Source organism: Meriones unguiculatus, chromosome 19 (assembly GCF_030254825.1).
Source record: "Meriones unguiculatus strain TT.TT164.6M chromosome 19, Bangor_MerUng_6.1, whole genome shotgun sequence".
In the NCBI taxonomy this organism is placed as follows: Eukaryota; Metazoa; Chordata; class Mammalia; order Rodentia; family Muridae; genus Meriones; species Meriones unguiculatus.
This window is the reverse complement of record NC_083366.1, coordinates 71400595-71688952: the sequence shown is the minus strand read 5'-3', so window position 1 is coordinate 71688952 and position 288358 is coordinate 71400595. Positions and strand designations below refer to the sequence as shown.

The following is a 288358-nucleotide window of genomic DNA, read 5'->3' as shown; positions in this document are numbered from 1 at the left end:
AGGGAGTGGGGAGAGGTTGGGGAGAGGGGAGGGGGTGGAAACTGTGGCCAGTTGGGAGATAATACATGAGAGAATCAATCAATCAATAAATAAGTACATCATTACTCATGAGAGAATGAGAGAGAGAGAGAGAGAGAGAGAGAGAGAGGTATAAGAGGTAAATTATTTGAAAGAAAATATCTAGGAGGCTGAGGTAGAAGGCTTGCTACTGGTTTGATGCTAGTCTGGACTGTGGGGTGAGACTTTTCCTCTCAGAAAACAAAACAAAACAAAACAAACAAAACAAAACACTTCTTATAATGTTGGTAAAAAGCATATGAGGGAAAAAAGGAACATCTTAATAGATACAGAATAAAGAATTCTTACGCCTGCATCTAAGAGCAATTCATGAGCTGCACTGTTTAGTGGGCTCCTGCACCTTACCATGGTCACGTAGTATGATTGACAGGACCTGTGCTCTGTTGACTTTGAACAGAGGGGAAGGTATGTGAAAGTATCATAAACTATTTCCTTTTTTGAGCACCAATGATGACGGGTCTGCCAGTCTTTACCCAGCGTTACTTTGTTGCGACGTGGTGGTGGGAATTGTACCTGAACCATCTCCTCTAACCCTTACCACAGCTTTACAGAGTGGCACTTAACACCCGGTTGTAGCATTAAGTAAAATGAGGTTTAAAGACACTTAAAAAGCTTTTTCCAGACTGAAGAGGCTGTGTATGGTGAGGCTTGTATTGAAACCACAATTCTGCCTCACTCCAGCACTTATCCACTTTCTTGAGGTGACAGTTCAAACAGGAAACCTGAGTTGATTCGGGAAGTATAGGCAGCAGCATCCTAAATGACATAGGTTGTCATCCCTCTTTGGTGTTCTGCATGCCTGGGTAGTTATAGAATCAAGCTGTCCATCATAATTTGAAGATGATACTACCACATAGGAGCCTGTGGCTGGGAAAACCCGCCCTGACAAGTGGCTCCTTCCACATCGTGTACACAGGCGATTGCTCTCTGGTTTGTGGCGCAAGCTTCTGTTGGCAGAGCCTTGCTTCTGTGTTTTGTTCTGCTAAAGTGTGGTTGATGGGGGGCTTTGAAGAAGGCTATGCTGCCCCTGATCCTGTAGACACACTGGGGTGCACTTGGTTCTTGTCCCCAACAATTCTTGGCTTGTTAGTACGGTCTTCTGGATTACAGGCTCTTCAGAGCTCTTTTCCCCACTTCTACCAAGTTTTCTGTGTGAGAACTTTTAGTGTATTGTGGTCATTCCTCTTCCCTTCCCTTCTTTCCTCTTCTTTCCCTGCTTCCTTACTTCTTATCTCTTTTCACTTCTTTCATCTCTCTCTCCCTCTTTTCTTTCTTCCCTTTCGTTTCTCCTTCCTTTCTTCTTTCCTCCTTTCTTCCCTTTTTCCTCTTTGTTTTCTTAGTTCCTTCCCTCTTTATCTCCCTCCTTCCCTTCTTTTTTCCTTCCCCCACTCTCTCTTTCCTCACTCTCCCTCTATCCCTTCCTTCTTCTTTTTTTCTTTTGAGACAAAGTCTTTTCCCTATGTAGCCTAGACTGATTTTTTTTTTTTTTTTAATTTGTGATAGCCCGGTTTCCTGATTGCTGAGATTATAGCATGTGACAGTCCATTTTTTGCCTTTGTAATTTTTCACAATTAATTAATTTACATCCCAGTTACAGCTTCTTCTCCCCCTTCTTCTACCAGTCCCCCTCTCTCAACTCTCCTCCACCCTTCCCCATCTCAGAGAAGGGGCAGCCTCTCACAGATACCAACCCGCCTATTGAGGCTAGAAAGGCAGCCCAGTTAGGGAAAAGGGAGCCAAGGGCAGGCAACAGTCAGTGACAGTGTCTGCTCCAGTTGTTAGGGGACCCACATGAAGACCAAGCTCCATCCGTTACAAATGTGTAGGGGCCCATCCCATGCATGCTCTCTGGTTGGTTGTTCAGTGTCTGTGAGCACCTAAGCCCAGTTTAGATGATCCTGTAGGTTTTCTTATGGTGACCTTGACCTCTCTGCTTCCTTCAATCCTTCATTCCCCTCTTGTACAAGATTCCTTGACAGTCCATTTTTAACACATACTTGTTCATTAAAACACAAGATGTATGAACTACCAGTTCTTCATAACTATTATGAAGAACTATTATGTTTTTCATTTTTTTTAATTTTTAGTTTTTTTTATTAATTACAGTTTAATCACTTTGTATCCCAGCTGCTGACCCCTCCCTCATTCTCTCCCAGTCCCATCCTCTCTCCCTCATCTCTTCCCATGCCCCTCTCCAAGTCCACTGATAGGGAAGGTCCTCCTCCCCTAGCCTCTGATCCTAGCCTATCAGATCTCATCAGCACTGGCTGCATTGTCTTCTTCTGTGGCCTCATAAGGTAGCCCCCCTTCAGGGGTTAGTGATCAAAGATCCAGACACTGAGTTCATGTCAGAGATAGTCCTGTTACCCTTGCTAGGGAACCCACTTGGAGACTGAGCTGCCATGGGCTACATCTGAGCAGGGGATGTAGGTTATCTCCATGCATGGTCCTGTGTTTTTTTTTTTTTTTATTTCTTATCATCACATTTAAGATAATCATAAAATATGACACAATGGCCATGCACTGCAGTTCCAAGAAGTTTTGTAACTCACCCCTCCTATCTTCATAAAACTTTGGTTTGGTTTGGTGTTCAGCTTCCCTTTTGAAGCCTCCTAGTTTGTAATTTTTTTCTAATTACTTGCAACTAATTTGTATGTATAATAGGAAGTACCTGTAACTGAGGTGGTTACATCAAAGAAGGTCCAATGGTGGTATCTTGGCAGGAGCAAATGGCAATGGCAATATCACTGGAGCAAAAAGCAGCCACCCTCACCCCTTGCCACCTGTGGTGGTAGAGCTGGCCCAGGGTCAGGAGAGCAGGAGAGCTGTCCCTGTCCCTCAGCAGCTGCAGCACTCAGGAGGGTGGGTGCCTGGGCAGCACAGAAGAGCTGGTGGTGGAAGAGCAGTGTTAGAAATCGTGCGGGATGAGAGTTACACGGCAGGTTCACGCCACACGACTGGTTCCACGTGAGAGGTTTATTAGGGGAAGGGGAGGGAAGGGAAAAAGGAAGGGGAAGGGGAGGCAAGGGGTCACAGAGACCGTCTTTGGATGCAGCAAGCGAGGAGGAGCTTCGAGTTCTTATAAGGTGACCCAGAGCATGCGCAGGTGGTTCCAGGTGGTCCATAGGTGGCTTCACAGAGGCCTGATAACCGGTTTGTCAGGTCTTTTGGGGCTGGTCGCAGAGATGCCTGCTTACAGATCCCAACATTCCTCCCTGTCTGTTTTATTAAAAAGTGAGGAGCTAGGAAGGGGTGATGGTGGGGGGAGGGCATAGGGGTAACTTTTGCTCTTCAAACTACTTTCTTCTGGTAAGGAGCACTGTCATTCACAGCTGGTCCCCACCATCAGGGTCATTGTCATCTGGTTCTGTGGGCAGAGGTTGATAATCCTGTAGGAGTAACTGATTAATGGTTCGGTTAGAGAATTTTTGCATTTGTTGTTGGAGGAATTTAGAGAGGAAGTTAATTAAGCAGAGTGCAAAAAGCAAAAGCAGAAAGATGAGCAGGGGAGGTGTGACAAAGGGCAGAATCCATTTCCATATGGGACTCTCAAAGGCCCAAGAGCTAGAGGCCTCAAGCTGTTCCCTTCATTTTTGTAAATCTGTCTGGAGTTGTTGGATTTTGCCTTTTACTATACCTGACTGGTTGGCATAGAAACAGCATTCCTCCTGGAGGAAAGTGCAAAGGCCACCTTCTTTAGCCGTGAGGACATCCATGTCAGTTTTGAAGTACTAGTGCTGCCAGTGAGTCAGTCTGTCCTTGGAGGGTTAGTATTGTCTGAGCCACTTGCTGAAGGTCCTGGATGAACTGAGAAGAAAGCTGATAATACAAAGTTAGGGAAGTGGCTAGTCCCACTGTCCTGGTCCCGAGAGCTGCCATGATTCCTGCAACAGCCAGGAGAGACAGGATTTGAATTGCCCTCTTGTCCTGCTGGGTAGCTATTGAGTCCACGACTGGGATTGGTAGAGGCTCTCTTTTGTTTATCACCCCTCAGGGAAGAGGAGTACCAGAGTGCAAACTCCTGACCAACGAGCAAGCAGACAATGGTAGACCTGAGTGCCACAAAGTATCGAGGCATTATTAGCAGTAGGGCATTGGGGTTGAGATGAGGTATCAAGGATTATAGTTTCATTACATCCTAAGGAACTTAGCATTCCTGCAGAGTGTGTCCCAGACGCCTTGAAACAGCATCTTGCCATGCCAAAGAGGGTGATATGAGAAAGGTAGGGGGTTGTGGCAACATCAGAGTCAGGGCAGTTAGTAAATGGTGAAGTGAGATTACTTGACAGTCACTGCAGAAGCTGTCAGCGGTACTTCTGAGTTGGTGCCAGGTGGTACACACAGCCAGCAAGCTTTAAAATGATCCTGTTGGGTCACATTAAGGAGCTTATAGGCTGAGGTCAGGTTCTGAAGTAGGAGATGAAGTGACAGGTTTGTATTATTTAGGAGAGGGGATGTCAGTTAGGCTTAGATGCTGGAGCCCGCCAGCAGAGTCAAATATTTCCTGGGTGGGGAGTGAGGATTGAAATAATTAAAGCAAGTCACATTAATACAAGAAAGACATTCCTGGAACTGCCAAACTTGTTTTCTAAAACTACTTCCCTGTAGCAGGTATGGTCCAAGGTCATGTTTTCTAAAACTGCTTCCCTGTAGCAGGTATAAAGAACCAAAGCACATACACTTCATATGCCTCTGGCTTTCCATACAGACACTGACCTTCCATAGCTTTCTATGTACCTTCAGGTTAGCTTTCCAGCTCCGTTCTTCTGGTTTAACCAGACGTTCTTACTTTAGACAAGCTATTCTTTTAATATCCCGGTATCTTGCTCTCTCTTGCTTTTCAAACAACATAAAAACTCCCATCAAAATCCTTTCTGTCCTGACATGATACTGCTGGAGCCCAGCATGGGCTTATTTCATGACTTATTTTTATAGGCAAAGCAAAAACAAGTCACACAAACAAGTTTTAAGGAACTTCCTCTTTTCTGTCTCAAGGTGAAAACATGTTTTTTGATAAATTACAAAGCAGCTTGACAAACAGGCAGCTCTCCACACTTAGAGGAGTGTTTAATCACCTTCTCTACCTCTCCCATCCCCAGGGATTGGGTGTTATACCAGGTGGGACCCTGTAGCTGAATGACCACAGGGGAATGGTGCCTAGCAACAGAGGGGTTTTGGACATCCCAGACTTGGGGGTCCACTTGAGAGGCTGGTAAAGGAACCAACGTGTCACAACTGGTAGGTAGGGTAGCTAGGAGGAGGAGGGGAGAGGATGCTGGCGATCTTGGGGTCAAGCAAATGGGTGGAGTAAAGGAAATAGAAGCTCCTACTTTGACTAAAAACTCCCTTCCCATTAGGGGAGCTGGACAGGCTGGCATTACTAAAAAGGAATGAGTCAAGGGAACACCCCTAAAAATGCAATTAAGTGGTGGAGTCCAGCAAGGCTTGCAAGGTTGTCCCCCCACCCCGACAATAGAGGAACTGCAAGGAGAGGTTGGTCCCCAGTACTCCGTTAGGACTGAGTAAGTGGCTCCAGTGTCCACAAGGAAGGAGATGGCCCACCCTGATACCATAATGATTACCCGTGGCTCCCTGTTAGAAATGGCAGTGGTCAGGTCGAGGGAACCCAGGCACCTTGAGTTGTCTGTAGCCAGGCCTAAGATATCCCTGGAGGGCGATCTGGGAGTGATGCCTCCATATCATGGGAGAAACAGTGGCAATCAACACCCCAATGTCCCTCTTGGTGGCAATTTGGACATGGCCCCGATGGCTTGCAAGGGTTAGGACAAGCCCAGGCCCAGTGATCCTTCTGACCACATTTGGGGCAGGGGCCTGGTGGTCCCCGCTTAGGACAAGCCCAGGCCCAATGACCACATTTGAGACAGGGATCCGGTGGTCCTTGTGCCTTAGAAGACAAGGGAGCCTGGGTAGTAGCTGAGGCTGGTCAGATGGCCTCAGCCAGCATTTAGTATTTTTGCTTTCGGGCTTTTTCATCTCTCCCATGGTACACCTTAAGGTCAGTGCTAAGACTTCTTCCTGTGGAGTCCGAGGTCCCTTCTCCAAGGATTTAAGTTTAGCCCTGATGTCGGGGTAACTTTGGAAGAAAAAAAATAGGTCATTAGGAGTTATCTTCCCTCTGTACTTTCAGGGTCTAGATTAATATGTTATAAAAGGGCCTCTGTAAGGTGCTCTAGGAATTGAGATGGGTTTTCATTTCTGTCCTGAATGACCTCCTGGAGCTTTTCGTAATTAACTGGCTTAAGGGCAGCCTTGCGGAGACCAGCCAGGAGGCAGGTCGTGAATTGATCTCTGGCTAAAATGCCTCCCAGAGTATTGTAATTCCACTGTGGATCCTGGTCGGGCACCACCTCAGCTCCAACCGGGTGTGAAGCATTTGTTTGGTGAACCTCATCTGCATGCCTTCCAGCCTGTTCCCAAACTCGCCTGGGTTATTGGTAAGAATCATATGTATATCATGGAAGGTGCAACTATAAGCTTGAGTGAGATATTGAAATTCTTTAATAAAGTAGATGGATTAAGGTATAGGATCCTAATCTCTTTTCTACTTGAGAAAGATCAGTTAATGAGAAGGGAATGTGCACCCTAATTAAGCCGTCTACACCAGCTACTTCCCAAGGAAGTTCTGAGGCTGGGTTCTGCTGAGTAGAGGGAGTGGACTTTGCTATAGAGTGCAGGTAGCAGGGGGCTAATAGTTGTTGGTGAGGTGAAAGTGGGTGCCAGAGTGAGTTGACTAGGACAGTCTGTTGCCAGGGAAGGGAGTGAGGATTTTGGAGAAACCGAAAGAGAAGAGGAGGGAGTAGAAGGGGAGGGGTAGGCACCAGAGGTTGTGAGATTCAGAGGAGCTGGAGGGGGAGAGGCTTGGGTAGAAGAGGAAGGAGAAGGCACCAGAGGTTGTGGGGATTCTGGAGAAGCTGGAGGTTGAGAGCGGTGGGGTGGGGGTTCATCTGCAGGGTCAAAGGTAGAGAACTCCTGGGGTTGAGATTTTATAGAAGTTGGGTAGGAGGACAGGAAGAGCAGAGAGGAGGTTTAGAGCAGAGAAGAGAGAAAGCTGGAACATAGGGTACTTCCTTCCATTTACCAGATAGCTGGCAGTAATTAAGAAGATCCCGTAAAATATTGGGATTTAATGTGCCGTTAATCAGCCAATTTGAACCCTTACCTAAAGAGTATGTAGGCCAAGTCTTATTACAGAGGAGTATGAGTTTAGAAGCCTTTAACTCAGGCTCCATGTGTAAGGTTTTAAAATTCTCCAGAAGACACCCCAGTGTCGATGCTGGAGGAACAGACATCTGGGCATTTCCCATTGGCAGGCAGGGAAGTCAGTGAGCTTCCAGAGGCATCCCAGAGGCAAGGTGTGACTCAGATGATAGGTCCTACCTGATCCAATAGCTCATCAGCTTTTGGTCTCTGGGCACAGGTGCCCAGGAGGCATGGCCTGAGAGCACAATAGTCCTCCTAGTGCTAGGACTTCCCACTAGCGAGAGAGGGGAGAACAGACCATGTGCGAGTGGGAGGATTCCCCAAGTGGGGCCCTAATGGAGATGGAAGTGCAGCAAAGGGGAGGGTCAACCGTCGGCAGTTAAGACCTTGGTTGGGGGGTCCCCCACTTGTGGGAGGGTGCTGGACTTTCAACGGTCACTCCTCCCTTGCCCAGAAAAACGTTTATGCTGACCAACAGGGAAACTCACCAATTTAGCCAGTGTTGGATGTCTCAGTAGTGATCTGATTGCCAGAAAGTGGGGGTTGCGGGAGGATTTGGAACAAAATAGGTCTCCAGCAGCCCCAGTGGGGTGCCAGCACTCCACACACAGTGTTCCCACTGGAGTGAACCTATTCCCAGCCCATGCACCAATGTTAGAAATTGTGCGGGATGAGAGTTACATGGCAGGTTCACAAATTACGCCACACGACTGGTTCCATGTGGGAGGTTTATTAGGGGAAGGGGAAGGGAAAGGAAGGGGGAAGGAGTCACAGAGACCATCTCTGGACATGGCAGGAGAGAAAGAGAGAGGAGGAGCTTCGAGTTCTTATAAGGTGACCCAGGGCATGTGCAGGTGGTTCCAGGTGGTCCATAGGTGGCTTCACAGATGCCTGATATCCGGTTTGTCAGGTCCTTTGGGGCTGGCCATAGACGTGACTGCTTTTGGATCCCAACAACCAGTATGGCCTTGCCTTTACCATCTGTGGCAGGCAGGAAAGCTGGCTCTGATGTTGGGGTGCAAACGAGCTGAACCTGAGGGCATGAGAGTAGGAGAGCTGGCTCTGCCCTTGGCTGGCTGCAGCATTGGATGACCTAGCTGTGGGTCAGGACTGCTGATCTCACCCTGATGGTGTGGGTTTGAGAGAGATGGTGGGCTGACCAGCTCAGATACCTCTCAAGGCTTTGAGTTGGCCCACCCCAATACCTACCCCATCAATGAACTGCTGGAGTGTATGAAGGGGTTGGTTATGTTTATTTTTATATATTTTCTTTATGTATTTTAAATTTGATTTTATTTATATATTTATTTATTACAATCTATTCACTTTGTATCCCCACTGCAGACCCCTCCCTCGCCTTCTCCCAATCCCACTCATCCTCCCTTTCTTTATCTATTTATCAGTTGACAGACACATAATGTTTTTTTCTTTTCCTTTACTGTTTTTAATTGTACTGAAATAAATATAAAAATGCAGATGTCTTATTAATATACTGATTTCATTTCTTTTGCATATGAATAACCCAGGGTGTATTTCTGAATCATATGGTAGTTCTATTTTAAAATTTTTTGAGAAACTGTTTTGCACAATGACTGTACTAATTTGCCTTCACACCAACATTATGCCAAGGTTCCATTTTCATTCATTAAAATGTTCCTTTTTAATATGTTCTTAGCCAATATTCTATTGCTGTGAGGAAACACCATGACTACAGAAACTTTTTAAAATTAATTAATGTAGTTATTTTTTTACAGTTTATTGACTTTGTCTCCTTGGTGTAGTCCTCTCCCTCCACCCTCCCTCTTTTCCTCCCATGCCTCTTCCCTAGTCCACTGACAGGAGAGGCCCTCCTCCCCTTTTCCTTGACCCTAGCCTATCAGGTTTCATCAGGGCTGGCTTCATCATGTTCCTCTGTGGCTTGGCAACTTTGCACCCCCCCACCCCCAGGGGGAGGTGATCAAAGAGCCAGCCATTGAGTTCATGTCGGAGACAGTCCTTGTTCCCCTTACTACAGTACTCACTTGGGAACTGAGCAGGCTATGGGCTGTGAGGTGGAATCTCAGGGTCATTTTGATTTGCATTTTTCTGATGACTAAAGACACTGAACATTTCTTTAAGTGTTTCTCTGCCTTTCGATATTCCTCTGTTGAGAATTCTCTGTTTAGCTCTGTACCCAATTTTTAATCGGATTACTTGGTTTGTTGGGGTTTAACTTCTTGAGTTCTTTATATATTGTGGATATTAGCCCTCTATCAGATATAGGGTTGGTGAAGGTCCTGTTCCAATCTGTATGCTGTGGTTTTGTTCTGATGACAGTGTCCTTTGCTTTACAGAAGCTTTTCAGTTTCATGAGGTCCCATTTATTGATTGTTGATCTTAGAGCCTGTGCTGTTGGTGTTCTGTTCAGGAAGTTGTCTCCTGTGCCAATCAGTTCAAGACTCTTCCCCAATTTTTCTTTGAAAAGATTTATTGTGTATGGTTTTATGTTGAGATCTTTGATTCACTTGGACTTTACTTTTGTGCAGTGCGGTAAGTATGGCTCTATTAGCATTTTTCTACATGTAGAATCCAGTTAGAACAGTACCATTTGTTGAAGATGCTGTCTGTCTTTTTTCCATTGAATGGTTTTGTTTTTTTTTTTTTTCTGTCAAAAATTAGTTTCCATAGGTTTATTCCATGGGTTTATTTCTGGGTCTTCAATTTGATTCCATTGATCCACCAGTCTGTTTCTATGCCAGTGCCAGGCCGTTTTTATTACTGTTCCTCTGTAGTACAGCTTGAGATCTGGGATCGAGTTACCTCCTAAAGATATGTTATTGTTCGGGATTGTTTTAGCAATTCTGGGTTTTTGTTTTTCCATATGAAATTGAGAATTGTTCTTTCAAGTTCTGTAAAGAATTGTGTTGGTATTTTCATAGGAATTGCATTGAATTTGTAGATTGATTTTGGCAGGATGGCCATTTTCAGTATATCAGTCCTACTGATCCTTGAGCATGGGAGATCTTTCCATCTTCTGATATCTTCTTCAATTTTTTTCTTCAGAGACTTGAAGTTTTTTTTATACAGGTCTTTGACTTGCTTGGTTAGAGTCACACCAAGGTACTTTATGTTATTTGTGACTATTGTGAAGGGTGTTGTTTCCCTAATTTCTTTATCAGCCCATTTGTCTTTTGTATGCAGGAGGGCTTCAGATTTTTTTTTTTTTTTTTTAGTTAATTTTGTATCCAGACACTTTGCTGAAGGTGCTTATCAGCTGAAGGAATTCTCTGGTAGATTTTTTGGGGTCACTCATGTACACTAGCACATCATCTGTGAATAGTGATACTTTGACTTCTTCCTTTCCAATTTGTATACCTTTGATCTCCTTCAGTTGTCTTATTGCTCTAGCTGGGACTTCAAGTACTATTTTGAAGATATAAGGAGAGAGTGGGCAGCCTTTCCTTTGGCCTGATTTTAGTGGGATTGATTTAAGTTTCTCTCCATTTAGTTTGATAGGCTTGCTGTATATTGCTTTCACTATGTTTAGGTATGTGCCTTGTATCCCTGATCTCTTCAAAACTTTAAACATGAATGAGTGTTGAATTTTGTCAAATGTTTTTTGGGCATCTAAGGAGATGATCATGTGGTTTTTTTCTTTCAGTTTGTTTATGTGGTGGTTTACATTGGTGGATTTCTGTATGTTGAACCACCCCTGCATGCCTGGGATGAAGCCTACTTGCTCATGGTGAATGATATCTTTTATGTGTTCTTGGATTCGGTTTGTGAGTGTTTCATTGAGTATTTTTGTGTCAATGTTCATAAGCAAGATAGGTCTGAAATTATCTTTCTTTGCAGGGTCTTTGTATGGTTTAGGTATCAAGGTGACTGTGGCCTCATAGAATGAGTTTGGTAATGTTTCTTCTGTTTCTATTTTGTGAAACTCTTTGAAGAGTATTGGCATTAGCTCTTCTTAGAAGGTCTGGTAGAATTCTGCACTGACACCACCTGGCCCTGGGCTTTATTTGGATAGGAGGCTTTTGATGACAGCTTTTCTTTCCTTAGGGAATATAGGACTATTTATTTACCTGATCTTGATTCAGCTTTGGTAAATGGAATCTATCAAGAATTTTGTCCATTTCATTTACATTTTCAAATTTTGTTGCACATAGGCTTTTGAAGTAGGACCTAACCTTTGGATTTTCTCAGTGTCTGTTGTTATTTCCCCCTTTTTATTTCTGATTTTGTTGATTTGGCAGTGTGTCCCTCTGCCTTTTAGTTAGTTTGGCTAAGGGTTTGTCTATCTTGTTGATTTTTTCAAAGAACCAGCTCTTTGTTTCGTTGATTTTTTTGAATTGTTCTCTTTGTTTCTAATGTCAGCCCTGAGTTTGATTATTTCCAATCGTCTACTCCTCTTGGATGTGTATCCTTTTTTTCTAGTGTTTTCAGCTGTGCCATTAATTTCCTTGTATGAGATGCCTCAACTTTCTTTCTGAAGGCACTTAGCATTATGAACTTTCCTCTTAGCACTGCTTTCATTGTGTCCCATAAGTTAAGGTAAGTTGTACTTTCATTTTCATTGAATTCTAGGAAGTCTTTAATTTCTTCTCTGACCCAGTTGTCATTGAGTAGAGAATTGGTCAGTTTCCACATGTGTATAGGCTTGTTGTTATTTCTGTTATTGTTGAGGTCTAGTTTTAACCCATGGTGGTCTGATATGATATAAGGAATTATTTAAATCTTCTCTTATCTATTGAAGCTCGCTTTGGGCCCAACTATATGGTCAATTTTGGAGAAGGTTCTGTAAGTTGCTGAGAAAAAGGTATTCTCTTTTGTGTTTGGGTGAAAAGTCCTGTAGACATCTACTAGATCCATTTGATTTAATATCTCTGTAGGTGTCATTATTTCTCTGTTTAGCTTCTGTGTCAATGATCTGTCCCTTGGTGAGAGTGGGGTGTTGAAGTCTTTCACTATGAAGGTGTTGAGACCAATGTGTGATTCAAGCTTTAATAATGTTTTTTGACAAATGCAGGAGCCCTGATATTTGGTGCATAGATGTTCAGGATTGTGATGTCTTCCTGGTGCATTTTTCCTTTGATGAGAATGAAGTTGCATCTCTTTTGATTAATTTTGGTCGAAAGTCTGTTTTGTTAGGTATTAGGATGGATACTCCAGCTTGCTTCTTGTGTTCATTTGCTTGGAAAACCTTTTTCTAGCCCTTTACCCTGAGCCTGTACTGCTGACTGGATCGACTTGTCTCTGGAGTCTTGGGAAGTCTCCCCTGGATTCACTGTCTCTGCTGACTCACTTTTTGTGACTCAGGTATACCAGGTAGCTGGGGCACAGGTGGAAAGATCTCTGAGTCAAGAGCTGCTCCAGTGTCCCACAGGCTTTCTTAAGATGGTGGAGGATGGGACTTGGGTCCCACGCCTGGCTCAGTCTGCTGGGTCCACTGGCTGTGCTGGCTTCCTTGTTTATGATCCAGGTGGTCTAAGCTCTAGGGAGCAGGCAGAAAGATCTCTGAGCCTAGAGCTGCTCCAGTGCACTGCAGGCCTCCTTGGGGAGGAGGACAATGGAACTTGGGTCAGGTGCTAGCTGAGCTCAGCTGGGTTCTCTGTCTGTGCTGGGCTCCCTGATTCTGGCCTATGTGAGCTAGGCTGATGGGGTGCTGGCAGATAGATCTCTCTGTCAGGAGCTGCTCCAGTCCCACAGGCTTCCTTTAGATGGTGGGGAATGGAACCTGGGATCCAAGCCTAGTTCTGCTGTGTTAACTGTCTGTGCTGTGCTCGCTGATTCTGACCTGGGTGAGCAGAGGGGGAGGGGAGCAGGCAGAATGGAGCCTAGCCTCCCCCACAGTACCAGAATCTATCCCCTCCACTGGGCGGTGAGAGCATGTGCCACTAGCAGCTGCAACCAGAAAGGTGTCCACAGGATGCTGAGTGTGGTCTTCCGGATTTGGAAACAGGAGCCTCTAGAACCCAGAAGGTGTCCACAGGACTGTGAGAGTGGGAGCCCAGGCTTGGAGTCTCACCCTCAGTACAGGAAGGTATTCACTCTACAGGCAGTGAGAGTGAGCACCCAAGGTCTGAGGCGCTAGGCACTGGTCTCAGGAAGACATCCACAGAAAGTGGGCTTGGGAGGTGGGTGGCCTAAGGCTGAGGGGTCAGAACCACACGTGCCCCACCGCTGCCTGTCCCTGAAGGTAGCCACAGATGGTGGGATTGGGCGAGTGGCCTTGGGCTGTGGCAGTGCTGGGCAGGAGCCTGGGAATTTTTTCTGGTATTAGCCAGGTGGCCTGAAGATGGACCTCGAATATCCCCATGGATTCTGCTCTCACCTGAGAAACACAGACATCAGGATTTTGGGGTCCACAGTACAGCCTACCGGGCACCCTGCTGAGCTGCTGTCCAGATACCCTGCATAGTTGGGTGCTGCCATGTTCTGAAGCCAAAAAAGCTTTCAAGGAGGGAACTCTGCTGCGGAGCTGAGCCCTGGAAGAGCAGGGAGATTATATAGTTTTTCTTAAATGTAATAGACATTTCATATTTGGGTCTTATTTTATTTATTTAGTCAATCTTTTGATGGAGAATTTATTGTATTCATAGTACAAGTTTCATCGACACATGAGGAATTACTTCTGCTCTTTTGTAATGTATTTTTGATTGTTTTATAGAACAAAGGTCCTTTTGCTAATTATATGCTTTACCGATGTGTTTCATTTTCTATGGTGATAAACTTTCATTTTTTCTTTTTATTATTTGTGTATTTGCTGATGTGTGTGTGTGTGTGTGTGTGTGTGTGTGTGTATTTGCTTTGAGATTTTCTTGATAATTATAGAAAAATTCTCACAGTGTTAACAGGTAATTTTAAGCTGACAAAACCTTCAGATACATAGGAAAATAGAGCTTCTTATCTTCTTCCCTTACAATTTATATTTGTGTAGTGCCAATTTTATTTTGTATATGATATATACCTTGATGTAGCTTTGATTATTTTTGTCATTTTGATTTTATGTTATTGTTTATTGTTGTTGCTTCTATCTTATTCTCAAACTTTATAACTAGGTGTTTTAGGTTTTAGAATAAGGCCTAGTGTTATTTTCAGCTGTTTGCTGTGTAGTATTATTGTTCTGTGCCAGAGCCCGCCAGCAGAGTTGAACAGTACCTGAGCGGGGAGTGAGGACAGATCACACTTCACACGGAATTGGCTTGAGAGGGTTATCAGTCTGACTGAAGCAGTGAGGGTTTATTCCAGGGTTCATTGTTTATAGGCAAAGCAAAAACAAGTCACATCAATACAAAAAGAAAAAGGTGTGGAAACGCCTAACTTCTTTTCAAAAACTACTTCCCCAGGTGAAGACATGACAAAGCAGCTTAACAAGCAGCTCTTCACACCCCAGCGTGAGTCCTGGTGATCCAGCTCCGCAGGTGTGTTGCTTTAGCAGAAGCCATTTGCATCCAGGTGCTGGAGGTTCCCTGGAGCGTCCGGGACTGTCTCTCAGGCTGGCTTTGTCTGCAGCTGCGTCCTACGGCTCTCCACAGTTCTGACCATGCAAGAGATATTTTTAAAATTGATCTTGTAAGAAAGTGGAAAATTTGGACAAAGCAGGCATTTTTCTTTTGCTGACTGACTCTACACCTTACTTCACTGCCCACTAAGCAGTGACCAAAATTTCTCTCTTGGAATAAAGTGGCAGAGTTTTGTCTGAGATCTCAGATCCTAGGATGAGAGGAATTATAAAATGAAAGCTGGTTGGATGAAATTCTTCAACTCATCATCGTTAGTTTATGTATTTTATAAACTGTTTTTTTCCTTAACATTTTCCTCTCAGAAAGCACACAGTCCTTTTTAGTTTCAGCCTCACAGTGCATTGCATGAAACAAATTCTTCATAATACAAAGCATTCCAAAAACTGTTAGAAAGGATTAGATGTAATAGGAAGGTTGAGCTTATGCATTCTTAATTTCATACAATCAAATGTGTATGCTGTACGAAACTAGTCTAATTTTGTTTGGACAAGTCAGAGTAACTGACACGCTATGGGACATAACCACAGATTACAAGGCTTATAAGTGTGCATTTCTCTGGCGTAGAGCACTTTCTGGAGCACTCTTTCTTTTTAAAATAAGAACCACCCTTCCTGGAGCAAGTGAAATTATCATGGGCACATAGTTTCGGTGCAACATAACCTACAGTATTAAGCGCTAATATTTCACTCATTTTTTTTCTCCCTTTGATCTCAGTCTTTTTTCCTTGAGCTGAATTTTGCTGATGTGGTAGTTTTGCATTAATACAGAAAGGGTTTGTTAGTGCTTGTTAGTTCATTTCTAATTGTTTTTTTTTTTAAACAATCTCTCTCTCTCTGTGTAGGTGTGTAGCGGTCTCTGTGCTTACGTATGTGTGCATTTGTGTGTGTGTATGCCAGAGGTCAACCTTGGGTATTGTTCTTTGGGTCAGTGTCATCACCGGAATCTAGGGCTGCCAAATTTGGTTAGGCTGGTTGTCCCTGATCTCCAGGAATCGGTTTGTGTCTGCTTTTCCGGTGCTCGGATCACTGGTGTGAGCCACTACGCTTGACTATCTTTTAGATCCTTGTGCACACCAATATAGGGCTGTTGCATTAGACGAGACAATAATTTAAAATGTTTAGTTCAATATTCGACAAATACATGGCTACATCATTTAATGAATTAAAAGGAAAGCTGTATGCCCCATTGTACTGTCCTTGTCACCTCCTTTTTAATTATTTATTATTTATTACAATTTATTCACTTTGTATCCGGGCTGTGGTTCCCTCCCTCATCTCCTCCCAATCCCACCCCCCTTGTCTTTTCCCCCTAAGCCCTTCCCTTAGTCCACTGATAGGGGAGGTTTTCCTCTGTGGTCTGGCAAGGTTGCACCCCCCAGGGGGAGGTGATAAGAGAGCCGGCCACTGAGTTCATGCCAGAGAAAACCCCTGCTCACCTTACTAGGAACCCACTTGGAGACTGAGTCTGTGGGCTACACCTGAGCAGGGATTTTAGGTTTCATGCATGTTCTCTGCAGGGCCCCCATGGCCCAGTTCTTTTGGCTCTGTTGGTCTCCTTTTGGAGCTCTTGTCCCCTCAAGGTCTTTCTGTCTCCCCCTTCTTTCATAAGATTCCCTGCACTCTGTCCAATGTTTGGCTAAGAGTCTCAGCCTCTGCTTCAATACCTCTATCAGTAGAGTCTTTCAGAGGCTGTCTGTGGTAGACTCCTGTCCTGTTCCTGTCTTCTCATGCTTCTGATGTCTATCCCTTTTGCCCTCCTAATGAGGACTGATCATCTTCCTTAGGGTCTTCCTTGTTTATCTTCTAGGCATATATCCAAAATATGCTCAGTTATATAACAAGGACATTTGCCCAACCATGTTCATAGCAGCTCTATTCATAACAGCCAGAATCTGGAAACAACCTAGACGTCCCTCAACAAAGGAATGGATACAAAAATTGTGGTACATTTACACAATGGATTATTTCTCAGCAATTAGAAACAAGGACATCATGAAACTTGCAGGAAAATGGTGGGAACTAGGGAAGATCACCTTGAGGAAGGTAACCCAGAAGGAGAAAGACATATATGCATGGTATATACTCACTCATAAGTGGTTATTATACATATAATATAGGACAAACATACTAAAATCTATACTTTTTGTCACCTCTTGATGGAAATGAAGGTAGTTTATGAAGGATCTAGACCAAAGAGGCCTTAAATTGGCTTAAGAATAGAGGGAGGAAGCCATACTGGGAAGACCCAGGTTTCACTATATTTGTCACTATGGTATTGAAGGGATTCACAGTCCTCCTGTTCTTATGCAAATGTCAGGCCTCTGCACCATCTGCTGAAACTAGACATCTTCATCTTCTACAAAGTATTTCTTTTTTTGAACAAGGTAAGGAGTGGGATCCCATAAAGCTTGAGGTGGAGGTGATAATTTCCGTTTCATGAATTTCAGAAATATCCTGGGAGCAGAAAATAAAGTAAAAACATGATAAGCCATCAGATAGGCTATAATAGTGTTAACCTCTTTACTGAATTCTGTTTTATGGAGACTGATTAACTACCTCAACTGACTCAAACTCAAATCTACGTGCAGACTCTGAGAATTTATGAGTAGGAGCTAATGAGACTGGGTGTCTTTACAGTTATTTTGGACTTAGGAAAATAAGAAGCAACTTATATAAGTTGACATTCACTTTTAACAAGATTACTTTTGACAGCATAAAGTGAAATGACACCACACAAGTCTCTTTTTCAGTGTTGTCATTGGTCTCTAAGAGATGTGCATTCATGTCCAGAGAGAACCCAAAGAGTCAAATTAAATGGAAGCTCAGACAACTCTTTGAACTAGAACAAGTAACACAAAGAATCCTTAGGACCATTATGTAATTATCGGCCTTCACACACACAAAAAAATGTTTCTGCTTATGAAGGGCATTTAGTATCACAAAGGACTAATACAAAATGAAATGTGTGCTACAGCCAATGCAGGCAAAAATGCCTCCAAGTGGAACTCTCTTGAGGATGCCAAAATTACTTATTTGTTTAATATCATTTACATATATTCATGTAGTACCTAAACATGCAATGCTGGGTTCTGGGGGTGGTGGTGGTAATATAGATGACAAGGCATTGCACTTACATTCTAATGAAAGAAAACAAATCGCAGCATCGTTTTTTATTATGTCAGTGACTCAAAGACAAATAGACCAAGACAAGGGATGACTTTTTATTTTATTTTATTCACTTTACATCCATGTTACAGTCCACACCTCCTCCCCTCCCAGTTCCTCCCTCCTTCCTTCCCCTCCCCCAATTTCTTTTTCTCAGAAAAGGGGAGCTCTTTTTCCCATTCACCCCAGCTCATCAAGTTGCATCAAGACCGAACTTGACCTCTTCCCCTGTGGCCTGGCAAGGCAGTCCCTCCAGGAGGAAGTGATCAAAAATCTGGCAAGTGAGTCCATGTCCAATGCAGTCCCCACTTCCCTTACATGAGGCCTAAGCTGCCCATCTGCTACATCTTTGTAGGGGATCTAGGTCCAGTTCATGCACGGTCCTTGGTTGATGCTTCTGTCTCAGCAAGCCCCTCGGGGCCTTGGTTAGTTGGCCCTCTTGGTCTTATTGTGGAGTTCTTGTCACCTCCAGGTCCTTTTTTCTTTCCTCCCACTTTTCTACAAGACATGCTACGCATAGCCCTATGTTTGGCTGTGAGTCGCAGCATCTGTTTTGAGGCAGAGCTGGGTAGAGCCTCTCTGAGGACAACTCTGTTAGCCTCCTGTTTGAAAGTTTAGCATCTTCCATAGTGTCAGGGGTGGGGCTCAGGTTGGGCTAGGCACTGGTTGGGCATTCCCCCAATCTCTACTCTATCTTTATTCCTGCACATCTTGTAGGCAGGGTAAGTTTTGGGCCGAAGTTTTTGTGGGTTGGTTGGTATTCCCCTCCCTCTACTAGGAGACTAGGTAGATGTCCTCTTCAGTCTCTATGGCCTCTGCTACCAGGAGTCTCTGCTTGAGTGCCCCTCATATCCTCCCAGGAGCTTGTCACAGAGATGCCCCCACTCTCAGTTTCTCTTTTCTCTACAGGCCTCTGTCCTCCCAACCTCCACCCTCTTAACCAAGCCCTGTGCAATTAGACCACTGATTACTGTTTGAAATCATCCCCTGACACCCCATAGCCAATCAGCTCTCTAACTGTTTTCTCTTTGTTACTCTTGCTCAACAATACTAAGAAACCAGGTTGGAGAGATGGCTCAGCAGTTAAGAGCCTTTGGCTGCACTTCCAGAAGATCTAGGTTCAATTCCCAACAACCACATGGCAGCTAACAATCATCTGTAACTCCAGTTCCATGAGCACTGACACCCATTTCTGTCCTCTGTGCACACAGACCAACATGCAGAATATACATTAAACCTCCTTCCCTAGAAGCCCCCAATTCCTTCCTGTGTTTTATCCAAACCTCTGCTTAAATTTCTTCTTTTCTGATTCAGATTTCTATATTAAAATTTTCCCATTAAAGTGCGCGCACACACATATACACACATGCATACACACACACTTAAAAATAAACTTATTTTAAAAAGTGATCCTTTGTTTTTCAAGACAGGGTTTTCTCTGTTTAGCCTTGGTTTTCCTGGACTTGCTTTGTATGGCAGGGTAGTCTTGAACTCACAGAGTCCACCTGCCTCTGTCTCCCCGAGTGCTGGGATTACAGGCTGACCTTTATTATTTTTAAAGCTAGCATAGCAGGAAATGGATTTCATCATGTCGTTTGTATACATGAGTCACTCTACTTTGGTTTGATATGCACACCCTTCATTCCCTTCTCCTGTGCCCTTTGCTCATTGCTGGCTGGTTGCCCTCTGCTTTCCAATTAGGTCCCCCTTCATGTCATATGCATTGTGCTGCTTTCTCTTAGCTTTATTTTCCTAAGTTTTTAGCTTATACAGAAGTACACACACACACACACACACACACATACGTGGTCTTTAATACTTTTAGTTATATGGTTTTTAACTTGAAGATCTGGATAGAGACAGGAGTTGGCTATTGTAATCATCCAGTATTATTGCATCAGAACCTAGCTGACATATTACATTCATGGTGTTTATTTTGTAAAAGTCAGAGCTCCAATGTTTGGGGTATGTGTGCTTGCAATTCTTAAACCATCTCAGTGAACTGTTGCTTTTACTTACATATAGTAACCTGCTTTATCTCTTTTGGCTAATATAAAAAAAATTAAAAAATGATTCAAATATTGGAGTGAAGTGTTTTATGTCTTTGGAAATTGGATTACGTCGGTTATGGTCATGGAGGCTGAAGTTGTAAGCTCTTGTCTTATTGTTTATGCCAGTGTTGGGCTAGTACTGAGCAGGTTCTGAGGACTCAACTGGTTTCTCACTTTACGAGCTTTCCTTCTTTGCACACGTGCTCCCCCTGCTGGCTACATCTACCTTTTCAGCCTTTGAACTGGGTAGGTCCACCCTTTAAAGATTCTCCAGATCACACTTCCTGGAGTGGTAGATGACCCAGCCAGGGGTTGTCTCTCTCAAGTACCTTGGGAGTGGGGAAAGCAACCATAACTCTGAAGTCTGTTCAGGTGGATGACATGTTTTCATACTTTTAAGGCCCCCTGAGTATTAATCAAACTCTTGGAGGGACGCACCTGTAGATGGCAGGTATGTTGGTGGCGTTTCCGAGCTCTGAATGCTCGATCCAGGGGCGGATCCAGCCACTGACTTCAGGCTCAAGGCTATTGGACTCCATGGTCACTTCCAGTCCCTGAAATATTGCCCCTGGCCATCAAAGGTGAGACTAACCTTTCCTATGCTATTCCCTGCCTGAGCTGAACCTCCTAAAACCTGCACATTTTGGCTCATCATGCTCTCTTGCTCTCCACAACGACCTCCCTGGATAGTCCTTAACCCCGGCGCTGCTGTGGCCTTCCACATGGAAGCTCCTGACCTGTCCTTGTTTCCTGTTCTCAGGTCTACAGGGCTATAACGTTCTTAATAATAGGTTCTCTTTCAAGATGGTATCTGTCTGCTGCCCTCTGAGTCATAGACTTTAGATTGCAATTAGAAAGCAGGGCCATTTAGAATCAGGCTCACCACTCTCTGCGACTGCTTTTGGGGCTTGTGGGAGCTGTGGCTTGTCCTGAGGGGCAGACCCCATTTCTCACTTGGCTTACCTTCTGGAGGTGGCTCCACTCCCCTTCTCCCATCCAAGGAGCTGCGTGGCTGCAGTTGTGTGATTATTTTTCTGTCCCTCCCCCTTTCAAAGCTACTGTTTTATTTGATTTTCAGGTACCTTTCACTTCTTTGGAATTTCTCAAGCTCATCTTTCTCCTCTTTTTCTCTTGGAAATGTTTTCTTATTCTGACCCTCTTCCTGCACACAGGAAGCTTCAAGGCCATCTTATTACTTGAAAATTCTCTGTAGTCTCACTCTTGAAAAGAAAGCATCACCACCATAAGTATATATAATCAGTACTGCTGTTAGGGAAAAAAAAAAGAAAATCCAAACTGTTTGATTTATCTGTGAAAACACAGGAGCCAGAGGCTGGGGTGAAAACCTTCTAGCTCAGAGAGGCAGAGAAAACACCCAGATGATCTTCCTACTCAGCTTACATCCCAGAAGGGAAGGGCCAAAAGCCCAAAGCTAAAAGCTTGCTATCTCAGCTGACAGCCCAGGAAGAAAAAGCCTGCTAGCTGACCCAACAGTCCAGGAGGAAAAGCCAACAGCCAAAAGCCCAAGAGCTGGAGAGCTAAAGTGCTAAAGAGCCAAAGCTCAAAGTCTTTTTCTTTTTCTCCATGCCATCTTAAATAACCTTCTCTTAAAGCCCCTCCTTTCTGTTAACCTGTCAGCTGGTTACTTGCTCTCCCTCTTGACCTAGGTAGGGTTAAACTTTATTAAATCCTGGGTACAGAAAGCTCTAGGATTGAAGATGTGTATTAGGGCTGAACCACATCATAATCACCTGTTTACAATAAACAGAAAGCTCTTGGCTTAAAGGTGTGTGTTAGGGCTCAACCACACCAAACGTGAAACAGGTTTTTATAGTTCACAATCTCAGAGATCACAATGATATCAAATATACTGCAGCATAGTACATTTGATGTATGCATACCTGTATATATGAAGTTAGTGTGGGTATAAGATGTTGTTAACAAATAGTTAATATTTACAACTTGGTGGAGAACAGACCTAAAGTGTATAAGTGGCACCTACAAATGTCAATTAATGAGAAAGGACACATCTCCATAATGATGGAATAAGCCCAGTATGAGACAGATAAAAGATTCTGTAACTGTAGGAGAAATAGCCACTTAGGCACAATAACTAAGAACTGTCTGAGCTCTGTAAAGAGAAGGAATTGGAGCTTGATGCAAAAACCCAGTGTATATCTTCTACATGTTTTGCATGGTAAAATGTGTACAAGACTGAATTAGAATTCTTTTCAGTGTTGGAGGCTGAGAAGAGAATGTGCTCATTTTTGCAAGTCTGAAGTAAAAGGCTGGGTTCCTAAAGCCAGCTCTGGAGAGAGGAGCCAGGAGGAGCACGGGCTGCTGGAGGGCCGGACTAGCCTGACAGTGAGGTCTAGTTCCCAGCGAGAGAGCCTGAAGGCAAGATGTGTGTCTTCTGAGAAATGACACCTGAGGTTGACCTCTGGCTTCCACACTTTCGTGTGCACAAGTATTTGTGCATACATTAGCATCTGTAAGAGCACACACACACATGCACGCACGCACGCACGCACACACACAAATCTTTTCAGTTTAGACCAGTCTAAGAAAAGACTGAATTTATAATCTTTTAAACATGTGTGAGCATATTACTTCTGAGGATTCTAGTGTGAAATGAGCAGATACTGACTTCTGAAGAGCATGTAAGTGTATTTTCAGTTACATTGAATAATCAAGAAAAAAAAAAAGAGATGTATACATTGTTAAAGATGGGCTTAATCCATTTAGTCTAGAGTCGTTAGGCTTCGATTTTTTAAATTAGAAATGTACTTATGTATATGCATGTGTGTCTGTAGTGTGGGTACTCGAACATGAATGCATGTACTCAGAGGACAGAAAAGGCTGTTGGATGCCCTGAAGCTGGAGTTACAGGCAGCTGTGAGCTGCCCTGTGCAGGTGCTAGGCATGGAATTTGGGTCCTCCGAAAGAGTAATACCTGCTTTTAACCACAGAGTCATCCTTGCAGCCCAGGTTCAGACTTCTTAAGCCAACATTATATACCTCATCTTTGAGAATTGTTTCGACCTTTTGCTAATAGCTCTCCTAGAAACCTATGTGTGTAAGCAAGAACACCAGGCTTTAAAGTAACATTTGGTAATTAGAGCAATGCTTGTATGTGAACTCCATCAGAGGAATTCTGGGAGGGGAGTGGTTTCTTCACCTTCTGAACTCTCATGGCATCCACCACCTAGAGGCTGCTCATTCTGGCTAGCCCGCTTGGCCTACAGAGTCCCTCACATTGCGCATTTGGCGGGTTAGCTGACTGCTGACCTAACGGTACTTTTAACAAGCCTTGTTGATCACTGGGCCATGTTTCTTCATCTGCTTTGACATTTAAAGTGATTATAAGTGAATAGCATCTCATGGGAGAAGGGGGAAAAAGGTCTCCCCTCTCTTTTACCTTTTGGAAAGGCTGTTCATTCAGTCTTTTTTTTTAAACAAACTGCCAGAAATCCCTATTGTTTACAAATTTTTCCATTGTGTTCTGTTTATTTGCCAAGAAAAATCTTGCACCATACCAACTTGTGTTAGTCAAACAAACGATTCCTTTCACAACACAACTCAGTGTGTTTGTATATTTACACGAGTTTCCCAGCCATGCTGCTGGAGGAGAGTTTCAGCTACGTTTGCACGTTTTTATTTCCCTTGTGTGTAAGCTTTGACCTCTCAAAGTAGCTCCCAGTGAACCCACAGGCCATGGATTAGTTGGAGGCATTTTGCTAAGTCTCAGTTGGACAGACTTTTGTTGGCCTCTTTGAAACAAATAGGGTGTTTGCAGGGAGTCTGGACCTGTTTGAACATTTGGGTGAATTACGAATGAGGAATGACTGCACCACTTGAGTCCATGTGGTCAGGATGATCAGAAAGTTACTGACACTTAGCTGACCATTATGTCTCTTGGGATGGTAACAAGTAGCAGTTTTTGTCAGACCCTAAAATATGGTGTTAGCCTGTTTGGGTAATTTGCAGTGGAGTCAGGTCTGGTGCCACTAATGCCAACTTGTATGTTCGATGGACAGTGCTTCCAAATGATTTGTTGTTGGTCAATAAATAGTGTCAGAAAGCATTTTCTAAGTTTCAAATAATTTACAATTTATCTCATTTAGCAGCTTTACCCCAAACTTCAGAAACCCAACCTCTTGCTTGTTGGGTGATTCTGCATAATAAGCCCACTTCTCCGTCTTTTGGTTTCTTGCTCTGTGAAATAAGGGTGATAATTTCAAATTCAGAAGCCTGTTTTAACAAGGATTCAATATAATAGCAAATTAAAACATAGGACTATACCAGGCCTCCTGTGAACAAGTCCTACTGCTGGTATTATTGCTTTGGCTACGATGATATTGGCTATTTCTGTGGATGCAAGGGATAGGTGAATGAATTTGCATGAAAATGAAGGAAATACAGGTTATTTCACTCTGACTCTTCACACACCAAAAGGGTCTTTAGGAATGGTATCAAGAGGCTCTAAGAGTATGTTTAGACCCTTCTTAATCTCCCAGTGTCCATGGACTTTGACCCATAGCAAGAAGACTAGTTTTTCATTCAGTATCTTCTAACTTTCACTGGGTTCTACCTTGAAAAAGTTTTAGAAATCTCAGTCCTCCTCTTGCCTTGAAGGGCTTCAGTGAGTTGTTGACAGTCACTGCAACGCGACCACATCTGACCACAGGACTGGGCCAACACAAACCATGTACGTCTTATGATGAAAAATTTAACATTAACCTAAAATGCTGCCAATGCTTTGGCCAGTGTGGAAAGGCCCATAATTCTTTTGCTGTGTTGTTGTCATTGAAGGATAGAGTAACTAAGAAACCCCAGGAGACATTTGAATTTTTCATTTCTCGTTATGCCCATTTCCCACCCCCCTACATAATGAGTTTGGCAGCAGAGAAAGCAGCAGTCAGCCAGGGACATTCTCAACTCTGCCATTCACTGAAAAAGTAAAAGCGGGTGCTATTGTTTAAATACGTCACCTGTGGTTCATCTGGAATCTTCACAGTGGAATATTGATCTCATTGTGGTGATGTTGTGAGAAGTTAGAATCTTCCAGGGACTTAGCCTATGGTAACTGAAGGTCAGTCCTCAGGAAGAATTATGGTAGTCTTTATGTGGTTTTAATTAGTCCCTGTGAGAGTGAGTTCGAAGAGTGAGCGTGATCGCTGAATCCTCCAATCATCCTCTGACTAATCTATCCTTGTTACAGTGCTCCCCACTGAGACACTGTTCACAGTGATGTGACACAGCCAAGGAAGCCCTTAGCAGAGGCTGACTGGATAGCCCAGGCTTGACCTTTCAGGCTCCAAAACTGAGTTTTTTTTTTTCCTTCTTTATAAAGTATTGAGTTTCATGAATTTAGCATCAGAACATACAGATGGCTTTGGAAATCACCCTTCCATGTCAGAACACACCACACACATGATTGTTGGCTAGAACAGTTGTGTGTTTGTGTGTATGTATGAATATGTGTCTATGTTTGTATGTGTGTGTATGTCTGTGTGTCTCTCTGTGTGCATGTGTATGTTTTTTGGTGTGTGTATGCGACTAGTGATTTAGTTTTTAACTTCATGGGGACTGAATAAACAAAACTTATTGAATTATGTAGAACTATGGAGGAATATACTGACAGATCATGAACCTAATATGATAGTTTTCTTATTGCTTAAGCCACAAAAGGATTTTTGTCCTTAGGTATGTGAGAAACTGTTTTCCAGGCAACCATTAGAGGGAGCTAGATCCAGATTACACGTGCTGCTTGGCAGCACCAATTATGACATGCTGGGAAATCAGCTTCAGGATGCAAACCAGGAACCCTTCTATGTGAGGGAAAATTTCAAGGCATGATCTCTAAAAAGATGAGTACAAGCTCCTATTAAAGATTTTTTTTTTCATGTTAGCCATAATGTTTAGGACCTTGAGAACTAGAACTGTGGTGGAGCATCTTGCTGCTAGCACATGCCTGCTTGTCTCCAACATAATAAGTCTCTTAGTGGTAGCAAAGGCTGCTGTACCAAGAATGGTACAGTCTTCATCAGAAAACCAGCTCTCAGGCTTTCCACGCCTACACTCCTATGCTGCATTCTGTGGTTTTGTGACTGATGAATTTATTAGCTATATTTAGTTAATGATGAAAAAAATATCAGTGACACATTTTCAACAGGGAAGAGGACTTCCCATGCATTAATATTATTTACTGAACCCTGTCTTCCTTTCATTTTTCTTCCTTTTAGTTTATCTTATTCCCCCAAATATTTTTTAAGGTTATTGTATCTTACTGGATTATATGCTTCTTTTGAAACTGCCTTAAATCCTTTTTACAATAAGTTATACTACCAACCAACAAACAAAAATATTCATTAGTAATAATTGGACCACCCAGATGAACCATGCTGGTATTTTTTCCCCTCATTGCAAGGGTAATGGCACTGCTGTTTCATCATTCTCCCTTTCTTTGAAACTATTATACTTTGGCTTTGAAAATTCTCATGGAAGAACAAATAGTCCATTTGCTTCTGAAATTGCCAGCAAGTGCAGGAAAATTATATCAGAGGTAGTTTGTATAAGGAAAAAATTGTAACCTCTTTTTTTTTTCCCCTCCTGCTTTTTCAAAAGCTTACATGCTGAGGCCTAGGTCTGGTCTGACATGGTATTTAGGAGCTGTCTGTTGGGCAAGTCTTCACCATACTACAATGCTATAGTCCATCATTTAAAACTGAGAGCAGGCCCTTGTCAGCATGGGGAGTAGATTGCAGAGTGATAGGAACAGTACACTGACCAGTGGCAGATTCCAGCAAATGGAGACTTTATTAAGTATTTAATAAAATGGTCCCCTTTATTAAGTATTTTTAAAATATTTACTCAGAGTCAATAAGAGAAATGGCAAAAATGATTTCAGCACTAGGCTTGGAAAGTGTAGATGAAAATGGAAATGGAAGCGCAGAAGCTGCTCTCTTAGTTCAGCTGCCAAATGCCTTCAAGAGCTGTGACTCAACTACACATCTGGTCAGGTAGGAGACAGAGTGCTACTGAGAAAGGAGATTTTTCTGCACTCTGCTGGCTCAGGGGGTGAACGAGAGGCTCATCCTCATTTCCTATGAAAGGGATTGACGATGTCAGAGTAAATTGGAAAAGACTGAAGCTGGACAAACAGCTGGAACTTTGGCTTGCACACGGGAAAATGTTTTCTAGTGACTGCCCGTTAACTATGAGACAGAGAAGGGAGACAACTTTTTGCTTTCTCTAAGTTTTAGGATTTAATCATTATTAGTGGGCAATTTTTTTTTTTTGTGTGTGTGTGTGTCAAGTCTTCAATAAAAGTCAAGTCTTCCCTGAATTTTATTATTTTACAGGCTGCTGCATTTCAAAAATACTTAAAATTCCTCTCATATCAGTGGATTTAAGTGTTATTTACTGGTCATTCTTGTAGCCTTTGAAGCTCTCAGCTGAGGCTCTGTGGTATGAGTCAGGGTTACTCTGTGCTATTGACTGTCTGTTTCCATCTTTCATGCCGGGAAGCTCTTCACGGATCAATGTGTAATGCTACATATGCATTCCTTTAAGAAGAAAAAATATTTTAATGGGACTTGTTTAGCCAAACTCATTTATTGTGTACATTTTAGCATTTTCATTTGAACTATCCTAAAAGAGGCATACTTTATTCAGCACTGATGCTAAAATGAGGTGAAATACCAAATATACAATTATCTTGAATTTTCTTGTATTTCTGATATCTAGTGAGAGATTTCTAATATCTCACTTTCTGTGAGATATTAAATGCTATAATCAAATCTTTGCAACAGAGGAATCTGAGCTTAGGAAGTTTCATGTTGGAGGGAAATACTTTGGTCTTTCTGGGTTTAGGAAGTTGTTTTTGACAAATATCTAATAGAAGAGTTTTAGGAATCTCAGAAAGCTGCTCTCTCATTTCTGAGTGAGGTCACACAATTATCTAGAAATTACTTAGGAATACAGATGGAGATTTCTTCCCTCTCTCAGTGTTTCCTAGACCCAATGTGAACTGCATACTGTAAGAATGTCTGTGAATTTAGATTGTGGAGAAGTCAAGGCACTAAAGGTTCCTTAGTGGTCAGGAATGGAGGCTAGTAATAGTGCTATTTTTGGTCTTATGGCATATTATTCACCCATGTGTGAAATTATCATAACAATTTAATCATCTCGATGGTTTAGTTCTATATGGGGAGGCTTAATTCTTACTCATCTTTTGTTAATGATGATCATAGTTAGTATGCCTGTTCCATCAACCATTCTTATAGTTACCATGACTTACTCAATGAGAAAGGATTGTACAAATAGAAGAATTTTAAAGAAAGTGAGCTTTACCTCTTAGGATGATCCATATGCTCACTAGTGCTCAACTACAAAGTTGCAAATGTGCTTGAAAAGTAGCTTCAAAAAAAGGAGCCAAACTTTTTTTTTCATGTTTTGACTTCCTATCATTCATCTCACCATTTCCTTTGCTCTGTTTAGACCTTAAGTTGTAGAAACCTTGAACTCCGTGAGTTTTGTAGGAGATGGAAGCGGCTCTGATTTGATGTTTGATATTTATACTGCTCTATGAATATTGCTTTTACTGTATATTTAAACAATGTACTGAGGATGAGTGAACTGACCCACACACTGTCAGTTTGACACAAACCAGAGGCAGACAGGATGAGGGGCTTAGCACTATGTGTTCCACTAGAATATTGGACATACTGCAAAAACACTATGCATTTCACCATTCACAGAATGAATGACCAATGGTGAACCTTAAGACAGACATGATTTAGAAATGTTGTGTAGGGGTATTGCTAGACTTTATGGAAAAACCTGAGTCTTACACAGTGAGGAATTTCACCTTTGATGTTAAGATTGGAATGAAGAAAGCCATGAAAGAATGTAGAAAGATTTTAAAGTTATCTTAACATATCTGGAAGAATGAAATATGTGATAGTTATGTATTTTGATTCCCCAGAAGGATCAACATTTTTTTTTCTCGTAAAAGCTACACTTCACAGTGAAAAAACAATGGCATCACAATTCTAACAAGTGTGTTTCTGCATGGGTGGCTAGAGTATCAGCTTTCAATCACTAAAACCCTCCAACTTTGCAAAGTCGTAAACTTGTCAAATATAAAGTAGTTGTTCAGTCGATGCTGTCTTCAAATCTCTTTAACTGTATGTAAGTCTTGTTTGAAAGGATCAATTGGATTCTATTTTTCTGCTTGATATGAAAACTATTTCTAAGCTTATAATTTCATCAATAAATGGATAGATTAGTGGGTGAATTCTCTGATGTCTTCCAACTGGCATCTCATTTTCAGAGAGAGAGAGAGGCACAAAGTTTTATCCCTACTTAAGAAGCCACTGACAATTGACAGTTGCTGGGAGAGAGAAAGTCAGTCTGTGTCCCGGTACGCTCAGGGATTCAGGTTTTTTGTTAATGCCTCTGATCTTTTTTGAATCAATTGCATCAGGTGGAATATAGAGGTCTAGTTTAATTTTTCTATATGTGGACGTCCAATTTTGCCAGCACTGTAAGGGGCCATCTTTTCTTCAATGTATGTTTTGAAGTTTTGGTCAAAATTTAAATAGCTATAGCTGTGGGTTTAACCCCTGACTTCCTTCTCATTGTACTTCTTAACTTGTTTGTTTTTGTGCCAATACCATGCTGGTTTTGTTACTGTGGTTTTGTAGTATAACACAATCATCTTACTCAGGATTGGTTTGGCCATTTAGGATTTGTGCTAGCTAGGTTTTTATCAAATTGATACAAATTTGAGTCACCAGGGAAAAGAATAACTCAACCGAGTAATTGCTTTCATCAGCTTGGCCTATGAGCATGTCTGTGAGGCATTTTCTTAATTAATAATTGGTGTGAGAGGGTCTAGGCCTCAATGGGCTGTGCCACCGCTGGGCAGGTGGTTGGTCCTTGGTTGTACAAGACAGCAGGCTCAGTAAGGCGCGATGAGCAAGCCAGAAACGGCATTTCTTCATAGCTTCTGTTTCAGTTCTGGCCTCCTGGTTGAGTCTGGACTCAGTGACGGACTGTCAGGGAAGTGCGAGCCAACAAACCCTTTCCTCTTCAGCTTGCTTTGCGCAGCTTGCATATCACAGCACTGCAAGGCAAATTATCATGGGGTCTTTTGTACTTCCGCATGAATTTTAGGATTAAAAAAATTCTGTGAAGTATGTGATTAGGACTTTGATGGAAATTGAATAGAACCTAAGCAATGCTTTTAGTAATGTAGTCATTTTCACTATATTAATTCAGCTAATCCATGAGAGTGGGAGGTCTTTTTTATTTTCTCGTGTCTTCTTCAATTTTTTTCTCTAGTTTCTAAACTTTTCACTGTGGAGTTATTTTATTTCTTTGGTAAGGCTTATTCCAAAGTAATTTTTTGAGTTATTTTTCCTGATTTTTTTCTCAGCATGATTATTATTAATGTATTTGTATGTATATGTGGATATATATATATATATATATATATATATATCACTGATGTTTGCATTGTTTTTCTATCCTGTTACCTTGTTGAGAATGTTTGTTATGTCTTCACATACAAGATCATGTCATTTACAAATAAGAAATAATTTGACTTCTTTTTTAATTTATCGGAGTAAATATTTTCAAACAATTCCTTAATGTTCCTCACAATTTCAGTGGTATCTTCAGTAATGTCTTCCTTTTTGTCTCTGTTTTTACTAATTTGGGCCCTATTTCTCTTTCTTCTGCTTGATTTATAAATTGGTTTGACTGAGGATTTCCTCATCTTGTTTTCTGTTCAAAGAACTAACAATTCTTCGTATCTTTCTTTTTATTTACATTTCGTTAACTTCTGCCCTTATCTTTATCATTTCTTTCCATATACTGATTTTTAAAAGACCTTGGAGTTTATGCATGATTTTTTTAATTTTATTTTTTTCTTATCAGTTACATTTTATTAACTCTGTATCCCAGCTGTATCCCGCTCCCTCATTCCCTCCCAATCCCACCCTCCCTCCCTATCCATGATTTTTTTAAAGTAGATCTCTCTGGTATTTTAATGCTGCTTTTTATGGTTTTAAACGTTCCTCTTGAACTCCCTTTACTTCATCCCACAGTCTCTAGTATATTATGTACTCATCTTTATTCAACTCTAAGAAAACATATCCATTCTATTTTCTGTAATGATGCTGCCATCTGCACGAGTTTGTATATTTTCTGTAGTTTCTCTTGCTATTGATTTTTGCTTTTAAACCATTGTGATTAAGTAGAATACAATGGATTATTTTAAATTTCTTATATTTAGTAAGACTTTCTTCACTACTTAAAACATGAGACCTGATAAGCTAGGGTTAGATAGTAGAGGAGGAGGACCTCCCCTATCAGTGGACTAGGGGAGGGACATGGGAGGGAAAAAGGGAGAGAGGGACTGACTGGGAGATGAGGAAGGGGGCTACAGCCGGGATACAAAGTGAATAAACTGTAACAAAATAATTACAAAATATTAAAAAAACATGGTGCATTTTAGAGGAAGTTCTGTTTGCTGCCAAGGACATCCAGCAGCCTCTGTGTAAGGTTTACTGTAGACAGATGTCTGCTCAGTTTTTGATCTTTAATGTCACCTCATTATGACGTTTCTTCATCTGGATGACATCATTGATGAGAGCAAGGCAATGAATACATAAGTATTATATTGTTTAGGTCAGTCTATACCTTTACATCTTTTAGTGTCTATCTTATGAAAAATGGGAGTGTGCTGGTGTTTCAAAAATCATATATCTTCCTCGTGGACTTTTCACTTAAATAATCATCATGAAATTACCTTTTTCATCTCTTCTGTTTGATTTTGATTTGAAGTCTTCCTTTTTCCATTCCTGTACTTATTTGTATTTTTTTCGAGTTCATTCAGGTATTTGTGTTTTTTATTTTTTTTCATGTCATTGAACATTTTTGAGCTTTTTTTCTGGAATTTCATCTAATTCACTATACTTGAGACACAGCACTGCTGGGTTGTTGGGAGAAGTCATGCTGTTTTGATTTTTAATGTATTTTGATTTCTCCTGTGGGACATGGACTTGTGCATTGGGGATTAAATAGGTGCTCTTTTTCTTTTTCTTTTTCTCTTTCTTTCTTCTTTTTGGATTGTCTACATGGTTTCTATTTAAAAGTTTACAGGGGGATGGGGTTGGAGAGATGACTCAGCGGCTAAGAGCACTGGCTGCTATTCTGGAGGTCCTGAGTTCAATTCCTAAAAACCACATGGTGGCTCACAACCATCTGTAATAGGATCTGATGCCCGATTCTGGTGTGTAGATGAAGACAGAGCATTTGTATCCATAAAAAATAAATTTTTTAAAAAAGGAAATGTTTACAGTGTCTAAGAGGACTAGACTATAGGAGGCGTCCTTCTTTCCCTCTAGACTGATAGTATGGCTCAGTAGTTAAGCTTTTGTGTGTTCAGGTATCACTCACAATCCACAGAGCACTCGGGAGTAGATTACTGATTTAGTAAGAAACCACAATAGGTAGATAAGCTCACCGTGAAAATACAGTAAAAAGCTAATTGAAAACAATTGCCTCTTCAAACAATTTTTGAGGAATAAAGGAACAAGACTGTTACAGTGTGTACTAAGATATGAGTCTCTAAACATTGGACTGCAAAGAAAATAATCAAAGGAAGACTAGAGATTAGTGTTAGAATAGGAATAAAAATAGATGAGGGAAAAACAGGTAAATGAGGGGGCAGGAACAGAGAAGGGAGGAGATACGACATCTCCAGCTGAGGTAGCATCAAAAGAGAAATAGATACTGTTACCGCTACTACTAACATTCACACAAGACAAAACAACCCCAGTATTCAGAAAACTGTGGCGGGGGGATTGCCAGCTCTAAGCCGAACTGTTTCCGGAGAGACTCTGAAAAGCTAGTGAATGAAGAACAGTGCAGGGGAAAGCAGCCTGCAAAATCCAACTTTGCTATTAAACAGCGTCTGTGCCGTTGCATGTGGCTCCTCTGGTGAGGGTGGACGGTCTTTGTGCAGTGTCCTGAACGGGCAAAGGCACAGGCTGCTTCTCTGTGCTTTGATTTTCTTAGTCCAGGGGCAGAATCTGTTTTTTTATCTTGGGTTCCTTTTTCTGGTGGGTTGCTGACTTCTGATGAGACACGAGCTTTTGAGAAACTATACTTCTGTTTTTCTTTGTGTTGTTTGCTCTGCAGCCAGAGGGTTGTGTATATATATATATTTATACATATTATATATAATATATAATTATATAAATGCATTTATATAATTTAGTAAATATTTATTTTTACAATATATAAATACACATATTTATACATGTGTATGTGGTGTGTACTGGACCTCCATGTGTCTGTCAGTCTTTTAGGGGACTGAAGAAGGCTGTTGTTGGCCAGCGTTCCCCCGGGTCCCTTCAAGCGTTTATCACTACATCTCCTGGGGATCTGGTGATTCTCTCTCCTCCACGCTCTGACAGGGTTCCCACTACATAGAACCCTGTGTGGTTCTGGGCGCAGGTTTCTCTCCGTTTGTTAGAGCCTTTCGCCAGCTGCTCTCCGAGAAGTGACACTGTGCTCCCAGAGTGGGCCGCTCAGGAGAGTCTTCGTTTCTAGAGCTGTCACTACCTACTTAATAAGGGCCTTTGATTTCCACCCCTCCATCTGCCAAGAAGCCTTTGTTCCTAGCCTGCACTCTCTTTCTTATTTCTGTAAATTATTGGGTACCAAGAGCAGAGTGACGATGTGCTGAGGCTCCCTCACTGTCTTAAGTCCTGGCAAACGTCCTGCGCTTGCGCTCAGAACCAAGCACCTCCGAAACGCGCCTGAGCTCTTCTAAACAGACTGGATTTTCTCGTTTCTCTTTGAAACTTTTACTCGTGAAACTGGCATCTGCCACCCCCCAGCTCACAGGAAAGCTGCTGCCTAACTGGTCCTGTTTTAGTCCCGGAGGTTCTATGTGGTCGGCCTATGGGTGTCCTCTTCCATCTTATCTGTGTTTTTGTTTACTTTACTTGGTTTTTAGTGTAGGAACCGCATAGATGGCGATTGTGCCAGAGTCACTCAAGAATTTTTTTTTTTCAACAAAAAGCCCAGTGGAATTTCATTCAGCCATAAACATGAGTGAAATTATTCATTTGCAGGAAAATAGAGTGACTTTGAGATTATGTTTCAAGAACTAGCCAGCTCACAAAGACAAGCATTGCATGCTCCCTCTCGTGTGTGTGATCAAGGAGCATGAAAGAAGAGAGGACTATTAGAACTGTGGAAAAGGAAGAGCAGGAAGGAGAGAGGATGGAAAGGAATGAATATGGCTGAAGTATATTATGTGCTCTTATTAAGATGTCATAACAATGCTCAGGATGCGAGGCTAAGCACTGCACTCAGGGTCAGCCGCTTTGGACCCAGAGAAGAGCATGTCTGATTGCATGCGGGTTGATGCCCCAGGTCCCGCCTCTGAGAAAAAGGTATCAGACGGGTCTGATGCTCTTTGGGTGGATGACACCTAAATGAACATCTTTTCAAAGTCCCAATTTATTTCTAATATCAGAAATACTCTTGCCTGATGCGTCTAAAACAAAAAGGGGGAACTGTAGAGAGCTGCGTAATGCTGCGCCTTAAAGATGGAGCTGGTTTCCGCCTTCCACCTTCTCAATGGTGAGTGCTCTCTGTCATGAACAATTCCACATTTGGCTAAGGCTGAGGATCTGGCTTGCTTCCATGTATGTGGACCTATCTGCATTGCCCACGTGGCACGCTGGGGTTGGCTACCCAGAGGCTATATAAACTGTGGGCTGGCTTTCCCCAGGGTCAGATGATTGTTCAAGGTTCCTGAATAAACTGCATTGAAAAAAAAAAAGATGTCATAACAAGCTCCTTACTCTGTACAACATTAATATGCATGTTAGTATGCATTAATTAGTATGCATTAATACAAAACTACACAAAAAGAAAATGGTATTTTAGAATTCAACAGTATAGAAAAATTAAAGTGAACAAACTAGATCGAAATATATTGATACAGTTAATAAAAATAAATGTAAAAAGAGAATTTCAATGAGATTATTGAATCATACTAAGAAGAAAATGTGACAGATTTTCATTTTTGTTAATACTTGTATTTGAGACTTCATAAAGTTTAACTGTAAAACTATCTTTAAATGTAACATATAAGACACAAAATGATGTTTTTAGAAAATATTAGCACATTTTTTGTTACACATTTTTAAAACTTTATAAAGTTTTTCACTAACTTCGAATTTTATTGAAAGTAATGACTTTATGTCATATAATTGGATTTCAATGAGCAGTATGAATCATTACAATATCTCTTTGCAAGTAGGGTAAGGATTGCAGGAGAAGATCATTTAAAAATGCTGCCTAACAAGTTTTGGAGACATAGAATTGAGAAGAAACAGTTTATGTGTTTACCTTTGGCATTATTATAATCTGTAGTACCTTCTTTTCTCTAGTTCGCATCCTCTTTGTTGTTGCTCTTGACTTTTTCATTCTTTGCATTGACATGTGCATCTTTCTAAAAGCTCTTTACCTTTTCATGTGTTCTCTACTTACAGCCTGGGATTGCAGGGTGGCAGATGATCATGGTGGCGAGAGTACAGACTTCCTCCGTTGTCAGTCTTGTTTAGCAGATAGATGGCTCCACATTTCTGAAGTTAATGGACAAATCCAACATCGTGAAGGAAGCCAAGCATTGTTGTTTTTTTTCTTTTGTACACTAGCAATGCATCTTTGCAGCTGATTTCAAATGTCTTTATAACACATTCATATCAAAGGCGGCACTTCTAGAACCTCCTGCATTTACATGGTTGAGAACTTTTCTTCCAATCTGTAAACTCCCATCAATAAATCTGTTTCTGTGGCATTAGTCCATCACGCTGGGGAGGGTATGGCGGAGCAGAGCAGCTCTTACAGGGAGCGTAGAAGCTGAGGGAACAGGCGCGTGAGGCTTCAGGAGTCCATGCATTCCATCATTCTGCTTTGCATAAAGCTTTCTCTCTCTGCCTCGCTCTTTTCATTCTTCTCTCCAAATTGTGGGAGGCAGTGTCTCAGGCTGTGTACCAAGCTGACCTGAAACTATGTAGCCTAGACTGGCCTTGAAGTCCTAGTAAAACAGCCTCCTAAATGCATGCGTGAGTTACCACACATGGTAGTTACTTTTATCCTCAAACTAAAAGACAATAACAGAATAGGAGACAGGGGATTATATATCATTGTATGAGTCCTTACACAGCACATAAAAAAATCTGCCTAAGAAGTACGTTAGTGCTTTAGCGTTAGAAAACAGCAGAAAGTTCCTCTATTACTTGCTGTAACTCAAATGGTGTCTTTGGGGTGCATGTGGAAACCCAGGACCCAACAGAATTTTCTTGTTGATAACCTGGTGAGGTCATTACATGTACTCAAAATCACATGTACTCAAAATCCCAAAGCCTTTGGTGGCGATGTCTGACTCTTCATCAATTTCAGTTCTGCTTTTCAGGAGAAAATTTTCCCAAATAATTTGGGTGGCACATGAATTCATACCTTTTATCTGAGTGGCTGTTGTTTCTCATCCTTATTGTCATTGATTTCCTTTCAAGTCAGGAACAGAATTAAATTTTTCTTGAAAAGAAAAGAAAGATTTCTTTGTGTCTTCTTTTTAGTTTTTAGTTCTACCACTAGCTACCTACTCTCCCTTATCGCTGGAATTGGAGTTATTAGAACTTCCTCTGCAAACAATAAGGCAAACATAATTCCACTTGGTTATTACCTCATTGAATGGCAATATTACCCTTGTTGGAAACTCTGAAGAAGGAGTGAATATGTACGATTGAGTGCCCCAATCCCAATATATCCTGTAACTCTTTCATTCTCAGAAATGTAGTCATTGATACTTAACAACCTCCCCCCACCCCCGAACCCCAAGCAAAACTCTTCAACCTTTTTCAGGGTTTGTAAAATCAAACAGAAAAATCCATCAGTTGCTTTGGTAGAAATAGCTTCTATTTATGGCAGGGCATCTTTGCACCAGTAATTGGATCTTTCTTAAGTATTCCTTCTACCTCTTTTAACGTCCATGCAAGGCAATAATAGGCACGATTTATAGGTAAGAAAGAAGTAGATATTTGGCAAGTCAGCAACTAGGAACTGGTGGGGCTGGTATTAAAAGCAGGATGCTATGCTGTTTTGCAACTGTTACATGCAGAAAGGGATAGAGAGTGTTTGGTGGACATCACATGTGTTAAACATTACTTGAGTGGGAAATGATATTTAGGAAATAAGATCAGAGCACAGGCTGCATTCATTATTACGATGATTAATCTCTCTTTCTCTCTCCTTCTACCCACTAATCCCTTTTCAGATCTGTCAGTCTCCATTTTATTCACTTTTACAACTCATTATAATCTTACCAAAAAGCACAAGATGGCCTCAAATTGGTTACTCTCCTGCCTCAGCCTCCTTAGAGCTGAGATTACAGGAAAGACCCATCTCTAGCTGCTTCTTCTCCTCCTTCTTTTTTTTGATACAGGGTCTCACTGTTACATAGCTCTGACTGGCCCAGAACTTTCTTTGTTGACCAGGCTGCTGAGAACTGCTTCCCAAGTGCTGGAATTCAAGGTGTGCACCACCACATCTGTTGGAAGTGTCTGGCTTACAGTTACAACATCAGAGCAATACACCTACTAACTTCTTAACCCTTTTTAAAATATGAAGTAAAAAAAAAATTTATTAACAGATTCTTCTCTTGAACATTCATTGACTGGGAGTTTCCTTAATTTTTTAAAAGTTTAAAAAATGTACAGGCAGCTGAGTGTGGTGTCATATGCCTTTAATCCCAGCACTCAGTGAGGCAGAGGCAGGCAAATCACTGGGAGTTTGAGGCCAGCCAAGCAAGTCCAGGTCAGCCAAGGTGGCACAGAGAAATCCTGTCTCAAACACCAACTAACTCTCTCTCTCTCTCTCTCTCTCTCACACACACACACACACAGGTGATGCGGTTCCACAGTTAGAGCATTTGCCTAACAGACATAAAGCCTTTGGTTCTATCTCTGGCCCTGGGTAAAACTTGCACTTGATGACATACCTTTGTCCTCTTCACTTGGGAGATAGAGGCAAGGGGATTGAAAGTTCAGGGTCATTCTGGACTACATAGTGAGGCCAGCTTAGGTTATAGGTAACCCTGTTTTTTATGGAAAGGTAATACAGTTGTAGCAGTTGTTCCTTTGTGTTCTAACTTGAAACTTGTCTTGTTTTGTTCTTTATTAGGCTGAACAGACATGAAAGTTTTACCAGCATTTCCTTTATTGCATGTAGACTTTGAATTTTCCTTTGGTAGTCTTTGCCACTTACCAAGGTTTTAAGGGTGCAACTCATCCATTTTCCTCAGGTAGTTGAGTAGCTAATGTTTTCTTACTCATAATCAACATGTGGAGTTCATTCTTACACATGTTGTTAGGAGTGGAGCTAGGTTTATTTATTTTTTATTCTCAATAGCTGCGCTGTTGTCCCAGTTATCAATTATGAAGTAAACGGCTTTGCTCTGGTCACCTGAGATACCAACTCGACCGCAGTTGCTTTCCGCAGCGGTTGGGCCTGGTCCTGAGCCTGCTCCTGCAGTCTATTGGCACGCACATCTTTCCACGCACTGGCTACCATGTGGTTTTCCTTACAAATAGATCATAATCCAAACTCATATTTTACAGGCGAGGAAACAGGGATAGAAAGGTCAAGTGTCTTTTGCAAACCAGGGAGTGGCAAAGCCGGGCTGGGAACCAGTTGTCTGAATTTACGACACAGAGCTCTTCCCTGGCTGTGGCTGTGCTGCTTTCATCTCTCTTTAGCTGTCTTTGGCAAGACTGGAAAATCTAGTTATGGGGAAGGTTTACTTTGTCCAGAGAGAAACAGCCGCTGGATTACGCTTTCCCAGAGCGTGAGGCACATGGTTTAAGGGGTGTAAAGGGATGTTTGCCACAGGGGCTGATTCCCAGACTTGACCTGGGAAGAGCATGGTGAGTAGCAGAGGTCACACACAGGGAACCTGGGAAGCAGAGGGGTTAATGTGATATCCAGAGTCACACAGTATGTTGGTGACAGAGAGGCAGTCTTCACACGTGCCACCCCGTCTTCCTAGTCCCTTGGGGATTTATTGGGCACGTTTGTGAACAACTGCTTTTTAAAAGCTGCTGTACAGTTGTGTGTACATTGAGATTTGGCTTTGCTGTATCACCCCTGCAGAAGGAGTTATCGGTAGGATGCCTATACTCCGTTTAAATTCCTGCTGAAGTTTTTAACCTTAAGAATGAAAAGCCTGTTGGATGGGTTTGGAGAGACAATTCTTCCTATAAATAGTGCTAAAACTTTTTTTTTTATATGGACCTGTTCAGCTAAAATCTAAACAACAAAGACATTTGATTTACTGCAGGCATTAGATTGGAGTCTTAAGTGGTTGTTTTAATTTCAGAGTTTTTATAAAAGAGCTGCTCTCACACTATAGTGATTACAATTTAAAAACAGAGACATGTGATTTATTATAAACAGTATTTTTGAGAGCTAAACTTTTTTTTTTGAGGAACTAAAAATATGTATTTCAAAAAATTTCAAGCCCAGAAGATATGGGGACCATGTCCTTTATTTCTTCCTCCTTTGGAAGTGGAATGTGATCGTTGAGTTCTAAATGATGAGAAAGTCTGTCTTCCATGGTGGCGTCAAAGAGGGGAAACTAGGAAGCTTCCGGTTTCTCTGTCTGGGCTGAAGACAGAGATCCAGGCATCCGTCGGAGCAACCTGCCGCTTGTAACTGGTTTGCCTAGTCACCTTCAGTTGCTGTCTCTTCCTTAAATATCATGCAACAGTGCAAACATCACTGCCCAGGGCAGCAGAGGCATGGTTATACTAAGAGAGCTCTTCTCTCAGACTCGCACCAGAAGATTATATGGTACCTGGAAATGCCAATGGCTTAAAAAAAAAATACATGAGAAAGATCATATAAAGGATGAAACTTGTCACTAAGGTGAGAGGAATAGGCTATTTATTGCACAGCATGATGACTGACTATAAGTTAATATAATGGGTTCTGAATATTACTATTAAATCAGTTTCAGAAGTTCTCACAGGAAAAAAAAGAAAATTGTGTGAAGGAACATGTGTTAACTAGTTTGGTTAAGCTGTTTTAAGATGTATGCATATATTTAAAAATCTTTAGTTTTGAAAATTTCATATATGTACACAATGAAATATGATTATGTCTACCTACCTTTAGTTTCCTCCATCCAATACTCCCTCTTAGTCAACTTGACACACTCCTTTCCTGACTTCATGTTTGTTTCCTTTCCTTCCTTCCTTCCTTCCTTCCTTCCTTCCTTCCTTCCTTCCTTCCTTCCTTCCTTCTTTCCTTCTAACTTTCCTTCCTTATAGTATAAATCTTGGCATGAAATGAACTTAGGCATTCCAAGAACTTCACTGAAATGCAACTTATTATCATAGCATCTTTGCACTCATAAGTAAAATAAAACAAGTATTGAATATATCTTATTAAGACAAGAGGTGACTGCTCCAGTAAAACGCAGAGGGCAACTAAGAAAGACAAAGCTGACTTGGGACTCTAGTATGCTTTTGTGTTGCCTATTATGTTTTCACTTACGTCAAGTGTCTAGCTATGTCCCTTGAGTAGGCCAGAACCACACCCTGGGAAGGTTGAACTCAACACCATTGGCCCACAGCTTGGACCAATGTCCAGTCATTCTTGGCAATTTTTGCCAGTTTATTCATTCAGAACTATGAAGATGGTCCGAGTTATACAGGGCAAAGTGTGCTTCATTACTAAATGTGAGGCTATTATGCATAACATCAAGCAAATGATTAAATTTCGTTAGGTTAGAGTTTCCTCATTTATAACAAGGTGATACATGTGGCAGTTGAAAGCCTATGAAGACGCACAGTGCTGACTTCCTGCAAGTGTTGGCTAGTGTCTTTTATCTAGAAATGAAAAAAGAGTGGAATCCAAGAATATGCATTTTAGTTATATTTTCCCCAGAGTTGTTGTTGTTGTTGTTGTTTTTTCCATTGCAAACCACATGAGGGTCTTTTTATTACAAATTACAAGCTGCAGCTTGGGCTCAGACCCCCCACCGCTGAAGCGCTGAGAGCCCTGCACTCAGGTTAGTTGGGTGATTTAAAGATTCTGGTCCCTCCCAGCATGCCCAAGGCAGGGGCGATTCCTGCCTGGCAAGCATCTATTGGTCAATTGATCTACATTTTGAATTGATTGGCTACAGGAAGGTCCCCAGACCATTAATGATCTAGTGTTCCTCCCTAGGGGGATGGGCCAGTTTCCTAGCAACTGTATCTCTGGTGGGTGGGGTAAGAATGCAGTACGGGGGTGGGTGCCCCTCAGGGCATTGCTGGACTTCTCCACTTACCTAGTTCAGGCCTTAAATCTTAATAATAGCTGCTAATTTTTAATCTTTTGGTCTCTCATTTCCCCCTTTCCCATGATCATTTGAAGACCCAATCTTTCAGATATGACCCCTTGTATTCTATAGATTTACCTTTTTAAAATGGGATTTGAGTACCATTAGTGTATTGCTCCCAAACATTTTTTCATGAGAGCCATCAAGCAATTTAAAATACAAGGCCCAAAGATAAAAATCAAAACTATTAGGGGTCCCTTCAGGGTGGATATAGGGGTAGTAAGCCAAGGAGAACTATTATCCTTTCTAGGGTCTCACTAGGCTTTTAGCCCAGTTGCTGCAATACTAGTTTCCATTTCAGCTAAGCAGGTGCCCAAGATAACAGATACTGTCAGGGAGCCTCTTTTGACTTAGCATTTCAGCCTGCTAGGTGGGATTTGGGCCGAAGATCCATCTTCTGGAGCTTCTCCAGTGCTGACAATTGGATCATTGGCATCAGGGGCTAGGGAGGCTGAAATGCCAGTTAAAGGCTTTCCCCAGAGTTTGATTAGCTTTTAAATAATGTATTTTTGAAGAAAAAACTTCACTTCATAAATAGTATGTATTATGTACATACATTATGGGGGAAATGCTTCTAACTTTTTCTCTTTTCTTTCTTTCTTTCTTTCTTTCTTTCTCTCTCTCTCTCTCTCTCTCTCTCTCTCTTTCTTTCTTTCTTTCTTTCTTTCTGTCTTTCTCTCTCTCTCTTTCTTTCCTTTTTTTTTCAGTACCGGGTTTCTCTGTGTGATAGATCCCTAGCTGTCCTTGAATGAGACCAGGTGGGCCTCGAACTCACAGAGATCCATCTGTCCCTCCCTCCCGAGTGCTGGGATTAAAGATATGCTGCTATGTCTGACAAGCGTTATTTCAATATTCACAAGATATCTGCAGATATTTTTCTGGAATGGGGATATTCAAATATTATTTATGTGTATTAAAGGAAGCTATCACTAGTAAAGTATGACTTACATTTGAAAGGGGCCTAGAGTGGGAAGGTAGATATGCAGCAGATGCTAACAATTAGAGCTGAAGATACAGCGTTAATAGCTACTGACCACCTACTCCTCCAGTAGGAACTCACTGTTTGCTTGTCTTTCCATGCCAGATTATTAAGGAGGTTTGAGTTTAGAGAGTCAGGCAGTGCAAATAAAAGCTTTAATTTCTTTATTTGATACATTGTGTAAAGTAAGTAAATTTGTAACTAGCCAAAGCATGTTACTTCTCATTAGAAAACTACTCTGCACTTGTTTACTGGAGGAGAAAGGAAGAGCTTTTTTTTATATGATCTGGTGAAAATATAAAATGGTTTTAGAACCAGAAACAGAAAACACCTAACCTGGACATGATTTCTTACATTTTACATTAGCTTTAGCCAATTACATATTCCCTACCCTGTTAAGGCAGAGTTTCACGTAGATTTGTACATTTTAAAACAAATGGCACCACGTTTATGCTATTGTCCCCTCTTTGTAGTAAAGAAAATTCACAGTATTTTTATTTACCTACTTCAGATGCAGGACAGTTTTTTCCATGACACATTAACTAAAACACCAGCATTTATTATTTATTTTTTAAGATGACGTGTGGATAGACCCTCAAAGGCTTACATAGCTGCACTCTACTAATATGAAAGGCAAGACTTCTAGCTCAAGTTGTTTCAAATGTCTTACCAAGAGACCGTCGGGATTTTGACTGTGACATGTCTCAAAAGCAATATTTATGCTAAAAGGACAGTGATTGTCATTGTGTCCCAGAGAGGACTTTGGTGTCAGCTGAGCAAAGAGAGTTCATAATCTTTAAGTATTGATGCTGTGAAAGAATTAATGCTTAGCCATGGAAGCCTTTTTCTCACAAGCCCGCTTTTCTTTTTCTTTTCTCCCTTAGCAATTCTAGCATAAGTCAGACTGTGTATCTTCTCACACATGACTCTCAAAAGACACTCACAGTCTAGTTTTGTTGACATCTAAGGAGAATTCCTTCATCTAAGAAAGCCATCTGGATTCTGAGAACATGGGCCCGGCCACAGTCACCCGGTCACTTTATTAGAGTGTGGTAGACACCCGTGAGGTCACTTTAACTCTTTTTGTCTTTTGAGATGTTTAACTGTTTCTTATCTTTAGGTTCTGCTTGACTTTGGTACAAAAGATGGGGCTGGATGACATCTGGTGGTTTTTCAGTGCTGCTAACTCTATTTCCCAGATGTCGGTTTCGTGAGTTACAGACACTGAGTCATCCAGGATGCACAGAACAAATTCAAATCCAAATTCCTTTCTGCTTGCATTTTTCCTATCGCCTTAGCTATGGTGTACTTCTGGAAACACATATAAGAGAGACAAATCGAGGCACCGATAAACGGCAGCGAGGCCGGAGAAGACGTGTGTACACATAGACTCACATACGGAACTGGCATTAGTTTTGATGAAATCTCACTTCTCAAGTGTTCTGAATTAATTGGTACCATAAATATTTTCTTTCAAAGCAGATAATTATCTGCATAGGAACCCTATACAATTGCAGTGGAAACACATGTTTTTTGTTTGACGGGTCTGAGAATAAATTATGTTTATTGATTCCTTATTGCAGTTCATGTTAGTATATTTTAGTGCCTTCATTGGTTATGCAGTAATAAGAATGTGTAAGTGACTGGACACAATAAAAATAAACTCAATAAACAAAGTGAGATAATAGAGAAGTTTTAGTGTGTTAAAAGTGGGGAGATTGCTGAAAGTGTGAAACTTTAGGAATGATGACTACTGTTAAGACCATAGCTATAAAGTTTCAGAGGCTATTTCCCAATAGCCAAATGGAATAAAAAAATCGGCCTATATACATATATATATATATATATATATATATATATAAATGCGGTATAGGGTATATATATAAATATCACATTTATTTAATAAAAATTAGGGTGAATGATTATGATTATTTTAACAAAGAATATTATTGTAATTATGAGTTATTAATTTATTGGTTGATAAAATGTAAAGTTCATCAAATAACTAATAATTCTGCAATCCTCAGCAAATTGTTGAAATACTTTTCAAATCATGAGATGATTCTCCAGTCAAGTATTAAAAAGTAGAGTGATTTATTTTCAGACACATGGCCATTATTAAAACACAGTCTTTGTTAAATGAAGACCATGCTCTTACACCTGACATATAGCAGATACTGAAATATAAAATGTGGCAAATGACAGTAAGTGCCAGTTCATAAGAAGATAAGAGTCTGAATTATTCCGATTGCCCACTCCTAAAATAATCTTCTCTTTAATATACTTTGATAATTTTAAATTTTCCTAATAATTCACTTATCAGTTACTGGTATACTAATTTATTCAAGACTAATATTTATCACATACATATAAAATATATTATATACATACATACAAAATTAGAGACAGAGTCTCTTCACATAGCCCTGGCTGTCCTGGAATTTACTATGTCATTATGTAGAACAAATTAGCCTTGAACTTGCAGATACCTGCTGCCTGCCTCTGCCTCTCTTGTGTTGGAATTAAGGGTATGTGGCACCATGCCTGGCAGTTATATTCCTTTTCTTTAGCATTTTATGCCTATTAAATTTTGTTTTTGCCTCTGGTCTTTCAAGACAGGGTTTCTCTGTGTAGCTTTGGCTGTCCTGTACTCGCTTTGTCGACCAGGCTGGCCTCAAACTCTCAGAGATCTGCCTGCCTCTGCCTCCCTGAGTGCTGGAATTACAGGGTGCAACACCCTGCCTGGCTGCCTATTAAATTTTTATTCAAGAGAAAGGTAAGGACTGGTTCAATGAATTAACATTTTTGGAAAGAAATTACATTTTAGCCACTTAATTATTACTGAATATTTGCTAAAACTGCTTAGAAAAGGTCAATTTAGATATGAAGAACCAATTTCCTTAACACATGTTTTAATTTTTCCTTTACTACTCCATTGCTGGTGGGAGTGAAAACTTGTACAAAAACTTATACAAACTTGTGGAAATCAATCTGGCACTTTCTCAGAAAATTGGGAATAGTGCTACCCCAGGGCCCAGCTATACCACTCCTGGGCATGTACCCGAAAGATGCTCCACCATGTAACAAGGACATTTGCTCAACTACGTTCATGGCAGCTCTAATCAAATAGCCAGAAACTGGAAACAACCTAGATGTCCCTCAACCAAAGAATGGATACAGAAATTGTGGTACATTTACACAATGGAATTCTACTCAGCTATTGAAAACAAGGAAATCATGAAATTTGCAGGCAAATGTATGGAACTAGAAAAGATCATCCTGAGTGAGGTACCACAAAGGCATGCATGGTATATACTCACTTATAAGCGAATACTAGCCGTATGACACAGGATAACCATACTAAAAATCCACAGACCTAAAGGAAGCTAAATAATAAGAAGGATCCTAGGGAAGATGCTTACTTCTCGTTTAAAAGGGCAACTAGAATAGACACCAGAAGTGGTTGAAGAGCGGGAACAGGAAGGGAGCCTGCCATAGGTATCCTCTGAAAGACTTCACCCAGCAGGGCCGGAAACCGATGCTGAGACTCACAGCCAAACTTTGGGCAGAGTTCAGGGAGTCTTATGGAAGAGTTGGGGTATAGAAGGACCTGTACGGGATAGGAGCTCCACAAGGAGACCAACAGAGCCAACAAATCTGGGCCCAGCTCAGTCTCCACAGGGCTTATCGCTGACATGGACGCAGTTGCCTGTTCTTTGATCACTTCCCCCTGGCAAGGCGGCCTTGCTAGGCCACAGAGGAAGACAACGCAGGCAGTTCTGATGAGACTTGATAGGATAGGGTCCGATGGTAGAGGAGGAGGGCTTCCCTTTTCTGTGGTCTAGGGAAGGGTATAAAGGGAACAGGGAGGGAGGATGGGACTGGGAGGAGACGAGGGAGGGGGCTGCAATCAGGATATAAAGCGAATAAATTAAAAAAATTCCTCTAAAATAGTATTCATAGAAAAACAAAGTTCAAAAAATCATGTAAAGTACTGGGAATCAACTAGATCTGTGGTTCTCAACGTGCAGGTCACGACCCCTTTGGGGGCGATGGAATATTCGAACAGGGTCGCCTAAGACTATCATAAAATGCCGGTATTTTCATCATGATTCATAACAATAAAAATAGCAATTATGAAGTAGCAATGAAAATAATTTTATGGTTGGGGTCACCATAACGTGAACAGCTGTATTAAAAGGTCACAGCATTAGGAGGGTCGAGAACCACTGAGCTAGATTTTAGATTTTAAATTCTCTAAACAACAAATTTGCATGATTTATAGGAAAAGGTAGAGCCAAGAACAGAGTTTTCTTATTAGAAAAATAGATTAAGGATAAGATGCTTTAAAATCTCCTAGTCTATAATACTGATGGCTGGAATTTTACAGACAATTATATTGTTTTATATTTATTTAAGACTATCTAGAAATCTCAATTATCCAGATTGCTAGCTACCTTTCTATTTAATTAGTCTGAAATGATCAAGGCCTGAGATCCATTTAGGGACTCTGAGACATCTTTTATTTGGTTAGGGAAGCTTTTAATATATGACTCTTGAGTGCATTAGATGGTCATTAGGGAATAAATGGTTAAGGCAGCTTATCAATATTGTGTGGTCTCTGAAGCTCACCCAGAACAGTTCATGCTCTAATATGAAGCTAAGTAAAAACACAAATCTATAACACTTGGAGTCTCTGTGACGGCATGATCAGTTTTGTAACTTAAAATAGTTAAAGAGAGAGCATTGAAAAATCAAGAAGTCCTCTGATGCCTGAATGACTGATCACAATTAGTACCAACTTGACTTCTAAAATGCTGACTTAATGTACACAGAGTAAATGAAGTCCAGTTAAAATCATGGTTCAAAAGGGCGCATATCTCCAAAGCCAAAGAGATTTCAAAGACTAGAAGGTCACGGATATGAAATCCAAATAACAGCCAATGTACCTTTACGGCTAGTCTTCTCAGGGACCTGCTACTCTCACACAAAACAGCTGGGAAGTAAGAACAAAAAGGGTGAAGCTTTTTGAAACCAATGAAATTTTAATTTTTAGAAGTGCCCTATGTTTTGTTTTAAAGATAAGCTCAGAATGCATACGTCTTGATTTATTGCATTGGAATTCCAAGTAAGCCTTGCTAAATAAGAGTGCAGTCTTTAATCTGTGTCAGATGTGTCTTTAATAATTTAGTTTTTGTCACAAGAAAGGATAGACTATTTCTTACTTATCTTTGAATCATCATAATTCCATAAACTTGATTTAGCTCTTAGCTATGTAAAAATTGAATTAGTAGTTTATCAAAATAAAGATTTCAAATAAATTATGTCATACTGAAAAATTATGTTTTGTTGTTTGTTTGACTGTTTAAATGTTAATTTACCAAGATTTTCCTATTTTTTTTTTTTTCAGAAAAAAAAGGACTTTGTTTAAGATGAGTTTTTGAAATAATCATTGATTGAGTAGGTGTAAAATTTCATTTTGGCAATAACTAGACTTTTTCTAATTTAAATGTTTTTGAGAATTATATATATATGAGTACTTCATTTGCATAATTTTTACCCTCTGAATTCTCCTGTGTCCCCACTACTTTTAAATAATGACTTCTTTGTTAATCATTGTTCTATATATGTACACACACACACACACACACACACACACACACACACACGCGCGCGCGCGCGCACTCACGCGTGCCTTCTACTAATTCCACTGGGTGTTGCCTGCATGTTGATGTTTAGGGCTGAGCATTTGGAACTGGCTTTCAGGGGCTCATCTCTGAAGAAGTTGGATTCTCGCCTTTTCAGCAGCCGTTGATTGCCTATAAATCTTCATCTAATGGCGAGAGTTTGTAGGATTTCCCCCATCCTCATTGACATAGCAGATGGTATTTTCATTCTGCAGGTCTTAGGCAAACATTCTGTTGAGATTTCATGGGGGCAGCTTCTCTGTCCTGTCTGGAAGATACTATGTAGCAGCAGATGTCCTAGGACCCTGGGACTTACAGGATATATATATATATATATATATATATATATATATATCCCCATTTCCTGCACTATCTCCTTGTATCTTAGGTATAGGGGTTGAGTTATAGAATAGGCAATAGGTACCCCCAAGTCAGTTTCTTTCTGCACTTTGACCAGTTGTTGATTTCTGAAATAGTCTTAAATTGGAAACATTTTTTTTACACATAGCTGTTTTACTGAGAAAAATTAACATATAACATATTATATATACATAGAGCATCCTGTTTTGGAAGGTTTGATTCAGATATATCAGAGAAACCAACAGCAGTCTTAAAAAATGGGCAAATCCCATGATTCATAAAGGTTTCCTTGTATTCATATCTTCTTCTGCACCTCACCTCAGGCAATAACATATCTGCTTTCTGTTAGTATAGATGAGTTTGCATTTTCTAGAATTGTATTTAGAGAATCATATAGGTTTTACTCTTAATTTTTCACTCAGCATAAGCAAACTGGATTTTCATATTCTTCTCTAAAAAATTAATGCTTAAATAATTAATTTTTATCTTTTAATTTTTTAATTATTATCATTTATTACAATTTATTAAATTTGTATCCCTTGTCTCCTCCCAGTTCCATCCTCCCTCCTTTTTCCCACCCCAAGCTCCTCCCCTAATCCACTGCTGGAGGAGGTCCTCCTCTCCTATTTGACCCTAGCCTATCAGGTCTCATCAGGGCTGGTTGCATTGTCTTCCTTTGTGGACTGGCAAGGCTACCAGGGGGAGGTGATCAGAGAGCCTGCCACTGAGTTCATGCCAGAGAGAGTCTCTGCTCCCTGTACTAGAAAACCCACTTGGACACTGAGTCTATGGGCTGGGTATCAGTCTCTTTAGAGCCCCCAGGGCTCAGGTTTTTTTTTTTTTTTTTTTTTTTTTTTGGCTCTGTTGGTCTTCTTTTGGAGCTCTTGTCCCCTCCAGGTCTTTCTATCTCCCCATTCTTTCATAAGATTCCCTGCTCTCTACCCAAAGTTTGGCTATGTGTCTCAAGCCTCTGCTTCGATACCTCAGTCAGTAGAGTCTTGTTTCAAAGGCCGTCTGTGATAGGCTCCTGTCCTGTTCCCTGTCTTCTTCTACTTCCAATGTCTATCATGTTTATCCTTCTGAATGAGGATTGAACATCTTTTGTAGGGTTTTCCTTGTTGTTTAGCTTTATTTTGAATAACTTATTACTAAATTTATAACTGTTATTATTTGGCTAATTTTTAGACACTGTCCTACCACGTAGCCCAGACTGGCATGGAATTGCCACCCTCCCACCTCAGCATTGTGAGTGCTAGGAGTATAAGCATGGATTGCGGTTATTTTTCTAATGTGCTGTTTATCCATGATATGCATTTAAAATTAAAGACAGGTTTCATCAAGGACTAGAAAGAAGATTTTGCTCTCTAAGTATTGTGAAAATGGGTGAGCTTCCCCCCTCATCCTTCTCTTAGCCAATTTTTCTCTCCCTCAAGCTTGCTTTGCTCTGAGCTCTTCTGTCAAACCTGAGCTGAGCCCTTTAGTCTTCAGGTTCCACCTCTTTTTTAAAATTACATTTTAATTAATTAATTAATTATAATTTATTCACATTGTATCTGATATGTGGCCCCCTTCTTTAGTCTCTTCCCAGTTTCCTACACCCTCCCTCTTCTCCCCCATTGCCCCTCCCCTAGTTTACTGATAGGGGAGGTTTTCCTCTCCTTCTATCTGCCCCTAGCCTATCAGGTCTCATCAGAGCCAGCTGCATTGTCTTCCTCTGTGGCCTAGCAAGGCTGTACCCCCTCCAGGGGGAGGTAATCAAAGAGCCAGCCACTGAGTTCATATCAGAGAGGGCCGCTGCCCCCCTTAATAGGGAACCCACTTGGAAACTGAACAGCCCATGGGCTTCCTCTGAACAAAGGGTCTTGGTCCTCCCAGACCTGGAGGGGACAGGAACTCCACAAGGAGACCAACACAGCCAAAAAACCTGGGCCCATGGTGGCCCGCAGACTTCACTTCTGACTGTAAGAATGATTGTCACATCACATACCTGGTGGGGAATTTTTATACCAGTTTGAAGTGATCTGAAAATGAATGAGATTCTGAAAGCCTTGCCATTCTGTCCAATATTTGCTAAGAGAGAAGACTTAAAAACTTAGGCATTTTACAAATGTTATAGGAATAATCAAGCACTTTCTGATGAATGAATGTCCATTCCACAAGATGTAACCCATATCTGACATTGCTAAAGCTCCCTATGGCTAGGTAGGTCATGGGCCATAGAAGAGAACTGAGAACCCCACACTATTATTCTGCTAAATGGACAGAGTAGTAAAATTATTCCCAGTGACTTATTGCTATACATACAGGCAAGAGCATCTCTCAGAATTGGAGAAGCTTCTTACAGTTGATTGCAATTAACACAGCAACCCTAAACAGGGCAATATGCAGAGAATAAGAGCCTATGGAGTGCTCAGTCCTAAATTGGACACAAACATCTATACCACACCTTTTCCTTAAGGTTCAGACAACAGAAAGATTGTGAGAGCCTGGATATGGGATCACATCAAGAAAACAGTATTTTCTAGTCACCATAGGGCAGTTGCACATATGACCTCACAACATTTGTGACAGTATACAGAGGACCTGTGTAACTTCAGCTAGACAAAATAACAGCACAGAAGGAAAAATATGGGAATGAAATCCCATCACAAGCTGAGGAGCTATTGGTATTTGCTAGCTTCTGGGGAGAGGGAGAGTCAGGTTTTTCTTTTTTTTTTTTAATCATGTGACCCACATGTCAGGGCAAGCCCCACTCTCAAGTCAGCTCAGAAACACAAACTGGGTTCAATGCGGGGGGGGGGGGAGGGGTGAAGCGAAAGAAAAAGAATCTCAAAGTTTAACAGGAAGGGATAAGAGGATTATTGACCACACTCTCCAGGAGCTACACTAGAGGACACTGACTCTTTCTCCCAGCACGAACAATTGCCAATATCTTTATGGTAAGAGGTGGAATTTTGTGCCATCTTCCTTCTTTATTCTGGGATCCAGTTACCTTGCATAGGTCTTACGATGCTATTATAGCCCATGTGGGTTCATATTTGCTGCCGCCCTGCTGGGTAGTCAGCTGTCAACTCTGACTCTTACGGTCTCTCATTTTGTGTTACTTGGTAAGTCGCAGGTCTCCATGCTAATTACCGATGAAGGCTGAGAGATGCATTGGTCTATAGTTACAGTGATGTTATTAGGATATAGTCTAATTCTGTGTCCATTTAGGAAAATAATAGTAGTAGATTGTTGTCTGGGGTCTATGACCAGCCTAGCTATAGGTTGCTGGTCCAACAACGACACCAGGCATGGTTTTATTTGTGGAGTGGCCTTAGATCCACCTAGAAGGTAGTTGTTTACTCCTGTTGTGTTTGTGCCACTATTGTATCGGCCTTTCTAGGCTGGTCATTGATGCAGCTCACAGGGTTTGCATAACATCTGATATCATGCATAACATCTTCCACCACTACAAAATCTGTTAGGAGATAGTTAAGTAGATAAGAGTCAGTTAGTTAGGAGGTAGTTAGGAGATAGTTAGAAGGGATGAAGCTCCCAGCTCAGTGTCATCTTGATTTCTCCATGTCCTATGACTCAAGTACATGGCATAGTAAGGATCAGGGTCTCAGAAACATAAACATAAGTTACAATTGAAATATTGCCATAAGGATTGCATAAGATCAAGCCAATCAAAAATTTCCCCCAGCATTGAATCAGGAGGGGATCATGAGTCTCTGTTTCTAGGTGAGGTGCTATGGACAGTTGGTGGCTTCTCAGGGGAATGGATGTGGAGCTGATGTCAGCCATGCTCCAGCGGATAACTGAATAACTCATCCATGAGTGTAAGGTCAGCACACATTGGAATCATTGAGCTGAAGAAAAACAAAACAAAACAAAACAAAACAAACAAACAAACAAAAAACAGGACATGAAGTTGAGAAAGGGTAGGTAGATCTGGGAGGAGTGGTGGGTGCATAAGCTCAAAATACATTGTCTATATGTCTGAAATTCTCCAAAAGTTATAAAAATATATTAAAATAGTTAATTTGGGGAGGGATGTGGGAGGAGGAAATTAGTAGTATCAAAATGTATTGTGTGAAATTCTCAAAGGGAGAATAGTTAACTGTTCCCTATTTGATTTTGAAAATGAGGAGGTTCTAGGTAGTAAAAAGAAAACTACGGCAACAACAAAAGCCCCAACAACCTCCCCTGAACCCACAAGAAGCTCAAAAGCAAACCCAGTCAACCAACCACAGTAAATTACTCCACAACCATAAACATCCCGCAGTGCCTGCCTCTAATCTCACTGGTATAGAAAGGTGTTTGAAAATCACCTGTGTCCTTTCAAACAAATGACAGGACCATTTTCTCTTCTCTCCTTTCCTTTCATTTCCATTCCTTCTTTTTTTATTTTTTACCTTCCTTACCTTTTCTTTTCTTTCTTTCTTTTTTTTTTTTAAAATTTATTTCAAGACAGAATTTTGTAACCCTGGCTGTTCTGGACTTGGTTTCAAGGTTGGCCTTGAACTCACAGAGATCCACCTGCCTCTGCCTCCTGAGTGCTGGGATTAAAGACATGAGTCACCACTGCCCAACTAATAGAACCATTTTCAAAGATTGCAAGAAACTAGAAAGTGATGCAATTTTCTGATGCTGACCTATGATATTTATTCACAGCTAATCATCCTTACTGTAAGGTCCTAACACTTTTTGAACATGCTATTTTGAAACAACACTTCTGAATTCTCATTTAGAGTAGAAGTGGAGTGATGTGGGAATGTTAAAAATTATTGCATTTTTTAGTATATTATGTGCACATCATAAATTATTGTAAATAATTGAACTGAGAGGGATGGCAAACTGCATATGCAGCTAAAACTATAAACAAGACAGAGAAACATATTTCCAAGACCTTGTCTTGTTAATAGCACGTCAGCCATTATAAGTAGTGAATGTATGTACTTACTTATTTTCTTGTGTTTGTATGTGTGTGTTTTATATGAATTGCACTTCTAGCTCTTTTAAAAATTTAACACACATAATTACATGTATTATCTATCATGGGACTAAAGTGCATGCTCATTCAGTTTTAAAAACACATTTTCTTGAAAAACTAGGTTCAAAGCGATAGGAACAGGAAATAGATGTAGAAATGGGTCTTGGGAGCCAAATCTGATGTGAATAGCAAGTTGTCTACAGCAATTCCTGCCAAAAATACTTGTTGTAGGTCAGAATTTCTTCTTGTGTGAACTAACAGAAAAGCTTCCTATCAGGTATATATAGAGTGCCACATGACTAAAATCATGGTACATTAGGTCAACAGATCGTTTGCTTTATAATATTCACATACTTAAGATTTTAAAGCTTAATTAAAAACAGGTATGCCAGAAGCACACCATATCTGACTCTAACGTTTTGTTCCTGCATAAATCATCCAACTGGGGGAGCTGGAGAGATGGCTCAGTGGTTAAGAGCACTGGCTGCTCTTCCAGAGGTCTTGAGTTCAATTCCCAGCAAGCACATGGTGGCTGACAACCATCTATAATGGGATCTGGTGCTTTCTTGTGTCATACAGGCATATATTCAGATGGAGTGCTCATATGTATAAATAAATAAATCTTAAAAAAAATCATCCATCCATTGCTTCCATTTGTGTGTTGAAGTCCTAGATTCCTAGGTGATGATATTCAAAGGGACTTTGGGAAGTTTTTAGGTCATCAGGGTGGAGCTCAAATAGGTGGGGTGAGTGCTCTTTAAAGGGGGCCTCAGGGAAAGCCCTTTCTCTCACAGCAGAAAAGATAGTTATCATGAACCATAAAGAGTGTCCTTAGTAAATAGCAAATCCATTGCTTCTTTGATTTTTGGACGTCCTAGTCTTTGTAACTGTGCAAACATATGAAAAACCATCAGTAGAGATATAGTGCTGTCCTAGTTAGGGTTTCTATTGCGGCGGCAAAACACCCTGACCCCAAAAGCAAGTTGGGGAGGAAAGGGTTTACTTGGCTAACCCTTGCATATTGCTGTTCATTGAAGGAATTCAGGACAGGAATTCAAACAGGGCAGAAACCTCGGAGGTAGGAGCCCAGGTAGAGGCTACAGAGGGGTGCTGCTTACTGGCTTGTTTACCCTGGTTCCCTCAGCCTGCCTTCTTATAGACCCCAGGACCACCAGCCCAGGGATGGCCCCACCCACAGTGGGCTGGGTCCTTCCCTAATGATTTAGTAATTGAGAAAATGTCTTACAGCTGGATCTCATGGAGGCATTTCCTTAACAGAGGCTCCTTCCTCTCTGATAACTCCAGCTTTTGTCAAGTTGACACAAACCCAGACAGTACAAGGACTTTTGTCATAGGAGCTCAAATGATTAAGAACACCTATGAATAGTTGTTCATTATTTACTCAGCTAAATTTTATGGAACATGATAGGAATGAATACAAATCTTCAAGTAATATAATGAGTGTTCTCCTTATTGTAAACACATAGTGCCAACGATTTCTCTAGTTGAGAACAGAAAAACTTTTCAGAAGGATTAAAAAAATCACATCATTTAGCACGACATGATCATCATCAAACATGAATTAACATTAGAGATGGAGCACCATTAGTCGTGTTGCTAGATGTCACTAATTTGAATTGTCAGTTAAGATTTTGAAGGGATAAACTGCTTATGTTAGCATTCAGAGAAATGTCTTAACTTTTTATTGTGAAATAATAGCTACCAAAACCAGCAAAAGAAAACAAAACAAGGCAAACTAAAAACAAAAGAACAAAACAAAACAAAAAACCAACCAAGCCACCTGCAATGCTGCTGACCAAGAAAAGTTGGCCGAATCAAAGCGGTGTGTGTTTAGTGAAATAAGTGACATGGTTACCTTCTAGTGACAGCTTCCTGTCCCTCCTGAACTGGAAAAAGCCAGTTTTCATCAAGTTAGAGATCACAAGACAGGCCACAGAACTTAAAGTTGGAGGCCATGAACTAAGCTTTATTAAATTAGGAACATTGTCCTAGTAGTAAAACAGAAAAAGGACGCCACTTTCTGGGTAATTAGTGGAGAGACTAGCTAGGACTTGGAGGACAATTAGATTTGAGGATGAGAATAAGTAAGCAGTGGTTGAGCAGCCCAAAATTTCTGGTTTAGGCAACAAGTTCCATCTTGTGGCAAAACTTGTGCCAAGACAAGGGATTCAGTTCTGAACATATCGTGTATGAGTAGATAGAGTTGGGCGGCCAATAGATACTGGGAAATATGAATGATGATGTCAGGCAAGCAGAATTGATTGATAATATTAAAAACCAACGCTACTTAGAGTGGGTGATCTGTTGATTGCATAAATATTACTCAGGGCAAGTAAGGAAGAGCTAAGAAAAAGGGTTGTATTTAAAGGCTAACACTGAAGAGTGTTTTGAAGAAACCGTAATCATCAGATGTCCTGGATCCCAAGTCACCATCTAATCAACTGAAAAACCTGGGCTAGCCCACCTAGCCTTAAGTTTCCTTACATCATTTTAATAGGGATCCAGCCAGATGATGAATTTGAAATTATTTTGTGTGATGCGTGGACCAGGGCAAAAGTTTTTGTTCTGGGAAGTAGCTAAGGCATGCTAGAATGAGAGTTATCAGCTCTGTTTTTTGTTCTGTCACAGCGGTATGAATCTGGGTAGTCATTTAACTCTATTGATGGGATAGGAATAATAGGATTTACCTCACAGACATGCAGAATGTAAAAATATGTTTAGCAATGTACCAAGCATGTGTTGGCTAATCAGAATCCCACGTTAACTCTTTCAGGTTCAACGCTATTCACTTGTAAATAGCTTTTCAAATTAAAGGAAAGGCTGCAGTACAGCAGGCCCTCCACACACAAGAGACAGCAGATCTTGGTCAAATATCTGCTCATCCCTTCCGTTCTGTTCTGGGTTGTTTCTCTAGTTGTTCCATGGCTCTAGCTATCATCAACTAGTTTTATTTTTCATAATCTTGTCCCCACGCTTCTGGATATGCTATGAGTTTTGTGTAGAGTGACTTCCCTGCTTCATTGCCTAAAATAACTTCTACTCATTCTTTCAGATATTTCAGTCACAAGTAGATTATGTGTCTCCTTGCATTTTGTATCAGGATTACTTCTTCCATCATTTTCTTTGGAGTCGAAGAATGTCTTCCCTTTCGTAGGATTCGAGCCAAGGAGTGAACAAGCCGTGCAGCTCTCGGTACAGATGGTCTTGCCTCATACTTTATGTACCTTCAGAATCTAGCACATAATACACATGCTGTGAAGGAGTGTGAGTGTAAAAGTTGCTTCTGAATTAAATATTTAGAAATGTGGAAAAATTATTGCTCATAGAGATCACTGCCCATAAACACATAGGCATTGAGAATTGAATTATAAGTGCTATTATCTCCTATACATAGGCAGTTACAAATGTGTATTGCTTTAAAGATCATCTCTTACAATTTCAAATGACTTCCTTGAAAAGGTATAAAATCCTAGTTGCTTTGATTTTGGTTTTTCTGCTAAACTCCCATGATTATAAAATGACATCCATTTATTTTATATAAGTAGCTTACCAGTCTTGACTTTCTGACCTTTGGAAAATTCAGCACTTTCTATTTATATAAGAGGACAAAGGCCCTACCCCTTAGGGATAAGCAATTATTCCTTAATGGAGGAAAGACCATTCATATTGAGAGCTGTACTGCTTGTTGACTACTTGGCTGAGATCCTATGAAAGAAGAAATCATTAAGTGTTGGTTAATCCCTGTGGCTCTCTGTTATTGTTCTCATCATGTTTTCTGCCAAATACAAAGATTAAGTTTGTGTAGAAACCCAGTGATAAGGAACTATTGACCAGAGAACATCTGGAAATGAGTAAGTGAGTGGGGGTTGGGAGATAGCTGTTTCAACACCTGTGCTCTGGAAGATGCTACCATGATGTATGTGTAAACAATTCCCATAGAAAAGGTGGTGTGGGATTGGTGCATTTATTGGGATTTAACGTTTGGATTGAATTAGGAAGGCCATCTTTTGCTACTAATGCCTAGTGTCTTGAAAAGAGTATGTATATGAAATCTCAGGTTTGATAAAATTCGGGGAGTACGGGAATGAGTAAAAGAAGTGTATCCAAAATGATTTGAATCAAGGTTGGAAAGGATGGATTTCTCAAAAGGATGGATTTCTCAAAGATCCATGAAGCATTTAAGAATGTAAAGTGTGGGGAGGGTTAGAGTGTGAGCTGAGAGAGAAGCTGGAGAGGGTAGAGTGCTTGACCAGATCTTTTAGTGACATTGCTGCTGTAGATTGGACATGGGCTTGGATTAGGCAGGTCTAAAAATGTTATAGCACATGAAGTTCTGTTTGTTGCTGTTTCCCTTTGTTTTTACTTTTTAAAATTATTACTGTGTGTGTGTGTGTTTGTGCATGTGGGTGCACTGTCCACTGAGGCCAGAACTAGAAGGACACACTGGAGCAGGAGTTATAAATGTCTGTGAGCTGCCTAATGTGGTCATAGTAACTGAACTCAGGTCCTCTGTGAAAAATCACCTACTTTTAGCTGCTGAGCCGTGTTTCTAGGACTTTCCCTTGAATGTTAACATAGCTGACACAGATATGTCAGTTAAAAGGAATTTATGGCCATTTCTTCTTGCATCACCTAGGAATATTTACATATTGAGGTTGAGTATAAGGCTTATGTTTTCTTTTTCTTTCTCTTAAAAGTTTGGGTGGCTATGTTGACTCATTAGACAAATTATGAGGTGCCTGTTTTTTCTGTTGTTCCCCTGCTTTGTGTTGCTTTTGTTTACTTAGAACTTTGTTCACATTTCTGTTCAGTGTGAATGAGAAAGAAAGAATGAATGAAAGAAGTAAAGAAAGATGGTGTGCTCCTTCTCTTCAAGGCCGTGCTCAGCAATTTGCCTGGATCTCCTTTTGAACCACACGTGCTCTTTGCTTCCTTTGGATACAAGGGAGATTGGGCAGCACAGATTATTTTTGTTTTCTGAGTGCCTGTTTTAGAACAGCTATGGCATCAAAACACCATTGGCTTGATGATTTACAAGGCAGATGTGTGTTTCTCACAGTTTCAGAGTCTGCAGTGTCTGAGACGCTCACATGGGTACATGCAGGGTGGTGTGACTGCAAGTGAAGACTGCCTTCAGGCCTTCAGATGGCTGCCCTCCTGTATCTTCACATGGATTTGGGGTAAGCCACTCTCGTCTCCTTTCCTTGCCTAATCCTAAGACACTAATCACCTCGTGCCCCCTGTTCCAAATAACATCACATTAAAGAACACGAGTGATCCAGTTTTGTGGGTGAGGTAGGAACAGCTAGCTAATAGAAGTGTTTACTGTTGGCTAAAGTATGGGGCTTTTATTTCAATAGAAACTGAGAGAGGAATTCATTGTGATTTCAGCCAGCCTAGGCTACAGAGTAAGATTTTGATTCAGTAACAAACAAACAGAAATGTAGGTTAGCTATTAAAAATTTTTATTGCAATCTAATTTCTGAGATGGAGTAATATCCCAGGGTTTATCATATAGTATGACAAGTAGCATGATAAATTTGGGGACACATTGAGGAATATTACATATCATCTAATCTCATGAAACTTACATTGTTGGCATGAGTGAGAGAAAGTTATGGTTTAGATAAATAAATAAATAAATGGTAGTAATTATTATAAAGAAAAACATTGAGCCCTAAGGGATTGTATAGTAGCTTCATCTGCCTTTGCCTAACAGTAAGAAAAGGCTTACGTAGGCTGAATGAAAGTAGGGACTGGTGGTGTTGAGCACAGACAAGAGAAGTCAAACCTGGTGAAGAGTTCTATAGGACAATAGCTGAAAATGTCCTTTACATTTAGCAAGAAATGATTGTTCCTCATGTTAGAGAGAGTCAGTGTGGATGCAGGAAAGCTGCTGGGCTGACACGTGCAACCGAGGAAAGCAAGCCAGCAGGCTGATGCTCTGTGAATGCTTTCTGAGCACTTTGAGTTGATCTCTAATTTTTAGGCAAGTGCTCGACTATGGAACTAGTTCACCAGCCCTTAGATTTTTTATTTTTAGTTCATGTTTACCTTTCTCCTTGGACCTACAAGCGTTGCTGTTTTCTTCATTGGCCCAGTTTTATAAATTTTATTTATGTGCATTGTTCATTTAAAATTTAAAAGTACTAATGTAATTATGAAAATTTATAATTTCTTTAAGTTTTTCTTTTTAAGTCATACTATCTGGCTGTGGGGCTACAAGGCTCTGGACTTTTGCTTGATCCATGTGTCCCTAGTTTTTTTTTTTTTTTCTTGCCACGTTAAAAGCTTATTTTGCACTTGTACAGTGATTATGTTCGACTTTCTATAGTGGATGGTTAGGTTGTTATCAATACTTTAATATTGTCAATGATTATGTAATAAGAAACATTCTATAGCTCTTGGCAGTAAGGAAAGAAGTGTCTCTGGGGCATATAGAGATAGTTTATTGAACTGTGGATCATGCTCAGACTCAGCTTAATAAAGTATTGGCTAATTACCCTATAGAATAGCTGGCCAGGCCACATTCTCATCAGCTATAAAATAGGGTGTTTATTTTTTCTTATGTGCTCTCTATTATGTGATTAGATATGCTGAATTGAGGCACCTACTACATCTTACTTGTGGCAATATAATAATGGTGGGAGTTACGTGTTTAGATTTGCACACTGAAGGACAAATGAGAATATTTACATTAACTTTAACTTATTTTACAATAAAATTATTAGGTTCAAGACAATTTTCCTCGGGATGAATGTATTCCTTCTTGCTTAGAGTTCCTTCTCATTTACTCGATGCACTTAAAGAACTAAAGCACTAAATAAAATATTTATAGAGTAGTCTATAAAAAATTCTCTGAAACCTGAGGGGAACAATTAGAAATTATTAATAGAGCAGTTTTCAATTATAAGAGTTATTTTAAACTGTTAGTAGAAAGATCTTATGTCTATTTCCCAGTTGTCTCTCTCAAGGCTTTGGGGTAGAATACTCTAAAATAACAGTGTAGTTTTGAATAACTAGTTTTTTTATTATAAAAGTTTCAGAATTATGATAAATAGTTTTTCTACTGCTTGTTTTTTACTTGATGCCTTTTGTATATTTATATCACTATTGATTATAACTTTACCATCTTTATCTTTTCCCATTACAAAGGAAATATTTCTAAAACACTTTATTTTTGCAATTTGACAGTTTTATACATCTATATGATGGATTTTCCTCATTTTATCCCCTTTTCTCTGCCGTATCCCATTCTCCTTCTATGATTGAATTCTTAAATTCTTCACTCCAATAAGTTCCCTTCTACTTTGGTATCTCTCTCTCTCTCACACACACACACACACACACACACACACACACACACACACATACTCACTCCACTGGATTTAATTAGAATTTCTTGTGTGGGCTGGAAATTATTTACTGGAATCTAGGCAACTTACCAGTGGCTACACCCTAAAGAAAATGGTACCCCCTTTCCCAGCAGCCATTGTCTATTGTCTCTCAGTGAGGCATGAGTCCCTTCTCCATTCATGATGAAATGGTGACAGGTCCAACCTTTTCACAGTCTGAAGCAAGAAACTAGAGCTGCAGTGACTTCATAAGCAAAGGAGCCATGGCAAAACAGACACTGTTTCAAAGTCCTCCTTTCTGTCCTCTGGCTCTTTCATTCTTTCTGCCTCTTCTTCCTTGATGAGCCCCAGAGAGGGTGATAGAGCTACCCACTTAGGACCCATCACCTCCCTCTTTCTCATCACTTTAACCAGCTGCAGGTCTCTGCATAAACCACCACCTGCTGCAAAAAGAAGTTTCTGAAACAAGGGCTGAGAACAGCACGTGTTGAGGTTCAGGAACAGCTGTACACTGACCACTCAGACACCAGACTCAGAGAGACAGAAGTTTATTGACTGCTTAGCGAAGTCTGACTGGTCAGGGACATAGTCTGGATTCAGGAACCAGAACTGTGATATGGAGCCATTTTCAGAATGAGTTTTTTTTTTTTTTCTTTACATGAAACCTTGAAGGCTTTTATCTATCTATCTATCTATCTATCTATCTATCTATCTATCTATCTATCTATCTATCTACTATTAATTACACTTTATTCATTTTGTATTCCCCCATAAGCTCCTCCCTCCTCCCCTCCCAATCCCATCCTCCCTCCCCCTTCTTCATGCATGCCCCTCCCCAAGTCCACTGATAGGGGAGGTCCTCTCTACTTCCTTCTGATCTTAGTCTATCAGATCACATCAAAAATGGCTGCATTGTCCTCTACTATGGCCTGGTAAGGCTGCTCCCCCCCAGGGGGAGGTGATCAAAGAGCAGGCCAATCAGATTACGTCAGAGGCAGTCCCTCTTCCCATTACTATGTAACCCACTTGGACGCTAAACTGCCATGGGCTACATCTGTGCAGGGGTTCTAGGTTATCTTCATGAATAGTCCTTGGTTGGAGTATGAGTCTCTGGGAAGTTCCCTGTGTTCAAATTTTCTGGTTCTGTTGCTCTCCTTGTGTGGTTCCCGTCCTCTCCAGCTCTTACTATTTCCCACTTCTTACATAAGATTCCAACTGTTGGGCAGAATGAGTTTTTAAAGGAAAAAGACCATAACCAAGCAGGAAGAATCAATTCTATTCCAGGTATATAGTATCTAGGTGGCTAGACAAAGCATTTTAAGCTGATTGGCTGGGATTTAGAATAGGGAAACTTTTGACACTTTCCAGTTTTCTGGGAGAAAGGAACATAGCAGGACATTGTGCTTCTGTTTAAGTAGTACATACATTTATCATCAATTCAAGCAGAGCATTCAACAAGTATTGAATTGTAGGTATGTCAGGCAAGCAGAATTTGAGAACTTGAACTCTATTTCATCTTTTGATCCATCTTTTGATACACCTTTTGATGGAGAGTAAAGACAAAATGCCTTCATTTATGCTAAATATGAACGCAGGCATTAACAGGGGAGCTACAGTTATGCTAAAAACTAAAGTTGCTCTTAACAGAGAGACGATAGTTAAGCCTTAACACACTGATCTGCAGGCATAAACATGAAGTGTAAAGCACTCTGCCACCATTTTTTCTTAGCAAAACAAGTGTAAGTAGGTCCTCTTCTAAGGCCTAGCACACCCCAGCTGCGGGCCTTCGACCAGATTTACAGTACTAGGCATGATTTCTCCTCCTGTAGAGCAGGCTGTAAATCCAATCAGAAGGTACTTTTTTATACCCACGGGAGTCACAGCACTGCTGTGGTAAGGTATTTTTCCAAGGAGTTCATCACTGCAGCTTGCGAGATTCATAGCTGAGTGACAGCACACTACAAGCCACCTCCCAGCACCATGAAAGCCAGCCAGCAGGGAGGAGCCTTCCAACCCAGTTACAGCTTGAATTCTCTATACTCTGCACCCCATTTGTGCAAATCCCTTCATTCCTGATTTTTTATCACTGCAAGAAATGTATGTCTGCAATGCAATAGTGAGATTTGAAAGAACTCTTCAGAGTACCATCTCTTCTTGGTGAACAGGAGAGGGGCTGTTACAAGAGTGTCATGTGAAAGGATGGATGGTTGAGATATTGGGAAAAAGAAGATGAGGTGGGGGCAAAGTAGACAAAAGATTAGGGAGGGACTGAGAGAGGAAGCAAAAGCCCAAGTTGCTGATTCATCCCATCCAATCCCATCTTGATTCTTCTTCTGTGAAACATGTGAAGTCATAAGTATATGGTTTTGGAATCTTTCTACATGTTTACGATTATAGTATAAAAACTATTTTCTTCAACATTACTTTTCTCACCGTCAACCCTGAATTCTTTTTTAATGGCAGGTAGGGTAGCATCTTTGTTGTTCTGGCCGCTTCTTGATGAGTGGAGACGAAGCAGGGTTTTTGTTTTTTTTTTTGTTTTTGTTTGTTTGTTTTGTTATTGAGGGGTATTGATACGACGAAATGTGCAGATCCATGTAGGGATGTCATAATGGATTTTGATCTTCAGTGGATAGCTAACTGCAATCTAAAGAAGGACTTTTCTTCAGCAAAAAGGGTTAGGAAGGGAAAGAAGAGAAGGAAGGAAGGGGAATTGATAAACTCTAATTTAGCTTAGATACATGTAGGAGACTGGGTGGTGAGGAATAACTGAGAAACAGACAGATGAGCTCTCATTCTCATGGACTGCACTTTATGTGGGGGAGATGAGAGAAAGGTGCTAATCGATGAATGGGTGCCCTGAAAAGAATAAAACTGGGGAATGAACTAGTGGGTTGGCAAGAGGCTGGACATTCTGGGTCATTCTCTTTGAGGAGGCAACATTTTGGCTAAGATTTTTATGGAGAGAAGGAGACAGCTACCCATGGCCATGGGAATGGAAAAAAGGCCAATGTCCCTGGCAATAGTAATAAGTGATATATAAATGAGACCAGAGAAATAGGCAAGGTCCAGAGTACGTAGAGTCTTACCACTTGTGGCCCAAGATGTAAATTGTGGGTTTTGTACTAGGGACGATGGGAAACTTACAAACAGATGCAAGAACTGATCCCATTTCAATAAATAGCTTCCTCTCTCTGTAAGATGACTGAAGACTGAAGTAATATCAAACACGACGTTATACTGAAAGGCTTAGGAAGTTGAAAGTATCATTCAAGATCTTGGATAATTTAGGACTATCTTATAAGCAAAGAAATTACTTCATAGTCACCATGCTAAATTTAAATTTAAGCTTCATAAAAGTTGCTATCTGGAGCCTACCACAGAGGGCTTCTGAAAGACTCCACCCAGCAGGGTATTAAAGCAGATGCTGAGATTCATAGCCAAACTTTGGGCAGAGTGCAGAGAATCTTATGAAAGAAGGGGGAGAAGGGTTTCAAGCTCCACAAGGAGAACAACAGAACCAAAAATCTGGGCCCAGATGTCTTTTCTGATACTGATCCTCCAACCAAGGACCATGCATGGAGATAACCTAGAACCCCTGCACTGATGTAGCCCGTGGCAGTTCTGTCTCTAAATGGGTTCCATAGTAAGGGGAACAGAGGCTGTCTCTGACATGAACTCAGTGGCTGGCACTTTGATTACCTCCTACTGGGTGTGGGGGAGCAGCCTGACCAGGCCATAGAGGTAGACAATGCAACCAGTCCATGTGAGACCTGATAAATTAGGGTAAGATGAAGGGGAGGAGGACCTCCCCTATCAGTGGACTAGGGGAGGGTCATGGGAGGAGATGAGGGAGGGAAGGAACGAGGGCGGGATTGGGAGGGGATGAGGGTGGGGGCTACAGCTGGGATACAAAGTGAATAAATTTTAATAAATAAAAATTTATATAAAAAGAAAGATGATACACTGAAAAAAATTGCTGACTAATAATTTTACATGATGCTACTCTTTAGTAGTTAAAGGCTAATATTTAAAGGTTCTTTAACCAGTTGCAGATGATATGTGATTTTATTAATCCCCCTGAGCAATTAGTGTAGAAACAAAACCATGAGAACTTAAGATCATGTCAGAAGAAAAATCCAGTTTTATAATATTGAATATTGGAGCCTGGTTTTGGGGTAATTGTAATGACAGAATGTCTTGGGTTCAACAAATGATCACAGTCCATTTACTAAAGCAGACTTTGAAGTTTCCCATGGATTTCATATGAAAACACTTGCTTTAGTAATGGTACCTGGTTCTTAAACTTTCAAGTTAAAGTTCACAAGTTGTGCCTGGAAAGAAAAACAATCAAATTCCAACTTGGGCATTAAACACAGAGAACTAGCCAATACCTTTTCTAAGCAGGGTGATTTTAAATGAGTTTGGAAAGAAAACGAGCAGACAACACAATTTAAGGGAATGTTGTAGACAAAATAACAAATCTAGTCAGGCTCAATTTCCTTTTTTTTTTTTTTCTTTTCCTTGAGGCAGCCTATCTTAGGTGACTAATAACCTACATAGTAAGAAAATCGTCAATAAATAACCATGTTTCATTTTCTATCCTTATGAATCAGAAAAAACCAGAAGCCCTCTGCTCAGACACTAGAAGACGACAAGTGAGCAAAGGGGGAAGAGAAAGCAGGAAAGGAAGAAGGAGAAGATAGGTAAAGAGCAGAGGAACAGGAGCATGAGTGTATAGTGGACAGGTCCTTGGTGTCTTCATGTGTCACAGGCAGAGACAAGTGTCACAGGAGGGACAAGTGTTGGGCCGGCGCATGAGGACTAGTGCAGAGGTGGTAAACATGGGGATTGGCTCCAGCTCCTTCGTAGACACCCAGAACATCCCAATGGGGCATACCCTCTTGTGAGTTTCAAGTCATTGCTAGATTTCTCCTGGTAATTAATTCAATGTAAATTCTATGCAAATAGTTGCTTTACTGTATTGTTTAGGAAACAAAAAATGAAAAAATAGGCTGTGCGTGATCTGTGCATGTTTGGAGTTTTCTGTCTGATTTTATTTTTAAATACTTTTTTTTCCCAACACGGTTACGTTTTCCACCATCAACCCTTCCCATGAGAAGTGGGATGATATTTCTGGGCTTTAAATACAGTGTCAAAAATGAAATTACCCAAAAATTCTGTATGCAGCCTGGGGTGGATGTGTTCGTGTTCGTTTTTGGTAACACATCTAATGTGGACTCAATTCTGTAGTCACTCAAGGGAAATGAAGCTCAAGTCACAGACATGTAACTGTCATCGGTCACAGTTGCAGCTGCATGACTTATGTCTTCTGGCTGAGTTCATTTTCAATAACACAATGCCCACACCCTAGCACTATGAAACCTCTGAAGGATGGAAGCTTTGAAGTGGTGGATCACAAATGTTAGCTAATACCTAGAAAAAAATTACAGGCATTTCACAATGTTTCCCTTTTTAGAAAGAACAAGAGTGTTTAAAATTCCCTGAAATAGTCACTGGCAGGTTAGGTCAGTGAGTGCACAGAAGCCTCCAGTATTGGGAAGGCAGTGGTCAGGCAGATGGAGTACCATGATTAGCCTTAGTACTCATGATTGGCTTCTACATACATGATTGGTAGCAAGTTGACTTCTGATTTGTAATAACAGGTAAGTTATAGCTGAATAACAGTGGCTAGCCCAGTGGTTACACACTGTGATTAACAAACAGTGTTTCAAGATTAAAATCTTGAGGGCTGATATGCTGCAATGTTTTATGAGAAAAGACACCCAGGTTTTCTTCCCATGTCTGGCTCTGGAATATCTCTGTGGGCATTATAAAACCTCTCATATCAACAAGTGGTTCAGTTGGCAAGGGCATTTTCTGCCAAGCCTGATGAACTGAGTTTCATCAGAACTCACACAGACTTCCATAAATTGTATTCCAATCTCCACAACCACATGTGGAACACAGCACACACGCACGCACACATGTATGTACTGCATACATACACAAAATACATGTAAAATAAATGCCCTCTACTCCGTCCTTGATCATAGCTAAACACAACGCAGAGCCATGAACCAAATCCATTTTCTATCTCTGCTTTTAAATTGTATCATTCCTGCTTCAACTTCTCTCTTATAAGCCATTATTCTGAACATCCTTAATGGTCCCAAGCAAGATGGTAGGCACACTCGGACAGAAACATTTGACTTCTGGGTGATGTTTCTGTAGGTTTTCCAAATGGTCAGGGCTGCCAATAGAGAAGCACATTGATATGATATAGGTGCCTGGGTAAGGCAACTGAAAACTAAGAAGAGGATGGATGACAGGTGGTAGATTTGCAACAAGCTTTAGACACATACTCTTCCTGTCTGATTGTGGGCCACAAAACCAACCCTACCTGAGTCCTACTTACTCCAGTATCTGTCAGAAGCTCTCAAGCACTGTACCTCCGGGAACTGGTCTTTGCTAAAGGCTGAGATAGCACGTGTTTCCTCAAAATCATTCAATTGTTGCTGGTTTCTTCTAGATGATAGCCATCACATATTTTAAAGGTCAGGATTTACATAGCAGAAGTGCATAAAATACAGGAGATAAAACCTAGCCCAGCCTGTCTGAGGGTTGTAGGCTCCAAACTGGCAGCTCTTATGGTGGCTAAGGTCCATGGAAGGATTACAGGTGGGAGATTTGCAACAGAAGGATCCAGGGCAGGTGGAAGATGACTATCTGTTATTTTTCCAAGTATTTTTTATTTTCTGTTGGATACACAGGTTAGGAATATGTTCAGCCAAGTATGTGAACAGTTTTAGAAAGGAAACTCACCAGTGCACCAGTTTCCATGAGGTGCTCTGGGGTCAGGAAGAAGACAGAAGTGTCTACTGTGCAATATGAGAAAAGGGAATGATGATATGAAGTGCAAAATTCCAGAGATGTAAACACTAGAATTAAAAGTATATGTCATGTACTTATATGGTTGCACATATATATGACACATATTATCCCATAAAATGTTTATCGATTGTTAACTAATTTATCAGTAATAAATATCGGGGGAAAAAAGCATTGGTTTTATATGGCAGAATAGGGAAACACTTTGTCTTTTAAGATAAGTGTTGGGACATTTTGGCAGTGTGGACAAGGACATTAGAAACAAGGCTGAGGTGTGTAATATTTCAGAAATGGCCATACAATGGTCATTTAGGATAAGAAAGCCACTTTTAATTTGGCATTCAGGAAGTACTTTCTTTTAAAAAATGAAGGTGTGATGTAATGCAATTCGAGGCAAAGCGTTTGATTGATGCGGAATTCAAACAGGTAGGGACCATAATGTGAGAAGCAGAGTGACAGGTAATCTGTTGCAGATGTCCATTGCGACACTTAGTGTTAGCTCCCAACTTGACAGAACCTTAGACTCACCGGGGAGATGGACCTCTGGACCCAGCTGTGCTGGAACGGTCGATTGGCGCAGGAAGGCTTGTTCACTGCGAGTGGCCGTCGTCCCAAACTGATAACCTAGACTGTGTGAAATGGAAAAACAAGTTGAATGCTAACTAACATCGTTTTGTTTATTGTGCTTATTGTTCTGATCAGAGACTGCGTGAGCAGCTGCTTCAAGCTCCTGATGCCTTGATTTCCCTTCCATGATAGGCTGTATCTTTGTTTTGTTTTCTTCATTATTCTTTGACAGTTCCATACCTGTGTATACTGATCACACCCACTCCAGATTCCCCCTTCCATTCCCTGAATTTTTCCCAGCATCATCTCCATCAATTTTTATGTCCCCTGTTACCACCCCCCCAGGAGACCCACTGAGTTTGATTAGCGCTGGCTACTGGAATGTTGACTAATTTTGTTGGTTTGATCTTGTGCAAGTCTTGGGCATGGAGCATCGCTTCAGCGACTTCATGAGTGGACATGTCCTGTCCAGAAGAGAGTGTTTTACAGCACTCCACAGCATTCCTTACCCCAGCTCTTACACCGTTTTCATCTCCTCTTCTGCCATACGCCCTGAGCCTTCGGAGGGGAGGAGATGTGAACAGATGCCTCCCTAGGGGCTGAGCACAGTAAATTTCCTCAGCACTTGGACAAGTTATGAGTGTCTGTACTATGCACTGCGAAGAGAAGCTTTTCGGACTGAGGCTGAGAGCAGTACCAATCTATGGACACAAATACAAGTATCGAGAAGGCAGTTCAGCTGGACTGTTTCTTGAACTGTGAGTGAAAACAGACCCTTCCTTAAGTTACTTTTGCCCAGTGTATTTTTATTACAGTGCATGCCTCAGTTTCCTTCTGTGCTGCTGTGTTAAGATAAAGCAAAGAACAACATAGCAAGAAGTAGGAAGGGTAATGTGGAAGGAACTGTGGATTTTAGATGATTATTTATTGTATGAAAGCTGAGTGGGCTATCAGCAGGAGTGCTGTGAGCCCACATAGCTTTGAACATGTTTCTCCTGTTTCTTAATTAGTAAAATGGGGGTAATGGCATCTATCAGACAATTCTCACAAGGTTGTCTCAAAATCATATGATGATGTGAAATATGATCATATATATATATATATTTTTTTTCTAGTTTTGGCTTATATGACAAGCTCTTATCTTGTAGCCTGGTGACAGGCCTGAAACTCACCACAAAGCCTCGATTAGCCTCAAACTCTCAACTGTCTTGACCTTGTGATGATACTGGGACTCCAGATATGTGCTGCCACCGTGAGTGTCAGTGTTTCTTCTGAAGACACAGTCTCATCTAGTTGGAACACTGTAAATGGTTATTTAAGTCCAAACACTAGAATTGGCATTCATTCGTCAACGTTCATTCAAGCAGAATGCTGACGTTAATCAAGGTTGTACGGTGGTATCCATCTGAAGAATTGGCGTTCCCAGCAGGTAGACAGGATTCTCTTCTCGAAAGATCAATGCTGCTTATGTGGACTTTGGAAGAGTTGTTGGAGGAACTGAATCCTTTAAGCCTCTGAAAGATGGGAAAGGCTTTGTATTAGTGAGGAGTTAAAAGCTGTAAGTTTTCTTGAAGGTTAGGGTTTTTAAAAGAAACAAAGAAGAAAACAGGAGAAAAAAAATGAAGAAAAGGAAAAAAAAAGAAACTCATGTCTTTAAAAAAAGTCAATCTTAGATGTCTGCTTCCCCCCCCTCCACATCCAGGCTGCTCATTTTATTGCAAATTACTGCCAGTGCTGTGCTGTGTTTAGTAAAAGGGTGCTAGAGGGGAGTAATTACAAGGACTTCTGGCCTTTCATCCAAACCCAGGAATCTTAAGTGACAGCTGGTTTGGGGACTTGTCATTCAATTAAGTGGTTTGCAACCCTGCCAGCCGTTAGAAAACCTGTGTTTCATATGAATTTGTAGTCACCGGGCCCACACAGTCTCACCAAGCACTCTCATTTCATTGGAAACCACTGCTTTTCTGGCCAGAGGGATGCTGGGCAGACATTCTGACCACTATGTTTATTTCTTGAAGGTAAAAATCACAATGGAAATTCGACCTGAGTCTAGCAGAAAATGATCCTCCCACTCTGCAGTGGATGGGCACAGCAGCTGGACAAGGTAGAGTCCACTGAGAAGGTGCAGAAAGGTTACTGTGGGAGGAGAGTCAGCTTTTCCTTTTTCACCTTTTCTTTATTTCTCGCTACACAGAGACCTCATTTCTAGTTCAACCAGTAATTACTGTTTCTCTTTCATAACTGGTATGGTAGGAGGTGCACACGGAATGAAATGAACACAGAAAAACAAAGTGCTTTCTGGATTTTGCAGATGAATAGTGGAGTTACCACAGATGGTAACAGTATTGAGGCAATTTATAGGCCACACTGTTTTCGTTAAGTCCAGATAGAGCTTAGGAGAATGTGAGTCTTTGAAAACAACCTCCTTACCAGGAAGGTTTGTTATGGATGCTGGGAGAGAATGAGGACTCAACCCTCGCTCAGCCCTCACTCAGTCCTCTCATGGTAGCTCTGTTAATTTTAATTTGGTCTTCTTTCTTTGGTTCTGCTGTTTGGCCTTGCATGTCTTTGTAATTCTTCTGCCCTCTATTTTGGGAGGCAAATTCAGTTTATTAGATGATCAAGCCTTTCATTTTTCCAAAGATTCAATATTACTTTTTTTTTTTTAACCTTGAAATGCACTTAGGCTTTGTATCCCTGAGATCTATTCTATGTAATAAATACTTAATTTTAAGGTTCTCTTTCTTTCTTTCTTTCTTTCTTTCTTTCTTTCTTTCTTTCTCTCTTTCTTTCTCTCTTTCTCTCTCTTTCTTCCTTCCTTCCTTCCTTCCTTCCTTTCTTTCTTTCTTTCTTTCTTTCTTTCTTTCTTTCTTTCTTTCTTTCTTTCTTTCTCTCTCTTCCTTCCTCCTTCCTTCTTTCCTTCCTTCCTTCCTTCCTTCCTTCCTTCCTTCCTTCCTTTCTTTCTCTCTCTCTCTCTCTCTCTCTCTCCCTTCCTTCCTTCCTTCCTTCCTTCCTTCCTTCCTTCCTTCCTTCCTTCCTTCCTTTCTTTCTTTCTTTCTTTCTTTCTTTCCTTCTTTCTTTCTTCACTCTACAGCCTGACCCCAGTTCCCTTCCTTCTCTCCTCACAGTCACATCCTCCTGCCTCCTTCCCCTATTCACCCCTTCTTTTTCTCAGAGAAGAGGAGGCCCTCAAAGAGGTACCAAACCACCCTGGCACATCCAGTCACAGCAGGACTAAACACATCCTCTCCCACTGAGGCCAGACAAGGCAGCCCAGCTAGGGAAAGGGATTCACAGGCAGGCAACAGAGTCAGAGACAGCCCCTGCTCCCATTGTTAGGGAACCGTGTGAGGAACAAGCTGCCATCTACTACATGTGTGTAGGAATTCCAGCCCGTGCATGCTCTTCTGTTGTTGGTGCAGTCTCGTGAGGCCCTCCCATGTGTCCAGGTTAGTTTATTCTGTAGTGTCTTTAGTATATCATCCTAAAAACTTTTGAATCCACATTGTTAAAACCTTTAAAGTCATTAGAGTTGTAAATTAAGATTTTTCCCCTTAGAACTTGATTTAAGAAACTATACATGATTTTCTGATATGATCTTATGGAATTATAGTTTAAACAGACATATTGAATGAGTGTTGGGGACTAATGCAATATAAAAATCAAAATATCTATGAAAAGATAATATGAAGTCAACCTTCCCTCATGTTTTATATTTATCCTTAATGTCATCTAAATTAGCTATTGTCAGAATAATGCTACCTTTATTTTAAGTTTGGTGGTCCAGAGGAAAGCCTTTCTTATCAACATCTCTTCTTGCACTATGAATTAAAAAGGCCCATTTTTATAAGAACAAAGAACATCTTCGTCCAAAACCCTGGGACCTGATACCTGTTTCCTTTAAAGCTTCCACGGCAGATCACTCCTCGGGCACACGGAGGCATCTCCTCTTCCAGCTCCACCTTTATCAGCAAACAGCAGCACATCACAGGGGCACGGTGTCCACACACCCATTACAGCCGGGGGCAGCGGTGACCTCACAGTGCCCAAACCACCCACGAGCACCCTTTGATGTTTCCAGAGCCTGATGTTTTAAACAGTCCAAACACCCCACGTTTGAACAGCAAGCGGTCCCATTTCCAGCCATATTAGAAGCAATATCAAAGAGAGCCACGTTTTAATGGTCCTTTAGTCTTCTACGTCAGAAGAGCAGGTGAAGGGAGCACACAGGGCTGTGTCCATCTCCCAATTTTTATTCTCCTGCCGGTTGGCATTTCCTCCTTCTGTCACCATACTTATCCACATGCCTCATGTCTGTCACCAGCAGCTAGACTGGGTCTGGGAAAAGAAAGTGCCCTCAGGGAAAATGAACTCACTTCTTTTTACAAATTAAAGAACATGCTCCACTGGAGATTGTTCTACATTGACTTTTCCCAGAAGAGTGGGTGACATAAATAGTTGAGGTTACCCATTTGCTGGATTTATAGCCCTGTGAGGGTTGTCGCAAGAGGATGATAATTAACGAGTGGGGCAAATGAGCCAGGGTTTCCAAATGCTTTTGCCCAGGTTTCAAGCTGGTTAGAGCTGGAGGGAGAAAAGACAAAAGCAATAGTACTGTACAAGAAATTGATTTTACAGATGAAGGTGTTCTTGATAAAAGAACCCAGGCTTTGGTGGAAGAAGATCTAAGCATCAAATTACATCAGTTGTAAAAGAATGTTGAAAAGTTTTGGGGAGCCCTCCTTCACTGTAACACACAAGCATGCACAGGACAGTTAAATCTTAGGTTATGACACTGATTCCTGATTCTGCTTGTGTACGCAGAGCAATCTCTCTCGGCCGTGTGATTGTGTGCCTCATCTGCATTTTCCCACTTGACTGAGTTTATTTTCCTTGCACCAGAGTTGTAGAAGGCAGTCACTGTCATTCTGTTTGTCAGATGGGGCAAGTGAGATAGACACGTTAGAGCAATGTCTTCAAGTGCAACTACTGAGGAGGTGGCTCGCGTCAACGCCAGGCAGTGCTGCTGTCCTAAGTATCAACGCTGAACTGTTTCTCTGATGGTACCTGAGTGAGGAAGTCTGACACATCAGTTTTGCATTTTTCACCAGTTTTAAAGATGAAGCTGTAGCTCTCCCTTGTCCTTTGAGAAAATAGCTTTTGTATGGGTGCTGCTATCGTCACGTCAGCTCAGACACAGAAGTAGCTCAAGTGAGCTTCTGTGCTTTTCTACCAAGCAACAATGTTTACAATGAATAAAACCAAACTTCCTTCAAGTAGGTCCATTTATACAGTTCTCTCCAGGGAAAAACCTCTATGGAGCTTTCTTGACATTTCTTTCTTTGAAATTGCTAAAGCTTTTTATTTACCACACAGTATATACTCTTAAAAGTAAAAACTTCCTCTGGACTCTAAATTTTTGGCCAGTTAGTTAATCTTTCAGGAGTGTTGAAAACAGGGCTTTAATTAGCAATTTTATCAGTTAACCCAGTCACTCAGCTGGGGCTCTTATCTGAAGCCTTGGAAGTGCAGGCACTTAGGAACATCAGAAAAAGGCCGACCCATCAGCGTGACAGTTGAGAAGACTTCTGTGGAGGGAAAAAATGATCTCAGTAATACACAGTATTAAATGGAACATGATACCAATCCGATAGAAATTATCTCACCAAAGGAACCCAGCATAGGACTAGGTTTCTTTTGTATTTCTCTGTAATCCTCTGTGGAATGTCACCTTTGTGAGTGAAGACAGAGCCAGGAGTTTTGAGTGGTGTGAAAACAGGGCATAAAGCATGTGGCATTCCTCAACCCTTCAGTCACCGCGTTGATCATTAGCCTAAAATGATTCTTCCCCATCTAAGGCCGAAGAGGACCTGAAAACGTAGCACAGCCTGGGTGGAACTGAGTTTCTTGGTGCAAGCAGCAGGGGAAAAATCCTCTATAATGTCACGAAGAAATCAAAGTCAATCCCTGGGTTCAATTTACCGCCTCTTTTCCAGAGGTGTTTTTCATCCTTTGCTTTGTTTTTCTTCCATTTGGAGGATATTAAAATGTATTACTACCTTTGCTTCTTTAGACATGAAGAATACTTAAGCTATAAAAAGAAGACCCCTGACTTCACTATCTGAGCAAGGGTCTGCTATCAGTGCAACAGCAGAGCTGGTAACAGGGTGGGGCGCCCGGGGTTGGGGGTGGAGGTGGAGCTCCCTGAGGGATGTGCTGCAGCCAGGAGATATTTATGCTTGCCTAAGCAGTTCTGATGATTTGATAGTTGAAATGTTTATATTTTTGTTCACTTAGATAATGGACTTAGGACATCTATTTTAAACAATAGATAATACCAGTGGTGTACTGAGGGGCCGACACCATGGCAAATGTATCTGGGGATTATTAAAACAAACTTGGATTGACTGCTTCATAGGGTGACTATTTTTGGCAAGGCAATACATAGCATTTCCTGCTAAAATGATAATGTTTTAGATTTATTATAAAATGACAAAAAACCCTACATTTTTCTGCAGAAAGCAGAAGGGTTAGAACATTACTCAGCATGTAAGGAAATTTGCTTTGTATACACTTTTCATTCAGCTATGCTTGAAAAATAAAACTGGTTTATAAATTTGTTTTATCTTTTGTTTCTTAAAAAAAAAAACCTTTGAGTTGTTTGACCTAATTTCAAAATAGCTGAAAGTGCTAAAATCAAAGACCAGGTTAAATTTTCCCTGAGGGATATTGAATATCGTGTTCGTTGTCCTAATAATAAGAGGTTTGTGTAACGGCTTTCATTTCCATAAGCTTGATAGCCTTTCTTTTGAGAGAGAGAGAGAGACTTTACCAAAAGTTTTCTTACAAGTAAGCAATCCAAATACAATGCCCACCTTGAACTCACTGCAAGTTGAAATTCATGATAGTCTTATTTACTTATAAAGAGAAACAGTAAAAAGAGACCAAATCAGTTTAATAGAATCTGTGAGTCCTGAGTTTTCTACAGAAACTATAGATTATTTGATTCATACCTCTATGTAGCACTGACATCACAATTCCTGGCTTTTCATAGAGCTGAAGGTTTTCTCAGAATTTAATGGTAATAATATTTGAAGACTGTATTGATGTGTGACTAATTATATATTATGTTGTCAGTTGTAGCTGAGTTTCACAGTTTTTATTGACCATTGCCTCATAATTTCTTGGCTTTCCCTCCACTCTGGAACCTAGACTTTCACAACCCCCAATTCCCACCTTGGATGTGCTGGACTTGCTTTGTAGACCAGGCTGGCCTTGAACACGCTTGGTTTAGACTTTCACTTCTACATGGAATCTGCATGTACATCTGCTGACTCATCCACCTTTCATTTTCCTTTTGCAGTCTCGTATCTCTCCTTTCCTCAGTATCTGGTCTGCATCTCACTATGGTCCCTAACTAACGTACATACACCTTCAACCTGCTCCTTTCACCTCTCTGTGCTCAGTTCTTTAGTTCAAATCCTGTGAGGAGATTGAACTATTTGAAATTCTTGACCAGTAACTTCAAGTCAGTTCTTGGATGAGCACGATTCTTTTACATCCTTACACTCCATTCATTCTCCCCACAACAGAGGAGATAGCTTTTTGATTCTTTTTAAGTTTTAGTATTTTATCTTATATATATATATATGGATGCTTTTTATTGCATGTATGTTTGTGTACCATGTGTGTGCCTGGTGCCTATGGAAGCCAGAAGAGGACATCACCAGATCCCCTGGCACTGGAGTTACACACAGTTGTGAGCTGCCATGTAGGTGCTGGGAGTTAAACTCCAGTGCTTTGGATAAAGCAGAGCTCATAACTGCTCACCCACCTCTCCGGCCCAGCTCTTAACTTGTTTCTTGATAATACTCAGAATGCTGATAAATATTCTATGGTGGGGACACAACTACCACACCAAAGAATTATCCTGTCCAAAGTGTCTTCCCCTGGGAGACATTCTGATTGTGCCACTTATTCCTGATTCCCACTTTTTGGTTAAATCCACTACACAGGATGTTATTTGTGGAGGAAGCAATGAGAACTGCTTTCTGCTAAGACTTCAAACTGTGTGGTGTCAGGCTTCCATCCAACGAATCATTATGCCACTACAATCCCAATGTGCGACCGTTAGCGAGATTTCTGGATATACCACTTGAAATGCAGCGTGTTGCCGCATCAGGGTGCTCTGCTTAGACTGTAGTAGCACTCTCATATGGCTTGATGGAGAGTGACAGAGTGGAATCAGGGAAACCTGAGCTCCCGATGAGATGGAAACAGCAGTAAGATGTAGCAGATCTTAGCTTTCCAGAGGAGTGGCTTTACCCTGAGAGAAGAGCTTCCTGGGGCTGATAGATGGAGTGAAGTGGGCTTTATGACCTCCACAGGCTAAACTGAATTTAGGTGTAAGTACCACTTACCTAACTCTAGGTTGGGGTAGCCAGCATTTTGAAGTAGAACACATGTCTGCATGTTACATACAAGCCGTTGTTGCATGATGGCAGAGACACGTAGGACAGATTAAGCAGTACAGCCCATAAAGCAGAAAAGGGATGTAGGTGTGGCTCAGGTTGTACTGGAAACAAAATGAGTTCTTAAATGAATAATAGTAAAGGATTCATTAAATAAAATAGATTAGAAAGAATGCTCCTCTAGGAAGGCAAAGAATAGGAACAGCCTGGAAGGCTGTTGGGACTTACTAAGGTGGGTCAGGCTAGCTCAATAGAGAGGGCATTATATTAATTATTCCTTATTTGTGCTCTTAAGAAATTCAGTTAGTCTCTGTTCACATGGCATTCCAATACAACACACTGATAAAGGTGGCAAGTTCATCCTACACAAACCGTCATTATGACAATACTGGTATTGTGGTCACTTGTACTGAGGGTAACAAAAATTACTGTTAGATATAATGCCTATGTGAAATGATTACCCTAGGAACAGGCAGATCTAGCCATTGCAGAGATGTTTTTACCATACATACTTTTGCACAACCTTATCAAAAGTTACAGTAAGTAGTAGTGGGGGACAGGGTAGAATAAGAGTAGCAGAATACTGCTACAACCATGGTTTAATAATAGTACAGGAATTGGAGAGAGACATAATAGTTTAATTTTTTTTAATTTTAATTTTTATTAATTACAGTTTATTCACTTTGTATCCCCCCTGTAGCTCCTCTCCTCCTCCTCTTCCAATCCCTCCCATCCTCCCCCTTCTCCCTGCATGCCTCTTCTCAAGTTTACTGATAGGGGAGGTTTTCTTCTCCTTCTTTCTGATCCTAGTCTATCAGGTCTCATCAGGAGTGGCTGCATTGTCTTCCTCTGTGGCCTGGTAAGGCTGCTCCCCCCTCAGGGGGAGGTGATCAAAGAGCAGGCCAATCAGTTCATGTCAGAGACAGTCCCTGTTCCCATTACTATGGAACCCACTTGGACACTGAGCTGCCATGGGCTACATCCATGCAGGGGTTCTAGGTTATCTCCACGCATGGTCCTTGGTTGGAGTATCAGTCTCAGAAAAGACCCCTGTGCCCAAATTTTTGGTTCTGTTGCTCTCCTTGTGGAGCTCCTGTCCTCTTCAGGTCTTACTATTTCCCACTTCTTTCATAAGATTTCCTGCACTCTGCCCAAAGGTTGGCCATAAGTCTCAGCATCTGCTTTGATATGCTTCAGGGCAGAGCCTTTCAGAGGCCTTCTTTGGCAGGCTCCTGTCCTGTTCCCTGTTTTCTCCTTCTGATGTCCATCCTCTTTGCCTTTCTGAATGGGGATTGATCATTTTAGCCAGATATAACAGTTTTATAGACAAAGTATTTCATGAAATCATTTCCTGCCACACACTGGCTTTCTTAAATGCTAATCAAAACGTGAATGCTTTGATAGGTATGATCATTTTGCTATAGTGAATTCGGTTCAAAGACCAAAGGTATGGCCAGGACAAAAAAGGGAAAACATTCAGTCTTTGTTTCCAGTTCCAGTCAGAGCTTCTTACACCCTTAAAGTTTCCAGAGCAATTAGGGTGATAGATGAATCCTTAAATCTTTTAAATCATATCTTATTTATTTATTTATTTATTGTGTGTGTGTGTGTGTGTGTGTGTGTGTGTGTGTGTGTGTGTAGCTATACACCAAAATACACTTGTGGGGGTCAGAGTTAGTTTTTATTTTTACCATTTGCGTTCTGGAGATCTACCTCAAGGCTTTGTGGCAAGCATTTTTACTCACTGAGGCATCTAGCCCATCCAAATATTTTATTATAAAGAAGTGACTTTGGTGGGTACCTACTGAGTTTCATTCTGGTGGCTGGCTGCCGGAAAGACCTTGACTTGATTAACACTTGTGATTTTGGGGTCCCCAACCTCAACCTCTGTGGAGAAAAACAGGCAAGAGCTAGAGTCAGTTACCAATGGACCAAATCATGCAGATTTAATGAAGCCTTTTAAATTATGTAGCTTGGTTTTATGAATTGGTGGATACATCCAATTTCCAGAAGACAGACACACACTGATTCAGAAGGATAGAAGTTTCTGCCTTTGAGATACTCTGTACTTCGCCCAGGGCACCTTTTCATGCGACCATCTGCATCCTTCAGGGTAAACTGAGTCACAGAATCCCATGAATGACTGTGAAAGATTTTCTGAAAGAGGGAAGAGTCATGCACAAACTTTTGACATTCTAGGACAGAAATGTTAGTAGTCAGAGTACTTGATACTCATAACTGGCACCTGACATGTTGGTATCTTTTTTGACTGAGACCTTGAATCTGTGGAATCTAACATGAGCTCAGGGTGGTTAATGACAAAACCCAGTTGGAGTTTAAGTGTTCCTCATCACAAACCTGAGGAGAGCAGCATTTCATCTCTTAGCTTCACCACCCCCATGTCTCCAAGTTTGCATTACTGATCTGAATTTTATCTTCGATTCTTGATTCTATTCATAACTGTGGGCTATTTGCTATGTTCTATGCCTCATGCTAGTTTCTCTATATACACCATGAGATTAAATACCTACGATATTGTGAAGTTGGTATTCAGCCCTTTTATCCGTGTAGCAACTGAAACTGGAGAGTAGAACATGGTGTTCACATGGTTGGTTAGTGGAGAGAATGCACCTCAAAGCATGTGCTGTGCCAACTGCCTTAAAAATGCTCATATTATAAAGAGTTTAGGAACTGCCAAGAGATGCTGAGATGGGCCCCTTGCACTGTGCATTTTGCTATGAACGTTGTTACTCTTTTCTATGGTGGTTTCACTAATGTGTATTGCATCCCGAAGTGTCAATGCCATGGCTCTTTTTCCTTCACATCCTTGCTTTAGCACTTGCTACCCTTCTACCTTCTGGTAAGTCTCTCATTGGAGCCAATACTGTCTCCTTGTGGGTTTTGACTTGAATCTCTTTGGTGATTAGTGAATCTGAGCTCCTTTTCACATACCTGTTGTCCATTTACATGCCTCTTTTTTTTTTTTTTTGAGAAATGTCTTGTTGGAACTTTTGTCTTCCTCTTAAAAGGTTTCTTTTATAAACTGAGTTTCTTAAATAATAGATATATTAACTTCTTCCTAGATGCAGTTTGAAAGTATTTTTCCCACTCTGTAGGTATATTTTGTGTGCAGCATCATAATTTTTGGGAAAATAAACATTATTTTGTATGTTAATATATAACACAGAACAGTGAATGGTTTGATTTCCACGTGTGGATCACACCAGTCCATTCATGTTGTGATCAAGCATTTTACATGAAAGTTAGTAACGTTCACAGAATATATTTGACTAGATTGTGGGAAATAGATTGTTTATCATATGGAACAAACTCGAAGAAAGATGTTAATTTGCTTGAGGATGAACGGCACAAAATCAGTGGTCCATTATTCTGAACAGCAGGAACAATTCAGTAACAATCTATGATGAGGACACGGCCATTACCATAATAACAGGGGCGCATAGTCCATGGATAATGGAGTATTCAATATTTTAAAAATGAAATACAATAGTTAAAAACCACAAAAACATAACCATAACTTGGGTCACTAACAAGCCTTTAAAAATATAAGGATTTTAAAAATTTAAGGATTCCATGAGCACAAGAAATTATTCAAAATATAAAAATGTTTAATGACAGTGTCCAGTAGGATATACTTTTGGGATCTATTTTTGTATGTGAATATGTTAAGTATGCTTACCTTTTTTCTATCTTAATGTTTTACTTTTTTCATTTTTAAGAATGTATTTATTTTTATTCACTTTACATCCTGGTTGTAGCTCCATCCCTCCTCGCCTCCCGGTCCATCCTTTCTCTATCTCCCCCGCCCCATTACTCAGAAAAGAGGAGCCCCTCTTCCCATCCATCAAGTCACGTCAGGGTTGAGCTTGTCCTCTTCCCCTGTGGCCTGGCAGGGCAGTCCCATCAGCGGGAAGTGATCAAAAAGCTGGCAAGGGAGTCCCTGTTAGATGCAGTCAAAACTTCCCTTTCTAGAGGATCCACATGAAGCCTAAGGTGCCCATCTGCTCATCTTTGTAGGGGGCTGAGGTCCAGTTCATACATAGTCCTTGGTTGATGCTTCAGTCTCAGCAAGCCCTCTGGGCCCTGGTTAGTTGGCCTTGTTGGTCTTCTTCTGGAGCTCCTGTTCACCTCCAGGTCCTTTTCTCTTTCCTCCCACTTTTCCACAAGACTCCTCATGAATTGCCCAATATTTGGTGTGAGTCTCAGCATCTTTTTTGAGGTGTTGCTGGGTAGAGCCTCAGAAGACAACTCTGACAGGCTCCTGTCTGCAAGCTTAGCCATCCTGAGGAGGACTGTGGGGTGTCAGCACAACCTTCCGCTTGGAGCTCTCTCTACCTGGGTTACAGACAGCAAGCCCAGAGTTCTGCCTGGCCCACGCAGGACACAGAAATATGCATATCTTTGAGAGGTGGTTTATTCACTGAGGTTACCATAGTAACCCCAGTTAGTCAATTACTGTCTGGGTCAGGATGAGGTACTTGAGACTCAGTCTCAAGTCAATGTTCACTTGGCATACACTCGGCCATCTTTAGTTCAGAGTTCCTGGTGTTCTGTGAGCACAGTCATCTGGAAGAACAGAAAGAACGGAGAGTGGATGCCTCCTGGACAGCCAGGCTAACAGTGGAACAACTCACTTCTGTGGCCCACATTAGCTAGAACTCAGTGGCATGGCTACGCGTAGCTAATTGCCTTTTTTTTTTTTTTTGAGGCTGGGTTTCTCTGTGTAACCTCCCTGGCTGCCCTGGAACTCACTCTAGACCAGGTGGCCTGGAACTCACAGAGATATGATTGCTCCTGCCTGCAGAGTGCTGGGATTAAAGGTGTGAGTCACCACTGCCCCACACTTGTAACTAATTGTAAGGGTAGAAAGTGCAGCCTGGCTGTTTGCCTAGGCAAAAGGCGGGGTGTGGGGGGGAGATAAAGAAGTACAGTAGTGTCTGTATAGGAGAGATGATCGGAGAAAATGCTTAGTCATTCTCATGTTTTATTGTACTTGTGCCATTAGATTTCTGTGCATTTGCTTCAGCCAGAGAGCAATGTGTCAACACTGACTTTGATCCAGGTGTTCTATTGTTCCACTCCCACCATCACCAATATGCCATTGGAGGTACCTATGATGGGCAACACTTGGGAGCAGCTTTCTAACACGGCAGTGACCTGCTCACACGCTACTTGCCTTCACCATTGTTCTTACTGCTTTTGTTCTTACTTCAGTGCTCTGAGTTGTATCACATGTAATAATTTATGATCATAAAAAGAAATTAGCTTGTTTCCTGTTTTCTTCTTCTTCTGGTGTCCATCCTCTTTGCCTTTCAGAATGGGGATTGAGCATTTTAGCCAGAGTCCTCCCTCTTGATTGGTTTCTTTAGATGTACAGATTTTAGTAGGTTCATCCTATATTATATGTCTATATGAATGAGTATATACCGTGTGTGTCTTTCTGCTTCTGGGATAGCTCACTCAGGATGATCCTTTCCAGATCCCCCCATTTACCTGCAAATTTCATGATTTCCTTGTTTTTCATTGCTGAGTAATATTCCATTGTGTAGATGTACCACAATTTCTGCATCCATTCTTCAGTTGAGGGGCATCTGGGTTGTTTCTAGCTTCTGGCTATTACAAATAAAGCTGCTACAAACATGGTTGAGCAAATGTCCTTATTGTGTACTTGAGCCTCTTTTGGATATATGCCTAGGAGTGGTATAGCTAGATCTTGAGGAAGCGCTATTCCTAGTTGTCTGAGAAAGCGCCAGATTGATTTCCAGAGTGGTTGTACCAGTTTACATTCCCACCAGCAGTGGAGGAGGGTTCCCCTTTCTCCACAACCTCTCCAGCATGTGTTGTCTCTTGAGGTTTTGATCTTGGCCATTCTGATAGGTGTAAGGTGAGATCTCAGAGTCGTTTTGATTTGCATTTCCCTGATGGCTAATGAGGGAGCATTTCTTTAAGTGTTTCTCTGCCATTCGATATTCCTCTATTGAGAATTCTCTGTTTAGCTCTGTTCCCCATTTTTTAAACAGAAAACAAGTTAGGAGCCTCCCACAGAGGGACTCTGAAAGGCTCTGCCCTGCAGACTATCAAAGCAGCTGTTGAGACTTATGACCAAACTTTGGGCAGAATGCAGGGAATCTTATGAAATAAATGGGAAATAATAGATCTGGAGAGGACAGGAGGTCCACAAGGAGAGCAACAGAACCACAAAATTTGAGCTCAGGGGGTCTTTCCTGAGACTCATACTCCCTAGAACCCCTGCACAGATGTAGCCCATGGCAGTTCAGTGTCCAAGTGGGTTCCATAGTAATGGGAACAGGGACTGCTTCTGACATGAACTGATTGGCCTGCTCTTTGATCACCTCCCTCTGAGGGGGGAGCAGCCTTACCAGGCCACAGAGGAAGACAATGCAGCCACTCCTGATGAGACCTAACAGAGTAGGATCAGAAGGAAGAAAAAGAAACCCTCCCCTACCAGTGGACTTGGGAAGGGGAGTGTGTGGAGAAGGGGAAGGAAGGAGAGATTGGGAGGGGAGGAGGGAGGGAACTAGAGGGGGGATACAAAGTAAATAAAGTATAATTTTTTAAAAAAGAAATTAGCTTATTACAGGCATACACATTCAATGTACTTGGAATTTACTACATTGTTAGTATTATTGGAATATTTGATTCATTAAGTGGTTGATAACATTTCCAAATGTTCTTAGTGTTCATCTTTCCCTTGCAGCCCTCTAGAACCCATACAGTGCCTCATTTTGTAAATCTGTAGTGGTATGTGCTTGACTCATTAATTTTTAGTCTCCTGTCACATGATGGGTCTTATGTTTTCAAAATCAGTAACAAGTAACTATGTCAAAGGCAAGTGGAAATGCCTTTGTGTTAGAAGTAGAAGGCTGAGTTTTTAGTTAATGTTGACAAGTGACTTAGCTATAAAGCCTAGTTCATAGACACAGTGTCGTTTGCTGCATCTTTTAGATGATGAAGACAACAAACTCTTCTTTTTACCATCAAATTCTTCATCTAAAAACATCCAGACAGTAGCACTAAAAGCACCTGCTCTTTGTGTGTGATTTCCTATAATCCTTGACTTGTTCTTAGTTGTCACTTATGAATGCAAAAGAGATGTAGAACATACCTAGACTGTAGAAATATGAGCTTTTATAGTCTTTAAGTAAGTCCAACTGCAGATTCTTGGTTTGTTTCTCAAGATCTATTCTTTAATCTTATATGTTGCGCTGTATTGCTACAAATGAGGTCTACGGATTATTTCTTGTTATCTAGGTACCTGAGCAACTGGAAATACCAAAATAGATTTTAACAGTTATAGGTTTGGGGAATGGCAGTGATAATGGCTATGTTCTTCTACCAAAGGCCATAGGGCCCACCTATCTGGTCTCCATTACAGTAGTGGCTTCTTTCAAAGTCCTCTGCTGAGGCCTTCCTATTAAGTTCCTGAAGATGGTAGTTGTTTCCAGGTTGTTAACCCTGATCTGTTTTTATCACGCTTTGTGGTTATCTTTACCACCTGCTGTTTCAGTTGGAGTTTCTATTACTGTGAGGAAACACTATGACCAAAAATCAAGTTGGGGAGGAAAGGGTTTATCTGGCTTACACTATATTGTTGTTCATCATTGAAGGAAGTCAGGACATGAACACAAACAGGGCAGAAACCTTGAGGCAGGAGCTGATACAGAGGCTATGGAGGGTTGCTACTTACTGGCTTTCTTCCCCTGGCTTGCTCAGTCTTCTTTCTTATAGAACCCAGGACCTCTAGCCCAAGGATGGCGCCACCTACAGTGGGCTGAGCCTTCTCTCATGAATCACTAATTGAGAAAATGCTTTATAGCTTGATCTTATGGAGACATCTTCTAAACTGATGTTTCCTCCTTTTAGATAACTCTAGTTTGTGTTCACATTGAGGTAAAACCAGCCAGCACAACCCACCCATCTTTATAAATGGTTTCTTCTTTAATACAGACCAGTTTACTCTCTATATTCTGTTGCAGTGCTAACCAATACATATCCAAAGAATTTGTGCTGCATTGTTACACATAATATTTCAAATTAGGCAAATATTAGCAGTTAATCCAGGAATCATGAGAGAGAGAGAGAGAGAGAGAGAGAGAGAATCTTTAGATGTGAAAATAATCTTTATATTCCTTTATGTGAACCATGTAGTGAAACCATGTTCTAAGATCATGTATGAAATAATAGGACATTATTGATTTTAAGTCATTAACATTTCAGACAACAGGCCAGCAACATAGCTCAACTGGTAAGGCATTTGCCGTGTAAACTTGACAACCTGTGTTCAATACCTGGAACCCATGTAAAAGATGGAAGAACCAAAGTCGGAGAGTTGCCCTCTGACCTCCCCACATACATACATGCAGTGAGAATGAAAATAATGAACAAATCAAAACCTCAGGCATTAACTTAGAAACAGCCATGAAAAAGCATGCGAAAGTTTTAGGCACACATTATTTACAAGCTTTTCTATGCTGAGTGGAACCAATATATAATGCCTGTCAGCATGTACACCTGTGTAAGCTGCTAAGTGGAAGCGTCTCCAGCTTCTCTGGCTTGAGGAACTCATGGCTGGAAGCTGTGTTATTCCTTTAAATACTTTATTCCTTTTATGCTATGTCTTCAAAATGTTCTGGCTTAATTCAGAGGTTTAATTATGGTTAGGTGGATTCTACGCCCCCGTTTGTCTATGTGAATTTTGGCTTAATTAGAGTAGTAAGTCCTTCTCTTTCAAACTTTTAAAAGTTTCCTCAGTTCAGATGACATTTTACTCTGGTTTGCATCACTAGTGACACAGTAATACAGACTCAGTAAGTGATTAAAAAAAAAAAAAAACAACCAACCTATTGTTTTGGCTCTTTGTGCTGTCCCAGGGTCGAAGGTCCACAGTGGGGATGACCTTCTTCTGGAAAGTCCTGAGGCAGCCCAAGGAGGCTCAGCTCACAGTGGAGTCACACTTCGCCCTAGTGGCTTTTATAGGACCACCACAGCAGAGAGACCACAGTCATTATGCAAACAAACCAATCCAGCCAACCAGGGAGAGCCCTCATCACCTCCCTGCAGTCCCTCCTCATCTCTTTGACTATCTTCTAATGGAGATTAAATTTCATCAAGTGTTTTAGCAGGGTCGAGTCTATTCCACCCACAGCAAGCGACTGATTACACCACTCCCTGTGTGTAGTATTCTTCGCCTTCTGTGTGTGAGGCCGTTGGATATAAGTTGGATATAAGCCAGGCAAGTCTCAAGGAGGCAGTTTCATCCCGTTATCACACTCTTCTGTAACCATTGCTACCATCACTTTTTCTCTGGTTGGCTACTGGAGCACAGTAGGCTTAATTCTTTGGCCATTTTACCTTACTGTTCAGCTCCAGAATGGCCTGGTTTTTTTCTAGAGGCATTTCACTTTCTCATTATTTATGTATTAAGTTTTAGTGTGTGTGTGTGTGTGTGTGTGTGTGTGTGTGTGTGTCTACGTGGATGTATTACTTGTGTGCAGATACCCATGAAGGTCAGAAGAGGGCACTGAATCGCAGGGATCTGGAGTTAATTGTGAGCTGCTGGATTTGAGAGCTGAACTTGAGGCCTCTGGAAGAGCAGGCAGAAGGTGCTCTTAACCTCTGAGCCATCTCTCTGCCCCTGGCATTTTACTCTTACAGAAGGTTTGCATTCCTCCTTAAAGTAGCAGAATTCTTTCTTTGTTACTTATAAGCTCTTGACAGACTGTATGAGTAGCCATCTGTTTTTCTTTTTCCAAGAGTCCTTCATTGTTTCTTTCACTCTCTTACTCTCTTCTCCTCTCTTAAAGGTATCACAGTACTTATAGATTTCTCTTTGCCATAAATAACTTCTGTTTTACATTGTCTAAATCATTTATATTTTAAACCTTCTTTTTCACTGACTGTTCTCAAGTAGCCCAGTCTGGTTCTGAGATCCTGATCCTCCTGTCTGTATCCCCTGAGTGCTGGATTTACAGATCTAGGATTTTGTGCTTTTTAGAATTCCTGCATTTAATTTTACTATTTACACTACCTCTTTGAAACCAGAAGCATAGTTCTCTTATATTTTGTTCAATGTAAATGTTCATAAATTTATAGCCCTTTTAACATTATAATTATGTCAGCCCAGGGAGTCCATAGAATTTTAATCCTTTTTGGGAGTTTGACAAGTGGAGTTTTCCCCAAGATATATCATGAATTTTATCTTCTGCAGTTATGACAGAGGAGGAAAGATATTCTAAGAGAATATGTAGATGTCAAAGAATCTGACAAGTGCACGGAACTTTGTAGCAAGTAGTATTTGTTAAATAACTCTATTCAACAAACATATTACTTAAAAATGTGTCATCTTTTAAAAACATTGAATCTAATGGCCCTAGTTTCAGTTCCTACATATTTTTATAGTAGCTTGATTAGTTAAAGCTTTTTATCGTTTATTTCTCTGTTTACTCCTTCAGTCAAGAAGCAGCACTGATTTAGTCTTTCCTGTGAGTCATGTGCTGTGCTAAGGCAGAGGGATGCAATTGTGAGTGAGGAAGACACAACCAGTGTGCAGACTCATAGAAAACAAGTCGGTACCTAGAGGGTAAATTGAGGAAAAATATGGTTGTGATTTAACAGTGAGTGCATCAGGAACCCTTGAGTACTCTGCTCATTAGAGCCCTTTTCCTTCTCTTATTTTGAGATTGTAACACATTGACATTATTCTTCCCTTCCCTTTCCTTGTTCCAAACTCTCCAATACACCCCCAAGTGTTCTCTTTCAAATTCATGGCTTAGTTTTTTCATTAATTGTTGTTACATATCTATCTATCTATCTATCTATCTATCTATCTATCTATCTATCTACAATTTCCCAAATATATACCTGTTCAGTCTGTATAATGTTACCTATATGCTAACTTACAGGGCTGGTATTGGATAACCAATTGGTGTGCCTTTGCCCGGGGAAGACTATTTCTCCCACTCTCAGCATTCTTTAGTTGCCTATAGCTCTTTGTAGGACTGAGACTTGTGGGCCCTTCTCACTTTGTCATGCCTATTGTTGTCATCCTTGCTCAGCTCATGTTTGGGCAGTCATGTTGGTGAGACTTTATGAGTATGATTTTTGACAACCCAATCTCACATCAAACTCCATGATTCTACCTTTCCTCCTCTTCTTCTATAATGTCTCCTGGGCTGGGAGTTGTGATATATATATATATATATATATACATATATATATATATATATATATATATATATATATATATATGTTAAGACTAGGCTCTGAAACCCTGCATTTGATTGACTGTAGTTTTCTGTTCCAAAGAGAAATATCCTTGATGAGAGGTGAAGACTATACTTATCTGTGGGTATAAGGATTAATATGTAGAGTGTAGTTAAAGGTCATGTTGTCTTAGTAAAGAGGCAGTTGTAGATTTATTTCCAAGATCCATGACTTCATTAGCCCCGGGTAGTTTGTTACATTTCCAGTACCAGGCATAATTTTCTTCTCTTTGACCTGGTCTTAAGTCCATGCCTTTAAGGAATGCATGCTATTACTACACCCTTAGCCATGCTCATGACAGCTGTGGTTCATAGTTATCATAGCTAAATAGGACTGTTGCTTGCCTCTTTTCTGGAAGATTGCATGGTGCCTTCTGGTACTGTGAAATCTAATCGTTAGGGAGGAGCAAGTTCCAGCTCAGGAGCCTCTGGACTTCTTGTCTGAAGTGCCTGGTGTCTTCACAGTCTTCCACCTCCGGGGGACAGTCAAGGGCAGTAAGAATAGTCTGTAATGTTTTGTAAGCCTCTTGGATAACTCTGACCACCACCGCCATGCCTGGTGTTGGGGTGTTTGTTAGATGGTCTTTAGCTCCCAGAGGGAGCATTGCAGTTCCAGAGGAGAAAACTTCACCATCTTGAACCAGAGAAGTGGATAACATGTAGCAAGCGATAGACTGGAAGACACTTTAAGAGTCAGCAGACTCTCAGATCTTGGGAGGAATTGGGAAATTTGTGCTTTTATGAGAAATATGTTAAGATAGAGGAATATTTTTTGTGAGGTTGCTATAGTGATACAGTTTTCACCTTAGGCTGCTGTCCAGTGCTTACAAACCATCCTCACTATTTTTGTTCCCCCAATGTACAAATAAAGGTCCTGATGCTGAGAGACGCTGACTCTACAGGACTTCTGTGTTGTACAGATTCTTTTTCTGTCGTGGTAAGGCCCTGGGATACAACAAATGTGACACGGTATAACCTGCTCCCATCTCTAACCTGCCAGCTCTCACTAGAGGCTGTGGCACCTGCCTGCTTCCAATGGGGTTCTGGATTCTTGCACATTAGTTCTTTACATGAAGTAGCAAACTCCTTGCCAGATTGGATCCACTTGCACTGACAAATAATCAGACATTTCCATACCGACTGGGGACTAAATTCCTTTGAGAACTAAGGTCCATGTTTTGTTTTGACCAGTTTTTTTTTTTTTTTTTTTTTTTTACTTAGTCATGGAGCTCTGTGGGAGATGACCTTACTGAGAGGTTAGCCTTCAAAAAAGCAGAGCTTGGATGCTTGGATGCATTTCTCTCTGCTTTTCTTTTTATCAGGATATGTCAACTCATGTTGAATTTTGCCTTTTAGACATGACATTGCTTATTTTTGCTACTGTGATACTGGGACCTGAACCTGGGGCCTCTTATATTCTAGGCCAGCGCTCTACCAGTGAGGCTCTCCCTCAGCACATGAGCTTATTCATTGTGTGCTACTTAGCTCTGTACAGTGGAAGTTATAGATATTTAAATTATAATTTTTATTTGTTCTTAAGAATTTTATACATGTGTATAATGAAATGTGATATATATATATATGCTATTTTCTTCAAATTGCTCTCCTGTTTTCCTTCTATTTCCCCTAAAGTGTTCCTCTCCCAACTTCATGTCTTCCATCCATTCTTTCTATCTTCCTTCATTTCTTATGTTTCTTTCTTTCTTTCCTTCTCTTTCTTTCTTCCTCTCTCTCTCTCTCTTCCTTCCTTCCTTCCTTCCTTCCTTCCTTCCTTCCTCTCTCTCTCTCTTTCCTTTTTCTTTCTTCTCTTCTTCCTCTGATAACTCACTAAGCTACCATGTGAAGGGGTGTGAGAGCATCCAATAGAGCACCAGAAAACTTAGCAGTAGAAATACCTCTTCAAAAGAATGATTTCCCCTCACCAAGCAGCCATGAATTGTCAATAGCTGCTCAGCAAGCAAGGAGTTCGGTCTGGTGAGTACCTCCCCCCTCTGTGATAGCACTTTGGTGTAGGTCTTGTTCTGGTAACAATGGTTTATGTGTTCAGTGGTCATGTCATGTCCAGAAGATAGCACTTCGCAGCTCTGTTCCCCTCCTATGAGACTTATATATTTTTTCTTTCCTCTTGCAGTGTTCCCTGAGCCTTGGCAGAGGGTACAGGTTTGATAAACATGTCTCATTTAGGACTGAGCAGTCATGGCTTCATTCTCAGCACTTGGACAGTTCCGCACCTCTGCATTGACTATTGTCAACTGCAAAAAGAAATTTCTCTGACAAAGGTCAAGAGAGGGTTTTGGATATTTTAATGTCAACTATTTTATTACAAACAACAAAAATTCAGAGAAAAGAAAAAGCTAAAACAATGTTTTTTATTTTTTAATTTATTATTATTATTGTATTAATTACACTTTATTTGCTTTGTATTCCCCCCTGTAGTTCCCTCCCTCCTCCCCTCCCAATCCCTGCCTTCCTCCCCATTTTCCACGCATGCCCCTCCCTAAGTCCACTGGTAGGGGAGGTCTTCTTTTCCTTCCTTCTGATCCTAGTCAATTAGGTCTCATCAGGAGTGGCTGCATTGTCTTCTTCTGTTGCCTGGTAAGGCTGCTCCCCCACTCAGGGAGAGGTGATCAAAGAGCAGGCCAGTCAGTTCATGTCAGAGACAGTCCCTGTTCCTATTACAATGGAACCCACTTGGAGACTGAACTGTCATGGGGTACATCTGTGCAGGGGTCCTAGGTTATCTCCATGCAGGGCTGGAGAGATGGCTCAGCTGTTAAAGGCTAGGCCCACAACCATAAAACAATATTTTTTAAAAATATAATCTAGCCTCTTTTCTCCTCTTCTCTCTCCTTTAAATTACATTTTAATTGATAGCTGTGTGCCTCTTACGATATAATAGCAGAAGTTTGAGTATAAATAATTGTGAATGGGGATTTGATTTACTTCTTTAGATGAACTGATATGTATAACTTTGGATAATATTTAGATAATTTTTGGAATTAAGCTAAAAAGCTCAAAATAAAAAGTCTTCTTTTAAAGTACACAGTATAAAAACACTTCTAGTGAATATAAGTTCAGTGCTAGCAGAATTGATTACACTTAGACAATTTCATTAGATGACAAACTTATTTATTAGGAAATAATATCTAGTGATCTAAACAGTCCATACAGTCTGAGAAACATCACAGGAAGAAAATGATCTGGATCATTCCAGGATATGCAATGATATTTGCCTATCTTTTTCTATTACAGTTAATGCTTTTAAATGGGTCAGCATGACAGAAAAAATGAAATCTGAACTTGTGGTTTTGCTGTCCCTTTTGGAAGAACACGCTTTGTTCGGATATGGAAAGTTAGCTTGTTAAATCTTAATATTATTAATTAATGCTCCAATTAGTGATAATTCTCTTCTTTGAGGCACAGAGTTGGAAACATTTTGTGTTGGGTAAAAGCATATTGAGAAAGCAAAATTAAAACGAACATTTCTTTTTCATCATTGAGTGTTTTTAAGGAAACTGTAAACCACAGAAAAACTATTGATTCTGAACTCTCTGAAAGAGAAATCACATGGAGGCATGGAAGAAATTATTTGTTGGAAGAAAATGAGGCAATTTTTCTACAATACATGGAGATCCTCAAAGGGCTGTTTTTAGATGATAAAATTTCTTGGTGTCGGCAAAAGTTATATGACATTTCATTGATATGTCAGCAGTGCATGAGGTGTGGACAAAAGCTCCGAGAACTTAAATCAAGATTAAATCATCTCGAACCACTGAAGAGAAAATGACTTTCAAGAATGCCAAAATGATTCAGGGTTAGATGTCTGCTCAGAGCTTCCAGAGAAAAATTTCAAAGTTGCCTTTGAAACAAAATTTTGCAAAATGGTAAGTAAGATATTTTAGATAAAATAGTTCATTTTTTGAGTAGTTGACATCTGGTATGTGAGTAATTTGTATTTATGGAATGTAATGTGTAGAACTGAGGCCCTACACCATATAAGATAATTTAACATACCAACGCTTTAAACTTTAGACATTTTTATTATTATTCATCACGTACTTCACTAGGGTTTGAAACATAAAACATTTGAGAGATAATTTAATTATTTTTGATCACCTGAGTCACAAACATACATGGTAATTTGTTAATTTAGTATAAAAACAATAATGGCTCCAGAAACTGTTGAAGGAAGAGTTTGTCTTTTAACTCCCTCTCGGACATTCCATTTTCATACTGTCCTTGCTGTCAACACAGTATCTTTTTGTAGACATAGTATAACAGTAATACCAAATGGCATATTTTATGAGTTTAATTTTTGTTTTCAGATAACATAAGAATAGATTTTCCTTTCTCAAATAATGAAATATATAGGTTTTAGTGGACTTTTTGTTTTGTTTTAAAGTATTTTTTTGCTGCTGTCTAAACTCATAAGTATGTTCTAGTTAAATCAAGATCTGTAACGATGACATAAAGTTAACAAACGTTGTTTATCTTTTTTTTGATGGGTTAGACTGTCATAAAAACATTAACTACCTACCATTAATCTGTTGATTTTCTTTTGGTAATTATTTGCTAAGTCCACAGAGTAATGATGCTATTTGATTTAAGAAATACAAGTTTATGTCCAGTTTGTTGACCCTGGCAACTAGTTAGATTGCCTGGAATTTTGTTGAATTAATGATGTAAACAAACACAACAAAAATGCTCTTACATTTTAACTTTACATTTAATCTGCAAATCATTGTGTTCCATTGGCATGGCACGGTGTTAGATGTCATTATGGGTGCTCTGCCTGCGGAATCTGAATGGAGCTAAGGGTTAACCCATCATGACCATCTGCTCCTTCTCTTGAATACTTGGCCAGAAGTTGAAAGGGCCTGAACGCTGTGCATTTGTTCCTGGTTCACTCTTCACCCAGACAGAATCTACACTGATGACTTTATTCTGGGTTTTGTGTAGCTGGAGATGTCTGGAAGCCGACATTTGCTGGTCCTGGCACGGGTCTATTCTGCTGATGTTTTGCCCAAAGTTCCTTCTGTAAGTTAAATCATCTTCATTAGCTCCTTTTCTTGTTTCTGCATTAGATGCACTGTAACTTTGAGGGTTAATAACTCACAGCTCTGAAGAACAAAGCCCTGAGGAAATGAATGGGAGGAGAGTCATATTATGATAGAGATTTAAGACAGGAGCAATTTGAGCTTAGGTGGCTGCCTGGAGTAGCTGCTCAAAAGGCCATTTTGCACTCATCTGTGACCCATTTGTGCCCCTTTATGACATAAATACCTTTCTTCTCTGTCTTCTCTCAAGGAAACTGTTATCCTAAAATTTACATTTCTCATTTCCATAAGAATTAATTGGACTATGTTTAGCTTGCATGCTTTTGCTCTTGCATAACAAGAGTTATACTTTGTAACTTGCTTTTATCTCTCAACATTGGGCTCCTGAGATCCATTCATGTTATATGCAACAGCATTTCATTATTTTTTATACTGTATTTTATTATATCATACTGTACTTTATTATATGAATACATTGAGACTTATTTATAACTATAGGATTGAGTTGTAGTATGCTTCTTGTCATTATAAACAATGCTGACCTGACTGAGTATTCCTGTATTTTTTTTTTGGTACACATAAAGTAACATTTGCTTGGGCATTTTTTGCCACATTAGTTAGTGACCGGTCGCTAGATTATGAAGCCAGATATTTACACTATATTCATAACATTAGCAAAATTTACAGTAATAAAGTAGCAACAAGAATAATTTTATCAGTGGGAGTCATCACAACATGAGGAACTGTATTAAAGGGTTGCAGCATTAGAGAGGTTGAGAACCATTGCCGCAACAGAACAGGAAATGCCAAAGTCCCTTCTACAAACAATGATCTTTTTTTTGTGAATTCTTCATGAGTAAAAATTTTTTGGTCTGTTTTATTTTGAGTGTTGACTAAAAAAAAAATGTTGAAAGCTACTGCCATAGTATAAATTGGTAGTAATAGGATTGTTGAAGCATAGTGTAGTTTTTCAAATTAGTTAATAAATTAAGTCTTTGAAAATTTCATATAAGTATACATTTCTTGATCATATTCTCCACCTCCATTTCCTCCATTCCACTCCCCCTGTGTCCCTTTTCCAATACATCTTTCTCAAATTTCATGTCCTTTAAAAACTTTTTATTGGTTCTTTGTGAGTTTCACATCATTTACCTGAGTCCTTTTCATCTCCTGGTCCTTTTATATCCACCCTTCATCCTTGCAACCTCCCCAAAATAACACACACACACACACACACACACATACACACACACACACCCAAAGCATAGAAAACACCGCAGAGTGGAAGCTGTGGTGTGTCACAGTGTGTCCCACAGTACATCCCTCTGTCCACACATCTTCAGTTGCAAATGTTCATTGTAATGAGGTTCAAAGCCTCTGGTTCTGCTACGCTATCAATAGTGGAACCTTCTGTTTGCCATTCTGAATGTGATTTAAGCATCCTCCCTAGGGTCCTCAGTGTTTAGCTTCTTTAGGTCTGTAGATGGCTGACCTATATTAAGGCTAATTTCTGCTTATTCTTGAATGTATACCATGCCTGTCTTTCTATTTCTGGGTTCCCGCACTCAGGATGATCTCTTCTAGTTTCATCCATTTGCCTGCATATTTCATGATCTCCTCATTTTTAATAGCTGGGTAGTATTCCATTGTGTAGATATACCACAATTTCTGTATCCATTCCTCCATTGAGGGACATCTAGGTTGTTTCCAGAGTCTGGGTATTACAAATAAAACTGCTATGAACATAGTTGCCAGAAGCAGTGGAAGAGGAAACAGGATGGGAGTCTACTGTAGAGGGTCCTTTGAAAGGATTCACCCAACAGGGGATCAAAGCAGATGCTGAGACTCAGGATCAAACTTTGGGCAGAGCACAGGGAGTCTGATGGAGAAAGAGAAGGGTGGGATTAGAGGCTCACAGAGGGGACAGGAGCCCCACAAGGAGATCAACAAAACTAAAAGATCTGAGCCCATGGAGTCCTGCAGAGACTGATGCACCAACAGAGGACCATGCATGGAGGGGACCTAGACCCCTTGCTCAGATGTAGATGATTGGCAGCTCAGTCTCCATGTGGATCTTTAAGTGAGGAGAGCAGGGGCTGCCTCTAGCATGAACTCAGTTGACCGCTCTCTGATCACTTGCCCCTGATGATGGAACCTTGCTAGGCCATGGAGAAAAAAGATCCAAACTATCCTGGTGAGACTTAACAAGCTCTGGGCAGATAGCAGGGAAGGAGAAATCCCCCTTTCAGTGGACTAGGGGAAGGGGATGGGGGAAGAGCAAGGGAGGGTGGGATTGGGGGAGATGAGGGAAGGGGCTTCGACCAGGATATATAATGAATAAATTGTAAAGAAAAAAATTAAAAAAAAAAAAGTGGAACTTCACTGGGACTCCTGGTTATGCTGTTGTTGCCCTGTGTCGTGGGGATCCTGCAGCTTTGGATCAGCAGGGCTGTCCCTTTCATGCATCCCAACCGTTAGTATAGGAGACAGATTTTTGGGGTGGGCTGACTTACAAACCCTGGATCTGGGTCTGGGTAGTAGCTAAGCTGGCCGGCCTGTGGCTCTCCCTTATCCTCACCACCAGGTCGAGTCCTTCAGCATCGCTCCAGCTAAGCCACCAATGCTGCCATTGGCAGGGTCAGCTCTCCTCTCATGCCCTCGGGTCCAGCGCACCTGCACCTATGCCTCCAGAGCCGGCTGGAGCTGCCCAGGCAAGATACAGGGGTCCACTCTCCCAAGTGCTGCAGACGATGAGGGGCAGAGCCCGCTCCCCTGCTCTCCTGCTCTTGCGGGCCACTTCTCCTGACGTGGCAAGGGGTGACAGGGTGGGGCGAGGGCATCACCTCTGAGCCCATGCCACTTCATAGCAGATGAGTGGTAGGGTAAGCTTTCCCCACTTTCCTGCCTCAGGCTGACTCCCCACACGCCCGCCACCAAACTCCACTGTGCTGTCTGGGTTAGGATTGGGCCTGCCCTTCAGAGCTCCCCAGTGGGGCCAGTTCCGCACAGCCCCCGGACATGCACGTGGTCCCAGGTGGCTGCCCACACCAGGGACATCCTCATGTTCTCTAGTGGTAATATGAGCCACAGACATGGATACCGACTCCTGCCACTGGATAGCCATGGACAGACGTGCAGTGCGCAGCAGCTGGGCTGGAACCGCCCCCCGTGGCCCCAGGTGGCAGGGCAGGCCACTCACAACAGGTGACCCTTCTCTCTTCATTATGCTCAAGCTGCTCTGCATTCTCTCCCGTCTCGCGTCCTCGCACATGGGGGTGGCTCCTCCTGCAGGCTGGCCACGTGGCTGGCTGGCCCCTACGTGACATCTGGCATGCGGGTGTCTACAGCCGGCCTCTGCCGTGCACTGGAGGGCAGGCTTGTGGGTGACACTGCAGTTTGCCGGTCTCTGTCTGTTGTGATGGTAGGCGAAGCTCTGTGTGTCTTTGGCCAGCTTGTGCAGTGGGACAGAGGGAAGGTTCTGTGGGTGTCTTTCCTCTGTCTTCCTCCTCCCGGACTTCGCTGCCTGGATTTGATTTGATTTTTGTAAGCCCTAAGCATAAAACATCCTTGGCCACCAAGCCAGGCATCAAGCTACGAGGAACAAAGCACTGCCACCTGCTCTCTGCCCCGGCTGATATAAGAACGCTGTGGCCACCAAGGTGTTTCCTTGGGCATTGCCAGGGGGACAGGTTTCCTTCCTTCCTTCCTTCCTTCCTTCCTTCCTTCCTTCCTTCCTTCCTTCCTTCCTTCCTTCCTTCCTTCCCTCCCTCCCTCCCTCCCTCCCTCCCTTCTTCCTTTCTTTCTTCCACCAAAGAAAGTAAAGAGACTCTCAGTTACCCAGCAGCTCTCAATTGCCATTACTGGCTTAGTAGGGGAGGGGCCTCTCTGCCCAGCAGCAGAAGCTATTTGACTCTGAGAGCCTCCAACAGGTTTCCAAAGTGGGGCCACCAACCTCCACTCTCATCAGAGCTGTGCAATTAGCCAACACCTGACATTTTAAATAGTTTGATGGACGAAAAAGTATCTCATGGTTGTTTAACTACTTAGTTCCCTGGTGATAGAGTTGTGCTTCTTTCCATGTTCTTGTCTGGTTGTAATTCTTCCCATGTCCTTCAAAAGGAACAACTTTACTTCCTTTGAAAAGAAATACTTCTCCAAACTGAGATTGCTTCCGAGGACTTTCCATTCTTTTATAAGTTTATTCTTTTTACAAAGAAGTTTCTTAAGCAGTTTGAAGGGTGTTTTAACTTGAGGATACTGTCATTGTGGTGAAGAAGGGTTTTGTCAGTTTTCTTAGAGACCTGGACACTGAAATTAAATTTAATTCTGAAGGAAGTAGGACTATAAATTAAAAAGAAAAAAACAAGTTGAAATTGTTATGAGTTTCTTAAGATCTTACTTTGTAAGATCTGTTTTAATGTGTGAAGTAGACCTTTGTGCTTGTGCATACTTGCATGGTGTGTGCGTGTGTGTGTGTGTGTGTGTGTGTGTGTGTGTGTGCTGCCGTGTAAGGGCATGAGTGTGAGGCCATCCACTGAGGGTTGTGTGTGGATGCACATGAGTGTGAATGCGGTGTACATAGGAGCATGTGAGTGCATATGGAGGCCAGAGACTGGCCTCAGCTGTCTTTCCTGATCCCTCTCCTCTCTTGAACTCCGGGCTCCCTACTCTGCTGGTCTTCAGTAGTCAGCCTGTCCCGTGGACCTCCTGCTTTGGCCTTCAGTGTGGCGAGGTTACAGTCAGGCTGCCGCACTCACCTGGCATTTATATGATGGAGAATCAGAAGGTGAGCTTTCTTTCCAGCCAAGAGATGAGTGTGTGTGTGTGTGTGTGTGTGTGTGTGTGTGTGTGCATGCGTGCCGGCATTTGCATTAACCAAAGCGGTGTCTATGATCCAGACAGACCCTTTTCTCCTCTGTATCATGCGCAGGGAAGTAGGTTTTGTTTCAACGTTTTATCAGTGTGGCGTTTAGGATTATTCATTGCTCTCCCCATTCTTAAATGTCTCTCTGCACGGAGAGTTGAGTGATGTCTTCAGGACATCTTGATGCAGGAGCTTTGCTACTCATATCGTTTGCCTGTTAGAGTGACTGTCCTCTTATGATAAACTCTAGTGCAGCATGCTTTAATCCATACGTAAGAACTCACCAGGTCTAGGTTAAAAGATACTTCACTTTATATTACCTCCCCTGATCCCCAAATCAGAGCCATTTAGATATAGGGTTCCTAGTTTGGGGTTATGATGTAGTCCTGAATTGCCTGACTTCCTTCAGCAGATTTTTTCCGAGAAAATCTCTTGGAAGAACAGAGAAAGAGAGCATGGATAAACTTCTTGTATAAAAATCACTTAGAGCCTGATATACTTTGGCAGCTAGTTCATATACAAATACAATTCATATAATACATATATATCTGAAATGGATCCATCTCCTTTATATATGCTCTAGCTATTCATATCCTTTCACTGTTGCTTTTGGTTTATTAAAATCTGTCATTTTAAAACTGCCTTCTAAATTTCTGTGAATTCTTTAAGCATCTTTTTACAAAATATCACACTTCATTGGAAATTCCTCATGTAGAATGAGGGTTTATAATTTAAAATGATCACAAATCTTTATGTTTTATATAACATAAGGATTATGTTATATAATATAATAGTTATTAAGTGCACAAATTATATCTTGTATGTGATGTCTGGTTGATCTAAATTATGAAAATTTTTAGATTCATAAAAGTTTCAGTTGGATCAAACTAATCTTTTGCTTTTGAATTACAAATGTGAGATTTTAAAAATAAGAAAACATTTACTGTAAACATAGAAATAAGGGAATAAGAAAAGCCCAGACACTTCTGTGGCCTCACACCTGACCCCTCTTAGGAAACACAGGAAAAAGAAAAAGAAAAAAATAACAGAGCCTGCCTAGAGCCCCAGGGTAGGATTTGCTAGTCAGTAAACATGGTGTGACCTGAACTTGAAATGCTATCCTCGGTCAAACCCACTGGAGTCCCTCGCACTCTCTGCAGATATGTGGTGCTTTCCCACTCCCTACGCTCAATGTTTCAGTTTCAGTGCTATTTCCTGTGAGGGAGCCTTTGACTGCTGAAGTCTTAGGCACCCTTCTTGGCTCACTGTTCGAGGTCTATATACATCTAATGATCAAAGGTAATGGAACTTCTTGCAGAACTCTATTTCCTGGAGTTTCTCTTCAAAACAAAAGAACAAAGGAACAAACAAACAAACAGCCAGTAAACCTGTTTTGTAGTCAATAATTTTGGGTAGTTCTGACTTTTTCTTACACATATTTGACTTTTCAAAATCTTTAGAAGTAATTCAGGAAAAAAAAATCCCTTGTTTTTACCCAGTGTTCCCAGATTTAAATGACTGTGAAACATCTTCTTTGAGAAACATCAGCCTGCAGAGACGCCATCTTACTGTACCCTGACCTGCTCTCTTTGTGCATCCCTCTTAGACTTACAATGGTCCGTGTCACCAGTTCCTGGTGCAGTGCCTGGCGCATAGTAGGCCATAATGAAATTATTTGTTAAATGAAAACATGGGGGAGAGAGGTAATGATTTTCATGTTTGAAGCTTGGGAAGCCAATTTGCTTATTTACCACTGCCTGAAAACACCCTCCCCCATCTTAATGCCATTTAACAACTTAAAAAAATCCTCATGGTTGACAGAAAATTGATGAGCTGCACATTAAAGACATCTCCTTGTTGCTTGATCATCTGGGGTCTCCGCTGGGATGATGTAAATCATGGGTACCTGATATGGATGACATGCCGTGTTCCAACATGAGGTCTTCACTTACGTGAGTGGCCAAAACACTGTCTAACCTCTCTAGCAGGCAAGCCAGAGAGCTGGTGGATAGTTTTTACTATGAGTCAGTGTTTTCATCAAGAGCAATTGATTGCCCTATAGCTAGGGCAAAGAACTAAATCTTCTATTTTAAAAAAGACTGAGTATCAGAAATATCAGGTGTGCCAACAAATTTAGAGCCAAGCCTCCAACTGCCACAGAAAGATTGTGGTGCCACTGGCTGACGTACTGGGCTTGAGAGAACGGAACACTTGCTGGTAGGAGAGAGTGAAAGGGTAATCGTTGGAGGACAGCCATCAGGAGGGTACTTGGGTAAGAGGTAGGAATATACCATGAAGCGGTGAGGGTTGATGTCATGCAGACAAGTCAGAGCTTCAAGGGAAAGCTTGCTGAGAAAGGAGGGAAACCTGGATGTAGATGCGGGTAATGCCAATGTTTAAAGACTACCCGAAGGAATACAAGCAGAAAAGGGAATTGGGAAACTGCAGTCATGTGAGGGCAGAGGAGTAGGGTTCAGTGGTCCTGAGAAGTCCAGATAAGACTTTCAAGGGCAGGAAGATGGAATATGTCACATGCCTCGGAGGGGTCAAGTATGGGGGCCTGTGAGGTGACTGTGGCACTTGGCAATTACAGAATCTTTAAGCAAGCAATATTTCAGTGAGGAAATAATGGGGCCTGGAGGAGGGAGAGGGGGAGTTGTTGGGATGGGATCTGGTGGTTGGAGGTTGCTTGTGGTGCCCAGGGAAGTAACTGGTGGGTGAGGAAGGGCTCTGGAGAAGCAGTTCCATCTCTTCTCACACAGACCTTTACTGTGTTGGCACTGATGAGTCACAGGCACCTCATTCACAACTGTTAGGAATGTGTAAAAGTCATTGAATGGAAAAAGCTTTTAGGAGAATGAGGCAGCCAGGATGGATCACACAACAGCCCAAACTTATGACACATCACTAGATAAGTCTGAAACCACAGCCAGGAGCAGCTCTGCAATCTGCCGGGCAGTGGGTTGTGGCTGCTGTGAGGGACAGATCTTCCCCCGTTTGGCCTCTGTTGGCTGCTGCAAAGGGCAGTTAGCAAAGTCAGGGCTCCTTAGAGGTGAAGAGTCGTGCTGGTGCGGATACTGGAGAGCTATGGCATAAAGCCCAGGGAAGGAATAAAAGCCAATGTGATGTGATGTCCTCTCATACGTTTTAGTAGTTGTCCTTGACTGTTGATCCACACAGAAGCAAATGCAGTTCTACAAGAGAAACTCTTGGTTATTCCATACTTTCTGGTTTCATGGGATTTGAGTATGGCCTTTGAAGAACACTTGTGGGAGTTGATAAAGTGTGATGACTTGATAATATAAAATGAATCAACATTCACACACTGCTTTTGCTGAGGACAAAAGCCACAAACATGTAAAGCATTATTAATTTAATTTTATTACTAAGTACTAGCTTTAAATATGAGATTAAGACCTTGTTTGAAAGGAATTATCTTGTCTCTCTTTCTGCATTTTATATACAGGATGCATTTCATATTTTGGATGCTTCCAGATGCATTCTTTAAAGTAAACTTTGTTTAGCCCCAAGTCAGAATTACTATTAGCAAATGCAGTGGTGAATCTGTGTATATTCTATAAAGTATAAGCCTGACAGTTTGACAACCCAATGTATACTTCCTCCTCCTCCTGTTTTTTTTTTTTAAATTTTTTATTTAACTTTTATTAATTACACTTTATTCATTTTGTATCTTCCCCATAAGCCCCTCCCTCCTCTCCTCCCGGTCCTACCCTTCCCCCCTTTCTGCATGCATGCCCCTCTCCAAGTCCACTGATAGGGGAGGTCCTCCTCTCCTTCTTTCTGATCTTAGTCTATCAGTTCTCATCAGAAGTGGCTGCATTGTCAGGGTTCTAGGTTATCTCCATGAATAGTGCTTGGTTGGAGTATGAGTCTCTGGGAAGTTCCCTGTGTTCAAATTTTCTTGTTCTGTTGCTGTCCTTGTGGAGTTCCTGTCCTCTCTAGCTCTTACTATTTCCCACTTCTTACATAAAATTCCATTCACTCTGCCCGACAGTTGGCCATCAGGCTCAGCATCTGCTTTGACAGTCTGCACGGCAGAGGCTTTCCCTGTTTTGTTTTTTAAGACAGGGTTTCTCTGTGTAGCCTTGGCTGTCCTGAACTCACTTTGTAGACCAGGTTGGCCTTGAACTCACAGAGATCCGCCCACCTCTGCAGGTGCTGGGATTACAGGTGTGCACCACTGTACCTGGCTTGTTTCTTCTTCTTTTTTTTATTTTTATTAATTCAGTGGATGTCTTTGGTGGCTGAGAGAGTCTTCTTCTCTCTCTCTCTTTCTCTCTCTCTTATCTCTGAATTGAAAGTCAAGGAATATCTTTGTTATGGCCTAGTTCATTTTTCAGAGGTAGGACACACACACACACACACACACACACACACACACACAATGAGAGAGAGAGAGAGAGAGAGAGAGAGAGAGAGAGAGAGAGAGAGAGAGAGAATATGCTAGCAAGGTCAGGTCAAAGCTGTTTACTGACTAGCAAATCCTAGCCCAGGGCTATGTCCATTTGTCCTGATCTCTCATTTTCCTCTTTCCTGTGCTTTCCAAAAGCAACCAGGTGAGGAGCCTTGGCCAGTGCTCCAGGAGTTTGAGAGTGGGATCCAAAGCGATTAGCTTATGACATATTCCAACTCTGACAACAACGTCTGTCTAACAACATCTTTTTCTGAGACTGCATTTTGATGCAACTGCATGTTATGTGGTGGGTTAGATAGTAAGAAAAAATACATGATATTTATTATTATTACTTTTTAACAATTTATTCGTTTTGTATCCCAGTTGTAGCTCTCTCCTTTGTTTCCTCCCAGTCCCATCCTCCCTCCCTCCCTTTTCCTCCCCTCTCCTTAGTACACTGACAGGAGAAGTCCTCCTCCCCTACTGCCTGACCCTAGCCTAACAGGTCTCATCAGGACTGCCTGGACTTGGATCCTCTTCTTCTGAGGTCTGGCTGGGTCGTCCCACCAGGGAGAAGTGATCGAGGAGCAGGCAGAGACTGTCAGAGACTGCCTCTTCTTATGAGGGAACCTACATGGAGATGAAGCTGTCTATGGGCTACGTCTGAGCAGGGGTCTAGGTCCTCTTTATGCATGGTCTTTGGTTGATGCATTAGTCTCTGCCATTCCTCCTTAGCCCAGGCTTTTTTGTTTTGTTTTGTTTTGTTTTGTTGGTCTCCTTGTGGAGTGCTTGACTCCCCTGGGTCCTTCTATCTGCCCCTTCTTCCATAAGACTCCCTGTGTTCTGTTCAAAATTTGGCTGTGAGTCTCTGCATCTGCTTCTATCCTCTGTTGGGCAAAGCGTTTTTTAAATTTTAAATTTTATTTTTTTTTACCTTAGAAAGTTCATAATATATTTCAGATATAAGTGAAAACCATTTAGGCATATATGAAATGTGCTTATAATATGAAAGCTTTATTCTGAAAACCAAGTTTTCTGATGGTTGTATGAAGGACATTTTGAAAGATGAATGTGCTATGATTTAACAGATGAGGTAGAGAAATGCACAGAGAGTAATAGAGATAAAGAGATAGTAAGGAGAAGGACTAATTTAACAAAATGTTCTGTCGGAGAATAAGGGACTTTCAAAGTATTTTAGCATGGGTAACTTTGAACAAACCACAGAGGAGACGAGGCATACTTAGTTCCCTGAACAAGATCATTTGGTTTTTCCCCAATCCTCTGACTTGAGGTTCAAGTTGAAAAAGGCCATCTACTGTACTAGGAAGGGATATTTTAACCTGACCAGTTATGCATTAACAGATCAGGTGAACGTAGCAAATCGGGTGGTCTCTGACTCCCAAGTACAGGCAGTTTAATTTAACCTCAGGGAGAAAAGTTGGGTTTTACTCCTGGTAGGTGTTCAGGAAATGCCTCTTGTTCCCACAGCACACCTAAGTGTGTGAGACATCGTTGACTCCATGTTCACTGGATGCTTTTGCTGTTCACGCTCTCTTTGACTTTTGGCGGGTCTCACCTCTTCTGTAGATAAATGTGTGCTCGAAAACCTCCTGAAACACTGTCCTGCATTGGGAAAAAGGCATAGCATCTCAGTGTTTGTCTGCTGTAGTACGATGTATCTTTTATCCTTGGTAATCAAGGTTATATGTTTATGAATTTGGCCCTTAGTGATTTTTTTAGAATAGTATCTTTTACTTTCCATAGTTACAAGTGAAACCAGCCGTACCTAAACTCAATTTTGTGGTTCTTAGAGTTAGGGACTACAGAATCCTTAATGTTTCTGAAATTAATATTCCTTTTAGGGATTTAGCATTTGAGGTCTTTAGAATATGGACAAGATTTGATGAGGACATTTAACATCACTGCTGAACCCAGCTGCTGAGATGAAGTGGCCTTCACTGATGGGCAGGACAAGACTGACGGAAGCTCTGTTTACTTCTTAACATTTTAATTAGGTGTGGAAAATTTAGTATCTAAATGAAGGTGAGTTACGTGTGTGAAACATGTCAACTTAAGAAAACTTTCCAAAATTAACAGCTATTTTTTTCATTAATAATAATAATGCTTTTTACATTGATTACATTTGAAATAACACTTTGGATGGAACGGGTTAGAGGACCTGAGTTCAAACTCTAGAGATCATATAAAGATACCAGTGTGGTGGTCTGTGTCTACAGCCCCAGGCTGAGAAGGTGGAGGCAGGAGGGTTTCTGGGGCTTGACTTACTGCCAGTCTAGCATAACTGGTGTGCTCCAGGCCAGTAAGAAACGCTGCCAGAGGAGGTGCACAGGCTTCCTGAAGATGGCACCTAAGGATTTTAGTGTCTACATGTATGCACATATGTTCACATGCATCCCTCAAACATGCACCTGCACAACACACTCTCACGCTTTCACACACAGAAACACAAATGAAATTATGAATATGACTTGCATTTCTTTTCTGTTAAGCAAATTGGAGTAGGCATCACTGAGGATTTCAAGAAGGAAAAAAACAATAAAAGCTTAGAGAAATCTTGGAAACAAGCAGACCTTTTGTATGTCAACAGAGGAAGAAACATTGCCAAGAGAGAAGGTGTAAAACAAGCAAATGTTTAGGTAGAAGTGTGGGGCAGGTATAGTAGTGGCACAAATGTTTGAGAAATAGTTAACCCAGTTTTGATTGGATTTAAGGCTCACTCCAGGAGAAGGAATCCATACAGGAAGCTGCTGTATTAATGCCACATCTAACAGCACAGCTCACCTAACATTGTTTACCTTATATCTTTCTTTAGACTTTATTCTCTTTCTCTATCTTATGGTAACACCATGCAAAGAATTACTTACACTTACTATCATACTTTTCTTTCTCAAAATTCTCTTATGAATTGTGTTTATTCCTTAGCACCCTGGATAGATGACTCTTTTCAAAGTCCATGGTGACTTACCGTGTTGCTAAATCCAATGGTTTGTGACAAGTTCACAAAAACCAACTATATTTGTTAACACATGCAAAATGTGTTAAGTGTATGACATAGATGCTAATTTGCTAGTTTATTTATTTTTATTATTATCATTTATTACAATTTATTCAATTTGTATCCCGGTTGTGGCCCCCTCCCTTATCTCCTCCCAATCCCACCCCCTCTCCCTCTTCTCCTCCTTAGCCCTGCCCCTAGTCTGTTGATAGGGAAGGTCCTCCTCCCCTTCTATTTGACCGTAGCCTATCAGGTCTCATCAGGACTGTCTGCAATGTCCTCATCTGTGGCCTGGTAAAGCTGCACCCTCCCAGGGACTCAGTGAGCCAACCAGAGACAGCCCCTGCTCCCACTACTAGGGAACCCACTTGGAGACTTGGAGGCTGAGTCTGTGGGGTACGTCTGAGCCAGGGTTTTAGGTTTTCTCAATACATTATCCTTGGTTGAGGTATCATTCTCTTCAGGGCCCCCAGAGCTCAGTTTTTATGGCTCTGTTGGTTTCCTTTTGGAGCTCCTGTCTCCTCCAGGTCTTTCTATCTCTCCTTTCTTTCATAAGATTCCCTGCTCTCTGCCCAAAGTTTGGCTATGAGTCTCAGCCTCTGCTTCGATACCTCAGTCAGTAGAGTCTTTCAGAGGCTGTCTGTGGTGGGTGTCTGTCCTGTTCCCTGTCTTCTCTTGCTTCCAATATTTATTGTGTTTGTTCTTCTGAATGAGGATTGAGCATCTTTCCTAGGGTTCTTCTTCTTGCTTAGCTTCTTTAGTTGTACAGATTTTAGCTGAATAATGCATGTTTTTGATTTGTGTGTGTGTGAGTGTGTGTGTGTGTGTGTTTGTGCGTATGTGTGTGTGCACACACTCACATCCAAAGGTGAGAGGCTAGCCTTGGTTAGACATAAGTTATAGCATTCAGCTTTGTTCTAGCAGGATCTCTCTTTTGTCATTTGTTGCTGTGTAGCCAAGCTAGATGACCTGCAAGCTTCTGATAATTCTTCATCTTCATCTGCCATCTTTCCACAGAGTACAACCTGAGATTATAGATGTACATTACCCATTTAGTCACTTCACTAGTTTTGAATATTTTAATTATAGATAATTTTAAATCTAAGATTCAGTTAAAACATTTCATATTCAAATGAATATTTAAAAATAATTAGGTATGTTTATTTAAAGTAAATTGTAATGCAATAACTTTTCATAGCTTGTAAGATATGTTTTAAGTATTACGAATGACAAATTAATATAAATTATTGGACTCAAATAATTTTTGAAAATATAATCGAATATATAATTCTAATTATAATATGAATAACTATTATATGCACTAGTAAATTTACCATAGTTGAACAATTTTGTTTCTGGTCAATTTTTCTTAGATTTTCTTTGTCAGTTTTCTTTATCAATCATATTTTTATTTAGATACCAAGATATATACATATCATACATATCACTGTAAATGCTGTACAGAGAACAGGCTCTTCAGTTGCTAGAAAGTGGAGTGCTATTCTTTTAATTTTTATTTTTTCGTTCAATTTCATTTCTTTCAGATTTTGAGTTGTGTTTTAGTTTGTTTCTCATGTTTAACCTTCACCAACATGTGAAAGTCATGGCTGTTTTGTTGTCCCCAAATTACAGAAATTTGCCTGTGGTTTTGTACTTTTTTTCTCCCCTGAGAAACAGAGACTGTATAATGAATATGTCATAACAAATGCATTCTGGAATCAAACCTGAGAACAATCCATTTGGATACCTTAAGGTAGAATCAAATTAGTCTATGCTAAATATTTACATATTTTGGAATGTAGTATCTATTTTTTAAATGTTATTGACTGTATCTTTTAAAGCACTGCTTGTCAAACTTATCCCTAGGAGTGGACAAATGGTGTTAAATTCAAAATTTCTAACATAAAGACTTGAAATACTATAGTGCTATCTTTTTTTTTTTTTTTTTTTTTTTTTCCAGAACAAAGTACTAGTTGACAATTCAAAGACATACCTTTTCCTGAATGGTGTATTGTCAAGATGAAATACTTGTGAACAAAAGGTGGAAACAACTGAACTGGGAATCAGGTATCCTGGGCTGAGAACAAGAACAGCAGATGGAAATACAGGAGAATCTAAGAGCTTGAATGACAGCTCAAAGACAAAATGGGGTTTTATCTATTTTCAAAACATTGCTGCTGTACTCTACTTTGAAGCACCTGCTGTCTCTCTTCTTTAATTGAAAGATAGGAAATATTCAGTGCTTGGGAATATGTATGGGCTTCAGTTTACTCGACAGCAATAGAAGTATTTACTTTTTACCAGACTTTATTGAATAACTTCAGTATTAAATTAATGTTTAAAGATATATGCAATAGATTAGTTACATGTATATGATAAAATATAATTTCATTTTATCCACGATTATACAAAAATTGTAAATAGAGAGGTTATGTTATAGTCATATCTGAAATAATCAAATTATTATACTCTGAATGGCAAAGACAAGAAATGTGAATACCCATTAAATGAAATAATAATTCTAGATGATTAACTTGGAAAATACTCACAAGAACACTTTACGTTGTTCCTTTATAGCAGCACCCTTTTAGCAAACCCATCTGTTGTCGTCCACACAGTGACAGTCATGGACGTTTTAGAGACCTTGACAACATCAGTATCAGAAAAGCATTATTGGACAATCAGGCACATATTACTTGGAGGAATATGCTGTGAATGAGCAATATATTTCACAATACCAGGAATCAAATTCCCAGAAAGATAAAACGTAAGAAGTCTCAGGGTATAAAGATAAGACACTGCACATATTCGTGTGTGCACATGCAAGCGTGTCAGCCAATCGAACACACTGCAGGGGAAGTGAAGGTCATGGGTTTAGATGGGAGCTGAGGGTAGCTTTGGAGCTCCATGTCACTGTTATAGTAGGAATTTAGTGACGTAATAATCAATAATCCAATCTATTTGGACTATGACTCATCTTAAATTGAATTTCTTGTTTAAATCAAGACTATTTGATTAGTTAAATAAATTTTGCAGAAGAGTAATCATCTGAGTAGCTTTGGCATTTCAATAGACTATGAACAAAGCTAAAATTGTGTGCCACAATATATTTTTTTCACAATAAAATAATTTGATTTGAATTAATTCATAAATAAAGCATAGAAAAGATAGTAGAGTTGGTTCAAGAAGACCAAACCGTGGCCCAGCACCCACACTACACACTTGAGTGGGTTCCGGTACAGAGAACTCCCTTTGACATACATTCTGTGACAATGGAGCTATTAGCGGCAAGAGGGGCTCACGCTGGCACTATCAACTATGACTGTCCATTACAGCCGGTATTCATGATTAGATCATCCTTTTGCAGTCTGTGCTGCCTCAGCACCTTGTTGGGACCCTCACAGAACTTGATGTCATTGGATCTGGCACACACCAGAAACTGTTTAATCTCAAGAAAGAGGACTGCCGGACTGTGCTCCAGCACCGGTGCTCCCAGAGGCCCCTGGGAAGTGACGTCAGGCTTGGTGAGCTCAGTGTTACTACCCTCACTGAAGCCCCCAGTGACGGTGAGACCCGTTATGGCTCCCACAGCCACACTGAGGACTGGGGTTCTTATCCAGGCCACATAGAGTGAGAGTGGCTGACATCTGAGAGGCCATGCTGGCCTGAAGGGTCAGCTCGGGAAGAAGCAGGAGCTTTGCCTTCCACCTGGCATCCTAAGTCTTTGCATGACTAGACAACAGAATGTGAATTATGTGAAGTGCTTGTGGCTTCTGCCAAGAAGAGGTGTGCCATGCTATTTTACAGCACAAATAGAAAATTAATAGAATCATGGGTGTAGTCTTCAAAATAATACAAAGAAATCTTTGACTTTTAAAACGTTAGCCTGGTCTCTGTCACTGTGGCAATGTACGTGAGATGATCAACTTACTAAGAAAAACGCTTGGTTTGGATGAATAATTTCAAAGTTTCTGCCCATGGCTGCTTGGCTTGATTGTTTTTCAGCACAAAGTTGTGGGTTCCCAAAGCAGATGAGGGGTGGCAGAGTGATGCCCATAGCTGGACATCTCTCATAGAGCACAGCAGGAGTAGGTCTGGTCCCTACCCAAATTAGGCTTGGGTCTACTCAACTCCATAGAAACAAAGGCCACATCATGATAAAGTGAGTTAAGCTTCTGTTTCCCACCAGAGAGCTGGCTTCTCAGAAATCACTTCTGCTAATCTGACTGATACACTTGGAATGTCCCTGCCCTACTAACTACAACAGTTCCTCCCTTGACATTTTCTTCCCTCCCCCAGATTCAGTCTGAGTAAGATAGCTCCACCCACTCCTGTTTCAATAAAATGAGCTGTCCTCTGAAACATTCCCCCAGGTCGCTCCTGCCCAAGAGACCCTGTAGCCATTGCTTTTCAAAATGTCTTTCCATCTCAGTGTCTGGAGATTCTTGAATAGAACTGTAGTGTAACCTATATATGGCATTGGTTTGGAATGGGAGAGTCATAGCCAACCTGTATGCTTACTAAGTAAGGCTGTTACTATGTGGAACTGTGGAAGACATGACTTTTAGCACATGCATTTATAAACTTTAGGGTAGGGAGTGGTAATGTTTCAGATCTTAGAGTCATTGTGAGAAATAATCCTGTAAAATACTCCGCAGTTTTTTTTTTTTATTCAGTGATTTTTTTCCTATTTTTTCAGTTTATTTACTTTACATCCCAAGGGTGCCCCCTCCATGCTCTCCTTCCTCTCTCCCTTTCTCCCCAGAAAAGGGGAGCCCCTCCACCCCTCATATCAAACCTCCCAGTACATCAAATCACATCAGGACTGAGAGTACCCTCATCCCCCGAGGCCAGGCAAGGCAGTGCTGCTGGGAGAAAGTGATCCAGAAGCAGGCAACAGAGTCCATGTTAGAAACAGCTCCCACCTCCCACTTGCCAGGTGCCCCATATGAAGACTAAGCTGCCCATTGGCCACATATGTGTGGGGGCTTTAGGTCCAGACCATGTGTGTTCTTTAGTTGATGCCTCAGTCTATGTAAGCCCCCAGGGGACTGAGTTAGTTGTTTCTGTTGGTCTTTCTCTAAGGTTCCTGTTCCCTCCAGCTCCTACCATCTTTCTCCAGCACTTCCATAGGACCCCAGAGCTCTGCCCCATGCTTGTCCCAGCATCTGTTTCCATCCACTGCTGGACAGAGTCTCCCAGATGACAGTCAAGTTAGGCTCCTGTCTGCAAGCATAGCAGAGCATCATTAATAGAGTCAGGGGCTGGCTCTCTATCTTGAGGTGGGTCTCAGGTTGGACCAGTTATTGGTTGGACTTTCCCTGAATCTTTATTTCTTCTTTAGCCCTGCACTTCTTGTAGGAAGGCTAATTTTTGGATCACAGGTTTTGTCAGTTGGTTTTTCTCCTCTTCCACTGGTCCTGCCTGGCTAGGATGTGGTTACTTCAGTCTTCATGTCACCCTGTTGGGAGTCTCAGTTAGAGTCACACCCATATCCTCCCAGGAGCCTACCCTGTTGCAGGCCTCCAGCTTGATGAAGAGATGCCCCCCCTCAGTTTCCCTTTTTGTTCCCAACCCTCTCATCTCTCACTCCTGTTGCCCAGTTTTGATAAGAGAAATATATGAAGTCCAGAGGGATTCATTAATTTGATCAAATTCAAGTATCTATTTAATTCTGTGCCGGGTTGTAACTCAGGCCTTTGAAGTGGATGATTGAAAGGCACCTAGCTCTTTTAGCTCCACTCCTGAGTTTATGTGGTCATCACCATGTCTATGCCACTATTGCCTTCAGTATGCTGTGACATAACATGGCTCTTCCTAGGGTGTGATGAGATGATTTTGCATTTCAGACGTTAGGACTCTGCCCTGCTGTGTTCTTGGCAGACCCAGGGTGCTGAAATTGCACGAGCACAGTAAGGACAGAAGGCCCACCTGCAAGGTGCTCTTTCCACCCACATGGCTGGAAGGGAGCCCACCCTGCTCTCACTCTCACCCTCTCCCAACACATGGTGTAGCGCATGGCTGCCACCTTTTACAGCTGTCTTCACTGCTCATTATTAACTTGAATTCCCTCAACCAAATGTTCAAGATTTTTTTTTTTTTTTGGAGGTGGGAATGACAGAGTGACTATATAGTTGAAATACATCCTTGAATCCATATCTTCTAAGTTTGCCACACTGGTGAGTTCCATGTGTGTTAACACCTTATTTCAAACATACATCAAATATTGTCAGAATAATCTTAAAGCATAGGTTTCCTTGACATTCTTCTCATCTTAAAATATAAGCGTTTACTATCAATGAAATAATTTTAGTTAGGTCTTTAAGATTTTCCCATGTTTTTCAACCAATTTTTTTTTCTTTCTTCATATCCCTGTTGGCCAACTTTGAACTTGCAAGGCTTCTGCCTCAGCCTGTGCCACCATCCCTGACTCTCCCATATTTGTGCCTGTAACTACTCATCTCAAACAATTTTTTTCTCCCAAGCCAGTGGTGTGTTTATTCTGTTATTCAACAAACTATGTTATGCCTTTTTGTTTTGGCAAATGGTGTCATAAACTGAGCTATTATGACATGAGTAAACTTTACATAGTATTACAAACAACTAAGAGTCAATCTTTTAAGGTTTCTAAGAAATAATTATTATTTAGTATGTTATCTAGATACTCATCTTCTTTTCCAGTTGAAATAATATGCTTTGTCTTTGGTGGCTCATAGTGTCCTAACTATACAAAAAAGCTATAAGGCCCAGAACTCAATATCCAGCATTGAAGAAGCAATAGTAGAAGCAGCAGCAATAACATACCCTGCACAAGACAAAAAAAGTTCCCCATCAATAAGGCAAAAAGGCTAACCCACCAAATAAATTACCAAACAACCAAACACAACCCAGCATTGGAACATGTGGCAGCTTGAGCTCTGGCGAGACTGAAAAATTCAATTACTGAAGAGTGGTATTCCATCTCAGCCATGTAGGTACTCAAACTCCAATTCCCAGTTGCATTTCTAAATTATTATTCAATAAATTATTGTTTTTCCTCATTTAGCCAGTTCAAGGATCAGGCGTTTCATATTGGTACTGAAATGCTTACTGATCGTTCAATATTTTTATACATTTGCATTTGATTTAGAATAAATGTGCATCAACTGCCTTTTCTGAAAGTACAATTCCATGAATTTTCAGGTATATGTAAAGGTATTTTCTCATGGTGCAGGAGATCTCCAACTTCTTGTCTCACAATAGCGTCCAGGAGCAGCAAGGGGGAAGCTCTGAGCTCCACACTCTCTGGCCTCTGGCATTTATTCCCTCTCCAGAGTCCTCAGATTTAAACTATCTGCAGCTGGCAAAGAGCTCCTCTAAGAATCTGCATGAGGCAAATTGTCTGCTGCTGTGGATCATCTGAATCAGTCCCACATCCCATACCTGCGAGCAAAACAAAAACATGTTTATATCCATAGCAGGCACAGCTGTGTCAAGTTTCTATGCCTCAGCCCCACGGCAAGGGCAAAGCTCTTCTCCAGGGATGGCAGACACGATCTGCTGGCATAGGCGTGGACGTTTAAAGCGTGTGCCGTGTGCCGTGTGCCGTGTGCCGTGTGCCGTGTGAGCACTTATGGGCGACCACGCCTCCCCGATGGGTACAGCCCGAGACTGCCTGTTGCAGACAACTCCTATGAAGACTCTTCCTCCGTGCGCTGCGTGTGGTAAACACACCGAGGTTACAGGTTGTTGCGCAGCCAGTGCCCTCCTTCAGAGCACACACGGTCCACATGATCCTGGCTTCTATCTCTATGTCTGTGTGTCTGCCCTTTCCTTATTCTGTTGCTGCCCTTCGTCAGGGTTCTGGGACCTAAGCTGGTAGTGTGTCAGACAAGAACCACCGAAGTGAAACTTTGCTTTGCTTGGACAATTGATACTGGTTAGCCAGAACTGAAACATCAACAGTAGGAAGGGACCAGTACCACTGAGGCCATGTCACCTGGGGAGTGCTTCCTTAGGGTCAACACACAGAAGCTGTGGTCCAGAGAGGACAGAGGCTGTACCTCATGCTGGCTGCTGAACTTGGTAATGTATAGTTTCCTTGATGGTTTTCTAAGCATAAGGGGTCATGAAGAACAGCTGAAGGTTGGCACTGAGAGAGGCCAGGATGGAAGGGCTCTTGGTGAAGATGCAGCCCGGCTGCAGCGGGGACTCCAGTGTACTGTAAATATCGGTACCCTGGGTGACCACGGAGGGCCGCAGAGGTGTGGGGGAGAGCTAGGCTGAGCCTACTAGACGGAAACACACAGGGCTGGAGGAACTGAGCCTTTCAGCAGCAGAAGATTGTGAACCATCCCAGACTTGAAGAATTAAACGTATTACACTGTTGAGTTTTGGTTTTCCTTTAATTTGATTGTGAACGCGCCCTGACTCTTCCATCCTAGAATAAGATATTATCTAATTTCCTTTTTATTTTTTTTTATTTTACAGGAAACTTTGAAATCATTCTAGAGATTTAAAATATTTTAAAGTGGTTGAACTTCTGAAGTGTTTGGATTTTTAAAGACTTTTAAAAGTCAGAATGTTTTCTATTGTGACATTGATATTACTATAAGATCTTAGGCACAAGCAAGAGAGCAAAAGCTACAGCTGAATAGTGACATGTTTGTGTGTCATATGGTCAGTTGTGCTGGCTAGCTTTCATTGCAGCTTAACAAGGGCTAAGAAAAGGGAGCTCAGCCGAGAATATTTACCCGCAAGGCGGGTCTGTAGGCAAGGCTGAGGTGCAGGGTGGATACCGCTGTGGGAAGTCCGTCCTTGGGTAGCGGGTCCTGAGGACGTAGGAAAGCAAGCTGAGCAAGCCAGTAAGCAGCACTCATCCATGGAGTCTGCGTCAGCTCTGGCCCTGAGCTCCTGACCTGAATAACAGACTGCATGCAAACTGTAAGCGAAAATGAATCCTTTCTCTCCCAAGGATTTTGGTCATTAGTTGTCTTAGCCTGTCTTTGGTTCCTGGAACTGAATACCACAGACATTATTTAGAAATAGCAGAAGTTTATTGGTTGCATCTCTGGGGTCTAGTGTCAACATGCTGACATCTGCTAAAGGCTTCCTTCCTGTGTGGCAGAGAGCATCAGTCACATGGTGAGACTGAACAAACATGCTAGCTGACATGTCAATTTCTCATCTATAAAATCATTACAGTGCTTAATCTTCACGACTTTATTAGTCCCCCCTCCCAGTGGCCTTGTCTTCAAATACCATTGACATTTGACTTACAGGATTAATTTTTCCAATATGTGACTTTCAAAAGACATAACAAATTATTCAGATAATGATTTTATTTTTTAAATTAAAACTTTATTTTTATATTAATTACAGTTTATTCACTTTGTATCCCAGCTGTAACCCCCACTCTCATTCCCTCCCAATCTCACCTTCCTTCCCTCATTTCCTCCCATGCCCCTCTCCAAGTCCACGGATAGGGGGAGGTCCTCCTCCCCTTCCAGCTAACCCTAGCTTATCAGGTCTGGCTGCATTGTTCTCCTCTGTGGCCTGACAAAGCTGCTTCCCTCTTGGGGGAGGTGGTGGTTAAAGAGCTAGCCACTGAGTTCATGTCAGAGACAGTCCCTGTTCTACTTACTAGGGTATCCACTTGGACACTGAGCTGCCATGGGTTACATCTGAGCAGGGTTTCTAGGTTATATCCATGTATGGTCCTTGGTTGGAGTATGAGTCTCAGAAAGCAGATAATGCTTTTAATACCTTTATGTCTCCTAAAAGAACTAAGATGAGCAATAACTGAGATGTTAATAAAACAGAAGTAAACAATAACAATGAGAATGTGGATGTTTAAAAATTAACTAGTTTTGTTGATGTCTGTGTTTTACTCCTCAGTTTGTAGGAATGGTGATTCAGTGCTTCTTGTAGGAAACTTAGCATCCATAAATTCCTAGAAACTTCTAGTTTAGTATTTATTCAGGAGCATGGGAGGGATATAAAACATCAAAGAAATAAGTGAAAACCACATGGCTATGCAGCAGAAGCAGACAACTCCTTCTGAGGACAAGTGGGTGACTTCTGTTGATTCTTTCTCTCTTAGTTTGGATTGAAAAGTCCCTCCAGAAAGTTAAGATTGTGTTTCATAGAGTGCTAATATTTTTTTCAGTGGTAGAACACAATAATGTAATGTCCTTCAGGGAAATTGGGTTTTATAGCACATGTCAGAATAATAATTTATACATTGTCTTAACAGTGGAAGACCTCTTATCAGTTCTCCCTAAAAAGCCACAAAAAAGCATTCCAGAACATCTTGATGGTTGAAAAGAAGCAAAATACAAGGATTTTAAGCCACTCAGCTCTCAGCTAAGTGAACTCTTTTGTCTTTAATACAGGCAAAATTAGATGAACCAATTCTAAAGAAGAGTTGAAAATTCAAAGTGGCTTTAAAGCAGACATTGTCTTGTCTGCTCATTTTCTATTTCTTCTTTATGGATCACAAACACAAGTTTTTCTGAATGCAGTAATTGGTTCTTAGACTCTCAGATGAATTTCATTCCTTTTAAACATTTGTATAAATTTTTAATATTTTCTTTTCTACTACTGTGGATTTTTTTCATTCATTTTTTTAAAATTGTTTCCCTATTAAACTTGGCATAAGAATTTTCTTTCTTTACTTTTTTTGAACTTATATTTTGAAAGACAGACTTTTTGTTAGTCTACTTGCTGTGAGAGTGTTGCAAGTCCGTGAGATTTGTTTTATTCAATGAACTCAAGACACAGAGGATTTAAACACACAGCCCTCCATCAATACAACAAACAGTAGCAACAGAAGCAGGACCCAGAAAATGAAAGGGAAAGAACAGTTCTTTCCTTCTTTCTTCATGGTTTTCATTATATGTAACATGGTAGTCCCTCAGTTTTGTGGAGTTGAAAAGTATGCTTGGGTAACACGTAGCCATTCAAGGTGTCTGATGTCTGTCTGTTTAAAAAGCAGGGTGACTACCATGGACTTTGGAATCAAATGCTGACCATGCTGTGTGGAATAAATTTACTAAACTCATTGTTTTGCTTCCTTTTAACCTCTCTTTATTTTCTAAGGAAACCTTCGGAACAGCAAATGTATAATAGGGCTTGATAAAATCTTACCTTTCGGCAAGCTTCTTGTATATAAACCCAGAGACTCTAGTGCCAGGCCTTTCTATTAGTATCATCCATTTTGTTAGCGTTTTTCCAATTTATCTTGTGTTACTAACTCTCAGTGTACTATGCCTATTGTAAATATTTAGACATTACTGTTGACATAAAGATAATACTGACAAATTGAGTTGACATTTCTGCTGAGGATCACCAACCATGTGTAGCCCAGAGCAACTTTGACACTCACACCAGGCCCTATACTCAGGCCAAATTGTGTTTAGTCTACAACACAACACTGTTGCTCAAATTAATTTTTAGCTTTGATTTACACAAAATATGAGACAACCTTTCTTGCATCAATTAATTGTTTGACTTTCCTAATACATTTCCATTTTAACTAGATTATGTCTATATCAAAGGAAGAGGAACGCACGCGAGACGTTGGTGTCTTGGGTGCACATAGCCACCATTCCTGCCTGGGCCTCATAGCTGTGTGATTTCATGGATGAAACACTCCTGCTTCTTTGAAGTCTCACCTGAGACTGATCTTGTGTCACTAGAGCCCATGCATCATCATTTATTTATTTATTTATTTATTTATTTATTTATTTATTTATTGTTCAAACTTCTGACCCTGAGCAGTTTATTTTAGGCATCTATAAGCACAGCACAATTTGCTGAAAACTTTGCTGGTGACAATGCAGTCCTGTATGCATATTAAAGCTCGAGACATGGTTACTTTAAAATTCATAGATACTTTGAAAGTATATGTGACAACTTCCACAAAGATAAGTCCTATAGATTTGATAAGGGTATCACGATGAGGGCTTGGGGGAGAATCTGATGTGGTCTCAGCCACACAGATAGTGCAAAGGCAACCAGGTTATTGAGCGTGTTACCTCCCAGCCTTCTGGGAAGAAAACTGTCATACATACCTCCCTTTGAAGTAGCAACCCCTTGTGCCTCACATTCCTTTCCCCCTGTGCTTTGTTCCTCCCACAGGAAACCTGTTGGCCCTGAACCTAAGAAATTGGCCAGAGTATCTCTCTCTCTCTCTCTCTCTCTCTCTCTCTCTCTCTCTCTTGGTTCTCTGTATTGCTTATTTATTTATTTACTAATTTATTTATTGAAAAGGGGGAACAGGATGGGTGTTAGCATTATATAAATGTACAAAAGACAGTCACATATTACACAACAAAAAATTAGCAAGGAAAGTGAAAAAAGATGATCAAAAGGTAGCATTTCCACATTTATGTTGATATATTCTGATAACTACTAGAGAAGTTACCTCTTAGATTATCTGAATCCAGAGAATGGGCATTTTGACTATTAAATCAACCATTTGTATTAATCTTCCAGGTTTATAATATAGTCACCAGTGAAATGTATTTAAAGAAGTTTTATTGTAAATGTCAAGAGATTCCCTGTATCTCTTAACTATGGAGGCATTTAAGAATCTCATTTCTTCCAGACTCCAATGTGTTAATGAATTAGCATAAACAATTCTCCTTGCTGTTTTGATTAAATTCTGCTGCCATAGAAAAGCTTAATACTGCCAGATTGATGGGGTTCAAAACACACATTAATTTGAGTTATTTCCTTTTTCTTAGTTCATGGACTCGTTTGAGAAAGCAGCAACAAAAGCCCGAGTTTCATCAGGAAGGCAAAATTGTATTTTGGTGAAATTGCATCGTCCTTAATTAATTTGCAATTTAATTTCCCTCATTGCTTCAGTTCAGGGCCCCAGGACTCTATTTAAAGTTGTAGCTCACTCCAAGAAGAAGAAAGCTATCTTATTTAACTTATTTTTTTTATATTTTTTTTAATTTTTAAATAATTTTATACATTCACTTGTATCCCAGCTGTAGCCCACTCCCTCTTTCCCTCCCAATCTTCCCCTCCCTCATCTCCTCCCTGACCCCTTCCGAGTCCACTGAGAGGGGGTGTCTTCCTCTCCTTTGGTCTGGCCCTAGCTTATCAGGTATCTTCAGAATGGTTGCAATGTCCTTATCTGTGACCTAGCAAGGCTGCTTCTCCTTCAGGGGGGAGGGGAAGCTCATGAGTTCATGTCAGAAACAATTCCTGTCCCCCTTATCAGGGAACCCACTTGGAGCTACCATGGACTATGTCTGAGCAGGGGTTGTAGGTTATATCCATGCATGGTCCTTTGTTGGATAAACAGTCTCATAGAAGACCCCTGTGCTCAGATATATTTGGACCTTGTGGGGCTCCCTGTCCCCTCTAGGATATATTAATTCCCCTTTCCTTCACATGATTCTCTATACTCTGCCGAAGGCTTGTTTATGGGTCTTAGCATCTGCTTTGATACACTGCTAGGTAGAGTCTTTCAGGTGCCTTCTGTGGAAGGCTACTGTCCTGTTACTTGTTTTCTCCTATTTCCAATGTCCATCCCCTTTGTCTTTCTAGATGAGGATTGATGATCTTACCCCTGGACCTCTTTCTTGTTTATCTTCTTTAGGTGTACATATTTTAGTATGTATATCCTATCTTATAGGTCTATATAAGTGAGTATATACCATGTGTGTCTTTCTGCTTTTGGGATACCTCACTCAGGATGATTTTTTTTTCTAGATCTCACCATTTGCCTGCAAAATTAATGATTTCCTTGTTTTTAATTGTTGAGTAGAATTCCATTGTGTAAAAGTCCCACAGTTTCTGTATCCATTGTCCGTTGATGGACATCTGGGTTGTTTCCAGGTTCTGGCTATTACGAATAAAGCTGCTACAAACAAGGTTAAGCAAATGTCCTTATTGTGTACTTGAACATCTTTTGGATATATGCCTAGGAGAGGTATAGCTGGATGTTGAGGTAGCACTATTCCTAACTGTCTAAGAAAGCACCAGATTGATTTCTATTTAACTTATTCTAATGATTTCTGTATCTACTAGTTTTGTTTCTTAAAACTCCTTGCCCCCACATAAAACATTTCTAAAATGATCATTCAAGAAAAGGAAACCTTGCATTTTTGCTACCCCTAATAGATTATGGTTTTCTATATATTTACTTTCAAACCTGTTATGTGAGATTGCTAGTTTTTCTTTGAATGTTGTAGAAATTAGGGGATTGTGATAGAAAATCGAATTATTGAAAGAGCCTCATTTTTCTAAAGCAAAGTGTTACTCGTTTGCACCAGAGTGATGAGAATTAAGAAGCATTGAAGAGATAAACACAGGCCAAGCTTACATTTTGAAGTGTCCGGCAGATGATGCTCTCAGGGAGTGAGTGATGTGGATATGTTAATCATCAACTGGCCCGGCCTAGAATCACCTGGGAGACCAGCCTCTAGGATGTCAATCAAGGTGGGAAGACCCACCCAGTGTGGGTGTGGCCATTGTGAGGGCAGGGATCATAGGCTGTATCACATGCTCAGAGGGGCGGGGTTCTAGCACTCATCGCTTTCTTCTGGCTGTGGACATACATGTAAAGTGACAGCCACTGCCACCTCTAGTTCTCTGTTATTAGTACTATCAGTTGCTATGTTGAGCTGTACTCTGAACTGTGAGCCAAATTAAGCTTTTTCCCCCTCCTAAGTTGCTTTTGTTGAGGATGTTTTAATCATAGAAACAAGAAAATAGACTAAGACAAAGAGCAACTTTTTATTTGGATATTTTTCAAAAAGTGAACAGAAATAATTATAGAGATCCCTAAAAATCTCTTAGAAAAAGAATTTGTCCTGCTTAGAGGTCTATATTCCAGAGAACCATAAGCTTACTTACTGTTGATTTATCTGCATACCCACATTTATCAAAGCAGTCACAAGAGCCAAACTATATAATCTGTCTAGCTTCCTGCCCACACGTAGATGGTTAAAGGAGTGGTAGATATACAAAAGATAGCTTATTTAATTTTAGATTTATTTTTAAATTTTGTATCTTTATCTGGATCTGTGTGGGGTTATGGGCACATGAGTGTAGGTGCCTGAGGAGGCCAGAGTCATTGGCTCCCCTCAAGTTACACATGGTTGTGAGCTGTCTGATGAGAATGTAGGTCCTTTTTAAAAGTAATATGGGCTCTTAAGCACCAAACCATCTCTTCAGAGCCCCAAATAGTGCTAGTCTTAAATAAGAAAGAAATTATGTCTTTTGCAGAAAATTGATAGGGTGAACTAGAGACCATCCTGTTAAGTGAGATAAGCCAGGCTCAGGGACACTACCACATGTTATCTCAGAGATAACTAAGAGAGAAAAGAACATGTGGACACAGAGGGGGACTCCCTGAGAGGTGTCGGGGGGGAAAGAGAACCAGAGGGAAAGATAATTAAGGGGGTGGCTAGGACCAAACATTATTATATGCACGTGTAGGGATGCCATACAATTAATGCCCATAAAGAGAAACACAGACGCTCAAAGTTGGCAGTCACTTGTGAGGTATAATAGTCTTGAGGTCTCACATGTTTGAGGTTCCAGCTTCATTCCTCTAGAGCAAAATCTGTGCGGTCTCAGATGCCTGAGGTTCCAGTTTCATTAATTCCTTGGAGACATCTATAGCCTTCTATGGGGACTCAAATGGCTTTGTTGAGACTCATCAGCCTCTGGCATCAAATAGCTCTTACAAAACAGCAATGTTTTTGAAGAATCAGAAGCAGATGGATTGAATTTCCCTTGAAACACAATAGGGCTTAAAAATGATTGGGAGAAGGAATACTGCCAAATCCACAACTTTTGAAAAGTTTTGCGACATTTTTCAGGCTAGGATTGCTGCTGGGCTCACGGGCCACAGAGCATTGACAGAGAATGATGCAGAATTTCACCTGTCCTGGAAAGGACTGTAATTGAGTCACTTATTCAGGTTCTATGAGCTGGTATTTAATGCCTGATGTGGTCACAGGCATCATATTCCAAAAGATACTCTGTCCTCACCTGATACAGAACCTCACGTTCTCACAGGGAAATGAGAACAATGTGAGTAGCATTTTCAAGCCTTCACGTAAGCACTCAATACATTAAAAGCTGCTCTTACACCTTTTTGGATTTTGAGCTAGAAGAAGAACCCAAAATGGACAAGTTCCAAGGCTCTGGGTGACTGTTATTATTAGTGACAAAGTAAAGAGGCACCTTGTATGGTGTTTTCAGTGCCATTACATGCAAGAATTGTTTTCTATGAAAACAGTGTAAGTTTCAGGAAAGGAAAAAGGAAGAATAAATAAATTCTGATGACTTATGTGGTTGATGAATGGAACTGGAATAAGAAAATGCCATGATCTAAGTTCAGTTTACGTGGATATACTCTGTGATCTGGGAATGATAGCCACAGCTAATGTCACTGAATTGTTATTAGTTACTGGGTATGGTGCATGCATACTTGTGTGCACTCTGCCATCATCTAGACAGCATCTATATCTATCTACCACTGTACATCCCAGCAACCCTATGAAACCATTATAAGGGACTGAGTTTCTTTTATCTGAAAGGCTTGGAACCAGAACTTTTTCAGAATTTGAAATATTTTCATATGTAATATAGCATCCAGGGAACAGTACAAAATTCTAAATATGAAACTTATTTCATGTATAAATCATATATATAATCTGAAGTAATTTTACCTAATATTTTTATATACCTATACTTTGACATAAAATTTGTGTTTTCACTTGGGTCATGTTTGGGTTAAAATGTTTTAATTTTTTACCCTTTCAGATTTTGGGTGTTTGTAGCAGGACTGCTCAACCTTTACTGCCGTCCGTATTTTTACAGCAGAGGATAATGTGACAGTGATGCTCCTCTACGTGTTTTGCCAGTCTGATCATTCAAGGTTGTTTTTCTGCATTTTTCTGTGGAGACACATGTAAACAGTATAGACAACTCTAAAATGTAATCACTGTTAATTCAAAAGTAAAAGAATAAATTGTATGTGGAAGGAAACATTTATAGAAATGAGTTTATGTAAAGGTAGGAGAAGATGCCGAGACTTGAAGATTGGGCAGCTGAAGGCCTCGTGGAGCGTACCTGTAAATCAGACGCTCAGGAACAGAGGTAGGTGGCTCATGACTTCAAGGCCAGCATGGGCCATGTAGTGAGATCCTGTTCCAAACCACCAAGACAAACCCCACAAACACCAAATTAGAAACAGAACAGTGGAAAACCACGGCATTTGAACATCGTGTGGTGAGAGGATGAGCTAACTGAGGGAGGGAAGAGGGAGATGATGGATGCTATCTTAGATATACCGAGTGGGAATAGTGACAAGAAATGTGGATAAGTCCAGTAGACAAAAAGAAGAGAGCAGTTGCAGGCTAGGGTGGATGGACAGGTAGAAGAACAAAATGATAATAACATCTGTGGGAGCGTGAGTAAATATGAAGAGTGTCAGGACTAAAAAGAAAATGGACCTTAAAAAAGACGTTAAAGGTAAATTATTATTATTATTTTTTTTTGTCTCAGCGAAGAGAAATAGGAGAACAAAAATGTCAAGACCTGCCTCATTGCATGCTGGCAATCTTCTGTTTGAACAGAGAACTGTTTGGCATTGGAAGAATATTAGCATCCTCGCTTTAAACAACAGTGTGCCCTATCATAAGGACCTCTGCCATGTGAGAGTGATTCACCTCACACTTGGTTGTTACTTTGTGTTCTTTTCTTGTAAAAGCAGAGAGAACATTTCTCGCTTTTCATTTCCAAAGAAAGTTTATGCAGAAAGTGAAACGTGATGGAATCATGTTTGAGACATAATTACAGCTTCGGCTCTTCATTACAAAGCTTCCAAAGTTTTCTCATTATCTGATGTAATACAGAAAAACCACACCGCATTCTTACTAACAGAATGGTGACCACCATGCAATTTTATTAAAATAGATGCATTCCAGAAACTTTCCTAAAATGTGGGCAAATAGCCACTTTGGTTGGTTATATCCGAGTAGGAGTATGGTTTAGAAGAAAACTTGTATATCTTGACCTGAAAACAAAACCATAGGAGTTTGCAATTATCTAACAACTCATGTAAAGTCATTTCTTCCATGATAGTACTGCGGAATTAATGAAATCTCACCATTCGCTTTTTAGATTCTTGAGTCTTTTTGGATTTATTTCTTCCTCTTTGTGCTTACTATTTCAGCCTCCTTTTCGGAGCTATTGTATTTATTGTATATCCAGTCTCATCTCATCTTTTATCCTTCTTTAATTCCTTGATAAAATTTGACTTGTTCACTTCATATTCTGCTTAGTCCCACTATTTCTTATCACACTTTACTCAAATAAATTAGTTGTTATGGTATTCAATGTTCTTTATTATCTGGTCTCAACTAAATCTCTAGCCTCTTTGCTTCTTTATCGTGTGTATCTGAATTCCTCCTGCATGCTCTCTCAATATCACCATTTGTCATCTCTGTAATCATGGCAGGGTCTGTGTTCTGTAATTTCCTTCTCAGCTGTTTTTTTGTGGGAGAAACCACCATGAGAAGAATTCGTGGAAATGTTTAGCTTTGAGAAGGTATGGTTGTCTAATAAAATGACATTCCTGCAGTCAGGAGTAATGTCTTCTACAATTCATAGCACAGCTTCTGACATGTGTAGGTTTTCAGGACCTTGAGATATATATCTCAGAGATGGAAATTTGGCCTGCGTGTATGAGACCCTAGGTTCAAGTCTCAGTGTGACAAATGACTATTACGCTGCTTGAAATGAACTGTGCCCCCACTGATTTTGGACTTTCAGAATCAGTGTGCTTGGTGTAATAGACAGAGCAGTGAGGAGCAACAAATAAACGTTCCACAAAGGGCCTGAAAGGCTGAACTCTACCAAATTCTAAACTTTCTGATTTGAGGTCAGGCAAAGCATCAGCCAGGGTCTCAGCACATCACAGACGGCATGAGTCAGGCACCATGGCACATACCTGTAAATCAGACCTTTGGGAACAGAGGTAGGTGGATCATGGCTTCAAGGTCAGCGTGGGCCATGTAGTGAGATCCTGTTCTAACACACCAAAACAAACCAAGAACACCAGGACAGAAAAACTAATAAACAGAACTGACAACAATAAATAAATACTAGAGTAAAATGGATTAAGTAGAAAAAAAATGATGAGATGTTCTCAGATAGGATGTTCTTAGGTTAATAGAGCCAACAGCAGAGGTTGATGTACACAGAAAGCCATAGTTGCCCTTCCGTTGATCAGGTGAAAGAACTGTCTTCATTGAGGGTTGTCATCTAGTGCGCTTGAACAACCCAGGCACTCCTTCTTTAAGATTTTCTTGCCCTTAACAGTTTTAGGAAAACATTCAAATTAGTCCATCTCTTCAAAAACATTTTTGTAGTCTTATTGCACCAATATATCTTTTGGGTGATGAGTAAGTCAATTTGTTGGGAAAAAGTGTTATTAAAAGGCTATGTACAACAAAGTCCTGATGAGAGATTACAGAAGAACATTCACTGTCCTGCAAATGTTTTTGTCATCTTTAAGGTTTTCATTAGATCTACCAACTCACTTTAACATCCCATATGACAAGCCAAGTCCTCCAAGCTCTTCTTGAGATTACAAGGTTTAAGGAGATGTATCTGTTCAGGAGTTTCTATCAAAGTCTAACGTAAGATAATGGAGAGGCAGAGGTTAATGGGTTGACTTTCAAGACTGACTTCTTTTAAGCTTCAGATCTTTGGACTGAAAAAGTGCACGGCGGTGTTTATTTGACTTGTCTGTACTGTGAGGTCGTCAAAGCACCCCAAATACCATCTTATTTTTATTTATGAGTTCTGTTTCCTAAAAGCAGCAAGACACTCATTCCCTGCATTGCATTGTTAGGAAATGACTGAATGCTTCAAGTGACTAAAGCAAGTTGGAGCTTAGTGACTCATAACACTAATGCCATTCATCAATTAAGGCAAGACTGCCTGTCTGCTTGTACTTTGGCAAGCAACATTTTGTCTTCCAGAAGCACTCAGAGGAATTTTTCCATCAGAGGAGAAGGATGAGGAAAAGTGTTCAGTGACATCAGCAAGATGAGATTCTTGTTTAACTAGGCAACAGCCAAAGTTGCTAACAAAGTTGCTAGTTGGATGTGTTTTCTACAATGATGGTCTTTATTACATGTAAAGAATAGAAAACAAATTAATTGTATTGTGTCTCAGTCCATAGTTATAATGTGAAAAATGGCATTTTATGTTAGGAAAATAAATAATGATGATTTCTAAATAATCCATGGGAGAAAGCTACTCTAGACATCCAAGCCAGAGATTTCATTTATTGCAATTCTATTTTTGTACCTAAGAAGTACCTAACATTAAGTATGTTAATAATATTTTTCAGATTGACTTTTCTCAGTGATGTAAATCCATGGAATCCAGCTGCTTATATACTTGCTTCTTATGGCAACTCTCCTTATAGGTCATCGTGAGGTCAACAAAGCACGAAGTGAGCTCTTCCGGGTCTCTGCCCTCTACTGTTTCTCTCACCCTCTGCTTACAACACTAGTCATACTTGTCTTCTTTTTCTGAAACTGGCTAGGTCTTTCCATCTTAGGATTTTCCTGAGTGTCACTCCTCACACCAAGGGTCCTTTTCCCCATTATCTCATAACTTTCCTTTTTTATTTTCATTCATCTGTTATTTCAGAGGCTGTCATCTTAAAGTTGTTTTCCTGGCTATGCAACCTAATGTCATCTTTGTGATGTACTTAACACTGCCCAAAATTAACCCAAGTTGTTATTTGATATAGGTACTTGCTCACTGACTTCGAGAGAAAGCTCCGTGAGAGCAGGGGTATTATTGCTATTATTATTATTATTATTATTATTATTATTATCCAGTGTTATGTAGACTGTGGTTTCTTGAATAATGTCTCCTTGTGCTGGTGTTCAGTAACTAGTTTGACTATTGAATAGATGGTGAAATGGACAGATATCTTCTAAGTATATAGCAAGCACATAAAATAAATTATTTCCATTGGACTTGGAATATATGATAAGACTGATCAAGAAGTTAGCCAAAACTTCAATGAACTCAGAGGGAAGTCATTTTTTTTCTTCCTTTTTGTCTTTTTGGATTAATGATAAAGGAAATTATGAGAGTACCATTCATTTGGAATATAATCTGTGTACCTAGACTCTGGGACTCTCACTCTGAGCAGGCCTCTCCTTTCCTAACAGACAGACTCTGCCTTGGTAGGCTCAGAGACTCACCTGCTGTTTGTTTTAACACAGGGTCTGAAACTCAGTATCCAATAGAGTCTTGCATTGACACTCACAATCTTTCTACTTTAGCCTTCCAAAGGCTGGGATTTCAGGTGTGTCCAATTACACATGGCCTCAGACTCACATCTTTTCACACACATCCACATCAGAGAGATTAAACAGTGTTAATTAATCCACAGAAACCTCCAGTTTTAAAATGGAAGCGTGCTTAGTTTCTGTCTCTTCCTTATAGCATATACTGATTTTCTCATTGTGGTTGTCTTTGCTTCACATAATTATTGGTGGCATAAAAGTCTATCCATGGATGTGTTTATCATTTTGCATCATTTGTTCTCTTTTGAGAATATGTAACTGACATTAGTGCATCTATCAAAATTAGCTGTTCAATATCACTTGCCTCTGGTGATGCAGCCTTGCCAGGCCACAGAGGAAGAGGATCCTGACGATACTTGATAAGCTATGGGCAGATGGCAGGAGAAGAGGACTCCCCCTTTCAGTGGACTAGGGGAAGGGGATAGTGGGAAGAGGGAGGGAGGGTGGGACTGGGAGGGGTTGAGGGAGGGGCTTTTATTTTGTAAAAAATAAAAGGTGTGCAACCAGTCCATTTTAACACTATATTAATAGATTTTTAAAAAAAATAAAATTACATGTTGTATAATGGAAAAAATTAGCTATTCAGGGAAGAATTTTTTGTGTACTTTTTCATAACCCAAACCCCAAATATGAATTTTTATAGATTTCTGAATCTGAAGTAATCTATGTTTAGTTAACAGAGACCTAAGAAGTGGGAGTGACACAAAAGCTGTAACTTTCCATGTGGTTTTTTTCACTAAAAAAAAAAAAAATCTCTTGGCTAATCTGGGAGAAAAGAATGTTTAAATAAGGAAGCTAGAAATGAATCAGAAACAACACTTGAACATTAGAAGCCAGAAATGTCCACTTTTTAAAATTATGAAATGACTTCTGTTGTCTGTAAAGAATTATAAACATGCATCATCCTGGGCTACATTGTGTAGTCTTTGCTCATGGTTCTTTAGCGTCTATGTTGGACTCATTGTCTATAGTGCTGTCAGTGGTCTTCAAAGATGACGGAGGAAAGGAAATCATCTTCCATTATTCTTCCATGCTTTTCCCTCTCTCCTCCAGTATCTACTAAATTGGGCAGGGAATAATATTAATATTACCTTAAACAACCCATTTACATGAAAGTGATACCAAAATTGAGAAAATTATTTTCTTCTAGTGATAAATTTTGTATGGGGTTTCATTTGGAGAAGCTGCATTTATTCTGAATTTAAATAACACTGATAGACCATAGTCTAACATTGGCACTGATGATGATATGCAGCTTTCTAGGAAAGAGTTTAGAAAATTATGGTGTCTCAGTGTTCTACTGCAAATATCCTCTCTGTTATTATTGCATTTTCATGTATACTGTAAATTTCAAATATGTTTGGTGAATGCTTTGACCTGTTTAATCTTCAAAGACAAGTTGAGAGCCTTCATTTACCATGGACCTCTATCCAATAGTGCCAGTACTCTTTATTATTTAAGCATTTAGGAAACCAATTTTGTTTCTCAGTGATTTATACTCTGCTGAAATTCTCTTTGAGCATATGGCCTAGAGAGACTAGAAAGTTCCCTTCCATGTCTTATGATGTTCATGCCCTTGCATAATTTCTTTCCCTTGAGTGTAGTGGGTGCCATGTTTGGTACTAGCATAGATAAAGCAAAGGCAGTGCCCAGATGGTACCTCGATTCTGTTAGAGCCCTAGCTGCAGACTCATATTTTTATAGCCAGATGGAAACGAATTTTGCCAACAGCCCAAGTGAACGCAGGAGCAACATCTTACCCAGTTTAGAGTGCAGGAGAAGGCAACCTTGTTATTTTCTTGATTGCAGTTTGTGTCACTAGAAGTAAAATAGCCAGTTAAGCCATGATGGAACCCCAGGCCTGCAGGGCCAGTGAGAGATTAAATAATGTCATTTTACGTTATTTACTTTGTAGCAGTTTGTTACTCCCCAAGAATTAACTAATTCCAGAGAGCAGAATTCCACACACCAACTTGGGAAGGCTTAAAGTGTGAAGTTGGTTGGTTTCTCAGGTACTAACATGCTATGAACACTCGTTAAATTTTTATTACAGAAACGACTGACCGCCTACTAATCTTGTCGGCAGAGACTCTGAAACACTCACCTTCGTATTTCCTTTTCTTGAGAGCTTGTCTGGTGGTCCTAGCCAGGCAGCGCAGCTCCTCCTATATCCTTGACCGAAGACCTGTCCTCTATTCGGGAAGGTTGTGCTTGCAGCTTCAGGAGGGACTCACTGGAGCGGTGAGGGAGGAGGGGGAAACCGGCCTAGCCAGCCATAACAGCCCAATCAACCCTGGCCATCAAGGGCGTGACAGATGTCGCCAGCTTCATCGTCCTCACATCCTATTTCCTATTCTTTACAGGAGCCTAATATACAGTTGGCAGCTCAGTGCATGGTGATCCATTAACTGACCCTGACCAATGGCTCATTTTCGTCTATTTTTTTTTAACTCTCTTTTGTGGTGCTGAGGCGCTGAGCTCTAGCCTTAGTTGGCCAAGCTTGTGTCTACATCATTAGGAGTAGAAAGAGCAAACTTGTCATATTTCACAATATTAGAACCTGACTATTTAAACTGAAGAATCTGTACGTACACTGTTGTGGGAATACAACCACATTCATGCATGTGCACGTTTTTGATGAGTGTGCTCATGCAGAAAAAAGTGGAGCTGATGTGCTTGAGGAAGACAGCGTAGTTTTAACTCCACAGTGTTTTAATTTTCCTGCACATGTTTGATTCACAGTTGGTTGAAACCATAGGTGATAACCCCTTGAAACAACGGCCAATTCTATTTCCAGCTTGTAAGAATACAACAGATAGGCTGGATGTGGTGACACATGCCTGTGATCACAGCAAACTGGGAGGCAGAGGCAGATGGATCTCCGTGAGTTCCAGACCAGACTGGTCTGCAAAGTGAGTTCAGGATGCCAAAGCTACACAGAAAAACTCTGTCTGGAAAAACAAACAAACGAATACAACAAACAGAAAGATTAGGCGGCTTAACATAGAATACCTTATCATAGAAAGATAGTCACAAAAATGAAAATAAAATGAGACTAAAACTGAAATATATTTCTGAATGTTTTATTTGCCAGCATAAAGGGAAGTGTTTAACAGTGATGAATTAATTAACTTGTGTTTGCCTGAAGCAATGAAATGTGCTGAGAAAGAAAAGGTAAGTTAACACAGTAACCTACTGTTCAGAAGAGTCCCTGGAAGAACCGAGGACATCAGGGACTACGTCAATAATCAATTTAAAAGCAATTGATTCTGGGGATTTTGATGTATCCATAGATTTTAATTATGTTGCTTAATTGTTTATTTAGAATAAATACATTTGACCATCCCTGCATCTCTGGAATGAAGCCATCTTCATTATGGTGGATAATCTTTTAGATGAGTTACTGAATTTTGTGTGTAAATATCTTATTGCAAATTTTGTATTTATGTTCATAAGCAATATTATCTATAATTTCTTTTTGTTGTTGAGTCATGTGTGGTTTGAGTATCAGGGTAATAGTGACTTTGTAAGAAGAATTTGGAAATGTTCCTTTTGTTTCTATTTGCAGAATAATCTGGAAAGCTTTGGTGTTACTTCCTCTTTGAAGGTCTAGTAGAATTCTGTTGTATAATCATCTCTATAGATGCATAAAGGCTTTGACAAAATCCCTTTATGATGGAATTTCTGGGGAGACTAGGGATATGATGGCTTGTTGGGAGCACATTCCTTACACCCACAGATCTCCAGGGAAACCTGGAGTATGAAGCACTCAGGATTGTCTTTCCAATGAGAAAGATGGAAAAAACCTGTTCTTCCATCCAGAAAACTGGGAACTGGAAGTGAGTAATAGCCTGCTGAGCTGGGCTAGGCAAACTAGGCTCCCACAGCCAGGACCTGAGATCCCCAATAGTCTAAATGACCCTAACATTTAGACTCTCCCAAGCTCCCACAACCAGGACCAGAGGTGTTTGATAGCCGATTGACCTCTATGTCATCTGTATGACCAAGACCAGGCCAGACCCTTCCTTAAGCCCTTAAGCTAGTATAGGTAGCCTATCTTTAGAACCCATCTTTTTGGAAAAAAATGACACATACCCTGAGTTGAAATTTGTTTTAATTATGCTTCCTTGCGTACTTGAGATTGTATTACACCAGGAACTTTAAATATATTATTATGTTGTGTTTAAATTTGTTGGGTTACCTCACTCAGGATGATATTTTCTTTCTTTTTTAAATTTAATTTAATTTTTTATTAGTTACATTTTATTAACTATGTATCCCAGCTGTATCCCACTCCCTCATTCAGTCCCAAACCCTCCCTTCCTCCCTCCCTCCCTTCCTCATCTCCTCTCTGCCCCTTTCCAGGTCCACTGATTGGGGAGGACCTGCTCCCCTTCCATCTGACCCTAGCTTACCAGGTATCTTCAGGACTGGCTGCAATGTCCTCCTCTGTGACCTAGCAAGGCTGCTTCTCCCTCAGGGGTGAGGGGGAGGTCAAAGAGCCAGCCATTGAATTCATTTCAGAGACAGTCCCTGTTCCCCTTACTAGGGTGGATACTGAGCTACCATGGTCTACATCTGAGCAGGGGTTCTAGGTTATATCCGTATATAGTCCCTGGTTGGAGAAACAGTCTCATAAAAGACCCCTGTGCCCTGATATATTTGGTCCTTGTGGAGCTCCTATCCTTTCCATGTCATATTAACTCCCCCTTCTTTCATATGATTCCCTGCACTCTGCCAAAGGTTTGGTTATAAGTCTTAGTATCTGCTTTGATACACTGCTAGGTAGAGTCTTTCAGAGACCCTCTGTGGTAGGCTCCTGTCCTGTTACTTGTTTTCTCCTATGTCCAATGCACATCCCATTTGTCTTTCTAAGTGAGGATTGATCATCTTACCCTGGGTCCTCTTTCTTGTTTATCTTCTTTGGGTGTATAGATTTCATTATGTTTATCATATCTTATAGGACTATATGAGTGAGTATATACCATGTGTGATATTTTCTAGTTCCATCCATTTGCCTGCAAATTTCACAATTTACTTGTTTTTAATAGCTGAGTAGTATTCCACTGTGTAAATGTACCACAATTTCTTTATCCATTCTTTGGTTGAGGGACTTCTAGGTTGTTTCTAGATTCTGACTCTTACGAACAAAGCTGCTATGAACATAGTTGATCAAATGTCCTTATTAAAAAATGGAACATCTTTTGGGTGTATACCAAGGACTTCCCCCAGCAGGGGATCAAAGCAGAAGCTTAGACTCACAGCCAAACTTTGGGCAGCTCAAAGGGAGTCTTATGGAAGAAGGGGGGAGGGGTAGACAGACACAGGAGGGACAGGAGCTGCTCAAGGAGACCAACAAAGCCAACAAATCTGGGCCCAGTGGGGGCCTGTAGAGACTGATGCATCAAACAAGGACCATGCATGAAGAAGATATGAACCCCATGCTCAGATGTAGCCCATAAGCAGCTCAGTCGCCATGTGGGTTCTCTAGTAAGGGGAGCAGGGGCTCTCTCTGAAATGAACTTGGTTGCCTGCTCTTTGATCACTCCTCCTTGGTGGGGCCACCTTGTCATCCCATAGAGGAAGGGGATATGATACAGGCAGTCCTGATGAGACTTGATAGACTAGGGTCAGAGAGTAAGGGAGGAGGACTTTGCCTTTCAGTAGACTAGAGGAGGGGGAGGGAAGAAGGGGAAAGGAGGATGGGATCAAGAGAAGATGAGGGAGGGGGCTACAATTGGAACATAAAGTGAATAAATTGTAAAAAAATAAAAATATTAAAAAAGATATATTGACTATATATATATATATATATATATATGATTTTTTGGGGGGGATCAGGGATCTAGGCTGAGGATGTCAAACTGAACTAACTTTTTATTCTCATCTCTTCAGTTTACTTCGCTGCCCTACAGCTGCAGAGACCCCACTGGATGGATGTATCTCCACATACTAAAGGTAATTTACAGCAGTCCCACAGACAATATCATTCTTAGTGAAGAGCTCAAAGCCCTTCTACTAAAACCAAAACAAGACAGCGATGTGTATTACAGCAATTGTAACATAATACACAAAAAACTGTCCAAGGCCAAAGCAGACTAAATCCAATCATAAAGAGTGTTGTTGGGAACAAAATTCCACCCATAGCTGTGGAGTAATTAGCGATTGTTAGTGGCTGCAGGGAGAAGGAGGGTCAGTTTTCTCTGTGCATGTGGCCTCTAGTAAGCTGACAATGTGCCAACAGAAGCCCATAAACCCAACATCCAAGAGTGCTTGGGTGATGCAAATTGGTCTTGATAGAAAAATAAAAGACACAAAATTTGGTGGTTAGGAAAGAATGGGTAGATATGGGAAGAGATGGTATAATGAAGGTGAATATGACCGAAAGAGAAAACACATTGACCCAAATTAGCGAAGAACAAACACTTTTTTTTTTTTTTTTTAAAGATACATTTGCTGATCATAGCAATCTTGGTTGGCAGTTGTTACTTTCAGGACTTGAACTCTTATCATCCCGTGCTGTCTTGGCTTGTACAGTTTCTGATGAAGACTTAATGTTATTTTTTAATGTAGTTCTCCCCTCACAGCCTCCTTTTAATATTGTTCATTTGCATTTTTGATTGTTGTATAAAATACGTTGTAGAGTCCACTCTGGTAATGCCTACTTGGAATTCTAAACACTTGTGTTTCGATGCCATTTCTCTAGATTTGGAAAAATTTTCTGTGGTAATTTACTGTGTTCCATTTTATCTCCTCTGTTGCATTATTAACTGTCCCTCTTGGTTTTATTAGTGATTTTTAATATGTTTTTAGAAATGCAATTAAGATAGTAACATAGTCTTCTTAGGCATATTTTCACTAGTAATTTCCGTTACTGTTATAGTTTTCTTAACCATTTACAGTTATTTGACAATGGTTATAATAACCGAGTTCAACTATGTTCTATTTTGAGTGTATCACTTCATCTTTAATGATTTTCTTTTCTTTCATTACTTGTGTTTATGAATGTCTTCTATATGCACATTCATGCCTTGCTTTATGTCTCTCTCTCTTTAGAATGGGTTACCATCATTCCATTTGGGCTTCATTTAATCTCATCCTGAAATTCTACACATGTTAACTTGATCATCTTCTTTAGGCACTTTAGCTGGAAGACCAGGAGCCATGACTTGGAAGCCAAGCTATTACCATGGGCAATCCAGCCAACCTGAGTTGTATTTTCCCCAAGGAAGGAGAGAGAGAGAGAGAGAGAGAGAGAGAGAGAGAGAGAGAGAGAGATCAGCTACTCATTTTCATTTTGTTTTATTCATCTAATCATTTGATTATCAGGAAGACTACTACTTACTTTGTTAAGTGGAAGAAGATCCTTGTGGAGTAGGTTGTTTTCTGAATAGGTTCCCTGAGGAACTTTGTTGAAGTGTTTCAGACAACTCTCATCTTGTTTGAGATATCTGCAATATGTTTTTTTTAAATCATATTATGCTTTATAGAGTCTCTTAGCTGATGTGATCTTCAAGACAAAATATTATCATTGGCTTCCATCCCATTAACACAGTTGGGTACTCTTTCTGTCTTAAATTTAATGTAATTTGTTGTTGTTTGAATTGTGATAATTGAGATATAGTTTTGTGTTACATAATATTTTTGGGAATAGTTTTTCCTACAGATACAACCTTTGAATTTTTGTGTTTTACACATTTATTTCCTTATATGATGAATAAATTAGACTGTACTTTCTTAGACTTGAATTTTAGCACATTAGCTATGTAACATTGTGATATAAGTTAAATGATTTATATTTTAGTTGTTTTAACTCTACAACATAATGATGGCACTACCTTTCCCATCAGGTTGCTTTAATGACTTTAATGTTTTAATTATTAAATGCCACGTGCTTAGCAGACTGCTTGAGTGTTAGTTAACAGTCACTCATTCTTTATGTGCTGTGATCCTCCTTCTGATCCACCACACTCAACGCTGCTCCATGCGTACACCTCATGTAGTATCTTACAATAACTATTAGCAAGTGTGACAGAGGAAAAAGAATAAAACAAAATAAAATAAAGCAAAGCAAAACAAAAATAGTTAATCTACCTTGCTAAGGAAGTAAAAAAGATCAATAAAAGAATTTGGTAGTACATTTACAGAAAGGACAAGAAATAAAAATGCAAGATTTTTCTACTCAGTAGAGAAGTCTGCCTCACTGTTCTTTCAACAATAACAATGACAACAACAGCAGTAGCAGCAGCAGCAGCAGGAACAACTTAAAACCAAACTGTCCCTTTGGGATGCTCAAGTTATTAATAGTTGAAAGTCAATTAGGATTTTCTTTTTGAATCAGCCTCTTTCCAAATATTTGATGTCCACTTATTTTCATTACAATTACACAACATGAAATTTATTTACTTTTTACAAACAATAGGAAAACAAGAGCTATTCAGTTTATTCTTATCACTGCTCCACATCAGTTCTGTCCCATTTTCTTTTCTCTTGAGTTTATAGTAAACTCATCAAATAACATCTTTGTTGGGTTGCCACCACTTGTGCTGTTACATTTGTTCTTATTTTTCTCACAGTGAGAGTTGCGGGTTGCACACTCCTTTATTATAGTAAGTTTCCTCTTGTCTGGAAGATGTCTTTGTAGATTTAATAAGGTTAACTTTTCATGATGAAGATGATCTAAACTTTCCTCCCATTTTTTTTACCAAGTAAGAAATAGTATCAATTTGAGATAGTCTATTGTGGAGCCTACCACAGAGGGCCTCTGAAAGACTCTACCTAGCAGTGTATCAAAGCAGATGCTAAGACTCATAACCAAACCTTTGGCAGAGTGCAGGGAATCATATGAAAGAAGGGGAGTTAGTATGACATGGAGAGGACAGGAGATCCACAAGGACCAAATGTATCTGGGCACAGGGGTCTTTTCTAAGACTGATTCTCCAACCAAGGACCATGTATGGATATAACCTAGAACCCCTGCTCGGATGTAGCCCATGGTAGCTCAGTATCCGAGTGGGTTTCCTAGTAAGGGGAACAGGGACTGTTTCTGACATGAACTCAATGGCTGGCTCTTTGACCTCCCCCCCACCCTGGAGGGAGGAGCAGCCTTGATATGCCACAGAGGAGGACATTGCAGCCAGTCCTGAAGAGAACTGATAAGCTAGAGTCAGATGGAAGGGGAGGAGGTCCTCCCTTAGCAGTGGACTTGGAGAGGGGGAGGGAGGAGATGGGGGAGGAAGGGTGGGATTAGGAGGGAATGAGGGAGCTGGCTACAGCTGGGATACAAAGTTAATAAACTGTAACTAATATTAAAAATAAAAATTTAATAAAAAAAGAGATAGTCCATTGTAATGACCAGGTGGTTGGTCGACCCTGGGCTTTGTATTTGCATCTAATGCATTATGGTTATTTACTTGATGGCATGATTGATAGATTTGTGCTTAAGAATGATTAAAAAAGAAGTGGGAGATAGAAATACCTGGGGGGGGGCAGAAGCTCCACAAGACAGCAACAGAACAAAAAAATCTGGGCCCAGGGGTCTTTTCTGAAACTGATACTCCAACCAAGGACCATGCATGGAGATAACATAGAATATCTGCACAGATGTAGCCCATGGCAGCTCAGTGTCCAAGTGGGTTACCTGGTGAGGGGAACAGGGACATGAACTCAGTGTCTGGCTCTTTGATTATCTCCCCCTCATGGAGGAGCAGCCTTACCAGGCCACAGAGGAAGACAATGCAGTTAGTCCTGGTGAGACCTGATAGGCTAGGGTCAGGGGATAGGGGAGGAGGACCATACTTATCAGTGGACTAGGGGGAAGGGCAAGGGAGGAGAAGAGGGAGAGCAGGAGGGATTAGGAGGATCCAAAATGAGTAACAAGATCATATGAATGTGAAAGTATACTATAATCCTTAGGTTTATAGTTTTTGTATAATATGGAGACTACATTTGATCACCAATCTATTCTCACTACTCTAACTTATTTCACTTAGGATTTTACAGAATCTTGTGGCCTAACTAAATACAAACATGAAACATTCATTCCCCAAAGGGTCAATGGACAAAATAAATATTGAGATGGGGAATTAGAAATTCCAAAAAAAAAAAAAACCTTTAAGAATAATTATTGTGTTGAAATGTTGAAGTCAACTCTGAGCTTTGTAATAAATGAAGCATAAAGGTATTTTGGAGAGACAAACATTTTTCTTATGACATGTTACAAGAAGAATTTACTACATGGACTTACTCAGAGGTATTTACACAGTAATTTTACAGAAGGCAGAGAAATAGTCATTATATAGCTGTCTCTATCTCCTCTTTATTAAGGATAATTTTTGCTGAAATGTTACATACATGAGGGAAAAGATGTCCCCGCACACTCCTCAGTGCATTATCATAAAGTGAAGACCCTCACGCTAGCTTCCAGATCGTCAGAGCACAGAGAGCAAGCAGAGCAAGGAAATCTGTGGTGTCCTTGCTTGTCATCATGGTTTTCCTTGTCAGCCTGAATGTGAAGGGTATATATTCGCATGTGCTTGAACTTTATAAAAAATGATTCAGTGTTTGGGTAATACTCCAGCATGAGAAAATAATTTGAGGCCAACTCTGCATGAGTCAGAAACACATGGCCGGGAGGTCAAAGGCCTGAAGAAGCAGCTTAGTACTGCTGTTAGGCGCGTGGCCGCATCTTCCCAGTACTTAAGTATCATGCTTTACACACAGTGAAGATCTGCTTTCAGCCCTCATCCGAGAAGACTGTTTTTAGTGAATGGCACTGAGTGCCATGATTCTCGGCTGTTCAAGGCACTGGATAGTGACTGTGGAGTGATTAGCCCTAGACAGGGCGAACACACCCTGCTCTCTAAGGCCAGTAAACATTGTAGAAGAGTACACAGAGTCAGAAGACAGGAAGTAGGGCCGTACTATAATTCTATTAATTGTGTCATGTTATATTATATACATGTCACGGCACCTATCCATCACAGTCATGGACGCACAGCTGCTGAAGTTGCCTGCACTGGGTTGTCACAGGAATGGACTTGTCGAGAGTCAGGCGTGAACAGGGGTGGGTCTCACGGGGTCCCCCTCACTATTGAACTCCTGGTCGCCGACAGAATCTGCTGGAGATGTAGTCTTGCCTTCAGCTGTGTATCCACTGGTGACTCCACCATGTCCCAAAGCCATGGTCATTCAGAGGGCCTTGGTTAAACTCGATGGACCATAAAATTAAAGACATGAATCTAGGCAAGGACTTATAGGGAGGACAGGAGTTGATAGGTTTAAGATATAGGGAAGAGGAGGTTACAGGGAGAAGGGAAGATGTGAATAATCAGAATGTATCATACATTTGTGTGAATTCGTCTAAGAACAAGTTAAATTAATAAAAATAGATCAGGCAGTGTATATCCAACATTTAGCTTCTGTTTTCTCAGGGTAATGTTTATAATATTCATTTTTTTAGTATAACCATAAGATAAATACATTTTTCAGAATGTTATTTCACATATTTGACTATAACACTATTTAGGCATTCTAGTGATAAATATTTATGTAATTTCCAGGTTGGGGCTATTATTGTAAATTCTGTGATGTTTCCTGAGCCACAGATACAGGAGCTGTGGTATATCTATTGTGGCTGTACTCCTCATGATCCATCGATCTCTGAATTGTGTCCAGTTGTGTGTGTGTGTGTGTGTATGTGTGTGTGTGTGTATGTGTGTGTGTGTGTGTTTGGTGGTCTCCATTTTCTGTAAAGAAAAACTTCTTTGATGAAGGGTGTTAGCTATCCTTATCTGAGGGTATAAGAGTAAGATTTAGAATATAGTTAGAAATTATTCTGGTCTCCCAAAGTGACAGTAGTAGATTCTCTTCTAAGACCTGTGACCTTGCTATATCCAGGAAGCTGAGTAGGTTTCCAGTTTAGTTATATCATATCAATGAAAAAAAAAAAAGCCAGGGCTTGATTTTGAATATTACAATGACCAATATAAATTGCTTTGTACCAAATGGTTCTTATCACCCTAGCATCAAACTTGCTTGGCTAAATTCCTGAACTGACAAATGTTCTAACATAATATGAACAACAACAAAAAAATGGGTGAGGTTTGAAAAAGGTAGCCTGTGAAATGCCAAGAGGGCAAGATGGCTAAATCACATTTTACTGATAATAGCTGTTGAGTGGAATTACTTTGTTATTTTTATTGTCTGTCTTAATCTTGCAAATACTATTCTAAAACAGTAATTTTGGTACAGCTGATACAGAAAGACTGAAACAGACCAGTTGGAGGCTTGTGGCTTATTAAGGTTAAAAATAGCATTGCGATTTGAAAAGATATTATTTAACAGTACACACCTTTCTGTTACGAACCTGTAGGTGACTCTTGTGCTTTTTTTTATGGTTTATTCCTTTATTACATCATGTCATGTACATTGACTTTTACATTTAAAAATTTATTTCTTTATTTTTTATTTTTATTTTTTAATTTTTTAAAATTTTTTATTAATTACACTTTATTCATTTTGTATCCCTCCATAAGCCCCTCCTGCCTCCCCTCCAGATCCCACCCTACCTCCCCTTTCTGCATGCATGCCACTCCCTAAGTCCACTGATAGGTGAGGTTCTCCTCTCTTTTCTGATCTTAGTCTATCAGTTCACATCAAAAGTGGCTGCATTGTCCTCTACTATGGCCTGGTAAGGCTGCTCCCCCCTCAGGGGGAGGTGATCAAAGAGCAGGCCAATCAGATTATGTCAGAGGCAGTCCTTGTTCCCATTACTATGTAACCCACTTGGACACTGAACTGCCCTGGGCTACATCTGTGCAGGGGTTAACTTACCACAGGTACGTAACAGGCTGCTCAGAATCTAGGAAGCACCCAATAAAGCTTGGTTTTTGTCATCACTGTATTTAAAGTTGATTATTCTGTTGTGCCTCTTCTTGCTAGGGCTTGATATTCGGTTAGTCTGTAGGCTTACCTTGTAGCTGATCTCTCCAGAAAAGCAAGTGTCTGGTATGTGAGGGAGCGCTGAGTCCTTCTTGTCTCCCTACTTAGTTCTGGTCATGTTTCTCCCGCATGGCCAGTGTCTGCCTCTTCACTCTTGCCTGTACAGGGCAGTGCCCAGTCCTAATGGGACCCGGAGCAGGGCTCCCCGAGCTTTACAGAGCAGGGCTCCCCGAGCTTTACAGAGCAGGGCTCCCTGAGCTTTACTGAGAATACTGACACATTCTTTTATTGTCTTCCACTGTACTCAAGATCTGTGTTTACTCCATTGAGGTTAAGACCCTCTTGGAGCAAGTTTAGGCTGAATAACATAAGGTGATTCTGATTTAAATTCCAGGTAATTTATTTGCCCTGGCTGTGAAATATTGGGCAAAACACCTAATTTTTGGAGTGCTGGTTTCCTCGGTAGTTGAGCTGAAGGAGGAATTAACCGTTTGGTGAAGGCAGCTTACTGTGAAGATGGAGCAGGGTCTGTCCACAGCACCAGAAGAGCAGACTCCTCAGTAGACGTCACCTGTTATCGTCTAGTAATGTGTGTCTGAGTTAAATGTCTAGTAATGTGTGTCTCAGCTAAATCTCCGCCTTTGTCTGCTCTGGCTTATTTCTATTTTATAGTTTCAGTTATCTTTTCTCTTTCATATTTCACTAAGAATTTGAAGCTTAAATGTTCACAACATATTGTGACATTAATATGCCTTTGGCTTACTCTTTCCTACACAAATACCCTTTAGGAAAGGGAAACTAATTGTTAACATGTCCTAGCTTATTCTTCTCATGGTAGGATCCCATATCTACCCAAGAGAGAATATTCTACTCTTTTGCTTAACCACTCACTGAATTATTTTTGTGCAGCACAAAGGCAATTACCACTGAGAAATAGGAAGATAGAAATAAAAATGTTTACCCTGAACACTATAATCTTTACAGATTAAATGCTTTGCTCTGTTTTCAGTGGTTTCTAACATACAAACCGTGTTCCCTAAAAAACCTGTCCAACATACATGGATTCTGTGGATATAATGTTTATCAACTAAAATAATCCTATTCTTAACCTGGAATGTCAGTGCATTTGTAGTAAGCATTAAAAAGGAATTGTCAGCTTTAGGCAGTAAAGCATTACTGAAGATACTTATGTTAGCAGGGTGGCAGCTGTGCTGGTTCTTGTGTAAGGAGAATAGTTTCTCACAGAACTCCCTGGAAACCACATTTAAAATGTCAAGATTCTTGTTTATTATTTATGAGTCCAGAAACCAGATCTAAGCAAGAGAGAATAGCTGTCCATCCTTTCTACTTTCACTATCCCGTCTTATCCCTCCTGTTTCCCGCCCCCATAGACCTCTAAACATGGGGAAATGTGTTTTCAACTAGCAAAATGGTAAAAAAAATTTGTAATATGTATTTTTAGTTGTTTTTCCCATAGAAACTAATGAGACAGAAACATCATCTGTTATGACAAATGTTTTTTTAAGACCTTTTATTCTTTTTAGTATGAGTAAAACTGGAAGTTTTCTATTTTAAGTTGGACTAAATAATTATTTTGAGTTCATGCCAAAGAACAATGCTCACCTAATGGCTACACAAAAGGGAGTTAATTCTGGAGGCTGTTCCTGCCTCAGGCATTGGCTGAGCTGGGCTCTGGGGCATCCATGTGCCAGTGGTTCTCCTGCCTTCTACACAAGTACGCTACAGTCAGCGCTGAAGGGAAGAATGGAGCAACAGCCCAACGTTAAACAAGCTGCTTAACACCTAAATCCTACCACAAAGCATGCAGTTCAGGGTCAAAATATTTTTACACAGCTTGGGGGAAATCCAGGTGGCCCCCAAATGACAGCAGAGATGGATGGTTCCTTAGGATGGACTCCTCAGTTTGTCCCTGTAGAATGTCTGATCAGAGTCCAACACGGTTGTGTAGCTGGAAAATTGCTGAAATTTTGTGCAGAGTGAGTTGTTTGCATTGTGGCCCTAATGTAGTATTTTCCAGATACTCAGAGTCTTAAGATGTGCTGATTCAGTAATATGGATCAAAATGTTAAAATTTTAGATCCCCTAATAAAGTGACACACCTAGGAAGTTTTAGATTACTATTTATTTTGCAATTCTTTTTTTGGGGTGTGTGTGTGTGCAGTAAGCTTTATTGATGGTATTCAAGAGAGTAAAGCTCCTGGGGACCCTTCTGCTATTCTGGGAGTCTGGGATGGAAACTGTGAGGAGATGCTCAGTGTCGGGGGCTGAGCTGGGACAGGGACCCCTCAACAGCAGAGGGCCTCTGTCTTGCTCTCAGGCCTCTCTTTCTCTTGCTCTCGTGTTCTTGCTGGGGCAGTGCTCCAGGGTTTCTTACTTCTTGGAGCCCATGTAGGCCATGAGATCCACCATCCTGTTGCTATAGCCGTATTCATTGTCATACCAGGAAATGAGCTTTATAAAGTTGTCATTGAGGCCAATGCCAGCCCCAGCATCAAAGGCAGAAGAGTGGGAGTCACTGTTTCAGGAGACAACTTGGTCCTCAGTGTAGCCCAGGATGCCTGCTTTACCACCTTCTTGATGTCATCATACTTGGCAGGTTTTTCCAGTCAGCATGTCAGATCTACTTCAGACATGTTGGGGGTAGGAACATGGAAGGCCATGCCAGTGAGCTTCCCGTTCAGCTCTGGGATGACCTTGCCCACAGCCTTGGCAGCACCAGTGGATGCAGGGATGATGTACTGGGCAGCCCCACGGCCATCACGCCACAGCTTTTCAGAGGGACCATCCAGTCTTCTGGGTAGCAGTGATGGCGTGGACTGTGCTCATGAGTCCTGCCACGATACTAAAGTTGTCATGGATGACCTTGGCCAGGGGCGCTAAGCAGTTGGTGGTGCAGGAAGCATTGCTGACAATCTTGAGCGAGTCGTCATACTTCTCATGGTTCACGCCCATCACAAACATGGGGACATGGCAGAAGGGGCAGAGATGATAACCCTTTTGGCCCCACCCTTCAAGCGGGCCCCAGCCTTCTCCGTGGTGGTGAAGACACCAGTAGACTCCACAACATACTTGGCGCCAGCATCGCCCCTTTTGATGTTGGTGGGATCTCGCTCCTGGAAGATCCAGATGGGTTTGCCGTTGATGATCAGTTTCCCGTTCTCAGCCTTGACTGTGCCGTTGAACTCGCCTTGGTTAGAGTCGTACTGGAACATGCAGACTGTGTAATTGAGGTCGACGGAGGGGTCCTTGACGGCAACAATCTCCACTGTGCCAGAGTTGCAGGCAGCCCTGGTAAACAGGTGTCCAATACAGCCAAATCTCTCTGTCCTTCATCATCTGGTCTAAGGGACGAGGCTGGCGCTGCAAGAAAAGGTGCGGCTGTCTCTGAACAAGGAGGAGCAGAGAGCCTATTCTGCAATTCTTGAAGTTGGTGCTTGAGGTTTTTTTTTTTTTTTAATTTTAATTTTCCTCATTGCATCACTCTGAGATAAAATATTTTAAGTAAAGGCACAAGAAAAATATGTTCCACTATGTATTCTTTTTTTAATCCAACAAAAAATTTTAGGTGATTACTCTATGTCACCAAAAGTGTCATTCTGAAAGCAAGCTTTTGCATGCTGCATGTTGTATCAGTTCATTGTAATTCCTCTAAACATGAGGGGAAATCATTTAGCTAGTTGTATATATTAAATGAAACATTTAAAAATTATTTAAAATTGTTTGAAAATTCCTCAGAGACTTCTATGTTTACTTAAATTACTTTAAATGTACTTGAAATTACTCAGTCTTCTAAGGTTACTTAAAAAGCAGCTGCTGTTAGAAGAGAGCAGATTGGCTGGATTCCTAGCACAGCGAGAACTGACTGGTTTACAGTGTTGGAAAAACAAGAAGAATGAAAAACTTTAAATCAGGCTTTATGTACCTATTGTGAGAGGCCCCACCCTTAAAAAAAAAAGCCAAGGGGATATTATGGAGCTATGCACTAGCGATAGCCACGTCATCCAAGCGGGAGTGCTGGTCATACTTTAAAATGAACTCTATTCATTCAAGTGACAGTGCTCTAGTGAATGTGAGAGTATTTTGTGCATTTTTGTTTGAAATAGTATTTCAGTAATCCAACCTTTCACCACTAAAGAATTATGGTTCAAAAGAGCATCCATGAGCTGGACCTTGATCCCCTACACATATGTTGCAAATGTGCAGCTTGGTCTTCATGTGGGTCCCCTAACAGTTGGAGCAGGGACTGTCTCTGATTTTGTTGTCCACCTTTGGATTTCTTTTCCCTAGCTGGGCTGCCTTATCTGGCCTCAGTGGGAGAGGATGTGCTTTGTCCTGCTGCGACTTGTTATGCCAGAGTGGACTGGTACTCTTCTCTTGGGAGATGGGGAGGAGGAATGGGGGAAAGGTGTGAGAGTGGGACTGGGAAGGAAGAAGGGAGGGGGTCTATGATCAGGCTGTAAAATAATTAAATAAATAAACTGATGAATTAAAAATGATGGTTCAGAAATGATAGCATGTGCAAAATAGAAGGATGTATTGCATTATGGACCACTCATTTCCTTGGAATTTTTAGCCATGTTTATTCCATAGATCTTTAATCATTTGATATATATGGAGGGCTAATAAAAACAGAGCCATCTAGTGGCAACTGACCTGACTTAGTCATATGATTTGAAATGTCTAGGAGCTACATTTAAGGGCTTGAAATTGTACTTTAGTCACCTGAGCATCACGAGAAAGAGCAGCTTAATAAGGTGTTTGGAACACTCGCTATGAACTACGATGCAAAGGAATAGAAACAAGTTCTATGGCGTTATACAAAGGCTCTCTTATAGACTCTTGGGAACTCTGCGCTCAGTATTGCTTATTTTGGAAATACTCATTTCAGTTAAAGGTTATGTACTTAATCACTGTTGTGTTTGAATTGTTTTCCTCTTGATGTAATAAGCCATTAGCCTTAATGAAGTTTATTCTTAATTTAAGCAGACAGAGACTTCAAAGAAAAGAGGGTGGGGTTGCAAGTGAGTGAGACACGATGGCCAAGTTGATATAAAAACCAGCAAAACAGGGCAGGAAAATACCAACATGTGTTGTGCAATCAATCATTGTAGTGCGTCAATAAGAGTGAGTCCATCTTGAAGATGCCTGAATATAGCTGAAATAAATACGAAATGTTGTAAAATCCTGAGTGTAAGTTGTATCTGAGAACAAAGCAAATGGTAATATGTCTGGTGATTGAAGATTTGTGCAAATCACAACACAGCAAAACTATTTTGTGTTGTGGAATATTTTCAGTCCTAAAATTTAGGCATCTGGAATTATTTTTAAAGGACCATACTATTAAATCTTTGGAAATAGAAAATTTTCCTTTTAATGGGAAATCTGTATTTGATTGTAAAGATGGAACAGTATGTCCTTGGCCTGGCTGATTTTGAATTGTAGGCTTAACATATAGTAGAGCCTAGGTTTCCCGTAAATTTATTTCAGGCATGAAAGCCTGGAGAAATAAATGCATACATGCAGATAGAAGAGCATAATAATTTTATATCTACTTCTATCGTAACGAATTCCACATAAGTGACAACATCAGGCTCCCTGGTTTTTTTGGTGGGATACTGTGAGCACAGCACAAGTCAATAATGGCTGTAATTAGCCGCTGGCAGAGCAAACTGTATAAAGAGATGCAAAATAGCCCAATGGCAAGTTTATGTATCAAAACAGCCTGTCCAGCCATGGCATTTTGTTTTTCATTTTTTTTTTTTTCAGGAAGAAGAAATCATGTAGCACTCAGAAATAAAACAAATGTGTAATCCATGTAGCAACTTAAAATAAGACAGCCCAAAGTTCAGATACAATTCCAAACTTTTAAAAAAGGGAACTCTACTCTTTTAATTTTAGAAACTTATTTGAGAGGGAATTCCGTTTAGTCTTTGATAATGATGGACAAGGACAAACCAGAAAGGTAGCAGTAAATGCATGAGAATGGAGAATAAGTCAGTTCTGTCTCTGATCAATGAATGTGTGAACTCTTTCAACTATTTCCAAGGGCAGTGTCTTTCTTCATAGCTTACATCATGGTTTTAATAAAGATGCAAAATTGGGAGACAAACATTTTTGAGAACTAATGTAGGCTTATTTTTGTTTTGGACTGATACTCCAACCAAGGACCATTCATGGATATAACCTAGAAACACTGCACAGATGTAGCCCATGGCAGCTCAGTATCCAAGTGGATACCCTAGTAAGGGGAACAGGAAATATCTCTGACATGAACTCAGTGGCTGGCTCTTTGATCACCTCCTCTGGATCGGGGAGCAGCCTTTACCAGGGCACAGAGGAAGACAATGCAGCCAGTTCAGACGAGACCGGATAAGCTGGGGTCAGATGGAAGGGGAGGAGGACCTCCCCTATCAGTGGACTTGGAGAGGGGCATAGGAGGAGATGAGGAGGGAAGGTAGGATTGGGAGGGGAAGAGGGACGGGATACAGTTGGGATACAAAGTGAATAAACTGTAATTAATATAAAAATAAAATTAAAAAAAAGTTTTCAATCTTGCTTCATTGAGGGGCCTAAAATCCAGTTAGAGAGATGTTAGTTACCACAATGACATGAGTGGCAGTATTGCACCGTTAGGGTTATTGTACAATGCTGGTAACTGTGATAGTTCATTGGCATGATGGTTGGGTAGGATTTCTGGTTGCTTCTTTGCTCTGAAGCTTGCTTGGAACCTTCTGGCATCATGAAAGTTAGTTCTCAGGGAGGGTTTCAGGTCTGATCCAGCGTGGATTCTCTGGGTTCTGTACCGGAAATGTGTGGGTCTTCAGTGATGGGGACTTAGCTTCACCTCTGGGAGGCAGCCAAGGGCAGCATCAGTAGCCTATAAGGTTTTAGGAGTTCCTTGAATGTTCCTTACCAACAGTTCATACTGGGACTTCTCATACCTGGTGCTGGAGTTTCTGTTAGATTGTCTATGGCTCCTGGGAAGAAGCATTGACAACCCAGGTAGGAAAATTTCATTTAAACTATATATGCATGTGTACCCTCAGGGACTTATATGTATTATATGTAAAATTAGGTTAATAAATAATGATAGCTTATGAATTTTTCAGACATCTTTATGTTTATTTTACCCTCTTTCCTTCCTCTCCCTGTGTATTGACCTCCCTCTTTTTTCCTCCCTTCTATTTTTCCATTTCCCACTTCAAATTGTTTTTATCCTGCTATTCTTCTCCTTATTTCTCCCCACACCCCCTTCCTAATTATCTTTTTTTTTCTTGCTGGAATCTGTAGTTACTCTAGGTTATACTCACATCTGAAGTTGTGGAGTTAGGAACAACAGATGAGACGGTGACACTTTCCTTTCTGGGTTTTGGTTACCTCACTAAAGATGATATTTCCTAGTTTTATCTATTTGCTGCAAGTTTTGTGATTTTATTTTTCTTTATACTGGAATAGTATTTTGTCAGTTAAAGGATACTTAGATTCCTTTTCCTAGCTATTCTGAATAAATTGGCTATAAACTTGACTGAGCAAGTACCCGTGGAGTAGGATGCTGAGTCCGTTGGGCATATGCCAAGGAGTGGTATACTTGGGTTTTAGGGTAGATTTATTTTTTAGTTTTCCACGTTGATGTCCATAGTGGCTAAACAGGTCTAAATCCCCCAAATCCTCTGCAGTGCCTTTTGTCAGCTGTTTTGTGAGCTTTTCCATTCTGACTGTAGCAAGATAAATCTCAAAGTTGTTTTGACTTTCATTTCCCTAATTGCTAGAGATGATGAACATTTTTAAAATATTTATTAGCAATCCTTTCCTTCTCTTTCTCTCTCTCTCTCTCCCTTCCTTCCTTCCTTCCTTCCTTCCTTCCTTCCTTCCTTCCTTCCTTCCTTCCTTTCTCTTTCTTTTTCTCTTCTTCATCTTCAACATCTTCATATCTTTATTTTATGTCTTCTCTTTGTTAATTTCTGAGCCTATTTTTCTCATTATTATTATTATTACCACCATTTATTACAATTAATTCAATTTGTATCTGGGCTGTGGCCCCTTCCTCATCTCCTCCCAATCCCACCCTCCCTTCCTCTTCTCTCCCTATGCCCTTCCCCTAATCCATTGATAGGGGAGGTCCTCCTCCCCTTCTATGTAACCCTAGCCTATCAGGTCTCATCAGGACTGGTTGCACTGTCTTCCTCTGTGGACTGTCAAGGCTGCCCCCTCCTCCACCTAGGGGGAGGTAATCAAAGAGCCTACCACTAAGTCCATGCCAAAGACAGCTCCTGCTCCCCTTACTAGGGAACTACTTGGAGACTGGGTCTATGGATGTAGCCTATTTTTCAAATGGGTCATTTACTATTGGACTCTGTTCCTTTAGCTCTTTATATATTATGGATATTTTTTTTTGTCAGATGTATAGCTGGTAAAGATTCTCTCCTCTTTTGTGGGTTTCCTTCTCTATTGATTGCTTCTTCAGCTGGACAGAAAAAAAATTCTTTTTATTAGGTCCCAATAGTCAGTTACTGGCTTTAATTCTTGGGCTATTGAGGGTGAGCCAAAATGAACTTTCTTAGTCTCATATCCTATAGAGTACTGTGAATGTTTTCATCTAGCAGTTTTAATAGGTCAGTTTTTTTTTGTTAAGGTTTTTTGTCCATTTCAAGTTACCTTATTTGTGTAAGGTGTTAGATATAGATTTAAACTTCATTCTTCTACATATGAATATCTAATTTTCCAAGAACCATCTGTTAAGGGTGCCTTCATTTCTCCAGTATGTGTTTTAATATCCTTTACAAATATTAAATGGCTAAAATTATATTCATTCCTGTTTTGGTCTTCTATTTTGTTCTTACATGTCTTACATGTCTGTCAGTACTATAATGTTTGTATTACAATTGCTCTGTAATATAGCTGGAAATCTTCATGATAATCCTTCCAGCGTTGTTCTTTATGTTTAGGATTGGTTTGACTATCTGGGGTCTTTTGGAGTTTCATGTGAATTTTAGGATAGAGTTTTCTATCTCTATAAAGAACAGGATAGGAATTTTGATTGGTTTTGCATCAATTCTATAAGTGGCTTCTGGTAGAGTGATTATTTTTTTCATAATTTTATTCTATCAATCCATGAGCATGATATGTTTTTCTATTTTCTAGAGTCTTTATCTCTTTGTTCATAGATTTAAAGTTTTCAAAGTAGATGCTTTCTGCTTCATTGGTTGTTTCTTCCTAGATATTATTATTTTTTGATGTTATTGTAGATGAGAGTGTGTCCTTGATCTTTTTCTCAGTGTGTTTGTTGCTGGTGAATGGAAAATCTATGATTTTGTATCCTGACACCTTGCCTAAATATTTAACCATGAAAATGTTTAGAAATATTTTTTGTTGAAATTTTGGGATCTCTTATGTATAATATCTTATCTTCAAATAAGGATAGTTTGAATTTTTTCCCAATTTTTGTATCTTTAATTTCTTTCTTTGGTCATATTTCTCAGCTAGTGCTTTGAGTACAATACTAAAAAGAAGTGACGATAGTGGAAAGTTTTGTTTTCACTGATTTTAGTGGGATTGCTTCATGCGTTTTTCCATTTAGAAAGATTGTTGGCTGTGAGTTTCTAATATATCACTTTATTTTTGTTAAGATATGCTCTCTCCTTTCCTGCTTTCTCTGGGACTTTTATCATAAGTGCATGTTTGATTTCGTCAAAGGTATCTTCTGAATCTTTTGAGATGACCATGAGATTTTTGTTTTTAGGTCCATTTATGTGATTTATTGCGTGTATTGATGTCTATATTTTGAATCAACCTTGCATCTCTGAAGTGAAGCCAACTTGGTCATGGTGGATAAACTTTCTGATGTAAGTCTGTATTTGATTTGAAAATATTTTATTTAGGAAATTTGAATCTATGTTCATCATGGATACTGGCCTGCAGTTTCCCTTTTGTTGTCTTTACCTGGTCTGGGTATTAGAGTAATGCTGGCTTTATGGAAGCACTTTGTAAATGTTTCTTTTCTAGTCTTAACATATTTTATCAATTCTTTGGGAATTTCATATTCCCCAACACTAAGGACTTGTTTGCTATCAGTTTTAAGATTTATTGTGTTAAGGTCAGATAGGATGAACAGATCTTTTTCAAATCTTTCTCACTTGTTATTATTTCTTTTGTATTCCACAGTGTCATCTATTTTTTGAGAAGTGTCTGTGGGCTGTTGACTAGATTGTGTATATTTTGGAGTTTGGGTGGAATATTCTTTAGCTATCTGATCCATTCTATGTACAATGTCACTTAGTCTTGATATCTAATTTTTTGTATAGATGATCTGTCTCCTAGAGAAAATGGGACATTGAAATCTATTAATGGGTTGACATTAATCTTTGTCTTTAATTCTGCTAGTAGAATTTATGAAGTTGGCTGCACCAGAGTTTAGGACATACATATTTAAGATAATAATGCCATCTTGGTGGATTATTACCTTAATTAGGATGAAGTATCCTTTATCTTGTCTGATTAGTTTTGTTTGAAGTTTGTTTTGTTAGATATTAGGATAGTGATGCCTGCTTGCTTCCTGGTCCCATCTGATTAGAATCATTTTTCCTATACTTTTACTCAAAATGGTACCTTTTTATAAAGCTGAGCTTCTTGTATACAATGGATTGGTGAATTTTGTTTCTTGGTCTGCTCAGATAATCTGTTTTTTGATTTGAGAATTGGAGTTATTAACATAAAGATATTGAAAGGTGTGCATTGATTACAGCCATTGTGTTGTTTTGTTTTTGTTTTTGTTTTGTTTTTTTGTTGCCGATTGTATGTTCTCAGTGGTACTTTGTGTTTTAGTGATTGAAGCTTCATTTGCTTCCATAGTCTTTTTGTTATGCTTCGGGATACTGTACCATTTCCTATATTTTGTTTAGGTTTGGTTTGATGAACATAATTTTTTAAGGGCTGTTTGCATCACAGGAATATTTTTTTCCCCTTTAAATTGTGGCAGAAAGGTTTCTGAGGTATAGTCATCTAGATTGGCAGCCATGGTCTTTAGAATTTTGAGTGCATTGCTACAGACTCTCTGGCTTTCAAAGTTTCCATTAAGAAATCAACAGTTATTTTTTTTTTTATGGAAGTTCCTTTATATGTGATTCTTGTTTTAAACAATGGAGGTAAATTTTTTTCTACACTAACAAATCCTTTATTCCAATTTGTGTCAATACTATTTTCCCTTGTGAGTACAGAAAACATACAATGCAGATGTACAGTGGGAAAAACAAGACTTTTCCTTTGTAACTCAGTGCATGACCTTAGATCTAGACTTTGATTCTGCTTCTTCTGAGAACTCACGTAATTATTTAACAAACCAATGCAAAGGCAGATGCTTGATCTGATTATGGAAGAACAGTAGGATTACAGCCATATTTAAAATGTTAGAAGCCTTCATATTTTTGCCAAGAAAGGAAAGAACATGGTGACTAAAAGAATGATGGGAACAAAAACTAAAGTAAAATAAAGAAGATTAGGAAAAAGACAGTATTTTTTAAAATGAGAGAAAAATGTAAAGATTTTTGGTGATGGTGATATTTATAAAAATAAACAATGATGAAACAGAAAAATTCATAAGAGCAAAATGATAGTTATAGAGAAAGTACAGAAATTTAAGAGAGTTTGAAGAAAACCAGATGTAGGAGAATAAAAGCACAAACACCCAACATTGGGCAAAAGAAAGTCTAGTAAAATGGTGGGGTGAATGTGAGCCAAAACTACAACAAAGGTTAAAATAATGTTTGTTTTGATTAGCCTTAATAACAGAAAAGTCCTTTACAGCCTTCTTATAGTTTTCCATCCAAAACAAAGAAATTTATGGCCAGTTCTACAATGCCTAGGACAGTCACTCCTAAAACTTTATTCTTTTACTTTTGGAATTGAAAGAGAACTTTGAGAGTTTATTACTGTATTTTCCTTGAGTGAGTAGAGATGAGATATTATCAAATATATAAAATTAGCAAGCAATGTACCCTTGGCCCAAGAAATGGACAAATACAGGTTGGCATAACATTTTTCTTACCACACCGAAGGAGATGGGCTGAAAGCAATGAGGCTGCCTGCCTGGAGTAGTAGATATGTGTCCTACCTGCAGGTAGAGAGATTAAAATATTTTAGGGTCCGTTCTAGTCTTAAAATGACCATTAAGATTGTAATCTGGAAATGCTTTATTTTCTAACTGGTGGACCAATTGGCTATTCTCTGATTTGAAAAAGATTATTTGCATTGATAGGGAAATAGTGGCACAGGATGAATAAGTCAGCATGTTGGGATTTTATTTTTTCTTTGAAGGGCCTTTGAAGCTATAGTTAAGTGGTTCTTAAGTTCTGAACAGAGATGTCTTTTCAGATTAAATAAGCTTGTTGGTATCACTCATCTTATCTAATTCTATCTTCATTTATAGGACTGTGTAGAGACTCAAACATATGTAAGAAATATTTATTGAGGTGAGATTTAGAAAGCAGTGCAAAGCTTAAACATAGTGCTTCTTAAACTTTTTTCATGTCTATTTTTTTTCTATTTCTCATCCCAAGAAATTGCTTGGCTCCTAGACAGAGCCATGGTGCCTGAAAGACAGTGTGCTCAGAAACAAGATTCGGGCATTCAAATGTTCACCGAAAGTAATCGGTAAAGAATCGTTTCAATGGCTGTTTTCACAGCTCCAACAAAGCTGTAAAAACATATTTTTCAGTAAGGTCAAAGAAGTAATATCCTTGAAAAAAATTTAAAGGGAAGAATTTCACAGTGATGGCTACTCTAGATATATTTAAACACACGTACACTTACTAATTAAATAAAAATACTACCAGGAATTGACATGTCGTGTCACAGTGCAAGTAACAGACTATTTTGGAAAATAAAATTTGCTGAAGGGGTTACGTTGCACTACAAATCTTGGTGGCCACTGGCTGACACAGTCCGTCGCTTAGTGAGTCATGCAGCCTCGTGACATAGCTGTTCCATTGATAGCCGTAACTGTTTATATTCCCCTGGTCCCATTCTACAACTGTTGTGCCTGTGTTCAGAATCTTTCCACGACTTCCCATCTAATTCAAAGCAAAAGCTAGTGTTCTCACAGTGGTAGAGTATTATTATTGATTCTGTCTGTTGTTATGCTGTTTTTGTATCCTATGTTCTAATTGTACCACACATTTTGCTGTTTCCTAAACATATCAAACATTCCCTTCCTGGAAGGATATGTACATCATTTTTTCTCACCATTTCTCCAACGACCCATTCAGATGACACATTGTTTAATCTTCCTATGTAATGAAAGAATTAGATAGGCCTTATTCATGGTTTTGTCACTGTGTTTGAAGTTTCTCTATGACAGTTGCTGATTCTCTGAGGGCAGAGTTTTACTTGGCTACTTGCATATCTACAATGCACAGAACAATGTGTGTTATTGTGTGTAGTAAATACTCTATAAATATTTACTGAATAAACACATTCAAGACATTTATATGTGAAGCCCAAGTGAAAATTTACCATTTATTAAGTATGTTTCTGGTCTCACTTATAAGAACTGATAAGGCATGTAAGAGATGATGCACATTATTTCCATGTTACAAAGATGCAGGTCACATAGCTGAACTTGAAATTCCAAGTCACAACTCTGTGGTCCCTAGGTGTTACATATCTTATGACATAATACTTTTGTTAAGGTTGTGGAGGGGGTATCAAAGTTGTTTTTGGGAGTCTGGGTAGCAGAGACAGAAAACACATAAGGGTCCCAGGTTGACTCAAGGTAGCATTGTAAGAAATGGAGTATTAGTGGAACAAGGAAGCAAAAATAATAGCCCAAGGCAACGAAGTGTGTACACTTCAGCAGGCTGAAGACAGAGCCAGGTTTTACAAGTCTTACTGTGAAGGATAAAGCCAGAAGTAATTAGGTAGCATCAAGGTGCCTCAGGCGATATGGGACACTAGAAGGCTGAAAACAATGCCAAGATATTAGCCACTGACTTTGCTGTGCTCATTTGTGTCTTATGGGTAAAGCTGAAGCTTTATGAGTATTACAAGTCAGACAAGCAGTTATGAAGATATATCTATGGAATAGTGTCTCTACGGATTCTGTGATGGGAAATATCTATTCTTTTGTTTTTTTCATGTTGTTCCCCTGTTGGTGAGGGACCATCCTACCCGTTTCCTAACATGCAGAGTGGTCTGATGTCATCTAGCATCATCGTGTTTTTTCACTGTGGTTATGCCACATATTCAGGCTCTTTTACGGTTATGAATCTTGCTTCCTGGGTCCTTTCCCCACCATCATGCTTTAAATTTATATTTTATGACTTTGTCAGTCTTACAGAAAATGCATTAAAATATGTGTATATATGAAACCATTTTCTTTCTTCCAAAGTTCATCATTTAGTTTTGATCTTTAAAGAAATGAAAATGTTCTCATAGGTGTAAAATACCCTGGAACACAGACGCCACATCTGTTGTGACTAATCTGTGAGCTATCCCTGGCTAGTCAGCTGTCTCAGGCTGTGGGTTGTCCGAGAAAGACTGACACATATGTACGGAGTGTGGGGTGGTCGCTAGCCACAGCCAGCCCTTGACCATAGGGTGTATCTAAAGATCTCTAGAGATAGTTCTGTAGATTTCTTGACAAAAACATCGAATGTCCATACTTAATCCTGAAACTGTTCAGGTTGTGAAACTCTCAGTTCTTATACTTATAGACCTTTTGTGTAGCAGCTTGGTTAATAACTTCTCCCAGGATAAGTAAGAGACAAAAGCTAAGTGAGACTTTCGTTCCTGGAAAATGTGTGAACTAGAAAATTAATTGTTACTGAAGAAAAATGTTCAGTTTCCCAGAATTGCTGAAAAACGTGTAGCTGAGGCTACAACAATGATGATAATTAGTTACCAGCCTCATTCAGCCACCATATACTAAATTCCCACCATGTTTCAACCACTAAGCTGTTCAGCTCAGTCTTTTCACAGATTGATCCTAATAGGTAATTGTTATTGTTGATCACAATTAATGTATGAAGAAATAACAAATTTTAACAGTAAACTTTCCCATAATCATATGACAAGACCAGGATCCTGACGATTTTGTACAATACCATAATATATGTCTTGTAACTTCACTTATTTGTCTTTTATTTTTCTCAGATTTCTTCAGAGCTATGGGAAAACTTCACAGAAATTTGGTAAATTTTGGACACAGCAGTGATGACACAGGGAGAGAAAGCACCATTGAGAAGGCCCATGTGTGGGAGGCTGTGGAGAGTTCTGGAGGGACCTGTCAGAATCTGATGATTTAATTTTCTTTTTCCTGACTAGTTGTAGATCTGCGGAATAAAAGGAGGGAAAAAAATCCCATTTCTTTCATTGCCCACTTCTGCATTGGCTCCAATGTCATCCCCCCACAAATATGAACTTGTTTTAATTTGGGGGGAGGATTGTTAGAAATATTTTCCCTAATATGTGACAGGTTTTAGACAGCATGCATTTAGCAAGAGTCTATGGTGTGTATGACACCCTGCTGAACCCCAGAAGGGACGGCTGGACTGTGCTAATGTCACTGTGCTTTGGAGCTGCGTCTTTCAACAGATACACAATGCGACCTTAATGCAGCTCAACCATTTCACATAAGAAAATGAAAAGAAACAAAAGGCTTAAGTTGATTTATTTATTTACTCACTATTTAATTTGCTTAGTGTGTGTGAAGGCAGACACGCAGTTCCCGTGGTGTAAGTGTACATGCTGCCTCCTTTGCCTCTGCTCTCCTGCACACGTAGATTAGGGATCCTGCACGCGTCTGAGGAACTCTGCTGTCATTGTCTCCTTTCTCACATGGAAGTCCTGGGATTGGAGATGCCCACCGCTATGTCCGGCTTTTTCTTTTTAAAATGGGGATTCTGCAGATCAAGCTCAGGTCATCAAGCTTGGCAGTATTAACCGTGCCATGTCACCTGCTCCTTAAATTTGTTACATTTCAAGTGCTCAGCAGTCCTTTATGGCTAGTGAGTATTTTATTGTACAGCACTCACCTTATAGCTTCTATGTGGTTTATGTCTCTTTAACAAAGCTCAGCCAAGAAGGTATATTCCATGTCATGATTTGCATTTTGCACACGAGGGACATTTTCTGGATTCAGGATGATGATATTCCATCCAATTGTTTTAAGTGAGGTAGATAATTTTTTTCTTTTGTGTGAGTGTTGTGATAGCAAAGGTCACTTCAAAATAAAAATATTTATGCTTTTAAAACATTAAGTGTATTTTTAACATTGTTAAGGTATTCTACATTGTCCTCTTTGATTTGCCCTCATGCTTTCTACTTTCTACATTTAGAAATAAGAAAAAAAACAATTATAAGGGGCTATAAATCAAAATAAATTTAGAATGTTCTCAAAAAGATTGCTCTCAAATCTTTTAAATGCCATTGCTAATCTCAGGCCATTAGTAACATAAATATTATCCATTACTAGAAAATGACAGATGTGAAAAAATATTTTCTTAGCTGTTATTCTTTGGGGTTTTGCCAAATGCTAATTTGGGATTTTGAGGCTGATGTTAGGAATATATCTGCTTTGTGATTCATGCTTTTGGTGATAAATCTCCTTGGATGATCTTTAAGTTGGGAGTCAGGGTTGTAGGTGACTTGACACAGGATGCTATATATGATGTGAAAAGCCAGACATTGGAATGAGAGTAAGTGAATGGTCCATATCAGGGTGTTTCAGGGGCCATTTTATGTTTTATGACTCTGCATGTATACTGAATGACATTTAAGCCTTCTTGCATATATAAAGAGCCTGGAGGAGGGTATGGCGTGATTTTTCCCTACTTTCATTTAATGATTGGATTGACCTTAGTATCTGATCTTAGTTTATTATTTATAGGGAAAATTCATTTTGTATTTGAGCTATCCAGGTAGGATAAAGCACCTTGAACTTATAATTTATTGGGGGACCATCACGGTAACTACAACAGTACTTCTATCTTTTAAAGAATTATTAAGACTGGAGATAAATTAGGTCCTGGTCTGGTGATTTGAATCTCCTTTCTGGTCTGAAACTTTATAAATTGAGATATAAGGTTTTGACAAAAACCTAGGTTCATCTTGCTCTCTTCTATCTCTGTTGTTTTTAAGAATATTAACTTCATCGTCTTGAGTGAGGTACCCCAGAAGCAGAAAGACACACATGGTATATACTCACTCATTAATGGTCATTAGACATGTAATATAGGATAAACATACTAAAATCTATACTCCTAAAGAAGCTAACCAACAAGGAAGACCCTAGGGAAGATGCTCAATCCTCATTCAGAAGAACAAATGCTATATACATTGGAAGCAGGAGAAGACAGGGAACAGGACAGGAGCCTATGTACTTACTGAATGGACTTGGGTTTAAAAAAAGAGTATGTGAGGCTGGGAGAGGAACATGATGTGTGTGTAATGGGAGGAGTGCAAGCATAGGGAACGGGGGATGGGTTTGATCAAAAACATATTATCTTCATGTTTGCAATTACCAAAATTTGAATTTCTTAAAAGGGACAAACTTAAAACAGAATGTTAACTTTCAGACTGTAGTTGGGAGATTTTGTTTTTTCCATTAGGAATTACTGGGTACAGAAGCACTGATTCCATTCCTCATTTTATAGGCGTACTCAAATTTTAGACGTCACTGGGATGCCACTATGAAATGTCTGAAATTCCTTCCTGGAAGCTCTACCTATTTTCGGTGAAACTCTGGCTGGAATTTTCTGGCTTTCTTGGGTGAACATACTTGTTGTCTATGACAAAGCTGCTGTTTTCACCAGCACTTCCTGGATAACTGCCAGTTTCCCTGAGGAACTTTGATGGTTGGACGACTTGGTGCTCTTGCTTATCTTTGAGGATTTTTATCAATTTCAATTGTTTCATACTCTGTGATTTTGATGGCATCTGTGTGCTAACTCATTCCTTATGAAAATAGGTGAAAATACGACGCTGCTTTTTGTTTTAATGGAATGGAGCAAATGAGGCCAGAATGCTTGGTGAGAGAGTTTCACTGGCTTTACAATATCTTATGCCTACCATGTCATGGCAGCTTTATTCATAATAGCCAGAACCTGGAGACAACCCACATGTCCCTCAATGGAGAAATGGATACAGAAATTGTGGTACTTTTACACAGTGGAATACTACTCAGCATTTAAAAACAAGGAAATCATGAAATTTGCAGGCAAATGGTGGGAACTAGAAAAGATCATCCTGAATGAGTTATCCCAGAAGCAGAAAGACACACATGGTATACACTCACTCATAAGTGGATACTAGACCTCTAAGATACGATAAACATACTAAAATATATGCACCTAAAGAAGATAAACAAGAAAGAGGACCAAGGGTAAGATGATCGATCTTCACTTAGAAAGACAAATGGGATGGACATTGGAAGTAGGAGAAAATAAGTAACAGGACAAGAGCCTACCACAGAGGGCCCCTGAAAGACTCTACCTAGCAGTGTATCAAAGCAGATGCAGAGACTCATAACTGAACCTTGGGCAGAGTGCAGGGAATCATATGAAAGAAGGGGGACTTAGTCAGACCTGGAGAGGACAGGAGCTTCACAAGGACCAAATATATCTGGGCCCAGGGATCTTTTCTGAGACTGTTTCTCCAACCAAGGAACATGTATGGATATAACCTAGAACCCCTGCTCGGATGTAGCCCATTGCAGCTTAGCATCCAAGTGGGTTTCCTAGTAAGGGGAATGAGGACTGTCTCTGACATGAACTCAGTGGCTGGCTCTTTGACCCTCCCTCCCTGAGGGAGGAACAGCCTTGCTAGGCCACAGAGGAGGACATTGCAGCCAATCCTAAAGAGAACTGATAAGCTAGGGTCAGATGGAAGGGGAGGAGGACCTCCCCCATCAGTGGACTTAGAGAGGGGCAGAGAAGGGGTGAGTGAGGGAGGGTGGGATTGGGAGGGAATAAGAGAGGGGGCTACAGCTGGGATACAAAGTGAATAAACTGTAACTGATATAAAAAAAGAATATCTTATGCTTCCATATCTAGAAATTCCAACAGTAGTTATCAAGAGTCTCATTTCAATTTCATTTCTTTTTAAGAGGTGTTGTTTCTTAATACCCTCTTATTATCGCATGCCTTAACTTTGTCCCTAAATTTAAGAACATATGCAAGAGTTATAGTCCACAATGCATGAGGTAGGATAATAGGTAATTAATATGCAAATAAGCAACTCCTTGAAAGAGACTGACTTCCAAAGTGATCCTTTGAAACATTTTTCAAAGAAGAGCACAGCCACAAAGACATTCAGATGAACTGTTGATGAGAATGACTGCCTGAGACCTAAATCAATAAGCTCATAGAAAGCACAGAGAACATACACAGAAAGGGTTAAGGCAGTTTTCATAGTTATTAAAAAATTAAGACAAACAATCGAGGAGGAGGATAAAACATAAAACTGAAGGCTTGATAAGAAAAAGTTATATTAGAAGAATGAAGATTCATAAAATTCTGCTTTTTTAAGAGAAAAGCAACATTTCCTAATAAAGTCATCAAGTCAACTTCATTATTAAGGAAGTCTGAAGAACAGCTTTGGATATGTAGAGTTCTAACTGTCAAAATTTTATTTTCTGATTTCTAAAATTATTATAATAAAATATAAGAAATGTAGCTCAACAGTATAGCGCACATTATAGTGCTGGAAATTGTCACGCCGATGTAGTGACTATCTAGATGAGAGTAACTTGTGTGAGTAAAGTTCCGTAGCCAATGGAACAGCAGCTTCCCATGCCTCTCGTCTTCCAGCCCATGGCAGCCGTTATTCTGATTCCAGATCCACTGAGCTTGCCTACTTTGGTATTTGCTAAAAATGAAAGCAGTATTTGTCCCTTAGTACCTGATATATTTCTTTCACAAGGTCATTAAGCCTTAACCTATTGTAGCATGTAAATTTTGTTGACACTATCAATAGTTCTATTGAACCGGAAGCTGAGATTTCTGCTTGGTCATTTTGGATTCTTGAGATCTCTGACCCAACACTGAAACTAGTTACAATGTGGGCTGGAGTGAATACCAACAAGGGAATTGGAGTCTTCCTCTCCAGCAGAAGCAAGAATGGGGATACTTAGATGCAGAAGAACCCCCTCAGGAGGTCTATGGTCAGAGATCTTAGGAGTCCAAAGTGGCTGGACAGAATTCCTATCTTTCTGCTCAACAAAATTATTACTTTTCCTTATTTTTTTTTTCTGGTGGAAACATTTATCTCCGGACACTCAGTCCTCTTGGCTACTACAGCATAAAGGGGTGGCATCAGGAAACAAAATTTTACAAGTAGTTCATGAGTGGGTAAATAAGGACCCACAGAAAATGCTAGTTTATTTCCACATTACAGTCCTGGGCCCTAGAATCTTGCTGTGGGAGGGATATCATTATATACTGGAGACTGATTCAAAACATATAACTATGTGGAGAACCTTTCCTCATCTTGGAGGTGATTCCACCAGTCTATGAACTCTGCTGTGCCTGCTTGGAGAAAACAGAAAAATCAGTGGATTTAATAACCATCAACCCATTGTTGCATTTCTTTCTTTCTTTCTTTCTTTCTTTCTTTCTTTCTTTCTTTCTTTCTTTCTTCCTTCCTTCCTTCCTTCCTTCCTTTCTTCTTTCTTTTTCTCTTTCTCTTCTTCATCTTCAACATCTTCATATCTTTATTTTATGTCTTCTCTTTGTTTATTTCTGAGCCTATTTTTCTCATTATTATTATTATTATTACCACCATTTATTACAATTAATTCAATTTGTATCTGGGCTGTGGCCCCTTCCTCATCTCCTCCCAATCCCACCCTCTCTTCCTCTTCTCTCCCTATGCCCCTCTCCTAATCCATTGATAGAGGAGGTCCTCCTCCCCTTCCATCTGACCCTAGTATATCAGGTCTCATCAGGACTGGCTTACTTTGTCCTCCCTTGCCAGCTTTTCAATTACTTCCCCCTGAAGGAGCTGCCTTGCTAGGTCACAGGGGGAGAGGACAAGCTCAGCCCTGATAAGACTTGATGAGCTGGAGTAGATGGGAAGGAGGGCTCTCCTTTTTTGAGGGATAGGGGAGGGGGATGGGAGAGAGAAAAGGAGGGTGAGACTGGGAGGTGAGGAGGGTGGGGCTATGACCAGGATGTAAAGTGAAGAAAAGAAAAATAATAAAGTGATTTCTTTTCCATAAAGAAGTGACCGGTCAGCAGGCTGTGGACTATTCACTCTGAGAAATGGTTTCATACCAGAGTCTTGTGCTACTTCTGTTGGGTCAGGCTTGGTCAATGGAAGTCCATGTTGCTTTTGATCACTATTGTATGTGTGTGTGTGTTTCTGTGAACCTATTGAACAATTACAACAATGCCTGGAGAATGAGGTTGATTTTCACAAAATAGGACACCAATCTATTTTATTGATATAATTCTCTCCAGCTAAAATGGACCTTTGCATCAAATTTAAATATTCTTATGTTTTTTTTGTTGCTCAGTCAGAGAAGTCTGTCTATAGATATGTCACCCACCTTTCCATTTCAACATTTGTTAAAGATTATTTTTATCCTAATTCCTTTACCCACCAGTAAGAAATTGTCCAGAGCTCTTGAAGTAGTATAAAATAATGTATTTGGCCATTTTACAAATAAAGACAGAGTGGTAGACACTCAGTTCAACCTGAATGATGCTTTCAGCATAAATGGGATATCATAGTATCTTCTGAAAGATAAAGACTGAAATGGTGACACAGGTCTGGGGAAGTGCTGTACACCTGGGGTGGTCCAGAGAAGACATGTGTCCCACCTCGCCAGCCGCAAGCCAGATGTTTTGTGGAGCTTCAGTCACAGGTATTGAGAAAAAAATTATTGCTGGACCAGTAATTGTATGTGAGTATCTGAGGATCTCTGTTCTTGTTTGAGTGATGAGGCCACATCTGGCTCAGCAGCTGCAGCCAGAGGCCTCAATCTGGGTAAGCTTATCAGGCTCTACTGTCGTTTTACAAGATACAGCTGATTTCAGGCTGGCCAAAGAGAATGAGTTGACTAAAGATGCACTGGGGATGATTGCCCTGATTCCTTTGAGTTCTTGGTTGGGGCATTAGTCTCTGCAGTTACTCCAGGAATTGTTCTCCATGTACCGTTTTTAAAGGAAAGGCAGTTCTGCAGTTTTCCTTTTTTCTTTGTAGTAGTCTTTCCACATTAGTGGATGGGTAAAGTGTGTACATTTCAGTTATTCAGTCAGAAAGTTAAGACATGAAAGTAGAATATTTTGAAGAGTTTTTGGACCAACTTTGAGGTGCTACTTAAAATTCTACTGAATTTAATGCTTGCCCTTTAAGCTCCTACTCTGATAGCACTATTTTGAGTCTTCTGGATTTAAAACTCATTTAAAGTCAGTTTCTAGGAGATTCCTAATATTTCTGATTAATTCATTTTTCCCCAGTAAGAGGTAGTAGAGTACCATGGAGAGAGTAGGAAGAAAATTAATAGTATAAATATTCTGTAGGAAACTGGGATGTTTTCCCCTTAAGTGTCACAGTTTCCTCCTCACCTAAGAGAATCTAGCTACATAGAATGGTTCAAGTCTAGAAGTTCATTCAAAGGTCACGGCTCTGTTTTTTGACCCAGGTGTACATTTGTTCCTTTGACTCAGGACACTTTTAGACATCTTAAGTAAGACTTCTACATAGGTCTTCTACATAGATTCCACCCAAGATCTAGGAAGTACATGGTCAAATAGTCAGCACCAAATATTTGCTTGAATCAGATTGTTTTGATTGGTGCTTTGCCTCTGTTGTCCATCACGGTTACCATAACCACTGTGCCTTTTGAGCTCAACTTACTATTTTTCCCACGTAGAAACAAGATGGGTCTTGGGGAAGAACAGTGGGTTATCACAAGTTGAACCAGGTGGTGACTTCAGTTGCAGCCACTGCACCAAATACAGTTTCATTTCTTGTCCTCTTTAATTCCAGCATCCAGTTGTTCTTGTAGTTTTTTTTCCAAGTTCATTGACTATAGTTTATTATTATTATTATTATTTCCAGAGAAGAGTAATCAAAGTGCTCCTTCAGTGTTTCAGGGGTGCTGCCATGAGCTTATTTCTCACATTGAGAGATAGGCCTTCTTGACCAATCTTGAGCGAGAAGATCTGAAATGAAAAGCAGGGCAACATCTCTCTCTGAGCCTTGGTTTTTGCATATGAAACTAACTATGTTTAGTATTTCTAACTCATGGGTGACCTTTATGAGAAAGGTTTATTATCAATTGGTTATGATAAACTGGCTTGCATTATTATGTAGACAGAGGAGGACCATGATCTGCATGCAAGCTTAAGGCTCATGAGAGCTAGTAACATAATTCTACTCTGCATACAAAGGGCATAAAATGAAGCAATTGAACCCTTTTTTCTAAGGGTTGGAAAAAAGTTATGCCCTAGCCCAAGCAGGTAGGAAGTGAATAAGTCCTTCTTTTCCGTTTTTCTTTTGTAAATCTTGTTCCCATCTTCAGTGGATTGGATGGTGCCCGCTCACTGGGGTGGGTTATCTACCGAGTATCTTAATCTTGTAGTTCCCCCAATAGCTAATGTTTCATCTTTATTTGGATGTTAGTCAAACTAACATATGAAGTTAACTACTTAGAATGACATGAAATTTAATTGCTCAGTAAGTAATCTAAATAAGAATATTAATCTCTGGTCTATGTTTGGGAGTCGTGTTTGGTAAGACATGGTCGTAATTTTGGACCACTTGTTATTTAGTCTTATGAATATCATGTGAAATGTTTTTTAAAAACCTTTTAACTGGCAAGGCAAAAAGTCACAAACTTATGTAATTAATTAGCATGTAAATATGTGATGAAATTTAATCATTTTACTTGAGCCTTTTCAGGAAAAGGTTAAAATCACAACTCAAATATAATTGAACTGACAGGATTCTTAAGGCATATGTTATGGGGTCTTCACATTTTTCATTTGTTTTTACCTTTTCCAGATGGTAAGGGTCTAATCTTAGTTATTGGGGGAAAGAAACTTTATGACATTAGTTAAAAGTCGAAGATAACCTAGAACCCCTGCACAGATGTAGTCCATGGCAGTGTAGTGTCCAAGTGGGTTCCATAGTAATTGGAAGAGGGACTGCCTCTGACATGATCTGATTGGCTTATTTTTTGATCACCTCCCCCTGAGGGGAGAGCAGCCTTACCAGGCCATAGAAGATGACAATGCAGCCACTCCTGATGTGATCTGATAGACTAAGATCAGAAGGAAGAAGAGGAGGACCTCCCCTATCAGTGGACTTGGGGAGGGGCATGTGAGAAGAAGGGGGGAGCGGCTTATGGGGGGATACAAAGTGAATAAATTGTAATTAATAAAAAAAAAGAAAAAAAAAGTCACATTTTTGTTTCACATAGTATTGGGTTATTTAATGCTCACAAATCTTCTAAAAACAACAATAAGAAAACATTGTTGACTAGCTAAGTTGACTAATTTTAGGGAAAGTGAAAAGAGATAATAATGTGTTGAACTTGTAACAACCACAACAGCCTACTTCATAAAGACTCCGATAGTGGCTGAAGTTTGCTCACGTATGCCACAAGCGGTTCTTTCAATGGTGTGCCAGGGATCATTAATTTACTGAAGTAACTTAGAGGCTCAAGAGATGCTTAGTAACTATGGTTACTAATGGTCCAGTCTTACATGTTCCCCTGTATTTCTAGAGTTGATTCCCAGAATGCCACAGTGGCTATCCTGGACAAATTTTATAGCAACTATTGGGAATAAACAGTTTCACACTAACTGCAGGCATTGATTGAACGCTTGGTCCTCCCCTCCTTTTCCTCTTTTTTTTTTAATACCTCCTCTTCTTCCTTGTCCTCCTCTTCCTCTATCTTCTTCTCTTCCTCCACTACTTTATTATCATCTTCTTCCTTTTCCTCCCTTCCTTTTATCTTATTCTTTCTTCTTGTTGAAGCCCAGTGTCTTTGGTCAAAAGGGTGAGGGTGTTACTGTGATTGAAAAAATGTTAACTATTAACGTTTGTTTTCACACTGGCAATCTCCATAAAATATGTTGGGTTGATTTTTTCCATTTCAGTTTTCTGCCAGTCACTGATTACGTATATGGATCCTACAATGGTTTCTTTTGACCCTGAAGAACCACTTTCTGGAATATTCTCTATGACAATTTGGGAGTGAGTCCAGACGCCTCAGGTTGCTCTGATTATGTGCCTCAGTGCATTTAAAAATGCCAAAAATTAAAAATTAAAAATTTAGTTGTAATATTTTAAGGTCTTGTAAAAAATCTTAAAGAGAACACTTAAATATCTCATAAAAACCTCAAGGGGTATGAGAAAGTCTAATCAAAACACATAGATAGCATAAAATGTAGAAGATAAAACAAAACATAACATAGTTTTATTTGCATTTACTTTATACCAACAATTCAGTGATCCATTTTTCCTTTTAATATTTATTTGTTTTCTGATTTTTATAATTTAGTTTAAAATTATTTTTTTAAGTTTTATTAATTATACTTTATTCACTTTGTATCCCCCCCTAAAAACTCCTCCCTCCTCCCGTCCTAATCCCACCCTCCCTGCCCAAGTCCACTGATAGGGGAGGTCCCCCTCTCCTTCTTTTGATCCTAGTCTATCAGGTCTCATTAGGAGTGGCTGCATTATCTTCTTCTGTGGTCTGGTAAGGCTGCTCCCCCCTCAGGGGGAGGTGATCAAAGAGCAGGCCAATCAGTTCATGTCAGAGGCAGTCCCTGTTCCCATTGCTATGGAATTATAAACAAAGAAAGACAACAGACCAGAAGCTTCGTGTGGACTGGTAAGAGAACAGAGTAAAAACAACAAAAGACAGAAGAGGAGCAGCTCCAGAAATGTAAGAGACGGTGGTGGGATGAGAAGTGGAGAGGACTGGATGGGTGATAGACAGCTCAGCACAGCTTCCACACGGAGCTTCCAAACAGGAAGTGGGAGAGTGGAAGTCTGAGCTCAGAGGGTACATCATCCCTCTGAACTGGATCCTACTGTTTTATCCGTTCTGTCCCTAGCACAAGCCCATAGCTCCCAGTGATTTCTCCAGTGGGTCTGTCAAAAATGAAAAGGAATCCTGTTTGACTACTCATAGAGCAGTGTCCCGACACCAACTTGAAAACCTGTTGCTTATTACTAAGCTACTCACGAGGCCCTGAGGGAACAAGCCCAAGTGTGGGACCCTGAATTTATCCATAGCTCTAGGGTGTGAAATGATCCTGGGAAGCAGTTGTGCAGACGAGGAGTGTTGGCCATAGTCAACATGAAATGTGCCAGGGTCAAGAGGCTGAGTTCAATACCTGAAATACAGTGACAGATCTCAGGAAAGAATAGCTCTAGAGTTTGACGGCCCTGGCCCAGTGTCCTCTGGTGGAGCACTTACCTATCGTTTTCTTCTGGGGAGCCTAGAAACTCTGAACGTCTACAGCTGTATCCCTCCAGCTTGGTAATTAATGTCAGGAAGAGTTTGAGAGCACAAAGACTGTCCTCTGCCAGGCTAGATCTCGGAGCTAGTTACAGCTCATCCTCCAGCAAATCTGAAAGAGAGCCTCCAACCAGAATACTCAGCCTAGGAGGCATGGTTGGAGGAGTCTTGGGTGAATCATGCAGTTTGCTCAGCTCACAGATTACAATGTAAAGTATGAGACCGTAGGAGCACCTGATACTCAGAGAAGGGAGCACGAGTCGGGTGGACATTAGACACTCGTCCAAAATAGACCCCACTATAGGAAAGTATAAACTGTAGGCTGCAGGAGTCCTCAGTCCAGCCGATACCACCACTCCATACAGGCTGGCACTTCCTAGTTTTTGAGGATGCAGAAAGAAACTTTCAACACTTAATTTTTACGGATTTTTCTTTTGTTCATGTGCCCTCATTGACTCTTATTTTCTTCTTTTCTACACTTTTTAGCAATGCTTTTACTTTATTGTATTGAAAATTTACAATAAAATTTTAATTCACACCTTCCTCTAATTTATTAAGACATTAAAAAAAGTATCTTTTTTTAAAATTCTTTTTGTCCCTGTTTTCCACTGTCTTTTCTTCTTATATACATTTCTGTATATCATAGTTTAATGTGGTTGCTGGTATAGCAGAGGTTTTTCCCTCTGCTGTCTAAGTGGTCCAGTGGATTGAATCTCACTCAGCGAGAAGATGCTCATACAAAACTAGCAGAGATATCAAAAAATAAAGATGTTCAATTTACCAAGCAGAAACACAAGAATTACAAAACAAACAAAGGACTATAACTACTGAATTAGAAGATTCTGAAATTGGTAGCATGTCAGATGAGGATTTTTGAAATCTACTAATGAAATATAATTATCGACCTCAAGGAGGCTAGGAAACTTATGAATTCAGTTGAGAGTCTGGAGAGAAAGATCAGGTGGGAAATTCAGTAAAATGGATAACAATTCTAACCAGCTATGCATCTGGCAGTTTACAGTGACCAGCCTGGTCGTATCTGCCTGATGGTGCACTATCACTATTAGCACTAATGTCCTGGGAGAGACCAACCCCTGTCCGGCTAAACCTAAGCTTTGTTTGGTATGAGAGAGTTGATGCCTGGTACTGCAAATCTAGCCAAGAACTTACGGCTGGAGAGGACATCTACTCTATAGGATAAGAATGAGAATTTATAACCAAAATCCAAAAAGATGAAAACAAAAGTCATTATATATATTAACCTTATTCACTAAAGTAAGTCTTTGTCCTTCAATTTTTAAAACCATTAGAAATTTAGAAATTAGACATTAGGAAATTACTTATGTAGTTTGTATCAAGTTTCTTCTGGTCTGGAGACAGTGTAGGCTTACAATGTATGTTTATTATACATAATACACACATTATACAACAATATATTATGTATAATGAACTTATACATTAGAAAAAACCTGTAATTTCTGTATTAAGTCAGCAGTTCTGACTGCAGCCTAAATACTAATCCTTGTACTTACAGATCAGGGTCTCTTTCACTCTGTAACAAAGAAGCTTCTCTTTCCAGCAAGCAGAGACCGTTACAGAAAATCACAGTTGGTCAAAATGAAGAGAACACTGATCATAGGGTGCCCAACCCCAAGGAATCTGTCAACAGTACATTGCAATTCCTGCACCTAAAGCTCAGGGAATGTAGTGGAATAAAAGGTGAAAGGATAAGACTGGGAGAACCAGAAGGCTAGGCAACCTGATGTGAAATTGTGACTCCTAGAAAAGACAGAGATGTTTCAATCATGAAACTTTACAATATGGCTGCCTAAAAATGACCTGCACAAAGACAACACCAGTAGACACGCTAAAGTTGAAGGGGCAGATCTCACCATTTGGGTGTGGGTTGGGAATGCCCTTAGATAGAGTTACAGCTAACTAAGGAATGCTGTTGAGGACTAGTCTTCCGCAGGGATGAGCAGGGATGAGGGCTGAAATTGGTTATCCAAGAGCAAGTGGTCAGCCCTGAAATTATATATGTACAACTAGCACCAAATAGATTCAGAAGGAGCCTGGGGCAGTGGCACACACCTGTAATCCCAGCACTCAAGGAGGCAGAGGTGGGCTGATCTCTGTGAGTTCGTAGCCAGCCTGGTCTATAAAGTAAGTCCAGGATAGCCAAGGCTGTACAGAGAAACCCTGTCTCAAAAACAAACAAACAAACAAACAAACAAACAAACAAACACACACAACAAAAACAGACTCAGAAGGTTGCATCTATGCACTGATGCACGTGAATACATGTAATGCATATATACATGCATTAAATATGGTATATGATAGCAAAATATATATATATATATATAAATTAATAAACAAGAGGCCATACATTTGAGAAAGCTTGAAGAGAGGGAGATGGGAGGAGTTTGAGGTAGAAAAAGGAAAGGGGGGGATGTAATTATGTTCTAATTGACAAATAATTAAAAACTTAAAAATGTAAGCTGAGAAGATGGCTCGGTGGATACAAGAACTCTCTGCGCAATCATGATGCTTGGGTTTAAATCCCCCCAGAACCTATATAAAAAGCTGACCCTGACAGTGCATGCCTGGAACCTCAACACTGAAGGGAGAAACAGGTGGACACGAAGGGCATGCTGGCCACCCAGCCTGCTCAGAATAGTAGTTTATGCTTAGTTCCTAGTTTGTCTCAAGGCAAAAAGACTGTCAAGGGTAGAGAAAAAGACATCAAGTGATGTCTGATGCTTTGGTCTTCACCTGGATTTACAGCTTACTCACCAACACACTGATGTATATTTACCACACACACATACACATGCACACACACCCAACCCCACACACTCACTTGTGATTAAACTGTGTTTTAATAAACTTTTTTTTTTTTTTAAGCAACAAGATTACTGAGAGCATTTCCTAACGCAGCTAAATGATTTTCTTGGATAGCATTTATTTTAAAATGTTAAATAGCATTCTGTTTCTCCCACTGGACGTAGGAGATTTAGTCAACAGATACCTGATTTAGGACATTAAAGTTGTTCTCATTATTAACTGCATGATGGATATGATTATATGGAACTTTTTCTGCATCAGTTTATTTACTAGAAAAACATTCACAGAAGTGAAGTTACTGTGAATGTTTTGAATAAATTAAAGTCTTATTAATTAGGGTCAAAATTTCCCTAGAAAAGCTATTTCTGTTATGCCCTCAATATGGATAATTAAAGATGCTCTTTCTCTCAATGCCCCCTTTCTATATCTTCTTCAGTTTTTCCAAGAGATTTAAGTTGGTTTTAGGGAAGCAGAATTTCATCTGAAATAATTACTTTTTTATTTTTAAAAAACGAGTATGGTAAGATGATCAATCTTCACCCAGAAAGGCAAACAGGAAAGACATTGGAAGAAAGAGAAAACAGGAAACAGGACAGGAGCCTGCCACAGAGGGTCTCTGAAAGACTCTACCCAGCAGTGTATCAAAGCAGATACTGAGATTCATAAACAAAGTTTGGGCAGAGTGCAGGGAATCTTAGGAAAGAAGCGGGAGATAGTAAGACCTGGACAGGAAAGGAGCTCCATAAGGAGAGCCAGAGAATCAAAATATAGGCACAGGTTTTTTTTTTTTTTTTTTTTTTTTTTTTCTGAGACTGATGCTCCATCCAAGGACCATTCATGGAGATAACCTAGAACCCCTGCACAGATGTAGCCCATGGAAGTTCAGTGTCCAAGTGTGTTTCATTAGTAATGGGAACAGGGACTGTCTCTGACATGAACTGATTGGCCTGCTCTTTGATCACTTCCCCTTCAGGGGCGTGCAACCTTACCAGGCCACATACAATGCAGCCAGTCCTGATGAGATCCGATAGAAAAGGATCAGAAGGAAGGGGAGGAAGACCTCCCCTATCAGCGGACTGGGAGAGGGGCATGGGCGGAGAAGAGGAAGGGAGAATGACCTTGGGAGGAGAGGAGGGAGGGAGGTATAGGTGGGATACAAAGTGAATAAACTATAATTAACAAAAATAAAAAAATAAAAATAATCGCTTTTACAAGTTGTTAGTTTGGATTATTATTATTATCAGTTGTTGTTGTTTTGGGAAAGGGTTTCTCTGTGTGGCCCCAGTTGTTCTGGAACTAGCTCTGTAGACCAGTCAGGCCTAGAGCGCAGGGATCTGCCTTCCTCTGCCTCCAGCGAGCTGGGATGAAGGTGTGCGCCACCACAGCCCAGCAGGTAGTTGGGATTTTAAGCAACTACTCCCTTCACTTTCTCTTTTTCTCTTCTTCTTTTTTTAATTTTTTAATTTATTTATCATTTATTACAGTTTATTCACTTTGTATCCTGGCTGTGGCCTCCTCCCTTGTCTCCTCCCAGTTCCACCCTCCTTTCCTCTTCTTCCCTTATGCCCTTCCCCTAGTCCACTGACAGGTGAGGTCCTTCTCTCCTCCAGTCTGACTCTAGCCTATCAGGTCTCATCAGGACTGGCTTCATCGTCTTCCTCTGTGGCCTGGGAAGGCTGCACCCCCACTGGGAGGTGATCAAAGAGCCAGCCACTGAGTTCATGTCAGAGACAGCCCCTGCCCCCCTTACTAGGGTACCCACTTGGAGACTGAGCTCTCTCTATGTGGTTCTAGGTTTTCTCCATGCATGGTACTTTGTTGGAGTATCAGTCTCTGGAGAAGTTCCCCTCTGGGCCCACATATTTTGGCTCTGTCGGTCTCCTTGTGGAGATCCTGGCCCCTCCAGATCTTTCTATCTCCCCCTTCTTTCATAAGATTCCCTGCACTCTGCCCAAAGTTTGGCTGTGAGTCTCAGCATCTGCTTGGATACCCTGCTGGGTAGAGTCTTTCAGAGGCCCACTTTTTCTGTCCTATTCATTCCATACAGATCCCCCCACGCAGTACTCACAAGCAAAATGTCTTTAAAAGCCTCTTCTTTCTATTATGTGCAAAAATAAACAGCTCTCCAGCGGAGTTCATGGGCTGCTGGAGTGGTATTTACACCAGTGGGTTCACTGAATAGCAGAACATGCTGTTTCTGTCACATCAGATACAGGCCAATCTGATAAACGTACCTAACTGCTCTGCTGTTCCAGTGACTCCACATTATTCTGGTGGACATTTCTCATAGCTGCAAGTGGGAGCAGCGTCACAGTTGGGTTTGGCTGTCCTGGCTCCTTCTCCCTACCGGTTTGCCTAAGGTCAGACTCCTCCTAGAGCATGGAGTGCCAGAGCTGGTGGGTGTTGGCTGAGTTCCAGGCTGAACCGTGTATAGAGCACACAAAATGCAGGTATATATTGTGTATTACCCTCGCTGTCTTTGGTCTCTCTTTGCCTTCATGAATGCTCCTACTTATTTGGACAACTTGAAGTTGAAAAAAATGTCATTTTATAAGGCAAGGATGTGGGAAGAGGAACATGATTCCAGAACAAAAGCAGGACCCAGAGCAATTTCCAATAGTAGCATCATTGCTTGTTTGTTTACATATAATTTAACTGACTTGTAATAAATTCAACTGGCTATGAGGATTCCTAATATTTTTGTTGTAACTACATGAGGTGAACAGGCATCTTAAAATTGCATTTTAGACACAATGAAGTTTGCAATAGTGAATTTTAACAGGGGATCACAAGGTACATGTGAAGGACACTTTTATCTTTTCAAGTGGAAAACTGTCAAAATATCCGGCATGCACACTAACATTGTCACGCCATCTTCTTGTGTTCCTTCTCTGTTTTGTGACACCTTTCTTTGAGGGATTAATTATGTACAGCTAGTTATGACTTTTTCATTATGCATTTCCATCTCCAAAACAAACTGATAACAAAAATTGGAACAAAAAACTATATCTTGTGTTCTCTGATATCAGCCTAGGAGAAAACAGAAAATTGCACTTAATTTGAAATTGGTGTTGTAAAGAGTGTTAAAATCTAATTGTCAAGGAAGGAACCCTCTGCGTCTCAGTAGGAGAGTGCTAGTGCTGCGAGTTGTGTTGCACAACTCCTAAAAGTGCCGGAGTCGCTGATTTTCTCCTTTTGCCCATACTGATTAACTAATTATTTTTTAGTCGGCTAAGCATTATTTTCCTGGAATGATAAACACTGAATATGGCTGGCTACAGGAGCCTGTAATACTAGTTAAAATCAAGAATGGATGAATTCTTATAGTTAATGTCATTAAAGATTTTCTGTAGTACATATCTGATAGGAACTGAGTGAAAATGGTAAAATTTTTATCTATATGAGCGTTTTTGCCTGTACGTCCCAACACCTATCCCAACACACACACACACACACACACACACACACACACACACACACACGCACACACACACACACACGCACACGAGCAGACACACGTCATGGGTATGCCTGAGAGGACAACAGAGTTTGGTTTGTCAAATACCCTAGAACTATGGAATTTTAGATGGCTATAAACCACCATGTGGGCGTTGGGATTAGAACCCAGATCATCTGGAAGAGCAGCCAGTGCTCTTAAGACCTGAGCCATCTCCTCAGTTCAAGTAATAACCAAAAATGTTATGTTAGCTGTGATGAATTTGTAATATGAGCAGAGAAAGCATGATCATCCAGATCCTTCCAAATGATAATACATGTAGTACTTAAACACTTTCGTTAATAAAGATCAAAGAAACACTAGAAATTACACAAAGAGGACTGGAAAGATGAAGATCCTCTTACTGTTGTTATGAAAATAGATAATCTGGCAATGGATAATATTTGTATCCATTTAATTGCTTACTCAGTGATACCTATTGAGAACTTGTTTTGAAGTTCTAGCAGAGGAGGGCAGTTATCTTAAAAACAAACAAACAAACAAAAAAACCAAAACAAAAAACAAAACAAGACCCATTCTCCTCTGTTAGGCATTCTCACAGATGGAATGGGGAAGGAGAAAGGATGTCTTCTAGCCAGCCAGCCAGATCACTGATTCATCCCTGGTAATCAGTGGGGTGGAAGATGCCCCATTGCCTCATATGCTCAACAACAACCCTTTAAAGTTTCCAGATGAGATATATAAGCTTAGTAATGTTGCTTAAGGAAGAATTTTGAACTAGGATGTGCATATTGGTGAGTGTTTGTGAAGAGACACTGTGACCAAGGCAGCTTATACATAGTTTGTTCTCAGCTTCAGAGGGTTCTTGGGAGCATGTTGTCAGGCAGGCCTGGCCCTGGAGCAGTAGCTGAGCAGTAGCTGATAGGTCACATCTGATCCACAAGCACGAGATGGAGAGAGTGAGAGAATGAAAGAGAAGAGAGAGAGTGAGAGAGAGCAAGAGCAAAAGAACATGAGTTGGGCTAGCCATCAAAAGGAAGCTGAGAATGGAAATATGGGATCCCTAAACAGGTTTTAACTTCTTCAATAAAATGTGTCAGAGCTTCAGTTCCAGAGTTTCCCCTGCTCCAACTGCTACATTTTGCCAGTTAGTAAACTTGAAACAAAAGCAGTAAGAAGCTTGGTGAAGTTGCAGTAATGGCTCACATGAGAATTGAACCTAGCTCCACCACTGACTACAGTGCCTTCCACAGAACAGCTTCAGAGATGGGCTGATGGGTCGGGATAGGTTCTTATTGCTGGTCTGTCTTTTGCTGCAAATCTTTCTCTTTGACTCTTGATGCTTTAAATTTATAGTTACTATTTATTGCTCAAATCTACTTTACTGTTATCTGAGAGAAGGCATGAACATTTATGTGGTATTTTTCTCCCTCCAATTCTATCCCCACCTACTCAGCTCTGTTCCGTAGGAGTCCTTTAGTTTTTTTATTTTTTTATTTTTTTATTTTCCTTCTCAGCGGTCTCATACTTGCCTGTGTTTTCCTGACGAAGACTACTAGGAAAGCAGCCTTTGAAAACTTCAGTATGGCCTCCAGTCTGCTGCCTTATCTTTGATACTTTGCACACTGAGTTAAAATATTGCTACATTCGTGGCCTGGGATTGTCCCTGCTAATTCCATATGAAGTCAGATTGCCAAAGAACTCTGCGAACTCCCCTAGCGGATTCGCTTGGTGAGCGGTTCTGGACTTGGCGTTTTAATCTCTCCATCAGGATCAATGTGATCCTGCGTTAAAGCCAAGGTCAAATGGGACAAGCAGTTGAACTTTCTCCCTGGCTTTGCGTGGCTTGTTGAGACATGTAACCTTTCTAGGCTTGATTTCTGCTGTGGAGAGGAATCTGAGGTCCAAGCAGATGTTTCTCTCCTTTTTCTTTTCCTTTCTTTCTTTTTTTTTTCTTTTTTTTGAAAATCTACTTTTCATTTTCACTAGGCAGAGTGTCAAAGAAGCAATTGGGGGGTAGATGAAGCAGGAGGGAGAAGGTCACTGTTTTCTTCACTAACATTGCAAAATGAGAGCTCTTGTGTTTGTTTTATTCTTATTTTCTGCCAATTGGGCCACTGAGAACGAGCTGTTGATTCTAAAGACTTCCTTCATATGTCAGCACTGCCTATAGAATGAAGGCATTTGAGGAAAAGCCAGCACAGCAGCTATCTGATCCTTTTAGATTGGGGAGGAATAAAACCTTGAGCAACCAGCTGCCACGTTTTAGGGCTTTTCTATCTGATGCTGTCAATGTAAATGAGCCCCTTCTTCCAAAGCTACTCAATTTGGTTTTTGTTACTGTAACTTATGAGTAAAACAGTAGCCAAGAAGCTGCTCTTCTAATGCTGTCCTGCATTTTCTGAGGTGAGGGTCATGCTCACATTATCTTCAGCTATGGTGGCATTTATAGAAAACCTCATGTGTTTGTCATCTCACACAGCCCACTAACAAGCCCTTTGTCCTGTAGGAACCTTGTGTGTTTGGCTTTTGCTTCAGAACAGCCTGTGGACAACCTATCAGACTGGCTGTGATGTTTGAAGACAAAATGCTCTGTATTTGTTATATACACCTTTGTCTGTCTGAAGACAATAGCCTTAAAGACCAACTGCTAACTCATGTTTTCTATAAATCTGTGGAAAACGGTAAATTATTCTTTCTTGAATTTTATGGGCATAAGTATGACCATAAAAGCAAAATATCAAGGACACGGTCATACACACTTCATGGTTGGAAGGAGATCATTACTATGAAATTGCCAAGAGTTGTTGGTTATTATGGCTCAAGAATCACAACAAATGTAAGCTTAAATTCCACTAATTACTCTTGTTTTGTCTTTTTTAAGCATCAGTTCTTCATCTTTCAGCCATTTGGTGGGAACAGTCCCGAATTCTTGATTTTTCAGATGCTGTGACAGGTGCTGGATGTAAGAGTCCTTTACCTTTCTTTCCGCTTCAGTATCACACAGCAGGCATTTAAGATGTTCTGTTAGCAAGACTACCACCCCTCAGTCTTCTGATAGAATTGTTCAGAAAGACAAGCTGAAGGAATGACTTAGGGTCCTTTTTAAAAGAGCCCCTGGCGATTTTGAGTGCACAAGAATGAGAACCGTGGCAGCTGGAAACTTTCCAGGCTTTTACGTCCGTTAGACATTTCAATGAGGTTAGAGAGAACCCTCGGTTGCTAGAAGAACAGCAAAACACCCAGTCACCCCCTTTTCACTGTGCTTTACATCATATAGTTCATAAGATGGGGATTATAAATGAAACTAAGATTTAAAAATGTGCTTTTTTATAAATAAAAAACGAACAGATATGGTCTACCATTTTATTAAGTTTGAGTTTTTGGCCAAGATCACAATTTACAATGAATATAAGAAAATTTTTATAAATATGATCTGATAATTTCTTTAATTGAGCTAATTTGAGTTTCTTCTCTCATTTGCACTGACCAGATTTCTGTTTAAATATAAAATAAATAACATGTCTTTTAGAGGTAAGGAATTGAGGTTAGTGATAAAAAAAACACCTAAGGATTGCATCCAGAGGCTGGCCTGAGTAGAATCATTTATATTGGAGAGAAATAGAAGAGAATTTTGGTACTGAGGGTAATTCACTGATTTATCTAGATATTTTCATAGATAGTGAAACAATTTTTTTTAATTGTGAAGAATATACAGATTCCTTATTTAAGCACTGTGGTAGATAAAAATATAGTAGCTAGCAACTATCCAAATATCATTGTTCCTTAACGAGAATCTTAGAGATTCTTGACATGGAGTCTGCCCCTGTTTTGATTATTTTCATACTTTTGAAGTATTTATTTTTACTTTGACCATATTCGTATTTTTTCTTTCTTTCTTTCTTTCTTTCTTTCTTTCTTTCTTTTTTTTTTTTTGGTGTTGGTTTGAAATTCTGTATTACCGAGTTAAGTTGTGAGCTCCTTGGTGGTGGTTTCATGTCCTGAGTTTATTCTTACTTTGCAATGCCCTGGGACCACAGTTATATTATTAGTAAAATCTTCTCAAGTGACTTTCCGTGGGAGAAGAGACTAAAACAGCAGCTGGAAAACCAGCTCAGTAGATAGAGTTGAGCACAATCTTCCCAAGGCTGAAGGTGAATACGCTGCCTTGATGCTGTCTCACCCCACGTTCCAAAAGTTAAGATCTAGAATGAGACCATGAACAGACAACTAAGATGTTCTGATAGTCGCTGTAAGTTCAGACTTCATACTCTTTGCCTTAATGTGCATTAAAGTGTGTAATCTTAGTTTAAATCCTATCTCAGACAATTGGGAATAGTGCTTCCTCAAGACCCAGCTATACCACTGCTAGGTATATATCCAAACTTTGCTCAAGTACACAAAAGGGATACTTGCTCAACCATGTTTATAGCAACTTTATTTGTAATAGCCAGAACCTGGAAACAACCCCGATGTCCATCAACGGAGGGATGGGTACAGAAATTGTGGTAGTTTTACACAATGGAATACTACTCAGCAATCAAAAAGGAGGAAATCACGAAATTTGCAGGCAAATGGTGGGATCTAGAAAAGATCATTCTGAGTGAAATATCCCAGAAGGAGAAAGATAAACATGGTATATACTCGCTTATATAGACCTATAAGATATGATAAACATAATGTAATCTATACACCTAAAAAAAGATAATAAAGAGAGCGGACATGGGGTAAGATGATCAATCCTCATTTAGAAAGACAGAGGGGATGTACATTGAACGTATGACAGGAGTCTATTGAAGGCATCTGAAAGACTCTAACTAGCAGTGTTTTCAAAGCAGATACAAAGACCCATAACCAAACCTTCAGCAGACTACAGGGAATCATATGAAAGAAGGGGAGTTAGTATGATGGAAAAAGGATAGGAGCTCCACAAGGACCAAATATGTCTGGGCACAGGGTCTTTTCTGAGACTGACATTCAACCAAGGACCATGTATGGATATAACCTAGAACCTCTGCTCGGATGTAGCCCGTGGTACTCCCACCCCCAAAAGGAGGAGCAGTCCTGTTAGGCCACAGAGGAGGACTTTGCAGCCAGTCCTGAAGATACCTGATAAAACAAGATCAGATGAATGGGGAGGAGGTCCCCCCCTATCAGTGGACTTGGAAAGGGGCACGGTGGAGATGAGGGAGGGAGGGTGGGATTGGGAGGGAATGAGGGAGTGGGATACAGCTGGGACACAGAGTTAATAAAATGTAACTGATAAGAAAAAAATAAAATTAAAAAAAAATCCTATCTCAGCCACTCACTGGTAAGATGACCTTAAATATGTTAGTTTTCTTCCAGAATTCATTTACATATAAATGTAAATTTACATATAAATATGTAAATGAGGAATTGCATCAAACTGACCTAGATCTATGAAGAGGTTCTGAGGAGATACTGCACAGCACATATATTGGAAAACGAATGTTTTTACATAGATTCCTGAAAAAGGACAACACAATTTTCTGTATAGTATTTAACTGAGCAGCCCTTTCCTCATCTCGTAGGTACACTCAGTCTGTTTCTCCTTGGTCTAAAATAAGTTATTAGAAGACTAAGACAAGATGCAAAGTAGGGAGCATTTAAGGCTTCTTGCTTCTGTGAGAGAGAACACGGTACGGTGGAGTGAGTGAGGGCTTAGAATCCCATGTTGGAGGTTTAAATTCCAGCCCAGACGCCTATGGTCCCCGTTTTCTTATCTGCCCAATGTGGGTCCTAATTCTCCATTGGGTGACCTTTCCCAACCTTGCTGAAAAGCAACAGCGAGAAAAGCAATTTCTAAATTGTACAAGGCTGTCACATGTAATGATGATAGATAGAGATAGAGATAGAGAGAGACTAACAGAGAGAGGCAGAGATAGAGATAGATACAGATAAAGAGAATTGTTTTATTCATCTGGTAAAAAATTTGGAATTAGAGTTGCAAGGGCCTAATTGGATCCAAGCCCCGAGCGGTGAGTGTACCAGCGATACTGTGACAAAAAGAATACCTTTCAATTTGCTGCATCTTTTTTAAGGCTGTAGAAATAAACAGTCATTCTAGAGGAAAACATGAAGTTCAAGAACCTTTTTGGATGCACAAAACAAAGAAGCCTAAGAAGAACAACATAAATTTATAAACGGCATCAGAATTCCCACTTGGGAATAAGGAATCGAGCGAATTGCTGTTTTATTTAAAGGCGATTGCCTACCTCAGGACTGGTGTGTTTATAAACGACCCCCAGAGCATTTCGTTTCTGTTTGCTTTTGTTTAGGTTTGTTTTTTCCGTTGTCTCGCCCTGGGTCTAAAGAGAGTCTGCACATAATAGGAATGGCATGGAGCAATTAAAAAAAAATGTGACCAGAGGAGGAGCTAGTGTTGAAGAGCAGTCAGCGCGGGGATAACCAGTATGGTTTAGTAACTGGGAGCGCAGGAAGCTTCCCACCCAGCACGGGCAGGGAACCGCTGCCCCCTGGTCACCCCCTGACTTTATCCGCCCATCAGTGCCAGGCGCGGTCGCTTTTCTTAGCGTGCAGGTTTGGATTTACTTTCTTTCTGGAAACATATCAAAGTCAGTCTTCCAGCCTGTGGTCTAAAGTCTAAAGTGCAGGAGGGTTTAGTCATAGCTTGATCCAACTTCTGAACAACGGTATTAAGCTTATGATTTTTGAAATGTTTACGTTAGCTCTGACCATGTTTACTGTGATTGTTGACACTAACACTGCTCCATCCAGATGAGAGAATACGATCAGCAACCGAGATTGTTTTGTGTTGTAAACCTCCTTGCAGATGTCCGTAAGCTAATGAAGGCCAGTGTATTTTTCTCTCTAATCACGTGATCAGGGAGCCAAGGTTGTTAGGGCTTGCAGCAAAGCTTCATTTCCCAAGGTTAACAAGTTATGCGGAGAAAATAATGCAAGGCATCCTTAGACATTCATCGTCTTAGCGGGTTAAGCGGCAGCTCGCTCTTTGAGCCTGCTCCTGAGCGGCTCCTCAAAGGCTTGTCTGTAGAAACACACTGCGTTTTTAGCAGTGTCTGCCTTGGTCTTCCTTTTTAAACTCCAAGGATAAGAATTGATTCTGGTATGTGAATCAATCACTGAATTCAAGGAGTTTTCAATCAGAGGGGGTAGAAAAGCTGCTTTATTTTCATGCTTTTGGCTCTGGTAGACATGGTTTGGGGCATACACTGCTGGTCTTAGAAACATGCATAGAAAAGAACCTTGCTTCATTTCCTCTTTTGGCTTTCATTTGTTTAGTATTATACTAATGGACAAGTTGGGCCAACTAAAGAGAGAAAAAGAGGCAAGTTAAGGCAAGAGTGATTTTAATTAACTTTTTTTAAAGCTGCCGAAATCGGCCCTTTGCATTGGCCACACTTTACCATTAGAACCAGACAGAGCCTCAAAAATTATGAACTTTCTTTTTACTCAAGAATTTCTGAAAGCGAGTTTTTAAAAGAAGAAATGATGTGTTTACAAGGCTATTTTTGCTGCCCTCGAGAGATAGGTAAAGTGTTTCATCTTCACTTGAAACAGTGTGCAAAGGTATGGAGGACTGCGTGGGCCTTATTTCACAAGGACGGACAACCTTGCAACGGGATCTTGCTGCTTCATACCACAACGTTAAGTCCCACCGTAATGGGACTTGAAGCACACTGAGAGCGTTTGCTTTAACCTTAGCTTGAGTCACATAATATTTTGTGTGTAACACACAACTGTTTAATTCTTCTGTGCTAATTATTAGAAACCAATACATAAGACGTCATTTATCTAGAACCTGCTTAATATACATAGTCAGGTATTTTTTCCTCTAAAACCTTTGCTCTAATTATTAACATGTGTGATTTTCCCTCTGTCATATATTATTCTAAAGGCTTGGAAAATTGTATTTACTTGTTTTGTCAGTGAGTTCAGTGTTCTCCATTTTGTCTACATTAGTGAGAATCTTTTTAGGTGCGGCTTATTACATGTGTGTTACGTGACACTAAGAGTGTGAGGCATTTTCACATCTGTATTTTAATCCCATCCTATTTCTTGCTCTCTCTAGCAGTCCAACAAGTAAGTTACCTTTCATTTTTTCTTTCTTTCTTTCTTTCTCTCTCTCTCTCTCTCTCTCTCTCTCTCCCCCTCATAAGCACTAGAAATTAAATCTAGGGGTTTCATGCATGTTAGGAAGGTGTTCTACCACGGAGCTATATCTCCAATCTTTCTTTGTGGTAGTAATATTGTACTATGTCTATAGACACAGAAATTGGCTAATAGGTTTGTGTTTTGTTTTTGTTTTTTTTCATGTAAAGTGGAACTTAATTGCTAAATAACAGAGCTGGGTCTTAATCCAAGTTCTATTTATGGATGCTTTTTTCCCTTGTTCTAATTATAAAGTAGAGATAAGACAGTTCTCATGTAAGCTCCAAATGTTGTAGTTTGAACTGTGCAGATCGACTTTTTTTTGGATTAAAAAAGTGTTTCCATTTTAGACCCTCTGTAAATTCCCATATTTGCAAACTTTTGCTTTCAATTTGATGTTTCCAGTCAGCAAAAATTACTTATGTAGATAATTTGGAAACATTTTCAAAGAGAAATGAGATGCAAGTCATAACCTCAAATGTTTTATATACATATATACATGTGGTTGATGAAATTTATCATCTGATATGAATATTTGATATGAATATATGATAGATATAAGCGTTCACAATAAATATTATAATATATACTGTTTTTAGCTTTAATTATTTAAAACTCATTAGTAGTGACCACTTCTGTTACTGCTTAATATTTTATTTAAGTTATTTTCCTGACACATTTTATGGTTTTAATCATGAGAAATCTTCACAGTCATTTTTGAATCTGATGAGCTCTGTATTTTTAGATCCCTGTGTCTCATTGTCATTCAAGGCTGCGGCTTTTTGCATCTATCAAGGAATAGCACTGTAACTGCATCATGCTGTTTGCATCATTGAATGAGGTTTGAACTGTTGCCATAATATATGCACAATCAAGTTAATAGGCACAGTAAATGCATCACAGGACAATATGGTTTTAAATGTTGAGTCTTTGCACCCTTTTATTCTCTCACTAAAAAAAAAAAAAAAAAAAAAAAAAAATCAGAATTACTACCTGAACTCTTGGAAGCTAAGCAAGCACATGCTCAAAGATAAAACAAAACAAAACAAAACCAAAAACTTACTGGTAATTGGAGAAACCTGAACATTAGTTAGATTAAAAAATAACAATAACATTCTCAACATCCAAAACAAGTAGCAAAAGTGCAGTAAGAATCAAAGATGCCCCAACTCTGTGTAACAAAATGCTTCAGATTCCAGAGGAAATCCACTTTGGTTATTGTATTATAAAATCACATGTTTATCCACAGTTAATAACCAAGTCTAACATTCCATGCAGAGGACCAAAGCCCTTCATTTTCTTGTTGAAATGTTGGAATGATTTTTTTTTTTGGTACTAAAAATGAAAACAAAAAGCAGAATGTTGTGCCCTGTTCACTACCTGTAGGCTCCCTGTAAATTTTCAGCATTACCTGTTATTCTTGACCTCACCATTCTGGGAAGAGAGTCTAGCTTATTGGCCAAACTTCCTAGAGGAACACTAGGTCCTACTCTTGGCAAATAGAGCTCCATTTACTTCTGGCAGCACAAAGTTTTCTGGTTCAAAGAGAAGCCTCTTGTAAGGCTTCTTGGACACCAAGTAACTCTTACAAAACAACATTTTGATGAATTAAGTGTAAATGAATCAGAAACATATGGATTAAATTTCCTTTGAAATATGCATGCCTTTTCTGAATTAGGGGTAAAATGTTTGGCAAAATGTATTTTGCTAAACCCAAAATACTATAAGAATGCTCAATATTTTCAAGAGACCCCAAATTATACTAGAGCCTATTTTCTTTAACCATTAACTTGTGTTTAGGCTTAATACCATTAAAAAAATAAAAGAAAATAAGTTCAGTCTGATCTCTAGTTACTTCTCTGGATATGTGCTTTCTTAAGTAATTGATAAAACCCCTCTGAAGTATGTGCTCAACTTTCTATTCACATTTTCTTTCCATAAAAGAAATGCATTCTATGTCTCTGTCACTAATTGTGCAATCTTAATTTCACATCTTATTCAAACTTAAAAGTACTATGTAAACTGTCTAGAAATTTCCCCCATGCTGTGGTCATTTGGACAAGCATAGATGAGAAAGACTTCTGAAAGCATGCAAGAGGGAGACATGAGGCCCCAGCTTTGTAGAGCTGACTTAGTGAAGCCAGTGAGCTGTGTAGCTCTACACCCATTCTGGTTCAGTCAAGATGCCACTCCTGTCTGTGCCCCTCACCATCACACAACAGAAGAGGAAGTTAGCAAGCTGACTCTACTAAGTTTCAGGTTCCTCTTTCCACCTTTGTTTGACTTAATCTGTCTTTTTTGGGGAGGGTGAGGTGAAGAGTTTCTGCCAGGACAGGGGGAGAGAAACATAGGGAGTTATTGCATTAGCTGTACTGTGTTCATTATCAGGTTTAGTCTTAGATTTAAACTACACAGTTCTAGGTTAGGGGCACAAGACTCTAAGGGTTTTGTTTTTGTTTTTAAGATATGCTTTGACCTTTCTTCTCTCAGCCACAAGCAAGTCTTCATTTTCTCCCCTGATCCAACCCTCCCTCTCCAGGGCCTCTGGACAGACTGTTCTTTTAGCTTGGAGCATTTGGTGCCTGCCACCTCCCAGCCATCCCTGGCTGATCAGACTTCGCTTGCATGTCCCAGTGCAAATGTTACCACGCTGGAGAGATCTTTCTTAAGCAGATGTCCCTCTCTCTTTAATGGTTGTTCATGTGGGTGTTTAACATGTTACACAGAAGGCATTGAGCAAATATTGAATCACTGAGTAAAATTTAGGCATTAGGTGGTCTTTTCCTCCTTTAGTGGTGTAGTAGAAGTAAATTAAAGTAAAAAAATGGAAGAAATATACAATATTTAGCTCCTTTGTTTTTGAAAATTTTGATTTGTTTTTAAAATATTGTTGTATTTTAGTATTTTTCCTTCAAATATTTAAAGATGCAATAAATTGGAACTTATTTATTTATATATGTTTCTAATCCAGTTTGGTAAGATGTTTTTATTTTATAGATTTGAATTTGCAAGTCTGGGGCCATATCATCCTGAATGCACGTGATCTCACCTGAGCAGGAAAATCAAACCTGCTGAATGGGAGATTGAATTTTTATGACAAACGTTTGAAGGTTGTTTATTTTCGTGAATGAATATACTTAAAGTTGGTTGTGTTTTCCAAGATATGCTCTATATAGGAACTTACTCCTGTGGGATGCTCTGGGGGTTAGGAGTGCAAGAGATTCTCAAAGTGTTTTAGAAAGCTCTGGGATAACCAATGATGAACAGACACTTTTTCCTCCACCAAAATTCTGAGCAGATAATTGCATATTAATTTCCAGTGCAATTTTAAAAATAGCATGGGAGATGCAGTTTCTAGCATTTAGAAAATATAGGTGTGCGCGTCCCTGTTTATCTGTGTGTGCCATTGTGCACACCTATTCAAGTGCGCATGAATATATGTGGTCTAAACGTGTGTGTGTGTGTGCCTGCATGTGGAAGCCAGAGGTTGTCTTTCTCAAACTCCCCACACTGTATTTTTCAGAACAAGACCTTTCACAAAACCTAAAGCTCACAGACTCAGGCTGAGTGGCCAGCAAGAGCAAAGGATCCTTGTACTTCTGCTTTCCTGGTGCTGGGATTACAGGTTCAGGTAGCCCTATCTGGATTTTGTGCTGGTGATCTTTATTCAGAGCCTCCTGCTTGTACACTAAACACTTTACTGATAGGGTTATACCTTCAGGCCCTTAGGAGTTTATTTTAATAGATCAAAATATAGAACATCGAGTTGGAGTCAGTGACTTCGAAGACTAATTAGGCAATAGCACCTAAAAAAGAAATAGAGAAGAAACAAATGGTCACTGAAAACTTTCAGAATGTGAAATCTATCTAACGGAATCTCTGCCATACCCAATGTGAAGTCTGGGCCAAGGCTTGCCTATCAGAAGTGTCTTCAGTTAGGCTGAGGTTCTGAGTCTTTGTGACCAATTACCAATTATCTCCAGGAGACTGTAACTTCAATTCAAAAGCTGAGGTAGATCTAAAGGCATTAACAGGTAGCACTTTCTGGCTGGCCACATCCACAAGCCAACATACACAGCATTTCTTGCACTGGAGTCTGAGTGTCCACTTCTTACCCATTTTGGCAACAGCTAATATAAACTGGCAGTTGACCTCTCAGTGATAAGCTTGGAAGAGGAGGCATAGAAAGATAAACTGATGTTACCATTGTTCTTGGAGCTGTTTACTGTTTTCTTCTTCTTCTTCTACCTCTTTCTCTACAGCTGTCTATTCTATATTTTCTTTGCCTGCAGACGTCACCCCTGGCAATGCAGCTTTGTTGATGGATATCTAATCTCTTTCCATCAAGGATTGTTACAGTTGTCCTCAAAAGGCCATGACTGAACAAGGAATACCAATAAGTACTCAACTAGGTCACCTAAATTCCACAGACATTCTTCTCTGCATCTATTATGTAAGAGCAATTTCCTTCCCTTGTCTATCAAAATTGATAAACTTGGTTATTCTTGCATTAGATCTGTGGACAAAGTTGTAGCTTTTACTCCTCTGGCATCCTTAGTTGTGATTTTTTATTGGAAAACTCTCTTTGAGGACCAATAATTCTAAGCTGCAGAATCTTAGAGGTATAGGGAACACAAGATGCCCCATTAATAGTTTGAATGATGGTAAAGAGCTGTTCTGTTTTCATCCCATGGTATCCATACTCATGAATTCTTTCTAATGGGACACAGTAGCTGTGATTTGTCACATTTTTCCTTGGTGAGTGGTATCACATTCTTACAGAGGATGTTCAGTTAGGGTTTTTAGCAGATCTCTATATTGTTCTGTGAGGTGTGCAGCCAAGGATAGCTTGGGATTTAAACAGATTTCATCAATTTGGAATGGTCCAATTTCTGAAACTTTTTCATTGTGAGGTAGATTTTCTGACCAAGTGTCATGCTTTGCACTTTTTGTACATCTGTGAAACAAATGCTCTCCAAAACCCCAGAAAGTAGTATTGGCTGAAGATATGTGGGAAGGAAAGGCTAGTAACTGAGATATTCCCCAAGCTCAAAAGGTTTAGCCCTGGGTGGCCTCAGACTGTAGTCTCCTCCTGACTTATTCTCTTTAGCATTTGCCTTCTGGCAGTAAGAGCCTCACCATCCTCAAACTTCTTCAGTGCATTCTATCACAAAGAATAATAGAGTTGATAAAGTTCTTGGACAAAATCAAGAATGTACATTCTTATTTATTACACATGCATACAGTTTGTTTTCATATTCTTTCTTGATTGGTTTACAAAAGGGTGATTTTTACAAAATCAATAGATACATAAAATAAATCTGGGGTTGTGCTTTACTGATATCACACATAAAACATAGCTTTTTGTACTCTATTCTGTTTCCAGGGGCTAACAAGTTTCTGCAGGAACCAGAATAGGAGTAAAACACAAAAATGCTATGAACTTCTAATCTTTCTTTTTGGCATTTATCTCCTTTCCATTTCCAGGATATCTTTTTTTTTTTTCTCAAAAAAATTTGGACAAGTAGAATTTTTGCTTGGCTTTCTCAATGAAGACAGATTTTACCTAACGTGCCAAAATCCTGTGTGAGGATTATTTCAACTAGTAAATAAGTGACTTTCAATAGTTTCTTCAGGAGCCAGGGACATGTCCAGCAATTGTTTCCACTCAATAAAGGACTCAGAGTTGGGTTCATTGTTAGGTCTCTGCTTGTTATTAGGCTTCAGTAAGTCCCATACTCTTACAATGGACCAGCAAAGATGCTTTTGGTCTTAGGGATACACTGTTAACCCAGATCTTTTATTTAAGGTTCAGTGCTCAGGTATTATATCTGGCCATGCTGTACAGTCATGTTAGGCTGTACACATCTTTGGAAATGGACTGGGACAATCACAGCAGTGCATACTTTCTGTGGCAGTACTTTGCATTTTCTTGAAGAGACCCAACCACATATTAAACCAGCAACTTGTATTTGTGGAAACCAACTCAGGTTTGGGAACTGATCAAGGGATCATGACATTTGAGTGGGGCACCGATCCTCAGCTTTATACTTGTTTACCCTTACAAACTTCCTTTTAACAAGAGTTTTACTTTTAGGCAAAATTTACCTGAACTGTAATCCTATTTTAAACCCGAAATTGAATATATTTTGACAGTATCAACACCAAAATTGTAAGGAACATTAGCATTCCCATTTTTTGATGCCTCTTCAAAGTAATTTTTCACTTCATCTTCAACATTTGGCAATCATCACTTTGTTTTCTGTTAGGAGAGTTTTCCTTTTAAACAATTGTATAAATGGAATTATACAGTATATAATCTATTGGAATCTGCTCACCTTACTTAGCACAGTGCCCTCTATACTTATATATGCTGTGGTGTTCTTCCTATGTTGTACTTAGCACAGTGCCCTCTATACTTATATATGCTGTGGTATTCTTCCTATGTTGTGCTTAGCACAATACCCTCTATACTTATATATGCTGTGGTGTTCTTCCTGTGTTGTACTTAGCGCAGTGCCCTCTATACTTATATATGCTGTGGTATTCTTCCTATGTTGTGCTTAGCACAATACCCTCTATACTTATATATGCTGTGGTATTCTTCCTATGTTGTGCTTAGCACAGTGCCCTCTATACTTATGTATGCTGTGGTGTTCTTCCTGTGTTGTGCTTAGCGCAGTACCCTCTATACTTATGTATGCTGTGGTGTTCTTCCTGTGTTGTGCTTAGCGCAGTGCTTTGGGCGTTTACATATGTAGATTCCATATATGTTCTATTTAGTATATCGATTGTGCTCAGTACTTTCATGCTTCTCAATGCTGTAGTATTCTTTCCATATCCACATGTATGTATGTATATATTATACTTAGCACAGTACCTTCTATACTTACACCTGCTATAGTATACTTACATATGCTGTAGTAATTGGTAATTTCTTCATTTCTTTTGTACCGTAGTCTTCCATTGAGTATTTAATATTGGATAAAAATGCTATGGATTTTTTCAGTAAATCCTTTGTGTGAAGAACACTTCTCATCTCTCCTAAATAAATACTTCAAGATATAATTTCTGTGTTGTATAGCAAGTTTACACAACTAATTTTACACAAAATTCTCAAATTTGTTTTTCTCCCCTTCAGCAATAAATGACGATTGTAATTGTGCCACATCTGTTCTAACACTTAGTGGTGTTATGATTCTTCATTCTACTTTTCTGGTAGATATGAAGTGGTATTTCATGGTGGGTTTTTTTCTTTATTTTTAAAATTAATTAATTTTTTTATGAATTACAATTTATTCATTTTGTATCCCAGCTATAGCTCCCTCCCTCATCCAACTCCACCCTCCCTCCCTCATCTCCTCCCATGCCCTTACTAGTGAACCCCTTGGAGACTGAGCTGCCATGGGCTATATCTGTGCAGTGGTTCTAGGTTATCTCCATGCATGGTCCTTGGTTGGAGTATCAGTCTCAGCAAAGACCCCTGTGCCCAGATTTTAATCTTGAAGTTGTTGCTCTCCTTGTGGAGCTCCTGTCCCATCCAAGTCTTTCTACCTCCCCCTTCTTTCATAAGATTCCCTGCACTCTGCCCAAAGTTTGGCTGTGAGTCTCAGCATCTGCTTGGATACCCTGCTGGGTAGAGTCTTTCAGAGGCCCTCTATGGTATGCTCCTGGCCCGTTCCCTGTTTTCTCCTTCTTCCGATGTCCATCCTGTTTGCCTTTCGGAGTAAGGATTGATCATATTACCCAAGGTCCTCCTTCTTGCTTAGCTTCTTTAGGTGTACAGATTTTAGTATGTTTATCCTATATTGTATGTCTAATATCCACTTATAAGTGAGTATATACCATGTGTGTCTTTCTGCTTCTGGGATACCTCACTCAGGATGATCTTTTCTCTTATTTTGTTGGTTGTGAGCCTAGCCTTTAACGGCTGAGTCATCTCTCCAACCCAGGAAGATCTTTTCTAGTTCCCACCGTTTGCCTATAAATTTCATGGTTTCCTTGTTTTTAATTGCTGAGTAGTATTCCATTGTGTAAATATACTACAATTTCTGTATCTATTCCTCCATTGAGGGACATGTGGGTTGTTTCCAGATTCTGATTATTATGAATACAGCTGCTACAAACATGGTTGAACAAATGTCTCCTTGTTGTGTACTTGAGCATATTTTAGATATATGCATAGGAATGGTGTAGCTGGATTTTGAGGTAGCACTATTCCTAATTTTCTGAAAAAGTGCCAGATTGATTTCCAAAGGGGTTGTACAAGGTTACATTCCCACCAGCAATGGAGGAGGGTTCCCCTTTCTCCACATCCTCTCCAGCATGTGTTGGCACTTGAGGTTTTTTTTTTTTTTTGTAAATAATTTTTATTTTTTTATATCAATCCCAGGTTATTTACTTTGTATCCCAGCTGTAGCTCCCTCCTTCATTCTCTTCCAATCCCACCCTCTCTCCCTCATCTCCTCTCTGCCCCTTTCCAAGTCCACTGATAGGGGAGGACCTCCTCCCCTTCCATCTGACCCTAGCTTACCAGGTATCTTCAGGACTGGCTGCAATGTCCTCCTCTGTGACCTAGCAAGGCTGCTTCTCCCTCAGGGGTGAGGGGGAGGTCAAAGAGCCAGCCATTGAATTCATTTCAGAGACAGTCCCTGTTCCCCTTACTAGGGTGGATACTGAGCTACCATGGTCTACATCTGAGCAGGGGTTCTAGGTTATATCCGTATATAGTCCCTGGTTGGAGAAACAGTCTCATAAAAGACCCCTGTGCCCTGATATATTTGGTCCTTGTAGAGCTCCTGTCCTCTCCAGGTTATACTAACTCCCCTTCTTTCATATGATTCCCTGCACTCTGCCAAAGGTTTGGTTATGAGTCTCCGCATCTGCTTTGATACACTGCTAGGTATTGTCTTTCAGAGGCCCTCTGTGGTAGGCTCTTGTCCTGTTACTTGTTTTCTCCTACTTCCAATGTCAACCACGCTTGTAGCAGCTTTATTCGTAATAGCCAGAACCTGGGAACAACCCAGATGTTCCGCAATGGAGGAATAAATAAAAAAATTGTGGTACTTTCACACAATGGAATACTACTCAGCTATTAAAAACAAGGAAATCATGACATTTGCAGGTAAATGGTGGGATATAGAAAAGATCATCCTGAGTAAGGTATCCCAGGAGCAGAAAGACACACATGGCATATACTCGCTTATAAGTAGATATTAGATATATAATATAGGATAAACATACTAAAATCTGTACACCTAAAGAAGATAAACAAGAAAAAGTACCTGGGGTGAGATGATCAATCCTCACTTAGAAAGACAAATGGGATGGACATTGGAAGTTACTTGAGTTTTTGATCTTAGACATTCTGATAGAAGTAAGGTGAAATCTCGAGGTCATTTTGATTTGCATTTCCCTGATGACTAAGGATTTTGAGCATTTCTTTAAGTGTTTCTCTGTCATTTGATATTCCTCTATTGAGAATTCTGTTTAGCTCTGTACCCCATTTTTTAATTGGATCACTTGATTTGTTGCTTTTTAAATTCTTGAGTTCTTTACATATTCTGGATATTTGCACTCTGTCAGATATAGGGTTGGTGAAGATCTTTTTCCAGTTTGTAGGCTGTCATTTTGTTCAGACGACAGCGTCCTTTGCTTTACAGAAGCTTTTCAACTTCATGAGGTTCCATTTATTGATTGTTGTCTTAGAGCTTGTGCTGTTGGTGTTCTGTTCAGGAATTTGTGTCCTGTGCCAATGAGTTCCAGGCTCTTCTCCACCTTTTCTTCTAACAGGTTTAGTTTGTCTGGTTTTATGTTGAGGTCTTACTTGGATCACCGCCCGGCTAGCTCAGTTGGTAGAGCATGAGACTCTAAATTTTTATTTTTCAAAGGACTAATGAAGGTGAGGATTTTGCTCATGGGCTTCTAAGCCATTTGTGTACCTTCTTTTCCCATATTTGAATAAACAATTTTCTATTATTATTATGGAATTGTAATATTTATGTATTTTGAAACATGACACTTAAAAATCATGCATTTTTTGAAATATCTTGCTTTTAGTTTCTTAGTTATAGGCCTATTTTCTGGCTGATTATAGGGGTTTATCAAGTTGACAATGGAATCATACCTAGTAATTTTGGAAAAGCACAAAATATTACTCATTGAACTGTCCAGTTTATTAGCTTATTCTTTTATAATTTATAACTTGTACTGTAAGAGCTATTTGTCAAAGTGAAAGTCATAACATTTTTTCCTTTAAACTCTCTTACAGTATTATAGTTTTTGCATTTGCACTTATTATGACCCATTTGGAGTTAGCCTTTGTTTATAGTATGAAACTTTAGGTAGAGATTCTTATTTTTATTTTGCAAATGGATACTGAAAACGTCAACATAATCTGTAGAAAATTTATATTCATATTTTATGTCTATTTTATATAGTTAAATTCTGGCCTTTGATATAATGAATATAACCTTGTGGTAGTTAAAATTCCACCACCTGGCATTTCTTGCTTATAATGAGTTTCATCATCTTCACTGGTACCAAAAAGCTAAATTCTGTAAATGGTATCTCTTATCATCAAATATGATCTGCAAGGGAGGGCCAGCATATACTTCTCAGTGATAATGACCTTTTCACCAGTTTATGTAAATGGATTTTGTTAACTGTGCACCTTGGGTCTTCTTACATCATGAAGCGTTTTGATGGATTCTCAGGTCTTATGGATATAGACTATCCAACATACTTGTTTCTGTAAATTTTTAATCATTTTCTGCTCCATCAGTTGTGGAAATCTAGACAGTTCAAGTTTGCTTAGCATGATTACCCCTTGCTCTGATTTTTCAGGATCCACCATAACTACAAATTGACTATACCTTCTACAGCCTTCCATAGTATGTCCACATCTTAGGTCAGTGTCTCAATGTAAACTAACACTCAGTAAATTTAGTTATTTAATTCACTCTTTTTTTATAGTTTTTATTTTTTATTATCATTTATTACAATTTATTCAATTTGTGTTCCGGCTGTGGCCCCCTCCTCATTTCCTCCCAATCCCACCCTCCCTCCCTAATTTCTCCCTATTCCCCTCCCCTAGTCCACTGATGGGTGAGGTCCTCCTCCCCTTCTATTTGATGCTACCCTATCAAATAGGACTGGTTGCATTGTCTTCCTCGGTGGACTGGCAAGGCTGCTCCCCCCAGGGGAAGATGATCAGAGAGCCTGTCACTGAGTTCATGCCTGAGAAAGTCCCTGCTCCATTTACTAGGGAACCCACTTGGAGACTGAATCTATGGGCTACATCTGAGCTGAGTTTTAGGTCCTCTCCATGCATTGTCTTTGATTAAGGTATCATTCTCTTCAGGGTGCCCAGCGCTCAGTTATTTTTTTTTTTTGTTGTTGTTATTTTGTTTGTTTGTTTTTGGCTTTGTTGGTCTCCTTTTGGAGCTCCTGTCCCCACCAGGTCTTTCTATCTCCCCATGCTTTCATAAGATTCCCTGCCCTCTGCCCAAAATTTGGCTATGAGTCTCAGCTTTGGCTTCGATACCTCGATCAGTAGAGTCTTTCAGAGGCCATCTGTGGTAGGTTCTTGTCCTGTTCCCTGTCTTCTCCTGCTTCCGATGTCTATTGCATTTGCCCTTCTGAATGAGGATTGGGCATCTCCCCTAGGGTCTTCCTTGTTGTTCAGCTTCTTTAGGAGTATACTTTTAGTATGTTTATCCTATAGGATGTGGCTAATATCCACTTATGAGTGAGTATATACCATGTGTGTCTTTCTGCTTTTGGGTTACCTCACTCGAGATGGTCTTTTTTAGTTCCCACCATCTGTCTGCAAATGTCATGATTTCCTTGTTTTTAATAGCTGAGTAGTATTCCATTGTGTAAATGTACCACAATTTCTGTACCACAATTTCCCCATTTCTCCATTGAGGGACATCTATGTTGTTTCCAGCTTCTGGCTATTATGAATGGAGCTATTATTGAGTAAATAGATACATATCACCCTGCACAAAACTAAAGTCTAAGTGGATCAAATACCTTAACATATAACCAGGTACATTAAACCTGCTAGAAGAAAAAATGGAAAAAGCCTTGATCTCATTGGCTTTTGGAGACAAATTCCTGAACAGAACACCAGCAGCACAGGCTCTAAGATCAATAATCAATAAATAGGACCTCATGAAACTGAAAAGCTTCTGTAAAGCAAAGGACACTGTCGTCAGAACAAAATGATAGCCTACAGATTGGGAAAGGATCTTCACCAACCCTATATCTGACAGAGGGCTAATATCCAGAATATATAAAGAACTCAAGAAGTTAAAAAACAACAAATCAAGTAATCCAATTTAAAAATGGGGTATGTAGCTAAACAGAGAATTTTCTGTAGAGGAATATAGAATGGCAGGGAAACACTTAAAGAAATGTTCAATGTCCTTAGTCATTAGGGAAATGCAAATCAAAATGACCCTGAGATTTCACCTTACACCAATCAGGATAGCTAAGATAATTCAGACTCTTTAATCAAGCATCTTCAGAATCCAGACATGGACCTCACTCACTTAAGAACAACTTGCAGATGACATTGTCTAAAGAAGCCACTACATCTCTCACCTTTTCTATGCTAGGTCACCAATACATAGAATTCAGTAGAAACAGTATGATAAATTTGGCCTTAGGGTGTCAGAGGTGCTGATCCAAAAAGGTGCAATAATATGTCAGCATGTACTAGGAAGAATATATTGTCTGGATTCTAAGGATGCTAGATCAAAAATTATGACTGAGTTTTGAGTCTGGGCTACTTTTCTTGCTCTCTTACCACATGGAAAAAAGGAATAAGTACCATTTTATAAGCTGTTAAAGAGACCCTATAGATTTCACATTTAATTTTAGTTTTTGTTAACTACAATCCTGTTTTTAATAACTCCTCACAAAGTCAATGTGATTGAATAGCTGACAGGCAGTTCCTCTGTGGTGTGCATAATCTAGCACACCAGGACACCATTCTCCAGTTATAGTTGCTGGAGGTTTGGCCGTTGACACAGTCAGCTAAGCACCATCTATAGGATGCCTATGACCAGGGCTGAGCTAAGGGGTCAGGGATCCAGTTTCCAAACCCCTTTTATCTGTTTGCAAATGGATTTTCTTCATTAGCTAAATTCTCTAGGAGCAGATGGCAATCCAGAATTAAGATAGAAAGGATGAAATGGAGATCAGCACCTGTAAAAAAACGTAGGAAGCAATAAAACTGGGCAGTAGGAAATTGGGTTACAATGTAAACCTGCAAAGCTCTCCTAGTCCGGTAAGGTCTCTGGAACCAAGGCTACCTGATCAGAGGAGTATCATATTGAGTAAGTCTGTCCTTCACTACAGTTTTATTCATTATAAGATGAGAATAACATTGGAGCAAATGCCCAGTCAAACATGAAAAAGTTGGGTGTGGTTTCCCTAATTTCTTCCTCAGCCTGTGGGTCATGTGTATGCAGGAGGGCTACTGATTTTTTTTTTTTTTTTTAGTTAATCTTGTATCCAGCCACTTTGCTGAAGGAGTTTATCAGCTGCAGGAGTTCTTGGTGGAAATTTTGGGGTCACTTATGTATACTATCATATCATCTCTGAATAACTTCTTCCTTTCTGATTTGTATCCTTTTGATCTCCTTTAGTTGTCTTACTGCTCTACCTATAACTTCTAGTACTATGTTGAAGAGATATGGAGAGAATGGGCAACCTTGTCTTGTCCCTGATTTTAGTGGGCTTGCTTTGAGTTTCTCTCCATTTATTTGATGTTGGCTATCGGCTTGCTGTCTATAGCATTTGTTATGTTTAGGTATGGGCCTTGTATCCCTGATCTCTCCAAGACTTTTATCATGAAGTGGTGTTGGATATTGTCCAAGGTTTCTTCTGCATGTAATGAAATGATCATGTGATTTCTTCAGTTTGTTTATATGGTGGCTTACATTGGTGGATTTTTGTATGCTGAAACATCCCTGCCTCCCTGACCATCCCTGAGTATGGTGGATAATGTGTTTGCTGTGTTCTTGAATTTGGTTTGCAAGTATCTTATTGAGTATTTTTGCATCACTGTTAATAATGGAGACTGATCTGCAATTTTCTTTCTTGAGTCTTTGTGTGGTTTAGGTATCAGGGTTTCTGTGACTTGAAACAATGCATTTTCAAAATGACTCTAAGATTATATCTTACACCTGTCAGAATGGCTAAGATAAAAACTCAAGTGACAACACATGCTGACAAGGATGTGGAGAAAGGAGAATATTTCTTCATTACTGGTGGGAGTGAAAACTTGTACAACCTCTTTGGAAGTCAATCTGACACGTTCTAAGAAAATTGGGAATAGTTCTACCTCAAGACCCATCTATACTACTCCTGGGCATACTCCTGAAAAATACCATACAACAAAGATATTTGCTCAACCATGTTCATAGCAGCTTTATTCATAATAGCCAGAAACTAGAAACCATCTAGATGTCCATCAATGGAGAAACGATAAAAAAAATTGGGGTACATTTACACAGTGGAATACCACTCAGCCATTAAAAACAAGGAAACCATGAAATCTGCAGGCAAATGAATGGAACTAGAAAAGATCATCCTGAGTGAGGTAACAGACCCAGAAAGACACACATGGTATATAAGCTTATAAGCCTATTTTACTCATATGCTACAGGATACACATACTACCATGCACAGACCCAAAGAAGAGAAGTCTGATGGACATCTTAGGCTTCACACTGGTCCACTAGTTAGGGGAGTGGGGGATATCTCTGACACAGATTATGTTGCCTGCTTTTTGATCCCTTCCCCCTGTTGGACTTCCCTACAAGGCCACAGGGGAGGGAGACAAACTCAGTCCTCATGGGAATAGATGAGCTGGGCTGCCTGGCTAGGGGGGCTCCCTATTGTGAAGAGTAGGAGAGAGGGGATGAAGGAAGGAAGGTGGGACTGGGAGGAGCGGAGGGAGGGGCCTATGACCCAGATGTAAATTTAATTAATTAATTATTAATTGAAAAAAAGAAAACGAGCTGAAAATTATAGGTTGGTAGCTAGCTGCATTTCTTGGGCCCCAGCAAAGCATTTTTTTTTTTCTTGAAATGGGATATGAGTTCACATTCTGGAGATTTCCATGCCTTGTGGTTTAGTGTCTATGAAATATATCTTGGGCTTAAGAAATTCTAATTTTCTGGGAGGTGGAAGTACATGCCTTTAATTTTAGCACTCAGGAGGCAGAGGACATCCTGGTCTACAGAGTGAGTTCCAGGACAGCCAGGGCTACACAGAGAAACCCTGTCTTGAAAAAACAAAAACAAAACTTTTCTAATTTTATTAGTTTTACTCTTTGGAGCATCAGCATGTCCAACCATAACCAGGATTATTATTAACACAACCTAGAACAATTTCCATAAGGGCACAGCTTTTGGCTTAACTAGAAGCCTTATGCTTGCAGCAAAGCTCTATTTTCTAGTCACAATGTAACTAAAACTATTTTCTTCCCCTAGTGGAGAACATAATTCGGAGAGGCCTCTAAACCTCTTTTTGCCAGTGCACCTCGCTTGTTGAGTTTTATCACACAGTCTTCTCAGTGCTGGAGTGACTGTTCTTGTTTTTCCCAATAGTTTCTCTTCCTCTTCTTTCTGACTTTGCAGAGAGAAATAACTATTGCCAGGTAATCCATCATGTCTCACTTGGAAAAATGTGGAGGTAAGGGTAGGAAACAGAATTCACTTAACGCTTCCTGGAAATCACCATGAGACTTCCTCTTGGCTAATTGAGCAGACATTCCTGAACACTCTGCCTCTCCTTTCTATTCTTGTGTTAATGAAGAACTTATTTATTTTGTTATATGTTTTTAATGGGATTTTAAGGCTTGAAACTCATTTTTATATAGTTACTTTTGAGGCAACTATGATCCTTTTCTGGAAAAAAATAAAAAGAAACTTAATTAGCAATTTAATTAATAATTTTCTTTTACTCCAACTTATGATTTTTGAACCTTTATACCTTTGTGACAGAAAAGAGCTGCTTAGGGAAATGGGCACGATTTTGAATCTGGGCAATGGAGTAAATGCATGTTATAATATTTTATTTTTCTCCTTGCATCTGGTTGTTTTCCAAGGCCATAAAAATAATGACTCCACGGCCAGGAGCAGAGTTTGACACCAGAACAAGAATCATAAATACAGGCAGGAATTTTGAAATGGGAACTGAGAATATTAATGGAACTGAATTAGAAGATACAGCATGTGTGTGCATGTGTCATCAGCTTCTAATTGAGCCTGTGTGTCAGAAGTTCTCATTAGAGAATGTGCATTCTAACTTTGTTTTAGGTCATTGGGACCACCACATCCTTTTGTTTATTTTCAGTTAACATTCATGTCAAAATAATTACTGTGTCACTTTAAAATTGCTTCTAAAATAATTAGGAACATGATTTATTATTTTTCATGTAACCCTTCAAAAGAAAAGAAAAACTCGCTGATATATCATGGCCTCACAGCTGAATAACACAATGAAAACTTCAGGTCCCATGTCAAAGGGTTTGTAGGTAAATTAGATCAATACTACTAACTGCTTTCTGATTTTTTTCTTTTCAAATAACCACAAAGTTTTTTAAAACTGATTATATTTTCATGATATTTTTCCTAACTTTTGTTTAGAAGATGTGCTTTTAAGTTATTTAATATAATTTTAGGCACAAGATGGAAGTTATTAACTAAGTAGTTTTGGCTAGTTAGAGAAATAGGGATTTCACTCTTGTTTAAAAAGTCTTTATTTAGAACTTTTGCAAAAAACATGCTCATGCACAAACACACTCACTAAATTCTAAAGTAACCCTTAATGCGTTGAGTTTGAAGATATATTTTAGTTGTCTATGTTTCTTTAAGTATTGACCTTTGGTTGTATAAAATTTTATAATTTTCATAAATAAAGTGAATGGTTTAAAACATAGGATTTTCATCTGTATATTAAATTTTCAAGACAGGAGAAACTTTTAAAGCTTTTGTTGCTACTAGAATTTTCTAATTGAGAAATCGATCATACTCATCTTAGTATCTTTGCCTTAAACTCTGCTCTGCAAAGCAACCATGGGACCCACTACCCTCCACAGCTCTTTAGAAACATGTCTGTGAGGATATAAAATTATCTGAATTAACACTTTCATCACTGAATCATTCTTTTCACAAAGAGAACATATGCTTTGGTAAATTCTGAGTTTTCTTCAGAGAGCCTGCAATTATTATTTGATAAACTAATAATTTATTGATAATTAACCTGTCTCTCTGTATTTTTACATAGTTCAAGAATAAAACAGACTTTCCAAATACCTCTTCTCTAAAGGTAAAAGATGTGCTAATTTCCTCTTCATTTTAGTAAAATAAAATGGAAATTGGAGGCAAGGTAATACAACTGTCCTTTTAGGTACTTTTTTCATTCATTTTTTTCCCAATAGGAGTATTTTATTCAATATAGTGCTAGGGAGCAGAACTCTGGGCAGAAGCTATAACACTGCCAGCATATTTTGAGAAGTATTGGTTTTGGATCCATGAGGTGTTTCATGAGTTATTTTATCATTGAAGAGAAGACCACAGGTGTGCATGATCTCGAGGAAGGTGTATATTCATAATTTTACATGGTCGGAGGATATGTCTATGGTCTAGTTCACACCTTACCCAGGTGAGTTACACAATGAATATCGTTTACTCCTGGTGTTTAGAGGACTTATTGATTTCATGTAAATTAGTTGTATACAAGAAGTAGAATTTTTAAAAAAATAAAAATGAGTGTAATAGTTAAAAGAATGGAACTATTCATTTAATTTCTATTTTTAAAGATTTCTATTTTGAAGATATATTTTAGTTGTCTATATGTATCTATTTTTTATTTTTCTATTTTCTATATGTTTTCTATTTTTAAAGGTATTTTTTAAATTTGGGGATACAGCCCACTTAAGTGTAAACTAGTTCCAATAAACATTTCTTAAACCCTTTTAAAGTTATTGCGTAGGAATGAAAAAGACTATCAAAAACATATATATATTTTTTAATTCCTGTGCAATGATGCTGGTACAAAGAGGGGTTTAATTTCTGTAGTGAATATACAGGTTTTAGAAACCATATTATTACAATAAAACATGAATGTATTTTTTTGTTCTTCTTCAGAAAAAGCACCCTTGTCTAATAATGTTTCAATAGAAATAAGTAACAAAGTAGACAATACTTTCAAGACATAGAAGGAAATAAAAAAAATGGCATTTTATGGCTGCAACAGAGAGAAATTTTATGATTAACAGTGTGTGATATGTGTTTAAATTAAATATTTGAGATAAGGATTTATTATTTATTATTAATTAATGTCGTCTTTGGTAACACTTAATACCGCTTACTCTTAGGTGCCAAGATGATTAAATTTAACCTGAATCATACTAAAAACCACTTTGGGTTTGTTGTCATGATATTTATCATTTCAAATGTTGCATAAAGCAGATTTGTGATTTCTTCTTAGTGTAAAATTGATTGTACAATTCAATTTACATGAAACATATTGTACTCATTCAAGAATATGTTCTAATCTCCTTTTCTGCTTAGTAAGATGTCTCTGTAAATATTTATGAGTTTGCCCTTTAAAACCAAACAAAAAAGAACTTTTATAATTCAAAGCAAAACACAACAAAAGAAACAAATTAGGAAAGTATTTTTTTTTCTTGGCAAGAGATTTCTTTGTGAATTTTTGGCTCAGGATGCTATTGAAATTGCAACATTTTATTCTTCTGGAGCAAGGGCTTCCGTCCTCCTTCCTCCAGTGTACTTTTGGGTACTGGTTCTGACCTCCCTGCTTATCTTTGTGCAACGATGACAGGACGTCTTTATGTTGATCAACTAATATGCACAAAAAGCAACAACAAAACATTGTCCCTGCGCAGGCAGTGGCAGCTTTGCAAACAGTTCATCTTCAAGGCTGTAAATCTAATTGACCTTTTAGTATTACATTCAAATTCCTCGTATTTTTACTTTGCCTCGCCTCCAATACTCTTGACAGTATTACTATAAACCTGTTACAAGAAATGTCTAGCTCATCAGTGTTTGAAGCAAGACAAAATTCACTCACCTATTTCACATTTATATTTCTAATTCTCTTTGGATTTGGTCTATTCAAATGGTCTCATGCATGATGTTATAATATTCTGCCAGCTTTTTTGCAAAAACAAAATCTGATGACTACTTCTACCGGAGCAATGTGCTATCTTCATATATCCACAAATTTAAGAACTACTTGGAGTTTTGTTGACGCGTCATGTTCAGTTGCTGTGTTTGAATGTGTGCTGTCAAAGGCCACATGTTGAATCTTAACATTCAGTGTGGTTTATTGGCAGGTGGCTCCCAATGAGGGCGCCATCCTCCTGAACAGATGGATCCGGTTCTCAGTGGAGTGCAAATTACCAGTGGAGTGGGCTAGTGCTCCTAAGAGCGGTCTGATTCTCTTTGTTCCTTTCTCCTGCTCATGTTTTCTCTTCTACTTTTCTGGTTCTCCCCAGTGGCTAAATGTGCACTGTGCTGTTGGGTTCCCTAGTTTCCAAAACCATGAACCCCAATAAACTCCTTCTCTTCATAAATCTTCCAGTCTGAGTATTTTGTTCAATAGCAGCTCCTTGGCCCTTTAAAGTGTAGGTAACGGGCTTGGTCTGGATACGGGAATGTAGTGGAGAGGTGTGAGTGCAGAAGCATCTTTCATGCTTTGTTGTATTTTCATAGGCTAGCACAAAAGACCTGGGGCCACGGTGATGCTGCTCTTACTGTAAGACCCGAGAAACAGAAGCTTTTATGATGTTGAAGGACTAATATGAATGGCTCTAATATTTTTGGGATGCTTTCAACTCCATAAAAAAGTTCTATGGAAATAGATTTACTGAAGATTAAAACACCTTTAGGAAGGAGACTTTCCGCAAGCGGCTTTGGGAATCTTCTTTACTGAAAATTTCATTTGATGTGTAAACACAATGACAGAAAAGTTCTTACAAGAATTGCAATTTATTTTACTTACTGATAATAATATGTAGAAATTAAGTACTACCGTAATACTTTTGTATTGTTTTGTTCTGCTGGGATATAATCATCACACATACATATATACACATATGCAAACAAACATACATGCATACACCCACACACACCAATGAAAATGAGGACATAACTGCTCCTAGGTATGGTTGGAGTAGAAGGTTTTTATTGTGGATATGAGGGAGACTTTAGCCAGAGACATCTAAAAGGGTCCAGATTGAGCTGGGCGGGCAGAATAGACTGAACTATGGAGGTTGGGGCAGGGAGAGAGGAAAGAGGAGAGAGGGCAAATGGATGAAGAGAGGAATTGAGGACCAAGAGAGTAAGATTTGAAGAACAAAGAGGCTAAGGGAGTGCATGGCCAAAATGGCCAGATTATACAGGAATCAGAAGCTGGGAGAAGGAAAACCCAGTCTAACTAGAGAGGTTTAGGGTAGGGAAGGGGTGAGAAGTTCTAGGAGGGGCCACAGGTACTCAGCCTTGTTGTGGGTTACTGCGGAACCTGAAAAATACACACACACACACACACACACTCACATGTGTATATATATATATACATATATATATATATATATATTTTTTTTTTTTCCTACTGTCACTGCTTCCCACACTCTGTTATGTTTTGGGCCCTTTAACAACACTCCTGTTCCATTTGGTAAAACTTTACTTATATTTATGGATTGAGAAATTGTGGGTTTGTTATCACTGTCTTACTTGCTTCAGAGCTTTATGTCTCTTCCCACTTTCCTTCAAACCCACCCTCAGCACAGCGGCTTCTCAGAATCTCTGCCTCTTCCACTTCCTGCCCCATCCTCTCCTTGGTACATCCCGGTTGATGGAGTGGTTGGAAAAGATCATTTCTTCTTACAGGGTGTGCTTGTCAGTATCATTTTCCTTTTGCTGGTAGCTCATGATTGCTTTTGGCTTTTCTATCAGATGGGTGTGGCTGAAGGCCTAGGACAGCGGTAACCCCAGCTACCACGTGGGCTATCTGTGGCTCAGTCACACTTCTTTACCGGGTAGTCTCAGACTGGCCTCAGGACTCAGGTGCCCGTTTTCCCACCCTTCAATCTTCAGGGCAGTCTGACAGGCCTTCGGGACTTCCAGGTGTGAGCACACATTGGCCACCTCTGCGCACCAGCACCAGGGAAGACCGTAACCTTCCCCTAGTGATTATTATACCTGTTCTAATGCCTCCATTTGACATTGGAGCAGATGTCAAGCAGCATTTCGTCCGTGAAGCACAAGAGACATGCAAGCACCTAGGAAGAAGGCGACTTTCCTTTAGAAATTAACACCTTAAGCAAAGCAAGCAAAGGAGTTAAGTATTCACTCCATTGTATTTCAGCCTTCCCCCTTTCTCTGCTTTCCCCTCTCCCCCTGCCTCAGAGATGATTCTTTTATTTCAAACATCCCAGAACTCTCCATTTTTGTCCCCATTCCCTAATGAATTCTCCTTTTGCCAGATTTTTGTAATGTAGACAAGGATCAGTTCTAAATGAATAAGGTCTATAAAATTGGTCTCAGATTTTTTATTGCCTCTTTTAAGCCAAATTACCCCAGAAAGAGCTATCTAAACTTAGAGTTGCAAAGACCTATTGAGATATGGAAAATATTACTAAATTTGAGTGTTAGAGTTATCCCCGATGATGTAGGATTTATGAATGACACAAGTGTCTTCAATCACTTTATGTTTTTTTCTCCCCCTGAGTAAAATCTTTAGAGATGATTGAATGAGAGAAATACTGAAATCTAAATAAACTTGATTCTAGGGGAGAGAGTTGTTTTCACAAAGTAGAAATAACTAGGATTTTCTGTATGGAGTTTTCATTTCTTTCTTTATTAATTTATCATGGCAGAAGGACACAGAAACAAAGGCTGAGTGACTTGAGGGTAGGATTACAAACCCGGCTGCAAATAAAGGTGTCATGTAGAAGAATAAAGTAGCCCAGAGGGCATTCAAGCAGTTTACTGAGCAAGTCTGAGGATGCTGGGACTCAGGACATTAGGAGCCAGGACTAGCAGGTGGAACAGGAAAGAATTAAGGTAGGTCTTAATCCAGAAACAGGACGGAGGATGGCCAGTTCAAGATCCTTAATTTGTTACAAAGCCAGCCCACGGGGCTTACTCTGGTGAATGGAGACCTAAGCAAAAATATCTCTGTTTTGTATGAGGACCTAGAGTGACAAGCATCATAGTCAAGGTCTTCATGGGAGTTGAATGAAAGAGTTGGGAATGATGTAGGATGAGCTACATGGTCTCAGCTCTGTCCAACTGGTACAACTCTAAAGATCTGCATCTCCACTGGGTTGTGGGGAAATCCAAACCAGAGTGCCGGGGTGACAATGGCAGGTAAGCATGGCTTATATTCAGGAGCTGAAATTTTTCTTCTCTTTACTTTCACTTTTGCAGAATGTAATTTCAAAGTGAAAGGGTTCACCAAATGCCTGTAACTGACCAGGAGGTAAGACTTCATTTGGCTGTAGGCTATTGGCATGTTTTCACTTCCTCAGGAGTAAACAAAGTAGAGACCCTGGCTAACTTCCAGAAAGTGCTAGTGGACAATGGAAAAATCAGTCTGATAAAGGGTCCACTATAACAATTCCGTTAGAAAAACAACTTTTTTGTGTTTTTTTTTACTTTATTTTATTAATTACACTTTATTCATTTTGTATCCCCCATAAGCCCCTCCCTCCTCCCCTCCTGATCGCACCCTCCCTCCCCTTTCTGCATGCATGCCACTCCCCAAGTCCACTGATAGGGGAGGTTCTCCTCTCTTTTCTGATCTTAGTCTATCAGTTCACATCAAAAGTGGCTGCATTATCCTCTACTGTGGCCTGGTAAGGCTGCTCCCCCCCAGGGGGAGGTGATCAAAGAGCAGGCCAATCAGATTATGTCAGAGGCAGTCCCTCTTCACATTACTATGTAACCCACTTGGACACTGAACTGCCATGGGCTACATCTGTGCAGGGGTTCTAGGTTATCTCCATGAATAGTCCTTGGTTGGAGTATGAGTCTCTACGAAGTTCCCTGTGTTCAAATTATCTTGTTCTGTTGCTCTCCTTGTGGAGACCCTGTCCTCTCCAGCTCTTACTATTTCCCACTTCTTACATAAAATTCTATTCACTCTGCCCAACAGTTGACCATCAGGCTCAGCATCTGCTTTGATAGTCTGTAGGGCAGAGGCTTTCAGAGGCCCTCTGTGGTAGGTTCCTAGTTTGTTTCCTGTTTTCTTCTTCTGGCTTTCAGAAGCCCTCTTTTTGTGTTCTTATCTAGTTGTTCATGGATTGGACTGGGGATGTACCCAATGTGCAAATGTATAACTGCTCAAGGAGAATGTCTTTACAGATCACTTGGCTTATTTACAATTACCTTTCTTTTTAGTTGGTAAATTATCATCAGTGTTGGATACTAAAACATTTTCTATGGCTTAGCAGTGTCATCACTTTGCTTCTCTATGCCAGCAGTTCTTCAGCCATAGTAAAACTTTCTGCCCCTTTCTTCATTGTGAAATAACTATTTAGAGAGTGTACTTAGTATACCATCACAGCATTAGTTTTATTCATAGGAATAAAATGATCAGAGAACTCAGGAGTTGAAGCTGTTACACTATGCACAGGTTTCTGTTAAGATGAATACACCTTTGAGTTGAGTTGAGATTAGAACAATTTTTAGGATCCTCTGGTTGAAGATGTAAATGGCTTTTGGATTTAGAACTAACAAATTGTTGAAATTTGGTCCTACCAGAGTGAGCACTGCAGGCTAGAGTCCAAAGGGCTGAAAGGGATTATGAAGACTGTCGGGAAAGAAAAGCCATTTCCAGTGTTCCCCCTTTGCTCTGTGCTTGTATTTGATGGTGTGTTCTCAGCGTCTGTTCCACGTTGACATTCCTGCCACTTACTGCATGATGGACTCTGATCTCTTTGTAACTGTAAGCCAAATAAACTCTTTCTTCTATGCCTTGGTCATGGTGTGTTATCACAGCAACAGAACATTAACTAATTTATCATATTTTATATTATAATTCTCCAAATGATTCCAATGTGATTTCCCCACTATTGAAGTTGGTTTTAGAATGAAGTCATGATGAGAATTTGACAAATGCTTCAACTTCAATGCTGTCCCTGTAAGCAAGGTGGTAGAGTCTGATTATTTGTTTTTGTTTTTGTGTGTGTGTGTGTGTTTTTGAATTGGCAAATGTAACCCCTGTATTCCATGGTCTGTTATACATTCAAAGTCCTGAAATTCAACAACATTCCCAATACAGTGGTTTATAATCTGCCCTATTTCATTTAGAAAAATGATTTTTCCCCAATGGGGTCAAAGATAGATTCAAAATATTTCCCTGATTGCAGTTAGCATCTCATGTTAGACTACCTGATCTGTGTCTGGGACATTTACTAAGGAATGCCTGCTATGTTTGAAATAGTAAGTAATTACTTGTTTATCTCACTATTTATTTTAAATAAGAGGTTATTATTAGGTCAATAAAACAAATACTCAGTCTTAAACATTGTAACATTAGTTCCAACATTGGGTCAAAGTAACTTGAAACAGAATCTTCTCAGACCAGAAGTATATTTTGGAATATTCCCTACTGAAAATAAAATAACCACCACAGTCTGTTGAATGTATACTATATGTCATGATTAAAGTAACTATTTTGCAACTAATTGCTTTATTTGATTCTCTCGATACCTCTATGAATTAGTTACTGTTAACACAGTATTTTCTTTATCATTTTGTTTTTGTACATAGCTTCCTTTTTCTTTTAATTAAAAGTTTATGTAATATATTTTGATCATGGTTTTCCATCCCCTGTCTCTTCTCAGATCCTCTGCACCTCCCCACCTGTCCAACTTCAGGCCTCCTTTCTTCCTCGATAGAAAATAGACAGACAAACAAAAAAGCAAACAAACCAGAATTAAAAAAAAACAAACAACACAAAGCTCTCTTTCTCTCTCTCTCTCTCTCTCACATACATACAACAAAGCCCATAAAAACATAAAATTGGAAACCATAATATATAAGCCAAATAATAATAAGATTTAAAAAATAGCTCAAACAAAGTGATATGATAAAAAAAATCTACAGAAACACTGTTGAGTTCCTTGTATGTGGGCCACCTGCTGCCATCCGTGGCACTTACTCTTAAGCGTAGTTTATGTATCCAGTGAGACTTCATTGGAGAAAACTACTCTATTCATTGTGAGCAGTCACCAGTTGGAGAGAGCTTTTTGGTCAGAATACCACAGAAGAAACAGAGACTTTAAGCAAGTGGCCTGAGTTATGAAGTTCCACAACTGGAAATCCAATCTTTTCCCACTTCAGAAACCTGAGCTCTTAACCAGAAAGGCTACTTTGTACTTTACACTCTTGACACGATTATATGTAAAAACTCTTTTCCTGTCATTTGGTTGCTAGAGAATGTATTCTATTCCTACTTCAGCCAATTACCACCGATTAATGTCTTAACACCAATGTATATGGGAGTCTGGGCTAGCCTTATGGGTCAGCACATCTTTCCCTTTTTCAGGTTCAAGGAAAGAATCTGTTATCTTTCTCTGGCTAGTTTCTAGAGGCCAATCACGCCATGAAGAGAATGGTTCCCTTCTTCTATCTTCAAAGCCTGTGTCATGTCCCTCTAACTAACCTTCTGACCTTTGATCACATCTTGCAAAGGTTTAAGGACTTTCGCATTTAGAGTGTGGACAAATAATCCAAAATCTCCTTATTCAAGGTTCGCAGTCACATCTATAACATCCATTTTGACATACATGGAAATATAGTGATAGCTTCTGGGACTGATTTAGGACATAGATCTCTGTGGGCAATTTTGCTACTTGCAGTATGCTAGGGACATATTTCTGAAAATAAAAAATATTAAATTATACTACAGCCAAAGCAAAGGGGCAAACAAGGAGTAGTGAACCTCCATTAAATGCAATGTCCTCTTCAGGATTATTTACTCACAATGTCCTTAACAATAGAACTTTGTACATAGGCTCACTCATTTCACACCAAATTGTATGTTTTCCTTGATCCCACCATCATTGTTTAAAAAAACCAAACTGAAGGATAGTTTGTATCCATTAACACCCATCCATTTAAATATATAATTCAATGAGTTTGATTGAACTTATTTTATTTTCATATTTAAACATTCATATTGAAAGCTTTAATTAAACTATGGCATGCGTATGGAAGGGAAAATGTCATGAGTGTAGAGCCTGAGGAATCTTCACATTGGTATAATGACCATTCAGATATTTTTCTTCATTCTCAAAAGTTCTCTAATAACTCAAATGTTTCCAATATCTACCATTGGCCCCAGAAATCACAGACTAATTTTTATCAGGATGTTTTGGCCTATTTAAGAATGCTAAGTATAATTCAACTTTCATCAGCTTTTATGCTTAGCTACTCTCACTAGCATGCTGCTTTTGACATGTATTTATTTATGTGTGTACCGATAGTGGATAGATCATAATTTGGTTATTTGACCAGTTAAGGAACATTTGGAATAATTTTTTTTAAAAAATTGATTACAATTTATTCACCAATCTTTTTTTTTTTTAAATTTTTCATCAATTACACTTTATTCATTCTGCATCCCCCCATAAGCCCCTCCCTCCTCCCCTCCCAGTCCCACCCTCCCTCCTCCCTCTGCTTGCATGCCACTCCCCAAGTCCACTAATAGGGGAGGTTCTCCTCTCCTTTCTGATCTTAGTCTGTCAGTTCACATCAAAAGTGGCTGCATTGTCCTCTACTATGGCCTGGTAAGGCTGGTGATCAAAGAGCAGGCCAATCAGATTATGTCAGAGGCAGTCCCTCTTCACATTACTATGTAACCCAATTGGACTCTGAACTGCCCTGGGCTACATCTGTGCAGGGGTTCTAGGTTATCTCCATGAATAGTCCTTGGTTGGAGTATGAGTCTCTGGGAAGACCCCTGTGTTCAAATTTTCTGGTTCTGTTGCTCTCCTTGTGGAGACCCTGTCCTCTCCAGCTCTTACTATTTCCCACTTCTTACCTAAAATTCCGTTCACCTGCACAACAGTTGCCCATCAGGCTCAGCATCTGCTTTGATAGTCTGAAGGGCAGAGGCTTTCAGAGGCCCTCTGTGGTAGGTTCCTAGGTTGTTTCCTGTTTTCTTCTTCTTCTCATGTCCATCCTCTTTGCCTTTCCGGATGGGGATTGGAAATTTTAGTTAGGGTCCTCTCTCTTGCTTAGTTTCTTTAGATGCACAGGTTTTAGTGGGTTTGTCCTATGTTGTATGTCTATATGAGTGAGTATATACCATGTTTGTCTTTTTGCTTCTGGGACAACTCACTCAGGATGATCCTTTCCAGATCCCACCATTTACCTGCAAATTTCATGATTTCCTTATTTTTCATTGCTGAGTAATATTCCATTGTGTAGATGTACCACAATTTCTGTATCCATTCTTCAGTTGAGGGGCATCTGGGTTGTTTCCAGCTTCTGGCTATTACAAATAAAGCTGCTACAAACATGGTTGAGCAAATGTCCTTTTTGTGTACTTGAGCCTCTTTTGGATATATGCCCAGTAGTGGTATGTCTGGATCTTGAGGAAGCGCTATTCCTAGTTGTCTGAGAAAGTGCCAGATTGATTTCCAGAGTGGTTGTACAAGTTTACATTCCCACCAGCAGTGGAGAAGGGTTCCCCTTTCTCCACAACCTCTCCAGCATGTGTTGTCACTTGAGTTTTTGATCTTGGCCATTCTCATGGGTGTAAGGTGAAATCTCAGGGTTGTTTTGATTTGCATTTCCCTAATGGCTAGTGAGGTTGAGCATTTCTTTAAGTGCTTCTCTGCCATTAGGTATTCCTCTACAGAGAATTCTCTGTTTAGCTCTGTTCCCCATTTTTTAAGTGGATTACTTGGTTTGCTGCTTTTCAGCTTCTTTAGTTCTTTATATATACTGGATATGAGTCCTCTGTCAGATAAAGGGTTGGTGAAGATTCTTTCCCAATCTGTAGGTGGTCGCTTTGTTTTGATGATGGTGTCCTTTGCTTTACAGAAGCTTTTCAGTTTCATGAGGTCCCATTTATTGACTGTTGCTCTTAGAGCCTGTGCTGTTGGTGTTCTGTTCAGGAAGTTTTCCCCTGTACCAATGAGTTATTTGACCAGTTAAGGAACATTTGGAATAATATTTACCAATAAAGTGTCAGACTATCATGAAAAAGGGTGTTGTAAACATTCTCATACAACTTGTTAGTACACACTTTTCTATTTCTTTTCAGTAAATATGTTAATAGTGATGGAACTGTTCAGTCTGCCACAAGTGTTCCTCACAAGGCTGGGATTCTGTGGGAGCCCAGCAGCCAGCCCAGAGCTGGGGATGCAAGCACCAACACAGTCTTGCCTTCGTGTCTGACTTGCTGCCCCAAATAGAACTGTGGGCCTCAGGGCACCAGAGACCAAGTTTCTGTGTTGGGTGCAAACCCATGGGGAGGGGAACAGCAGGTCTGATCTCAGAGCACTGAGCTGATACCACCATCCAGAAAAGGACTCTGGAAAAATTACCCAGTTTCGGCAGATGCCCAGGCGCCCAATTGCCAGAAAGGCAGAGCCTTGCCCTTCTGTGCCTGTGGGGATCTATTTGCCATCCCAGACAAAAAGGTGGTTTCCAAAGCTCAGTCTGGGTGTCCCTGTCAAAGGAAATCCCACAGCAGTGGGATCATCAGGGTCAACGCTCAGGACACCCAGTTCCAGAAGACTTTCTGGATTTACGCAGGCTCTAGGCTTCTACTGCAGGCATGGGCACCATGCTCACCTGTCATTGTTGAGTATTTCTATCGCACTGGGGCACACAGCTGCATCCTCAGACCTACAAAAGCTGGAACACCATCAGAGCAACCTTCAGATACTGCTCCAACTTTCGACCAGTTATCCCTAGCTAAACTGACAAAACTGTGGGACTTCCTGGTTCTTCAAGAGGGCTGCATCCAACAATTATACCTTAAGAGCAACAGCTGCAGCTCACTAAATTCAGAGCAAGAAACCCAGCAGCAGGGCAGCCATCACCAGGACCTCTCATGATGAGAGGAGAGCCTTCCTGAACATGACAGTTACCACACAGTTCCATATTCCTGAAGTGAACTGTGACAATTCCTGAGAAGCACCACCATTCAGTTGACCATACCCAAAAAGCTGAGGATATCTCCTTCAGAACTCCGCCAAGTGGATTCTCCCCATTCAAGAACCCAGCAAGCACCAGAAATTAACAGACAACACCTGAGACAGCGAGATGGGTAGAGGCCAGCGAAAAAGCACAATCAACAAAAGGCAAAGCAATATGGCATCCCCAGAACCCAGTTATCCAGGGGCAAGTAGTGCTGGACACCCTAACATGAGTGAAATTCAAGAAGATGACCTTACATCAATGCTTATGAAGAGGTTAATGGAGGAAGCAAATAAAATGCACAAAGATTTAGGGGAAGATATAGTAAAACAGATTATGACTATCTGTAAAGAAATACAGGAAGATGCAGCCAAACAGTTTGTGGCTTTCAGATAGGAAATGATTAAATCACTGGAGGAAATAAAAGAAACAGAGGAATGTTCAAACAAACAGGTGAAGGAATTGAAAGAAAAACAGGAAAATACAGTCAGACAGGTAAAGGAAATCAACAAAGCAGTTCAAGATCTGAAGATAGAATTGGAAAAATTAAAGAAAACACAGAGAAAATCATGGAGAGGGAGAACATAGGAAAGAAAACAGGAACTACAGAGGTAAGCATAACCAACAGACTACAAGAGATGGAAGAAAGAATCTCAGGTGTGGAAGATACAATGGAAGAAATCATCAATGTATCCGTCAAAGAAAACAATAAATCTAAAAAATTCCTGACACAAACCATCCAAGAAATCTAAGACAACATAAAAAGAAAAACCTAAGAATAATAGAAATAGAGGAAAAAGAAGATTCCCTCCTCCAAGGCCCAGAGAATATTTTCAACAAAATCATAGAAGAAATTTCCCCAACTTAAAGGAGAGGCCTATAAGAATACAAGAGGTCTGCAGACCACCTAATAAATTAGACCAGAAAAGAAAATACTCCTGCCACATAATTATCAAAACAGTAAATATACAGAACAAATAAAAAATACTAAAAACTGCAAGGGAAAAAGGCCAAGTAACATATAATGGCAAACCCATCAAAATCACACCTGACTTTTCAACAGAAACTATGAAAGCCAGAAGGGCCTGGACAGATAACATGGAACACAGATGTCAGCCCAGGCTACTATACCCAGCAAAACTCTCAGGCCTCATAGACGGAGAAAACAAGATATTCAACAACAAAAACAAATTTCAAAAATACCTACACACAAATCCAGCGTTATATAAGACACTAGAAGGAAAAATACAACCCAAGAAGACTAACTGCTTTCAAGAAAACAAAGGAAATAAATAACATCACTAAAGCAAAACAAAAAGTAGCCAAACACACAAACACACTACCACAGCCAACATCAATATCAAAGGCTTTAACAGCCACTGGTCATTAATCTCCCTTAACATCAATGGGCTTAATTCTCCAATAAAAAGACACAGACTAACGAATGGATGTGTAAACAAGACCCAACAATCTGTTGCATACAAGAAACACACATAAGTCACAAAGATAGACATTACCTGAGAGTAAAGGGCTGGAAGATGTTGTTCCAAGCAAATGGACCCAAGAAGCAAGCAGGAGTAGCCATTCTAATGTCTAATAAAATAGACTTTCAACATAAATTAATCAAAAGAGATAAAGAAGGACACTTCATTCTCATCAAGGGAAAAATCCACCAGGAAAATATCACAATCCTGAACATCTATTCCCCAAATGCAAGGGCACCCACATTTATAAAAGAAACATTAATAAAACTTAAATCACACACAGATCCCCTCACATTAATAGTGGGAGACTTCAACACCCCACTCTCAACAAAGGACAGGTCAACAAAATAGAAATTAAACAAAGAAACAATAATTCTGACAGAGGTCATGAATCAAATGGACCTCACAGACATCTACAGAACCTTTCACCCAAACATAAAAGAATTTACCTTCTTCTCAGCACCTCAGGGAACCTTCTCCAAAATAGACCATATAGTTGTTCACAAAGCAAGACTCAACAGATACAAGAAGATCAAAATAATCCCTTGTATCCTATCTGATCACCATGGACAAAAGCTGGACCTCAATGACAGAAACAGCAAAAAAGCCTACACACACATGGAAACTGAACAACTTGCTACTAAATGACAGCTGGGTCAGAGAAGAAATAAAGAAAGAAATTAAAGTCTTCCTAGAATTCAATGAAAATGAAGGCACAACATACTCAAACTTATAGGACACAATGAAAGCAGTGCTAAGAGGAAAGTTCATAGCACTAAGTGCCTTCAAGAAGAAATTAAAAACATCTCATTCAAGCGACTTAATAGCTCACCTAAAAGCCCTAAAAAAAAGGAGTAGATGGCTGGAAATAATCAAACTCAGGGCTGAAATCAATAAATTAGAAACAAATAAAACAATTCAAAGAATCAATGAAACCAAGAGCTGGTTCTTTGAGAAAATTAACAAGATAGATAAACCCTTAGCCAAACTAACTAAAAGGCAGAGACACTATACAAATCAACAAAATCAGAAATGAAAAGGGGGACATTACCACAGACACTGAAGAAATCTAAATAATAATTAGGTCTTACTTCAAAAGCCTATATGCCAGAAAATTTGAAAATCTAAATGAAACAGACAATTTTCTTGACTGATTCCACATGCCAAAGCTGAATCAAGACCAGGTAAATCAATTAAATAGTTCTATATTTCCTAAGGAAATAGAAGCTGTCATCAAAAGTCTCCCATCCAAAAAAAGCCCAGGGCCAGATGGTTTTAGCGCAGAATTCTACCAGACCTTTAAAGAAGAACTAACACCAATACTCTTCAAACTATTCCACAAAATAGAAACAGAAGGAACACTACCAAATTCATTCTATGAAGTCACAGTCACCTTGGTACCTAAGCCTCACAAAAACCCAACAAAGAAAGAGAATTTCACGTGGGAGGAGCTCAAGGGTGGGTATGGATGTATAAAAGACATGTGGAAAATAATATAGCTGTATTTTATTAAAGAATCACATATTTAAAAAAAATAAAAAAGATTTTACATGTGTGACAACAAAAAAAACAAAAAAACAAACAAACAAAAAAAAGAATTTCAGGCCAATCTCCCTTATGAACATCGATGCAAAATACTTAACAAAATACTTGCCAACCGAATCCAAGAACACATCAAAGATATCATCCACTATGACCAAGTGATCCATCCCAATGTGATCCACCACATAAACAAACTGAAGGAGAAAACCACATGGTCATCTCCTTAGATGCTGAAACAGCATTTGACAAAATCCAACACCCATTCATCTTTAAAGTCTTGGAGAGATCAGGGATACAAGGCACATAGCTAAACATAGTAAAGGCAATGTACAGCAAGCCTATAGCTAATATCAAACTCAATGGGAAGAAATTTAATCAATTCCACTGAAATCAGGGACAAGGCAAGGCTGCCCACTCTCTCCATATCTCGTCAACATTGAAGTCCTTTCTAGAGCAATAGGACAATTAAAGGAAATCAAGGGAATACAAATTGGAAAGAAAGAAGTCAAAGTATCACTATTTGCAGATGATATGATAGTATACCTGAGTGACCCCAAAAATTCTACTAGGGAACTCCTACAGCTGATTAACACCTTCAGCAAAGTGGCTGGATACAAAATTAACTAAAAAAAAAATCAGTAGCCTTCCTGTATACAAAAGACAAAAGGGCCGAAAAAGAAATTAGGGAAACAACACCCTTCACAATAGCCACAAAGGACATAAAGTACCTTGGTGTCAACCTAACCAAGCAAGTCAAAGACTTGTATAAAAAAATTTCCAGTCTCTGAAGAAAGAATTAGAAGAAGATATCAGAAGATGGAAAGATCTCCCATGCTCATGGCTTGGCAGGATTAATATAGTAAAAATGGCCATCTTACCAAAAGCAATCTACAGATTTAGTGCAATTCCCAATACAATTCTTTACAGACCTGGAAAAAAAATTCTCAACTTCGTATGGAACAACAAGAAACCCAGAATTGCTAAAATAATCCTCTACAGTAAAAAAATCTTCTGAGGTATCTCCATCCCTGATCCCAAGCTGTACTATAGGGCAGCAATTCTAAAAACTGCATGGTAGTGGCATAGAAACAGAATGGTGGATCAATGGAATCAAATAGAAGACCCTGAAATAAATCCACACACTTATAGACACCTGGGTTTTGACAAAGATGCCAAAACCATTCAATGGAAAAAATACAGCATCTTCAACAAATAGTGCTGGTCTAACTGGATGTCTACATGTAGAAAAATGCAAATAGATCCATAGTCATAACCCTGCACAAAACTAAAGTCCAAGTGGATTATAGACCTCAACATAAAACCTGATACACTAAATCACTTAGAAGAAAAAGTGGGGAACAGCCTGGAACTCATTGGCACAGGAGACAACTTCCTGAACAGAACACCAACAGCACAGGCTCTAAGAGCAACAATCAATAAATGGGACCTCATGAAACTGAAAAGCTTCTGTAAAGCAAAGGACACTGTCACAGAACAAAACAACAGTTTACAGATTGGGAAAGGCTCTTCACTAACCCTATATCTGACAGAGGACTAATATCCAGTATATATAAATAACTCAAGAAGTTAAAAAGCAACAAATCAAGTAATCCAATTAAAAAGTGGGGAACAGAGCTAAAAAGAGAATTCTCAATAGAGGAATATCGAATGGCAGAGAAACAAGTAAATGTTCAACGTCCTTAGTTCTCAGGGAGATGCAAATCTAAATAACCCTGAGATTTCACCTCACACCCATCAGAATGGCCAAGATCAAAAACTCAAGTGACAACACATGCTGGAGAGGTTGTGGAGAAAGAGGAACCCTTCTCCACTGCTGGTGGGAATGTAAACTTGTACAACCACTCTGGAAATCAATCTGGCACTTCCTCAGACAACTAGGAATAGCGCTTCCTCAAGATCCAGCTATTAGACTCTGAGGCATATATCCAAAAGAGGCTCAAGTACACAATAAGGACATCTGATTAACCATGTTTGTAGCAGCTTTATTTGTATTAGCCAGAGTTTGGAAACAACCCAGATGCCCCTCAACTGAGGAATAGATACAGAAATTGTGGTACATCTATACAATGGAATATTACTCAGCAATAAAAAACAAGGATATCATGAAATTTGCAGGTAAATGTTGGGAACTGGAAAAGATCATCCTGAGTGAGCTATCCCAGAAGCAGAAAGACACACAGGGTATATACTCACTCATATAGACATATATGATAAACCTACTAAAATCTGTAAACCTAAAGAAACTAATCAAGAGGGAGGACTCTTGCCAAAATGCTCAATTCCTATACAGAAAGGCAAAGAGGATGGACATCAGAAGAAGGAGAAAAGAGGGAACAAGTCAGGAGCCTGCCACAGACGCCTCTGAAAGGCTCTACCATGCAGGGTATCAAAGCAGATGCTGAGACTTATGGCCAACCTTTGGGCAGAGTGCAGGGAATCTTATGAAAGAAGTGGAAAATAGTTAGATCTGGAGAGGACAGGAACCCCACAAGGAGAGCAACAGAACCAAAAAATCTGAGCACAGGGCTCTTTCCTGAGACTGATACTCCAACCAAGGGCCATTCATGGATTTAACCTAAGACCCCTGCACAGTTGTAGCCCATGGCAGTTCAGTGTCCAAGTGGGTTCCATAGTAATGGGAACAGGGATTGTCTCTGACATGAGCTGATCGGCCTGCTCTTTGATCACCTCCCTCTGAGGGGGGAGCAGCCTTACCAGGCCACAGAGGAAGACATTGCAGCCACTTCTGGTGAGACCTAATAGACTAGGATCAGAAGGATGGAAAAGAAGACCTCCCCTATCAGTGGACTTGGGGAAGGGCATGCATGTAGAAGGGGGAGGAAGGGAGGGATAGTGAGGGGAGGAGGGAGGATACTACAGGTGGGATACAAAGTGAACAAAGTGCAATTAATAAAGAATTAAAAAAACAATTATATCTATGACTCCATTACTCAGTGTGGATTCTTAGAAGATCTTTTTTTTTTTTTGGAATGGCTACCATGGATATAGCTCAAGTGAAATGTGTTTTCTTGCCTTTTGCTTTGGTCTTACATGAATGATGGGAATGGAAGAACATATTCTATTTTCCCTTTTTGTTTTGGTAGCAATTATCTTTACTTATTTATTTCAGCCTTATTAATAGCTAATTTGTTTTAAGAACTTAATCAAAGATTTACAAAATTCATCTTGTACTTTATCCTCCCTTCAAATAAAATATCACACAGGATATGAGAATCTAAATACAATACATACTCTATGAAATTTATGTTGTATGTTAGGTCACTTTGTATTTCTCTATGTATTTTTGTCTTGTTTTGGAATGCCATTGGGTTTTTATTATTTCAAAACATGTTCATTTTTTAATTTATTTTGTCCACCTCTTCTCCCTTTTCTATACTCATTCATCATAGTTATTCTGCAACACAATGCATTAACTATATTACTTCAAACGGTTTTGTTTCTGGTTCTTTGTAATACATTGTCAACCAATTGTTGGGTTATTATTTTTTATTTTTACTGACTCAGCATGTTTTATATTTTCTGTTTGTTATTTTGAGACAAGGTCTCAGCACTGTAGGCTGGCATTGAACTTTCTTTGTAGGGAGGCTGGCCTTGAACTCCTGATACTCTTGCCTCTACTTCCCAAATAGTGGCATTACAGGCATGTAGCATCATGCCAGTTTTGAATTGTGTAACTAATATTATATGTATGTTTTAGATGGCCTGCTTATGCCATCTTCTGAAGAAGGATAAATTTGTTCTGGCAGGTAGCAATATTTTGTAGATTACCTTTGGCTTGCTAAGGTAGTTGAAAATTTTGTTAGGGAAAGACACTTTCTTTCAGGGTATATACCTTAGAGAAAGACTGTTGTTTTAAGCATGTTTGTATGTACGCCTGTGTGTGCACATGCACACGCACATACACAAGCGTGGAGTCACTATTTAGCTCAGGCTGACCTTAAACTGCTGACCATGCTGTCCTGTCTCTGGCTTCTGAGTTCTAGGATTACATGCATAATAGTTTGAAAAAGGTATTTATTCTATATTATTAGACAAAGCATTTTTGGAAATCTAAATAGCACAGGTTCCATATAAACTCTATGAATGGTGCTGTAGATTTCTGCTTTGCTCTTTAGTGTTTCAGTAACTTTTCCCTAAATCTTGGTCCTTCATACATTCATACATGAATCTTGGACACTGATTAACACCCTCAAAGGGAAAATTCACACAGCCTTATAGGGCTCCTTTGCAGCATTTCCTCACTGGTATCTAACTGCTACATTCTGAATTGTGTTTGGCTACTCTATATTCTGATCTATATTTCTGCTGCCCAGTGAGATTCATTGTCTTTACTTAGATTCTCCTTCCCTGAGCTGTGGTCTGGAAAATGATCCCAGTGAGAAATCTTGGGTTTATGTGGTATTTACCTTGTTTGCCTGTTTTTTCTGAGGACCTCAGCCTTGCATTGGCTGCTGCCCAATGCTGGCAAACAGTTGTTATGTATGTTTTGTCTAGATTTTATACTTGTTTATAGTGAGCTGCTAAGGCCAACAATCACTGCTCATGGTGGATGAAGCTGGAACATGCCAACACTATTTGTTCTTAGTTTATCGTCTCTTACTTTCAGAACATCTTTTTTTTTTTTTTCCTATCATTTCCACAATCAGGACCTCGTGAGTTTGTTTGCTTTTTTTCTCTCTCAAAATGACCTTTAACTGTTACAGGTTTTGTTCCTCCAGGCTATACTTTTCTGATATAGGCTGTGAAAAACAGACCACCCAACAAAGAGCCTCTATTGCCTTAAAATAGCACGTGTGTTCCGCTGAAGTTTTGATCAGTGCCAGCTTTGGTCTCTTCTATTTTCCACTATTATTTCTTGTTAATCAAGTTGCTTCTACCTGTTTTGATTTAGTCACTGACTTCTGAGTCTTAATTGATTTCCTAGTTGCTAAATTTTTTTTTTTGCATTAAACATTATGAATTTTTGAACAAGAAATGTCCCACATAGGCTCATGTATTTGAACACGTGGGCTCCTGCTGTAGGTACTATTTGGGAAGACTCTGTAACCTTTAAGAGGCAGAGCCTCTTAGTGGACCCTCTTGGTGGAGAAAGTAAGCCTCTAGAAGTGGGCCTTGAGGGCTTAATTTGCTCTCCACCTCCCTCTTCCCTCCCATCCCCTTCCCCATCTGTTTCTTGCAAAGGGATGAAAAAAATTCTCATCCGGCTTCCTGCTCCTGCCACCAAGCCATGCCTTTCCTGACATCAGGGACTCTATACCTAACCATAAACCAAAATGCTGTTCCCTGTGTTTATGGTATTTTATCATTGCAACAAAAAGTAGCTAACAGTGACTCGTGTCCATCCATCTCATTTCACTACTGTTTCTACTGCCAAATTCATGCTCACCATCATTCTGACACGACTAAGTATTAGGTAAGGATTCATATTACAAATAGTACTTGGACTCAGACAAACTACCTGATGCTATGTAATTGCTGATATTTAGGAAGATCTGTGAGGGTATAAAGATGAGGAAAATAAAAAATAGTTTACTTTTCATGTAAATGGTATAATAAGCAAAGGAGGGATATACCCACTTGTAATGCCACAGGAGAAACAAAAGAAACAGGAGACGTACTAAATCAGTTACAACTACCTTAAAGGACAGAGAGATTACTGTCTAAGCTTCGGTTATAGGCCTGGAGCCGTTAAATTTTCCCATGTCATTAAATCACCATCACTACACAAAATACAGCAAACTGGGGCTAGGGCTCTATGTCAGTTAGTCACGTACAAGTCTCTGGGTTCATTTCGGCACTTAGAGAAAAATGTGCATTGGAGTGCATCCCTTCAGGACCAGCCCCAACGGTGACGTGGGGGCGAGAAGATCGTCACCTGCATAGTTCGAACTCAGCCGTCTCAAAATCAGCAACAAAAACAATACGGAATTGAGGGAGATTTTCCCAATAAAAAGGATGACAGAGTTCTGGTGACACGGCTGCTATTCAGCAATGAGAGGGCAAGGGTAATGAGCGTGAAAGGCTTAGCGGATGCAAAACAATGACCAGCCTAACTTTTGCCATTCTAGCTATTTCTCCACCCATGAGAGAGTCATTGAGGGTGTTCAGTTCAAAATGAACTTGATCGCATATTTTGATCGTAGTTATTCTGTCGTCTTGAGAACTAGAAGTTTCTTAGTGGGGTAACTTTTGTCATTTTATTGGGTAATTCAGTAGGGTTGCAGAGATAAGCATTTAATTGGAAAAGAGCAGACATTACTTTTCGAACACAATGCAGTCACCATGTTAAGCTTTCCTCCCTGTATTTGGTATTGGAAGCACTTATCAAACACTTTCTCACAAGGACTTGGGCCATTTCTTTATATTATAATTATTTTCTGATTTGTTAAAATTTGTTCCAAATGTCCTGCTCTTGTATTCTTATGATTTTATTTTACATTAGAAATAAAAATAAAGCTCTTTAGTTTGGGGATATGAATCTTTTATTTACTTATTTTTAGAATATTTTAGGTTCAACCAAACAATTTTATTCATCTGATAAAGAAAATTTAAAGGTTTAAAATGAAAACCCTTCTAATATATAACTCTATTACCAACTCATCTCTTTCTTCCTAGTCCAATTGATAATACACCAAATAAGGAATGCAAACATTAATTTTTTTTTAGTGCTTCCAAACAAACAGGGATGTTTTGATAGAGAAGTGTACAAGTTCTGCAGGTGCCGAGACGGGGCTGAAGACATGCTCAGGCTGAGTTGATTTTTCACTTCTGTCTTGGTTTCTAGCTGTTCACTAGCATTAGTGACCCTTGGTTTTGAGGTGAGTCACTCAATGTGCTAACACCCTATCAGGTTAGGGCTGGCCTCAACGGGTCCTTTTAACTTAACACACTGTAATGGCTCTCTTTCCAAACACAGGAACATTCTGCAGTATTGAGAGTTCAGAGTTCACCATGGTCAGCCTGTGACAGTCGGGGTTACAGTACATCATTCAGAGCACTGTGGAGATGTTGCTGACAGGCAGCCTTTTTGGCTGTAGAAATAATTTGGTAACACTCTGTTTTAGAGAATTGTTTCTCCTTCCAAAAGCTTCACCCACCAGGTGGGAATGACACTTGTTCTCTTTTCTCTGTTTTCTTTCAAGGACACAGCATGTCATCATAAGTACACAGTGACTTAATAAGTAAATGTTCTAATTTTCCCAATATAGGGAAGTTTTACAAAATGTGAACTACCCTAGAATGATTTCAATATCAGATTGTTCTACAGCCTGCTTAATATGACTCTACTTTGAAAAGTCTTGACAAAATAGAATTATCTAAAATTTAACCGATCTTAATTCTTTGAATGTTTTAGGGTTTTTTTATTTCATGTGTGTGGCTGATCTACCTGAACGTATGTCTATGCACCACATGCATGCCCAGTGCCCACAGAGACTGAAAGAAGACAGCAGGTAAACTGGACTGGGAATTATAGGCCATCGTGAGCACCATGTAGGTGCCGGGTCTTGAACCAAGGTCCCCTAGAAGAGTAGCCAGTGCTCTTAACCTCTGAGCCAATTCTCTGCTCCTATTTTTTATGTCTTAAAGAGAGAAATAAATGTTATTCAGTTTATCCAAAAGAAATCTATTTTATACAGATTTCAATGGAGATTGAAAAAAAAGTCTGATGAGCTCTGAAATGAGTAGTACAGATCCTGCTGAGGAGCAGAGAGAGAGAAAAAGAGGCACCCTCAAAGATGTACACACACACACAGAACTGCTCATACCTTCAGCTGTGACCGAAGCTACGTGGACATATGGAGCCTCTCAAATCTTTATGCTGCTCTAACTAGAACATTTCTTTTAGATGACCATTCAGGAATGTGTCTGTTCACATCTGCTTTGTCTTTTATTTTATTTTGTTTTTGGTCTATAATTCCAGATTGAGGAAGAAGACTATTTGTGAGATATTTCTTATCAGGCTCCATATCACTGTGGGTAAAGCAGCACCCATGGCCAGAGGAACCTATCAATGCCTGAGAGAGAGATGGATTACCACAGCTGAGGTGTTGGTTAATGTGTGTGTGTGTGTGTGTGTGTGTAGGCCTGATTCCTCCTTATGATACATAGCAGCTGTTGTCCTTGTTTGTACATATGTACATACAATAATTTCTGTATGTAAAGCTTAGCATGTGCTGGTGCATTGAGTTCTTAAAATCATTGTTCTCTTCATATGTATCTCTGAGAGAAATGACTTTATACCGGTTTGACCTTTGAAAACTATTTGTGAAGGGAATCTATCAGAAGGCTGCTGCTGGTGGAAACACTTGGTGGAAAGAGGGCGGCCCCTGTACTAGGGTGTTGTTAGATACTCACCAGGCTAGACACACCGAGCTGTGCGTGTGCTGCCTTCTCCGTGGCTCAAGGGAAAGCCTGAGACGTGAGTCATTTGTGATGACAATGGTTGTTTCTCTTTTCCCTCGTGGTAGGTGGCTCTAGCCTACAGTGCCGTGTCTTTAGGAGCCAAGCAACAGGGAACATGCAGAGCCACACCGATACCCAGAAATTCAGCAATAAGCAACGCTTACTGGTTTTATGTATAGGCAAAACAAACAAACAAACAAACAAACAAACAAAACAAAACAAAAAAACCATGCAAAGATGAAGTTTCTTTTAAGGCTGACACCTAGGCATAAGGCTCTGAGTAGAGGCCTCTTTACAGAACAACACAGCTTTAGAATTATGGCTTTATGTTTTCTGGCAGATTAATTGGAAAGGCTGTGCTATTATTCATGTATTTTTCATATGATTGGCATTTAGAGGACCAAGTGACAGAAGAATATGAAAGTTGCCTATTATTAAATGTAAACACTTTGGTAAGCGGTTTATCGTGAAATCTGCCACATTTCTGCAAAAAGCAACAGTTCAGAAGGTGGAGAGAGTAATTCTGACCAGGACATCCCATTCTGTTGGTTTGGCTGCTCTGATTAAAACCTTCTGTGAAACAAGGGCCTTGCGTGATAGGTCCAGACTCAGATGAAGATGATGACAGTAATGTTGACCCACTAAACAAAGGGCCCAGCCGTTTGTAACTACAAGCAGATATAGTTACTTCATTGCTTCAAACTGTATCCTCCCCGCCTGTCCCCGAAGGGGAAAACTAGGCTTGCTTTAGCAGTGGCTTCTTTGTGGCACATGGAAGTCCCTCCTTGGAAAGTTACAAAATCCCAGGAAATCCCACCTGTGAATGATCGTAATGTTTAACCCTGAGGTTAGTGTCGCTAATGCTCACTCCATGGAAAACTGCCTTCCTCCCCATCTTTAGTGGTTAGTTTGTATGAGACAAGCTCCAAACCATAAGCCTGAAAAACCACAATTTCCCCCAAAAGGCAGTATTGCCAGTGACATGGTGTGAAGGCAGCAGGGCTAGCCGGTTAGCCTCATAACTCAGAGAAACTGAAAGTGGCCTCTGAATATGATGTTATGGGCCAGGATAACCTTGGGGTCCTTTGAATGAGTTTTGTGTGTGACATATGCAAGCAAATATATGACAAAGTCATTACCTCTGTTTTCGTAGAAGAATTCCATTCATGTTTATATTCTGAAAGCCCAAATACTAGCTTTGTTTAGGCATGAAGCAGTTAATCAAGCTGTTTGTAGAACAGTGTGGCTTCCTAAGGGTCACGTAGCTTGGCAAGTTTGCACAAGAAAAGACAGACAATGATTTTTTTTCATTATCCTTAATTTTTTTAAACCATAGTTTTATACAGCACTGTTTAATCTGACTTTTGGTGGTATAGTACTTATTGCAGAAAGGTTGTTTGTTTTTTAAATTTAATTTAATTTTATTAATTACAGTTTATTCACTTTGTATCCCCCCATAAGCCCCTCCCTCATCGCCTCCTTGTCCCACCCTCCCTCCCCCTTCTTTACACATGCCTCTCCCCAAGTTCACTGATAGGGGAGATCTTCCTCTCCTTCCTTCTGATCTTACTCTATCAGATCTCATCAGGAGTGACTGCATTGTCATCTTCTGTGGCCTGGTAAGGCTGCTCTCCCATCAGGGGCAGGTGATCAAAGAGCAGGCCAACCAGTTCATTTCAGAGACAGTCCCTGTACCCATTACTATGGAACCCATTTGGACACTAAACTGCCATGGGCTACATCTGTGCAGGGGTTCTAGGGTATCTCCATGCCTGGTACTTGGTTGGAGTATGAGTCTCTGGGAAGACCCCTGTGTTCAAATTTTCTGGTTCTGTTGCTCTCCTTGTGGGGTTCCTGTCCTCTCCAGAACTTACTATTTCTCACTTCTTACATAAGATTTCATGCACTCTGCCCAACAGTTGGCCATAAGACTCAGCATCTGCTTTGATAGTCAGGGCAGAGCCTTTCACAGGCCCTCTGTGGCAGGTTCCTAGGTTGTTTCCTGTTTTCTTCTTCTTCTGATGTCCAACTTCTTTGACTTTTGGGATGGGGATTGAGCGTTTTAGTCAGGGTCCTCTCTCTTGATTAGTTTTTTAGATGTACAGATTTTAGTAGGTTTATCCTATGTTATATGTCTATATGAGTGAGTATATAGTGTGTGTGTCTTTCTGCTTCTGGGACAGCTCACTCAGGATGATCCTTTCCAGGTCCCACCATTTACCTTCAAATTTCATGATTTCCTTGTTTTTCATTGCTGAGTAATACTCCATTGTGTAGATGTACCACAATTTCTGCATCTGTTCTTCAGTTGAGGGGCATCTGGGCTATTTCCAGCTTCTGGCTATTACAAATAAAGCTGCTACAAACATGGTTGAGCAAATGTCCTTTTTGTGTACTTGAGCCTCTTTTGGATATATGCCCAGTAGTGGTATGTCTGGATCTTGAGGAAGCGCTATTCCTAGTTGTCTGAGAAAGCGCCAGATTGATTTCCAGAGTGGTTGTACCAGTTTACATTCCCACCAGCAGTGGAGGAGGGTTCCCCTTTCTCCACAACCTCTCCAGCATATGTTGTCATTTGAGTTTTTCATCTTGGCCATTCTGATAGGTGTAAGGTGAAATCTCAGGGTCGTTTAGATTTGCATTTCCCTGATGACTAATGACATTGAACATTTCTTTAAGTGTTTCTCTGCCATTCAATATTCCTCTACAGAGAGTTCTCTGTTTAGCTCTGTACCCCATTTTTTAATTGGATTACTTGGTTTGCTGCTTTTCAGCTTCTTTAGTTCTTTATATATACTGGATATTAGCCCTCTGTCAGATAAAGGGTTGGTGAAGATTCTTTCCCAATCTGTAGGCAGTCGTTTTGTTTTGATGATGGTGTCCTTTGCTTTACAGAAGCTTTTCAGTTTCATGAGGTCCCATTTATTGATTGTTGCTCTTAGAGCCTGTACTGTTGGTGTTCTGTTCAGGATGTTGTCTCCTGTACCAATGAGTTCTAGGATTTTCCCCACTTTTTCTTCTAAGCAGTTTAGTGTATCTGGTTTTATATTGAGGTCTTTGATCCACTTGGACTTTAGTTCTGTGCAGGGTGATAAGTATGGATCAATTTGAATTTTTCTACATGTAGACATCCAGTTAGACCAGCAGCATTTGTTGAAGATGCTATCTTTTTTCTATTGTATGGTTTTGGCATCTTTGTCAAAGATCAGGTATCCATAGGTGTGTGGGTTTATTTCTGGGTCTTCTGTTCGGTTCCATTAATCTGCCATTCTGTTTCTATGCCACTACCATGTAGTTTTTATAACTGTTGCTCTATAGTACAGCTTAAAATCAGGGATGGAGACACCTCCAGAAGATCTTTTATTGTAGAGGATTGTTTTAGCAATTCGGGGTTTCTTGTTATTCCACATGAAGTTGAGAATTTTTCTTTCCACGTCTGTAAAGAATTGTGTTGGTAATTTGATGGGAATTGCATTGAATCTGTAGATTGCTTTTGGTAAGATGGCCATTTTTACTATGTTAATCCTGCCAAGCCATGAGCATGGGAGATCTTTCCATCTTCTGATATCTTCTAATTCTTTCTTCAGAGACTTGAAATTTTTTTCATACAAGTCTTTGACTTTCTTGGTTAAGGTTACACCAAGAAAGGTTGTAGGTTAAACGGATGACATTTCAGGGTATTCAAACACCTGGTTAATATAAATTTCCTAATAACAATTGTACTCAATTAACTCTTTCATTTCCAAGATTAGAATAATTTTTGTTTTTTTGCCAAAAGGGTGATGAGTGACTGGGCATAAAATTTTCAAATATTACATAGCCATGAAAATTAATAAATATATTCAACATTAGCATATGGAATGGTACAGAACAAAATTAAGTTGTTTTTGGGCTTCAGATTATTAACAACACTTTCAAATGATATGTTTAGTTTATGACTTAGTCTCCCCATTTCTAAATTCCATATTCAAGTCCATTAATTATTTCCATACTGGAAATAATTGCTTGAATGGAGGAAAATTGTTTTTTCCCAATATAAAAGATACATAAAAATAAAAACATCCTTAGTCATCTGAGAAATATAAATCAAAATGACCCTGAGATTCCACCTCACACCCATCAGATTGGCTAAGATCAAAAACTCAAGGGCTGATGCATGCTGGAGAGGATGTGGAGAGAGGGAAACCCTCTTCCATTGCTGGTGGGAACGTAACCTTGTACAACCACTTTGGAAATCAATCTGATGCTTTCTTAGAAAATTAGGAATAGTGCTAACTCAAGATTCAGGTATATCCCTCCTGGGCATATATCAGAAAGATGCTAACAATATAATATGTACATTTGCTCAACTATGTTCATAAAATATTTATTCATAATAGCCAGAAACAACATAGATTTCCTTCAGCTGAAGAGTGGATAAAGAAATTGTGGCACATTTCCACAGTAGAATACCATTCAGCAATTAAAAACAAGGAAATCATGAAATTTGCAGGGATATCCCTGCTTTCTCTCTCTCTCTTCTTACCTCTCAGGGGTAACACAAAACGTGTCCTCCAAAAAATGTGTTCTTGAAGTTCCATTTATTAATTGTAGGTCTTAGAGCCTGACTTGTTGGTGTTCTGTTTAGGAAATTGTCTCCTGCGCCAATGAGTTCAAGGCTCTTCCCCATTTTCTCCTCTAACAAATTAACTGTGTCTGGTTTTATGTTGAAGTCTTTGATCCACTTGGACTTTCCTTTTGTGCAGGGATATAAATATGAATATACTTACACTTTTCTACATGTAGACATTCAGTTAGGCCAGTACCATTTGTTGAAGATGCTGTCTTTTTTCCATTGAATGGTTTTGGCTTCTTTGTCAAACACCTATCCATAGGTGTGTGGGTTTATTTCTGGATCTTTGATTTGATTCCATTGATCCACCAGTCTGTTTTTATACCAATACCATGCAGTTTTTATTACTGTTGCTCTATAGTACAGCTTGAGGTCAGGGATTGAGATACCTCCAGAAGATCTTTTATTATACAGGATTGTTTTAGCTATTCTGGGTTTTTTGTTTTTCCATATGAAATTGAGAATTGTTCTTTCAAGGTCTGTAAAAAAATTGTGTTAGTATTTTGATGGGAATTGCATCTGTAGATTGCTTTTTGGCAGGACTGCCATTTTCACTATGTTAATCTTACCAATCCATGAGCATGGGAGATCTTTCCATTTTCTGACATCTTCATCAATTTCTTTCTTCAGAGACTTGAAGTTTTTTCATACAGGTCTTTCACTTGCTTGGTTAGAGTCACACCAAGGTACTTTGTGCTTATTGTGAAGGGTGTTGTTTCCCTAATTTCCTTCTCAGCCCCTTTGTCTTTTGTATGTAGGAATTCTGTTGTTGTGCTTGAGATACATGGTAAGCTCACAGAGACAAGGGTGGCATCAACAAGGGGTTTGTGAAAATATTACACAAAGTAAATATGAACTCTAAAGGTAGAAATACTGCCTTAGCGTGAAGGCAGGATTGATTCATTTTCCATCAGGCATTTTCCCTTTCATGTACTGTGGAGCAGCATCGCAAGAACCCAGGGTTGGGCCTTGTTACTGAACTATAGAATGTTTGATAATAGCAAGAAGATCCTCTCAGAGCTTACTCATCACTCACTGTCACCTTATTGCCACATTTCCATTAAGCCAGTGAGTATACACTGGGCATTCTTTGAAGGAGGCGAGGTGAAACCAACAAGTTGGTCACCTTGTTCCCTCAGTTACGAAGAACTCACTCTTCAAGGGTCTTTGTTTGATGGACATCTGGCACAAAATATTTTTGTGTTTATTTTAAACACTCTATTCATACAGTTATTGTGCGACACATATTTCCACACATCTCTTCACTGCAGATAGAGAGCTCACAGTAACCCAAAGTATGGATGTCACTATCGTCCAACTTGATGAACCAATGAGTTTTATTGGTCACATAGAGGAATATGAGTGAGGGGTTACTCACAGGACAAGAAGTGATTCAAAGATAGCTGCCTTGCCAAAGCCCACCCCAGCATGGGTGACAGTTAACAAAGCTGGGAATCTGGAGCATACTGCACAGCCTGCAGGCAGCTCAACAGATTGGAGTGTCCTTTCCAAGTGACTCAGTCAGCCTAACATCTTCCAGGCATTTTGGTTTCTGCTTCTTCTAGACATCTGGTCTGGTCTAACAGTTTTCTTTGCTGCTTGTCTTGTCTTAGAGTAACTCTCAGCAGCTTGGCTTTAAGAAGAAAAAGGTCTAGTGAATCTTGTCAGTTTTAAGGACTTCCTGAGGCTGTTTTGAGTTCTTTACCTTGATGTATAAGGAATTTTTTTTTGCAAGATGGAATGTTTTGATGTGAGAGGGAACTGTTACAAACAACAGTACATTCACAAACCTCATCAATAGTTCTCTGATACTGTTCTTTCATATGATTGACTAGTCAACATTTGGCTTGGTTGTCATGGAACAATTTCTTTTTTTTTTTTTTTTTTTTTTCAATGCAGTTTATTCAGGAACATTGAACAATCCTCGGACCCCGGGGAAAGCCAGCCCACAGCTTAAATAGCCTCTGGGTAGCCAACCCAGGCGTGCCACGGGGGCAATGCAGATAGGTCCACATACATAGAAGCAAGCCAGATCCTCGGCCTTAGCCAAATGTGGAGTTGTTCGTGACAGAGAGCACTCACCATCGGGAAGGTGGAAGGCGGAAACCAGCTCCATCTTTAAGGCATAGCATTTCGCAGCTCTCTACAGTTCCCGCTTTTTGTTTTAGACGCATCAGGCAAGAGTAGAGGTCTGATCTCTGATATTAGAAATAAATTGGGACTTTGTACAGATGTTCATTTAGGTGTCATCCACCCAAAGAGCATCAGACCCGTCCGATACCTTTTTCTCAGAGGCGGGACCTGGGGCATCAACCCGCATGCAATCAGACATGCTCTTCTCTGGGTCCAAAGCGGCTGACCCTGAGTGCAGTGCTTAGCCTCGCATCCTGAGCGTATCATTTTAGCTTTTTATGGTATCCAACCATGCTTGGGGAGAATGTCCTGCTTCAATGGCTGTAAAGGCCTGAATGATCATGGCTGCATCACACTGTTGTGAGACTCTAATCTTGCATATATACCACAGGCAAACCAAGGAGACCAACACTCGCATGCCTCACTGGGTGCCTATGCCCATTGATGCCCCTCACGCTATGACTCTCTTCAGACAGAAAAGGGATCTTGGAACTACAGCCACCATTGTTACTACCATCTCATTGACGGCTGTTGGAGCTACCACCAGGGCATTAGCCATGAGTCATACTGGGCAGACGGCTCAGACCCTGAATAATCATTTAGCCAATGTAGCTCATGCCTTAGTTGTACATAAAGGAATTAATGCTCAACTAAAAGGAAGCTTGATGGTGTTCAATCAGATTTGACCTCTTGCAGGAGCAAATTGATACCCTATGGCAAATCGCTCAACCTGGCTGTCAATGAAAGTATGCTGGACTTTGTGTCACTAGCATACAACATGAGAATTTCTCCTGCGCTGCAAATCTGTCTAAACAATTGTTGAGCTATATTTTAGGTAATTGGACTGGAGAATTCGATACTACGATGGAGCAGCTGAGAGTGGCCATTGTCACAGTAAATTCTACCGGAGTGGACGCAGGACTAGCCACAGGATTATCAACATGGATTGCTGCAGCCATGAATCACCTGAAGGAATGGGTGGGCATGGGAGTGTTAGCAGGCCTTCTGGTGTTGGTCTCCTTGGTTTGTCATGGAACAATTTCAACACTTAAGCTAAGGAAGGGAGATCATAAGAAAGAGGCTAGAATGGGATATATAGCAAGGTCATGTCTCAAAGGACAGGAGCCCCATAAGGAGAGCAACAGAACCAAAAAATCTGGGCACAGGGGTCTTTGCTGAGACTGATACTCCAACCAAGGACCATTCATGAATATAACCTAGAACCCCTGCTCAGATGTAGCCCATGGCAGCTCAGTATACAAGTGGATACTCTAGTACTGGGAACAGGGACTGTCTCTGATATGAACTCAGTGTCTGGCTCTTTGACTGCCTCCCCCTGATGGGGGAGCAGCCTTTCCAGGCCACAGAAGAGGACAAAGAAGCCAGTCCTGATGACACCTGATAGGCTAGGGTCAGATGGAAGGGGAGGAGGACCTCCCCTGATAGGAGAGGGGCATGGGAGGAGATGAGGGAAGAAGGGTGGGGTTGGGAGGGAATGGAGGGGGCTACAGCTGGGATACAAAGTGAATAAACTGTAATTAATTAAAAAATAAAAATTTAATTAAAAATAAACAAAGAAGAAATTAAACAAACCAGCAAGCAAAAACAATGAAAAGTAACATCAGCCAGAAACAGACAATTTTTTTTTAAAATGGAAAGGCCCTACACACCTGGTTTTTTGAAGATAGCACTCTTAAGTTCTTCCATTTTCAGTTAAACAAACTTTTAAATACCTTTAGATAAAGTTGGAAAGTTGTGAGAGAAAATGAGCAGCTAGCTTTGCATTTCTCTGTTATTATAACTGCTTGGTATTTACTATATAGAAAATATCCAATTTGTTCTTGGTGGTGCTATCACTTGACCACTTAGTACCTCATAATTTCATTGTATTTCCACATCACAGAACTTTCAGTTACATCAAAGAAGTGGAGCTACTATGCCAGATTCTCCTGATATTGAGCTGTAGAGATAATCTCATGAAGCTTTGAGAGTAACTTGTATGATGTGAGAGGTAGCATCCCGTAAGTGAGCAAATACAACATATGAATTACCTGTCCTTAAACCTTCTTTAATTTGATGGTGGAATGTTGCTATACATATATGATTTTAAGTTAGAATATTCATAAAACTGTTCTGGTTCAGTCTGGTAGTTATCTTCCAGAATCTATTTAATATTAATAATTTAGTAGTCACATGGTGATTTTTAGCTATAGAATTTTAGCTTTAGAATATATTTTCACCCTCTTTTGCAGCTAATGTGATAATTCGTGTGTGTGAATAGAAGTACTGGTATAAACCGCTTTCTCAAAAATAAACTGTATTTTTCTAATTGCTAGACTTTTTCTACTTCTAGGCTTATTTTTCTAATTGCTTCTTTCTACATGCTGGCTGTCCATATAGAGGTAAACCAGTTTTGGCTGTGGTCATGAGCCCTATATTTTGGAGGGTGTTAGAGAAACAAGTCAGTAAGAACTTTCTAGAATAGACAGATACCTCTTGGATACAACAAACTTTTAAATACCTTTAGATAAAGTTGGAAAGTTGTGAGAGAAAATGAGCAGCTAGCTTTGCATTTCTCTGTTATTATAACTGCTTGGTATTTACTATATAGAAAATATCCAATTTGTTCTTGGTGGTGCTATCACTTGACCACTTAGTACCTCATAATTTCATGTTTGTATCCACTAGAGTTCAGTGGTTGATTAGGAGATGTTGCTGAAATAGCTTTGTCTAAAGATGAAATGCGTTTGCTCTGAAACTAGAGTCATTGCATGACCTGGGCTCAGGCTTTGGCATGAGGAGTGTGGTGGTTTGAATAAAAATGGAACCCAGAGACTCATAGAGAGTAACACTATTAGGAAGTTGGTTCCTTGTTCAAGTAGGTGTGGCCTTGTTGGACCAAATATGTCACTGGCGGTGGGGCTCAGTAGGCTCATACCAGGCCTACAGGCTCACTCAGTTTTCCTGCTGCCTGCTGATCCAGATGTAAAACTCTCAGCAACTCCTCCAGCACCATGTTTGCCTGTATGTTGTGTTGCCATGCTTCCTCCCATGATGATCATGGACTAAACCTCTGAACCTGTAAGTCAGCCCCAATTAAGTGCTCTTCTTTAGGAAAGTTGCCATGGTCACTCCCACAAGTCTGTGCCACCATTACCCTGGCACATCTTGCAGGTAGGACATGTTGGAGCTTGAAGGTTTTGTGGCTGGGTTGATGTCCCAATACCACTGCTGGGATCCTTGCTTGATTATAGAAGATGGTTGGTTTAGACTCTGTATCCCCCAATTACTAGAAAACTTCGCTAGGGTCGCTCTCTCAGACTCCAGAAACTTTTCACTGCACTAGGTTTCTACATCGTGGCCCAAATTCCTCCAGTTTCAGTCATCTCTCCTAGTACTCTCCCTCCACCACCACCACCCTCTTATGGTTTATGCTATGCTTGGTCAATATGTCTAGAAGGCAAGGCATGCTTTTTTTTTTTTTTTAAACAGAGGAGGAGAGGATCTAGGGGAGGTGTGGGGGTAGGAGAAGTGGAGGTAGGGGAAACTGGAGTCAAGATGTAATGTATGTAGAGAAAAAAAGTTACCGTGGTCATGGTGTCACTTCACAGATATAGAAGCTCTAAGGAAGACAGGCAACTTTCACTGTCATATCATGATGGCATCATGAGCATCATTCTAGGGGGAGTGCAGGACAGATATTGTAAGTTAGAGAAAGTAGCAATAGCTAAATAGAAATAGGTACATTTGAGATATTAGGGGACTCATAGAACTGAAAGGGAAGGCAATCAGGCTGGGAAAATAGGGAAGTGAGTCCACAGATATTAGATAATGTTATACTTTGACCAGGATGATAGTTATCTCACTATTGTTTTCTTTCCTCTTGCTGGAATCTATCTTCCCTGGACATTTCACAGATCCTGGTAAGAAGCTCAATATTCATTCAGAAAGGCAAACCAGATGGATATCAGAAGAGGGAGAAAATGGAACAGGACAGGAGCCTCTGAAAGACTCTACCCAGCAGGGTATCAAAACATATGCTGAGATTCATAGCCAAACTGTTTGCAGAGTGCAGGGAATCTTATGAAAGAAGGAAAGGGGGAGGGGATAGAAAGACCAGGAGGGGACAGGAGTTCCACAAGGAGACAACAGAACCAAAAAATCTGGGCACAGGGCTCTTTTCTGAGACTGATGCTCCAAACAAGGACCATGCATGGAGATAACCTAGAACCCCTGCACAGAAGTAGCCCATGGCAGCTCAATATACAAGTGTGTACCCTAGTACTGGGAACAGGGACTGTCTATGACATGAACTCAGGGGCTGGCTCTTTGATCACCTCCCCCTGATGGGGGAGCAGCCTTATCACAGAGGAAGACAAAGAAGCCAGTTCTGATGAGACCTGATAGGCTAGGGTCAGATGGAAGGGGAGGAGGTCCTCCCCTATAATTGGACTGGGGGAGGGGCATAGGAGAAGAAGAGGGAGGTAGGGTGAAATTGGGAGGGGATGAGAGAGGGGCTACAGCTGGGATACAAAGTGAATAAATTGTAATTAATAATAAAAAATGGTCTAGTGATGACAGACTTTGCATAGCAAATGCTTGAACCACTAAGCCTGTCTTGGGAAAAAACCAAACCAAAACAGTACATCTGCTGCGGCAAGTCATTAAAAGCTGCTCATGTATTGTTGGTGGGCCTGCATACATTTGGGATTTATTGCCTCAGTTTACCCAAACTGACTTCAGGCTATCAATATCTTACTCTTTTCTTGGAAGCTTCCTCTGAAGCCTCAACCTTGTGTTGTGGTGTTGGAGGGCACCGGAATGGTAGTCCAAACCTAGCACCCTCTATGTGGTTACCCGTTAGTTTGTCTTTCTCCTCCATCATTTTTATTGCTCCTTTAAAGTTTATTTGACTTAAGACTCTATCATCATGGTATGAATTGTTTGCAACTGTACTGTGCTCCTGCCAAAAAGGATGGCATCTTGTATGCCCTGCAGTTTCCCCATGGGATCTAAAGCGATGCTCTGCTTTCAATTCACCTCTTCCTCTTTGTAAAAGCAGAAAAGGCTGCTCTGTATAACTCCTTAAACTAACACTAGATTAAGATGGGTGGCTAGATGGCATTCCAGGGAGCAGACTTTACTAAACCTTCTTGTTTGGACTCTGCCCCAAGAAAATTGCTTGTGGGAGGTCCCTCAATGTGTGGGAGCTTCTAGCACCTCAAAAATCACTTCCAGAACTTTATTCAGGCACCAGATTTCACCTGGTATTTATCTACCATTGTTCCCTTCAGGAAAAGCAAGTCATTAAGGAGAGGATGGGAGTGGGAAGATTATACAGCGAAACATGTGTGTGATGCATGTGTTTGGCCCTGTTTGAAACCAGAAAAGCCAGGGATTCTCAGCCTGTTATGAGCCTCGCGTGCGCAGACATTCATTCATTATGAATGGACTCATTCACTCTGCATTTGTGTTTGGATCTGTGGGTGTGTGCATGTGCTTATATGTTCATGCTGATGTGTCCGTGTGTGTATGTGCATATGTAGGCCAGAGGTTGACCCTGGATGCCTTCAATTGCTCTCTACCTTATTGTTTTAGATAGGTTCTGTCATCGAAGCTAGAGCTCATGGATACAATCAGGCTGGCTGTCCTCTGAGCTCCAGGAAGCTGCTTGTCTCTGCCTCTCCAGTACAGGACTATAGAAGCATTTCGCCACGGTTCACATTTTTGTGAGTGCAGGAGTCTTTATGCTGGCACAGTAAGCGCTTTGCCGACTGTACTGTGTCTCCAGCACCTTTGTTTACTTGCTCTTTTTCTGTGGCATACCTACTACGGATTGGCCCATTTCTATATGGTCTCAAAAAGAGAAAACATACCGTAAGTGCATTATACACTTTGAGTAAAGCATTTCTATTCATTTAATAGGAACTTACCTATTAATGAATACTGCGAAATCAGTTTTTATTTTTTCTCATAGGCATTTCAAAATACTGAACTCAGGGACAGTGGCAGAGTTAATGCATGAATGATGTTAGGAGATAAGGCTGAGGGAATAATGCAAACCTACTCCACTTGGTTGAAGCAGTAGAAGGCTTCCGTTTAGGTCCTGATGATGCCCTTCCTCTATTTGGTTAATACCAAGTCTTTTAATCTATCTGCATCTATGTATCCCTTTGAAATGGTCAACGCCATTGACCTTTTAGAACACCCCGAAAGCAGAACACATGAAGTACTTACCTTGTGCTGTTGATATTGCCTCATGGGCAAGGTGGGTTTGTTCATGAAATTAGGGACATGATAACAAAGGCCAAAGGCAAGAATATTGCCATGGGCTGAGAATTACTTTTGTTGATTATGTTCTGTTGTATGCCAAGACAGTAAACAAGCAGACAAGAAGGGTTTTATGGATCTAGGTTTCTGTGTAGAAAATAAAAAAAAAAAAAAACTTATCTTGGTGTAGAGAAAGGCCTCTTCTGAAATAAATCCATTTGAAAGCAGGGCACTGCAAGTCTCCCTCTGGTGCAATATTTGGATTTGTTATACTACATTCTTATGTTTGGCATATTATTCTGCTGCCTGTGCCTGGCTTCTTAGATACATAATAACACAAGATAAAAATCATTCATTTCAATGTGATGTTAATGAATAAAGGGCACCAGCTTTGCGTGTGTCAGATGGTGGGAGAAATGGCCACACGTGCTTGACTATCAGTACAGGCTGCAGTTACATCGCAGCTAATAAATAAGAGCAATGTGCATCATCAGGCCCCCCCCCTGTGGCATCTTTGAGCAGACTCATTGATGTCACACATTCAAATTTTACTGGCCATTTAGAGTAGTTACGTATTTTGAAGTGGAACAATGGTGAGGAGTTGTGAAAGCATTTTGAAATTGGATAAATAAGGCTTGATTATTCTTCAGAGTTTTTATTTTTCAGGCCAGACAATTGAATATTTTGATAAACTTTGAAAACAGCTGTGATTTCTATTGGCCAAGTACAAACACAGTTTTTCCAAATGTAATTTTATGATTATAATTTTAGATTTTGGAATTGTCCTGTGCCTTTCTTTTTTGAGCATTTTATTGTCTTTTTCCCTTTTATTTTTCTTTATATAATAATAATAGTTATTATTGTTATTACAATTTATTCACTTCATATTCCGGTGTAGCCCCCTCCCTCATCTCTTCCCGGTTCCACTCTCCCTCCTTCATCCCCCACTATGTCCCTCACCTAGTCCACTGATGGGGTCCTCCTCCCTTTCTATGTGACTGTAGCCTATCAGGTTTCATCAAGACTGTGTGGATCCTCTTTCTCTGTGGTCTAGAAAGGCCACCTCACCAGGGGGAGGTGATCAAAAATCAGGCAACCAAGTTCATGCTAGTGACTGCCCTTGCTCCTCTTGCTAGGGAGCCCCCATGGAGACTGAGCTGCCCATGGGCTACATCTGAGCAGGGGGCCTAGGTCCTCTCCATGCATGGTCCTTGGTTGATTCATCAGTATCTTCAGGACCCACTGGGCTCAGATATTTTGGTTCTGTTCTCTCCTTGTGAAGTTCCTGTCCCCTCCAGGTCTTTCTATCTCCTTCCATAAGATCCCCTGCCAAAGTTTAGCTATGAGGCTCAGCATCTGCTTTCATACCCTACTGGGTAGAGTCTTTCAGAGGCCCTCTGTGGTGTGCTCTTGTCCCGTTTCCTGTCTTCTCCCACTTCTGATATCTATCCAGTTTGCCCTTCTGAATAAGGATTAAGCATCTTTCCTAGGGACCTCCTTGTAGTTTAACTCTTAGGTCTGTAGATTTTAGTATGTTTATCCTATATTATATGGCTAATATCCACTTATAAGTGAGCATATACCATGTATGTTTTTCTGATTTTGAATCACCTCACTCTGGACAATCTTTTCTAGTTCCATCCATTTTCCTGCAAATTTTGTGATTCCTTGTTTTTAATTGCTGAGTTGTATTCCATTGTGTAAATGAGCCATAACTTCTTTATCCATTCCTTGGTTGAAAGATATCTAGGTTGTTTCCAGATTCTGACTATTATGAATAAAGCTGCTATGAACATAGTTGAGCAAATGTCCTTGTTGTATGATTAAGCATTTTTCGTATATATGCCCAGGAGTGGTATAGCTAGATCTTGAGTTAGCACTATCTTAATTTTCTGAGAAAGCGTCAGATTGATTTTCTTTTTTTTTTTTTCTTTTTTATTTTATTTTTTTTATCAGTTACATTTTATTAACTCTGTATCCCAGCCGTGTCCCGATCCCTCATTCCCTCCCAGTCCCTCCCTCCCTCCCTCCCTCATCTCCACCGTGCCCCTTTCCAAGTCCACTGATGGGGGGGACCTCCTCCCCATTCATCTGATCCTGTTTTATCAGGTATCTTCAGGACTGGCTGCAAAGCCCTCCTCTGTGGCCTAACAGGACTGCTCCTCCCTTCGGGGGTGGGGAGACCAAAGAGCCAGTCATCGAGTTCCTGTTAGAAATAGTCCCTGTTCCCCTCACTTTGGGAAACCACTTATATAGACCTATAAGATATGATAAACATAATGAAATCTATACACCTAAAAAAGATAATCAATTGAGCGGACATGGGGTAAGATGATCAATCCTCATTTAGAAAGACAGATGGGATGTGCATTGAACGTATGACAGGAGTCTACTGAGCGCATCTGAAAGACTCTAACTAGCAGTGTTTTCAAAGCAAAGACTCATGACCAAACCTTTGGCAGAGTACAGATTGATTTTCAAAGTGGTTGTAAAAGTTTACTTTGCCAGCAGCAATGGAGAAGGATTTTCCTTTCTCCACATCCTCTCCAGCATGTGTTGTCACTTAAGTGTTTTTTCCAAAACTGTTCTTTATTTGTTAATTAATTAATCAATCAATCAATTTATTTATTATAGTTTATTTACTTTGTATCCCAGCTGTGGCCCCCTTTCTCACCCCCTACCAATCCCATCCTCCCTCCCTCTTGTTCTCCTATGCCCTTCCCCCAGTCCACTTATATCCACTTATATGCCCTCCCCTTCTTTTTTTTTCTTTAATTTTTCATCAATTACACTTTATTCATTCTGCATCCCCCCATAAGCCCCTCCCTCCTCCCCTCCCAATCCCACCCTCCCTCCTCCCCTCCCAATCCCAACCTCCCTCCTCCCTCTGCATGCATGCCACTCCCCAAGTCCACTGATAGGGGAGGTTCTCCTCTCCTTTCTGATCTTAGTCTATCAGTTCACATCAAAAGTGGCTGCATTGTCCTCTACTATGGCCTGGTAAGGCTGCTCCCCCCCCAGGGGGAGGTGATCAAAGAGCAGGCCAATCAGATTATGTCAGAGGCAGTCCCTCTTCACATTACTATGTAACCCACTTGGACTCTGAACTGCCCTGGGCTACATCTGTGCAGATGTTCTGGGTTATCTCTATGAATAGTCCTTGGTTGGAGTATGAGTCTCTGTGTTCAAATTATCTTGTTCTGTTGCTCTCCTTGTGGAGACCCTGTCCTCTCCAGCTCTTACTATTTCCCACTTCTTACATAAAATTCCATTCACTCTGCCCAACAGTTGCCCATCAGGCTCAGCATCTGCATTGATAGTCTGTATATGCCCTCCCCTTCTATCTGATCCTTGTCTATCAGGTCTTATCAGGACTGGATGCATTGTCTTCCTCTGTGGCTTGGTAAGGCTGCCCTGCCCCATGGAGGGAGGTGATCAAAGAGCCAGTCCCTGAGTTCATGTCCTAGACAGTCCCTGTTCCCATTACTAGGGAACTCACTTGGGCACTGAGCTGCCATGGGCTACATCTGTGCAGGGGTTCTAGGTTATATCCATGCATAGTCCTTGGTTGGATTATCAGTTTCAACAAAGACCCCTGTGCCCAGCTTTTTGGTTCTGTTCTTTCCTTGTGGATCTTCAGTCTCCTCCAGGTCTTTCTATTTCCCCCTTCTTTCATAAGATTCCCTGCATTCTGCCCAAAGTTTAGCTATGAGTCTCAGCATCTGCTTTGATACCCTGCAGGGTAGAGTCTTTCAGAGGCTCTCTGTGGTAGGCTCCTGTCCTGTTTCCTGTTTTCTTCCTTTTCTGATGTCTATCCCATTTGCCTTTCTGAATGAAGATTGAGTATCTTACCCAGGGTCCTCCTTCTTGCTTAGCTTCTTTAGGTGTACAGATTTTAGTATGTTTATCCTGTATTATGTCTAATATCCACTTGTGTATACCATGTGTGTCTTTCTGCTTAAGTTAAACAACAACAAATCAAGTAATCCAATTAAAAAAATGAGGTACAGAGTTAAACAGAATTCTCAATAGAGGAATATCGAATGGCAGAGAAACACTTAAAGAAATACTCAACATCCTTGCTCATCAGTGAAATGCAAATCAAAAGGACCCTGAAATTTCACCTTACACCCAACAGAATGGCTGAGATAAAAAACTCAAGTCACTTTCTGCTTCTGGGGTACCTCACTCAAGATGATCTTCTCTAGTTCCCACTATTTGCCTGCAAATTTCATAGTTTCCTTGTTTTCAATTACTGAGGAGTATGCCATTGTGTAAATGTACCACAATTTCTGTACCCATTCCTCCGTTGAGGGACATCTGGGTTGTGTCCAGCTTCTGATTATTACAAATAAAGCTGCTATGAACATTGCATAGAAGGTTTTGGCTTCTTTGTCAAAAATCAAGTATCCAAAGGTGTGTGGGTTTATTTCTGTGTTTTAAATTCGATTCCATTGATCCACCAGTCTGTTTCTATGCCAGTATCATGCTGTTTTTATTACCGTTGCTCTATAGTACAGCTTGAGATCAGGGATGGAGACACCTCCAGAATATCTTTTATAAACTGTAAAAACTTAAATAGATTAATCTATAGTTAAAGGTATGTGTTCGGCATTAACTTAGTTGTTATGAGAAAACTAAGCACTGTGTGATTAACTTCCTTGACAGTGTGGCTTCCTGACTACATCCTAAATGTTTTCTTTATACCCACATCTAAGTGCAGCTCTCACTTCTCATCAAAAATCTCTTTGCAGCTTATGTAGACCATTGCAAAAACAAACAAACAAACAAAAAACCAAAAACCAAAACAAACAACCCCGAAACAAAAACAAACAAACAAAAAACCAAAAACAAACAAACAAAAAACCAACCAACCAACCAAACAAACAAACAAAAAACCCAAAAAACAAACAAACAACCAAAAAGCCCCACTACCGGGCAAAATGCGGGGACCTCAGCACCAACAGTACATTTGTGGCTTGGCTTCTGCATCTATTGCCCAGGAAACATTGTGGAAGAGGGCGCAGAACTATCATAAAAACAAGAATGCCGGAAAGCCTGCTGTGAGCCAGGTTACCCTGGAGATGGATGCCTAAACAAGACCTGAGCAATGTCAGTATCACGAGACATATCAACACGGAAGGAGTAAAATCTCACAGGCTCACTCCTTGACAAAAAAGTATAGGTAACTAATGACTGTAGGGAGAGAGAAATAGCCCCTCCAGGAATGAGGCCCTCGAGTGGCCACCCAGGACAAAGTGCCTAGCCCTTGGATCCATATATACATGAAGAACAAAAATGGACACAGCAGGTTGCATTTACATATTTATGCACATTTCTTCTCTTCTCTAGATTTATCAATATGTATCATCAGTTTTAAAGTGGTATATGATAGCGGCTGGAGAGAGGAAAGGGAAGAGGATAAATAATGTAATTATATTTTAATTTTAAAAGTATTGAAAATAAATCAATTGAAAAATACAAATCTCAGGTTTTAAAATTTATTTATTTAATCACTTTAAAGCCTGATTCCAACCCTCTCTTTCCTTTCCTCCCAGTCCCACTCTCACGACCCTTTCCCCATCCCCCTCCACTTCTTCTGGGAGGCCCCCAAGAAGTACCAATCCATACAAATCTTAGTTTTTCCCTTACATGTTGCCTTGAATTACTTAGTGGGATAAGATATATACAAGTAACATTATATAGAATGGGAGGTTTGTACTTACGTATTTAGAAACGCACACACACAAACATACATATGTGTATAATAATAGTGAACGACAAAGAGGTTATGGATTTGAGAAAGAAGGGAGAGGTTTTGGAGGGGGAGAAGGAAAAAGGAGACTATTGTAATTATATCATAACTCAAAAACAGATGGAATAATTTTAAAAATTATGTATTTTAGAGAAAAAGTGTCAATGCTCTGTCTATAAAATATTCTGAAGTATACTGTCTGACTATAATTATCTTTTAAATCTTGGGATATCTAGTTAATCTCAATTCACTTTTTAGTACTTTTTAAAGTTATATTAGGGTTTTAGTGGGATATGGATTTATTATGTCCTAAAATATTCAGGTTTACCTTTTCGGTGGAACCCAAGTCATCTCTTCTTGAAGATGGATGTATTATTAAAAATTGATTTTGTTTTAATATGAATAAATTTTTAACATAATATGGAAAGCCAGTTTAGAGAAATATAAAACTATAATATTCATAGACTCAAATTTAAACTAAAATCAGTCATTTTTTTCCCAACTCTGCTCTCCAAATATCTTGCTCTTTACAGGTAAATGTTCTATTTAATCCCATAGGAATTCCTGCAGGGCAGTTTTGTGATTGCTCAAACATAAATTTGTATATTTGGTGCCTGATAACAATATACTTGTGTGTATCTGAATCAGAATAATTGCTTTATACGTTCATTTTTAGTCATTTGAAAATAAAGTTAAAATATAACCTTAAAAGTGAGATATAGGATATGAACACAGAATTATGGCTTATTTCTTTCAAACATGGCTTGGGGTAAGATATTTAAGATAAATGCCAGTTTTCCTCCGATGGTTGTTCCTATACTTCTTAACTTCTGTGGTTTGAAAGAAATTACGCATGTAGGGAAAGAGGGAAGTGACTGCACATTCGGCTGAATGCATTGCATGCTGGCTGTGCTGGGACCTGGGAAAGGCTTTTCACATAACATTTCTCACTGAGGACTGATCATCTCACCCCTGGTCCTTCTTCTTGTTTATCTTCTTTAGGTGTACAGATTTTAGCATGTTTATCCTATCTTATAGATCTAGTACCCACTTATAAGTGAGTATATACTGTGTGTGTCTTTCTGCTCCTGGGATACCTCACTCAGGACCATGCATGGATATAACCAGAACCCCTACTCAGACGTAGCCCATGGTAGCTCAGTACCCAAGTGGGCTCCCTAGTAAGGGGGACAAGGATTATTTCTGACATGAACTCAATGACTGGCTCATTGAGCTTCCCCTCCTCCCTGAGGTAGGTGCAGCCTTACCAGGCCACAGATAAGGACATTGCAGCAAGTCCTGAAGATACCTGATAAGCTAGGGTCAGATGGAAGGGGAGGAGGACCTCCCCTATCAGTGGACTTGGAAGGGGGCAGGGAGGAGATGAAGGAGGGAGGGTGGGATTGGGAGGGAAAGATGGAGGGGGCTATGGCTGGGATACAAGTGAATGACCTGTGATTAAAATAAAAATAAAATAAAATAAATGAACCCAAGGGAATCTTAAAAATTTTAAAAAAACACAAAAACCAAACCAAACCAAACTAAAACAAAACAAAACATTTCTCAGTTTGTCAGTAAAAGTGATGGCTACGAAATGATGAAACTGAGGCATGGTGAGAGCACATTTCTTGGAGGACAAGTTTTGCATTACCCCTGAGAGGTAAGAAGAGAGAGAGGAGGTAGGGAAATCCTAGCAGTAACCAAAAGACCAACTGTTTCTCCAAAGTACTAACCCAGAGGACATGTGAGAGGATATTTCACAGGAGCCGCTGGCTTTCACAAGCACAGGATGAAACCTGTTCCGGTTCCTGTTCATCCAGTGATGCTTTCCGGAGTTGAGGAGCTGGCTTGTGAACTGTCCTAGAACACTGGATCAGAATCTATGACATAGAATAGACAAGTCCCAGAATACTGGGTGGGATTCGTGTCCTAGAATGAAGTAGTCAGGTCCCACTGCGCATCTCGCTCAGGAGGAGGCTGGAGTGAGACACCCAGGGCAGACGACAACACGGGATCGAGCATGTTTTGTGCCCTCATTTTGGGAGTTCTTCATCTTGCCAAGGGTCTATGTACTGGCTGGGCCTTGCCTTCCTAGCTACCCTGCCACCTTGCTGATTGTTGATTTTTCCTCTGGAAGTTCAAAAAATTTCAAGTCCAAGTTAAACCAAAATCAATTTCCCGATTGCTGATGCTGATGAAGAGTATGCTTTAGGAGTTATTTCCTCTTGTGTGTCTGGGACAGTCTATGCTACAGAAAGCATTCCTTTCCATATTGCCATATGAGGAGAAGTGCTTATGTTCTTTTTGCCAGAGGGAGTAAAATCTTCACAATGGACGTATCACAATGGAGATATCTTTGAAATAATTTAAAGGCAACTTCAGTACTGTACACACCATTTATTGAAGTGCACAGCAAAGTAATGTTTTTTTTTCTGGATTTTATTATTGATTTACACTAAGCAAGACAGAAGGTAGGAGCTCACCAGAGAAAACTTGACTGGGATTTCTGCCAATGCGGTGTATTTTTGCTTATTAAATATATATATGTGTATATAACACACACATATATGCTTCTCAGTATTATCTGAATTGCATCATCTCTGAGGAGTAAGCCCTATATATGAGAAAAGTACTGTGCTTGTATTAGACAACGGAAGAAAAAAATAGTAGTTCACCTGGTCTCATTCTGTTGATCCAAGGAAGCCTTCCAGAACTTTTGGCCATAGTTCCTGAGGCTCTCATGCTAAACTTTAAAATTGAATTTATGGAAAATGTGATGGATCATGAACCCTGTTGGCACACTATTGTGTGCTCCATATGTATTTAGTATGGATTGCTAGGCAGCAAGGATTTCATTTATGTACACAGATATAGATTCTCTGAACTACACGTTACTTTTAAAAGTTGTAAGTTTGAGTGACTTTTGTTTGAATTTTCTGTAAATGGCTTTACTTTGTGGGTTGCAGAGAAACTTCTTTTTTAATTAAATTTTTATTTTTACATTAATTACAGTTTATTCAATTTGTATCCCAGCTGTAGCCTCCTCCATCATCCCCTCTCAATCCCACCCTCCCTCCCTCATCTCCTCCCATGCCCCTCTCTGAGTACACGAGTACATGGATAGGGGAAGTCCTCTTCCCCTTCCATCTGACCCTAGCTTATCAGGTGTCATCAGGACTGGCTGCATTGTCCTCCTCTGTGGCCTAGCTAGGCTGCTCCCCCATCAGGGGAGGCGGTCAAAGAGCCACAGCCACTAAGTTCATGTCAGAGACAGTCCCTGTTCTCATTACTAGGGTACCCACTTGTATACTGAGCTGCCATGGACTACGTCTGAGCAGGGGTTCTAGGTTATAGCCATGAATGGTCCTTGGTTGGAGTATCAGTCTCATTCACACAATGGAATACTACTCAGCAATTAAAAATAAGGAAATCATGAAATTTGGAGGCAAATGGTGAGAAACTCTTCTTAGTGGAGGTAGGAATAAGAGTGGAACTCTAGGTACTGACTGTCTAATAATTCTCATACTCAAGCAGGCACCAGATTTTCAGATCGATAGAGGAGTATTAAAGAACACATATTTCTGGACTCCTTCTTGGAATCTTGGGTAGGGATGGAGAATTTATGTTTTAATCAAGTGCCTATGCACCCATAATGCCTCTGAGCTTTTGATTACACTTTGAGATCCCATGCTCTATGCGAAGCTAGTTTTAATTAAAATAATATGATGTTTACCTTTTCTTCCTCCAACCTGCTCCGTTTCCTCTCCACGGTTACTACCTATCATATTCCTGGTCTTCTCTTCTTTAATTGTTATTTTTACACACACACACACACACACACACACACACACACACACACACACACAGTATAAATACAACCTACCACAATCAGTTACTGCCCTGGTCTCAGTGGAGGATAAAGAGACCAAAAATCCACCAGATGAACAATCAAAATCTCTCTACTTATAAAGAGTTCATTTTCACTATTTTTTTTTATTTATTTGTAGATACCAGGAGCTTATAAATTTTTATCTATGTCTTCATTAAAATTAAACTTCTGGAGCCCTTGTTAAATGAATAATAATAATAACAATAATAAAAACATTGGTAGAAGGTATCACGTTTGAGATCAAAGTTTTCTGTGCTGGGTTTGTTGTCCCTTCCCTCTGTCCAGTCTCCATGGCTCCTGCTACTAGGAGTCTCAGCTAGAGTCCCCTCATATCCTCTCAGAGGCCTGTTCTGACCTAGACCTGCAACTTGTTACAGAGATGATTCCCCAAACCCCATTGTTTCTTTTTCTCTGCAGGCCTTTTGCCTTCCTGACCCTGCTCTCCCCAGGTATGATTTCCACCCTTACTTTCTGTCTGCACTCCCTCTTCTACCCAGTCCCAAGTCTTCAACAACTACCTTTGTCTAGCCTATACCCTGTCCACAGGACCTGCAGGGACAAAAATAGAACAGATAAAGCAGAGATTGAGGGAATGTCCAACCAATGCCAGGCCCAACCCAAGACTCACTGCGTGGAAGAGAGCCAACCCCTAACTGTATTAACAATACTCTGCTATGCTTAAAGACAGGAGCCTATCAGCACTGTCCTCTGAGAGGCTTCATCCAGCAATGGTTTGAAACAGATGCTGAGACTCACAGCCAAACACTGGGCAAAGCTTAGAAAATCTAGTGAAAAGGGGTGGGAGTGAGGAGGATAAAAGGACCTAGAGATGACAAGAGCTCCACAAGAAGACTAACAGAACCAACTAACCAGGGTCCAGAGGGGAGTGAGGAGTCTTAAGCACCAACCAAAGACTGTGCGTGGACTGGACATCGGTCCTCTACAGACATGTAGGCGATGGGCAGCTCAGGCTTAATGTGGGTTCGCAGGGGTTGTTCCTGACATGGGCTTCATTGCCTGCTTTTTGATAACGTCCCCCTGATGGGACTGCCTTACCTGGCCACAGGGGATGAGGATGAACTCAGACCTCATGCGACTAGATTAGTGGGGTTTGTGGGTAGGGGGCTCCTCTATTCTAAGGAATTTGGGAAAGGTGATGTGGGAGGGAGGGTTGGACTGGGAGAAGAGGACGGTGGAGTCTATGAGCTGGATGTAAAATGAGTAAATAAGTTAATTAAAAAAAGGAGTTACCATGTTTTTTGAAATTCCAGGATCTGACACTCTATAATATGTACAGGCAAAACACCAATGTACATAAAATAAAAATAAATGAATTATTTAAAAATAAAGAAGTTACCATGTTTTCTTGTCACTAAAAGGAAATAGCAAGTTGTACTAGGAATATTTTAGTTTAACATTTGAGGTGACTTAGAGTACATCTGTGGTCCAAAGGAAATCTCATTTAGTTCAAACAGATGAGAACAGCAAAGGGAAAGGCACCTATTCACATTGCAGAGGAGAAAACTGTTTTCTTGTACCTGGCATTTAATCCAACCATCAAACTCAATGGGCATGAATTTCCTTTACTTGAGTGAAGTGATAACTAAACATTTCAACCCCAGACTTGAGTGTTTTGGTATAACATATAAAGTGCATTCAGCCGAGACTCCAATCTACAACATTCTGCTTTGCCCCTTGATTTATGTTTAGGTCTTTGTTAGAAGATTCCCTTTTCCTCCAATTCCACATGGATGCAGTGATTCCTGTCCCATAGCCAAGGTCAACCTTTTAAGGCCTATAAACTAGCAGTGTGGAGAGAATTCTGCAATCCAAGGCCATATACACTGACAGCAGTAGCTCTAGAACCACACAGGTTGGCCAGTGTCCAGGAGGTCACAAGGGGGGTGCTCAGGAGAAAGGCTGGGAAACATAGGAGCTGCTAAGCTCATGGAAGTAGCTTTCCTTGCAATGGAAGGAACAAGAGACATCAGCGTAATCAGCATAGGTTCAACAGACCTGGGATGCGTCGTGCGTCCTTAACAACAGCAACAGAGAAGGTGCTCACACAAAGTGAAAACCAGTTTTCCGCAACTAGATTTCTAAAGCTTGGCAGCCTGTGGAAGTAAGAGGGGTGACTCATATGACCAGACTTTTAAACAAGGTTTTGTAAAAACTGTTACCTGTGCTAATAGAGATTGGAATATTGAATCAGCGTTGTGGGAAAAAGCTGTATGTGAGTTGGGTTCAATCAAGTGTCTCTTCTAGTTTTATGTAATTATTTCTTTCTTGTGGTTATAAAGATTATTGATAAAAACATAACTTTTAAAAATTCTTCTGGCTTTTTGATTATATTCTTATTAGATTTTTCCAACATGTCCAAAATTTCCACTGTGTGCTGTGTACAATAGTTTATAAACAAGGTCTGTTATTGTAGATTCAGAATTGGAGGCAGCAGATGCATTTGATAAACAGTTTTAACACTTTTGTGAAGGGAAAAGAACTTTCTGCCGCATAATAAAAGAAATATCACAACAACCAAAGAAAAATATTCATGAATTCAATGAAAGTTATGTACAGTCCATAAATAATCCTTTTGAATTATCCTCTAAAGACTCATTTAATTTAAAAAGAGAGGAGACGCCTTTTCTTAATGTGTGCCATTCTCTCTTCCCCACCCTTATCAAGAATGTTGAGATCAGAAAGTAGAAAAAGGAAAGCTGGAATGTTTACTATAATATATCCAAGTGTTTGCAGGGTCTTACCAAAAGCAATGAAGCTGTCAGCATGGTTTTCTTATAAGTTCATTATGAGTCTATGAACTGGCATGTGTAGAGCATTTGCTGGGAGCTTTCACATGTTCACTTCTGGAGTCCCCTTCCCGTAAACAACTCAGAAAGTCAAAGCTCCGTGAACTAAAAACTAAGTCTATTATTGTTCATGATGTGCCTACTACTTACTCAAAACTGAATCTATCTGAATCTTAAACTAGTCAGTGTTAGTGTTTCAAATTTACCAGAACATTTCTCTTCAGATTTCTCTATTTCCTTGAAAAGAGTCTCAGACATTCCTTTTTAAGACATCACCACTTAGATCTTAAAAAGATGGAACATGTGTGACTTTTTTTCTAAGCGTTTCTGCAGCTCCTCTCACTGCTCAGTGTATTTGTTTCTTTGCATGAAAAGTCATCACCTGGGTCCTTGGCCTCTTCCACACTGGAATGGCTTTACAGAGACTAAACATTTCTTAGTTTAAGCATATTTTACCTTAGGAAAGAACAAGGAAGTAGAATACTGCTCCTGTATCCAATCTTCCCTTTTTGCACTTAGAATAGTCATGCTAGGGTATCCTCCTGTTCCTCAGCTTTGCTCTGCTCCTGTCCAAACCCTTGTCTACAATCATGCAGATAGCCAGAGAATTATTTTATCTTCTATTGATGTGCTAATGTAGAAGTCTGGATAACAGACACGAGTGTGGATATGGATCCTGGAGTCTTAAAACAACCTGTGTGTGTAGAAACACAGTATAACTCTATTACATTAAAAATACTTGTTGGCCGGGCATGGTGATGCATGCCTGTAATCCCGGCACTCCAGGAGTCAGAGGAAGGTAGATCTCTATGAGTCTGAGGCCACCCTGCTCTACAAAATAAGTCCAGGACAGCCAAACTACACAGAGAAACCATGTCTTGAAAAACCAAACCAAACCAAACCAAACCAAACCAAACCAAACCAAACCAAACCAAACCCAACCAAACCAAACCCAACCAAACCAAACCCAACCCAACCCAATCCAAACAAAACCCCAAAACAAACAAAAATAAAAATAAAACAAACCAAAAGTTAAAAAAAAAAAACCCAAACAACATGAAAAACTTGTTAATTAAAATTTCTTTCTTTGTGTTTTGTTTTGTTTTTTACTTGAGACAAGATCTGCTTCAGGGCCCTGGCTTTCCTGGAGCTTGTTATGTAGATCAGTCTGACTGTGAACTCAGAGATCCTCCTGCCTATGTCTCCTGAGTGCTGGCATTGAAGGCAAGTGCCAACAGGTCTTAGATTTCTAATTAACACAGGTGGCCATTTCATCTATTCTGACAGGTTTGGGAATGCCATGGTGGTCATTTTCAAGTGGCCTAGCATTATTCATCATGTTTCTCAGTGTCTTTAATGTATCTTAGCGATGTTGATGATGATCCCAAAAATGACACCAACACAGATCTACTCTTTTGGATTAAGGCACATAGTCACTGATCAAAAGAAACTGCATCATACCTTCAAATACTAGATGCACACTAAAATAAGTCAAATTGAGTTTTATAAGCAAGTATGGAAGAGACTGTGGCTTCCATAAGGAAATGCCCAGACTGAGACTTGAAACACTGAGAAGCTGTTAACAAGTAAACTCCAAAACATTCTGTATTTCTGTATTGCAGAATCAGACTCAGAGTTAAGACTGATGAAGCTGGTACCTACCCAGAAATACATAGCTTTCATTTTTTTCTTAGAGTTTATTCATTCTAACAGAAACCATTGATGAACTTTCAACAGTGAGCAGCATGCCTGGTTTGCATTTCTAAAGACACAGCAAGTTCTCAAAATTACATAGGAAAAAAAGCTGAATGATGGCTCTGAGGGCAATAGATAAAAAATCATAGAAGTTAATTGAAACACAGTTAATTGAAACTGAATGGAAAAAAAAAAAAAGGAAAGGGGGAATAGAAGGCAGGAGGAAGGCAAGTAGGCAAGTGAAAAGACCAAACTTAGTGAAAACTCCATTAAGTCTCAAAGGATCAGTTTGTGAAAAAGATAACTGAGCAAGTGAGAGCTTAAGAGAAGGGAACTTGTCTTGTGTCAACAGAAAATGACAGAATTAGAGTTTTAATTTAGATTGTCCCACTCAAGTTCAATACTTTTTCTGATAAAGCACCGTAGCATCAAGGAAGGAAAGAGTTAAAGGTGAGATGGGGTGTAGTCTGTGTATTAAAAGATAGCTAGAAAATAGAGCCTACATTTATTGTAACCCTGCCAAGCGGGAGAGGTGAAGAGTGCACCGTGAGGATGCTTGTTTGGTTCCCAAGGTGGGAGAGGGTTAACATTTCAATGTTCTTCCCACCTAGGGATCTTCCTATATAATACTATGAAGATTGTCAGTCTTTGGACCTCTTTCAAAGTTGCTGTTTGTACCTAGTAATTTGGTAGTCTGTATAATTTCTTTCTTTCTTTTTTTTTTTTAATTCTCTATCTCAATGGATGTGCAACCTTCTTCTCCAAGGCACACAGACAGAACTCAGTGACTTACTGCCAATTGCCTTCATGGTTTCTGTTTCTATTGTTATAGTACAGTTGTTTTATTTTGTCTTATATAATCTACTTACCTTAAACATTTGTTAAAAATGTTCTTTGGGGAATTCGGGCCCAACTGGGATGGGTACAGATAACAATGACTAGCCTGGGCAGGGCATAGAAGGTCTTTTCAGATCAGTTGGGGAAACAGAGTGAATCAGTCTGGAGAAGCAATGTGTCATTTTCATTTCTCTAAATGTTTCTTTTAATTGTATTTTAATTGTAAATTGTTTTTGTTCAGGTTATCTGGGATTACTTTGGAGGCAAAATTTGGACAAGTAAGTAACAACTATAGAAAGTTTGCTTCGAGCAGATTTAAAGCACTGGCTGACGTGGTGGTTTTGCCTGAGAAGGCTTGGAAACAATCATGTTGGAACCACTCCCCCCAAATTAGCAGCCACCTTCATATATGTAGAAGCTCAGACTCTGGGCTGCTCACAACCAAGTAGGTTCTAGTGGGGTTGGACTAGATGAAGTTGTTCAACTCGGGCTGTGTGGGCTGCTCATTCCTCTTCAGGTCCTCCATTAAGTTGTTAGGAGACCTATGATCTTCACCTGTGTGCTCTTAGAAATAAAGACAGCCAAAGCTCCTCTACCTGTTCACTGATACAAAACAAAACATTGAAAGAAAGGATCCTCTAAGATTTCTGAGAGGAATGATGTTGCCTTTGCTCTATAGAGATGATTGTTTGAGATGTAGTTATAAAGTAAAACATTTTTTTAAGGCAGTGCCTCTCATTCATCATCATGAACAACTAGCTTTCTGTGAATTGTGTCATGATCATACAATGGGTCCAAATATCTTGAGACACTTCACACCACAAATCCTTTTGTTCTTATTTTACTGAAACAAAGTACTCCGGTGGCTTTCTGCTGTAGTCTTGATTCTGAACCCATTACTGTTTTCGTTTCATCCCTGTTGCTGTGACAAATACCCTGACAAAAAAACCAACAAAGGGAAGGAAGGGATTATTTGACTTGCCATGGCAGTTATTCTTGAGGCAAAGTCAAGGAGGCACTTAGAGCTTTCTGTCTACCCAGAGAGTAGAGAGAAAATAAGTGCTACAAACCCAAGCTCACATGGTCCTCACTTGGTAGGTTGCTGTCATTCTTGCATAGTTCTGTTTTAGCCTAGAGAATGGCATGCTCACAGTGCACTGGGCCCTTTCACACTAATTAATATCAAAACAATCCTCTGTAGGCCATGCTGATCTAGATAATTTTACATTAGGATTCTCTTCCCAAATGGTTGTACCAAGCTGACAGTTCAAACTAACCAGCACAACTACTTAAAGGAATTTGCTAGCCAAAATATGTCAATATCTGTGTTAAAATCTATATACTGATTTTTATAACTACCCTTTTTTTCTATTTGATTTTTTGTGATAGCCTTTTAAACTAGTCATATAAGCTAACTATACTTTTACTTTAAATTTTACTTCCCAGACAAGTACATTATTTTGTTTGTTTGTTTTTTATGAATGACTGCTTGCTTTTATGTTCTTTCTGCGTTCCTTATGAAACAAGCCCCATTCTCCTTATAGTGACTCACTGGAAAAATTAAACCCAAATATTTAGGTAGTTGAAACATCCAATTCACTTTAGTTTAGTAATTATATTAAAGTGCATTTATCTGAAACAAATTTGAAGAAGTCCCATAATAAATTTAATCTCCCACCCTTGCAAAAGCAGTAGAGGGAAAAGATGTCCCCCAACTGAAGAATGGATAAAGAAACTGTGGCACATTTATTCAATGGGATACTACTCAGCCATTAAAAACAAACAAACAAAAAATAATGAAATTTGCAGGCAAATGGATGGAACTAGAAAAGTTCATCCTAAATGAGATAGCTCAGACCCAGAAATATACACCTGGTATGCATTCAGTTATAAGTGGATTTTAGCCATACAGTACAGGATAAGCATACTTCAAGGCACAGACCCAAAGAAGGTAACATAGAAGATCCAAGGGAAGATGCATAAATCTCATGCAGAGGAGGAAATAGAATAGACAGAGTATTTGTTGAAGAGAGAGAACAAGGTAGGAGAGGGGATGCAGAGAGTTAAGAGAGTGGAGAACAGACCTGGGGAGAGCAGAGGCGTGAGGACAGAAGGCCTGTAGAGAAAAGAGAAACTGAGGGTGGGGACATCTCTGTGACAAGCTGGAGACCTAAGTCAGGGTAAGCTTCTGGGTGAATATGAGGGGGATTCAAGCAGAAACTCCTAGTAGCAGAGGCCGTAGAGATTGAAGAGGACACACTCTAACTAGACTAGGCTCCTAGCAGAGGGAGGGGAACACCAACTCACACACAAAAATTTCGACTCAAAATTCATCCTGCCCACAAGATGTGCAGGGATAATAATAGGGCAGATAGAGAAGAAACTGAGGGAATGCCCAACCAATGCCTGCTCCAACCAAAGACCCACCCTATGGGAGAGTTCCAACCACTGACACTATGGAAGATACTTTGCTAACCTTGCAGGCGGGAGCCTATGAGAATTGTCCTCTGAGAGACTCTACCCAGCAGCTTCTCAAAACAGATGTTGAGACTCACAGCCAAACATTTGGCCATGTATGGGGAGTCTTGTGGAAAAATGGAAGGAAAGAGAAAGACCTTGGAGGTGGCAGGAGCTTCACAAGAAGAGCAACAGAGCCAACTGAACATGGCACAGTGGGGCTTTTTGAGACTGAAGCATCAACCAAGGACCATGCATGAACAGGACCTAGGCCCCCTGCAAATAGGTAGCTCCTAAGGCTTCATGTGGGTCCTCTAGTAAAGAAAACAGGGACTACATAGGACATTGAGTCACTTGCCAGCTTTTTGATCACTTTCCCCTGGTGGGACTACTTTGCCAGGCCACAGGGAAAGAGGACATGTTCAGTCCTAATGCAACTTGATGAGCTGTGGTGGATGGGAAAGGGGAGTGGGGAGGGAGATAGGGAGGTATTGGTAGAGAAGGAAGCATTACACATGTGTAATGAGTACATACATACATATATGCATATATATATATATATGTATGGGAACATTAGTTCTTAGAAAGCAGAATAGAATAATACTCTGCAATTGTTGACAGTGATTAGCTTCAGAATTATGATGATTAAGGTGGGCTTTCAAGGTTTACTTGCTATTCTTATTTTATTTGGAATTGGAAAATAATTTTTGGTCTGTCAGAAAATTAAAAGTATATTAAATAACAAATATACAAAAAACTAGAACAGATACTCTAAAATATAACCATAAAGATTTATATATAATTACACATGCATAATTTAAGTCATGCCTACTGATTTTGACTTGAAGTAATCTGTGGGTTTAACTCTTTCTTTGTCTTTCTGTCTCTGTCATATATGCATGGTCTCTCTGTCTCTCTCCATATATAGGTATATCATATATATTTATATATATTACATCATATATTTTGTTGAACATGGCAATATCAATGAAAAATGTTTTAAGATCTAACACACATATTTCTGATGTGTTTGCTACACATAGTTCGCTGATATTTCATTTGCCATGCATATATTAATACATTCATAACCCAATTTGTTAGTGACTTATCAATCCATTTCCCAGAATGTTGTCAGTGTATGTTGGATACTCAATACATTTTTATTGAATAAATGAGTAAATTAAACACCCTCAAAAGACGTATTTCTAAATCTTAAAATACAGTAGATAATCTGTGTCCTCACTTTTTTTTTGGAGGCATGCCTGGAAGACTGTTTTAAAGAAAAATATGCAAGTGGGCATTTGTAAAGGCATGGACAGTCTGTTTCCCAGTCTTGGTTATAAAGTCTACCAATATAAATCCTCGGGGCCTAATCTTACTGATAGCTTTTACTGTCATTACTCTTAGAATCCTCAACTTTGTTCACAATATTCATGTTTTCCCAGCTGCCTTAAATTTTTCATCAGTTTGAAATAACCTACTTTGTACCACCCCAAAAGTTTTCAATGCTCTCATCTGCTGTTGGCACCAATACTGAGTATCATCATCAAATTACTCAGATCCTTCTCATTTGTGCATTCATATTTCCTTCAGGGTAGGTAATAATTTCTTGTATTAGATCTTTGAATATTTTATTTGCTTTTTTTAAATTCAGCAACAAAAATGGGCTACATATGTCAATATATAAATAATTTATTTTTTCCATATAAATAATTTATTTTTTATTCTGTTACTGGTCTCTGAATTTTGTTGTTTATTTTTCTATTTCTGAAAACTTTAAAAACTTCTCTTGTATTATTTACTTGATAAGAATTGGTTTCTCCAGGAACAAATCAAGTAATCCAGTTAAAAATAGGCAACAGAATAGAGGAATATCAAATGGCAGAGAAACACTTAAAGAAATGCTCAACGTCGTTAGTCATCAGGGAAATACAAATCAAGATGATCCTGAGATTTCACCTTACACCTATCAGAATGGCTGAGATAAAAAACTCAAGTGACTACACATGCTGAAGAGGATGTGGAGAAAGAGGAACCCTCCTCCATTGCTGGTGGGAATGTAAACTTGTACAACCACTTTGGAAATCAATCTGGAGCTTCCTCAGACAACTAGGAATAGCGCTTCCTCAAGATCCAACTACACCACTCCTAGGCATATATCCAAAAGATGCTCAAGTACACAACACGGACATTTGCTCAGTTATGTCCATAGCAGCTCTATTTGTAATAGCCAGAACCTGGAAACAACCCAGATGCCCTTCAACAGAGGAATGGATACAGAAATTGTGGTACATTTACACTATGGAATACTCCTCAGCAATTAAAAACAAGGAAGTCATCCCACCCCGTTTCCCTTCCCTCCCTCCTCTCCTCTCAGTACCTCTCTCTGCTTCTCTCTACCAGAGCCTCTCCTCTCATTTCCCCTGAGGAAAGAGCAAGCCTCCCAAGGGCACCAACCAAGCATAGTATATTGAGCTGCAGTAAGACTGGGCACCTTCCCTTAAATTAAGACTGGATGAGGCAACCCATTAGGATGAAAAGGGTCCCCAAAGCACGAAGAGTCAGAGACATCTCCCCTGCCCTATTCCCACTGTTAGGAGTCCCATAAAAAGACCAACCTACACAACCATAACACATATACAGAAGACCAAGCTCAGACCCAATCATGCTCCCTGATTGTCAGTTCAGTCTTTGTGAGCCCCTATGAACCCTGCTTAGTTGATTCTGTGGGCCGTATTCTTGAGGTGTCCTTGACCTCTCTGGCTCCTACAATCCTTCCTTCCTCTCATCTACAGAATTATTTGAGAATTGCCTAATGTTTCACTGTCCATCTAAGCATCTGCTCCCATCATTTGGTGAATGAGGCTTCTCTGATGACGGTTATGCTAGGTTCTGGTCTACAAGTAGACCGGAGTACCATTAGGACTCATTTCATTGCTTTTTCCCCCTGGTGTGTTTGGTTCTATCTAGGTCTCTGGGTTGTCCGGCCACTGGTTCCGGGCCCACCAGGCAGTGTCGGGGGTGGGCTTCCTGTTACAGCGTGGGTCTCAAGATGGACCAGTCATTGTTGGCAACTTCCACAAGTTCTTTACACAGCATACTTTGCAAGCAGGACAAACTGTAATGCAAAGGCTTGGTTTGGTTAGGGTCCCCATCTCTCCATTTGGAAGCCTTGCCCGATTACAGCAGTTGGCTTGGTTGAGGCTCCATAGACTCCATGGTTAGGAGTTTTTTCCTAGGGTCCTGGGAGTCTCTATTGCACTAAGTTCCTACTCTACCCACAAAATGCCCTCTAATTCTAGTTATCTCTCCCAGTACTCTCTCCCTCCACGCCTCCCTGGGGCCTCCCGTTCTAACCCCCACCCTTCCCTAGTCCACCTGCAAAATCAATTCTAGAATATATCACTATGTAGTCTTTTTTATTTTTTAATTCAATTTTTATTTTTAATATTAGTTAGTTTATTAATGCTGTATCCCGCTCCCTCAATCCCTCCCAACCCCACCTTCCCTCCCTCATCTCCTCCCTGCCCCCTTCCAAGTCCACTGATAGGGGAGGACCTCCTCCCCTTTCATCTGACCCTAGCTTATCAGGTATCTTCAGAACTGGTTGCAATGTCCTCCTCTGTGGCCTAGCAGGGCTGTTCCTCCCTTGGTGGTGGTGGGGGAGGTCAAAGAGCCAGCCATTGAGTTCATGTCAGAAATAATTCCTTAGTTCCCCTTAGTAGGTACCCACTTGGATACTGAGCTACCATGGGCTACATCCAAGCAGGGGTTCTAGGTTATATCCATACATGGCCCTTGTTTGGAGATACAGTCTCACAAAAGACCCTTGTGCCCAGATATATTTTGTCCTTGTGGAGCTCCTGTCCTCTCCAGGTCACACTAACTCCCCCTTCTTTCATATGATTTCCTGCACTCTGCTGAAGGTTTGGTTATGAGTCTCAGCATCTGCTTTGATACACTGCTAGGCAGAGTCTTTCAGAGGCCCTCTGTGGTAGGCTCCTGTCCTGTTACTTGTTTTCTCCTATAACCATTGTCCATCCCATTTGTCTTTCTGAGTGAGGGTTGATCATCTCACCCAGGATCCTCCTTCTTGTTTATCTGCTTTAGGTGCACCGACACTATGTAGTCTTAATAGTAAATTCAGCTCTGAGCGAACATTTTCTACTCATTTGCAATGTGTAAAACTACTTCAAGCCTGACTTTTTAATATTCTCAATTATTCTTTGATTGTAGATTTTAAAAAGAATGAATATAAAATATTACAAAATACAACTTAACATAAACTATAAACATTTCAGTATCCATTTTTATCCTGAAGAAAGAATTCTTGTACTTGCTTTGTAACCTCATGTTATGTCTACTTTCAGATCTAGGGATATAGCTCAATGGCAGAGTGCTTGTTTTGCTTTCACAAAGCCCCATATTTATCAGTAACACACACACATACACACACACACACAGCCCACATGGATAAATCATCTTTTAAATGGCTTCCTAGAGTATACCCAGGGGTAAGATAAAAGAGCTCCATGCTCAGTTGAGTATAGGATCTAATAGTATCCAGTTGCCAGAATGAAATTATTCATAAAGGTATCTTTGCCCTTTTATTTTATTAGTAAAGCCAAATAAGATAATTGAGGACATTGAACCTCAGCTCACAGTCTTGCCTCCCTGTTTTACTTTCTGTGCCTTCATTTCCTTGTACTCATTTGTCTCCTCCCATACTCCCCACTTCTCTGTTGCTCAGTGTTACTGTTTCCTTTCCTTTATTTATTTTTTTTTTAATCTGCTTGGCTGGACTCGGACATGAGGAAAGTAATGGTTAGTATGAGATCCAGTGCTGTGTGGTTTGTGGTCTTTGGTACTAAACCCTTTCCAAAGCTACTGGAACTATAATGGAGATGGCAGGCCTGTGAGGAGAGAGTGGTGGCCTATGCTAGCTTGGAACTCAGTCTGTTGCTGGGACACTTGGCAGATGAGGGTAAACTGAAACGTGATCTAGCACCCCCAGGCCGACTGTGAACCTCTGAAAGCATTGAAATAGTGTATTTCTAAAAAAAGCCCATAATATCAAATACAAAATCAAAAACAAAACAAAGACAGAAGAGAAACCCCAACAACAACACAACCACCATAATGCAGTTTGCAAAGGAACCCAATGGAAAAGTAAATTTTTTTCTATTTTGGTAGCTTTAAAAGTACCTTTTCCACACATTCTGTACGTGCTTCAAGAACTTATGTGATTGATTCTTCCTGTGAATACCCTTGGGATGTGTGCACACAGGTGCTCAGAACCCAGACAAAAGGCTTACTGCTATGTATTTTCACTTATGTAAATTTATTCTCCTTCTTCAATTTTACAGACGAAAAGAATAATTCCTAGGATCTTTGTTTTTATACAATATTGTTTTAGTTTCCCTTAAAGATGTTATAAAGCACTTTGTTACTTTCTTCGTCTGAAATCCTGTCCAGTGTTCTCAAGTCACGTAAAGCTTTATAAATATTAAGCTAAACAACCAGATAATATTCTAATTACAGCAATATGTGAATTATTGTCTTGTTATTGAACAATGATATGTCAACTATTTTATATAAATTAATGTTGTAGTAAAATATTTTTGAAATAAATTACTGCTTTCTAAATTCTTTCTTCCTTGATGTTACCGGAACCATGGCATGTTGTGTGTGTGTGTGTGTGTAATATACTGTTCATTGCCTAGTACTTTGTAGCCACTTATCCACTTATTATCTGTACTTTGTCCTGATGTGAATTTCTGTATATATAATTGTCTATTGAAAACGACTATTCTCTGATGAGGGTTGAGAGCTGCATTAATCTATGGGCATAAAGATAAGTACATAAGGCATTTTGATACTTTGTCTGTTGAGAAAAAGAATAGAAATAGGTCCTCCCCTAGTGCCTATGATCTCCCAAGCCACAAATTCTTGCCCAATTTTTAGAAAGTAATTAATTACCCCCATAAGTCCACAGCTCTACAGCAGCAATAATCATACCTTGCCAGGCCAGTCAATACTGTAGCTTTCAAGGCTCAGACTGGGTAAGCTGTCCATGACTTTTCTACACTGGCACCTCGCACAGCTCTTTCTGGGACTTTGAAAGCTGCACAGCAGGGAGGGTAGGTCAGGATGAGCTGGGGTTCTCTGTTATTATTTTTTATCAAGGTATCATGTCTTCAGTAATAGGATCTTATCAAGTTGTAGTAAAAATCCAAGAGCAATAGCCTTTACTGCTTGGGGGTGGTCTCTGTAACCCCACTGACCAACACCTTAAAGTGAGGTAGGCCAGTCCTGGCACTTAGACTTTTGCTTAATAATTTATGCCTTCTGGAAGGAGCATTAACTTTCTAGGAAAGTTACCTCCATTCAAACTACTTCTAGTATAGTTTGTAGTAGGCTTATGAAGTAGGTTCCCTTGTTCTTTTTTTCTTTACTTAGTGGTCTTTATAAATTAATTTCCAGTTATACCCATGATTCAGAATGTTTTCTGAGATGTAAATTTATTTTGATAGGCTCTTGTGATGAGATATTTAAATGACTAAGGAATATGTTCAACCACATATACATAATATTAAATCAAAATAAGTAAATTGTTTTTATTTTTCTAAGATTTATTTTTTTAGTTATGTGTATATATATATATATATTTGTCTGTGTTTATGTGTACAAGTGAGTACAGATGACCTCAGACCCCTGGAGCACATTGGCAGGTACTAATAAACCTATGTCTTCTGCAACAGTATATCTCTTAACTGCTGATCCATTTCTCAAAACCCAGTAAGTCTACCTTTGCATCATGCTGATTGATTACTTGCCCTGACTGATGTTAATCTTGTAGACATTTTGGTCTGAGATCCTTTTTGAAATCTGTTACCCATTAATACAAGTGTTACATATAGCAATAATTATTATTGAGATATGATGAGCGAAATGAGCTAAATTATTTATCATTAACGAAGAAGTGAAGAAACATGATTTTATGAACTGGCTAAACAAAACTCAACCTTAGAACTTCTCTGTGTTATATAAAATATCTTGGCAGATTAATGTATTCAAGAAATCTTCAATCTTAAGATATCTTTTATAAAGACCCTGACTACAGATAAGACTTTGAGTAACAATTCTTTAAATCAAAGTATTTTCAAGTCCAGTTATATTGTTGGTACTTGAAATGTTTAAGTAGTTACAGGTGAGATGAAAATTAAAGACAATGAAAAAATAGCTCTTTTAATTTTTTTTTGTCACACTGAGGAAGAAATTTAAGTTTGCCCCTTTTACACAATTTTCTGTGCAATCTTCTCTGAACTCCAGTTGACCTCATCTTACATGGCATGGACTATATAGGAAAGCAGCAAAATAATTTCAAATAAACATCTCCTAAAATGCATTTTAACCTTGGATCTGGAGATCTATAAAAGAACACTTTTTTCAGCACTTTGATAACATGGGGAGAATTCCTCACAGCTGAAAATTTGGAATTTAAAGGTTTCAAGATGTCGGTCCAGGTTTTGAGTTGGCAGCCGGCCAGTGTCTGAATGACTGCACTTTAAAAGCCCATCTTGCTCCACATCCTTAGTTGTTTTTTTTTTTCATCTTTTTTACCATCAGTGTTTGCTCTCAGAAAACATTTACTATAATTCTGAAAGCTTGTCCACTTTTCTAATGCAGTAGGTACAAATTTTGCCTCTAAAACAAGTTTTAAAACTAAGTCAGTGACATAACAAATCTCTTGGAACCTGAGCATCTTTAAATGTCTAAGCATAAACACGTTGGCTTGGTTCCTTATAAAACTTAGATAAATGTTTACATAAGAATCTAAGTATAGATCATTATTTTCAGATCAACTTCTGAGCTGCTTTGTAGCAAACACAGCTTTGTTTGTGTGTTCATGCATGTATGTGGCTTGCTAAACAATCTCAGTGGTTTGAAGCGTTCGAGCTAAATGTAATTTAAATACTTTTGAATTCTACCCTGTAACCCTTGACTGACCACATAATGGGGGAACTTCCAAATCCCATTATTTTGGATGCTGCTCTATGAGCCATTGTGTGAACAGAATATGGCAATATCCTATTCAGTATAGGATTCCATTGAGTAACTGGATAGGGTCAATGGAAAAGCTATGAGAGTTTTAGAATGGAATGAAAAAAGAAGTTCAGAAAAATGGAAGCATAGGTGATTTTTATTTTACCATCAGCCTACATGGTGGTGAATCCAAGCCACTTTTTGTGCCTTTGACTGCCTCCAAGTTTTATTGGGTGTGAATGAGCTTGCTTTCTGTGTTCATTTGCAAATAAAATCTAGTGCAAAGGGTATGTGAGTGAACCTGTCTCCGGACTATTTATACAAACGTACTAGTAATAATAGTAATAACAGCAGCAGCAGTAATTAGTAGTTGTAGCATATGTATTATAAGCAACCACAAAGAATCAGAGGTAAATGAGATTTCCTCATTAAAAATAAAGAAAGATGAAATGATAGTAGTAGGTGTTATATCAGGGGCGTGGGGAGAAAAGATTGCCTTTCCCAGTTGGAATTGAGGTTGAGTATTAGGAATGCACTCTCATAGGGATCAAGAAGCTCATTGTTGTGTTGGGGGTCACTTGTCTGCACACGACTTCCTCACTCTGGAATAGAGCTGGAGCAGGGCAGGGCTACCTTACATCTGTTAGGATTTATGTGTCCTACTTGTGTAAAATTCCCTGTTTCCATAAAGTCTAGCGTAGTGCCTCTTAAATTCCTCTTAAGCTACCGACTCTGTACGAGCATGTGTCTTATTAATGGGGCTCACCTCTGCCATTGTTGACCTGTCTTCTTTCCTAGTTACTAGATGCTCTTTAGAACCTATCCGATAACTCGGATTTATCAGGAGTGTAAAGTCTCTCTTATTTTTTTCTATTTTCTCACTATTACCCTGTGCGATAGTTTCCCCATAGTTAGGAATATTTAACTATGTCATTGATTATGTTCAATAATTCAACCAGGCATATTATTTCTGCATTGGCATTTTGGATAAAACAGATTTTGTTGTTGTTGTTGTATAAGACTCTTCTTGTTGCTGCTCCTGACCCACAGGGCAATGCTTTTAACAGCATCCCTTTTCCATACTGAGAATGCCATTGCTGTGTTAAGTCATTCAACAACCTGGGCTCCCTCATAGGAACATGTTCTCACTCCAGTTTCTTCCATAATCCATAATAGCTTGGAGTTATTTTGTTTCTTGTTTGCTTTATTTGTACTCTTGGAACAGAGAATGAAATGTTGGTGTCATTCATTGTTCACCGTAAAATACTCATACTCACACATGGCAGGCACTCAATCAGTTATTGAATGAAAGTATACCAAAGGCATTTGAGGGATATTTGTAAACTATTTCTGGTAGCAAATAATTTAAGTAACAACTCACTGGCTGGTCTGCAGATAGTGTGAGTTTAGAAAGTATCTATCTAGTCAAGTGTACAGATTAGTTTAGAACATGACTTGCATTAAATTTTACCTCTATGAAACCTAGACATATTGTACATTCATTTTACATTAGGTTTCTCTACTTGTATAATGAGATAATTAATAGTACTTGCCTTTTCCCTGTGATGGTAATATCTAGGTCAAAAGTAATAATTCCTATCAAGATACTAGAAGAGATGTATTGATGTAATAAAACCTTGGTGGTGATTGCCATCTAAGAAGGTTCAGTATGCCCCTCTTTTGCATTTGAAACATGGGGGTAAGTCCACATGGCTTCAGTGATATAGCTGAGTCCCTACAATTCAAGATGAGAGCTTATGGGCTAATGCTGGTGAGTAGAATGCCGTCATCCTCTGGGCTCTGGGCTAAGGTGAGCAAAGCTGCACACTTGGAACATTTGGCCCTGGGTATTTTCTTTCTAACCAGCTTCTCAGATCTCCAGAATATCAGTCGAGGAGTTAAATCAACATTATTCTTTGCCTTTATCACTTTTGTCACTTTGAAACATAAGGAAGTTCTTTCTTTGGGTACTTCTCAAAGATTTATCGAAGTGTAAGTCTTCCTTTTGGTTTTTCTTAAGCAGGTCCCAAAGCTAACCCAAGGCCAGAATTCATTCAAGATGCACTGGGCTCTTTTTGAGCATTACTTTAATTCCCCCCAGTTGCACAGATTCTAGGCCTAGTAGCCGCTCCAGTTTGCTGGTAGCTTGGCAGTGTTATTTTCAGTTTTATTAGGCTTACTATTTTGCTGAAGGCTTAACAGGCTCATTTTCAGATTTTTTAATCAAGAACAAGTTTAATGATTGAAGGTAATTATCTCCAGATTAGAAAGGCTTTTAAAATTTTATCAGCATTCCAAAATTTAAATAGCCCTCTGATAATCTAATTAAAAACCCTACTTTTGCTGCCAAACTAGTTCAAGCCAGACACACACATTCAACCTCTTGTAGGAAATCATTTAAACCATTTCTGACAAATCAGACATAAATGTTGACTGGCGCTAATATTCTGATGGTTCTTTAGAGGTGGAAGGAGTGCAAAAACTGGGGCCACCCGCTTCCCGGTTTTTGTAAAAGGGAGATGAATACCCCAATCGATGTAGAATACCCCTGTGTGCAGAGCACATAGAACTGTGTCCAGCAGCAAATCAGATTCAGCTGTTCTGTGTCATAACGAAAGGCTTTTCACTTTCCATTGGATTTGCACCTTAGATGGTAATTAAGCTTGGGGACTGTGTTGTAAAGGAATTCAGTCTAGTTTGAACTATGGAACTTTGATGGATAATGAAACACAAACAGAAAGTCAAGGGCTATTCTCGGGAACTGTTTATATAAGCTGGGGGCAAAATTACTTTTTATAGTTCTGAAAATAATTTGGACTTCTTAACTAAGCCTTATTTCCTCAAGGATGCACCTTGGCCTATTAGTAGCTGATGTTTTAGAACAAAATTGAGATTTGGGCTCTAACAAAGGGAGTTGCCTGGTAACACAGTTCACAGTCAAGAAGACTCAGGGAGCACAGTTGGTCAGATAACCTACAACATTGTTCTCATTTTAGTTGTTACCCAGAATTATATTTTTGCCCTTCTTGCTTTTCCAAGGGGGATTTATTGTCAGAATTGAAAGTGGATGAGGCTGAGACACAAGTAACTTAAAGAGAGACAGCAGTTTGAGACCTCGTCTGCTTCCTGATTTGTGTGCTTCCAATTATCAATGTGTGGGAGTTTTGTCTAAAAAGCTGGGCCTGAGGTTCCTTTTGTTCTTCAGTGTCTATTGTGGTTTATGTTTTAAATGGGATGCAAATGTGATTTATAGTGCGTGGCTTGGTGCAGTTAGAGAAAATTGGGCTTTACAAGGCAATGTAAACGAGTAGGGAAGGGCCACGCGTGAGCACCATGTCCCTGTGGGTGACAAAGGACTACCCCGGTGTGGCTTTCGGGGAGACTGGAGTGTAAACAACACGTGAAAGTCTGTTTCACTCAGAACAACATGGCTTTCTTCCCTGTGGTCTGGGAGAGCGGAGCTAAGTCTCTTAAAACTGTTTAGAGAGCTGTGAAAGTAGTATTTCCATGTGGTTGGGAAAAGAACACACAAAATAGCAATGTGTTTCCATTGGGCATGGCTGGTCCCAGCAGGCACCTAACATGCTCATTTATTACAGTCCCCCATAGCCACTCCAGTGAGGTCTCTGCATTAGCATTTTGGATGCTAAGTTTCTGAGGGCGTTTGACAGACCACGGCACACAAGCAACAATTGTGCGGGCAATGTAGGCTGGAAAGTGCAACGTTCTCATGGAGTCAGCTTGGCCAAATCAAAATTCCTACAGATATGTAATGGCAGTAAATCAAATTAGTTGCATAATTTATTCAGTCACTCAACAAATCTTTTCTGAGCATTTTCCATGACCCATTTTCAATTTAAAAAGCAGAATGGTTTGAGGGAAAGAATTGAATTTTAATTTTGTCTATATTTGTGTGAGTCTTATTGCAATCTCACAAATATAGTTTTAGTGTTTAAAACCTGTCTTGAAAAACTGTAAGAACAGTACCTGAGGCTGGCTTCTGGTTTTATAGACTGGTACACACACATGCCCTTGCACCCTTTACACACATATAAACACACAAACACACACAACATACCATAATAAATTAATTAAACAAAATCCATTTCAATACATTTATATGGCATGTTTCTTTGAAAACATTTCTATGAACTTGGACGTCCAATCTGACTGTGAGATGAGGTAATTTTGTTAATAGTGTCTACCAGGGAAACAGTGGTATTTCAGATGCCAACACCAAGGTTTTGTTTTTATGGAAACACTGAAAGGCACTTAGCATCTCTAACTTGTATTTTTCTACTCCTAAAGTCATCTACTCTTGAGAGAGTTGTTGGTAAAGACGTTAACGCATCCCGGCCTCTTAAACAAGGTCATGGCCACAGATAATACTCATACTGAATAGATGTACTTTTTGGAAACGTGTCTGTGGGGCAGCTTTTCTGGTTAAAAATGCACAGTGTTTATGGCGGCGTGTGCTTACTGATAGCCTTCCTGCTGAGGGTGCCTATGAGGTGCCTGTAGAACAGTGGTTCTCCAACTGGGTCCCAACCCCAGGGGATCGCATGACACACTTACAGGGATTGCAGATCAGATATCCATCACATCATGTTAACACTATGACTCACAACAGAAGCAAATTTACAGTTACAAATTAGCAATGAAAATAATTTTATGGCTGGGAGTCACCACAACATGAGGAACTCTATGAATGCTGTATTAATGCTGCCTAAAAGGTGGCAGCATTAGAAAGGCTGAGAACCACTGTGCTAGAGGCTCAGGGAGGGGATGAGCCCAATCCCTCGGCTCTTTCCACAGATGGGACTAGAGACTCAGTAACTAGAGACTGCTGGCTGCAGTTCTCAGTATTCAAATTGTGGATATGACAACATTCAAACTGCATCCAGATCTGCATCATACTTTAAAAAAGACAAGCAGAAAGGCGATTTTGAGCTCAGTCTTCAACCAGGGACAATGGTGCCAAGTCTTCTGGAATCAGTGTGCACCAAGAGAAATTCTTCCCTAGAAACTCCATGTCATCAGGAAGCAGCTGGTACAGGCTTTCAGGAAAAAAAGAGGAGGAGTGGTTAGGAAGACAAAGTCCATCATAAACAGTCACCATCGCACAGACACCAACGTGCTGCAGTGAAAACATCTGATTGTTGTGACGGAAAAAATGAAGCAAGACAATGGCTTTAGGTGTGAAGGAAGCACGGCAGCGATGCCACTGAGCAAGGTACAAGATGATGGGGTACCCAAAGAAAAACTCCATCTCTTTTAAAAGTTCACCTCAGGCTTCTCCCTGGAGACTTTTCTCAGCACTCTTACTTTTCCCTTTTGTTTACTAGGGAAATGAGAAAAAGGGAAGAAGGTGGTAGGGTGGATCATGGGCTCCCTGTGTCCATACTTGCTGCCGGTTTGCTGGACACAACACAGGAAGACCATTGTGTTGGAGGTTGGAGCGTCTTCTATGCCTGGACCTCACACTGATACAAAAACCAGCCACTAAATCCAAATACAGTGAGATTTTTTTCTTTCCCATAGCAAGTATTTTCTAATGTTTGAGATAAGAGGAAAGGATGTAGGACAGGGAGGAAAAGTAAGCAATCCCCGAGCCTGTGGTTAGTTACAAAAAAGGTTTACGCTACCCACACTGATTTTATTCTCATATACCGTCTTTCCTTCTTCCCCCTCCTCCTCTTCTCTTTCCTTCTCCTTCCTTCTCCTCCTTCTTTCCTTCATATTCATTTAGAATATACATTAGTCTCTTGAAATTTACGAGTTATATTTTGATATATCATTGACCTCTAAATCCTTTTATTTATTAATGAATAAATGGATTCTCCTCTTCAGCCTCTTCATTTCTCCTCTTCTGCCTTCTTTTCCTCCTCTTCTTCCTTTTCCTTTCCTTCCTCTTTCTCTTCCTTCTCTTTCTCTCTTCATTTTGAACAGAGTCTCACTAAGTACCCATAGCTAGGCTGGAATTCCTCTGAATCGTAAGTACTGGGATTAAAGTCATGAATTACCATACACGAAAATTGTATTATTTCTATTAAATAAATATTTAACTCCATGAAAGGTAAACATTTAAAATATAAAACAAAGTTACACCAAATTACTCTAAAGCAGTGGTACACACACACACACACACACACACACACACACACACACACAGAGAAAGAGAGAGCAAATTTTCTTTACACAAGCATACCACACAGTTGAAATTCTTTATTAATTACTACTTGGCTCTCATCATAAACTAACACCAACTTTCATGAATCTATAGTGAGCATTCAGTGAATAATCAAACTTTTACAAACTGGAAGGAAAAAACAAAAGCGCTTAGGCTATGATACCAAAGTCATAGAGCTTCATTAAAAAGGAGAGCATTATCACCACGGACCGCAGTGCTGAAGGGTTTCTAGAGTGGGAGCTGGTGACTGGGGCGACTCAGAAGAACACTATGCAGTGTTCTTTGTTTTTGTTCAACCGTTTTTATTTTTCCTGTTTTGTATCTTTCTTCTCATAAAACAGGATCATCTTCTAGTTATAAAAGGGCTCTCTAATTACATTACTTTTAGAAATTTTAAAAGATTTAAAAGGAAAGATCAAAGTCGAAAGTCATCTTTTTGTTGACATCACTATTTTTACAAACCAAACTCTAAAAGGAGTGTCAAAAACAAACAAAAACGCCCAAGCACCAGACAAACAAACCAAACAATGAGACAAATCTAGCTGGTGGCTAGCTGTTGATGGTCTGAACTGGAAGGCGTAGCGGGCTGCACTGGGTGATTGGTCGCTGCTTCATGCGACTTCCCGCCTTCCTGAAGGCTGTCTTATGTGGTGGTCTCAGGTCTCATATCTCAAAAGGAGTAGAAGGTCAGACTTTTCCATCCAAGAAGAGCATTTATTAAGCTGTTGCCTCCTTCACATTGACCAAGCTTGTTCTCAGGGTTAGGTTGAGAGCCACAATGAGAGGGTACAACTCAAGGGAAGTGGAAGAGAAAGGTATTTATTGCGTGCGTTTACTTTAAAATACTGTGTATCAAAGACTTTAACATAGTAAGTGTCTCTTTGAGATAACTAAGAGAAAATATGGAGTGCACATTCAAGGTCTTGACATAAAAAATAACTTTTTGATTAGGAATCTGGTAGCTGAGGATTAAAAGCAATAGAACATAGGAAACAATCAACAAATAGACTATAGAATAGGAATAGCTTTGATAAATATTCACCTGACAGAGAGTTTATATCCACTAGATGTAAACACACACACACACACACACACACACACACACACGAGCAAATGATTCAATCAATAAATGTCTACTGGAACTGGAAAACACCTTTCAAATGAAAAAGTACATATGGCCAATACATACATGAAAAAATGTTCAACATCCTTAACCACAAGGAAAATGCATATCATAATAATTTGAAATTCCATATCTCCCTAGTCATAATGGTTATAGAAAACAGCATAGGGTTGGTGAGATAGCTCAGTGGTTGAGAATCCTTGCTGTGCAAACCTGTGAATATGAATCGGATCCCAAGATCTTAAGGTGGAAACACAGAATAATTCATGGAAGTTGTCCCCTGGCCTCCGTATTTAGTCTATAAGATGCTCACACATTCTTGTTCTCACATCACTGCACCCTACATGCATATATGAAAACTTAATAATGATCATAACAATACTAATAATACGTAAAAATTCAACAAAAACAAATGAAACCAATAAAAATGCTGGGGAGGATATCAGAGAAAGAAGGCACAAGTCCTACTGCTGTTGACAGAAATGTAAATGCGCTCAGCCACTGTAGAAATCAAGATGGAGGGTCTCAAAACCCCCAAATAGGACTACTATGTGATCCAGCTCTCCTACTTTTGTGCATATACTCCCAAGAATCAAAGACAGTTTATGATAAAAATATCCATATGCTTCTGTTTATCATGTGATCACAATAGACAATTTTGGGAATCAGTGTAGATGTGCAGAAGAATAAATAAAGAAAATTTGATAGAAAACATTATATATATATATATTTACTGAGTCATGAAGGAAAAGTTAATTATATTATTTTAAGGAAGGTTGGTAGAGTTAAAAAAAGAATGGTAGGCATTTTTCTTGAGAATTTTTCTTCTAGTTTAGAGAATATAATACTACAGCATTTTTCCTTTCCTTCCTCCTTCCATAGTCTTCTATATAACCATTCTTGATCTTTTTCAAATTCCCAGAATAATCTCTAACTATATTCTAGAAATTTGTCCTTATGCTCACAGATAAGCATAGTCCTCACTCCTCATCAAGGAAACGTCACCTTTCAAGGGACAGTAGGCACTTTTAATATGTATCTTTTAACATCTGAATAATGAATGGCATGAATGAATAATCTCTATGGCTTGGGTGCACAGTGCTAATCTGACATGTAGAAATAATATTGAAATTCTTGAAATAGATTGTTAAACACTGTCTGTCAAAAACTGTGTTTATAAAAAGAATAGTGTAGTTTCTTTACAATTACACCTTTCAATTAAGTCTGTTAAGATAATTATTTTCCTGAATACTTCTTCAACCTACTAAGGTTGAGTTCTTGTATTCCCAAAGCTAAACAATTGTCTCCCCATGACAGTAGTCATAAAGTGGTTTTAATGAAATATTTTCTCAATGCAAAAGCTCTTTCATTTACATTTTGTTGCCTGTTTCATTTGTCAGTATGATGGTTCTTAAAACAGAAGATGTAATAACATTCACTCTGAAGAGTAAGAATAGCTTCAAAGAAGGAAAACAAAGCTGATAAAACTAGTGTTTTAGTAACCTTCGTAATATATCACATAAAATCTAGAAATGTAACAAATTAGAACAATGTGGGCTTTGTTAAACTTTTAAATCATTATCACTGGTGTTTTGGAATCTTTGTTCACTTATTTCCTTCTCTCTACTCCCTTCTCTATATTTGTTTAATGAAGAGTTTATAACCACTTTAACAGTCAGGATTAAATTACAGTGCATTGAACAGGACATTGAAGTGAATGAATCAAACTAGACATTAGTTCTCTCATGCAAGAGACAGATGAAGATAGTTCAGAACTGACATGACAGCTCATCAGAACCCTTTATCCCCATTCCATATTAATTTTCATAGAGTTCCTGCTTCTTTTTTTGTTCTTTTTAAACATTATTTTTCTTCTTATTGTTAATTACAATTTATTAAATTTATATTCCTCTGTAGCCCCCATCCCTCATCTCTACCCTTTCCCACCCTCCCTCCCTTGTTTCCTTCTATGTCCCTCCCCTAGCCCACTGATAGGTAAGGTCCTCCTCCCCTACTATCTGCCCCTAGCCTATGAGGTCTCATTAGGACTGTCTAGATCTTCTTTCTCTGTGACCTAATGAGGCCACCTCTGCCAGGGGGAGGTGATCAAGAGCAGGCAAAAGAGATCATGCCAGAGACTGCCTCTGCTCCCCCTCCTAGGAAACCCCCATGGAGACTGAGCTGCCCATGGGCTACATCTGAGCAGGGCGTCTAGGTCCTCTCCATGCATGGTCCTTGCTTGATTCATCAATCTCTGCAGGGCCCCCTGGGCCCAAATATTTTACTCTGTTGTTCTCCTTGTGGAGCTCCACTCCCCTCCAGGTCTTTCTATTTCCCCTTCTTCCAAAATCATGAAATTTGCATGCAAATAGACAGAACTAGAAAAGATAATCCTGAGTGAGGTAACCCAGAAGCAAAAAAATGCACATGGTATATACTCACTTATAAGTGGACATTAGCCATATAATATAGGATAAATGTACTAACAGCTGTAGTCCTGAAAAGCTAAACAACAAGGAGGATCCTGGGTAAATGCTTAATCCTCATTCAGCAGTGCAAACAGGATAGACATCCGAAGTGGGAGAAGACAGGGAACAGGACAGGAGCCTGCCACAGAGGGCCTCTGAAAGACTCTACTGAGCATGGTATCGAAGCAGATGCTGAGACTCATAGCCAAACTTTGGGCAGAGTACAGGAAATCTTATAGATCCTGCTTCTAAGGTTGCTCAGTGCTGCTAGGGTGAATGCTAGAAATCCATTCATCCTATCAGCTATCCAGCCAATTTGCAGGAGGAAGGGAATATAGAAAAAACAACAGAGCACACAATTGTCCATTATCCTTTAAAATAGCTTTCCTAGACTACAGCAAAAATATTTACCTTTATCTCATGGAACAGAAACAGATACTGGAAACAGAGGAAGGCAAGAAAAGCATTTCTATAAATGCTGTTGATGATGAATATGAAAACAGAAAATTTAACTTTTGCATAGATACAAACATAGAAAATATTCAGTAAGTGACGGTAGAGACATTTTGTTACTTCAGTTAGAGTTATAAGTAAAAAGTTGTGGAGATGAGGGAGGGAGGGTGGGATTGGGAGGGAATGAGGGAGCAGGATATGGCTGGGATACAGAGTTAATAAAATGTAACTGATAAGAAAAAAATAAAATTAAAAAAAAGAAAAAAAGATTTAAAAAAAAGATCTTGATGTTTGTATCTACCAAATCAATTGCTTCAATAAACACTTGCACCAAAACCTATTGAGATTTCTCATCACCTACTGAATCTCAAGTCTGTTCCTAATTTTAAGTTGCTATAGCAATTTCTTGTTGTTTCCAAAAATAAATTTGACTGCTATTATGATAATGTATTAGAGCGTATATGGTTGCTTCAATCATGGATATGTTTTTTTTTTCTTTTTCTAAAATTCCCACCCACAGTGTCTCCACTAGCTCTCTTCTCTTTGTCACAACACATTTCAGACACATACGTTCAGAGCTTGATAAAATCCATTTGTTCCAGAAAGGCGCTGAGAACCATATTAAATTCATGATTCCACTGGTCTGTGTCTGGCATGAGATTAATACTGTTTTTATGCACACAATAGTGGCTCTCTGGCAGCCCACCACTTCACTGATGTTGAAACAAACAGACTATGTGAGTTTCTTAAACATGATCCTTCTTTTGCTTCCCACCATGTAATATTAATGAACATTTGTTTTGACCATGTCTTAGGACTAGAGAGATATAACAGTTCTTTAGGATTCAGAAAGGTCTTAGGTCACAGGGCTCATGTAAATCTTTTTATCTACAATTTAAGACCCTTATTATCTATTATATCCTGTGCCAGATGCTTAAGTCACTTTCAAAACCCATCTCAGTTTCTCCTTGAAAATGGAGATACCTCGATCTTCCACTAATCTTCTCTTGATTACTATGAATTTATTTGTGTGCAAATGTTCTGTATGTATTCACTATCATGAGAAGACACCGTAATATAGACAACTGGGAATTGTATGTGTGTAGGTCAGTCTTTATCTTTATTCTGTGGGCTATGAACTGACTCCTTGATTCATGTCACTATTACTCTGTAGGGAGGTCTATCATGTTTAGTGTCCTTCGGGGCTGCTGTATCTGTTTTTGCACACTGTCTGGACACCCTCCGGGTTTCTTGAGATTCTTCAGCTTAACCATATTTCACATGTGATTACTGATCCCCGATAAATTTTCTAAACCTCTGTTGCATGGCTTTTTAATCAGATCCCACCCCATTGCCACTGGCTTTGTCTATGTGATTTGATTTTGATTGTTAGGCTACGGGCATGGTCTTTTAAAGATATCATTTAAAATAAATCAATTGCTGGCATCATGTTTCTTACTTTTCCATTCACAATGGCTGAGGAATGGAGACAACTAGAGTTTTGAGCCAAGAAGACCAATGTAGGATGTGAGGATGTAAGCCAGTTGTTCTCAACTTTCCTAATGCTTTAACATTTTAATATAGTTCTCATGCTGTGGTGACCACTCACCCATAACATTATTTCATTGCTACTTCATAACTGTAATTTTGCTACCCCTATGAATCATAATGTAGATATCTATCTGATATGCAGAATATCTGATACGTGACCTCCCAAGGGAGTCATGACCCACAGGCTAAGAACTGCTGGTGTAGGCCATCTGCTTGCTGAGAACCACTCACTTCTGGATTGTTAGAGGAGAGAAGTACATTTAATCATTGTGCTACTGCTCTTGTTGGAAAGGAAGAATGAATAAAGGGGGAAGTTGCTAAGGGTGGTGAGATGTTTTAGCCGGTAACGGCTTCTGCCATCAAGCCTGACAGTCTGAGTTCCATCCCCAGGAGCCACAGGTTGGAAGGATAGAAGCAATCTCTGAAAGTTGTCCCTCTCCTGCACACCCACACCATAGACATAAGCCTCCCTCCACTGTATACAAAACAAACAAATTAATTAATTTAATAAAAGGCGGGAGCTTCTGTCTTTCTTTTATTAGCATTGTTTTTTTCTTATTGAATATATTAGCATAATAAAGTACACTGGTTAGATTTGAGTTCTTTGGAGCTGGTTACATAATCTTTGGCTTTTTTTCTTTTTTTAAGTCAACATTCCACAGAGAGACCTGCATGTCTATCTTTGTTGCATTATTCACATTGAATGTATGAAAGCAAACTAGATACTCAACAGAAAAGAGATAAGGAAGATATGAAGTGTACACGTGCATGCACACACATATTGGAGTTATAGTCAATCTTAAAGAAGAATTAAATTATGTAATTTGAAGGAAAATGGTTGATAAGCCAGAGTAAGAAAAATAAATATATGGTTTCTCTTTGTGTGGAATCTACACTTAAAATAATATTGTACTTGAATACATACACAGGCACATACACACATATGACATGAGTGTAGAAACTGGGATATTTGAAAGGAGAGGGAAGTAACAGATACAAATGGAAGAAAGAGAGGAGGATCAAATTAATATAAGAGGAGAGAAAGGAATACACATATAACATTTCCTTTTATAAATAGAATCTTCTTTTAACTACGTTTGGTCTTAAGTATGTCATGAAAGCATAAGAAACATTATTAAGAAGGGAGAGAAGAGAAACAATGGGCGCTTAACAGGGGTAAGGGAGTTGGCGAAGGAGCTTGAATATGAAGACAGTATTCTGATATACGTGCATGAAAATGTAATAATGAACTCCATTATGTTGAATGTTAACTGAAAACAGAAGCAAACAAATAATGATTTCAATGTTCAAAGGCAGTTATGAGAATCAATTGACTTAACATATGTGAAGTTAACTATTTAAAAGAAGGAACGTGGAATAAATATAGCTATATATATTCAGAATATATGAAAAATATCTACGTAGCCAGTGTTTTCAGAAAAAATGAATAGGCTCATTGGCATTCACTATAGTGCTGTGTTTCTAAGTCTTGAAAGGCACACTCACCACACAATTCTTGAAAATATAATTGGAAATAATGTCTGGGTAGCCTTAATCCCAAATGACAATCTCAACATGAGGCTCTATATTGACACTTTAGAGAACTGATTCTGTATTTGATTTGGGGATGAATTTATTCTTTCCTTTCTTGCTATTCTTATTTCACATGAGAAATCTCACATTTTTTTTTGCCTAATGAATAACAAACGTGATTATAGAGCTTCAGCTATATAGAATTATCTACAACTTAAAATAAGAACATATGTAAAACATATTAGAATATTGTTTGTTCTCAAGATACGTAATAGTTCCATTGTAGAAGGGAAATTTATTGGCCCAATCATCATGTTTTTGTGTGAGTTCAAAGACTCACCACCACCTCATCGATGATTGGGAGACACGTTTTTGTTTAAGTGACTGTTTCACTTGTGTGGTCTCTTCCTGACTGTTCTTTATCCCAAGCATTTCATTAGTACTACCAAGCATGAAAGATTTTTTTTATTGTTTGAGTTTGTATAACTATGTTCATTATGTTGAGAGTCTGTTCATGAGACTAAGCTAATAGCTTGTTTGGTATCATTAAAATTTTAAACTTTTTCTATGAAGTTTGAGAATTATCTTTCCAATCTTCATCCTAACTAAATAATAAGTGCTTTATACTCTTTAAGATAAGAGTATATAAAATTTAGAAACACCTCACAGGCATAAAAATCATATGCAAAATTTAATGATAGTATTAGTGCCTATATTATGATATGTCTACTGAAGATCATGGAGTAACCTTGTGTAGCCACTTCTGTGTATACGTTCAAACACTGTGTGAGTGCAACTAATTAGAAAAGCTGTTTTCTACTTGCTCCATTCTGTTCACATCTACCTGCTTTGTGGGTTGAATTATGTATTGGAGACCTAAAATCTTAAAATATGACTTCTTGGAAATGGTGTTTTTATAAAAGTAATTGAGTTAAAATGAGGTCATTAGGGTGAGCTCTAGTATTGTATGACTTTGGTGTCCTTATGAAATAGAATTTGGATACAAAGTTGTATCTAAGATGATACAACTGTATCTAAGATGATAACAGTGAGGTTCCATTTTCATACACATATGAAAATGTGCAGAATCATACCGAGAAATGATCACATACATGCCAGTAGGAGATGTCTGGAAGAGATCTTTCTTCACAGCATTCAGAGAAATCAACCCTGCCAATGTCTTCACCTTCCCCTACAACTCTAGAAGCTGTGAAGTGTATTTTTGTCATAACCACCCCAATATGGTACATTTTATAATTGCATTCCTGCCATAAAATACAAATAAATAAACCTCTTATTTCATAAAGAAATGTGAACACAAGAATCCGAATGATTGGCGTTACTTTTCATATATCAAAAATCCTGGCGCCTTTTTATCTAATCCTTTTTTTTTTGCATCTTATATCTAAACTATCATCAAACATTTCTTAACTATCATGACTTGTCTTTATTACCATGAATCTTAACATGTCTAGAACACTATATTTTGTATAGTATATTGAAACAGCCTTCTGACTTGTCTATTTGTTTCCATTCTTTCTCCCTTACAATCTATTTCTGAAACGGAATGACAGGAAAACTAGATATATGTCTTTTCCTTGTCTTGGGCCTTGTTAGGGATCTTCTTTGTTCATTGAGTAAAGACCAGGCATATAATCTAGTTTACCACTTTCTGCAGGCTCTGAAACTTCATGCATTTCAAACCGTAGTGTAAATGGCTTCTGCTGAAGGACTGAGTGGATAATCATCCCTCATTGCCATAAATTATCAAGATTCTATAGAGGTTATGCTGTATCTCTTTTATGCTGTTTGACACCAACTAGTATGTAGTTCAGATGTCTACAAAGAAGGAAATTAATAAGCTAAATTCCATAATCTTTTGGATTTTTATTGAGTGCTGCATGTTGAGAATGAAGAGAGAACACAGCAATCTTACTGAGGTGAAGAGCAGTCAGGGCTAAGCTGCCGTGGTAGTAAACGTTGTTAGGATGGAGGAGTGAGTCACTGAGGCCACTGACTAAATACCTCATTAGGCATGGAGAAGGTCAGAAAGGATAAGGCTGTGGAAAGAGAAAACTTGAACACAGCAGCTACTGGGGAATGATGAGAACAATGTATAGCTCTTAAAAAGCTCTAGATGCTGTTCAAGTTCATTTCAATCTTTAAAAAGGTCGTTATTAAAAATCTGAGCTTTCTATCAAAAAAACTGTCCATTCATTTAGAGTTTTAAATTTTGTTGTGTATAGACTTTTGATTTATTTACTCTTTGAATTCAAATATTTACTATATTAAACATCTCAGAACACTAAATATGCAGATGGACAGTAGAAACTACCTAAACAGGATGACTGAGAGCTAAAATGCAAATGAACAAAAACAAAACAAAACAAACAAAACAACAAACAAAGAAAAACTTACCAGAACCTCAATGGCTCGCAGAATAGCATTGCTTAATGGGCAGTCATTGTACCAGAGCATCCTCAGAGTGAATGTTCTGAAGAAAATGGATCCCTAGATTATGTCCTGATCAAATTGTTGAAATCCAGTGCAAACGAACAAAAATAGAAAGGGAAGTCTGACACGTTGTGTACAATGAAACAGGAAGAATAGTATATGTATATGAACAGAAGCTAACAATTCAGCATATTTTGCAGCTCAGTGTCCGGGGCAGGCCTGACGGTTTACCTCAGCCTCCTGAGTGCTGGTAGTAGAACAGTGAGGCTCCATACCAGTACCAATTTGTTTCCTGTACAGTTGCATTCAGAAGGAACTCTGGCAAAAATAAAATGATATTATATGAAAAGCTGTACCATGGATAAAAGAAGTCTAGAAATATCTAATGTGATTATAATAACATTTATTTTCTGAGTTCCTCACTTAAGAGATAAATGATTATTACATAACAATAATTGTAAGTACAGAACTCACAACATATTTTGAAAAATAAACTTATGAAAAAATTACCACAGATATGACAGTGATAAATAGCGATGTATTATTAGGAAGTTGGGAATGACATATTTGAAGATAAGGTATGGTGAGTTTAAGGTGCACACTGCAAACATCAGCACAGTTGCTAAAGTAAACAGAAAAAGGCTACAATGTGAAAGCCAACAGAGGATGAAAAGGAAGGCCACTTATTAATATTCAATTAGCAGCAGGAAAGAACAAAACTATAAAGGAGAATAAGTGGGACAATTAAGGTCAAACTGGATGAGAATATTACTTAGATGAATATTATCCGACCTTAAAATGAGAATGATGTGGCTGTCCTAATAAAAAATATTTTTTTCAATATGGAAAGAAGACATTATTGTCTGCTATTTGAAAGAGAAACTTTCTATGCAAACGGTCATGTTAAAAGTAAAGGTAGTTTCCAGGTTCTGGCTATTAAAAATAAAGCTGCTATGAACATGGTTGAGGAATGGAGACAGAAATTGTGGTACATTCACACAATGGAATACCACTCAGCTATTAAAAACAAGGAAATCATAAAATGTGCAGGCAACTGGTGGGATCTAGAAAAGATCATCCTGAGTGAGGTGATCCAGAAGCAGAAAGACACATGGTATATATTCACTTATAAGTGGATATTAGACATATAATATAGGATAAACATAATAAAATCTGTACACCTAAAGAAGCTAAGCAAGAAGAGGACCCTGGGTAAGAAGCTCAGTCCCCATTCAAAAAGGCAAATGGGATGGACATTGGAAGAGGGAGAAAACAGGAAACAGGACAGGAGCCTACCACAGAGGGTCTCTGAAAGACTTTACCCAGCAGTGTATCAAAGCAGAGGCTGAGACTCATAGCCAAACTTTGGGCAGAGTGCAGGAAATCTTAGGAAAGAAGGAGAAGATAGAAAACCTGGAAAGGACAGGAGCTCCACAAGAAGAGCAACAGAACCACAAAATCTGGGCCCAGGAGTCTTTTCTGAGACTGATAATCCAACCAAGGACTATGAATGGAGATAACCTAGAATCCCTGAACAGATGTAGCCCATGGCAGCTCAGTATCCAAGTGGGTTCCCTAGGAAGGAGAACAGGGACTGTCTCAGTGGCTGGCTCTTTGATCACCTCCCCCTGAGGGGGGAGCAGCCTTACCAGGCCACAGAGGAAGACAATGCAGCCAGTCCTGATGAGACCTGATAGGTCAGGGTCAGATGGAAGGGGAGGAGAACTTCCCCTATCAGTGGACTTGGAGAGGGGCATGGGATGAGATTAGGGAGGGAGAGAGGGTGGGATTGGGAGGGAATGGGGCAGGGGGCTACAGCTGGGAACCAAAGTGAATAAATTGTAATTAATATAAAAATTAAAATTAAAATTAAAAAGTAAAGGTAAGCAGGGCTGAAAAGATGACTCATTCCTTACTTTTCACAGGATCTGAATTTGATGCCCAGCACTCAAATGGTGGCTCAGAAAGCTCTGTAACACAGTCCCAGGGAATCTGATGCTCTCTTCTGGTTTTTGTGGGCACCACACCTATAGACAAAAATGTCATCAACACACTTTATAGAAAATAAAACAATAAGGTAGATGAAATAGATACATTTTCAGTTTTTAATTTTTTTAAATTTTTATTCCCTCTACACCCTAGCTGAAGCCCCATCCCTCCTCCCGTTCCAGCCCCACTGTTCCTCTGTCCCCTCCTCCTTTGCCTGCTTCTCAGAAAAGGTGCCCATTCCCACCCACCTTAGCCTCACCCTTCTGCCTCCTAGTAGTATTTTGTCCAGCATTAAGTTTGCACAGATTTTGTTACAACTGTTATGAAATCAAATGAGATACATTCTTTAAGTGACACAAATGCCCTAAACACTAAACGTAGTGTAGAAAGACCTCCATGCTCCTATAGTTTTTAAAGAAATTAAAATTTTTGTTGAAAAGGTCCCTTGAAAGAAAATGCTGAACTCAAGTGGCTTCATTTGGGAGATTGTCCCACACAAAAGCGGTGACAGAATTCGTGCATCTGCCCCCCAACCCCAAGAAAGGTTCCTGGTTTCCAATCCTCATCATAGGACAGCACTTAGCACCTGCTCCTGATGTGAGACGGGAGCCTAAGCATCTTATTTTCAATTAAATGTCTGTCTATACTTATTCTTCACATGATCATATGTTAAATGCTAATTTTTTATTACTACCAGAAATATTCTGCTACTTCCTCAACCTAACCTTCATTTATACTGTTAAGTAAATGTTTTGACTTTTGCCATTTCTGAAGTTGTGTGGTGGAGTCCTACTGTAGTTTTAAGTTGGGCTTTACTCTAATAATTATAAGCATTATCCCCATGAGCATTTTTGTCTTTCTGCATATCTTTTCTTGCAAAATGTCTCTAAGTATTTTTCTTTTTTCTTTGAACTTTTTTTCTACATTCAAGTTATATTTATTTTAAGGGAGCTGAAATATTCTTTAAAGTATACACAAACAACTAAGAGTGGAAATTCTGATATAAAAATTGAAAGTGAATGTGATAAGACTGATTGACTCAAGGTTACCTAGCTCTCCATTGTGTGGATCAGACTGACTGCAACGTCAGAAATGAAGTCACTGTATCAAAATAACACGCCACCACCAACAAGACATACTGAATGTAAACAGCAGTCAAACAACACACGCTTGTTAAAAAAACAAAATATTTTGTGAGAATTAAATATAATATCTTACAGTGGTAGAGCATTTTCCCTTGATGTGTGTAGGTCATTGTTGCTAGTCATAAAATATCTAATTTCTTAGAGCTTTTTGTGATAATTTATATTTTTACAAATTTATACATTCCTATAATATGTGTTTATCAAATCCACCCCTATTCCCTCACTTCCAAGTCCTCCCCTCTACCTCTACCACTTTTCCCCTCTCAGTTTTATATACTTTTTAAAGTACCGCTTGAGTGGCCTCGGAGCCTGCATCCCTGAAGGAAATGGACTCTTCCTGCTCTAGTAGCCATCTGTTGCCAATTGCTTCTCAGAAAAAGGCGGGGTTTCATGAGCCACTCATTTATCTCTTTGGAATTCTAATATAGTGTTCAGGTCTTGTTCATGCCATTATAGCCACTGTGTGCCCACATGCACAATGGCCCTGTCACGTCTGGAAAATACTGTTTTCCTACATAATTCCACTACCTCTGTCTTAAGATATTTCTACCTCCTCTTCAGTTACGATCCCTGGACCTGGGGGAAGGAGTGTGATATAGACATCTCAGTTAGAGCTGTGCATTTCATAGTCTCTTCTTTTTGCATATTGATTAGAGGTGAGTCTCTGTTAATTACCATCTACTGAAAAAAAGAAACTTCTCTGAGTTGAGAGATCAGCTAGTTCACAAGTATAAAGAAATAACTTACAGGACAGTTTGTTCCTAGGTCCATTTATCATTCTTCCCTGGGACCTATGACCTACTCATGTTCAGGTTTGACCCTGTCAAGACAGCAGGAATGAACACTGTCTTGTGGAGTGGTTAGTTTTTCTTCTAGTAGATATGTCACAATTACACCAGTGAACTCACATTATCAGACAGTTATTATCATAGCTTTCAGGACTCACGGTTGAGTTAGATTGTTAAATACTCTCCTCCCTTACCACTATGAAAATGAGTGAGCAGACATGAGATTTCTAGGCCAGTGCCAGCTTGATTTTCCCATGCCCAGTGATTCAAATATGTGGTGTCTTAAGCAATAGGGTCTATGATGTTCTTGGTAGTAACTAAGATCTATGATAGTAGCTTTTAACATTTCCATGTACTCCACTACCAACAGCTTGAAAAGAGGTAACTGTACATGGCCCTGAGCCACTGTGGAAATAAGCGTCAATCTTCCTCAAAAAGATAGAAACAAATTTACTGTGTGAGCCAGCTATTCCACTCTGGGCACGTTCCCAGGAAGCTATATATTTTAAATCAGAAACACTTGATTATTCATGTTCATTGTTGCCGAATAAATAATAACAACCAGTAAATGGAATGAATGGATAATAAACATGTACAGCTGGGCACAGTGGTGCATGCCTGTAATCCCAGCACTCAGGGAGGTAGAGGCAGGCAGAGCTCTTTGAGTTTGAGGCCAGCCTGGTCTACAAAACAAGTCGAGAACAGCCAAGGCTACACATAGAAACCTTGTCTCAAAAAACAAAACAAAACAAAAAGTGGTATATAAAAATAGTCAAATATTTTCATCTGTAAAGTAACATGAAGTTGTAAAATTCATGAGTAAATGGATGGAGTTGAAAATAATCATTCTTAATGAGGTGACCCAGAGCCACAAAGACAAATACTACAGGTTCTCTTTAGGATGAGGATGCTAGTTTGAATCTTTAGATATGTGTGTTGATATTAGCGCCCCCACAGAAACTAGTAAGGGTCCATGTGGAGGACTGCAAAAAAAGGAGGATATTTTAGCACATGTAGTATGAAAGTAGGAAGGGAAATAATGGAATAGGAAGGGTTTGACCAGATAAAGTATGGAAGGACAAAGGCAGGGGAGGAGATATGGAGAGAGATAACTTATGCTACAGATCTTTGATAACATATGGAAACTTACTGTGAAAGCTTCCCATCCTGAATGTATACGTATACACATATAAGAGGAGTTTAAATAAATCACTTTATAATGGAGGGACAGTTCTCCCAGACACCATGGGCTTGCACATAAAAGGCCCATTACTGTGTGTTACACAGCCAATTCTTGTTGAAATAATTGAAGGCCACAGGCCCCAAGAGTGTCCTTCAAATAATAACCTATAGACACCATAAAAATATGATTTTCAGCCTATTTCTCTGTAATTTAAAAACTTACTATTTTTAAGACTTTATTTGAAAGAATGGACATTGAAGCGAAGCATGTTTTTTATTTTTCTTATTAATAATTCAAAGTAAGCTGTATCTATAACAGAAAAGAGCAATTAAACCTAACTGGAGGTCTTTGCACTGTTTCAAATGTGTAGGCTGGTACAAAAGTATAAATTGCATAGTTATGTAATGCATAGGCTTACACAATCCTGAAGAGAATTAGAAGTTCAAACCCATGAACTTTATGCATTGAAGAAAATGTTATTTATTATCATCTGAGAGATGCATATTTACCAAATTTGCAAATAATTTATTTGGGCACTATTTGAAAAAATTTAACATTTTTAATGATTATTAATATAAAAGAATTTCCTAATGCACCCAACAGTTTTTGATTCCACTCACTCACTCCACCCCCAGCTCCTCACAGATTCACTCTCCACTCCACCCTAATTCCTTTCAGATTCATTCCTATTCCCCTTCCTCCCTCCCTCCAACTTTGTGTTCTCTCTCTCTCTCTCTCTCTCTCTCTCTCTCTCTCTCTCTCTCTCTCAATCTGTGAAGAACAAACTGTGCTGTCTAGAAATTTGTAGCTGAGGATCCATCTACCAGAGAATGAACCAGGGGCTATATCCTTAAAGAAAACTGAGTTTTCCTTCCCGAGAAGACATCAGTAGCTCCTCACCTAAGGTTGAGGTCTCATTAGCCCCTCCGTTCATCCATGTTATACTTTTGAAAGTATTGATGTTATATAGGTTTTGTGCAAAGAGCCCCAGCTATGTGAGTTCATTAGTGGTTCTGTCATGTCTAAAATAAATGATTTTTTTCCCATCTCTGGTCCTTTCCTACCTTTAGGTCTTATAGTCTTTCTGTTTCCACCTCCATGATAGTTCTGAGACTTGGAGGTTGGGGTGTGAGATAAATGTACCATCTGTGGTTAAGTATTCAAAATATACTTATGCACTTTAAACAGTTATGAGTTTGTTAGCTACTCCTCACTGTAAAAATAGCATTCATTGAGATCTGTATTAATCTATGAATACAGAGGAAGATGGTATGTACAGATAGTGTATAGAGAGTGTTCGATGCTATGTTCATTCAGCATAATAACAATAATAACAATAATAATAATAATAGGCTCAACTATAGGATCTTGGCTAGATTTATAGTACTGGGCATCTTATTTCTTTTCCCCATGGAGCATGCCTTAAATTTAACCACAATGAACTTGGTTACACCCATAACATTTGTGTCACTAATGCAACTGCCATACACTGAGTTAACACTCCGATTGTTTTTGTAACTCACAGATCTTTCTCTCCTACTGTGTGCAGAAATCAACCCCAAATAGATCAAAGATCTCTGTAAGACCTGAAGATGGGAACATTCTAAAGTCCTGTGTAGGGTGTACTCTTTAGGTTATAGACTGACATAAAAACTTTCTGTATAGGACTCACCTAGGAAATAGGATTAACAGTCAATAAGTAAGATTTCATGAAACTGAAAAATTTCTGTATTGCAAAGGAAACTTTCAATTTACTGAAGAGGTAGCACACATAATGGAAAAAAGAAAACTTTGCCAATTCTAGGAGGATTAGTATCTAGATTATACAAAATACAAATTATTCAAGTCAAACACAATTAAAGCAGATTAAACCCAGTTTAAAGGTGGGCTATGGAATGGAACAAAGTTCTCAGAGAAAATATAAGTGGCTAAGAATTTTTTAAAAAAGTATTCATTAATGTAGTCATCATGGGAATGCAAATTAAAACTGTTTTGAGATATCCTTGTACTGCAGTAGAATGGCTAAGAGTAAGAAAACAAGACAACAAACAGCAAGTGTGTGAAGAAAGAACACCTTTGTGCACTGTGTATGCGCAAAAACTAGTACATCCACACTGTAGAAATCAGTGTGGTCGGTCCTCAGAAGACTGGAGTTGCTACACTATATGACCTTGCCGTGCCACTTCTGGGTATATACCCAAAGAATCTTCTACTATTAAGGTTCATGCTTATCCATGCTTGCAACTGCTGTACTCATAATATTTAGGATATGAAAACTGCCTAGATGTCCTGATGAATGGACAGTGAAAATATCCTGCCTATACACAATGGAATTTTATTCTGCTGTGAAAATTAAAATGAGTAAATTTGCCATAAGCAAATCTTTAAATTTGTGTGTTTAACTTGTACCTATAGACTCTAGGAAATGGAAAAGATGCCATTGGTCTGTGCATGGGGATAGTAGAATGGCTTTTGATAACAGTTTACATGCAAGCAAATGAAGACTGAAGTTCTAAGCACACAAAGTAAGTGTATGAACTTTTTGTACTGATGTTACAGTAACGAGAGCACCCAGGAAGACGCAGGTATTATGAGCTGGGAAAAACTGACTGCAAGATCCGCTTCTACAGGGACAGTGTGAGGCACATACAGGCTCACTTCTCAGTGACAGTGTTAGAAATTAATTTGAAAACATACAGTGATTTCAGGTCATTGGAATCACGTTCAAGGCATACAGCAAATGAAGTGTGAACATGGAATAGAAACAGCAGCGGTCTGCCCAAGAAAGAGCATAATTTCTCTTTGAGCCTCAGAAATCACAATCGGCAGGCTGAACTTCACCCTGCAAACACCAGACAATCAATTTTTGACTTCCTGATAGAGAATGCTATTTAGAAAGAATGTTGTGTCAAGATGCCAGATGGTGGCAATTTCCAGCCAGTAGGCTTTTGCTGACTTGCTGTTTCAGAGACTTACTTACTGATAACCTTCTAATGATTGCCGTTTAATGACCAATCACATATAGCTTAATGAATGAACACAAACCAGCACGGATCCAAATTCATTTAAAACAACTGGTTTAACTAGCAGGGTCAGATACGAAGTTGCTAAAAGCAAGTTATTCTGCTTCACCTCATTTGTTACCTTCTATCTCTTAAAAACTCAGTAGTTCTTGCACAGTGATAGAACTGGCAGGTTTAGTTTTTTACTGAACTCTGTTTCCATTTTTGCAAATCGTGTCTGTCTTTGCTTTTATTTTAGCCTTGTCTGTGGTTTCTTAATTTACAGATTGTTCAAAACAATCGATTGAAATGCAGTTAACGTAGCAAGTAGGCGGCATTTGCACTGTAACCTACTCCCTTCTTCCTCCTTCCAAGTCCAATATAGAGGGACCTTCAGGCTGGACAGATGCAGCCAGAAAATATAAGCTCAACTTCCTACAAACTTCCCGTCCTGAAAAGGACAAGACCAAACTCCCAAATATCTGCTTTATAGGCTGTACTGCTAGACGGTTCCATCGAAAGACTTATACTTCCGTCTTTTAACATTCCTGGCTCAGAGGACGGAAGCAGTACCCTGGGTACACAGACTTGAAATTAATGGCCCCTTCTTTCTAACACAAGCTTGATCTTCAGTGGCGCTCAGAAAGCTAGTGTGACATTTTCCTCTAGTTCTGTATGTGTGAGATAGGTTTTGGTTTTTTTGTTTGTTTGTTTGTTTTGCATAGAAAGCATGACAAATCATAAAATAGTTCCTCAAGCATTCCCAAAGGAAAGGACCATTTATTTTCTGAAACAGAATATGTGAAAAGCCCAAGACTAAAATCAGATCCTAAACAACAAAGTTCATTCTGAAAACTATGAAGAGACCCACAAGTCAGGCATGGTGGTGCACACCTTTAATCCGGGTACTCAGGAGGCAGGGGCAGGCGGGTCTGAGTTTGAGGCCAGCCTGTGAAGGCTAAGCATGCTTTGATGATCCTAAGAAGTTTAGGATAGCTAACTACTCAGTAACAGAAAAATAAGGCTGAGTGGCAGAAGTGATGTGTTCAATATTCTGAGGATATACTAATGCCATTGAAGAGTAATCTGTATTTATGAATGAATTGTGTAGCATGCTCATCACATCTTGACAAAGCTATTTGAAATGTTGATTGCATTGTTTTTAAATCATTATCGTGTGTTCACTCAATACCATCATATGAGGATCCTAGTAAAATATCAGCACCAAGGACTGACCTTTAGATAACATATGGTTTGATTCATATCCATCTTTCTTTGGTAAATATAAAGTGCAAAGAAAAAATGACTTCTGCTGTAAAGAGGCAAATTTACATTAAAAATCCCCAGTCCCTTTTCCCTATTGAGATCTCCTCTCCATATTCCTACACACAGCTGCTCTCACAATTATTCTTCAAAATATTTTTGCTAAATTATTTGCAAATTTTACTAAGACATCAGTTTTGAATTGGAAACGTTCTCTTCATTGTTCTATGTCATGGACAGTGAGAAATAGTTTCCTTTGAAGTTGAAGTTGACCAGCCTTCTTGAGGCAAGGTGCTGCTATAAACATATATAAGCCTCAGAAATCACTTTTTTTCTTACAAGAAAAAAAAATATAATACAATATGGATTTACAAGCTTGCTATTTTAGGTGTATGGGGTTAGTTTAGCAATATACAGCCACCAGTTCCTGAAGTTCTAGTCCCAACACCACCAACTTTCATGACAGAGAAAATACAAATGCATGACACACAAGTGATGCTGAGTGAATATCATATTTGTGTGGAAAGTGGATGTCATTATTGAACCTGTTACAGTACTAGGTGACTTTTTGGCTAATACTGTTTATTAATCAGGACAGTAATCCTAGCCGATCAATCATACTTGAACATAAGATAGCAAGTTGACTTTAGTCACAGAAAATTCCTAGCACACTGCTGTCAAATCTGATTGATTATTCCAACAGAGGAATAGTTTAAGATTTCATAAATGCCAATAATTTTTACAAATTTCAAGTAATGATCTTTGTATTTGCAGATTTTAAAAATATAAAAATAAATTTTAAGACTAAAATTGAAAAAATGATGCTTTGTGTCTAGTCTTATTGTAACGTCACTTTCAGTTGATATCCCTGGGAGTCCTACTCCTTCCTGAAATGCAAGGAAAGAGGAGGATCTGGAGGAGAGGGGAGGTATGTGTGTGGGTGTGTTTTGGGGAGCTGTGGTCAGGGTGAAGTCTATGAGAATATTCCACAAAAAGTAGCCTGAAGAGTGGAAAGACAGCAGTCATTATCTATGTCTATAATTATCTTTATGTGCATTACACTTCTACTTTATTATCTTTATTTTCTGTATGTAAATGTTTGCCTGCATATATGTGTCTGTACCAGCTGTGTGCCTGGCCAGAACAGCACATCAGATTTCTTGGATCTGGAATTACAGATGATTGTGAGCTACTGTGTGGATGCTGGGAACTGAACCTCAGTCCTCTGCAAGATCAGCAAATACTCCTGTGCCTTCAGCCATCTGTCATCTCAACCATATTGCTTCATTCCTTAAATGTGGACTCCAGATGCCTTGACAGCATTATTTGGTAGGGAAGACTTTAGGAGTATAGTCTGGCTTCTGTTATTTATTAACAACCATGTGCCAGCATACTTACCGTTTGTAAAGAATTCTAGTTGGACCAGGTAATTTGATGGGAAGGAAAAACCACAAATAGATTCTGGGTATTAATGTCTAATAGAACTACAGACATTGTTGTGTTAGGCACATCTGCAAGCAGGACAGTATAATAGGGCTAGCCAATGTATAAGGAGCATTATCAAAGGTTTTCTTGTGCCAGACACAGCTGAACTGAGAAGGTTCATGAAGCATCATGGTCATGCTACTGCTGGAAGGAGCAGTGCATCTTGGGGGGAAATCCTGTTTGGCTGACTCATCTAATTATACAACAAACCAAATCAGAAGTTCCTCCTTAAAAAAAAAAAAAAAAAGCAAAACTTTTGGCTTCCTTGTTATGAGTTTTCCAGCTAAGGCGGCATGTGTCTTAAATTCTTTATTTCCCATGGCACTCTGCATCTCTGCTATTGCTTTGTGTACATCACTTTTCAGTTTAAAGTTTTCAAATTTAAAAAAAGTAATAATTGAGAATAGGTGCATAATTCCCTTGAAACCTTTCAGGATAAGAGTCTGCAAATATTTTCATACAGTTTTTATTGTATTATGGGAGTTTATTATGTAAGCATGTAGATCACCAATATACAATAATTGAGAGAAAGTTCTAGAGCTAGGCATTTTTACACTACAAATGTGGCATCCCAGGTTTTCATTCAGTCTTTGGTGATCTCACTAGCATCTTATTTTAATATACTTAGAAAAAATTATTTGGCCAGCAAATGCAGAGCAGCTAAAACAGTGCTAAAGGCTCAGTAGTGCATATCTGATTGAACAAGATACAGTGTTTTATTTTCCCTGAGTCTCCAGGTCCCATTTTTGCAAAGATAGATTATGGAAGTAAAAGTTTCTCATTCTGGGAAGAGTAGTGTTGAGTTTCCTCCCCTGACTTTCTACAGTGCCATGTGGGCTTTTGTCAGACTCTGAAAAAAATGGTGATTCTAGGGAACAAGTTGTGAAATATGCACTCTTTGTGTCCCACAAACTAGGAACTAATTTTCCTGAAGGAAAAGATAGGAAATATGCAAGTGGATTACTTCATGTATAAATGTATAAGCAGGAGCCAGACTTCTGTCTTTTGCCAGGTAGTACACAATTTGTCTCAGTATCCATGAAAACACTTGTTCTGTAGACATGTGTTGTCAAACTCATAACATGATTTAACTTTTTTCATTAGCTAGTCAATAGTCAAAATTTAGGTGTTAATCATCGGAAAGTTTGGCTTAATAAACAAACAAAGAGCAATATATATTAATGCAAGTCTGGTAGCTCTGGGCTCACAATAACCAATCACAATGACAAACACCAGCCTTCAAAACAGGCATGAAACCCCAGTTTGTCACCATGTTCATCTGATCTTCTGCATTTAACCATTTTGCTGTTTCAACAGCTGGATCACCCAGTTGTTCATTTATCTTGTGTGTGAGACAAAGTGATTGAGCGTTTTAAGATTTTGAAGACCTTAAGATATTATTCCTACTCACAAGCTAGAAAGGTAGACATGCCACAGTTTCATGGGTGATGACTGATCAATGACAAAAGACAGCTTTAGCAGCAATAAGCATAGTCATCACTATGCTTTCATACTAGTCTTAGGAAAAGACCATACTAGTCTTAGGTATGAAAATTTCTGTAGGGGCTATGGCTATCGTCCATGACAGCTACACGCAGAATTCATTTACACAGGAGAAACTCAGAGTTCATAGTGACAGAGACTTCTGTGACCTACTGCTCTGAAGTAGAACCTTGTCTTTATTTGTCAGACTGTGAGCAAAAAAAAAATGAAAAAAGAATTTTTTCATTCTTGAGATGGACACTTACCTTAGTCATAAATGCTGGTCGTTGTACAGAGCCTGTTAGAGCCTATAGTTGAAGATGTCCATGAACACGGGACTCGGAATGAGTGCTCCTAAGG

The 288358-nt window shown here is 39.8% G+C and overlaps 1 pseudogene; it reads right to left on the bottom strand.

The window, feature by feature from the left end:
• Positions 1-142149: 142149 nt before the first annotated feature.
• LOC110550445 (glyceraldehyde-3-phosphate dehydrogenase-like) lies at positions 142150-245139 on the bottom strand (annotated as a pseudogene).
• Positions 245140-288358: the final 43219 nt, after the last annotated feature.